Source organism: Malaclemys terrapin, chromosome 16 (genome assembly GCF_027887155.1).
Source record: "Malaclemys terrapin pileata isolate rMalTer1 chromosome 16, rMalTer1.hap1, whole genome shotgun sequence".
NCBI lineage: Eukaryota > Metazoa > Chordata > Testudines > Emydidae > Malaclemys > Malaclemys terrapin.
In genome coordinates, this window is record NC_071520.1 from 5,184,853 (window position 1) to 5,473,210 (window position 288,358).

A 288,358-nucleotide genomic window follows, 5' to 3' on the forward strand; every position below is an offset into this window, starting at 1 on the left:
CCGGCGCTGTGACTGCTCCCCCTACACCTCAGCCAAACAGTTAGATTAGCAAGGATTAGAAACAGCCCCATGCAGCCGCGGAGGGTGCAAAATCAGACCTTCTCTAATAGAGCGGCAGGCTGGTCTGGTGGTTGGGGCGTTCGCTTAGTCCGTGGGCAGCTTGGCTTCAAGTCCCTGCTCTGCTACAACTTCCCTGTGTGAGAGTGGGCATGTCTCAGTGCCTCCATTCCCCTGGGTGTCATGGGGATAACAGCACGGGGGGGGGGGGGATGGTAGATCCATTAGAGATGGTGAGGTTCTCAGATACTGTGTTAATGGGGCCCTCTATTTACCTAAGGTAGATACATTTCCTGTCATGGGGCTGTTGGAGAGGATGGTGCAGCCAATCTGACTGCTAGGTAGGGTGGGGAATAACGGGCTGGGTTATGGGGGATCTGGGAGTTATAGCGGATCACAAATTGAATATGCGCCAACAATGGGATGCAGCTGTGTAAAATGTCCCTATCACTCCAGGGTGTATGAACAGGAGAGTCAGATATAAAACACAGGAGGTTGGTGTCCTGCTCCACTCGGCACTGGTGAGGCCCACAGCTGGAGTGTGGTGTCCAGTTTTTGGCACCACACTTTAAAAAAGATGTGGAGAAGCTGAAGAAGAGGAGCAACAAAAATGATAAAACAACCCACCTTTAGCCAGCGGGCGTCAGCTCCCCCTTCCCATGCTCCTCGCCCAACTGGGCATGTTTAGTCTTGAGAAAAGAAGACTGAGGTGGGACCTGATAACAGTCTTCCAAAATATTAAGGGCTGTTATAGAGAGGAGGGTGATGGATTGTTCTCCATGTCCACTGAAGGAAGGACAAGAAGCAATGGGCTAAAGCAAAGGAGATTTAGGTTAGATATTAGGGAAAACTTTCTGACCATAAGGATAGTCAAGCTCTGGAAAAGGCTTCAAAGGGAGGTTGTGCAAACGCCGTCATTGGAGACTTTAAGAACAGGGATGGTCTAGGATGACTTGGTCTGGCCTCAGCGCAGGGGACTGGACTAGACGACCTCTCAAGGTCCCTTCCAGGCCTGCATTTCTATGATTTTATGATAAAGCAGCCACTTTGCTGTGCTGCACATCACCCGCAGTGCTGCAGTGTGTGTGTGTGGGGGGGCGATTCTGCTCAAGACATGGGGAAAATTCCTGTTAAGCATTATCAGAGATAGGGCGAAGAGGTGGGGGGGGTTAGTGGGTTTAAGAGCAGCAGACGGGGGCTTGGATGGAGGACTCAGCACCAGCAAAACTGCTCTGTGTCTCCAGGACCTACGTTTTCTATGCAAACTCCTAGCAGCCTGGGACAGTAGCAGGATCGTTGTGTCTGGCGCAGAGAGTGGGCATTGCAAAAATGGGGCGAGCTTCCAGGTTTCCTTATATTTCTTTTCCTAAAAAAAGAAGAGGGAGTTCTCCTACAAAAACTGTGGTTAACTAATATCACCTTGATCCAGAAAACAAGGCGAGTACGTTAGAATTAACCCCCTATGGATTAAATGGAAATGGCCAGTCAAGGTAGTTAACAGAAGGATTCATTACCCCCAACAGGTCAGACATCCAGTTAATGAAAAAGCTGACGTGTGAAAATCTGACTAACCAAAGCCAGGAGCCCTGGTGACTTGGAAACATACATGTATCTACCAACACTTCAGCACCCACAACCTCATCTCCATATGTCTTGTCAGTGTCACCATGGTGGCTTTGCTGTATCTCACTCTGGGGCCAACCAATGAGTAGGAGCCTGGGGGGGCGAGGGGAATCTGGCAGCCTGGAAGGAAAGACAGAAGAACCTGAAGAGGGAGAGAGTTACCATCTCTGGCGCCATTCCTTAGCTCAGATCCGATTCTTCCTGACTGCCCTAGTCACAGCCCTCAATGGACACTCCAGCCTCCTGTTCTCTGACAGCCCCACGGTCACTGGTAGGACCCCAGGATTCCTACGCCCCAGGCTCAGGGAACTGCTGCCTGCAACCAAAACTTCACATTTGGAAATTTGACATCATTCTGCTCCCTTATTGCAAGGAGCCTGTCCCAGGAGCGGGGCGCTGTCTGAAGGCTACTGCAGAAAAACTCAGTCACCACAGCTCCACTTTGGACTTGTTTATCAAACTCTTTATTAATTACCAGTAATCCTATGTGTGTTATTGTTCAGCTAGAAGTGGCCTCTGTACCCTCTCAAGCACAGAAACATTTTATTACAGATCCCAGTTCCGACTTCCTTCTCAGAACCTGCTGGGTCCTATGTCCTCCCAACATGGGCTCAATGCCACTTTCCCGGTAACCTGGACCCATCCAGTCCCCAAAGGACCTGCCTCTGGTGCCTCGACAGCACACTCCTGGCTCCTATAGCCAGGTTCTGAAACAAGCCACCTCCAACCAGCTGGCGTCCGCTCTCCTTCCCCATGGTCTTCACCCAACTGCTGATGTTGGAACTAGCATTGCATGCTGGCCCCTAGCAACCAAATGGGCCTTTACAGAGTCCACAGATGTTACCTCACTCTCTCCTGTCCGCCCAGTGCAAGCAGGCCTTAAAATCTGGCTTTGGGCTCACCAGACCCTGGTGTCTACTTCCAGACACAGAATCTTGGCCAGTCCTGCTTTGTCAAGACAGCCATCCCTGCCCTTCCTTCTGGGGTGCAACTCTGCTTTTCCCAGTGGGAACCCCCACAGCTTCACTGCTGGGAGCATCCCTCGCTCCCCCGGCCCTCGCCCTGTACTGCTGGGTCCGGCTCTCCCGCCTTGGAGATGTCGCAGATCAGCTCCTCCACTCATCCCCTGCACTTAGCCCTGGATCTTCTGTCTCAGAGCCAGCAAGCAACTCCCGCTGCTCCTTCTCCTGCCTTCAGCCTGCTAGCCTGGGGACACCGACAGATAGCCAGCAAAGCCATCTTGCTGATTTCCTGCCTTCAGCCTCCCCCACAGGAGCCCCCTTCTCTCTCTGGCAGCTGTCCTCTCCTGCCCTTCTTCTGGCTGACTCCTGACTGACCTTTATTGCCTCCCTGGTTCTGTCCCACCCTCTTAATTGCCCCTGCACTGGAACAGGAGAGCAGAGCCCAGTTCCATTTAATGGGCCAGCTACCCTGCTCCCTGGCCCCATTTCTCTCCCTCTGTCACTTCTAACAGGTGGACAGACAAGGCGCGGGAGGGAATCTCTTCCATTGGACCAACTTCTGCTAGTGGCAGAGACAAGCTTCCGAGCTTACACAGAGCTCTTCTTACGCTGCAGACAACTAACACCAGGCAGATACGTCACCGTGAAAGCCCCCTGAGCAGCCCATTGCCTGTTCCTCTCTCAGCGATTCATTTGCTCTTTGCAGTTCTCTCATCTCCAGCAATGCAAATCAATGCAGTCAGCTTCATTCCTATTGAGAGCCAAGGGCTCTTTCGGGCCCCTGTTGGGGATCCACGGAGAGCAGCAGAAGATCCGTTTCTCTATAAGCGTTGCCTTTCGCTGGGATTTTAACAGAACTGTGCGACCATTTCTACATCGACATCTCAAGCTACATGGCAGCGGACAGGGTCCCTGTGCCTGCCCTCCAGAGAGAACAGAGAATGAGGTGACACCAATCGAATGACACCACAACACATTGCTTGGAAAGGGGGGACGGACCAAAGGAGAAACCCAAACGCCTGGCCGCTGTCTGTAATTTTTAGACGGTGCTCAGCTGTCTCAGCGAAGGAAAGGAGGGAAGGAGATGGAGAGAGAGAGAGGCCTTTGGGCTGAAGTGGGACTTCTTGGTCCCTCGGCTTGATGGGACTTTAAAGATAATGATGAATTTCCCCCTTTGCTGAGGTCTGGGCACTGAGTGGTTGAGTCCTTCCAGCCAGTACTCCCATGTAGAAACGGGGCCCCCGGAGGTGGCAGTGAATTCACTCTCCACCATCATTTGGGCTTGATGGGACAAATGCCGATGGAGGCTGAGCTCCTCTGCTGTACCAAGGGACAGCCCTGCTGTAGGGCCACAAACGCCTTCCAACAGGGCTAGCGTGGGGCAAGGCTCTGCCATTGGCTGACTACGCGGGGGTGAATTTCACCCAGGTAGTGGAAATGTACACCGGGGTGTGGTCCTGGCCAAATACCAGGACAAAGAGTCATGGCAAATCCCTCTGCGTCACTCAGCACCCCAATGTGCGAGGCTGTGGCCAGCTCCTCCCCTTTGGTCCATTGCACCCACAAGGGAAGTCAGCACCAGGTATCGAACCAGGGCCCTTTTGGATCTAAACACATGAGCTCCTGCTGTAGCAGGTCTGTCTGTGGCCCAGCCACCTCTAGATGGGGACAGAGCACCATACTGAACGTGTGGGGGCTGCACCTGCCCTCTTGTGCCTTGCACTCACTAGTGCACGTACGTTTGAGCGCTTCCTGATGGAAGAAACCGCCCTTCTCCGGCTGACGCTGCTGCCCTCTTGACGAGCCAGCCAGAGGGGTGCATTGCACGGATGGACAGGCCCTCTGCGTGCAGGCTGCAGCTTCCCGCAATTGCTGGAATCACTGAAGTGTCCCCGAATGCTGAGCCGCAGCCTCTAAACGTGGCTAACAACAGCCAGCGTGAAGAAACATCAAAGGAGGCCTTTCCAGCTGCACTTTCGAAAACACAGCACTAAGCAGCCGCAGATGGGAGCAGGGGCGATTAAATATGCATAACCCAGCAGATCACAAGGTAGCGCTTAGCTGTCCTCTAATTAAAAGGGAGCTGGTTCCTAATACAGTGAGGAAAGCTGCCAATGGAAGCTGTGTGCAGCCAGATTTTCCCCAATTGAGACTGAACTGTCTACAAGGGACCCTCCAACCATTCCTGCCTGGCTCAAAGGTGCTAGGGGGCTTTGGCAGGTCGCACAGCGTTGTGGAGAATCCCAGCTGATCGCTGCATAGCGTAGTCAGACAAAGTGCGCCTGGCTAGAGCGTGGCAGAACCAAGGCCCCACGGCTCAAGGTCATAGCACTGATGGGATGGGAACTTTGAGCTGTGCCCTGGCTGTGTAAAAACCATCCCTGCAATGAGGGGGGAGATCCTGACACCCACCCAATCCATCTCCCGGAGCCGGGATGAATTGAGGAACTAGGGGAATCTTGTGCAAAAAAGGACAGGGTGGGGTGTGACTGCGAACGCTCGTTTGGTTTGTGGGAGCGATTGTTAGTGCAGGAACCAGAGCCCTGATAGTGCAGCATTTCCTCACCGGCCGGGGGACCAGAGCTTATACAGCCCCCGCCCCATGGCTCCCCTGCTCCACAGCACTCCTCCCTCCTACAGCCCCCTCCCCCACACAAAGAAGGGGGTGGAGCCTGAGGAAGAGGCGGAGAAGGGGGCAAGGCCTCCAGGGAAGAGGTGGAGAAGGGGCGGGGTCTTGGGGGTCCAGTTACTAAATGTTAGAAAGGTGGCAACCCTCCCACTCCCCCACAGATCTCCTCCCCATATAGCCCCCCCCTCCCTCCCATAGCCCTCCACACAGGTCCCCTAGCCCCCAGAATCCTCCTCTTCTCCTACACCATACAGGCCCCCTGCTGCCCACAGGCCTCTTTCCCCCCACAGCCCTCCCCTGCTCCATGGTTACCAGCCCTGACCCTTGGGCACATGTGGAAAGCTGCCGGTTAAGCTGCCTGTGTCAATCCCACCTCTCTGCACGTCTGCCCTGGGCTGATCAGTGGGCTGGATCCCAAGGCCTCCCACTGTAGCCCCTTCGGCTGCTGCACCCACGGGCTTGTATCCCGGTGGGGCTGGGGAGCATGGCTCAGGCACCCCCCACGGTAGCCACATTGCTTACGGCTCTGGACGAGCCTTCAGGCTGTTTTCAGCTGCTTGGCTTCTGGGGTGCCACGGCTCCAATGTGGCCAACCCCAGCGATCAAGGGGCTTTTCCTGAAACAAGGTGTTCCCGACCCTTGCAAGGCACTGGGGGAGCTTCCTGCTCCCCTCGCAGAACATTAGTGAATTCTGTGCTCCCGTTTCCACCCTCTCCCAGCCCAGCAATTCATTCCACCCCCACATCAGTTCTGTCCCGTCCCCCCGCCATCTCTCCCGGCTCCTCCTGCACATCCAGGGGCTCTTTACCCCCCTCTGCCCCGTCCCAGCTGGGGAGGAGGGCGGCAGAGCTGCCGTGAGCTACTGGGCTCATTCGGCTCTCTCCCCCTCCCTTCCCCATATTCCCCTCTGAGCTGCTGAGTGGAGGGGGAGGGCTCTGCCTGCTTCCTGCTGCAGCACTGATTGGCTGCTCTTCCCCAGGAGGTGGGGCCGTGGGGGAAGCAGACAATCAGAGGGGGAAATTCCCATGGGGGCAGAGCCTTTCCATGGGTCATGGCTGGGCAGGTGGCAGCCCTGGTCACCACTTGGCAGCGCTGCGTCTCAGAGAGAGCTGGTCAGGAAACAGATTTTCTGTCTGGGGGGAACGTTTTTGAGATTTTGGAAAAAAACATTCGTTCTGAACTGGGATGAAAATCCAACATTTTGTTTCATGTTTTTGCCCAAGTAAAATCTGAAACAGAATTTGTTTGGGGTCAAGCTAAATGTTTCATTTTGATGTTAACTCCTTTTTTAAAAAGATTTTTTCATTGAAAATAAAGTAAATGACAATAGTAATAATAATAATTAATTGAAACGTTTCATCCCGGGAATGACATTTTTTAAACAGTTTCCCCCCCAACACACGTTTTTTACTAAACAAAATGTTGTTGTAATCGGTATACTTTCCCCAAACAATTGAAAAGGCATTTTCTGACTGAAGAACATGGAAAATGTCTGTGTTATTGAACAGTATGTATGACACAGTTTCCTCACTCACATTTGTATTATTACCCATTGGATGTGCAGGGGTTAATTTCCTTCCTGGGACAGAAAATAACCAATGAAGAGGCTGGGGGTGAGAAACACGGCATGTAGGCAAAGATAGGGGTTTAACGCCATTAATTTGGGCTTGAATAGGGACTGAGAGTGGCTGGCTCATTACAAAAGCAACTTTCCCTCTCCTGGAATTGACACCTCCTCATCTATTATTGGGAGTGGACCACATCCCCTCTGACTGAATTGGACTTGTCAACACTGGTTCTCCACTTGTGAGGTATTCTCTTCTCTTCATGTGTCAGTATAATAATGGCTGCATCTGTAATTTTCACTCCATGCATCTGAAGAAGTGAGGTTTTTACCCACGAAAGTTTATGCCCAAATAAATCTGGACTCCTTGTTGTTTTTGTGGATACAGATTAACACGGCTACCCCTGATAATAGGCATGTAGGGCTGCTGTGAATGGTCTATCAAGAACTGTCACCTGGGTGAATAGAGCTACCTTGGAAATACAATGGAAGACCATGGACTGGCCCATTAACTTTTAAGGATGGCAGGCTGAGGAGTGCAGGATATGTGAAAACAGCCTGTTTGGAACTGAAGCTTGCCACAAAGAGCTGAGATGTGAGCAGACTGTAATGAGACTCCAGCTGCCCAGTGCAGGGGAGCTTCCCAGGACATCTGGAGAAGCAGAGAGGTGGTGCTGAGCGTGTAGGTTTTGCTTTACCATTCGAACCTAATTCCCCTAATCACTGTATTCCAGGTGACTAAGAAATGCCAGCTAGTTTTGAAAAGGCTGCCGTGGGTCACTGCAAACACCGGTTGGTTGCATCGTTCCCGGGAAAGGAAGTCTCTAACAGAGGTCCACGTGAAAAATGGGGGTGCTGAGCCAGGGAGCCAGTGTAGGAGTTGTGGGGCTCCCACCTGTAACAGGTAGAGGCCCCGGGCCCAGCACTAAGGAGAGGACACTCCCAGAGAGACTGTGTAAAGGTCAGAGGCAGAACCCAGCCTGTGGATCTGTGGCCACTGATTGAAAACACTTTAGATGATGATTTTCTGGCCATTTGTAGTCTGAGAACATAGCTTGACGGGAGGCGCTGACTGTGGCCAAGTTGTTTGGTAACAAGCTATTTCTGTAGACACTAGAGCAAACCTGAGCAGCTCTGCCTGCAGCCTCACTGCAACTGTCCAGGCCAGGAAACACCTAGGTCGGGAACATGCCACGGGGCCCTGATGTAAGGAGCAGACCACAGCCAATGTCAGAAATGCCACAAGGACCAGCGCTCCCCCAAAAGAGGGAGAGCCTGACAATCTGACCTGGGAATCAGGCATTTCAAACCGGGCTAGAAAAGAAAAGGGAACAATTAATCCATGTTGCCACCCCTCCCCGCCCCCCCGCCTTTCCCATCTCCAGCTTGTGTGATTCCTTTGGGGAAGGGGATGCACAGCAAGGGGAAGGTGTGAGGGCAGCATGTTGGGGTGAGTCTAATGCCTACCAAGCAGGGGAAGCGAGTAGCCCAGTGCTTCCCAACTTGTGGCTGGGGCAGGGGGTCGTGAAAGGATACGAGGGGGTCGTGAGACATTACAAATCTACGGAGGGGCAGACAGGCCAAATCTGCATGGTGCTCAAAGCTGTATACACATCACGCACCGTGGGTACAATTTTGTCAGCCGGGCTTATGGGGAAGCACCAGTACCCCCAGGGAGACTCGCGGGGTCACTTCTCCAGGTGGCACTGGTAAGATCCCCTGGCAGGAGGAGCCTGTCCCAGGCCCGTGCATCTGTGTAAGGCCCAAATACGTGGCTGCTGCACCACCACCACCACCACCAGGAGCAGAGGGCCAGGCTGAGAGCACCAGCAGCAGCTGGAGGAGAGCCACATGGTCCCCCTGTGCATTGCCCGCCAGGGGCTGCTGGTACCTGGATCTGTCCAAGCTGGATGGGCACCTTCAGCTACAGGATACACTGAGCAGCTGCCTGCCTACCTCCGCCCACCTCAGCACCACCTGCACCTGGTATTGGTGCCTCTCCCTGATACTGGACAGCTACTCCCCTTCCCCCCATCAGGCCTCCTCCATGCTCCATTCTCCACTCCCCCACATCACCAAGCAGCCCCCTTCATCCGCATGCCCTCTCCACCCACCCCAGTAAGTCCCTTTCCCCTTCTCCCAAACACGTCTAATGCCTCTTTCAGCCCAGCAAGCCAGCTGTTCAAGCATCTGACCCCAACCCACCTGGCCTTCCTCCCCCCGGGGATAGGACCTGCGCCTTCCTCCAGGGTACTGTGAGAGAAATTTCTCGGGTGTCCCTGGTGGGGTGGGCCTAGCCTGGGGGTTGCATTAACAGAGGTGAGCCCTACTGGGGTGAAGGCATGGAAGAGTTTGGGAGCCACTGTTCTAGCCCGATCTCTGTGCTGTGGAAATCAAGAGCCACAATGCAAAGTCCAGCGGCGGGTAGAGGAGGCTGCGCTCCCATTCTCCACAGACAGCGGGCACGAGGCTGTCGCAGCACGCGCTCAGCGCTTTGCGGGATCACATATAAATCTCTGGCTTCAGGCCCAGAGGAGGTTGGCTCAGTGTGTTAATCCAGTATTGGAAGGGTTAATTACCTCAGTGTCTGCGTGGGAGCTACTCTGGATAACCAAGCCAGCCCCTGTGTCTCCTGGCGGCTAGAGCTGCCTGGAATCAGCACGGCGCATTGTTGCAGCAAATGTTGTAGTCTGCACCTGCCTGACAGTCCCTCCAGAGGCCGGAAGGGCAGAGCTGGCCTTGGAACCCATGAAGCTGCAAAGCGCCTGGAGGAGTGTGCTGGCTTCTCAGCTGGTTAATCCTAATAATTATTTATTTATTTATTAATTATTAGTTATAAATAAATTATTTATTTATTAATAATTAATCAAGAGACCCTATGAGCCCCAGGCGTGGAGCAGGGCCCCACGGTGCTAGGCGTTGTACAAACACAGACCAAAACGCCAGGCTCTGCCTCGAGGAGCTCCCAAGCTAGACCAGAGACAACAGGTGGCTACAGACAGGCAGATAGGGAGCGCGAAGAAACAATGAGACGATACTGGTCAGCACGACGGGCAGCGGTCGCAGCATACCAGCCGCGTTGCTGTTATCGAGTTGTTAGTAGGCCTGACAGGTGGCGCTGGAACCAGGGGAGCCAGGGGGCCATGCTCCCCCCATGTGTTAACAAGAGAAACATAGGTGTTCTTTGCAGGATATGTAAGTAGTATTTTAATTCCTTTGCCACTTTGGCCTTGCCCCCCCCTCCCTTTTACAAACGGTGCCCTGGTCTCATGCAAAGGAGCGTTCTAAGCCCAGCCTGCTGTTTGGGTCTCACTTCTTGCTGTTATGTAGAGACCGAGTGGATTCCTCAGGCCGGAGCACTGGGGTGCCTCCAGAGAGCAGGGCTGGGCCTTTGTACTCAGCCAGGCTCAGCTCGCTTTGGGGGCTAATTAGAAACATGATGTGGAAGCCTGGCCCCGTTGAAATCCATGGGTGTTTTGCCATTGCCTCCAGTGGGGCCAGGATTCCACCACTGGCATCTCGCCACAGGGAGCAGGGGTGGAGAGGCCCCTGCAAGTCCCTTTAGGTGCCCCTGGCTTAGCTATGCTGGATGAGGTGCTGTCCCAAAGACCCCGCCCTGCCGCCAGCAGTCAGTGCCTGCAAAAGGGAGAGCGGGTCTGAGACACGGCGCAAAGGAGCTTCTCATGTGCAGCACGACCTGCCCGCCGCGGCACTGGTGGGATCAGAGACACTGACTCAGTCAGCAAGACACAGACTGCATGTTAAGTAGCTGCATGCAGCCCCCAAAGGAAGCTTCCTATTAACAGCAACCTTTGTTCCTCATTAGGGATGAGTCTGTAATTTATCCCCCAGCAGAACAACGAGGATGCTGAGGTGACGTTCAGCGGTGCTTCCCATCCCAGCCATAATGATGCGCAGTTTCCCACCTCCTGACTCTCCACCCACCTCTCAGCCCAGGGTTAGGCTGGAAAACCCAGAGCTGGGATGGTCGTCAGGGAGAGATGGGCTCCGGGTCGGATCTGGGCTCCCACCCCTGGAAAAGCACTTTAAAAAAATCCGATTTTGAAAAAAGAGAGCGAGAGGAATGAGAAGCAAAAATGTCAAAAATGAAAAATACCAAAAACATGTTGTTCAAATGTGAGAATATTTGTATAAAGAAAAACGTGGGTACCTTTCAAACCTTGGGGATGAAAAGAACTTTTTGCGATTTCAATATTTTTGGTGATTTTTTTCTTGCATTGCTGTTAATTTCAGGGGCAAAGAATGCCCAATGTTCATGTCCACCTTTGGGCTGCAAGCACATAGCTAGGGGCCAAGGGAAGCACTGGGACTGCACTCAGTTCAAAAAGGAAAGTATGTGCATAAGTCTGCGCAGATTCGGAGCCTAAGTGTATAAGCAGATCCCTGATGTGTGCACTGGATATTGTGTGATTGCGGCAGGGTGTACCAATCCCGCACGGGTGAGGCAAGGGTTAAGGAGCTGCTCTGGATGCAGAAAGCCACACCCCCTCGCCCCTGGTGAGCATACTCCCAGTGGACGGAGCATTCAAAAGGGTGCGGCTCAGCTCAGCCTGGGTGGATGGAGCAGGAGAGCAGTTGGGTGCAGCAGTCTCCTGCAGAGATGCTGCTGGAGCTCCAAGCAGCCGGGACTGGGCCTCACAGCCAAGCTACTGCAGTGCAAACTCTTCAACTGCGGGGACCAAGGGTGACACGTTGCTGCTGGCAGGGGAAGGTGCTCAGGAGACTGACCTGAGAGGATGCGAAGAGGGATCCGAAGGCAGACCCATGGCACGATGGAGGAATAGAACCTGGGGTAGGAAGTGACCCAGGAAACTAGAGTAAAGGTGCCAGTCCCTAAGACATGTGTATGGACTATTATTGTGAAGGGCCCTGGGTTGGAACCTCGTGGATCAAGGTGTGTCTGGGTTCCCCTACCCCACTCTGGACTGTAACCATCAGATAAGACAGCCCTTGACTCTTGCCAGTAGGGTACATAGTCCACAGTATCGCCACTGGATGCTACTTCTGGCCTCAGACACCCAAACACCCCACCACAGTAAAGCAGAAAAGTGCGTATGCAATTTTGCTTGATCCCTTCTGAAAAGTGGGCAGATATTTGACAGGCGTAAACGCCCCCAAAGGGAAGGGGCTAGTTAAGATGAAACAAGCTGCTGTGGTGAGGGGTCATGGGGTGAAGTTAAGAAACGGAAGATTTAGGCTGAAGAGCGGCACTGACTCCCTGGCAGAGAGATGTGTCAGAATGTGGAATCGTCTTCCAAGGTGAAGGGCTGAGACCCACATTGCCTGGGGTATTTAAATGCAGCTAAGACACAGCACATGGAGATGTAACAGCATCTCTGTAATACATTGCACGTCTGTAGCATCTCCTATCTAGTATTACAAAGCCCTTTCCAAAGGTGGGAGAGCGCTATTATCCTCATTTCACAGGTAGCATAACTGGGGCACAGGGTGGTTGAGTGATGCTCCAAATTTACTCAGCAAGAGTCCCTCTACACGGCAAAGGCCGCGGTGTGACCGCAGCTGGCCTGGGTCAGCTGACTTGGGCTTGTGGAGCTCGGGCTGCGGGCTATAAAATTGCAGTGTAGACAGGCTAGAGCCTCTGAAACCTCCCACTTCAGGCTCCAGCCAGGACCTGAATATCGACACTCCAGTTTTAAAGCCCCAGAGCCCGAACTCTGCAAGCACAAGTGAGCTGACATGGGCTCTGAGACATGGGGCCAGGAGGTTGTTGTTTTTTGCAGTGTAGACGTACCCCAGGACAACAGTAGAATCAGGATTAGAAACTAGATCTCCCAATTGCTATTCCCTGGTCTCCAGTGGGATCATCCAGTGCTGGGGGGAGGGACAGCACCTCCCCCAGCTGCAATGACTGTGATTTTATACTTGCAGAGTTGTTGTAGGCGGGTATCTCCCAGGATAGGAGAGAGGCAAGGTGGGTGAGGTAATTTCATTTATTGGACCAACTTGTGTTGGTGGAAGGGACAAGGAGAAAACTAGAGTGTCCAAGCTAAATACAAGGTGGGACAGATCGTTACATGTAAGGGGTTCATACATGTTGTAGGAGACCACGTAAAATGAAGGGGGCAATTAACACCTCTGTAGTCACAGGTCAATGGAGAGTTAGTAGGCAGCAGACTGTTACAAATTGTTGTAATGGGCCACAAAAAACAGTGTCTCTGTTAAGTCCATGGTTTTTAGTGTCCATCACAGTTATGAATTTAAGTTCCCAGGCTTGTCTTTTGAAGGTGTTTTGCAGGTTTCCTTGAGGAAGAGGACTGAGAGGTCAGCTATAGAGTGATTGCTTTGTGAAAAGTGTTCGCCCACTGGTAACAGGGAATTTTTGTCTTTGATTATTTTCAACTACCACCGGTCCATGAAACTTTCTCTGGAATACTCCCACACTAGCATCAACTTCCTGGACACCACAATCAGCTTGGAAAAGAGACAACTAAGGGGGGATATGCTAGAGGTCTATAAAATCATGACTGGTGTGGAGAAAGTAAATAAGGAAGTGTTATTTACTCCTTCCCATAACATAAGGACTAGGGGTCACCAAATAAAATTAATAGCAGGTTTAAAACAAACAAAAGGAAGTATTTTTTCACACAATGCACAGTCAACCTGTGGAACTCCTTGCCAGCGGATGTTGTGAAGGCGAAGATTATAAAAGGGTTCAAAAAAGAACTGGATAGGTCCATCATTGGCTATTAGCCAGCATGGGCAGTGATGGTGTCCCTAGCCTCTGTTTGCCAGAAGGTGGGAATGAGCAACAGGGGATGGATCACTTGATGATTACCTATTCTATTCATTCCTTCTGGTGCTCCTGGCATTGGCCACTGTCGGAAGACAAGATACTGGGCTAGATAGACCTTTGGTCTGTCCCAGTTATGGACATTATTATGTTCTTAACAATGGGACCTTACAGACAACTATATATGAGAAACTACAGATCACCACACTTACCCTTCATCGATCCAGTAACCACCTCAGACACACCAAGAAACCCATTACCTACAGCCAGGCACTCAGATACCACAAAATGACTGAAGAGACAGTCCAAGCTACACACCTTAGTGCACTTAAAACTGCCTTCACCAAACAAGGACACTCCAACAGAGAAGTAGATGGCATCGTGGAACGGGGCACCTGAATACCCTGAGAGAACTTGCTTCAATACAGAAAAAGACCCCGCACTGACTGACACCCCTAGCTGTCACATACCGCCCTACACTAAAACCCATAAGGGGCATCACCAAACAATTACAACTTATCCTTGATGGGGACCACGTCCTGAACATCTTTGCCAACCCCCCTCCTCTGCTTTCAAACAACCATCCAATCCCGCCAAGCCCATCCTCGGAAGCTCCCCACAGACCAGGACACACCCGCTCAGACCAGCACCAGACCCTGCCAGAACAACAGTTGCAAGATCTGCAGACATCTCTCCACTGCTTCGATGATCAATACTCCCCCCAACACACCTTTCAAGATCCATGGGTCCTATACACGCCTATCACAACATGTGGTGTACTTCATCCAGTGCACTAAATGCCCCAGCAACAACTATGTGGGTGAAACAACTACATTTCTCACAGGCACTAGCCACTTTCTCCACATAACCGTGGTCTGCTATGCTTGTGGTGGCTCTCAGATATCGGCCTCCATCAGGCTTTCCTTACCCTCCCTATTAAATGAGATTTCAGTCACTCACTGCTCTCCCAGTGGTAATACAGGATGCATCACATTTACCTTGACCAGCCTGTGCCAGGAGGCGGGAAGAAAGCCATAAAATTTATGAGTCACCTTTTTGTTTTTTCTCCTGCGAAATGTTTTCAACATTTAGAAATCATTTGAATATTATGCAAATGGCAGTGACTTGGCTCCTAAATATAATGAAAAATGCCCACTCCAGCAGTCTGTGCCATATGGAAATTACCTCTGCTGAGTTGTTGCAAAATAAATCACTATTAAGGGAAGGATGGATTGGCTGAAAGCAAACAGCTGATTTGCAAGAAAGAAAAGACTCTGGGTTAATCCTTTCAGTTTTCTTCTTCTCTCTGTTTACCACCATTAAGAAAATGCTTCCCACACCATAGTTCTAACGTGGGTACTCTGGAGAAGGACAAGAACTGTCACATGCAGCAGCATGGCGTCCCTCCTTTAGCCAGCAGGCATTTAGTGCGTCTAGGTAGCTCAGTGCTAGCAGGATGTCTCACAGCAAAGCTACCAGGGGAGGTCCCTGGATTACTTCCATTTTAGCAAACTGCAGGCAACATGTGACTTCTACAAATGCTGCTTGTGAAATGCTTAGGAACCTGTTAGGATTCCTAAACAAGCTGATGCCTCTGAGGAGCTGTTGGGAACCAATTCAATCTCCTTTTGAAACAAAGAGTAACGACTTCAGTATAAAGTTACGAGTGTAGATGATTATTATTGGCCATAAACCATACAGTCATCCCGGTCTTTGCAATATTCAGTGAGACGTTCCCTGCCCAAGAGAGTCTGAGACAAGACAAATGAAACGCAGAACGGTTCAGGCGAGGGAGGGTGTGGGGAGATTATTGGGAAGTAGCACAAGGCAGGAAGAATCCCTGGAAGGGGAAATGGAGGGATGGGTTTGAGATGGTGAGAGAGAGGCTGCTTGGCATAGAAGAAGAGAGAGAGCTCTCCATGCCAAGGCAGGGAGCCAGGAGTGGGTGAGGGAGGCAGGATTTGGAGTGAGGGGTATGAGAGGAAGAAGAGGAGGAGCGAAGAGCAGAGCTGTAGGTGGGGCCAAGATGACAGGGCTTTGAGGAGAGCAGAAGGAGATTTGAGTGTGAACCAGGGAGCCGGGGAAGGGACTGAAGGCTGGTAGGGGGTGGGGGATTGATGGAACTGGAGCAGCAGTGGAAGAAATGGATTAGGCAGCAGCATTTTGGGTAAAATGGAGAAAGGATTCGGCTGGTGAGGAAAAGGTGAGATGAGAGGTGACCAAGGGTTTGAGCAGTGGGGAGAGAAAGGAAAGAAGAAATTCTTGGGGAATTAAAGAGCAAGATGATGAGGTATCCAGATCCATAGACAGAGAGATAATGAGGGAACCACCTCCTGTCAGCACTGGCCATTTCATTTCCCACTTCTGGTCAGCTCATGTCAGGATGTCTAGGAGATTCCCCCTCCAGCCCTGTAGGAGATCGCTCTCCAGCTCAGGTATGCAGTCAGTGAGACATGCTTTTGGTCTCTGGAGTATGAAAGTGTAGGCCTAAATTACTAAGAATTCGGCCTGTTTGCAGAAACAGCAGCCATTTTGTGCTCAGCACTGCTACAGCCACTCATGAAGGGGGGACATACACTGCGCTCTCTCTCGCTCTCTCTCTGTCATAAACATGTTACTTGTTCTTTCTTCTTTTTCCATCTTTTAAAATTAAAGACCTTTTACACAAGGACTTTTTGTGTTTTATGCTTTTTGTGTTTAGAAAAATAACATAAACTATCAAACACAGCAGGTGACTGTATAATTTATTGGCCTATCCCAGCACTTCTCCACCTTGGGGCTGTTGTCTGGCGGAGCTAACACTTTCTAAGGTTTCATTTAAAAGAAAAAATATATCTTTAGCTCTGCTACATTGGAAGAAAACATTCCAGATGTAAATACTGGAGGGGCGATAGTTAGCTTTATTGACTACACCACAATGGGGCATGTGTAAGTCAGGAGATTTTCCATATGCGTGTATAAATTAGACGTTGAATATGTTTTTAAATGTGAAATTATCTAATTTATATACATGGGATGGAGTCACTGGCTTTTCCTACAGATGGGAAAACAAACTGTAAACACAATGACAAATGGTTAGGGATCAATCACAGCAAATCACAGTCTGTATGTGCTTTGGCTTTGCTGAAACAGCACAAAGGATTCTGGGACATGGGATCATAAGAGAAAAGGGTGATTTGGGAGTCATGAGAGAAAAGAATGGGTGATTTGTGGGAGGAGGATGGACAGAGCTCTGGGGTCTAAGCTTCTTTAGTCCAATGGGCTCTTTGCTTATCCAGTGTTTCGGCTTGCATTGCAGTGGGACATTGGATCCATAGAAGGAAAGGAGGGAGGATAAAAGGGAGGTGAAATGTGGATTTATGCAGGGGGAGAGGAGGAGGCAGCAGGGGGAAAAGGCAGATGAGTTGGCAAGAAGAGAAAGGGAAAGAGAGCGAAAAGACATGTGTGGGGGAAGCACAGAGTGAGGAAGAGGGTGAAGGCCAGAAGACAAACTTGGATGTGCGCGGAGGAAAGGGAGCAGGGGAGCAAACAGGTCACTCGCCGGGCTCCGTGAGGTGGCCTTGCTGGCTGGGAGAGAGACAGAAGGACTCCTGAGAGGCAGGTGGCAGAGATGGCTCCAGGCCATAGGGTGCGGTGCACCTTGGAGCCCTTGGGGTTCTCCTGGGAGGGAATGCCCTTAGACTGTGAGGGGACACAGCTCCCCTAAACAAGCTAGGCAGGCCAGGGGCTCCCCCTGCTGTTGGGGCTGTCCCTAGTCTGAGAGGAGACTCTGCTGGCAGCTTGGGGAGCAGCTTATCAAGCTGGAGCCATTCGAGAGCTCCTTGCTGCCAGACGTATTTCACCAGCGATGGGGTTAATCACAGACAGGACAGTTCTCCAAGCCTGGCCCCAGCCAAGATTGAACGAATGAACAAGGGCATCTAAGTGCTCCAGGCCACAGGTCAAGGGGGTGGGGGGGAAGCGGGCTGGCAGACCAGACAAGAGCCCTGGTGAGGGATCTTCTGGGTGACACCTGCAGCCAGGGACAGAAGGACGCATTGAACTGTAGAGAGAACCCCTTCCTGGCTCACAGGGCTGAGGGCAATGGCGAACTGGGATTCGTAACTGATTGCTAATCTTGGAGCAGGAATTTAAGGGAAATCCTGGAGCAAGGGCCATGAGCTCAGTGAATGTAAGATGGCAGCCAGGTGTCAGGGGCACCAGCTCTCAAAATGCCCAGTTTGGGAAATGAAGGGACCTCATGTTAAGGGACTCCTGGGTTGAGGTCTGATGAAGGTACAGCCCAGAAGCTTTAAGCCAGCACCACCTAGCCTGCATCCATAGCCTACTATGCTGTGATCAAGATAAGCAAGACCAGACTAAGCCAATAGTGGGAGGAGAGACCTCCAAGGAAAGTCCACGAGCAGCAGAAAGTGCCAGTGGGGAAGTCAATAGAAGGTGCTTTTCCCATTGAGTCAATACTGAACGGACATCCCTGTATGATACTAGGGGGTGATGTGCTGCTGGAGGGGCAGTCATTTGGGTGAGATGTAACCTGAGCAGCTGATCACTTGCGATCTTTCAAGCTACCATGACCCTTTAGACAAGATCTGGCATGTTAACCCTAGTGTCCTGGCCATATTTCAGTTTGAGTGACAATCTGCTTGACTTCAATCCCCCTGCACTGGGATTCCGGATTCTTCTCCCCTTCCTGCCATAAACTGGTGTGGAGCAGCTGAACTTTTAGAAACGTGGGTGCACTGCATGCTTCAGGGTAAAGGAATTCCTTTATGTAGCCTGTACAGTGTACTGGTGTCCATTTCTAATGGTCTCTAGAGGGAGAGGGCTTGTATAAATATAAGATAATAATAATGATGATGAAGAGTTAATGAAAGACCTGCAGTATTGTAAGTGAGGAGAAGTAAAGTAAGAAGAAAACAGACAGCAGTAAGAAAAACATGGAGGAATACTAGATAATACTTTTATTGGCACCCAGAGTAAAAAGAAACCACAAAAATACATCCAGGGACAGAGGAAAACTCAGCGCAGAATAAGGATTGGCCACGTTTTAAAAAGGATATAGAAAAATTGGACTGGGTGCAGAAAAGAGTCACATCAATTATTAGAGAACTGGAGAAAATGCCTTAGAGTGAGAGACTTAAAGAGCTCAATCTTTTTAGCTTATCAAAAAGAAGATTGAGAGGTGACTTGATTGTGCTGTCTAAGGACCTTCACAGGGAGAAAATACCAGGTACTAACAAGCTCTTTACCCTAGCGGAGACAGTTAGAACAAGAACCAGTGACTGGAAGTTGAAGCCAGACAGATTCCAGTTAGAAATGCAACACACATTTTTAACAGGGAAGGTGATTACTCACTGAAACAAACTACCAAGGGAAACAGTGGATTCTCATGAAGTCTTCAGACCAAGACTGGCTGCCTCTTTGGAAGAGATGTTTTAGTCAAACACAAGCTGTAGGCTCAATACAGGAGTAACTGGCTGAAATTCTCTGGTCTGTGTTATATAAGAGGTCGGACTACTGGATGATCTAATGGTCCCCAATGGCCTTAAACTCTATGAATCTAAGACAACTGATAAATAAAGGATGAACTCAAATGACAGAAAATAATGTGATGGCTAAATTCACCCTACTGTACAACTTCTTCTCAGAAGGTAGAAAGAAAAGAACGGGGCCATGTCTACACTATGGCACCGTAGCTATGCCTCTGTAACTCCATGGTGTGGATGCAGACTACAGTCACACAATCGATTTTTCAATCACAGTAGGAACTTCACTTCCCTGAGCAATAGTAGCTAGGTTGTCAAGTATCAGGGGGTAGCCGTGTTAGTCTGTATCCACAAACAGTTGTTTTTTTAGTAGCTAGGTTGATGGCAGCATTCTTCCATTGACTTAGCCGTGTCTACACCAGGCTTAGGTTGGCATAGCTACAGCGCTCAGGAGTGTGGATTTTTCGTACCCCGAGTACCATCATTATGTTGAATTAAGTTTTAAGTGCAGACCAGGCCTAAATGGGGGGGGGGGGGGGGATTTTGGCACTTGAATAGAGAGGTTTGAGGTAGCTGAGGCCATGTCTACACTATCAACTTTGGTTGACGCGAGTTATGTTGAACTCTGGGGGAAGAGAATAAAAATCCTTGTCAAGAAGAAATTGTTATCCCTATGCTGCTTGGGCTTCTGGGAGAGGGCCAGATTTCTGAGCATAAGCAAGAGATCCCCAGCAGTTTTGTCTGGGTTAGTGCTAAAGGACATAGAGTTTGCGTAATATAGCAGCTTCTGTTGTCTTTGAAACCTGAGACTGTGATTGATTTGTGGGTGTACGTTTACCTGATGTAACCTTGTAAATAACTCTTATTTTCTTTTCTTAGTTAATAAATCTTTAGTTAGTTTATTATGGGATTGGCTACAAGCATTGTCTTTGGTGTGGAATCTGAGGTACAATTGACCTGGGGTAAGTGACTGGTCCTATGGTACTGGGAGTAACCTGAATGTTCTTGTGATTTTTTGGTGTAAGGGACCATCTATCACAGAGGCAAGTTTGCCTGGGTGGCAAGATAGACCGGAGTGTCCAAGGGGACTGTCTGTGACTCCATGCTGAGGCTGTTACCATGCTTGAGAAACTCACATTTGATACGTGGTTGGCAAAATCTAAGTATAGAACTCACAGCTAGTTTTGGGTTTGTGCCCTGGTTTGTAACAGTCTGCTCTGAGGTTGGCACGCATGTTCATGAGCCACTCTGGCCAGCTTGACAATCACATTGTAATACAGGTTTCCCCTGATGAGCAGGGGCTGCAGAACTTGCAGATGCAAAAGGCCACATTCCTGGATCTGTGCGCTGAGCTCGCCCTAGTCCTCCAGGGACACCAGCATGAGAGCTGCAATGACAGTGGAGAAGTGAGTGATGATCACGCTCTGGAAGCTTGTAATGACAGATTGGTACCAGTTAGTGCAAAATCATTTTGAAGTTGGAAAATCCACTGAGGGGGCGATTGTCATGCAAGTGCGTAGGGCCATTAATGGTCTTCTGCTGTAGAGGACTGTGACTCTTGGCAATGTGAAGGACATAGTGGATGGAGTTGCATCTTTGGTGTTCCTGAACTGTGGCAGGGCAATATCCCTATTTTGGCACCAGCCCACCTTCTCACAAAGCACATCAACAGAAAGGGCTCCTTTTCTATGGTTACATAAGCATTGGTGGATCACCAGGCTTGCTTCACTAATATCAATGTGGGCTGGTCAGAGAAGGTGCTTGACACAGGCATCTTTAAGAACACAGAACTGTTCAGAAAGCTGAAAGCAGGATCATTTTTTCTTGACCGGTCAATTACCACTGGCAATATTGAAATTCCAGGAGCGATCCTTGGGAGACAGCCTACCCCTCCCTCCCCCAGTTCATTTAGCCATACACTGGCCACCTCGACAGTACCAAGGAAAGATTCAACTCCTGGCTCTGCAAGCACAGAATGACCATTGAATGTGCTTTTGGTAGATTAAAGGGACGCTGGCGGTGTTTATTCTCTAGATTGGATCTCCATGAGAAAAGTATCCCAGTAGTTATACCTGTCTGTTGTGTCCTGCACGATAGCTATGAAGCAAAGGGGGGAAGGCTGCTGCCAGGGTGGAGGGCAGAGGTGGAGCAGCTTTTTGCTGACTCTGGACAGCCAGAGAGAGGAGCTATTACAAGATCCCCATGTGGAACTATGCGGGTTGAGGGAAGTTTTCGAAGAGCACCTTGGTCAGCCACAGTCGTGTTCTGTTCTGGGCTGTTCTCTGGTCCTGGAGCTTTGGGTGCTGTTAGGAATTGTGTAGTGCTTGTTGTGCATTTATAAATATGGCTGGGTGTTTATCAGGAGCTCTGGATTATGTGATGCTTGCTGTACATTTACAAGGACTGGGTGCTTCGAGAACTGCTATGCATTCTGCAATGTGTGTTGTGAACCAATAAAGGTAGCTTTATTCTCCAAAAATAGAAATGTGCTGAGTGGCAGAAACAGTGCAGAAAAACAACATGCAAAAAACAAGAGGCAGTGCAATACAAACTTTTAACATAAATTAATGGAGTGGAGCTTTAAAATTGGAAAGGCAGCAAACATGTCAGTGCACAAATGTAGTAAGTTGTGGCTACAAATACCCCACCCGTGGTTCTCAGAGGTCAGTATATGTGAAGCTGCAGTTTCCTAGCTGTCCCTCGGGGGGAGTGAAGGGGGTATGAATTTAGCCCGTGATGCCCTGTGGTATACTGGGGGGCATAGAGAGCTGCGACCATGGTATTCTCCAAGGATGACAAAGGAAGGGTGAGGAATCTAAGATTGTTGGACTTGTAGATCAACCAGGGTCTGCAGCACTTGGGTTTGATGCCTGAAAAGCCCCATTATGTCCTGGTGCAGATCCCGCTCCTTTTCCTGCTGGGACTCTTGGACCTTTCTCTTGTCCACTCTTTGCTTCTCCAGACTGTCTGCCATGTTGGCCCTCCAGGCCCTGTGTGAGGGTGGCATGTGCAAAACAGCATCACTGCCACAGAGAATTTGTCCCACAGAAGCAGACACTATAAACCAGGGGAAAGCCTGTGGGAGGATTCTACCTCTGCCAGGCCCCGCTGAGCTGTGCTGCAAGGGGCCAGGGAGACTTCTTACCCTGCTGACACAGTGTAGATCTTCCATAACGAACCACACTCTCCCCTTCTGAGCCCTGGGTCTCTATGTGACAGCTGCCACCTTGGCCAACATTATGGATTGAACCAGTGACCTCCACAGTTGAAAGCCTGAATTGCTGCCAGATTGAGCTTAAAGCACCAGGCTTTGTAGATAACAGCTGTAAGAGATTAACAACCACGTGACACACTCACCAGTGGATGCCACACACTGGAGATGGGAGCGGGACACTCCATAGCCTGTGGGGCTGTGGAGATTCAGGGCTGCTGCAGAGTGCCCCCCAGCCCACTGGTGTACTCTGAGCACCCGGGGACTGTGCTGAATTGTGACAGGGGCCGTTTTAGCCCCCGGAACAGCCCATAATCCCAAGACCACAAGGATGGTTTAAAGTCACCTTTGCCCCCACCCCCTGGACTGCACCTCCTAAGGAAGCACCAGGAACGGGGGCTGGAGGAAGGTCCATGGCAGGGCGGTGCCTAATGGAGTTCTGGGACACTACTGGTGCTGGAGGAAGCATGGGGCTTGGGGAGGATGTCCAGGATAGGGAAAGAGGAGTAAATCCATCCCTTGTCACCCTATAGTGTGTCCTTGTCAGGATCCCATACTGTAAGCAGGGAGCTCACCCAGTAGGTGCTGATCAGCTGGCCATGCTGCTGAGACATCTCTGTAGCAAATAGCGAGTCCCGGGCAGAGTGAATTGGGGGGTTTGCTAGGTCTGCTCCCACGGAATTAAAGGGGCAGACTCCCCAGCCCTGTCAGGGAGACATCAGGTCTTTAGGCCTTAAATATTCCCGAGCTGTGGAGTCTAACGGTCTCCTGTTGGGATGGGTTGGGATTGGGATGGGTTTTGTTGCCTTCTGATTGTGGGGTCGGTCCCCTGTTTTTGCTAAGTCCTCCTGTGAGGCTGGTGTGAGGAACATGAAGTGCTCAAGATAAATTGGGATGTTTTAGACTCAAATGGCTGAATATCAATCAATGCTTCACAACATGATGTCAGCAACAGAGGTTGACATCACAAGTACCAAGGGGCAATTTAAGGCAAGAAACTCAGGAACTAGTCCCTGCCTCTGAAGTGACTCAGCAGGGCAGCGATCCCATGAGTAGCCAAGGGCTGGTGGGAGGAGAGGATCTAGGAGTTCGTTGGAGCAGAAGCAGAACAGGTGGCAGAGGAGAGAATAATAGAAATGTCGACTGAGAGGGACCTCAATAAGTTGTTAAGTCCAGTCTCCTGCACAGAGGCAAGACTAAGATGAAGGACTCCAGGAGGTGTAGATTCACAGATTGCAAGGCCAGAAGGGACCATTGTAATCATCTAGTCTGATAGCACAGGCCAGAGACCTGCCCCAGAATATTCTCTGTTTGGACTAGTGCAGATATTTCAGAAAAACATCCAGTCTTGATTTAAAAATTGCCTGCAATGGAGGCTCTACCACGACCCTTAGTAAATTGATCCAGTAGTTAATTGCCCTCACTGTTAAATATTTATGCCTTAATGTCAGTCTGAATTTGTCTAGCTTCAACTTACATGCTAGCCTTTTGTCTGCTAGACTGTTGCGCCAGTTATCAATTTTTTTCTTTCCAGTGCAGGTACTTAGAAACTGTGAACAAATCGCTGCTTAAACTTCTTTATTAAGTTAAATAGATTGAGCTCCTTGAATTTATCACTATTTCCAGTCTATTGATCATTCTCATGGCTCTTCTTTGAACCCTCTCCAATTTTATCAACATCCTTCTTGAATGGTGGGCACCAGAACTGGACACAGTATTCCAGTGGTGGTCACACTAGTGCCAAATACAGAGGTAGCAGAACCTCCTTACTCCTACTTGAGATGTTCTTGTTTATACATACAAGGATCACATTAGCCCCTTTGGCCACAGTGTCCCACTGGGAGCTCATGTTCAGCTGATTATCCACCATGACTCTCAAGTCTTGTTCAGAGTCACTGCTTCCCAGGATAGAGCCCTCCATCCTGTAAGCATGGCCCACATTCTTTGTTCCTAAATGTGAACATTTGCCATATTAAAATGCATATTATTTTCTTGTACCCTGCTTACCAAGTGATCCAGATTGCCCTGTATTAGTGATCTCTTCATTATTTACCATTCCCTCAGTCTTTGTGTCATCTGAAAACCTTAGCAGGGATAATTTTATGTTTTCCTCCAGGTCTCTGATAAAAATGTTTAATAGTGTAGGGCCAAGGGCCAAGACCCAGACCCTGCGGGACCCCACTAGAAACACACTGGCTTGATGATTGTTGCCCATTTACAATTCCATTTTGAGACCTGTGTGTAAGCCAGTTTTACTCCATTTAATGTGTGCTGTTTGATTTTGTATCACTCTAGATTCTTAATCAGAATGTCGTGCAGTTCCAAGTCCAACACCTAACAGAAGTCTAAGTGTATTACATCAAGACTATTACCTTTATCAACCAAATGTGTAATCTCATTTAAAAAAAGGAAGTTAATTTGACAGGATCTATTTTCCATGAACCCATGATGATTGCCATTAATTACAGTACCCTCCTTTCATTCTTCATTAATCGAGCCCTGTATCAGCCGCTCCATTATTTTTCCTAGGATCGATGTCTGGCTGACAGGCCTCTAATTACCTGTATCATCTTGGGTCCCCTTTTTAAATATTGGCACAACATAAGTTTTCGTCCAGTCCTCTGGAACTTCCCCAGTGCCCCAAGGCATATTGCAAATCGACATGAACAGTCCAGCAAGTGCCTTAGGATGGGGGTGCAGATGATGCTTCTTGTGGGAGCTCTGAGATTTGGTGGACCCAGGACCCCACCCCCGCTGACGAGAGCAGGAAGAGCTCAGAAACCTGCACCCAGCACCTACGTGACAGAGAACCAGGTTTGCAGACAGTTGGCGCTAAAATGTGATGCTGTATAGGAAGCTGCTGCCTGTATTCCCTGGGCACATGGCAAGATAGAGGTAGCATGGGCTAGAGGAAGGAGTCGTGAGCTCTGCTTGCTGCACGACTGTGGGGGACCCCTGTGCCTGTAACCTCTCTGTGCCCAGTACCTGTGAAATGGAGGCAATGCTAGGTGCTCTCTGCCGTACTGAGGTAGCATGCAGCTTCAATGGCTCCTGACTGTAGCGTACTTTGAAGTCATAGAATCATGTAATCTCAGGGTTGGAAGGGACCTCAGGAGGTATCTAGTCCAACCCCCTGCTCAAAGGAAGACCAATCCCCAGACAGATTTTTGCCCCAGATCCCTAAGTAGCCCTCTCAAGGATTGAACTCACAATCCTGGGTTTAGCAGGCTAATGCTCAAACCACTGAGCTATCCCCCCCAATAAAGTGCTAACTCTTGTCAGGCAGGCATTTTGTGTGTTCATTTTGTAATGGAAGCTTCGCGTTTCCTGTGTCACTGGAAGCCCCTTGGAATCAGAGGGACAACACTTTTTCTTGGCTTCATTAAGCCCTATTAGAAACTTCCCATTGCTTTGTGTAGTAGCTGAGCTGGGCTGAAATTCACTCTGCCCGGCTCACGAGTTGGACTGAACTCCCTCCCTCCCAAGTCGCGTGCTGTGGTTTGCTGCAGTACCTTTTTACCAGGAAAGGCAAGGCACAGGCCTCCCAGGGGAGCGGCCCCAGCCAGATGCTTTTTGTCTCTAACAAGCAGCAGGATGCTAAGTTGACTGCAGGCAGTGAGTCAGAAATTGTAATTCTGTTTCTCTTCGTCCCGTGGGGAATTCTCTTCCTGCCTGCTGAATGATGGGCGAAAAACAGCCCTCCCCGGCACCATCAGAGCCCAACAAGCAAAGCAAAGCAAAGGGCTTGAGAGACACAGATAGGATGCCAGCTCTGGAATCTGTTTTCTGCCTCCCCTCCACTCCCCCCATCTCCTCTAGCAGGCATTACCGCCTTATATGGCATGACACAGAGTTCCTGGCATGCTGTGAAGCAGAGAGGTTTATTTTGAGGTTTCCGGCCGAGGTGTGAAACTCTAATTATATTCATTAATGATGCCTACGCTCACCAAGACCTGAATGGATTTTGTAGGCGAGGTTTCCTCCCTCCCTCGTGCCCTGTTGATCCGGTGCCATGTGGACCAGCGTGCAGCTGCAGTGCGGGGGGGCACCCACACTTTTGTTCTGACCCTGTGAGCTCAGGTCCAGGTGCTGGGGGGCCAATTGTCTATGGATACTGTGGATTGTGAATTGTCTATTGTCTGTGGATACTCAACTCCGCCTCCCACCCAACAGCTTTCCCCTCCCCACACCATACAAAACACAGCTCCCTCCCCAGCCCCCCTGAGCATGTCAGTCTCTTCACGGCCTCTGTGTTTGACAAGCTCCTTGACCCAACCTTTAAGGCTCTTTCCCTCTTTGCCCCTGCTTATTGTGTGTGCTTGTCTCTGCTGCCATTTGCTTCTCTGCCCATGAGTCCAACCAGCCTCAACCAGACATTTGGCCTGGTTTCCCACATCAATCTTTGCACATGATTCCATACTGCCCTTTGCACATGGATGGAGCGCCCGTCTTGAACTGATCCTCAAGGCCACGACAGGTTAGAAAAACACCTGTCAAGAATGGACTAGCTATTACTTAGTCCTGGCTTGCGTGAAGGGGACTGGATGAGATGACCTATTGATGTCCCTTCCAGTTCTACAGTTCTGTGAGTCTACTCTCAACTCCTTGGGATCCCCTTTGCTGTGGCATCTGGCAGAAATCGAGCAACTAACAGCAGCTTGGTCTGAAGCCACCGTCAAAACAGACAAGCCAACCAACCCCACATCCTGGCCAGTAACTGAAGAAGCCATGAACACGAGTGATCTTTGCAACCATGAAGTCTTAGCACTGCTGCCCTCGGTCTCCATCTCCAGCCAACTGCTGGTGACACTCACTTGTCAAGTCATGTGTGAAATTGTGATCTCCAGACTAAGACTGTGTCTTTTTATGTTTGTACCATGCCTAGCACAATGGGGTCCTGGTCCACGTTGGGGCAAAACAAACTGGGGCCTATTGCAACACAAATATTAATTATTAACAATAATGCAACTAGAAGGGAAATAGATGTAACTGGAAGTTTATTTCTAGAGCTGGTCAGGATATGGGCTTTTTGTCTCATCCAAATTTTGATTTTTTCATAAAAACCCCCCAAAGTTTTGGGTTTTCTCTGAAAAGTTTGCAAAGAAACCTTACAATTTCTGCAGAAATAGACACTTTGCAAAACATTTCATTTACTCAAAAACCCAATTTTTCATTGAAAAAAGTTTTAATGGAAAATTTTCAGCTGCCCCTCATAATAATGCAACCACAAGAGTCATAGCAGTAAGAGGAAGATTATTTCGAGAGTTGTTTGGAAAATCCATATTTTGTATGGAAAAATAGACACAAATGAAGAAAGGTTTGTTTTTGCTGACATTTTCTGCAGAACATTTTGACGTTTCATCAAAAACCCTGAAATGGTTAGCCTACCAGTTTTGTTGAAAACTTGAATTTTTCCACAGGAAGAAGACACTTTTTGTGAACATTTTTGCTTAGCCAAAACCCCAATTTTCCATCAGAATCCAGTTGAGATGGGTTAATTTCATCCAGCCCTATTTATTTAAAATGACTTCTCCATCTTCTACTTTAATGCATCACAAAAATTGCAGTTCAATTTGCCTTTGAAATATTTGCTTTCTCCAGAGTACATCAAGTAGCCTCAGTCTGTATCCCATTACTAGCCTTCTGTTTTCTCTCTTGGTTTTTCGAAGTGAATGATGAAAGTCTTATATGGTTGAATTGTACCTAGGCAGGTGGTTTGGCAGCCCTTCCATATTCAAAGTATTAGTTACTGGAATAAGTATGTATTAGCTGAGCCGGCATGGGAGAGATGTTTCTTCTGTAACTCTGTGGCTGTGAATGACACTGTTCTGTGTAGAGACTACCTAATGGTGGGCTATAAATGTTTGATTGCTGCGACTTTGTGATGGGCACAATATGCATGCATGAGCTATTGAGGTCATCCTGGGGCAATGCCTACAAAGCCTCCATCCCACTCCACACTGGCCTGTTTTCTGTGAATACCATGGGAAATGTTGTAGAGTGTTTCAGACTGTCATTGGTACCAGTGGGGGCAAAAGCAGGGCCAGTGTAACCTATTAGGCGACCTAGGCGGTTGCCTAGGGCGCTAGCATTTGGGGGGCGGCATTTTCTTCGGCGGCGATGGCGGCGGCCGGATCTTCGGCTGCCCCGGTCGTTGTCGGCATTTAGGCGGAGGGAGCTGGGGCAGGGGGGCGCGGGGAGGGCTGCCTGCAGCAAGTGGGGGGGGGGGCGGCACGCAGGGGAACTCCCCGCCCCAGCTCACCTCTGCTCCGCCTCCCCCCTGAGCACGCCGCCCCGCTCTGCTTCTCTCCCTCCCAGGTTTGCGGCGCCAAACAGCTGATTGGCGCCGCAAGCCTGGGAGGCGGGAGAAGTGGAGCAGTGACAGCGTGCTCGGGGAGGGGGCGGAGCAGAGGTGAGCTGGGGTGGGGAGCTGCCGCACGGCTCCCCAGTCTGGGGGGGGTGGGGAGCCGCTGCGGGGGGGGGGCGCCTCAGGACGGGGGGGTGGGGAGCTGCCACAGGGCTCGGGGACGGGGGAGGGCACAAGGTGGAAGTTTCACCTAGGGCGCGAAACATCCTTGCACTGACCCTTGGCAAAAGAGATATCTGGCTTCAAGACTAAGCTTGATAAGTTTATGGAGGGGATGGTATGATGGGTTAGCCTAATTTTGGCAATTAATTGATCTTTGACTATTAGCGGTAAATATGCCCAATGGCCTGTGATGGGATATTAGATGAGGTTGGATCTGAGTTATTACAGAGAATTCTTTCCTGGGTGCTGGCTGGTGAGTCTTGCCCACATGCTCAGGGTTTAGCTGATCGCTGTATTTGGGGTTGGGAAGGAATTTTCCTCCAGGCAGATTGGGAGAGGCCCTGGGGGGTTTTCGCCTTCCTCTGCAGCGTGGGTCACGGGTCACTTGCTGGAGGATTCTCTGCACCTTGAAGTCTTTAAACCGTGATTTGAGGACTTCAATAACTCAGGCATAGGTTAGAGGTTTGTTACAGGAGTGGGTGGGTGAGATCCTGTGGCCTGCGTTGTGCAGGAGTCAGACTAGATGATCATAATGGTCCCTTCTGACCTTAAAGTCTATGACTCTATGACTCTACCAGAGGCTGTCCATATTCCTAGGACTCTAAGGGGGAGGAAACCTATAACAAACCCATTTAGAAACACTGACCCCTCACCCATATGGTTTTTCTATACATCACATTGGAGGCTTCCTTTAAATCAACGGGATTGTTTGCTCACTCCTTAATTTGGTATTTTCTGATAGCAAAACTGTCCTCGTCTCCACTCAGCCATGAAAATGGGGGGTGCGGGGGGACTGGCTGGAGGAAATGCTGAGAGTTTCATGCTGTGCTTATGGTTTTGCAGTGAGGCTGGGTCTAAGGAAAAATAATGTTCATTTGGGAGCAACCCAGACCTGTGCTATGTACCAAGTGCTAGCAGGACAATGTAACTTTATGCTGGGAGAAGGAAGCGCTGGCACGCCGGAAGAGCAAGTGGTAAATGTGCATATTGCTACGATTTCTTAAAAGCATTGGTGAGGTGGATTGATATGGAAAGCGATGAGGCCCCACATGTTTGTTACAAAGCTAAGCAGCCAAGCTGCCGTCCCCAGGGAGTGCTCCTGCATCAGCTATGGCTGCTGGCTGGACAATGTGCAGGGTTTACTAACGAGATACCGCACCTGGCAGGTACGTTCTGGGTATTCACCAGGAGTCCTGGTCAGCAGAGGTGCAGTTTGCAGTGAGCATCAGTGTCCCCAGCACTGTATACCGTATAATTGTATCACCATAGCCCCTAGGAGCCCCAGTCGAAATACACTGCAGAGAGCACCCTGGAAAAGGAGCAAAAATGTTCACCCAAAGCTTCCATGAGCACCTTGCAACTGCAAACAAGGTTGGAAGGAAGCCCAGCTCTTCTCCTGCACAGTCCTGCCAACGTCCTTCCTGTGACTAGCAACTGCATCCAGCTGGAACCCAGGAGCGCAGAGGGTTCTGCAAAAATAAAAAAGGATGGGGGGGAAGGTGGGTTTCCGCTCGCAAAAGAAACGTTTATTTCCCGTTTGGTGATGGCATACCTGGGTGGGTTGGTAGCTTTGATTGGATACTATCCCCTCCTTAGATAGGCAATCCAGTCTGAGAGAGGCCACAGCACATCAGACTTAACTCCTGCTCACTCTTATGCTTCTAAAGTGCTCCCAAATTCCAAGGGCACGGTCCTTCTCAAGTGGGACCCAGATGACTCGTAAAAGCATCTCTCCTCAATCCCAGACTGGAATCCTTCTCCAGTGTCTGCAAGCTCCCTGTGCCCCAAGGCAGTTGTCTGAGCCATGAGGCCATGTCACACTGGTGCACAGCAGATGAAGTTTGTAGCCATTAATAAAGCGTATTAGGGGAGTTTTCTATATTTATGAGAGCTAAAGAGAAAAACCCATCTGGGCTGCTTTGCATGGAGAGAATTCCTGCCTGCTCTGCTGAAAGTGACCCCCCAGCCCTGTGCTCTCGAGAACCTGGGCAATCAAGAGCGGTGGAACAGGAAGCAATCGAAGCGTTAGCAGGATGAAAAGGTTCAGGCCGGCAGGCTGGGATCGGATGGATTGTCACTGCCCAGGCTTTTCATTAATGTTTAATAAGGAAAAATGATTATAGAGATTGAAACTAGAAGGAACAAGCCTGGCTATTAAAACCCCAGGCCTAGTCCTTCAATCTTCCCCCTCTCCTAGCAATGTGCCGTGCGGGGGTGGGGGAGGGGGGGGGCTGCAGCAGCAGATTTCCCAGCATGCTCTCTAAGGCTATGTCTACCCGCACAGCAGTGTGTAGAGTACATACACTGCATGCCCCCCTCCCAGCACAGGTAGAAATAGCAGCATAGATGGGAAGGCACTGCTTAGGCGAACAAGGTAAAGATGGGCCTAAACCTTCCCTACGCAGCCCTCCACCTGCCCACGCAGTGCCTCCTGTGTCTACACTGCTAATTTTAGCAATGTCGTGTCCGGCAGCTGGACCCTTTCCCCGCTGTTCCCCCCACTGTAGTGAAAGGCTCCTGCAGCAGGACGCTACTGGATAGGCAGCCCCCTCGTCGGCTATTAAACCAGACAGTTCTGCTTTTCTAAGGCTCGTTCCCTGTCCGGTACTCAGACAAAACCAGATGTGGCTTTGCCCGATATTGGGCGGGGGACACCATTTTGAAAAACGCCCCCACCGGTGAGACCTCGCATGCAAGGTCACGCTGGCAGGGCGGAGCAGCGCGCTCTTCGAAATAGCGCCCCCATGTGGCATGACCTCGCACGCACCGTGGGTCCAACGTCATGCTGGCAGATGTGGGGGTCACGCTGGCAGGGACAGGCCCATGCCGTTCCCAGAAGCACTGGAATGTCCCACATGGTGGGAATGTGTCAGTGGCTGTGCTATTGCCAGAGCTTTTTCCTTCTGCCTTCTGCCTGCCAGAGCCTTTCACTGCCCCATGTAGCTGCACACCAGTGTCATGTATCTACCCCTATATACAGAGGTGAAAGTAAGCCGGGACGGGCTGGGACGGTGTACCGGCAAGAGCTGATAAGCAGTGCCGGATTGGACTACTTCCCCAGGCTGACTTCCCTGCAGCAGCCACAGCCCCTGGCCCTTTAAATCAGCCCTGAGCCCCGGGGCTCCCAGCCACCTCTGCAGCTGGTAGCTCCAGGAGTGATTTAAAGGCCCCGGGGCTCCCAGCCACAGCCAGAGCCCCGGGGCCTTTAAATCTTGATTTAAAGGCCCCGCCTCTTCTGGCTGAGGCCACGCCTCTGCCCAGGACTCCGGCGTACCGGTAAATCCTTTAACTTACTCTCATCCCTGCCTATGTACATGCTGCTGCCAGCGTAGACCAGGCCTGACCGTGTTCAGTGTGGCCAGGGGCTTGCTGGAATAACAGGGTATGTAACTGAAGACCGTATGGTAAGTGTGCGCACAAAGGGCAGAGTAAATGTCATACCAGTCTGGAGATCAGGGAGTCCAAATCTCACCACAGCAGCTACCTGCTGATGAAGTCCAGGTTCACGATTGCAGGGGACGGGCCAGGGTGGTGTCCGTGGAATTCACCATCTGATTGGGCCTATGGTCCTGTCTACGTGGGCCTGGTATCACCACATCTAGGCGGTCACTTTGGTGCAAGGCCCTAATGTGGACGTACTGCCCCCGTGCAAAGCAGGGCTTACCCAGAGCTTGTTGCAGTGTGTTACCAGATCCTGCTGCCCAGGAGCAGTGCCTGTGTATTAAGGATTTGCAGGGTACAAATGTCCTTAATGCAGACAAGGCTGGAATGCAAGACTCCCTTCAGAGAGTCCTCTCCTTGAGAACTGAGCTGTGTAATGGCTCCAGCCGCAGGCTGTAGGGAATACACTAGCTACAGATGGCTCCTCTTAAGTCAGAGCTTTTGTCTCTGGGAAGGAGACGTTTGCGCCTCTTTTTTGAAGCAGTTGAGTGAACCTCTATATCTGTGGAGTGGTGCCCAGGACACAGAAACTCTGCTAGTCATTTTCCCCTGGTTTACACATGCTCAGAGCAGGAAGGTCTCATGCCTGGTCTCATCCCAGAGGTGAATTTCCGTTGAAGTTGGAGATAAATCTGTTCTGTCATTGGAGTTGCTGGAAAGGGGAAAAAACATCAAGAATCTTTTTTTTTTTTTTCATTTTTAAGATGTTTGTTTTGGGGGGCTGAGACCTGTCCTGCAAGTTCATAGCATGTGTAGGGGATGATTTTCTGATTCAGAAAGTTGAGGCAACAACAAAGGGGTCATCCATTTTGGATCTGGTGTTGACCAATAGGAATGAATTAGTTGCAAATGTGAAGTGGGTGGGAACTTGGGAGGAAGTGATCGTGATCTGATAGAATTCAAGATTCTAGGAAAGGAGGACATGAGAACAGAAAAACAAGGACACTGGACTTCAGCGACAGCAACAGACTTCAAAAAGACACTGGAGTTAAAAAAGGCAGATTTCAACCAACTCAGAGAAATAGTCGGCAAGATCCCATAGAAAGGCCAATTAGAAAGAAAAGGAGTCGAACGGGGCTGGCAGTTCCAACAAGATGTAATACTAGAGGCTCAACATCAAGCTATTCCGATGCAGAAGAAAGATAAGAAGAACCACAGGAGGCCAATATGGCTGCACAAGGAGCTTTTTAGCTATCTCAAAACCAAAAGGGATGCATACAGGAAATGGAAGGAGGGGCATGTCACCAAGGAAGTATACCTGGAAATAGCATGAGTGTGCAGGGACAAAATCAGGAAATCCAAGGCAAAAAATGAATTACAACTGGCAAGGAATGTTAGAGACGACAAGTCAGACAGATAGGTCAGACAAAAAAGAAAGATCTGGGATGGTGTGGGTCTGCTGCCCAATGGAAAAGGCGAGCTTTTAACAGAGGACGATAGGAAGGCAGAATTGCTCAATGCCTACTTTGCTTCAGTCTTCACACAAAAAATAACATGAGACCAGATGACTACCGAAGTTATCATAGATAATAAAGAGGAAGGGATGCAGATCAGAATAAGTAAAGAACACGTCAGAGATCTTTTGACTGATCTGAATGAATTCAAGTCAGCGGAGCCGGATGCGATTCACCCCAGGGTACTGAAGGAATTAGCTGAAGAAATCTCAGCGCCACTGGCAATAATATTTTCAAAGTCATGGATGACAGGAGAGGTCCTGGAAGACTAAAGAAGGGCTAATGCTGTGCCCATCTTTAAAAAGGGAAAAAAGGAGGCGCTGGGGAACTATAGACCAGTCAGCCTGACCTCGATACCTGGGAAGCTACTAGAACAATGGATAAAACATTCAATTTGTGAATACCGGGAGGATGAAGGGGGTGATCACTAGCAGCCACCATGGATTTACCAAGCACAAAGCATGTCAAACCAGCTTGATTTCCTTCTTTGACAGGGTAACTGATTGGGTGGATAGGGAGAATGCAGTGGACATAATATACCTGGACTTTAACAAGGCTTTTGACACAGTCCCACATGACATTCTGCTAAGTAGACTGGAGAAATGTGGGCTTAGTGGAACTACCATTAAGTGGATACATAATTGGTTAAACAAAGAGTAACTATTAATGGAATGATGTCAGATTGGAGGGAGGTCTCAAGTGGGGTTCCACAGGGATCTATTCTGGTTCCATTGTTGTTTAATATCTTTATTAATGACCTGGATGTAGGACTAGAGAGCATACAGATCAGATTTGCAGATGACACAAAGCTAGGGGGAGTTGCCAACACTTTGGAGGATAGAGCTTAAATTTAGAGGGATCTTGATAAATTGGAGAACTGAGCTATAGACAACAAAATGAAATTCAACAAAGACAAATGTCATGTGCTACACTTTGGGAAGAAAAACCAAGTGCCCAGATACAGAATGGGGGATAACTGGCTTGGTAGCAGCAGTGCTGAGAAGGATCTGGGAGTTGTGGTGGATCACAGCCTCGACATGAGTCAGCAATATGATGCTGTTGCGAAAAAAGCAAACGCAATTTTAGGTTGCATCAACAGAGGACTAGCAGGCAAGTCACAGGAGGTGATAATACCACTCTACTCAGTGCTGGTTGGGCCTCAGCTGGAGTATTGTGTCTAATTTTGGTCACCATGTCTAGAAAGGATGTAGGGAAACTGGAAAGAATCCAGAGGTGAGTGACAAAGATGATCAAAGGGATGGAATGCAAGCTGTATGAACAAAGGCTGAAGGAACTGGGTACATTTAGTTTTGAAAAGAGAAGATTAAGGGGGGAATATGACAGCGACCTACAAATCCTTGAAAGGCTGCCATAAAAAAAGATGGAGAAAAGTTTTTCTCTCTTGCCACGGAGGGCAGGACCAGAAGCAGGGGGTTCAAACTACAGCACAGCAGATTTAGATTAAATATTAGGAAAAAATCCCTACTTGTAAGAACAGCAGGGCAATGGAACAGACTGCTAGGGAAGTCATGGAGGTTTTAAAAAGGGTGTTGGAAGCCATCTTTCTTGGATGGTTTAGAGCAGGTGTAGTCAATTGGTGTTTTGACTTTTTCAAAATGAAAAATTCCAGTTTCTCAGTTTGAAATGACTTTTTGTTTAGAAATTTAAGCTAATTAGATTTTTTAAAAATGAAAACATTGAAAATGGTCAAAATCAAAATGAAACATTTCAAAATTATCAAAATGAAATGTCCTGAACACAAAGACACATAGACAAAAAATCTGGATTTTAGGTTCATGAAGAATTAAAGATTTTGACTTTTTGTTCTGATTCAGGACAAGAACATTTTTGAAATAAAAAATTTCACAAGATGGAGAAATCATTTCCCAGCCAGCGCTCTTTAACACAAGCGGCTCTCTTCCTTTAATTATATGTTTCTTGCTTAGTAAATATTTAGCCAGGATATTCGAAGTAATCTGCAATTTCCCTTTAATTAAACTAATCCTTCTTAAACAACTACTAAGGCAGGCTGCTTAAGGCAGAGAGAGTATAAGATGCCGTAGTCGAAAGTGCTAAGTAAAGTTGCTCATTTGTGCTTGTCTGCTTAGCACTGTTAAAAGCCCTTGTCACAACCTGGCAAACATTACAATATTTAATATTTTATCAGACTCCCAGTGAAGCATTGCGTGTTGTTTGTGCATTTCTTTCTCCCTTTTTGCTGAGTCACCGAGATGTTGGTGCCTCCTCCCTGATCATCTTTCTGCTCCCATTGGCCCAGTTCCCTGTCATCATCACTTCACTGTGATGTCACAGGCACTTGAGTGTGATGTTACTGCAGGTTTCAGAGTAGCAGCCGTGTTAGTCTGTATCCGCAAAAAGAAGAACAGGAGTACTTGTGGCACCTTAGAGACTAACAAATTTATTAGAGCATAAGCTTTCGTGGACTACAGCCCACTTCTTCGGATGCATATAGAATGGAACATATATTGAGGAGGTATATATACACACATACAGAGAGCATAAACAGGTGGGAGTTGTCTTACCAACTCTGAGAGGCCAATTAATTAAGAGAAAAAAAACTTTTGAAGTGATAATCAAGCTCCTGTTACTGCAGGAGCGCTAGCTCTGAGATCTGCGGGGATGGATAGAGGCCACAGTGGAAACTAGGACAAGACAGATAAAGACACTTGAAAAAGGAACCCAAACTTTTTCAGAGCGCTGGAGACACAGACTGAAGTGGCATGGGCTGTCAGTCACACATGTTTGTGTCCTGGAACCAGCATTACCTTGCTAGTCGGTGTAACATACACATTGAGAGTTTGCCTAGGGTTTGCATACATTCTGTCACAGTTCAGGGCAGCTGCATCTGTATATCTCCTCTCAGCAAACCCCCAGTGTGTACATTACACCCACTTAAACTCCCTGGTGCATCAGCAGAGCAGATATAGTAGGTCTGAGTCTAAGGAGGGTCAACTTACACCACCATATACATCACCTCTGAATCTGACCACCTCCCTACTCACAACTTACTGATATAGCTATTCTGCTTGGGAAGGCTGGGGATGTCAGTTTGGGGTGAGATTCTCTGACCCAAGGAGAAGGAACCCCACCCGGACCATCTTCAAAGCACAATGCAAGCCACGTATCTTCACATAAACATTCCCTGAAGGAACAGCCCTCCTGGGCAGATGATGATGAAAGAAGGGAGGAGGAAGTGTGTGAAAGTCGGTGAAGACTCTGGGTCTGTCTACACGGCAATGTAAGCCCAGAGTTAGTGGGACTCAAGTCAGCTGACCCATGCCAGAGAACGCGGGGCTGGAGTGTTTACACTGATTCTTAACTCTACATGAAGCATTTTGTAACCTGAGGCTCAGTCATCTACACTGCTGCACAATGAACCAAGTCACATCAACCATATCCCAGACTCCCTAGTGCTCTCCCAAACTGTGGTTACTCTAGCCCTCTGACTGTGGTGCATCATGGGAAAACTTTACTGCCCACCTTGCACATTACAGGAAGTTTGAGCAGCCGCCAACACAGCCTGTCAAGCAACAAGGAGGGATAGCTCAGTGGTTTGAGCATTGGCCTGCTAAACTCAGGGTTGTGAGCTGAGTCTTTGAGAGGGCCATTTAGGGATCTGGGGCAAAAAGCTGTAGGGGGTTGGACTAGATGACCTCCTGAGATCCCTTCCAACCCTGATAGTCTATGATTCTATATTAAAAAAAAAAACATTTGTGAGATGTTTCCTTGCTCATGCTTTCATTCCTGGGTCAGGAAGCAGGCAGAGCTTCAGTGGGATGCTGGTGGACATCTTGGTGCCATTTTCTGATCCACCAAAGGCACCTGACAGAGCGTAGGATCATGGTGGAGGAGGAGTGCCTAGGCATGGCAAACTCCCACTGGCTTTTGCTGCTCAGTACCGCTCTGCAGAGTCACTGAAGCCCCCTGCATTGAGCGGCACTGCTGGCGCACCCCACAAGCACAAACTGGTGGGACCTCATTGTCATGCAGACCTGGGACGACCAGCATTAGGTCCAGAACATTTGCATGAAAAAAGCTACGTTCCTGGAGCTTTGTGAGCAGCTTGCCCCCACCCTCCAGCGTAAAGACACAGCCATGAGGCCTCCCTTGCCAGTCCAGAAGCGGGTTGCTATATCCGTCTGGCAGCTGGCTACCCCGGACTGCGATAGGTTCGTTGCCAACCTGTTTGGGGTTGGAAAGTAGACGGTGGGTAAAGTGGTGGTGGAGGTTTCTGAGGCAATCAGACGTGGTTTGCCCCAAGGTGGTGGACATTAAAGAGATTCCTAATGTAATTGCTGGTTTTGAGAGAATGGGGTTTCCTAACTGCGCCAGGGCCATCGATGGGACTCATGTGCCCACCGTTTATCCTCCCCTCAAGGAGCACATGAGTACATAAACCTCAAAGGTACTACTCCATTGGTACGCAGGCCTTCATAGACCACAGAGGTAGATTTATGAACGTCAACGTGGGATGCATTGGGAAAGTTCATGATGCCAAGGTTTTTTGCCACTCAGGAGTCTACATTCATGAACAAGCTGGGACACTATTCCCACCAAATAGCATTGTTATAAATGGAGTTACTGTCCCCACCATTATTCTGGGGGACACCATATGCCCCCCTTTGCCTTGACTTATGAAACCATACCTGGATTTCAGAGGCCCGAGAAAAAGAAGGTTAAATTACACTCTCAGCGGGTGTAGAACGGTAGTTGTATATCCTTTTGGGAGATTGAAATCCTGCTGGTGATGTCTACAGACCCGTTTGGATGCCAGTGTCATCAGTGCTGTCTGCATCTCTGTGGCTTGCTGTGCTCCTCACAATCTGTGTGAAGCCAGAGGTGAGCCATTTCCCCCTGAATGGACCTATGAAAGTGAGGGGCTGCTGAATCGGTACGCTCAGCCTGAAAGGACACCTACCACGCCTGGAGCTGGCTCCGCCCAGGCATCAGACGTCAGGGATGTTTTGTGCTCCCTCATTCTGGACTTGCATGAGGGAGTACAGTACCACCCACTGCCAAGCAGGCCAGCTGCCATTACAACATCCAAACACCAGTTACAACAGAACCATTCCAAAACAAACAAACGAAAATGCATCAAGTCCAAACAAGACAGAAACCCTCTGCACTTCCCCAGACCCCCCATCCTCCTTCCCCTTTCCCAGTTTTCCATGCGCTTGGCACCTGGGGAGGGCAGTGGGGCATCCACAGGAGAGGGCGTCAAGACGGAGGATTGCATGGGGCTAAGTTGCCCTGCCCAGACGTCCATGGGGCCCGATTGCATGGGCCAATCAGCCATGGAGTTTGCCAAGCGGTTTCTGGGCTGAAGGTATGTCACAGGGGAATCGGGGCATGGTGTGGGAGAGGCAGCAGGAGCCGGTACTCTTGCAGCCATGACTGAGATGAGACGCTCAAACAGTTCTCTCTGCTGAGCTTTGTCCTCCTCCCTTAGCTGCATTCCTGTTCCAGGAACTGTGTAGCAAGTGCCTGCTCCCTCGCTGAAACCCTGTCATATGTTTCTGGTGCTGGACCTGCTTGTTGGCCCTCTCCTCAGCCATCAGCTCATCACAGAAATGCCTCCTCTTGGAACAGCCCATGAAGATCCATTGGGCCAAACTTGTACTGCACTAGGGTCGAGCTGTGGAGGTCCAGCAGCCGGTAGAGGTTGGGAGGCCGGCAATAGGGCAAGATGCAGAAGGTTATTGTCTCAAATAGCTCAGAAATAATTCATGTGGAATTTCAAGGACATAGAATCATAGAATCATAGGACTGGAAGGGACCTCGAGAGGTCATCTAGTCCAGTCCCCTGCACTCAATGCAGGACTAAGTATTATCTAAACCATTCTTGACAGGTGTTTTTCTAACCTGCTCTTAAAAATCTCCAATGATGGAGATTCCACAATCTCCCTAGGCAATTTATTCCAGTGCTTAACAAACTCAGACAGTTAGGAAGTTTACCCTAATGTCCAACTTAAACCTCCCTTGCTGCAATTTAAACCCATTGCTTTTTGTCCTAGCCTCAGAGGTTAAGAAGAAGAATTTTTCTCCCTCCTCCTTGTAACAACCTTTTATGTACTTTGAAAATGTTACATTTCAAAACTGAATTGCAATATATTGTGAGTGGGCAGCGTTGGTCAACGGAATCTCCCTGGACACAGCCTGAATAATTGCAGTTACAGAAGCGCAGAAACAATGGCGAGTTAAAATTTTGAAGCTGCTTTTGGTTTACAGAAATTGCATAACTACTCGGGTTGGGGAAGGGAGGGAGCGGGCAGTGTCCTTGCTACAAAAGGCTTTTTCTATCCTTTCAGGCCTCTTGCATTTTAGAGGCTATAACTGTTCTTGCGGTGCCCAGTTGGCAAAGAGATGTAATTCCAAGATGCTGGTGGGAAACCAGCTACGTATGCAACCAAAGTCTTCGAACCTCTAGAGACTGAACAGCACATCTATGAATGGAGTGGGCTGATTGGTTACTGAGGTGGCTCTGGAAAATATGCCCTTCCCTGCAATGTGACTGATTACCTCTCTGAAGTTCGTGCTTCAGCAGAAGTTTGCACCTATCAGCACCCAGGATTGGGTCAAAATTCATGAGGGAGTCAACAGGATGCTGCGTTAGCTTCCACATGGCTTACCCTGTCACACTGCATGCAAAGATGCAGAGCTCCCCAGCCTTCCTCCTCCCCACCCCGGCACATTTCTGGACAAAAATTCAAACCCCAATCATACTTGGGCCAGGTGATTTCATCACTTGTGGACTCCATGGACTACCTCAAACTGAAATGGGCTAGATTTGGATATGGATCACATTTTTCCAAGCACACAAACAAAGTCCACTGGTTCCAGGTGGCTCCATAGACCTGTGAGTGGTTACAGAGCAGAAAACTTAAATGCATGGCATTGCAAGGTTTTAAGAAACTTTTAAGAAACAGGAATGGTCCTATCAAAAATCTGTGCCTTTCCACTGAAAATATATTTGTTTGTATGTTTAGTTGATTGCTGTAATTTAGGGGCATTAATCTGGGGAAGAAAGAGGCAGCACCATGCGTGGAGCTGGCCTCTAATCAAGTTATACTGCCCAAAGGTCTCTAAGAAACCATAAACATATAATGATCATCAGCTCCAGACTCAGCCCTGATTAGATCGCCCATGCAATAAGCCTAACTGGGAACTGCCCGATAAAGAACGGAACGGTCTAAAGCTATGCCTTCATACGGCTTGTGTCTGATACTCGGGGCTTGATTGACTTCCTAAAAACTGTAGCACCAAGCAGCCAGGTTTGCATTTGTTTTTTTCCTTGCTAACCTCTGCAGCAAAGCACATGCTTCTCTGAATCTTCAGACCATGAAAGCTCCCCGAATTGCAGTCACATCCCTCCTTCAATGGAGGGTAAGGAGTGCATACTTTACCTGCAACGATTGGATGTTTTCTTTCAGATCATTAATAATTATAGTGAATAGCATTGTGCCAAAAACAGATCCCTGCGGAACCCCACTACAGACACCCCATTGGATGAGGTTTTCCCATTTACAATTACTTTTTCAGATCTATCAGTTAGCCAGTTTAAAATCATTTACTATGGGACACATTGCATCTGTATAGTGCTCATTTTTTAATTATAATGTTGTGTGGGACTAAAATTGGTAAGTAAATCTGCAAATAATATCACCACTAAACAGATGCTAAGTGATTCATCCAAAGTCAGACAATAGGAAAGTGGCAGTCAGGATTAGAACCTGTCTTTAAAACTCCTCTTCTAACCTTTAGACCGGTGGTTCTCAAACTGGGGTCGCCGCTTGTTCAGGGAAAGCCCCTGGCGGGCCGGGCTGATTTGTTTACCTGCTGCATCCGCAGGTTTGGCTGATCGCGGCTCCCACTGGCTGTGGCTCGCTGCTCCAGGGCAATGGGGGTGGTGGGAAGCAGCGCGGGCCGAGGGATGTGCTGGCTGTGGCTTCCCGCCGCCCCCATTGGCCTGGAGCAGCGAACCGCAGCCAGTGGGAGCCGTGATCGGCCAAACCTGCGGATGCAGCAGGTAAACGAACCAGTCCGGCCCGTCAGGGGCTTTCCCTGAACAAGCGGTGGACCGACTTTGAGAACCACTGTTTTAGACCATGCCATCTCCCTGACTGGCTTGGTCCTTTGTAACATTTCATACACAAAGCACACATGGTGGCGGAGCATTTGATGTGCCAGCTCCTGCTTGGATCACTTTGTTTGAATTTTTCATTTAAGAAAGGACATTGCCACAGCCAGCTTCTCAGTATATGTCAGGCGCTCTGGGGGAAACACGAGTGAGCTGAGGAGTAACTGTGGATGGGATTCCAGAGAGTAACTGTGCTGCTAAGGGTGCGTCTACACTGTAATTAAACACCTGGCTGGCCCATGTCAGCTGACTCAGGCTAAGGGGCTCGGGATAAGGGGGTGTTTCATGGTAGTGTCGACGCTCGGGCTGGAGTCTGGGCTCTGAGAAGAGGAGGGTCCTAGAGGCCAGGCTCCAGCCTGAGCTTGAATGTCTACACCTCAGTTACACAGCCCCATAACCCAAGCCTGCAAGCCCAACTCAGCTGACATGGGTGAGCCACAGGTCTTTAATTGCAGTGTAGACAAACCCTAACTCTCCCGGTTGCTCATTTCTGGATGGCATATCTAATCAATACAAAGCATTGCATGCTGGGGTCTCCATGGGCTATACTTCTCTATTACAAATGTATAGCTCCGTAAGTTGTCAGGCCAGGAGGAACCATTATGATCCTCTAATCTGATGTTCTGTTTAATGCCGGCCAGTGAACTCCACCTAGTGACTCCAGCACCCAGCCCATCACTCCTCTATGAACAAGAGCAGCTGCCTTAATGACTGCAAGTGGTAGAGAATCCACCATGAATGAGGTCAGCTGTGGGCCACCTGGCTGAACTCTATATTGGAGCTTAGCTTGTGGACTGGGCCACTCTTGTGGTAGTGGAACAGCAAGGGTCTTAGCATATGGACGAAAAGAGCGTTAGCACCAACCACACACCCAGCAGGTACAGAAGAGAGTTCGGTTTACAGAGTCCTGTTGAAGTCCACTTTCCTCCTTTCTCCTCCCATCTGGAGGGGCAAAGTGCTCAGCTGAACATGAGGAAGGACCTGTCTCTCCAGTGCTTCCCCTCCTGGCAGTAATGTCCATGTTTCCTAGGAGACTGGATGTGATGTCTCATGGACCATCTCATCCCAAGTGACTCTTCTAGTCACTTCTCTTTTGGTTGATCTTCCTCCTATTGGTCAGGATTCAGACTCTCCAGCACATCGTATGTCTCATTGCACAGCATGTCTATCATATCCTTGTGGCAGGCTAGTCAACGAGATACTTTTGCACAATTCCCTGAAGCCATCTGAGCATAACCAGGAGCCCTGGTGTTATTTGAACATGAGGAATTCATGATGCTCCAATAGATCCATTATGATTCTGGAGCTGCATTTGTATCTCCGGAGCTGATTTGGATTCCCTCACCTTCAGAGATCAATCCGTTTTTTCTTTAAAAAGATTTTTTTGCAGTGTAAACCACAGAATACCCCACCACCTTGCCATCCAGACACAAATAATCTGAGCCTCACAAGCGCGTCTAATTCACATGAATAATTTATGCAAAGTAATAAGTTCTTGATACCAATAAACAGAATAAATACAACTCCCAGAGACCACATTACCAACTAGAATTCATTTCTATGTTGCAAGGAAATTGTTATGATCAAGTAAGGAGAGAAATAATCTCCATCAATAACACTTCCTTATTATCTCATTGTTTTATTCGTGCCGTGATACATGTCTGCATAGTGTACAATTCATCCAGCCGTCCCGGGGTTGGCTAGGAAGTTATTTCATCAGGTCTTATACTCATCATTTCTCATCACCAGACAGACACTATTGGAAGCTTTTCTTGTTTCGCGTGAAACATTAGATCACTTTTAGCAACAAGCCGAGTAGACCCTAAACATATTTTCTGCGGCCAATGCTGAGACACCATCTCTCTCATTTGTAAAATACATATTTTCCTTAATTCCTTCTCAGTATTCACTGCATGAGACATAAAATACCATTATATGAGACCAATAGCACATCACATTTCAGCAGTAACAGAGCTGAGGAGTTATTTTGTATCCCTAGCTGCTCTTTATTTCCGTTTTTACGTATACTTTCTGCAATTCCGGTCCAGAGCACCTTTTCCCATTACTTTCCAACTTCTGCCATTTTGGCATTCTCTAATGAACTCAAAAGCTTCATATAGTCATTTGAATATGTGCTGCGTGTGTTACCCAGTCTGCTTAGTACTGTTACCTCTAATGTCATTTTTGGAAGTTTATCCTAATAACTGTAAAATTGCTTCACAAAAATATCCTTTACCTGGAAATGACCGAAGAAAACCATCTGGGGTAATGTGTGATGCTAGCTGGAATTGTTTACGTAATTTCATCAGACCATTAGTATATCTGGAGAGTATATATTATGCCACAATCCCTGATTCCCTAATTTCATGCACTTCCCTTTCTGATGAGGACTCGGGATGTCAGCAAATAGGGAGAAATGATGAATATTTAATTCTTTGTGCTAGTTTTTTAGTGCCTTACCACACATTTATCTAGCAAGATTTACAACAGGGACAACGTTTGCCTGCATTTACTTAGCAGCCCAGAGTAGCTCCCTCAGCAAGAATCACCCTTTCTTTCTCTCTCTTTCGTTCAGCATGGAGAAGATCAGCTCCCTTTGGCAGGGAAACTCCCCGCTCCCCTCTACAGACATTAATTGCAAAAGCCAGGGAAGGGGGTGTCAGTTTGCAAATGCTTGCTGGCTAAACTGAAAGTGTGATGCTAAAGAGGGTCCAAACCTAGGGTTACCATATTTGAACGTTCAAAAAAGAGGACACTCCGGGGGGGGGGTAGCCCCGCCCCCTAGCCACTCTCTCCCACTTCCCCCCCCCGACTGCCCTCCACAGAACCTCCAACCCATCCAACCCCCCCTGCTCCTTGTCCCCTGATTGCCCCCTCCCGGGATCCCTGCCCCTAACCACTCCCAGGGACCCCACCCTATCTAAGCCTCTCTTGTCCTTGTCCCCAACTGCCCCCTCCTGAGACCCCCCTACCCTAACTGCCCCCCTAGGACCCTACTCCCTACCTGTCCCCTGACTGTTCTGACTCCTAGCCACACCCCCGCCAGATCCCCAGGACTCCCACGCCTATCCAACTGCTGCCTGTCCCCTGACTGCCCCCCCGAACCTCCAACCCATCTAACCCTTCCTGTCCCGTGACTGCCCCAATCCCTCTGCCCCCTGACAGCCCCTGCACAGAACCCCCGACCCATCCAACCCCCCTGCTCCCTGTCCCCTGACTGCTCCAATCCCTCTCCACACCCTCGCCCCCTGACAGCCCCCCCCATAACTCCCGACTCATCGAAACCTCTCCCTGCTCCCTGACTGCCCTCAGGACTCCCCTTACCACCATGCCGCTCGAGCCACGTGGAGCAGGCTGCCACACTGCCGAGTGAACAGCCCCTCCCCCACAGAGTGCTGAGGCAGGGGGAGGGGGGAGCAGGGGAGGGGCTCTGGCTGCTGGAGGCCAATGGGAGCGACTCAATCAGGCCCAGCCACCCTATCAGCTGCGCTGCACTCTGCATGAGGGGGGGGGGAATCCCGGACCTTCCTATCTCATTACCATTTCCTCCCGGACGGCTGTTTAAAGACGAAAAAGCCGGACATGTACGGGGAAATACGGACGGATGGTAACCCTACCCAAACCCAGGGAGAGCACTGATATTAGTTCAGCACAGTACCTGGGTGCTTTTTCAGCAAGCTGCAGCTCAGGCCTGGAGCAGCACTCTAAAGCAGCAGGCTGCAGACTGTGGGGTGGCTCTGTGCAAACATGAGTCCCCCAGCAGGGCACTTACTGCTCCTTGCACTGTTTGTTTTTGTATCACATTCCATTTCCTCTGCTCTTCAGGTTTCAATATTTGGCAGGTTTTTGTATTAAGCATGCAGAACAGAGTCACAGCTTGTCGGGAGATGCTGGAATGTTTGCCAATGGTGTAGATGGTAAAGGGGACTTATAGCTCCCGAGAGATGTGGGAGATGGTTTGAGATCATGGCATAAAGAAATTAGCTGCATGTGCCTGCTAAACTGATCATCAGTGAAAAAAATAAACAAGTTGACATTTACATTGTCATCCTTAAGTTTCAGGGTTAACGGCTCCATGAGATGCATGAGGCAGGTCTTTTGGAGTGGTTATTTCAGACTGTCTGCAGACTCAAGCAAACATCATGGCAGTGGTTACACTCATTTCATCATTCCAAGTTTGTTTTCACAACTATTGGAGAGAGAGATTTTTCAGATGAAAATTCTGGAACATGATTTGCAGTTAAGAAGTGGTTTCTTGGCTGCATAATCACAGCATATATGGCACCCTGCTATAGTGGATAGATGTTTAAAGTAATTTCTGCAGAGCCTCTTGGGTGCATCTCCATTAAGCTCCACCTAGATCTTCCATAATGAGTAAGAAAAACACCCTTTTGAAATTATCCTGTTGGGAAATTTCAGTTTTCCCAGGCAAAATTTTGAAAGTGTCCCCCCCGCACACACACTTTCCTACATTTTCTTACATTTCCCAACTTTTTCCAGTTGGAAAACATGGGAAAATGGAGGTGGGGAAAACCCCCTTTTCACTCTTAAAAGTAACCCTTTCACTTTTCAGTGTTAATGCCATCAGAGAGAAAGGAACATGTTCAACACGTTCTGACTCTTTTCTGACTGGCAGAAGTTGGGAAACAAGCACCAAGCGTGGACAAGTGGGTTCTCCCCCCCACCCCCTCTTTCCCATATTGTGGAAGAATCAGAAAGTGGGGGAAATCCCATCATTTCAATATGAAAAAAATCAATATTGCTGAATTATCTTCCCCAAACTTTGCATTTTTTTTTCCAGAAAATTAAAAATGAATTGCTGAGAATGAAATTCTTCCTCCCCAAAAATTCATTTTCAGTGAAATCCTATTTTCTAAGGCAGTGGTTCTCAACCAGCAGCCCACAGCCCGCATGTGGCCCAATTAACATAGAGCTGCAGACCGGCTGTGTGCTAAAGGCTGCTGGGCCACATGGCGGGGTCGGGTCTGGGGTCAGGACTGCCAGCCAGCCCCATGAGGTGGGGATCAGGGCTGCTGGGGTCGGGGCTGCTGGCTGCAGGGGTCCAGGGCCGGGGCCGGGACTAGTGGCTGGCCGGCCCCACGGCATCGGCCGTGGGGCTGCCAACCTGCCACTTGGCCCTAGGCAGCTGAGTCCAGGATTGGGGCTGCCACCTGGCCCCCCACCCAGGGCTCGGCTCCTGGCCCCACTCTGTGAAGGGGTCCCTGCGCGGGAGGCACTGGGCATAGGGGTATGTGAGGGAGGTAGTTGGGTTCGCTTTGTGGTTCTCAACCTGCGGCCCATATGCAGCCCACAACGATAAGTAGGTTGAGAACCACTGTTCTAAGGGAAAATAATTTCTTCTATATAGTTTCAACCATGTCTAGCTTACACCGGATTGACAAACCCTTGTGCAATTAACGATCCTCTTCCCATATTTCTCTCACCACTTCCCTATAGCTCAGGCTACATGATTTTTCCTGTGCTGTAACGGACCCGACTTTCAAGTACCTAACACTATGTTTTACACATCCCAGTAGTCCTTCTCCGAGTCTGAGCATATTCCTGTCCCCTTTCAGCATGGAGGATTTCTTTCTCTTTAGACACAAACCAGAACATTTTCTGAATTCCCTTCTTTGACCCAGCCCTGCTAGAATGACTCTCAGTACCTGAGCTTAATTCCTCATGGCCTTTCTTTGTATCCTCAGTGCAGGCTCCTCAGACCCCGCTGAGGCAGTGTGAGACTCACACGCACGTTCCAGGTCTCCCTTACGGAGACCCAGGTAGAACGTCATGGCTGGAAGACTCCTGCTTTTGTCATTCAGGCTCTGCTCTGTGAGTCTGGGTTCAACCTCTGGCTCTGCCACAGACTTGCAATGTGATCTTGATCAAGTCACTTAATTTCTCATCTCCGAAGTAGGAAAAACAACACTTCCTTTCTCCCACCCTTGGTCTGTCTTATCCACTGAGGCAAGGCCTGTCTCTTACTCTATGCAGGTACCACGTACATGTCTCTTACTGTCTCTGTGCAGATACCAGGCCAAGCCCAATCTTAGCAGGGGTTCCACTTGCTCCTATAGTACAATAATCATAGAATCCCTGAAGAGTTCAGCTCTCTTGATATTCAATGGCTTGGATGCTACCAAAATTCAGCTCAACTTGCCTCACTCAAGAAATCATGATCGGAGCCTCCCTCCCTCCCTGACCAACTGACTCTACAATATCCCTTCATCGACAAGAAAAAAAGAGATTTGTCTCTGGCCTTTCTCCTAATAAATCACCATATCCCAGGAAACCATCTGGAGCTGCTCCCTTATCCCTGATCAGCTTCTGTGTTGCTGAGAAGTTTCTTCTTTCCTCCTTCACCTTTTGAAAAATTCCCGTTATTGCCGGCATTTGAGATGTTTGCCTCTGTTTCTCTCTCTCCTGATCTCTGGAGCTGTTAACATTTCATCACAGTCTGTAGCACTATCGTTCGTTTTCTGCAGATCATTGGAAATAGATTCCTCACTCCTCTCCTTTTGCGAGGGCAGCCCAGCACCGATCATCCGGGTAAACGCTTTGCCAGCTTGTTCCCCTTCCATTGTAAACGCTCACATGGGTTTTGTTCATTCCTGGCTCTGCCGCCCACGGACCCAGCAGAGTTGGATTGTTTCACTAAGCAAATCTCCATCTGGGAATTTCCAGTCTAGGCACATCACCCTTACAGTCTGGGCACATCACCTGGGTTCTTTCTCTCAGGTAGCCTGACATGAATCAGCCGTTCCAGGATTGATTATCATTCCCTGTTTATATTATAGTAATCCCCACCGGCCCTATCAGGGTCAGGGCTGCACTGAGCCGTGTGCTGTACAAATACTCACGAAACAGCAGGCTTTGCTTCCAAGAGCTCATGGTCTTGTTCATGGAATGACATTGCCCTGAAGAGAGGTTACTTCAGATTCTCCCTTCACACAACACAGACAGCGGCCACTAAGCTGGAGGAATGGCTATTGGCCAGAACCAGCTGGAAAAGAGAAACAAAGTTCTGTGGTGTCCCCGCCCCTCCATTTTTCATGGTTTGATCATTTCTTCTGCAAGCCCCTCCTTCAGCCCTCCCCAACCCCCGACTTCAGCACAGCTGTTCCCTTTTACACCAGCTAAGGATCTAGGCCCTACAGTTTGGTTGCCATAGAGTGAAATAGTCTCCTTATAAGATTTCATACGACCGACATCTGCTACAGCAAATGGAGATGTTCTATTATTCAGCTGGAGATGGGGCCATGCCGGGCTTTTGGCAAAGAGTGGCCAGAGTTCTACCCTACTTTGTGACCCTGACGCCCTGAATATCCAGGATGTGTGGAATAGGGATAGGCTATAGCTTATAAGCAACTTGACAACACTTAACCTCCTATCCAGGGACCCTACCCCATCCCCCAGCAAAGGCAGGTACAAACTCTTCTGAGCTCAGTGCTTTATTGGCACGATAGCCAACATCTGCCCAGATAAAAGCAATGAGTGTCGTGCGATGAAAGCAAGAGAAAAGAGACCAAACCAAAAAAGGTTGCATGAAAGGCTCCTGTACAGCCCCTCGGCAGAGTAAGTCACTGAATGACATGATGAGCCAACACCAAAGTACCAGTACCCAATGGCTTTGCTGTCGTCATCCCTCATTTGAAGTAAAGCAATTAGAGGACTGGGCCAAAAGAAATCTGATGAGGTTCAACAAGGACAAGTGCAGAGTCCTGCACTTAGGATGGAAGAATCCCATGCACTGTTACAGACTAGGGACCGAATGGCTAGGCAGCAGTTCTGCAGAAAAGCATCTGGGGATTACAATGGACGAGAAGCTGGATATGCGTCAGCAGTGTGCCCTCGTTGCCAAGAAGGCCAATGGCATATTGGGCTGCATTAGTAGGAGCATTGCCAGCAGATAGAGGGAAGTGATTATTCCCCTCTATTCGGCACTGGTGAGGCCACAACTGGAGTATTGCATCCAGTTTTGGGCCCCCCACTACAGAAGGGATGTGGAAAAATTGCAAAGAGTCCAGTGGAGGGCAACGAAAATGATTAGGGAGCTGGAGCACATGACTTATGAGGAGTGGCTGAGGGAGCTGAGGTTATTTAGTCTGCAGAAGAGAAGAGTGAGGGGGGATTTGATAGCACCCTTCAACTACCTGAAGGGGAGTTCCAAAGAGGATGGAGCTCGGCTGTTCTCAGTGGTGGCAGATGACAGAACAAGGAGCAATGGTCTCAAGTTGCAGTGGGGGAGGTCTAGGTTGGATATTAGGAAACACTATTTCACTAGGGAGGGTGGTGAAGCACTGGAATGGGTTACCTAGGGAGGTGGTGGAATCTCCTTCCTTAGAGGTTTTTAAGGTCAGGCTTGACAAAGCCCTGGCTGGGATGATTTAGTTGGGAATTTGTCCTGCTTTGAGCAGGGGGGTGGACTAGATGACCCCTTGAGGTCCCTTCCAACCCTGATATTCTATGATTCTATGATTTAGTTGGGGTTGTTCCTGCTTTGAGCAGGGGATTGGACTAGATACATCCTGAGGTCTCTTCCAACCCTAATATTCTGTGATTCTAATTGATTCCCCTTTAGAAAGCTGCACTCCAGTGTTCCCCCATTGTCTCTCCTGGGGCTGAACAAAATTTCACCATTTTCTTCCCAGGAAATCCAAGCTGCACTCACGGGATGGGAAAACATCGTCTTTTCCCCAATCTTGATCCAAACTGCCCCTGCAGGGTCACTCCCTTGCAGGACAGGGATCTCCATAAGGCAAACAACGTAGGACTGATTTCATTTACACTGGTGCCGTTGAACCCCATTCTGGCAGTGGTGGAGTGGGAGCGGAGGCCTTACAGGGGGAGCGAATCACATCTACACTCACTATACTGCCCCTGGAGCAGTGTAAAAAGCTCAGTGCAAATGACACCGCAGGCTGTTGGGGTGGCAACCGCTGGTTTCATCCCTGGGGGGTCCCATGCCCCACAGAAGGGGAAGCTCTCTAGCTTTTTGCTGGGGTTGGTAACACACTTTGTTTAATCCACTCTCTGTTCCAACCTCCGGGACTCTCCTTTGCAGCAAGCAGCAGCAGAGCTCAGGCCCTTACAGGGCAATTCCCCTGTGGAAGAGACATCAGTGACATGGAATCTCGGTATTTTCTTAGTGCCCTTGGTTTATGTACAGTGTCCAGAGCAGTCCTTGAACAGAGGCGGTCAAACAGCACCCAAGCAACCCTCTGGTTCAGGAATCTCAGCTCCAATACCAATGTCCCATTGCCAGGAAGCAGCTTTGCCCCAAGACCTGGCTCTAGATATAGGAAAGAGCAAATGCCCCTGCCCTTTAGCACAGCTCCTCTGTGAGAACCCACAGCACAAAAGTAAGCCCAGTCCAGCCCCTCTTCCAAGCCTCTGCCGTGCTGGCAGACCAAGAACAAGCATTTGTAAGTCTATGGGTAACTGCGCCATCTAGTGGCTCCTCCCAGAGCGGTCCTGTCTGGACAAATGTGGGCTACCAGGACAATGAGGAAGGGTCAGGGGTCCTGCTTCTCCTGTTCCTGGCTCCTTCGGGGAGCACGCTCCTGCAGTGCCCCTAGCTGCCACTTTCCCCACACCCACCCTCGGGGGCAATGGATCTTATCCGGGGCACCCCTGCCCTGTCACGGAGTGGGGAAGGGCATCGTGGAGGCGGGTTGCTCTTCACCCTGCCCTTGTGCAGCCTACTCCTCACACCCCACCCGTCCTTCCTGTGCTGCCGCCTAGACCTGCTGTGCTGGCCCCTCTCCCCTCACAGATGCCGTTTCAATTCCCCTTTCCGTGGCTTTCACACATGGGCTCAGCTGGGCCAAGCTCTAATTAATCCCCCCTCCTGTTTGTTGACTGTTTAAAGGCACAAACATTGAGCTGTGCGGGGTCTTGGCAACAGTCCAGGCGCAGTGTGATGTGCTGGGATACGATGGGCGCCTTCAATGGGGAGCTTTATAGTACTACGCCGAGCTTCAAACAAACCTCTAATTAATTCCTTTACAAAGTTCTGCCGTCCTTGTGGCCTCCAGCGCTTTCGGGAGGCTAATTAACCCGAGCCTCCATCTCCTCCTCCTCTCTTGCTTCTCAAGATTGTCAGGTTTTCTTTGTTGAATATTAATTCCTTTCATCATTTGTAACAATATCCTCTTGTTCACGAGCATCCTCCAACTGTCAGCCCCACCATGCTGGCGCCGGTTCTTTCTGCCTCTGGGAGCTTGATGTAGAGATGCCTGAAAATCGCCAAGGGTTTTTTCCCTGGAAATGTTGAAAATTTGTCTTTCCCCCTCTCTCTCTCTCTCTCTCACACACACACACACACCCCTCCGTTTCCTGTGAACCATGTTGGTTTCTATAACAATTTTCAGTTTTCAAAACTGATTTTTTAAATAAAAACGGAGGCACCAGGCACCTATCTGTGTCTTTGGTGCCTTAACACCTCTGAAAATCTGACCCTGTCATTTTGAAAATAGGACTTAAGCTCCTAAATCACTGAGGTGCTTTTGAAAATGTTACCCCTAGTGTCTCTGTATCGGAACAGGGAGGCCTAGGGGGGCCATGGCCCCGTGACTTCTTAGTGGCCGTAAGGGCGAGCAACAGGGGGGAGGGGGCAGAGAGGAGCGAACGGGGGGGAGGGTCTTGGGGGGAAGAAGCAGTGTGGGAGTGGGGCCTCGGGGGAAGGGGCAGCACGGGGGCCGGGGCCTCAGGGGAAGAGACAGTGTGGGGGCGGGGCCCCAGGGAAAGAGGCAGTGCGGGGCAGGGCCTCAAGGGAACGGGGGGCCAGGGCCACAGTTTGGGTGCCAGTGGCCCCCACACATTCAGAGAGCTTCTGCCGCTCCTGCTCTGTATGATTCAGTTCCCCATCTGTAATATGGGCACAACAGCACTGCCCTACTGCACAGGCTTGGTGTGAGGATAAACGCATTAAAGATTATGAGGCGCTAAGTTACTGCCATAAGTGGGGGCCATATCAGTACCTAAGATGGAGATATTTTGATAGGCATTCTTATTTATTGCTTGTATTTTCATAGCACCTAGGAGCCCTATCACAGATCAGGACCCCATTGTGCCAGGTGCTGTACAAACACAAAGAGATGACTATCTGAGTGGAAGTTAGAGCAGTTATGAGAGGGGCTGAACTGTCCACGGGGGGTGAGTAGGTGATGAGCAGCACAGGTGGGGCTTTGCTGTCAGGACCAACTCCAGGGTTAAGCTGGGTACAGAAAAGAAGTGAGAAGAAGGACGGGTAACAGAAGGGGCACCAGGGTCAGAAGCGAAGGCACCCGAAGAGCGGAATATACCCAGGTTTCTGTTCCAAGGGGCTGAGACTCGCTGCTGAGATGAGAAGAGAAATTCCCAAATGATTGTGACCCATTCAGATACTCTAGTGACGCGCACGGGGGCAAAGGAAATGAAGAATCGCATATTCAGAGCAGGGTTTGAATGATGTGCAGGAAATGAGGGAGGGGCCATACAGCACGTAGTGACTCTAAAAAGAAATACAGAACAGCCGTCTCCTCCTTGAGCACCCCTCCCTCCTGCATAGTGAATAAGGCAGGGGTCCCAGGGGGGAAATAGTGTGATGTGTAATTAGAAGCTGTATAATAATGGATGCACACAAGGGGCCTGAAGGAAGATTCTGACTACCATAAATCTGACATTGCTTGACTTTGCAAACTTAGTAACATTCTTTTAATATAACTTTGGTTGTGTATGGAATTTTCTGAGTCAGTGTAAAGCCCCAACTGTTTGGAGCGGACGATGCTTGCAGTGTGGGAAACCTAAACCTGACGATTGTTTTGCTACTGCACGAGAATCCACAAGGACCTTCACTATAAACAGCAAGTGACCCAGACCATCTAATTTCACTTTCCAAGCTGAGGGAGACGCAACAAAAGAAACAGCATCAATGATGAAAAGCACATTTAATTGTCACTTTTTTTTCCAGGTTTAGTGACCTGAGACATTATTAGTTATCCAAGTGACAAGTCGGGTTATGGGTCTGTAGCCTAGCAGGTAGGTAGGATTCAGGTCTAGTCTCAGCTTTGTCCCTAGCCTGCAGGGTGAGCTGGGACCAGTCCCTTCCCCTCTGTGTGCCTGGCGATTGATAAAGTGCTGACTTCGAGGGAAGACATTTACTACAGAAGAGCAAGGTATAATGTTACATCTACATACACTCTGTGACAGGGCTGTTAGTAGCACCCTGGGCACTGGGTTTGCTGCAGCTGGGAAGAGTCCAGGCTTAATTGATGCCAATTATACTGTTTCCATTGAGTGATTATGAGCACTGGGCTAACGAGGTAATGGGGAGGATATAAGTGGAAGGAACAGGAAGCAAGGGGGTGCTCAGAGGGTGAGCCTGGGCTGAGGAGTGATGGCTGTGGGAAGCCTCCTTTTGCTATGATCCTGCGTTACGCCGCGTTACTTTGCAAGGAACAAATCACAACACACCTTGGTGACCGCTAACAACCTGGGGTGTGTTTGTGACTGTGAGGCCACACAAACTGGCCAGGCAGCTGAGTACATTGGAGGCACCAGTGACAACCCCTTTTCTCTTGACACTGTGCACTAGATTCTGATCTCACTTGCACCAGAGTACCTGCATTGGCTAGACTTGGTGAGTTCACCGTATCCCATCTAGACATGAAAAAGCACCAGTTAGCTCAGAATGTAACAGCCCATCTGCACAGCAACGCCGGCCCCATGTTACTAGCGCGCCAGTGCTCTGCTCTGTGGAAAGCCCTACTAGGACTGGCCCATGGTACCAAGGAAGCACCTCCGTTTGTACAGCTCTGCTCAGCTCAAGCGAGCTACGTTCCACGCCAGCCAAGAAGTTGGACCGTGCCCAGGTGAGGCTGGTGAGCGTAGGGGGCACAGTGTTCTTGGCAGCTCGCCCTCGGCTTGCAGGCAAGAATGAGCCCAACTCGATGTCTTCCTGGGTGTGGCTTGCCCACAATCTAACACAAAGCCTGGGATCGTCTTTGGGAGAGACTTCTTAGCCGATTGTTTAAAAGCCACAATTGTTTTGAAATGTGGGAGTTGCTCCCATGCTATGGTGACGAGCATAGGCGCTGACTTTTCTGTTTCCCGGTGGGTGCTCCATCCCTGCTCCACCCTGTGGCCCTGCCCCCACTTCACCCCTTCCCCGAGGCCCCCTGCTTCAATTCCCCCTCTCCCAAGCACCGTCCACCAGCCGCCAAACAGCTGATTGGCGGCCCATCTGAACAGCGGTGGCTAGTGGGTGCTGAGCCCCGGAGCACCCATGGAGTCAGTGCCTATGGTGACGAGTACGGCATAGAAACCTAGACAGCCAGAAAATTCAGGGGCGGACTCCAGGCCGACGCTGGCGCAATGCAGCCCGGGCCCTGTACAAAGGCCCCATGGGGTGGAGAGGGACAGTCCTTATCCCATCACAGTCTATTAGTGCCCTCTGCTTTATTACCCTCCTCTTGCTAACGCCATTACAATGTTGCCTCTACATAGCTTCTCGGGATGATTTACTAATTGAGTTAATTGGGCTGCAGCGGTTCTGCTGCTGAAGGATGTGGGTTTTGCTCAGGTAAGACCATTGCCTCTTGCCAAATGAAAAACACATTAAGAGGTTTTTCTAGGTCAAACTCGACTGTTCCAAGCAGCTCTTTCCCAAGTCATGTGGCACCTGGAGCCGGTTCCCCCCCAGCCCAGGCCAGTCAGTCCTGACCGCATAGCGAATAGAGTTCTATGCTCCACCATCCCTGGGGACAGGGCGGGCGGGAGAAATGGCCCCAAACTGGACTGCGTCTCGGCCCTCTGACCAAAGTGTCACTGCCGCAAGCTTTTCTCTGGGTTGCCCCAAGAGTCCAGGCTGGGTTCTGCGGAGATCGGGAAGGATGGGACCTGTAGGAGCAGATTCTCAGGGCAGTCTGGAGAGGGCAAGGAGAAACACACTCAGCGTCTGGGTATTGGCTCAAACAGCAGCGGATAAAATGCAGCTTTATGGCGAGCTGTCCCCTAGCCTGCGCTGCAGGCTCTGACCAGCCGAACGGCTTGCTCGGGAGATCAGTGCACAGCCGGAATTCTCTGACCCCTCTCCTCGGGGCCACGGGAACCGTCTGCACACACTCCCTGCTGCAAAGCAAGACTGGCTTTTGGGGGCAAAGGCAACTGGCCCCTTTCCCTGCCTGTGGGTCCTGAGTCTCCTCTGGGTCATCAAGGGCAATCAGAATAATTCTGTGTCTTCCTGAGACACTTGCTTCCATGAGCAGTGAGCTCCTGGGGGGAAACGCCTCCCCAGGTCACTGTCAGGAGTGAGGGCTGGCAGCTGGGCCTGGGGCCAGCTAGCAACCAGCTCAATCCCCTAAACTGCCAGATGGCCTGATTGGCTGAGCAGCATTGCTAGGACTGCTCTTAAGCCCTGCAGTCATACTCAGCCAGGGGCTCCTCAGTGCGTAGGCCTGCGTCTGAGATCCCTCCTGTGCCGGCCTTGTTCCTGGCTCAAGTCCTGTCCTTGCTGTGCTCCATGGCTCTGACTACTGGAGCCTGACTCTGGCTCTGACCAGTAGGCCAAACTGCCCACCCTACAGTGCATGGCAACCGCACTCAGGCCACACCGTGCCATGAACCAGGAACAGACAGGATGAGGTGGGGGAGGGTTGTTAATGCTATAGGCCAGGTGAGCTCCCAACCATCCATGCAGCATCCAGCATCCCGTTTCTCCTCCTGGTAGCTCTCTGGGCCTGGGCAGCACTGATGGCAAGGAGGTGAGCTGCCTTCATGGACATAGTTCTGGGAACAGCAGTAACCATCAATGCTGAGAGTGCTAGTAGTCCATGAAGAGTGTAGGATGACTCAGAACACATTGTGGGGCCAGACAGTGTAAAGAAGCTATCCGGGCTCCAGGCTGAGTCAGCAATGCAGCAGGGCACACGCAGGGAGCATTGAACTGCCCAGGAATGGGACAGGACAGAGTGACATGGCCGTTGGCTAATCATAGAATCATAGAACTGGAAGGGACTTTGAGAGGTCATCTAATCCAGTCCCCTGCACTCATGGCAGGACTAAGTATTATCTAGACCATCTGTAATAGTCCGGTGCGGGGGCCGTCGGGAGCCAGGCCGCCTCACTACACGTCCAAATCGTGTCTTGGATCCTGAAGGTCTCGGGCTCTGCCCCTCAGGCAGGGGCTAAACAAAAGGCACACGGCCTCTGCAAGGGGCTACTGCCCTCAGTCAGGGCTGGGCAGCAACCCTGGTCCGGGCTCCGGTTTTCACAGCCGGAACTGGGGAATTACCAAGTCAAATACGCCCAAACGCTAGCTCAGGGCGGGCAACACACAAGAGTCCAGGGGGGCTCAGAACCTTCCTGCAGGCTGAGCCCTAACAAAGTCAGTGGCTAAGGCCCGGCCCTCAATCAGGGCGGGGCAGCAAACAATAGTCCAGGGGGCTCAGAACCTCCTGGAGTTGAAGCACATACTGCAGGAGACCTTGGGCCGGGGAGGGAGCCTGTTCCCAGGTTTCCCTCATGAGATCCAGCAGGCCCCGGGGTCGCCGCCCATACAATAATTCAAAGGGGGAGAACTTCGTCGATGCCTGGGGAACTTCTCGTATGGCTAGGAGCAGGGGGGGAAGGAGCTGGTCCCTCCGGCGAAGGTCCTCCGGGGGAAACCGACGCAACATCCCTTTCAGCGTCCGGTTGAATCTCTCCACTAATCCATCGGTCTGGGGGTGATAGATGGAGGTGCACAGTTGCTTGACGCCTAGGATTCCGCAGACTTGCTTGAGCAGCCGGGACGTAAAATTGGTCCCTTGATCCGTGAGGAGCTCCCAGGGCAGGCCGACGCGGGCGAAGACCTTCACCAGCTCCATGGCAATGGTGCGGGCTGAGATATTCCGAAGAGGAATGGCTTCAGGGAACTGGGTGGCATAGTCCATCATGACTAAGATATATTGGAACCCTGCGTTGCTCTTCGGGAGGGGCCCCACCAGGTCCACGGCCACGTGTTCAAAGGGGGTTTCCATTAGAGGCATCGGCACCAAGGGTGCTTTAGGGGTCCGGGCAGGGGCGGCCAACTGGCACTCTGGACACGAATTGCAGTAGTCTTTTACTTCTTGGTACACTCCGGGCCAGAAGAAACGTCCCAGGATCCGGGCCAGCATTTTGTCGTGTCCGAGGTGCCCTGCCGCCTGGACATCGTGGGCCAGTTTCATGACCGCCCAGCGGTGACACCGCGGTACGAGAAGCTGTGTCCGGATGTCCCCGGTACGGGGGTCCTTCTCCACGCGATACAGGCGTTCCTGTCGTAGCTCAAAATGTGGCCACTGCGCCGCACGGTGGGGGTCGAGAATAGTCCCGTCCACGGAGGCTAGCTGCTCGTAGGTCCGTCTAAGTGTGGGGTCGGCCCGTTGGTCCCGGCAAAAATCTGTGGGCGTCGCGGTATCCCCTCCTCTCCCCCCCCCCGAGGAGGGTCTTCACGCCCCCCGGAGGGATTGGCGGGGACGGGGATATCCACCTCGTCCTCCTCAGTCCCTGGGGACTCGCCTCCCAATGCTGGCGTGGCCTGCGGGCTACCCTCGAGATGGCGGCGTAAGACGGTGGTAAAGTTGGGCCAGTCCCGCCCCAGGATCACCGGGTAGGCCAGCCGGGGCGCCAGCACCACCATCATCTGCTGGGTGACCCCATCAATAGTCAGTTGGGTCCGGGTGCTGGGGTAGAGTTGCACATCTCCGTGTATGCACTGCAGGGGAATCTTCGCCAGGTGGCCATCCGCCGGCGGGCCTAAGGCCTGGCAGACCAGCGTTTGGCCACAGCCTGAGTCGAGGAGGGCCACCGCCTGGCGTCCCTCAATGGCCACGAGCACGGTGATCTTGGCCCCTTGTGGACGTCGGGCACGGCCTTCCCCTGAGTAGACCTGGCCAAATGCACACCCCCGTTCCGGGCAATCCCGCTACAAATGGCCATACTTTCCGCAGGAGAAACATGGTCCCAATGCGGCTCGCTGCGGCCGGGCCCCGGGGTCACCCCCGGGGGGGGTCCGACGGTATCCCCGGCGGTGCCTGCCGGGGTCCGTGTGAGCCTCCCGGAGGGCGCGGCCACCCAAGCCTGGCCCTCTATGCTGCGGGAGGGAACACTCGGGGCTGCCCGGGAGGGCGGCCCCCTCTTCTCTGGGTTGGGGTGCTCCGTCCGGACTGGGACTGTCCGGCCAGCGGCCCCCGACGGGACCTCAGCCGCGAGGAAGTCCTCCATTAATGTGACGGCCGCGGACACCGTCGTCGGCCGGTGGCGGAGGACCCAGGATCGTCCCCTCGGCGGGAGTACATGGGTAAATTGCTCCAATATCACCTGCTCCATCAACTCCTCTGCTGTCCGGCGCTCGGGCTGTAGCCACTTTCTGCAGGTCTCCCGCAGTTCCTGAGCCACCATCCGCGGCCGGGCCCCTGGGGGATAGGCCAGGCCCCGGAACCGTTGTCGGTAGGTCTCGGGACTCACATCCAGGGCGTCCAGAATAGCGGCCTTCACTAGGTTGTAGTCCTTGGCCGCTTCCACCGACAGGCCTCGGTAGACCGTCTGGGCAGTTCCCGTTAAGTACGGGGCCAGGATGGTGGCCCACTGATCCGGTACCCAGCCGGCAACGATAGCCACCCTCTCAAAGGTTAGGAGGAAAGCCTCGGGGTCATCCTCGGGTCCCATCTTCGTCAACCGGACTGGGGGGTTGGGTCGCGGGGCCCCTGGGACGACCCCGGGTAGGGGCTCCCCCGGTCTGGCTAGGGCCGCTGCCAGCTGCTGGATACATTTCTGCTGGAAGTCCTGCTGTTGGGAAATCAAGTCCGCGATCAGCTGCCGTTGTTGGGCCCCCAGCTGCTCTATGAGCTGCTGCTGCTGCTGCAGGTGGGCGGCCTGGTGTTCCTGTTGGTATCGCACCTGAGCCGCCTGTTGTTGCTCCTGACTCTCGGTCATGCGGGTCAGGAGCTGGGATAGGTCCCCCTCTCTGGCGGGAGGTCTCTCTCCCATTGCCCCCTTCTCACCGGCGTCTAGGGCTCGTGCCCACATGCTGGGCAAGAAGCCCCACATTGGGCGCCACGTGTCATAGTCCGGTGCGGGGGCCATCGGGAGCCAGGCCGCCTCACTACACGTCCAAATCGTGTCTTGGATCCTGAAGGTCTCGGGGTCTGCCCCTCAGGCAGGGGCTAAACCAAAGGCACACGGCCTCTGCAAGGGGCTACCGCCCTCAGTCAGGGCTGGGCAGCAACCCTGGTCCGGGCTCCGGTTCTCACAGCCGGAGCTGGGGAATTACCAAGTCAAATACGCCCAAACGCTAGCTCAGGGCGGGCAACACACAAGGGTCCAGGGGGGCACAGAACCTTCCTGCAGGCTGAGCCCGAACAAAGTCAGTGGCTAAGGCCTGGCCCTCAATCAGGGCGGGGCAGCAAACAATAGTCCAGGGGGCTCAGAACCTTCCTGCAGGCTGAGCACGAACAAAGTCAGTGGCTAAGGCCTGGCCCTCAATCAGCGGGGCAGCAAACAATAGTCCAGGGGGCTCAGAACCTTCCTGCAGGCTGAGCACGAACAAAGTCAGTAGCTAAGGCCCGGCCCTCAATCTGAGCCCCCAAACAATAGTCCAGGGGGCTCAGATCCGTGCAGCAGGAGCTGAGCACCAACAAACTCAGGAAGCCCAGGCCCTTAGGCAGGGCGGGGCAACAAACAATAGTTCAGGGGGCTCAGGTCCGTGTAGCAGGAGCTGAGCACTAACAAACTCAGGTATGATGCCGGAGCGCTGGCTGGAGAGGGACGCTGCCACCCGTAAGTGGGGTGGCAGGGGGGACACAGGCCCACCCACTCCACTGTGTCCCAGCCCGGGGCCCTAGGAGCGGCAGTTAGTCTGCTGCTGCGTCGGTGGGGTCCTGACCGCAACACACAGACATTGGCTCTTCTTCTGCGGTAGCCAGACTGGGGTCGGCTACCCCCGGGCTACTTTCCATTTCCCCCTCCATGGGTACCTGCTCCTCGCTGGGCTCGGCAGCGGGGTCCCACACCATGGGTTCCTCAGCTTGCTGAGGGCCGTCTAGGTCAGGCCGCTCCTCCGGTCTCGGGTCCGGGGGACACTCGGACCCCTCCTCGGGGTACCGTGCTCGGGGCAGGCTCGGCCAATCCACTTCGGGGTACCTGGCTCTGGGGAGGCTCGGTCCGTCGGCATCCGGGTACCTGGCTCTGGGAAGGCTCGGTCCGTCGGCGTCCGGGTACCTGGCTCTGGGAAGGCTCGGTCCGTCGGTGTCCGGATACCTGGCTCTGGGGAGGCTCGGTCTAGCAGGAGCTCGAGCAGGAGCGCCTGTCCTCTCCGGCCGCTCCGCTCCAACTGAGTGCTGGGGCCTGGCTTTTATACTTCCTGTCCCGCCCCTTGACTTCCGGGGGGTGGGAACAGGTGGCAGTGGCTCCGCCCACTTGGGCGCCTGTTCTGGCTCCTCTCTCTCAGGGGCCGTCGGGAGCCAGGCCGCATCACTACACCATCTCTGACAGGTGTTTGTCTTAAAAATCTCCAATGATGGAGATTCCACAACCTCCCTCGGCAATTTATTCCAGTGCTTAACCACCCTGACAGTTAGGAAGTTTTTCCTAATGTCCAACCTAAACCACCCTTGCTGCAAATTAAGCCCATTGCTTCTTGTCCTATCCTCAGAGGTTAAGAGGAACAATTCTTCTCCCTTCTCCTTGTAACAAACTTTTACATACTTGAAAACTGTTATGTCCCCTCTCAGTCTTCTCTTCTCCAGACTAAACAAACCCAATGTTTTCAATCTTCCCTTTTCTAGACCTTTAATCCTTTTTGTTGCTCTTCTCTGGACTTTCTCCAATTTGTCCACATCTTTCCTGAAATGTGGCCCCCAGAACTGGACATGATACTCCTGTTGAGGCCTAAACAGAGCTGAGCAGAGCGGAAGAATTACTTCTCATGTCTTGCTTACAACACTCCTGCTAATGCATCCCAGAATCATGTTTGCTTTTTTTTGAAACAGCTTTACACTGTTTACTCATATTTAGCTTGTGATCCACTTTGACTCCCAGATCCCTTTCCGCAGCACTCCTTCCTAGGCAGTCATTTCCCATTTTGTATGTGTGCAATTGTTTGTTCCTTCCTAAATGGAGCACTTTGCATTTGTCCTTAGTGAATTTCACCCTATTTACTTCAGACCATTTCTCCAGTTGGTCCAGATCATTTTGAATGTTAATCCTATCCTCCAAAGCACTTGCAACCCCTCCCAGCTTGGTATCATCTGCAAACTTTATAAGTGTTCTCTGTACACCATTATCTAAAAATCACTGATGAAGATATTGAACAGAACTGGACCCAGAACTGATCCCTGAGGGACCCCACTCGTTATGCCCTTCCAACTTGACTGTGAACCACCGATAACTACTCTCTGGGAATGGTTTTCCAACCAGTTTTGCACCCACCTTATAGTAGCTCCAGCTAGGTTGCATTTCCCTAGTTTGTTTATGAGAAGGTCATGCAAGACAGTCTCAAAAGCTTTACTAAAGTCAAGGTATACCACATCTACTGCTTCCCCTATCCACAAGGCTTGTTACCCTGTCAAAGAAAGCTATCAATCCCAAGGGGGTCTCTGTGACCAAACCCGTCACAACAGGTTAATTCCGGGTCTCCCAGTAGACTCTCTCTGAGTTGGTTCCCCATTAGATCCCCATCATTTAGCCTCCTCCCCCCCACACCAAAAAAAATTGCAAGATTGGATCTTCAGCCTTAGATCAATCACAAGCTCTTTTATGGTCTCACCTGCTTTTGTACCCTCTGTTTAAAAGCATCTCTATCCTCTGTCTCATTTTTCCGTGGAGTGCAGAGCTCCTCGCATCCCTGTGCCTGTGTTAACTGAAAATGATTAAACTCATCAAGTGCTTCAGAACCAGCTATTGTCAGGGATAAAGCAACCTTGTGACCGTCTTCCTGTCTGCTGGCCTCCAGTGCATGCAGATACAGAGTGGAGGGCTCTTTAAACCTTCTCCAGTTGTGTTCCATGTTTCCAGAGAGTTTCACCTTGGATGGGGCTTTTAACAGTTCCGCTCGTCCACTCAAGGTATCTTCTTAGGGCTGGTCCACACTGGAAAAAGAACACCTGAGCAACTCAGCTAGGCCAGCTTAACTCCAGTGTAGACAACACTAGACCAGCAGAAGAATTCTTCCATCAACCGAGCTAATGCCTCTTGGGGAAGTGGATTAACTACACATTGTAAGTGTAGACATAGCCTTACTTTCTCTTTACACAGTGCAGTGTTCAGTGATCAAGCCATTCAACTGTGCCTTTTAGGGCAGAGCATCCCAGACAGAAAGTGCTCTGAAGCGCTTTCAGTTGCTATGCACAGCCAGATGCATCTGAACACAGAAAAAAGCAGATCTCTTGCAAACACCTTCTGCACTAAGTGATCATGGAATGATACAGCCCGCTGAGCATTATTCTGTGTCCAGTTCCATCGGTCTGCATATCAGCAGGACCCACCCAGACTATCTGCCTGAAAGCTCAGCCTTTGAAGGCACAGACCCCAGTATTACAATGGCCAGGCCTACAGAACGATACCTGTGGTGGCTTCTACTTTTGCAGCCTCTGCCAGCCTGTCATTCTCAGCTCTTCCATCTGGTTAGATGGGGCTTTCCTAGCGACAGCCAACTCTAGAGACTGGTTCTCCGTATCAGCCCCCTGCATAAGCAGGTGCTTATTTGTATGGTGTCAGCGTCAGGTGTGAGATATTTATTCCACAGACGTCTGGCAGGTTGGAGGCTCGCTCGGATTTCCAGCTGTAATTGTCTCTCTGTGTGCATGCCGGTGAGTCATTAGGGCTTCCCAGGGAACACGCCAGCCGCAGCGCCTCCTGAAATGATGGCTTCCCTTCAGCAAAGGTTCGATACGGGAACACGCTCAATCCATTACCCAGCCATGTCAAGGATTTCAGTACCTGCTCGTCAGAGGTAGTAAACACACAGGCCTCCGGATGTTTCCTTTTCCGGGGGGATTATTGCATCAGCACAAACACTACCTCTTCTCCAGCAAAGCCTTTCACGCAGGCCCTGAAAGAGATTTGACACAGAGCAAGACCTAGCCATTGGCGGCAGGGGCAGCCCTGCTGACTGGCCAGTGGGGCCTTTCTGGTGATCTCACAGCTATGCACCCACTCCCACCGGGGCTCAGCTGGGACCTCAGCTCTGCAAAGCAGAGGAAATCCCGATCACCCCTAGAATACTAAATAAAGGCAAATGTGGGCCGGGACCACAGGGATTGTAACAAACTTTCAGCCTTTCCTTTGCTTTATTCCCCATTTTACACAATGAGTTAAATTCCCCGATGCAACCTGGAGTTATCCCAGAAGGAACTTGGCTTAACGAGTTTAAGGATTTTCCTCTCTTTAAATATGCCCCAAACTCCCGCTGAACCCTGCAGGCGCCTAAACTCACGATGTGCCCAGTGTTGGCAGTACAATTTCTTCCTGACTGTGTTTCTGCCTCTGGGCATGCACCCTGCTTCCTCCCTGTGGGCATCTAGGCCCCTGTCTCCCACCTAAGCCCCAGTGTGATTCACAAACCAGGGGAAGACAGGCATTCGGCCGCCTGAGGGACCCAATCTGGTAGCTGCTTTCTGAGCATGCCTGCCACATCATGTCCCTGGTGGCGACAGAGGCAGCATCTCCCTCAGAACGCCTCTCTTAGTCCTCTCCCAGTGGCTAGTTTAACAGCTCCCCACCCAGCCGGATAGCTTTTGGTGATAGCAATCTGAGGTGCTTAGCTCGCCTGGTCCATTATATAGGGCCTAACTCAGGCTTTGTGGGTTGCAGAGATTTTCCAGGGGCCTGAATGTTAGGTGTTGAGGCACTGAGCATCAGAAGGCCTAATTCCTTGTGCGCCCCCAGGCCGTAGTCTTTATGGGTCTCGGTTCCCCATCTGTAAACTGGGGATGATGGCGCTGCCCTGCTGCACAGGGGTACAGTGTGGAGAAATACATTAAGGACTGCCAAGCTCTCAGATGCTGTGGTGGTCAGGGTATCGAGGTCCCTTAGGTACCCAGGCAGTGTGAGGGAAGGGCCAGTTCAACCTGCCCACTTCCCCCTACATCTCAGCTGCCCTCCCAGGGCATTGTGGGTACATCTACACAGCAACTAGACACCCGCGGCTGGGCCACGCCAGCCGACTTGGGCTCGCGGGGATTGGGCTGTGGGGCTGTTTCATTGCTGTGTAGATTTCTGGGCTCGGGCAGCAGCCTGGGCTGTGCAGGGTGGGACTGAGCCCAGTTTTTCTTGGCTGTGTAGACACACCCTTTGTGGCCTTCTGGCCTCTTCCAATTACCATCGTATTCTAAAATCTGAACTGAGAGCCTGCATGACTTTTCCCTGGGCTTGGAAGGGGGAAGGAGCTCAACCATCCAATAAAACTTAAAACCAAATCAAACGTACATGCAAACCAAACTGGGAGGGATTGCAACTACTTTGGAGGACAGGGTCATAATTCAAAATGATCTGGACAAATTGGAGAAATGGTCTGAGTTAAACAGGATGAAGTTTAACAAAGGCAAATGCAAAGTGCTCCACTTAGGAAGGAAAAATCAATTTCACACATACAGAATGGGAAAAGACTGTCTAGGAAGGAGTACGGCAGAAAGGGATCTAGGGGTTATAGTGGACCACAAGCTAAATATGAGTCAACAGTGTGATGCTGTTGCAAAAAAAGCAAACATGATTCTGGGATGCATTAACAGGTGTGTTGTGAGCAAGACACGAGAAGTCATTCTTCCGCTCTACTCTGCTCTGGTTAGGCCTCAGCTGGAGTATTGTGTCCAGTTCTGGGTGCCGCATTTTAAAAAAGATGTGGAGAAATTGGAAAGGGTCCAAAGAAGAGCAACAAGAATGATTAAAGGTCTTGAGAACATGACCTATGAAGAAAGGCTGAAAGAACTGGGTTTGTTTAGTTTGGAGAAGAGAAGACTGAGAGGGGACATGATAGCAGTTTTCAGGTATCTAAAAGGGTGTCATGAGGAGGAGGGAGAGAACTTGTTCACCTTAGCCTCTAAGGATAGAACCAGAAACAATGGGTTTAAACTGCAGCAAGGGAGGTCTAGGTTGGACATTAGGAAAAAGTTCCTAACTGTCAGGGTGGTTAAACACTGGAACAAATTGCCTAGGGAGGTTGTGGAATCTCCGTCTCTGGAGATATTTAAGAGTAGGTTAGGACTATCCTACAGGCTGGTGGTCAAGGCATGCCCATTGGAGACTTCAAGTCCCTTCTCCAGAGCAGTGATTCAAACCTAGGTCTCCCACATCCCACGGTGATTCCTTAACCACTGGGCTATTGGAGAAAGAAGGTTATCGCTGAGAACCTCCCCTTGGGAACGTAGTCCTAAAAACCAGGGAGTTTGTTTGGATAATGGCGATTTGTTTTGACATTTCCAATTTTTTTCTTTTTTGGTTTTGACTGAACCAATTTGCTGATTCACCATGAACTAGTGAAATGTTTTGTTTGACCCAAGCTTGCATTTTTCAGAGACAGATGTCCAATGGGTTATATTTTATCCATTGCCTTTGGTGACGTTGGCTGGTCCTTCGCTGAAAAGAAATAGGAGGATGGAAAGCTTGAGTAAATCCATTCCCCCACATTTCCAGACCACGAAGTGCTCTACCTCTAGCAGGACGCGGATCCATGGCACGTTAGACAGCTGAGCTCCAGCCCTTAGAGCAGCAAGGAAAGCTTCAGGCCCAAAGATTTTCTTTGCATTCTGTCAATCGTTTTTCTCCGTACAGTTTCCCCTACAGGTCTGTGGTGAGAGGTTGTCTGCAGAAGCAAAGAGTGAGGGGGGATTTGATAGCAGTCTTCAACTACCTGAAGGGGGGTTCCAAAAAGGATGGAGCTCGGCTGTTCTCAGTGGGGGCAGATGACAGAACAAGGAGCAATGGTCTCAAGTTGCAGTGGGGGAGGTCTAGGTTGGATATTAGGAAAAACTATTTCACCAGGAGGGTGGTGAAGCACTGGAATGGGTTACCTAGGGAGGTGGTGGAATCTCCATCCTTAAAGGTTTTTAAGGCCTAGCTTGACAAAGCCCTGACTGGGATGATTTAGTTGGGATTGGTCCTGCTTTGAGCAAAGGGTTGGACTAGATGACCTCCTGAGGTCTCTTCCAACCCTAATCTTCTATGATTCTGTGAAAAGAGGTGGTACCGAAGCCCCCAGACCCTCCAAAACGGAACATGACTATAAGTTGTAAGGGGTGACCAAGGGCATGCACTGCAAGTATATTTGGACCTGCTAAGAAAAAGGAGGTGGAACAGGGACAAAAGGAAAAGGGCTCTATCAGTGTGCAAAGCTATGGATATGCTTGCTTGATTAACCCCAATAAGCATTGCATTGCCTGCACTTTGGACTTCTGGTCTTCTGCTTTCTGTCTGCTGAAGGGAAAGCCCCTAACAGTGGGGGTGCAGTCTTATTGCTTCATTCAGTCACCTAGCTCTAGAAATATCCAATTCACTCATATTTGTGACACCTCTCCCCCCCCAGACTGGCTTGAGAATACCTGAGCCCCTCCGCTCTGGGCGAAGTTGGAGTCTACCTTTGATGGGGAGATGGTCTCAGGAGTTAAAATCCAGCTAGCACGACAGACGTTTTTATTGTAACAAACCCTCTTGGGGCCCTTTTCAAAATTTAAACTTTTACTGCCCAAAGCAATGCAGAACATTTAGTCCCAGAATCTTGAAGTCAACTTGAAACTCATGTAAATGTCTGAGATAATAGAGTGGTGAGCGTGTTTATGATCCTATACTGCTGCATCTCGTTTTGTGTTCAGAAACAGCCTGTAATTGTTATGCATAAAGGGACTGTGCCTTACAGGTATTCCAGCCTTAACTCTGCGCTGTGGAAGAGAGGAGGATGAACACAGTTAATGAACTAGTAAAAGTGATCGATTCCTGTCGGGGTGTCAGGCTGCCGATTGGCTGTTTATCAAGAAACAACAAAATGTCAGCAGGATTTGTAAGCAATTGTAACCATTATATACAGCACTTTGACTAAAAATCACAGAAGATAACTTTCCGAGCCTGCTGCTCCGAGTGTGTGTTAATATAACCACTGGCTCTTCTTGACATTTCTGCAAACAGCTTATAAATTTTCCATGGGACCGTCCGCTTCTGCTGCTGCTGTTGTTGGCGTGTGAATGGAAATACCAGGGGGCAAAAGAAGAGGAGCGCGGTCCTTATTTAACAAGTGGCAGCCAAATAGGAGTCATCAGTCAGGCTATTCTGGGGGCTTTGTTCCAATGAAAGCAATGAACGCCCCACATCCTAGACCTGGCCTAGCAATGGAGGCACCTCAAAGCATTTGGAGAGCAGTGCAGAGAATGACATTAGCTTCCTTTTACAAATGAGAGAACTGAGACGGGGTCAAGTGACATGTCCAAAGTCACACATTCTGGAAGTGCCAGACCTGGGATGGGAATTCAGGAATGCCTGATTGTCTGGCCTGTGTTGCAGCCACTAGACCTTGTTGCCCCTTCCTTATAAGGACCCAAATGTTCAGGCAATAAACCAAAGTTTATCCATCCTCTGCAAGCCAAGGGATAAAATTGTGTTTTTATGGCTAAGGCACTCACTTGACACCCAGGAGATCTGCATTAAGTTCTTGGCTCTGCCATACATTTCTTCTATCACCTTGAACAGGTCATCCCAGGCCAGATTTTCACACTCTCACAGGGGCGCCCACAACCAGATTGTCAACCCGGCTCAGCACCCAGTGTGCTGTCTTCAAAGGCTGGCCCTGATTGTGGGTGTTAAGCCCTCCTCAACATTCTACCCTCAGTCGCTTTCCCACAGGTCCCCTATTCAAGGGGGAGATGATACTGTCATATCCACCAAGGGCTGTTGGGAGGCGTTCACCCACGCTTGGGAACTGCTAGAGTGATGGGCCAGAGAAATAGATAGGTGGGATAGCCTGAGTCTGCAAGATAGCTTCAACATTGTTCTACCCTGGCCAGACAGCCTGGCTAGCTCAGTTGGTAGAACATGAGACTCTTACTCTCAGGGTCATGGTTTCAAGCCCCATCTTAGGTGCTTGAGTTTAATTTTCTTTAAGGTGGGAGGGATAGCTCAGTGGTTTGAGCACTGGCCTGCTAAACTCAGGGTTGTGAGTTCAATCCTTGAGGGGGCTGTTTAGGGTTTTGGGAGTTTAGTTGGGGGTTGGCCCTCTTTAAGCAGGGGGTTGGACTAGATGACCTCCTGAGGTCCCTTCCAACCCTGATATTCTATGATTCTACCCGCAAGCATCCTGGGACTGCTGAAGCACTTTGCCATGACAACTGAATGATCTAGTTCAGGGGTGCCCAATACATGGCCCACCACAGCATTTCATAAGGCCCGCAACCCACTTCAACACAATATGCTAATGGCTGATTCATTAGTGTTTTGTCATCACGTTTACATCATTTTAGTTTACACAATTGTGTAAATGGACCATAGTGGACATAGAAACAACCTCTCGAAACATACACAAAAGAAGTGGAACTTTAACCATAAATCAGTACAGGTGACTGTCACTCGTATTAACATATGCAGACGCTGTATGGCCCACACAAGGCTGTGCTTAGGCTTACGTGGCCATCCTGTGCCATAAGATTGGGCACCACTGAGCTAGTTGAAAGGGGGAGGATAATGTTATGACCAAGAAAATAATACCAGGAGCTCTCCATGCTAGGACTAGGCTAATCCGCTCTCTTGGTCCTGAGCAGAAGCTGATCGCTAAAGTGGTCAGGATAGACAATCTCCCCCAGGCTCAGCAAGGCAGTTGGCCAGGTGCATTCTGGGCTGGGGAAAGTGCTGTCCTTGGACGCATCCAGGTTGGGGCAGATCCAGCGGTAGGACACCAGGCCTGGCGGAGCTGTGGTCCAGTCCAGGATGGCTGCCCCACTGCTTCCAGCACGACAGAGGCAAACATAGCTTTAACACATACTCCTGCAAAGGTTGTGAAATCTTCATAAAGCTCCAGTGTTTGGGTCACTTTCGGGGCTGGCAAAGGTTCGGGTTGGCTCTGATCAGGAATAGGCTCCCGGTGTTCCCAGAGGCACCCGTGACAGCTACTCCAGCTAGTGACAATCCCTGAGTAAACATTCCCCCCCAAAACTCCTGTAGTGCTGCATTGCCTGCAAAACTGCTCCACCCCCAGCCCTCCTCCAGCATGGTTCCCCCCTCAGCTCCTCGTGGAGCCGCTCAGCAGGTGATGCTCCCTGTAGCAGACCAAGGCAATGAGCGGATTGTCCTGTGGCCTCTAGCTGTACAGCAACTGCTTGGATGTGATGCCCCCCCCCCCCCCCCGCCTGTGGTGCACTGGGTGCTCCATGGGTCCCTGGGGCTAGGTGCAGGATGGGTCCCTGGGGCTCTTCACTGGGAGGTGTAGAGGGTGAGTGACACACACTAAGAGACTGAGCTTTGTTTCCTGCCCACAGTGACAGGAATGGGGTCAGGCTCCAAAGGGCTAGTGCCCCGTCCTACAGCAGGGCCGGCACCACCCACTCCAGGGGCTGTGGTGACAATGCTCATGAATTCCTCACCAGTCCTGTGATTTCTGCAGGGCCTGGAGCCACCTGGCCACGAGCCCGAAAACCTTCAGCCCGCTCACAGCTTTCAGCTCTGCCCCGGGGAAATCCCACTCAAATTGGCTTCCTTCCCCACTCCTGGAGAAGAGCAGCCAACCAGACTTTCTGCAAGAAGCAGGCAGAACTCTGCTCCGGAGCCAACACTGTTCTCACAGGATGGGTGTGGGGATAGAGGAGCACAATGAACCCAGCGGCACCCTCTCACCTCCCCACCTTGTAAGGGACAGGGCTTCTGCCTCCCCGCCCACTGTCCCCGCTGTTTCTCCTCACTCCCACCCCTTCCCTGGTCCAACTATGACAATGAATAATTCCTGGGCAGGGAAAGTATGTGGGAATAACCCTACAGCCCTGTGGGCCGGGCACTCCCCTCAGTGCTGGGAGAGCCAAGTTCAAGTCCCTGCTCCGAAGACTAGCAGATTATTTATACAAAGGGGAACAGCTTCAAGAGGAGAGATTGCGAGAGAGCCCCACCCTCAGAATAGCCCGTAGCCCTGTACATCAGGCATTTTCCGACTCAGCTTCAACTCTCTCCAAGGGGTGGGGGCACTGTGCCTGGTGTCTCCCCTCCCTGGAGAGTACCCTGACCACAGGACAGTGCTGTGGGCGTTCCTCGCCCCCGCGTTTTGGGAAGCTAGTCCTTTGTTTTGCTGAAAGCGCCTGAATCGAAAAGAAAATGTCGAGCTGGGGCGAATCAAAACGTTTCATTTCGCCCCAACTTGATATTTTGTCAACTTATTTGGTTCGACCCAAGACAATTTTTTGTGTGTTTTGGAATTGGCAGCACCCTGAAAAGGCCATTGTTCAGCCAGAACTACTCACCGTATTTTGGGGCCTGACTTGGAGCACTTGGGCTTGGCCAAGCTACTGAGGTGCGGGGGTCTGACAGGGCTGTGGGGGTCACCTGGCTCTGGGGAGGGGCCGGGGAAGAGAGCTGGCCGTACTGGCCTTTCCCATTCGGCGCTGGGGCTGTACAGGCTGAGAGAGGAGGTTGCAGCAGCTACAGGATTCCCACTCAGTGCAACAAAACAGCTGGGCTCTGCCTCCTTCCCAACCTCTCACAAGCAACGGGAGCTGCCTCCCCCTGGGCCTTCAGCTGAGTTCCCCTTGGAGCAGCAAAGGCAGGAGCATGCGGATGCAGCAGCAGCCTGAGTGAGCAGTGGCGCCAGCTTTGTCCCAGCCCAGCGATTGGACTTTAAAGCAGGCCTCTGGCACCAGCGTCTTCAAGGTGAGTAAGTCCTGCACACCCCAGCAGTGTGCTGGGGATGGTGGCCAGAGCCGGCTCTAACTTTTTTGCTGCCCCAAGCAGCAAAAAAAAGCGCCGCCCCCCCGCCGAGCGCCGCGCTGCACCCCACCCCAGAGCCACGCCCCGCGCCACCCCCCCACCGAGCGCCGCGCCGCCGAAGCCCACCCCCCCGCCGAGCGCCGCCGGAACATACCCCCCCCCCGAGCGCCACGCCCCGTGCCGCCCCCCCACCGAGCGCCGCGCCGCTGAAGCCCGCCCCCTGAGCGCCGCTGGAACCCCGCCCCCCGAGCGCCGCCGGAACACCCCCCCCAGCGCCACGCCCCGAGCCCTGCGCTGCCCCCCCGCCGAGCGCCGCGCCACCCCCCCGCCGAGCGCCGCGCCGCCCTCCTGCCGAGCGCCGCGCCGCCGGAGCGCCCCTCCCTCCCCGCGGAATGCCGCGCCGCGCTCCCCCCGCCGCCCCTTACCAGGTGCCGCCTCAAGCATGTGCTTGGTTGCCTGGTGCCTGGCGCTGGCCCTGATGGTGGCCCTGCTCAGGGAGGGCCGTCTTTGGCTTGCACCCCACAGGTAGCATGTGGGTTTCCATAAGACGTCCGTGTGTTTTGGGGGGCAACCTAATGGCCTGTCCCCTTCAGCTCAGCACACGGAGGGCAGGGGGGTTATCAATTTGGAGCCGTTCACATTTTCAAGGTGAGGAAAAGAGCTAAACATAGTCTGGCAGTCTCCTCCCTCAGGCCCCAGGCCGGCTCTATTAACAGGGGACTCCCTGACAACCCCCAGCTCATCTGGGCCTCTGACATTAGCCAAACCAGATTGCCCGTCCATACAATAAGGGGCGCCTGTGGATGAAATCCTGCTAGCCAAGAGGATGGGCATGTGTGCTGGAATTCAAGGAGGAAGGTGGGTCCATGAACGGGATCAAGAAAGAAAGGAAGAACTAGGTCCTCTCGGGATGCGGTGCAGCCAGAGCGCGGGTGCAGGGGGACCGGCTGGCAGGGGAGGGGGATGGAGCGGGCGGGAGAGAGAGAGAAGGGGGCGGCCAGGGCTACAATGGGGCGCTGCCACGCGGCCCCTCCCGCTGCGCCGCCTCCTGCTGCCTGCCGCGAGGGCTCCGCTCCAGTCGGCGGGGAGGGAAGGAAGAGAACTGCCCTGCAGGGCGCTCTGCTTCTCCGCGCCGCCACCCCCTACAGGGCAGCCGGAGTGGAACAAGAACAACAACAACAACAACAAAAGCGGCCGTGCCGCCCTAGGATTGGGCAGAATGCCGCCTCCAACAATCTGCCGCCCCAAGCACCAGCCGGCCCTGGCTCCAATGACCCTTTCATTATTCAGCCACAATGGGTCAGCTTCATCTGGAGAGACTGGGGGGGCCCACAAGCATACCCCAGAGCCTGGGTGTTAGAGCCCTCATCTGAGAGGTGGCAGAGCCCTTCTCAAATTCCTCTCCTCTTAAGGCAGAGTGGGGACGTGAAGCAGGGAGGGGTCTCCCATATGGCAGGTGAGTGCCCTAACCACTAGGCTAAAAGTTATACGGGAGAGAGCTCCTCTTCCACCCCTCCCGCCCCGGCGGATGAACCTGTGTTTGCGGGTCGCTCTGGGGTTTAGGCAGGAAATAAGCATCCCGGGAAGCAGCAGCGTGCAGGTCCAGAGGCAGAAACACAGGTACCAAGGGGACTTGTACTGCAAAACCTGGGCATCGAGCTACTTTAGGTGTTCAGAGGAGCTCAGCAGAGCCTAAACCCGGGACTTAGGCACCTAAACCAGGGGACAGCGAGGCTCAAGACACTAAAGACTATGACAGGTTCAGACTCAGCAGTGATGGGAACAGATGTATCCCTGGGACAGACAGACCCTTCCCCGGGCGCCCTGGTGCCCCTCATGTGGTGGATGGGAGGATCCACCATTAAACTAGCCCAGGAGTTACCCGATCTCTGGGGCTTTGCAATGTCTGAGCACGCCTTGGTGTGACTTGCCCCTAAGTTTGGCTCTACTTAGTGAACGGGCTTCTTGTGGGTGATGTTCAGCCCCCACCCGTGAGGCGGCACCGGGCAGCAGCGGGCATGGATGGAGCGTGAAGCATGCCAGTGCAGCGGGAGTGGTAATTAAACCCAGTGGAGGATTTGGCTGCTGCTGGAGATCTGCTCCTTGACTGCCCCTTTACTAGCAGGCATGAATCTCAATGGATGGCGCATTAAACTGCCACTTGGCGGAAAAGACCATTGGACCCAGGAGAAGCCCAGGGAGACCATGCACTGAATTCCATAGTCCTGCCTCTGAACAGGGCTGGAAGCTGAGCCCCACCTGCCCCGTAGCTCCCGGCCGCGTCCCCAGCCCTCCATGGGTCCCCTGGACAATATCACTGCCTCTGTGCAGATCTGAGCACACAGGCACAGCGGGTATGAACGCGGCGCCTGAGCAAACATGGAAATGCAGCATTTGGAGAGAGCACAGCTTGCTCCCGCGCTCCTTGCTCTGGGAATTTATTAGCACTGGAGCCTGGCCGGTCTCTCCGCCCCTTTGAAGGCTCGGCTGAGATCTGCCTCCTGGCTTCCCCCACTGCAGCCCGCCAGCTTTGTTTGCTTTATTTCACTCTTGTTACCATTCTGAGATGCTGTCAGGAGAGAGGCCAAACCAGCCAATCTCATGCTGTACGGGGAGCAAGGGAGACGGGAAACAATCTCAGGCCCTGAGCCCCCGTTGCCTGGCCCTGACGACTGGGTGTCATTTAAACTGAGCAATGTGGGCATGAGTCAGCTCCATCCTGATCTGATAGCGTTTTACCAACACTGGGGCAAATGACAACAGTGCCAGGCAATGGGGAAGGGGCCAGCTGATTGTCAGCGGGGGGTGGGGATTGCAGCTCCCAGACATGAGGCCCAGCTCCACCTCCCGGCTCAGCTCTTCTCTTGCCCTCCTTCCACCTCCCCCTGACAAGCATTTCCATCTCAACCCTCCGTCCAGCCCCCTGGGACCAGGGCCGGTGCAACCACTAGGCAAACTAGGCGGCTGCCTAGGGAGCCAAGTGGTTGGGGGCGGACAAAAGCGGGCTCTGGGGCGGTGGTGGAGTGGAGGTGAGCTGGGGCAGGGGGGCGCGGGGAGGGCTGCCTGCAGCAAGTAAGGGGGGAGCAGCACACAGGGGAACCGCTCCCCGCCCCAGCTCACCTCTGCTGCTCCTCCCTCCCCTGAGCTCGTTGCCCCGCTCTGCTTCTCTCCCTCCCAGGCTTGCGGTGCCAAACAGCTGATTGGTGCCGCAAGCCTGGGAGGCGGGAGAAGTGGAGCAGCGACAGCGTGCTTGGGAGGGGGGTGGAGCAGAGATGAGCTGGGGTGAGGAGCTGCCGCATGGCTCCCTGGGCCTGGGGAAGTGGGGAGCTGTCCCGGGGGGAGGGGGGGACACCTCAGGGCGGGGGGTGGGGGGAGCTGCCGCAGGGCTTGGGGAGGGGGCAGAACAGAGAGGTGAGCTGGGGTGGGGAGCTGCTGCACGGCTCCCCGGGCCAGGTGGCGGGGAGCTGCCACGGGGGGGTGCCTTAGGGTGGAGGGGGGTGGAGAGCTGCCGCATAGCTCCCTGGGCCTGGGGGGGTGGGGAGCTGCCGGAGCGGGGGGGGGGGGGGCGTCTCAGGGCGGAGGGGGGTGGGAAGCTGCCACAGGGCTCGGGGCGGGGGGAGGGCGCAAGGTGGAATTTCGCCTAGGGCGGGAAACATCCTTGCACCAGCCCTGCCTGGGACATCCCCCATCCCTGGCGCCTTTCAGACAGCAAAACCTGCCCTCCGGACTTGGAACTGGAGCGCTAGGGGCTGCTCATGCTTTGCTTTGGCCATGTGATGCGAAACAGCCAATGGGCATGCTACAGACTAAAGCTGATCCGAGCTGGGGACGTCCCCGGGGCTTGTCTACACAGGGAAGCTGCACTGGCTTAACATCATTTGTATTTTACCCCAATTCAGTCCAAGCACTGCAAAACCTAGATTCGGTTTAAGAGTGGGTTTAATTTGGGGTTCTTAAAAGCGTTCCTAATCAAGTTTGGATTTCCTGAAGTAAGCATAATTTAAAGGAAAGGAGAGCATGGACGGCGGGTATAACAGGCCCGGGGAGGCTAAGTCTCCCCTGGTGCAGCTGTTGCTGACTTGCCGCAGGACGCCCAGGCCATGGTGACGCTCAGGGGCGGCTCCAGGCACCAGCACCGCAAGCGCGTGACTGGGGCAGCAAGCCGCAGGGGGCGGCCTGTCGGTCACTGTGAGGGCGGCAGGTAGGCAGCTTTCAGCGGCTCACCTGCGGGAGGTCTGCCGGTCCCGCGGGCTTCGGCAGCAATTCAGTGGCGGGGACGCCGATGGTGCAGCACTGGTGGACCTCCCGCAGGCGTGCCGCCGAATCCGTGTGACCAGTGGACCACACGCACGCGCACCGCTGAAAGCCGCCTGACTGCCATGCTTGGGGAGGCAAAAAACATAGAGCCGCCCCTGATGACACTGCCTGTGCTCTCCCTCTTCGCCTCCACGCTCCGCCCCTTCTCCAAGGCCCCTATCTGGTGAGTCCCTCCTCTCCTCCACTCCACCCTGCGTCTGTACGTCCCCGTTGCCCACCGCCTCCTCCCCTCTGCCCCTGTCCCCTGCAAGGCCACCCGTCGTGTCCCTCCTCACCCACCTCTCCTCGGAAGCCGCCGGGGGCTCAGCTCCGGTCAGTGGCCTGGAGCTTGGGGCTCGGGCTGGCCGGTGGCCCAGGATGGCTCAGGGCACTTGGGCAGGTGCTCAGGCTGGACAGTGGCCCAGACTGGAGGTCGGGGTGGTGCTCGGGCCATCCCGGACCGGGGGTCAGGGTGGGGCAGTTCTGCCAGGGCTCCTCCGGTCACGGTGAGGATAGAGGGGTTGGTGTTCCAGCAGGCAAGGGGGGATGGAGGGGGCAGGGTAAGGGCGCGGCCTTGAGTGGAAGGGGCGGGGCTGGTGGTTTAGCCTACCAAAAAGGGAGTTTCACCCGCCGCCCATGAATGAGAGTGTCCACAAGGTTACTAAAACTGGTTTAAATTTGCCCCTCTGGTGACCCACCTCAGCTCCCGCAGTCCCACCCCGGAGCCCGCACCCCCTAAGCCCCTTCCCCAGCCCAGTGAATGTGAGTGAGGGTGGGGGAGAGCGAGCCACGCAGGGAGGGGTAATGTAGTGAGCAGGGGGCGGGGCCTCGGGGAAGGGGCGGGCCTAGGGAGTTCAATTTTGTGCAACTAGAAAGTTGGCAACCCTAGGAGTCCAGCGTCAGCAAACTCACACGTCACTGCTCTGGGGACAGGCCATACCCAACGTTACGCGCTCTTCTGGCCCGTGGTTTATTCCAAGCGTTGTGCTGCGCTCCTTGTCCTAGCTTTCAGGTCCCTAATGCCGCTGGGCCTCTCTGATTGAAGGGCCTGATCCTGTGATGCACTGAGCACCCGGTGTCCTCACCGGGTGCTCAGGGCACGCCACACCCTACAGGCTCAGGACCTGAAAGGCTGGCTCTAGAAACCGTGTGTCCAAACCAGTAGCACACGTGGCTGCCGGGGGTCACTGTGGGAGCCTATGTGCTGCATATTGTGAGCTCTGCCCCCTTCTCCCCGCTGGCCGGCCCCATGCGACGCTAGTGCCCCGTGAGCCACTGGATCAGTCCAGTGCTGGCATTTCTCCAACAGCAGGCAGCCGAAGCAGGACTCCCCGCTGCCACCCCCCACACTCACACCCTGTTTGGAACGTCCCAGCATTGGGCTAATTCCATGATCTCCTTGCAGGCCATAAATTCATGAGCTACACAGCCCCACAACTGCACTCACAACCTCCATGCTGCCGCTCCAAGCCAGGGGAGGGCTATGGTGTTGGAGCCATGGGGGCCCTGTGCCATGGGGGGCCTATGGCCCCCGATTGAGGACAGATGCTGTGCTGGCTGGGAATGCCGCATGCAGGATCCCAGCCCCTCCTAGGAGGCGTCTAGGGGCTCAAGGGGAGGCTGGTTATACTTTGGTATTTAAATACACTGTTGTGTCACCCTGCCACCCTTCCCAAGTCTGCCACAAGAACCCAACTGCGGGGCACCCCCAGCCCAGGCCAGGAGCCCCTGACAACAGTGGCTGTGGGGTGAGGAAGTGAGGGGGGCTTAGCACAAAGCAGGGTGCTGGTCCTGACTCTGCCACTGATTCCCCATGTGAACTTGAGCAACTCACCTAGCCTCTGTGATGCTGTAAACTGGGGTTAGTCTTTGTGGAGGGCTTTGAGATCCTCGGATGAGAGGCATTAAGGACGGGCCAGCTGTTGTTATACATCAGCATCACCAATACACAGCTAAAGCACCTCCTGCCCCTTCTCCTCCCCTGTCCTCAGCCACCCCGGGCCTTCCTGGTTAGCTCTCCCACACCCCTGCTCTAGTCCCATCCCTGTCCCACTTGTCGCATCCCAACCCCACCATCTGCCCCTTGGCCCTCCCAGGCGAGGTGAGACCCAGATGCAGAAAGGAGACTACTGCAAGGAGTGACAAAAACTGAGCACAGTCACTCCAAGCCCCAGCAAGCAAAGCAGGGCCCTGAACCCAAACCCGTGAGCTGGGGTGGGAGGGTTATAGCAGCATTTGGTGTCTACGCATTGGATAATGGGGTCATGATCCTTAACTTCAACTTGCTTACCCAGAATTGAAACCATTTTGGAACAGGTATCTGGGTGCCTCTCCCCCACCACCACCTTTTCAGCATTCTCACACTATAGATCGTTCTCCCAAAGCTTCTCTGAGCCCGTTCCACTGCAGGCCATAGCCAGAGCTTAAATTCTCTCCAAATACTTCCTGGAGCCCCAGGGCTTGGGGCTTCAGCCCCACAGGAGGTGCCAGGCTTGGGGCTTCTGCCTCGTGGGGTGTGCCAGGGCTCGGGGCTGGATTGGAGTGACCTCGACGTTCAGGGGAGTTCAGACGCGGGATTCAGGTTTGGCCCAGGTCAGAGACACAAGACACTCATGAGGCTTGGGTCTGGATCTGGGAGCGGCCTTCACAGATTGGAGTGTGTTTTGAGCTTGGATGTTGTTGGTGCACCAGTGCAGACATTTTTGCTCTACTATGGCAAATATTTGGCTGTGAAACCCCCTGCTCAGTGCCTAACAATGGAATCATAGATTTTAAGGGCAGAAGGGACCACCATGTCATCAAGCCTGATCTCCTGCACCATTCAATCTATAATTTTCTGTCCTATCCGTTTCCATTTCATCCTCCTCCATAGCTCTTCATCTGTGAATTTTTTCTGGCCCTCTGATGTTGAAGATTTGTCTAAGGGAGCTGCTTTTAAAAACTTGAAGTTTAGTTAGTAAGAATGTAATAAGTCTCCAAGTTTCAGAGCCATATGGTAAGACAGATTTTACAGTGGTGTTAAATATTCCAAGTTTACTTCAGAGGGCAAGGTTTCTGTTACTCCGGCACAGCTTTAGGGTTGCAAAGGCTTTCGCTAGTCTGCCTTTCATGTCTTTGTCTGTTCCACCTGCTTTGTTTACGGTGCTGCCAAGATATGTCAAGTGTCAGACCTCTTCTCTGTCAATCCCAGAAAAATGTTACTGGTCGTTCTCGTGTGTTGATTCTTTTGCTTTTAATTTTTTCAGCTGGCATTGGCCTGTAATCCCCAGGGCAAGAGGCAATGGGGCAGACCAAAGACGATGGAAAACATGTAACAGAAGCAGAACTGACAACTATCAAAATGACGTGGGAAGAAGCTAAGACTGCAGCAAGACACTGCCAAAAATGGAAGGCAGGGGTGAAGGACCTATGACCCGCATGGAATAAAGAGGCAAAGGTCAAGTGATTACGTGTCACCTGCCTGTTACAAATCAGGCTTAGGGGCACTGATACCAATGACTTCACACTCTCCCTGAGGAAGTTACAGATCACAGAGGAAACCTAGCCACTTTATAGGGAAAAGCAATCCATTTTCTAATGATGCCCCCCACAGCTCTGGAATAACCTGGGATACAAAGAGACAGGTCTGGTTTTAATACAAAAGAAACCATAGAATCATAGAATATCAGGGTTGGAAGGGATCTCAGGAGGTATCTAGTCCAACGCCCTGCTCAAAGCAGGACGAATCCCCAACTAAATCATCCCAGCCAGGGCTTTGTCAAGCTGGGCCTTAAAAACCTCCAAGGAAGGAGATTCCACCACCTCCCTAGGTGCTTCACCACCAGTGCTTCACCACCCTCCTAGTGAAATAGTGTTTCCTAATATCCAACCTAGACCTCCCCCACTGTAACTTGAGACCATTACTCCTTGTTCTGTCATCTGCCCCCACTGAGAACAGCCGAGCTCCATCCTCTTTGGAACCCCCCTTCAGGTAGTTGAAAGCAGCTATCAAATCCCCCCTCCTTCTTCTCTTCTGGAGACTAAACAATCCCAGTTCCCTCAGCCTCTCCTCATAAGTCATGTGCTCCAGACCCCTAATCATTTTTGTTGCTCTCCACTGGACTCTTTCCAATTTTTCCACATCCTTCTTGTAGTGTGGGGCCCAAAACTGGACACACTACTCCAGATGAGGCCTCACCAATGTCGAATAAAGGGGAACGATCACGTTCCTCGATCTGCTGGCAATGCCCCTACTTATACCATTAGCCTTCTTGGCAACAAGAGCACACTGTTGACGGATTTCTATCCAAGGTACTTTATGAGCCCATCACCATGGTATCCGAGCACCTCACTGACAACAATGTATTTATCTTCATAACACGAGGGTGCATTATCCCCATTATACAGATGGGAAAGCGAGCTGCAGGGCTAATGAAGTGAATTCCACCAGACCCCCGGGGCAGGCCACCCAGATCTCCTTGATACCCAGCCATTGCTTGACCACAAGGCCATGTTTATTGTCTAGCAGCAGCCTGTCTGGGGCTATGGTTCCTGGTTGAGAAGCCCAAATGTGAACACAGCATTGCTCTGGAAACACTTGCTGACTATTAGCAGTCAGATTCAGTAATTTGTACAGGCCTAAAGAAAAATGCCCCATATGACTCCTGTGAGCGCTCAGGATTGCTTAGTCACCAGTCCTACACCAAAGAGTTTGGGACATTTGGCTTGGAGGGGGCTGGGTTAATATTTCCAGCTATTCTGAGCATCTTGAAATATGCATGAGATGTTGGGGGAAGCTGTGGGACAGGTGGGAAGAGAAGCTGAAGCATTAGCACAGTATGTTTCATGCAAGGAAATCCTTTGTTGGTGCCAATTAAAGATTGCATAATGGTGCAATGCACGTCTCATTTATTGCCTTCACATTAAATATTGGACCCTACCGCCGAGGCCTGAAGTTAAATGAGAAGATCTGACCCCCTTTTTATTTTCCAAGCTTTTCAGTTAACCAGCATGCTTCACCTCTTGCGGATGACGACAGCTTAGGAAAAAGAAATCTTTATTTTATATTTTTTTGTATACTTGTACACAAGTAAAATAAAATGCATATCTATATATACTGCAATCTTGTGAAGGAAAAGACAGCATTCTTTAACAAATGCTGCCCATAAACATGGCATGACGGAAATGAACACGGTAAAACTGCAATATTCATAAACATAGGAGTAAAGTAGCATCAAATGCATCACCTCCGCAAATGGGAACTTGCAACGCCGTTCAGTATGAGTTCAAGTTACAAACAAATTTTAAACATTCTTTCAGGAGCATTTTCTTACATACTCTTTTGGTGTGTGTGTGTGTGTGTGTGTGTGTGTGTATAAATTCTATTTCTTTACCATCTGCTGTAGCAACAGCTGCTATGTGAGTAAGTGCAGTTCCAAAGACCAAAGGTATAACTCACAGGTTTCAGGACAAATAAATTATGTACATCTTGGTTTTGTCTTTTTTTTTTTTTATAAAGGCATCCAGTTAACTTTTGTGTAACAAAGCTTTCTTGGGGTGTATAGCAGTTTGCTTCACTCTTGCAACATTTATGGAGGTCAGCAAAATTCTGGTGTTAACGTGTCATTGGCCAAGGGAAAGAGTTGCTTTTAGCAGAACAACAGTAAGCTCCACACCAAGAGGGGAAGCAAAAGATTTAGGCTTGGCTGTAATGTGGAGCTGTTTCCTTGTTGGGTGAGGCGGCACTGGGCCTTCGACTTGTTTTTTTTCGAGCACCCCTGCCTCTTTTTGGTTGGGACTGTGGAGGGTTGAATGGGAGCTAGGAATTCTGGTTTCAACTTGGTCAATGGAGGGTCTACAACGCTGGGGAAGGTCCCAAAAGGGGAGTCGTTTATCTGCTTGTTGCTCCCGTTTTTGGAAGGGTCCGTTTCGATGTACTTGGTCTTGGACATGTTCTCCTTGTCTTTGAAAGGGTTGTTGGGGGACGGACGGCTGCTGTGTGAAGATGGACTTGCCTTGCCCTTGGCTTCATAAATAAAGGATTTATCCGTTTCCGGTTGGCAGCACTTCTGGGTGCCGTCCCGGGAATTTAGAGGGGAGTCGGTGGTTGGCAGTTTGCCAGATCTGGTCTTAGTACTAAAAACACTTGTTCTTATCTGATTGAAAGAGTCGATACATCCTTCCAAGTCACTGCTCTGCAGTCTTTTGAGGTCTCTCCCTGCCAAGTTAGTGGGCAGATGGCACTCCAGCTCCGATGAAGATCCTTTAAACTGTTTAAACCAATTCCAGAGGGACTGAGCCTGACAATCACAGATCCACTGGTTGCTATTTAAACGAAGGTATTGGAGGGACACCAAGGGAGCCATCGTTTCTCCAGTGAGCACCGTCAAGTTGTTATTGAACAGATACAAGGTCATCACTTTCCCCAGGTCATGAAAAGACCTGCGGTGAACCAGGCTGATTCTGTTCTGGTGCAACAGGAGCCGATCCAGGTTGATCAGCCCACGAAAGACATTCTCTGACAAGCTCTTAATTTTATTACCATGCAAAAACAGGTAGGTGAGATTTGCAAGATCTAGGAAAGTGTCATCAAGCAGGTTCTGCAGGTTATTATCCTGAAGGTAGAGATGCTGCAAGGAGAACAACCCTCGGAAAAGCCCTGTGGAGAGCTCCAGGAGCCCACAGCGATCCAGGTGTAAGGCGTGAAGGTGAATGAGACCCCGGAAAGTGGTGGGATTGATGGACTTCAAGTTCACATTGTCACTGAGGTCTAACTCCTCCAGTTTGTCAAGCCCATAAAATGCCCCGGACTCGATGAGGCTGATGTTGTTGGAATGGATCCAAAGGATCGTCATGTTGCGGCAGGAACTGAAGCTGGTGGACCTCACCAGGGTTATCTTGTTATTGTGCAGGAAGATGCGCTGGGTCTGTATGGGGATCTCAGTGGGGATTACTGTCAGTCCCTGCTGCTGACAGCTTATTGTGATCTTGGGTTCACTGTAGCATACACACGCCCCGGGGCAAGATTCCACTTCCGACTGGATGTTCAAGCAAAGCACCAAAATCAGCAGTTTGCTTCCTAAAGGACAACAAAAATAGAAAGTCAATTAGAGTCAGTTACAGGAGAGCATTTTTCTCTGCAACTCATGTATTAGGCTGAAATTCACCTTTGCAAGTGCATTGCATTAACCACGCGGTATCCACAAACAGCATGGGCCAGGGGAGCCAAACAATTACAATAAAGAATGAAAACTCTTCTGCCACTCAACACAATAGTTAAAATCAATGTACGCTTGGAGAGAGTCTGAATGCTGCATCGGTCTGTCACACCTGGGAGGCCTCAGAACTAGACCACAAGTGGAAATTAGTATCCTTATCATTTATGTGTAGTGGGTATTGCATTGTGTGTTGTGACGATCAGGAAGTGGAGGGAGGCTCTGGATAAATGTCCTAACACAGAGACAGTCCCTACCCCAAAATAGTAAATAGCCTTACTCCCTAGAGGCATTTCTTTCCATCGCAGAATCACCGCACCGTTTAGCACTATTCAACACTAGGACCAGGTCTACGCTACAGCCCTATATCGGTATAAATACGTCGCTCAAGGGGGTGACAAATCCACACCCCTGAGTGACATAGTTATGCTAACCTAACTCCCGGGAAGATAGTGCTATATTGGTGGGACAGCGCTATGTTGGCTGCACCGCTGTACATGAAGACAAGCCCTCTGCTCAGGAATCAGGGGGTTGCCGTGTTAGTCTGTATCCACAAAAACAACAAGGAGTCTGGTGGCACCTTAAAGACTAACAGATTTATTTGGGCATAAGCTTTCGTGGGTAAAAAACCCCACTTCTTCAGATGCATGGAGTGAAAGTTACAGATGCAGGCACTATATAATGATACATGAAGAGAAGGGAGTTACCTCACAAGTGGAGAACCAGTATTGACAGGGCCAATTCGATCAGGGTGGATGCGGTCCACTCCCAATAATTGATGAGGAGGTGTCAATTCCAGGAGAGGCAAAGCTGCTTCTGTAATGAGCCAGCCACTCCCAGTCCCTAGTCAAGCCCAAATTATGTCTCATGATATAATGCCTGTATCTGTAACTTTCACTCCATGCATCTGAAGAAGTGGGTTTTTTACCCATGAAAGCTTATGCCCAAATAAATCTGTTCCTTTGCTCAGGAGTGGCCCAGGGTGGGGATGGCAGAGGGTGCACTGGCCAGGCATGGGTTGCATTGTGCCAGGTGGTGCTGGTGCTACCCTTTTAGTTCCTCTTAGTCTGGCACACCACAACCCAGGCTGCGTCCTCTGCCATCACAGCCACCCACAAGCAGGTATGTGAATGTACAGAAATGTGAACTAGCATCTCTTCTTGTGCCTTTCCATCAGCTCTCTCTGCACTAACCCCTTTGTCCGGCAGGAAATGATTGCATCCGACTCTCAGAAGAACTGACAAGCCAAGCATGTTTATAGAGAGGCACTAGGGCATTGGGCTTCATTTCTGCCTCTTCTAATGCTGATCATTTTGCCAGCCAAGTGGTATGTGATCTCATACCTTGGCCTTCCCTTTTCTCCTGAGAAATCCATGCAGTCCCTCCGAAAGAGCAGCTGGGCATGGCTTATGCTTGCCAGAGGGTGACGCTATGCTGGACGCAGGTTGTGCCCAGCCGGATTCAAGGACCCCGGAGAGTTTGCATCACAGGAGAATCTTTCAGTTGTGCTTTGTGTGCGCAATGAGTGTGAAATGGCAACACATTTGCATGCTGAATCTCAGCCCCACTCCTTCCCAGAGCCCAGCCCCACACGACAAGGTGCTGAGGCCCAGACCCTCCAATGGGAGTTCATGCCTAAATACCTTTGAGGAGCTGGGCTTGTGTGCTTTCAACTCCCAATGAAGCTGGTGAGAGCTGAGAGCAGTCGGCCCTCACAGGGCCCGGGCCCAGCCCCAAATACGCATTAGCAAAAACCTCACAATGCAAGGTAGGTGACTTTTGAGGTGCATGCATGGCCAGATTAATCTTTTGTGGGCCTTCTTGGCACTCAGACTGTGCCCCCGCCCCTGCCCCCCCCCAAGGCCCGTCCCCTGCTTGGCCTCTCCTCCCTCCCCTGCCCCCGGTCGAGACCCTGCCCTGCCACTTGCAGAGAGGGAGGGAAGGAGTGGAGAGGAGTGAGCAGGTGGTGGGCAGGGCTTCAGAGGTAAGGGGCCGAGTGGGGGCAGAGCCTCAGGGCAGAGTGCAGGTGGAGTGGGGGGGGGGGCAGTGCCACGGTCTGGGCGCCAGGGCCACTTCTGAGTGTGGGGCTGGCACCACAGCGCCATTGGTGCCGTCGTAAACCTGGTACTGGGTACATGCCTGGTTGTGAAATGAGACACGCTACAGGCGACAGGTCCGGTGTGTTCTCCTCTCTCCGGAACCCAGAAACCCACAGGGAGACAGCAAGAGATGCATCTTACCCTGGGCCCATCGCCCCAGCGAGAACTACAGGCTGAGATTAGCCTGGGGAACCTGGGAAGGCTTTTTTAACAGGGTTCTGCTAGCAATTAGCAGCCATGTAATTAGCTTGTTCCCTCTAACTAATCTGCTGAACCACGATCTGAAAGCAGCAGTGACAGCACATGCCCGTTTGTGAAATGCCCCATGCCATTTGGAACACATGATCGTCAAACACATGTGTCTCCATGCCAGCTCATCACAGCATCTGGCACGAAGGAGACACGCTCCTATCATGAGCCGGGAAAGTCCTCGCCAAGGGACAAAGAGCACCTTTCTGTATTTGTTTCTATGGCAGGTTTGGGCTTTGTTAAGAAACTGGAAATGTTGGTCTTGCATTTTAATGCCTCTTTACACCTACATTAAAAGTAGCAGCTTGAGAGTTGAGATCAGAGAGTCAGGCTAGGGTGACCAGACAGCAAATGTGAAAAAATCAGGACAGGGGGTGGGGGGTAATAGGAGCCAATCTAAGAAAAAAGACCCCAAAATCGGGACTGTCCCTATAAAATCAGGGCATCTGGTCACCCTAAGTCAGGCAGACCAAGACACTGACACGGAACCAGACAAATGATCGGGACACAGAGAAAGTCCTGTCAGTTCCAGCCAACGTAGGTGCAATGGAATCAAAACACCGCTCTCGAATGGCTGACTGCATTTCACAGGCAAGCCTGAAAGCCAATACTGTATCTAATGCAATCTCCTCATCTCTGAGTCTAAGTAGCAACTTCAAACTCAGATGATAAGAGCATAAATCATATGGAAATTCTACCAAACTGTTTACTGAAGCAACGACAAAGGTATCAAAGCGGCTGAGGGGGAAGAGGCTCTTTCACGTGATAAAAGGCTGGAAACCTAGATGCGGGCTTCACTCCTGTCATAAAAATTCACTCGGCAGAGCTAATAAATCGGTTGCTGATCCAATAGTCCCAGATAGACATGAGATTCCTGTACATCATATTTCACTTGGGAGAAGAAACCTCCCCAGCACGTTGGGATAATTCTAGCCTGATATTATTATGTGCTGTGCCTCCCTGGAAGGCGGCGTGTTGGGCTCAGAATTATGACACATTCTGGCTGGCTTGTCATGTTTTGACACATCACAACCCGTTGTATGGAGTAAAGTAACACAAGGCAACTGAAGTCTCCTGCTGGGGAGGTGTCACTCCGGGAGGAGCCTCTTGGGAAATTAAAACAATCCCGGCATCTCGCTGGCCAGCACGATTCCTCTCCCGCTAAGACAGAAAACCGGCAGGAAAGGAAATATGTCTTTCTGGAGGTTTCTTCAGCAGCGTGATTCATAGCACCAGGGGGTCAGGGATGGTGCTAGAGGGGTGGAATTCAGTCTGCACCACAGCAGCATCCGCTCCATTGTAACACAGCATCCAGGCTACACGTCTTGCCTGGCAAATCAGGGCTGCTTCCAGCGCTTCCTCCCCTGCATTTACAAGAGTGCAGGGCCTAAAACCGACCTGGGAGCAAATCGAACTCGGCCCTGGATGCACCACACGTGCCCTGCCAATACGTGAGGGGGCACAACAGAACCAATGCAGAAGACAGAAATCGGTGTGACGGCACATCCATCTCCAGCCCCAGACAGGGGCCGGCAACACTTGTGTCTATACCGCTCCTCCCACGCACAAGGGACTGGGATCGCATGTCACTATACCCCCCATCCTCCCCCTCAGAGCTATATCGCCTGCTTTCAGTCCTGTCCATTCGGGTGTTTTGTACCATTGTGCAGAGTGAGGGCCCTGCAGGTCCCTGGTGGTGGCCACAGCTGCTGGCTGTAGGCCCAGGCCTAGGCCCAGTCTCTTGGCCTACAGAGCCAGAGGTGTGGCAGTGTTTCTTCCCAGCCCACAGCAGCAGAAGGAAGGTGACAGGCCTTGCTCCTGCTGCTGGGAGCCCGGCAGTGGCTTTGATTCCTGCTGCTAGAGAAGCAGCGGAGGGGATGTATTTCTAGGCACCACAAGCCTCTCTGCCGCTCTGGCTTTTAGTTAGTGAGCTCGGTGCTAGCGAGTGGCTCCTTTCGCCCCAGACAGCTCCTGTCAATGGTCTCCCCAGCCTTTTCTCGCTTCCAGTTTGTTTCCCTTTGTTGGGCTGGGCCCTGCGCTCACAGGGCTCGCAGCGCCGGTCACCAGGAGCCTGGCCAACTTCCCCAGCCATCACAGCGGGACCCAGGATAGGCTGCCGGGGCCCACGCCAGCGCCGCAGCCCCCAGCAATGGAAGAGTTCGGCGTAGGGCTGCCAAGTTTGGTTGGCCGTATTACTGGAGGCTTCGTCCCATGACATCATCTTTAATTAAAGATTCAGCTTTAATTCCTGGAGACTCCAGGACAGTCCTGGAGTGTTGGCAACCCTACTTCAATGAGGCAGGGGCACTCGCTCTCCTCCCAGCCCCCCCGCCCCCCCTCTGAGGGCACAGCAGCTATTTCACTGCACTTGCCATGGCAGCAGGGGGGGGGGGCATGCAGCGACAAGGGCGCATCTTAGGGGAGCTCCTGGTCTGGCTGGGGCGGATCGTCCCTGGGACCTGGGCTAGGGGGGGCATTTCCTCTGGACAAAACAGCCCCGTCCCAGTGTCCCAGCGTTTGGATGGGGCTTTGACTGGGAGCTGGAACATGGAGCTGGGTTCTATTTATTTGTCAGTGTGCATGTGTGTGTAGTAGGTGGGGGTGTGTGTTGGATAGTGTGTGGGCAAGTTTGCTATGTTTATTAGTAGTATTTGTACTGAGGGAGCCAGTACAAATTTTAAGCTGCCATGGGATAAAAGGGAAGGTCCTTTCATGGATTGAGAACTGGTTAAAGGACCGGGAACAAAGGGTAAGAATTAATGGTAAATTCTCAGAATGGAGAGGGTTAACTAGTGGTGTTGCACAAGGGTCAGTCCTCGGACCAATCCTATTCAACTTATTCATAAGTGATCTGGAGAAAGGGGTAAAAAGTGAGGTGGCAAAGTTTCCAGATGATACTATACTGCTCAAGATAGTTAAGACCAAAGCAGACTGTGAAGAACTTCAAAAAGATCTCACAAAACTAAGTGATTGGGCAACAAAATGCCAATGAAATTTAATGTGGATAAATGTAAAGTAATGTGCATTGGAAAAAATAACCCCAACTATACATACAATATGATGGGGGCTAATTTAGCTACAACAAGTCAGGAAAAAGATCTTGGAGTCATCCCTTCCAACCCTAATCTTCTATGATTCTATGATTTGGGGGTATTTTAAGAGCTGTTTCAGACAGAGTGTGTGTGTGAATGTGTGTTTGGCCATGTGCCTGCTTGCCTGTTTCTGTTTGTATATATGTATGGGCCTCCTCCATCTCTCTTTCCTCTTCAATTCCCTGTCCCTCCCTCCATCTTCCTCTGCTCCTTCTTTTTCTCTCATCCTCCCCCTTCCTCCCCCATGTGCTTTCTAGTTTCCCTACCTTGGGAGCGGACAGTTAACAGGGACCCAGCCTGTGGGAACAACAGCCTTGTCTTTGTGGCCTGGGCAGCTCTTTGTGTTTTGTCCATCACCATTCACACCCTGCTGCCTCTGATTACCCGGAGCACAGAGCAGAGAAGAAAGCATTGGCACCGCAGATACAACAGAGATGTCGCACAAACCAGCCAGGACAGCGGCCTGCAACCTCTCAACCCTGTGAACAGGGTTAACTGAGTCTGAATAAAGGGGCCCAATCCTGGGAGGGGCTGAGCATCTGCAACTGTTGGGGGCCCCAACGGGAGTGGCTGGTGCTCAGGATCCCTTCGGATCGAGCCCCTGGGGCGATGTCAGTTGCCGAGGGAACCAGTGCTGGGGGGATTTGACTTCTGCGAGTTAAAAGAGGCCTGGTGTCATCTCCTGCCGTAGGGCTGCCAACTTGGTAATATTTAAAAACCGGACACTCCAGCAGGAGTGCCAGAACCTCCCCCGAAGCCCCACCCCTTCCCCGAAGCCCCACCTCTTCTCCTAAGGACCCGCCCCTGCCCTGCCTCTTCACGAGGCCACACCCCCATTTGCTCTTCTTCTCCCCTCCCCCCATTGGGTCACTGCTTTCCTTCCCCCCCTCCCCCCCCCCTGCTCCTGACACAGGTAGAAGGCAGCTCCAGCTGAGCAGGGGCTGGCACAGGTGACGACTCAGCGCCTCCCCATCTCCCGCACCCATGGTCACTGGACTTTGGGTGTCCGGTCAGTAGCTCTGACTGGATACTGTCAGGTCCCCTTTTCGACCGGACTCTCCGGTTGAAAACCAGACACCTGCCCATGCCCCAGACCAGAGCAAGGCCCTGGCTGTGTGTCTGTTACCCAGCCCATTCCCTTCCCTGTATGCAGAGAGCCTGCAACCCTGCAGGGCACTGCAGCTACGCCACTATGGGACTCGGAGTCCACAGGGTGGACTCTGCCAGCACCCAGCCGAGAGGTCACTGGTGGGGCAGGGCCCCTGATGTTGCCACCTGAACAAGAGAAGGCAGGTAACCAAAGGGATGGGCCTGGGGAGGGAGAGCAGGGGCCCAGCTACACCAGTGCCCGACTGGTACATTTCCAATACAGTTGCTTGTTTTCCCCGAGTTCTGCATTGCAAGCCCAGCTGTGGGTTCCAGTTCACTGCAGAGCCCCATATCCGCCCAGTCTAATGGCCCTGAATTATGTCCCACAGATTGGGAGAAAGGAGACAGCAGACTCCTCCACCCACCCAGCATGCTCCCACAGGATCAACCACTGCACTTCAGCACAGAGCCCCAGACCAGGCCCACCACCTCTAGCGCTGTTTCAATCCCCACCCATCCCTGTGGAGGTAAAGACCCTCAGGGGGAGATTGATTCCAAATGCCCATGAGGGACCATTCCCTTCTCCCTTCCAGATCATGATTAAAACTTTACTGGTTTAAAACACAGTTCCGGTCAAAAGCAAAAGATAAAAAGAAAACTCAGCACCTGGCACCTTCCGTCCTTCCAAGAGCTTGGCTTGGAGTTTTGCATTTGTCCCTCCTGAGCTTTCTTTAAAGCCAGAAACCTCCTCCAGTCAAACAGCAGCACTTCCCCTTTGCCATACAAGTGTTATGACTCATGGAACTGGGAAGCAATTAAAGTGGGTCCATTAGCTGCCTTTCTGCTAGTCCCACGTGCGATCGCATTGTCAAACACAGCAATTAGAAAGAAAAGGCTCCTGGGGCCTCTAATAGACGCTTTGCAAACTTTCTAAGAGGCCAAAGCAAAATGCAATTTTCTGCAGTTTGCAGAGCCAGAACCTTTCCCTCCCGCTTTCCTCTTGTCTCTATTGATTTGGAGATATTATAATGCAGCTTTACTACAGTGGAGGGTCAATAATCATTTGAATTCACTCCGGGTTGGACATAAAGGGGCTACTTTACAATATAAAACCTTTTGCTGATGCAAACAGCACTTTACTTTTGTTTATAGCATATGGCGTGAGGAGAGCGGCTTAATTCCCAGCTGTAAATTGCTATTGTTTGAAATTCACCCTATGGCTTTTAAGCCCATTTTGCAAAGTAACTTCAGTTTCTCCTCTATTTTTGACTGAGGCGGAAGGATTTTGGGGGGAGCAGGGGTTATGTGTTTTAGGTTGAATGTGTGCTGGTAGGTTAATGGGGTACAAGTTTGGGGGGGGCTAGTCTCATGCCAGTAATTACATCCACATGGAGTGGGGAAGAGTACCCCATAACCTGGATAGCAGCATTCAGGGGGAATCAACCTTATTACCACGCCCCCATGGGGGAGAAGCACCCTCCATGACTGCTAATGGGAACCATGCACCCCCAGCTGGTGAGAGAACAATCCAATTTGGGTCCAGGGTACCTATAACCCCATATTAACTACACCCTTCAGTGCTACATGCTGAGCCAATCCTTTGAGCTCCGTCTCCATCAACCTTCAGGGCTGCATGTGTGTAGAGAGCCAGTACGATTTAGCTTAACAAAGAGAAGGTAAAGGGGGTGACCGGATTGCAGCCTATAAGTATCTACATGGGGAACAAATATTTAATAATGAGCTCTAACACAATCCAGTGGCTGGAAGCTGAAGTTAGAGAAAGTCAGACTGAAAATAAGATGTACATTTTTAACGGAGAGAGTAATTAACCACTGGAACAATTTAATTTGCCAAGGGGCGTGGTGGATTCCCCATCACTGACAATTTTTAAATCAAGATGGGATGTGTTTCTAAAAGCTCTGCTCTAGGAATTATTCTGGGGCAAGTCTCTGGTCTGTGTGATACAGGAGGTCAGACTAGATGACCACAGTGGTCCCCGCTGACCTTAGAATCTATGAATGGGACCTTGGTGGTACAGTAATATACATTAATAAAGATGACATACTTGAGAACTATGTTAAAAGAAAGTTATTTGGTTTGCAAAGTCAAGCACTCAAACGTTAGGAAATACCGGTCATCAGCGCAACCTTAATTCTGTGTCCTTGTCCATCTACCCTGCGCACTGAATGAGGTGTTGTCCTGTGGAAAAAATAATCCGTGAGCATGTCATTAAAGATTGCGCTGCAATGTATATGCACAAGATGAATAGGCAACTGTAAAGCTGGCATTCCCTCCCTTTTGAGTGCTCAACTTTGCAACCTCAATAACATTCTTTTAAGTTTTTTATTTGGTATGTAATATCTTAGGGGGTTATTTTTAAGGAAAAAAGGTAAACACAAGTTCTATGGTGTGCAACCAGGGTGGATAAAAATCAATGATTTTAAAACAATTAAATTCAAAATCTGATTTTTTATTTAAATTAGATGGTTTAAAATGTAAATTAAATACATTTTTTTCTTTTAAAATAAACCTATTTAATTTACATTAAAATTGACAACATACCTGAGGACTTAAACTTACCATAAACTGTTAGAATAATTTAAATAAAGAATAATAATATTCAAGCGGCACGTTTGCTGCCAAAGTTTTAAGGAAAGTCAAAGGACTGAACTGGTGGAAATTGCTGGCTAAGGCTAGGTCTACACTACTTGGGGGAGGGTCGACCTAAGATACACAACTTCAGCTACGTGAATAGTGTAGCTGAAGTTGCGTATTTTAGGTCTACTTACCTAGCTGTGAGGACGGCGGCGAGTCGGCCGCTGCCGCTCCCCCATCGACTCCGCTTCCGCCTCTCGCTGCGGTGGATTTCCGGAGTTGACGGCAGAGCCATCGGGGATCGATTTTATCACGTCTACACTAGACGCGATAAATCGATCCCCAATAGATAGATCACTACCCGCCGATCTGGCGGGTAGTAAAGGCATGCCCTAAGAGTATGTTGAAGGGCTAAACTAGCATTCAACAGCAGTAGCTTCTTCTGCAGATATAGAGGGAATATTTTCTCCATTTCAGTTTATTCAATTAGTTCAGTTCAATGACTAGTTCATTCAAAGTTAAGAAACTGATTGAGAGTTGAAAAAGCAGGAAAGCTTGTTTGCCTCTTCCAGTCTATAAATAAAATCTAAGTGTGACAGCATGAGATTCACTAGTTCTAAAATTTCAACGGACATGGTGACCAGAAACAACCAGTTCTATTCACTAGCTACAGATCATATTTCCTGTGGTTCAAAAATCAGTTAGGTTTAAATGCAAAACATGTTTTGATAAACTTTCTTTTTTTAATGTATCCAGCACATGTAAGGTAGATTTATTTAACTAATAAAAACAATTTTAAAATGCTGTGTTTGTGCATTTTTAATTGAATTCCAAATTCCATCCAACTGCAGCTGGATACAAATCAAAAGTAAAGCATTAATCATCACCTTGTAAATAAGAAATGCAACATTCCGCACTTTCTAACAAAATAAAAATGTAAAAATGAAGAATCTGAATAAATGCATGTTAAGCAATGTAATTGCTTAAATAAACGGGTACAGATATAGTACTTCCTCCTGGTTAGCAAAAAGAAGTATCAAATTATACCAGCAATACGAATCAACCTTTCCTTAAGATAATTAAATGTAAAAATACAAAATGAGGTTTAAATTGATTCTTTAAAGCAAAATTTCTTACTTCCCCCCCATCATGAAACATTAGCAGGGTTTGAACCCCAAACCTTCAACACAGAACACTACAATTTGAGCTAAGCAATTAGCTAATAGTAGTAAACAGCTGCTATCTCAGAGGGGAATCGCAGCTTGCTGGGGCCATGTGTTAGTTCTGCTAGGAGTTATCCAGGCTGGCTCTATTTCCCCCTAACCACTCCAGCGACCCTCAGGTGTTCCTAGTACTTTGGCAGTAGCGTTAGCCCAGACTTGGAATGCTTGTGTTTAGTTATTACGTGGGCAGGCTGTAAACATTTCCCCAAGGAAATGGCGATTTTTTAACAGTTGATATTTCAGTAAATCTGAAAGGAATTCCATGGGGAACAAAAAAGGCACTTCTCTAGCCTGAGGGCTTTTCCCCTGACAAATTTCAAAAGCCTTCTGCAAACCATAGAAATGTGAAATCTTCTCTAAGAAAAGGTTGCAGGAATCTTTCTATTATGAAAAGTGTCAGCCAACGTAATAAGAACAGGAGTACTTGTGGCACCTTAGAGACTAACAAATTTATTAGAGCATAAGCTTTCGTGGACTACAGCCCACTTCTTCGGATGCATATAGAATGGAACATATATTGAGGAGATATATACACACACATACAGAGAGCATATGCATCCGAAGAAGTGGGCTGTAGTCCACGAAAGCTTATGCTCTAATAAATTTGTTAGTCTCTAAGGTGCCACAAGTACTCCTGTTCTTTTTGCGGATACAGACTAACACGGCTGCTACTCTGAAACCAGCCAACGTAATGTCACTAGAGCTCAGCTCCCCCCTATGATGATAGCAATAACAACAACACCAATTCAGCTAATATTTCCCTATTGTGGGTAGGGAATGAGAAAGCCACATTCTGTGGCTATGGAGTTTGTTGTAGAACCCACCTCTTCTTCCCAAAGAATCATGCTCCAGAATCAAAGCTTTCCTTCAAACAAAAATGTTCCCAGATCTCAGCTGCACAGAAAACCTTAACATGTGATCAATGCAGTAACGTCTTCCTGAGTCTGGAGACAGCCTGAAACGATAGCTCTCAGTGGCATGAGACACCCTATTTAGCTTTAAGAGTTAAAGGGTTGTTACAAAACTGGGCCTCCCGCATGGTTGTGCAATTGGGAGAAAAGGGAGCCAGGAGCCTCTCTCCTTTTTTACATCCCCTTCACAGGGCTCAGTACGTCCTTGTGCTTAGCAAAAGCAAGTAGGTAACATAGTACTGCAGTAGCACAATACCTCCAGGAGCTCATGCTGTATCATTCTGCCTGGAATGTCCTAAGGTCCCCATTCAGATCTTCAATGTGAGGTTACTACTACCAGAAATTTCAGTGTGTCAGTGTCCTGCACAGAAACAAACTGTTAAGCTCCTGAATGACCAGTATCTAAGGTAGTGCAGGGAGTGGGAGAAACTCCAGGGGAATGGGCTCCTTTCCCACTACCCTAGAGAAGAACTGTGTTTGCCCTGTGCCAAGAAAGTGACTGTTAACAATAATCATCTCCTCTAAAACACTCTCATACAAAGTGCTCTACAGCCTGACTCCACAATTCTAGAATCCCTAGGGATACAGATCCAAAATCAGCCACTTCTGGAACCCAGCAGCGATCCCACACCAACAGCATGGCACAGCAAGGAGTTTCTCATGAAGATCAATGTTGCCATGATACTGCAGGTGGAGCGTAGGAAGATGGAATGGAATCACTGAGCTGGGATCTGGCCCAGATATCAGAGTTAACACTTCCTTTGCTCTTGCATAGAACACAGTGGATTATCCTGGATTATCACAAGAAGCTAGGATCTTGGTTTTATATCTCATCCCAAAGATGGCACTTCCAGCAGCACAGTCCCACAATGCCCCAGGCCGTTCACTGGCTCAGCACTGCCCCAGAGTGAGGAGTCCCACCAGATGAATTGCCACGGGCAGCCCCTGAAGCACAAGTGCCACCTAGAACCACTCTGGGGTGACTGATTCTGAACACAGGGATGTTTTCAATTGTCAGTGCCATTTCTTGAAGAAGCACCTCCTGCTGTATTACTAGGCTTGGCTGAATTCCATTTTTTAATTTTGTATAATTTTGACAGATAATATCAATGTTTATTTTTAGGCATTTTTCCATTTCTGTAAACTGAAATTTTCACAGTTGAGCAAAATTATGAGTTTTAAGCATTTTCTTTTATTTTTATCTATTTAGATTTTCACACTCGTGGGAAATGATGGGGGAGGGGTCAGACAGTAATTATTTAATGACCGTGGACGTTGAGAGTCACAAAGTTAAGGCTTTATAACCATTAAAACACAAATTGTCAACATCACTTGATAAAATATACACAGTAAATATCCCTTAAATCAAACTCTGACTTCTCAAGCAGCATTTTTCTTACTCTGCCTATCTGTGAATTTCGACTGTTAACAATGGAAATATATGTGGTGGTTTGTGTGTGTACTCTCGAGTTGTTTCTAAAATTAGTAGACCTGGGTTCTACTTCCCCCATGGACTTCCTGTCTGACCTCCGGCTGGTACCTTACCTTAGGGACAGAGTTTCAAAGGTTTTTAGGCACCCACCCAAAGATGCATCTAGGCATCTAGTGGGGTTTACAAAGCACCTGACCTTCTAGGCACTCCTGAAAATCCCACTAGGTGCCTACATACTTTTGAAAATCTGGCCTTTAGTCTGTGTGTGCCTCAGTGCCCCTCATGTACAATGGGGATAACAGCACTGCTCTTCCTCAGTGGGTCTGTGAGGAGAAATTGGTTAGACATTGTGAGGTGCTCAGATACTAGGGTGAAGAGGCCACATAAGTACTACCGGTAGAGTGGGAACTTCTCTATACCACTGCTAGCCCTTCCCCTGGTTTTGTCTCCTTCTTTTCACCTACCCCCCTCCCATGGGCAGCAGGTGGAGAGGCTAGCCCCCGGCTCTGTCCCTTCCGCCTGCGTCCTCCCCCACGGCCGGAGCCCGAGGGCCCCCCCCCCAGCCAGAGCCACAAGCCCTCCCCGCTTGGAGAAGCCTGGAGTTTCCTCTCCCCTCAGCTGCAGGAGCCTCAGGCTGGCCAAAGCCCCAACCCGCCACCCATCCACCTGCCCGGAGGAGCCCCGGGCTAACCACAGCCCGGAACGACCCCCAACCTGCAGCCCGGAGTGCCTACATGTGCCTCCTCAACCGCCCCAGAACCTGCATGGGGCATCATAAAGCAAAAAAACGTCGCCACCAAACCTCACAACTGGAGGTTCAGCAGCTGTGGCATCTCCCTCTTCTCCGAGCGTAACCTTGGCTCAGAGTCTCCCTGTCCACACAGAGTGATTCCTGTTTTACAGGCTCATCTAAGGACTTCCAGATCCTTAGTTTAATTACCAGCCCTTTCTGATCTGAATCACCCTGCCTCTGTTTACCAGCAAAATGCTGACTCCCTGCCCAGGGCACAAGCTGGGACCAGCACCTCTCCTCTGATGAACTCACATTCCACTCCTCAGGCTACAGGGCAGTTCAGAGCTCTGCCATGCCGCTGACCTGTGCCTGAGCAGAGCTCCTGTATGAAACTCGGGGAGAGAAGGGGGCAGGAGTCCCCCTCTCGCCCCCACTAAATGGCGCCCCTGGGAAGGGAGCCACAAATATTTCTGACCTCAGCACCATGGTGGAATCAGAGGTTTGTAAAAGTGTCTCTAAAGCTGGACAGGCTGCAGCATCAACCACAGGGACTGGAGGCCTAGTAACCCAGGGCAGCAAGGGCAAGCACATGGAGGGCAGGAGGGGAAAGAGCTGCTCACCCTAGGCACAGGTGGCAAAGCCCAGAGTAACTGTGCCAAGCTCCTGGGAGATGGTGGAGCCGTGGCACGAGCAGTGTGGCCAACCCTGGCGGTTCCATCGCGACTCTCATGATTTCGGGGTGGCATTTTCCTGCCTCATGAAAACATGATGGAAGGCGCCAAGTCACAAATTGTCCCTTACAAAATGGCTGCCAGCTCTTCACAGCAGATGGTGGCCATTTCCCTACAATCTATCTGCACGAGGAAGGGAGGCTGCCCTTAATAAAGTTGGCTGATGCCCCCACTGTTTTCAGTGAGACTGAAGCCAGGGCCACAGGCAACATGGCTGCCAGTTTATGGGTCAGGGGCTGGGCAGGACACAGGGACTGTGAGAGGCAGCAGAGACGTTGCAGCTGGGATTGGAGAATTGGGGGAGTAGGGCACTGGGGGGGCAAAAGGAGGCAGATTTCGGGGTCTCAGGAGAGTAGGGGGCGGGGGAAGGAGGGGGTTTGGAGTGGGGGAAGTAGGAGAGGAGTGGGGAAGCAAGTGGAGGGAGGCCAGGAGGCATGACGGGGAGGGGGAGTGGAGGGAGGCCCAGAGCAGGGTGAGGCAGCGGACAGTGGGGTGGAGGCGTGCTGCTCACTCTGAGACAAAGAACGGGGTGGGGAGTCAAGGAAGTGTTGTTTAAAAGGCTAAACCAGCCCATATGTTTTTTATGGTGCTATCGCTTATCTGAATGGCTGATACAAGTTTAAATGGCCATGGCAACGCCCCCCCTCCCCCCCCCCCCCGTAACAGGAATAGACGTTCTGTGTGTGAGTGCGACTCACGATGCCTTAATTAGGTCAGCAGCAAAGAGTCCTGTGGCACCTTATAGACTAACAGACGTCTAGGAGCAGGAGCTTTCGTGGGTGAATACCACTTCTTCAGATGCATGTAGTGGAAGTTCACCCACGAAAGCTCCTGCTCCAATATGTCTGTTAGTCTATAAGGTGCCACAGGACTCTTTGCTGCTTGTACAGATCCAGACTAACATGGCTGCCCCTCTGATTCTTAATTAGGTCAGTGATTCTCAAACTACCATCCAGCCCTTCTTTTGTCGTGGGAAATAAACGAGGGGGGGAGAGAATCTAGAATCGGTACAGAGTGAGGAAATGGAGAGCGTCTGCCCTTCCTCGGGGTGCGCAGGGGGCTAAATGGAGTCTCCATCCGAGCAGCCAGGGAGAGGCCGTGTGCATTCAAGGTCGACTTGTCAACCTGATGCCCTCGCACATGCACTGGCAGAGGAGAGAGGGGCGTTAACAAGTCATAAGACCGACTACTACAGGATTTTTTGGTAATCTCATGATTGGGGGGAAAGGTTTGACTCATGATTTTTGATTTCTTGACATTGGCAAACACTGAATGAGAGGCAGGTTCTCTACCAGATGAGGGGAGCCGGCCTTGGAGCAAACCAGCTAAGGGAAGGGGAAGTCACAGAATCTCTCTGAAAGCGCTCCTGGTTTCACCATACACCAGAGAATCCAGCCTCATCCACCAGAGAGAATCCCAAGGAGAAGGAAATCAGCCCAGCGTCTTCCTTCCCCAGTAAACCTGTGTCTTCCCCATCATCGTTTTCCCCACAATCCCCTGCCATCACAACCTGGGCCCTCATCGCTGTTCATTCCCCAGCTCCCCAGTACACACTCCATGGTGCGCACGGTATGTTCTCTGATTCCCAGCTAAAAACCAGGACTGAGAGCTAATACGCATGTAAATCTGAATGCTGCTGCCCCTTATCAGATGTCAGCATTGTCTCCTATGCAGTTTCAGCATTCGACACACTTGGCTGCGCTATGTAGCTCTCTCATCCTCTCTCGCCAGATGTGAAACGAGACAGCCACAACTCTATAAATGCATTTCCCTAAGATGTGCAGACTCTGTGAAGCCAAACTAAACATGAATACAATGGGATGCTAATAATACACCTTCCTGCTTGCATGGAAACCAGCAAGATAGCACTGGGGGAAAGCTTCCAATCCCCTGCCTGCACACGGCTCTAGACTGATGAAGCCCCGCAGAATACACTGTATGGAAGGAACAATTAACTGAGTCCTACATTTTAAGGCCCGAAGAGACCATTATAATCATCTAGTTTGATCTGTATAACATAGGGCAAAGAATATCACCCAGTGATTCATGCACCAAATCCGTAATTTCTGCTTGAGCTGTAGCATATCTCTTGGAAATATACCCAGTCTTGATTAAAAGACTCGCTCCAGTTGATGGAATGCTTACCACAGCCCTTGAGAATTTGTTCCACCGGTTACTTACCCTCATTGTTACAAATTTGCACCGTATTTCCTGTTTGAATAAGTCTAGATTCAACTTCCAGTATTTGGATTTTGTTAGGACTTTGTCTACTAGATTAGAGCCTTCTTGCTCTTTAATCAGATTAAAATCACCTCCCTCCTCATACCTTAGATTCCCCTGTTTACACATCCAAGGATCATATTCATCCTTTTTGCCACAGCTTGGCACTGAGAGCTCATGTTCATTTGGTTATTCACTATGGCCCCTAAGTCCTTTTCAAAGTCACTCTTTTCCACAATACAATTCCCCAGCTTCCAAGCATGGCCTATAGTCTTTGTTCCAAGGTGGATGACCTGGCATTTAGCTGTATTAAAATGCATGTTTGATTCTCACCAGTTTACCAGATTGTTCTGTATTGGTGACCCGCCTCCATTATTTATCAACAATCTCTGTGTCATCTGCAAACATTACCAGCAATGGGTTTATATTGACTTCCAGACTGTTCATAGAATATGGACTAATGGGCTGAGAACTGATCCTGTGGGACCTTACTAGAAACCCCTGACTCGGTGACGATTCCTCATTAACAATTAGGTTTTGAGATCTATCAGTTAGCCACTTTTTAATTCATTTAGCTACATTGATTTTGTATAGTGCTAATTTTTAATCAAGTGTCACGCTGCACTAAGTGAAACGCCTTACAGAAATCTAAATATATTACGAATACACAAATATATCAGGGACCATCATTTTGTTCTGTGTTTGAAGAACACATAGTGCTAGAGGCACCAGAACAGAGGGACCAGGGGGCCATGGCCCCATCACTTTTTACCAGCCATAAGGTCGAGCAATGGGGGAGGGGATGGAGAGGAGCGAATGGGGGGGCGGGGTTTAGGGGGAAGAGGCGGTGAAGGGGGGGATCCTCAGGGTGAATAGGCGGCGCAAGGGCCGGGGTTCGGGGAAATGGGGCTGCATAGGGGAAGGGACTCAGGGGAAGGGACAGCATGAGGGCAGGGGCTTGTGGAGAAGGGGCGGTGTGAGGGCAGGTCCTCAGGGGAAGGGGCATCATGGGGAGGGGAGAGGGCAGGGCCATGGTTTGGGTTCTGGTAGCTCCACCCTCTCTTTTAGGGAGCTTCCGTCACTCCTGCAATAGAGTCCTGGACTCGTAGGGGCAATCTCAATAGAAAATAACAAATAAAGTATCTTTAACCTCACCAAAGAAAAATCTCAGGTTTGTTTGAGATCTATTTTCCATGAAACTATGCTGCCTGGTATTTGTTATATTTCCATCCTTTAGTTCTTTATTGGTGAAGCCCTATAACAGCCTTTCAGTGTTTTTGTTTTGCTCAGGATTGATGTCAGGCTAACTAGCAGATAATTACCTGGGTCAGCCCACTTGCTATTTTTAAATGGTGGCATGACCTTGGCTTTCACCTAGTCCTCTGGAATAGCTCCAGTTTTCTAGGATTTATGAACAATTAGAATCAACATTTGGAGAGCTCCTTGGCCAGGTTTTTAAACCATCTTGCACTGACCCCCTGGGAGAAGGAGCAGATGAGACAGAGCCATGGCGGGACTCATGGCATTATCTATAAACCATTCAGGATTGATGGCGTCTAGTGGCAGCCTGGGACATCCCCAGAGACCGCTATCCATATTGTCCTTTGGCAGCTTGCTCTAGTGCTCTGGCCGGTTTCACAGAGGAGTAAAAATTTTCTGAGCCTTGACTCTCCCAGAGGTTCCTTGTGCTTTCTCTAGGAGCCGGTTCCTGACCCACGGAGGCTCTCATCTCTCTTTGAAAACAACAGCCATTAGTTACTGATCCAAACATCATCCGAGTCTCAGTGCACATTGTTGCCATGCTGCTGTCTTTTCATGCTGGCTGAAGGCATCGCTTGTGGGTGGCACCAATTTGCCGGGAATTCACCCCCTGTTGGATCTGATTATTTAATGAAAAGAACCAAACCATTGAGAGCTGTTTGCTGAAAACAAAATTCACTTCCCGGTCCTGAGCTGGCAGCAACCCATTAAGCTGTGTGCCCCATGGCAGCTTTGCCAGTCCTCACACGGCATTTCCAGTGCAGCAAAAACCCCCTCATGCTATTAAGGGAAACTTTCATGTTGCTCTTGCCTTTTGGAAAATGCCCAGGGAAGTCACACTGTTTAATTGTTCCCTGTTGCTGGGGTTTTAGGAGACAAGACTAGCCCTTGCAGGGAGAGTAAGTGCCACTTGCCATTTTAGTGCTAGTAAAAATCAAGTCATTGAAAGAGTCAAACAAAGTAACATTTCTCAGATTACAAAAAGGACATTTTATTACCAAACACCTAATTAACCTGTGGAACTCACTGCCCCACGGCATCACTGAGCACAGCAGGATTCAGAATAGGATTAGCAGGAGCTCAATCAGAGCTAGCATGGGTATGTCTCCTCAGACTGGGAATTACTCCTCCAGCGTGAAGGGCAGACACACGCTCAGTGTCAACAGATTCTCACCCACGTCCATACGACCTCCTTTTAGGCATGTATATACTGCAATGCCCTCCAAGAAATGGCCTTTTCTCCTCCCGCTGCTCCAGCCCATTCTCAGGATGCCCTCTCTTGCTTCGGTCAGTTGTTGTGGACTCTCTCCAGAATTTGCACATCTCTGGGGAGGTTTGGTGCTCACGCCTGGAGCAATCTTCTCTGTAAGGCAGTGCGAATGAGTGCTCTTGCTGGGGGGCGCTTCATGGCCTGTGCAATGGGAAAACACCTGCTTTTGTTCCTAGAACGCTTTTGATGCAGACAAAGAATCCTGATGGCCTCCACTGCTGAGGCAGCACAATGCACCCCTGCTCCCATCCTCAGGATACTGCTCTCAGAAATGCCTTTCAATATCAGAACCCGCCGGCTCTGCTACCCAGCAGCCTAGAGGTCACCTTAGGAGATCTCAGCTCCCAAATGCATCGCTCGACATTAGCTCATGCTAAAATCCAACTGCTATTGCTTTCTCCTCTCTCCTAATGGCTTTAAATCCTGCTGAAGGTGACGCCTGTCACTGAGCCTTTGTGATGCTAGCTGGTCCCCAGAGCCGATCATCCAGGGGCTGGCTAATCCTGGATGTGGAAGGTCCCTGCGGGGAGATTCGCTGTGGATAGACAATAGGGGTGTCTGGCTACTGGTCCGGTTCAAGACCACTATGTGCAGCAAAGCCCAACTGGCCCCACTTCCTCCTATAAACACCTCCTCCCTTGGCAGCTGCAAGGGCAGGTGGTAGGTAGCTAGCAGCAGGCCAGGGAGCCTGGAGTTCCCTACCTGCCCACTATGGGCTTGGGTAGGGCACTGCCAGTGATCCCAGGGGCTCTGTACTGGGGGCGAGCAGTTGGGGGTTAGGGGCATGCTCTCTAGAGAAGGAAGAGGAGTGTGGGTCATTTCCAGGCAAGGGGACCCGTCCTCGGTGCCCTACAGAGTGTAATAAGAATGAGCCCCAAGGGGTTCTGTAGGACAACTCTGAAATCCTGCAGACGTAAGGAGCATTTCTAGAGCAGGCTAGCGCCCACTAGAACCTCTCACAAGGGCAGTTCCAGGGTTGTCTCTCCGAAGGCCCCACCCTGCACTTGGGCAGTCACACAACACAGCTGCGCTTGGAGTGTTCCCAGCGTTTACCGAGTTAATGGCGAGTCACAGAAGCCGGAGAAGGACATTAACAGGCCAGAGGCAAAGGAGAAAAGGGAGGTTTTACAAGGAGGTGTGAGCAAGGATGCATTATATCCTTATCTATCACCTCCTACCTCGGGGTCTCACCTCAGGAAAATAACATTATTTCCATTATACACATGGGGAAACTGAGGCACAGAGCATTTTGAAGAGACTCGCCTGAGGTCACACACAGGAAATCTGTGGCAAACCTAAGAATTACACCCATTCTCCTGCTGTTCGGTCCTCTGCTCTAATCACAAACTCAGGAAAGCCAATGACCAAAATAAATCTGAGGAGAAGAAATCTGAGGTGGCATGGACTACCAGGGCGATAGCTTTCATGCCCACATTGGACAGAAAGTGGGGAAGGGGCCAGTGCCAGGTGAGAGAAGGAGGCAGCAGAGAGACAAATGCAAGGAGGAAAAGAAAAGTAGTGCATAGAGGGGGTTAAAAGTAAGGTAAATTTGGGAATGGATTCTTAAACAAATAGGGGAATGGGTGAATTGTTTGAGGGCGAGGCGACTGGCTGGATTTATACTGCTTCTAAAGAACAAGTGATACTAGACAAACGGTCCCCAGAGAACCACTCCAAATCCTCAAACACACAAAAACCCTTTGCCTCACGTCCAGTCCCTGATCCTCACAAGGAAAAAGAGAAAAATCCTGCCTTTCAGACTTGCTACACAAATCCATTTCTACTCAGACACATCAGCAATGGCTGTGTTAAAAGATAGATAGATAAGATTTTATTAAAACATTTGATCCAGTGTCTCCTGAAATTGTACTTGATGCATGAATTCAGACTAGGTTGGCTAGAACCGCTGTCATGTGGACAGAAATATGGCTGGATAATCTGAACTAAAGCATAATGCTAACGGTGATGCAGTAAGTGGAGGGGGGCTGTGTGGTCAGGAGCTGCTGGGATGAATGTGAGAGCCAGACTTATTAGACATCTTCATCAACGATCAGGAGAGAAGAAAAGCAGGTTAATTAAATTAGCCCCCCCTGAGTCTGGAGGAGCTGTCAGTTTCAATGGGGACAGAGGAATAATGTCAAAGGGGCCTTAAAGGAGGAAAAGGCAAGTTGATTTTGCTTGGAAAAATGCAGCTACTTCTTGTGGAAGATATTAACTCCCCCAGCTATTCTGTGTGAGAGGAAAACCTGGGAGGCCTTGATGCTCTTATAACTTCTTCTGCCCTGCAGATCTGTGTGTCCTTGTCCCATTGGCCCTGTGCCCTGCAAATATTCCAGCACCACTTTGGAATCTCTATCATTCTTTTTGCTTACAGAGGAAATATTTTCAGGGAGAACTGAGGTTTTATATTGACTCTCCTGATGCTAGCATTACCAAGAAAGCAAGTGAGAAGATAACTCTGAAATGCTTTTAAACTAGACAAAGCTGGAACCAGGAAGTCAAAACATCACCCGCATTCGCCTTGACAGAATATGACCTGTGCAGTGATTTCCCGGAGTGAGATTACAGAACTGTCGCTCACCACCACTGCAGAACATTGGAATTAGTGGATCAGTCCAGTGACGAATGTGTTGCCTTAACTTTCAATGTGGGCCACTCGGATCACCTCTCTTTTTTCACGGGTTTAGCTCATGACAGGCAATGCGTCTCTGACAAGGCAGGGTAGGCTTCCGAGGCCTGGCTCTGTATCAGTGTTGCCAACTCTCATGATTTCATTGCAAGTCTCACAATATTTGGTGCTCTTCTTAAAGCCCCAGCTGCTGGAGTGATTTATTTAACTCAGCTTTCATTGTTTTTAAAGTCAGTCTCTAGCGCTCTGGGTTGCAATGAAAAGCTTGAAACTATGAGCCAAGTGCCTCCTAAAGGCTCAGAAAGCAGAAAACAAACAACAAAGAATCCAGGATTTTTTTTTTTTTTTAATCTTTTTAAACCAATCTCACAATTCTGGTTGGCAATGCAGGTTTACTAGGAATGAGATTTGGATAAAATGAACCCCCAGGTCACAAAGCTCCCGCCAAATAGGGGGACAAACCTCTCCTGATTCACATTTTCCAGGATTATTTCCCCATTTCTCCCGGCCTTTGCGCTGCCTGGCTTCCAGAACTGGAAGCACCTCAACAAGAAAGGCCTCTCCTACAGCATCTCCATGCCAGCAGAAGCTGGAAGTACTGGGAATCTCACAAAAAAACCCTGTGACGGGTTGGATCACAGAAACCCCCCTGGGAGCTGCCAACTGATGTGCCGAGACTACCTCTGCTCCTGTTTTCCCTGCCAGCTCAGGACTCCAGCACCCTGTCTTGCTGAGCCAGACACTCCCGTCTGCTCCAACACAGACCCAGGGTCTGACCACGTGCCCCAAAGCTGCAGGTTTACCTGAAAGCAGCTCACAGAAGTGTGCTTGTCTTTAACACTCAGATGCCCAACTCCCAATGGGGTCTAAACCCAAATAAATCCATTTGACCCTGTATAAAGCTTATACCAGGTAAACTCATAAATTGTTCGCCCTCTATAACACTGATAGAGAGATATGCATGGTTGTTTGCTCCTCCAGGTATTAATACATACTCTGGGTCAATTAATAAGTAAAAAGTGATTTTATTAAATACAGAAAGTAGAATTTAAGTGGTTCCAAGTAGTAACAGACATAACAAAGTAAGTCACCAAGCAAAATAAAATAAAATGCACAAATCTATGTCTAATCAAACTGAATACAGATAAGATCCTCACCAGTTCCAGAATACTCCCTTTTACAGACTAATCTCCTTTTAGCCTGGGTCCAGCAATCACTCACACCCCCTGTAGTTACTGTCCTTTGTTCCAGTTTCCTTGAAGTATCCTGGGGGGTAGGAAGGCTCCTTCTTTAGCCAGCTGAAGACAAAATGGAGGGGTCTCCCAGGGGTTTAAATAGAGTTTCTCTTGTGGGTGGAGACCCCCTCCTCACCCTGTGTAGAATCCAGTCACAAAATGGAGATTCGGAATCACCTGGGCAAGTCACATGCCCATGCATTACTCAGGACTTGCAGGTAGCAGCCATTACCCACATGCTACCTTGAACATCCTCAGGTAGACTTCTTATGTGGATTGGAGTCTTCCAAGCTCTTTTGTCTGTTAAGTGCTTCCTGACTGAGCACTTAACTTGCACATTCCTTTCCCAAGAAGTCACCAAATGTTCTAACTAAGGCTATTTAGAAATCAAGCAATTATACAGCCAATGTTCATAACTTTGAACACACAAATGATGCCTGCATACAACTAGGATGAACATAACCAGTAGATCATAACCTTTACATAGATATGTTACATGGCATATGTAGCAAAACCCTATTCCAGTTATATCATACATACATTTATGAGCACCCCCCATACAGCCTTATGAGGTACACTGTCACAAACCCAATCTTCAGTCCCAAGTCTGGCTCAGACAAGTCTGAAACAAGGCTCCAACAGGTATAAAAACTCTGGGGGAGGAGGGTTATTCTAACTTTCCTTAGCACCATGGACAGGTAGCACAGACTATTAGACCATCCACAGCCGGTGAAGGATGGGTCTTTACATGGCATTGTCCACGATGTCAGTAGAACAGTCTCGCGGTCTAATGCAACTCACTGTCGGGAAGGGTCCTTTCATTTTATTCTACTGTCCCTGGATTCCACCAGGTCCCATGACTTCTTGTTTTACCCCCTTGTGCCATTCATAGCATCTAGCTTAACCCCAAGTAATTCTTATCGCTCCCTGGTGTTTATCCCCGTCAGCTCCATGTAGATAGCACATTCCCCTTGGTCACTGAGGGTTTGCTCATCTATCATCTTAATAGGTTTGATCGTCCCTAGTTTAGAGACCAGCACATGGACTCAGCAGCCAGGAATGGCCAGGCTGCATATCTACCTAGTCCCAGTGGAAGGCAGCAAAGATTTTGTTTTCAGTTAAATTCTGAGTTATTTCTAATTTGCGAGGACAAGGGAATACCTCTCTCTGCCAAAAAGAGAAACCAAACATTCTGAGTTCCCAAGTTCCCATGGCTTCATACTCCGCTCCTCGTTGCTCCCCTCTGAATGGATCATTTGGACAAACCCACAGGGAGAGTTCTGAAAACCAGGGCCTGGCATTGTCACAGACGTTTGCTAAGGATCTTTCTGCCCTCCCTGGAGCTCGCTGTAGTGATCTGGAACACCTTGAGCTGGAGCTAGCCTGGGAACCCCCTGCTCCTCTAGGCGAATGAATGGGAGGCTGGTTATGAAGCTCATTGCAAAGGCTGAAAGAGATGGTAAACCTCCATGAAGGGAGAACCTATCTCCTGGAGACGGACGGCACAGTCCCCACACCCCAACACCTTTCATGGGTACATCTGCACTGCAGCTGGCTTGGGTAGACATACCTGCACTGGCTCTGACTGAGCCACACAGCAGTGCGGCTGTGGCAATGGGATGGGCTAGCCACCAAGTATATACCCCCTCCCTCCCTCCCTCCCTCCCATACTGCCTGGTGTTGGAGAACCTAGGGTCGCACGGGATCGTACTCAGCAGCTACCCTCAGTTGCCACCCACGCCGCTGCAGCTACCCTGGTGTTTCTAGCGCATTAGCTCCATCAGAGCTAGTGCGCGTCCATCCCCCCGTGCTGGGAATGACCCCTCCAGCTGTAGCGCAGACCTGCCCTCAGTCAGCGGGCACCCCACCTTGTGCTCAGTGGGCAGCACCAGCTCCAGGCACTAGACTGAAAATGCCCATTTGTCAAACTTGATGTGGGAAAGGGTTGGTTTCAATGAAACTTTTCTGGGCAAGTGTCTCAGGTCCAGGATGGAATTTCTGGTCAGAACAAGAGGGAGCCAGATACCCCCTTCTGCCCCCAAATAGCCTGGTGGTTGGAGCACCCCCCGGAGATACAAGAGACCCAAGTCCAAGGCCCCGCTCCAGCACACCAGCCTATGCTGTCAGTCTCTCAATGAATATTCACTAGTTAGACAAAGTGGAACAGCTCGGTGGGGGACTGAGAGCGACACCCGTGCCAGAATGACCAGGTGACCAGGGCAGTGGCCTGGCAGAGGAGACATCTGGGTTCCAGGCCTGGGGCTGAGTAAGGATTCAGTTCTGGGTCTCCCATATCCCAGGGGAGGGCCATAGCTGCTGGGCTGTGGCTCCCACGCTCACCTTTCCATGGCCAATGCTGGAAGATCCTGGTTTCAGAAGTGCAAATGGGGGCTCGGCTCCGTCACAGAGCTGCCTCCTAAGGCGGAACGACTGAAAACAAGTCCGCCAACATCCTGCTAGGGACCGAGAGGATGCCAGCATGTCAGGAAACGTGCCCAGCCTCCAGCTCGTGGCTGTCTCAGCTCCCACCAGGGAGCTCCCCTTTAGGGTTTGGGGGGCCCTGAATCTCAGTCTCCTGCCCAATGGGAATGTGGACCCCAGACTCCAGGTGACCGTTCAGAGCAGCAGAGCCCCCTTTCAAGGGGAGGTGAGAGGCTGGTGCTGGAATGTCCTGGGGAGGAGAAATGGGGAGCCTGGAGGAAGGGGTGATCGAGACACGGTGGCCAGAGGCTCTAAGCCACCTCTAGTGGGGTCCCTCCCCACTCAGCGTGAATTGCGGTAGCCTGTCGTCTCTCCCTCCTGCAAAGGCCTTGCTTCAAAGCTTGTGGAGGCCCTGCATTTAGCAGGGCTGGCCCCACCAGCGAGCACCTGGTCTGATCACACGCCCGTTACGCTGATGCCCCGCAGTCTCTGCAGATTTCTGCTGCGCTGCGCGTTCTCTCCGAAGCGAAGGCAGGAAGTCAAGGCTGCGTAATCTGCGTGGGCAGGTCCCCAGTGGCTTCCCCCATCCCTGCTCACCATGCAGCACCTCCGCTTCCTGCCGGGTACGTGATGGAGACGCCTGTGCCCTCCTGGCCTGCTGCTGTTCCTCATCGTCACTCGGCTGCCACGTCACACCGATCCCCCTGCAAACCCAACTGCAAACACCATAGCTCCCAGCCCAGCTCCTTCCCTCCAACAGGAACAGCTAGCAGGGAAAAAACAGCCAGCACAACCCCCCCAGATTAACACACGCACGTCCCCTCTCCTCCTCGGCTGGGCTAGCGTCTCTGGCAGCACCAGCCGGGGAAGAGGAGATTTCAGCTGCCTGTGTTTTCCTCTAGAGCAGCCCTGCCTGGCCGAAGGGCGCAGCCCTGGACTCAGACCTTTGCAGGGGTGTGTGAACAAGCCCAGGTTTCTACACATCTGTTTAGCTGAAGTCGTTTGGCAAAGCACATCCCAGTGCCTGCGGCTTGTCCATAGCCCGTGTCAGCAACACATTGCACACATGGGACTATGCACACGCACCCAGGCCGCCGATTCCAGTGGCGACCTTAGAAGTGAGGACCGATCGTTCAACGGTCAGAGCACTAGGCTGGCACTCAGGAGAGCTGGGGTCAGGTCCCTGCTCTTCCAGCGGCTCCTGGTTCCAGTGCCCAACTTTGCAATGGGGGAGTAGGCCTGTTCTGCACACAGGGGAGCTGGTCAGGTGCTCAGGTTCATGGTGAGCAGAGCTCTGGAAGAGATAGAAGGGGGGCAGGGAGGGAGCCTGCCTCTGACTGCAAGAGAACAGCACAAAACTTCACTCTTTAGTGCCCAAATCCTCTCCAGCCAAGCCATGGTTATCTGAGTAACAGCACTGCCTGTGTCACTCACACGGCCTTCATCGGACGACTCGACGCGTGCTAACTGCCGCCTTCTTTTCCAATTTCCTTTTATCCAGAAAAGACCCGCCTCTCTCGATTCGACCCAGCTCTGCTCACGACCCAGCACCTGCAGTTCCTAACCGTTCCTCCCAGCCACACCCCGGCTACCCCAGCATTTGTGAGCTGCGAAGGATAAAGCGGCACAAACAGGCTGACGGCAACCCAGGTTTCGGATTCAATGAGCTGACCGCGAGCGGGTTATGCGACCCCCCACTTCTCAGCAGCCTCCGGGGTGGATACTCTGGAATATAACAAGCCGCCCGCCCACTGGGGAGCCTTTCAGTTCTGCTTCTGGTTTGTCCCTTCCCCTTCACAAGAGAAAACGCCGTGAACGGCAGCAATTCCCCAGTTCGTTGCAGGGAGGAACTAATTACAGCACTTGTGATTCTGGGCACAGCCGAAGCCGTGAGGCTGAAGAACAGCTTCTGCACTTCAGGAACCTTCTCCTACACTGTCCCCGCCAGCACGCTCCAGTCTAAACCACTCGAATCAGCAGTTCCCTGACTCCACGTCTATCAGAAGGAAACTGCCTTTTCTTGCCACTACGGAAACAATGACATTATAAAAAGGCCGAATTTAATTACAGGAGGGATAAGGCGAGAAGGGGGCGTGGGCTGAACCAGCTGCAATCCAGGGCTTTGCAGGGAACGCGAGGCCAGGAATACTGGTCTTCCCACTATCAGATGAGCCACCAAATCTCATCCAGGTGGGGGGCAAAGAAATAGTCACTGACATTGGGTCATCCAAAGGCCTCTCCACCCATAGGCCTTGAGGGATGGAGATAGCATGTCATTGACAAGACACTTCCATTCTATTCCATTTGGCGAATTCAGTCGCTGACTGTGTCAGTTCCCAGAATGTCTGTTCTTGGGGCAGGGACCAGCATTTTGTTCTGGGTTTGTACAGCGCCTGACACAGTGGGGTCTTGGTCCAGGACTGGGGCTCCTGGGTGCTAAATACATGCATTAATAAATCATCTGTAGTGGGTTCAGTGAACTTGCTGTCTTTACCGTTCTGGCAAGTGGTGAGACACAGACAGTTTGGATGAGTATCCCATGTAGGAACCAGCCAGATCGTTCAGCAAAAAGGCAAAAGGAAACGTCTAATGGCAGGGACTGTCTCAGAGTTATTTTTGTTACAAGAATGTACAGCCTCCCTGAAAACATTATGACATGTGTCACCATACGCTTCAATCTGGAGGGCCGGGAGGGAGGGGGGAACGAAAAGAAAAGAAAAACCAAAACAAAACAGAGTTTCTGCTTCTCTGCTCTTCTCTTTCTGTGTCTCTACCAGTTCTGCTCTCCGTTCCCCCGTATAAATCAAGGGTCACTCCAATGAAGTCAGAGATGTGACTCTGGGTTTGCACCAGTCCCTGTTTCTGTCGCTCTCAGATTCATTGTTTCCAGCTCAGAAATCTTTGCCGCCGACTCTTCTCGAGCCGAGGACCGGAAAGCTGTCGGATTGGGAGGCCCGGTTTCCATAGCAAACCCAGCGTTTTCAGGTGGAGGACTCAGGCATGGCATTCACTAGTGCTGAAAAGAAAAGGCTTTATTTCTCCATAGGCATGAAGGGCGGACAGAAGCCTAATGCCCTGCACAGTTTATATTTCCTGAGCTTCTTCAAAGCAGGACTAGGCTGCCAGGGAGAGCCTGCCAGCTGCCTTTCACTCCCTCCCTCAATAAATGAGCTGGAGTTGTTGCAGGCCAGAGCTGATTCGGTCACTATTTATCAGCTGGTAGGTTTCAGGTGTGAGTCAAGGGGCTGGTGAAGTGTGATGCTGTTAAGGGAGGGAGGATGGGCTGGTCTCTGTCCACCTGTGCTATGGGGCAGCTGGACTGTTGTCAGGCTTAGCATACTCAGACAATCAGGGCTGGGCTGTGGTGGATTCAGAAGGTGCTGCCGGTAATTAGCAAGCCCTGAGCTCCAGCAGGCAGAGATGTGCTTGACGGGACAGCACTTCTAGCTATGGCCAAGAGTACTGCCACCAACCGTGCAGGGACAGATATCATACGGCCCAGGGGACAGCATAGGTGCTGGAATTAGGGGTTCTGGGGATGCTGCCACACCCCCTGGCTTGAAGTGGTTTCCATCATATGCAGGGTTTACAGTTTGGTTCAATGGCTCTCTCCCCTCCCCCCCCCCCCACTATACAAATTGTTCCAGCACCACCGGGGGACAGTGCTCTGACAGATGCATTGTGGATGTTGTCAGGGGGAAATATGTCGGTTTTGGCAGCCAGTGGAGGGGGCCGTTGGGCTTCTGACACATGGAGAGGCATGGGAGGCAGTTTGGGATTGTGGGACAAGCACAATAGCTGGGTGTTTCTGCTAAACCAATCAGCAGCGAAACAGTTAACACAGATCGCTTGCAGTCATTAGGTTTCAGAGTTAACGTCAGTTTTAAAGAATGGGGCCGTTTCCACACTACAGCTATTGTTTCAGGCTGTCTGTGAACTCTAAAGCCATCACTACATCAGCTACCCTGGGCTCAGACATATAAGGACCAGGAACATAATGTTTTAATGAAAGCTCAGATTCTGGAGCACGGAGCAGCAGCTGGAGCTGCACCCACTGCCTTGTATATGGCGCATCCGTCAGAGTCGGGGCCAGTTACCCAGTGTAAAGCTGGAGTACGTGAGAGGAGAATTCGACGCTTGGAAGGAGATTTAGTCCTCGGTTGTGAAGTGGACGGGTCTCGGCCATCAGTGAAAGTGCAGACTTACAGCATAAAGAAGAGACCCAGGATCATCGGTGCCCGGGGAGCTAAAGGAGAACTATTGGCTACCAGCAGGATTCAGGCTCAATGCACAAGATACAACAATTTGTCAGCAGAGCTACGTATGAGCCATTCTGACCTCTTCTGTCCCGCAGAGGGCAGTGCTGGATACATGCAGACCAGCCCCTGCTTGGAGCTCTCCCTGCACCTCTCTGCCAGCTGGGCATCCCCCGGCTCTCTCCATGCAGCAGGACAGCGGGTGCCACAGCTGGCTACCAGTGTCTGAGGCTCTGCAGCTGCACAGCACGGATGGCATTGCTGGAAGCTACAAGAAGCCCAGACATGCACATAGGGGAGGAGAACTCCCACTTCCAGCTCCGACAACACAGGCCGCTGTAGTATTGCCAACCCCCAGGGGCCAGCAGTCAGGCCCCCAAAATCATGAGCTCCCCTTTCAAATCATGAGATTTTTTTAAAAAGATCTTTTTTCCCCCCTGACTTTTGGTGTGTGAATCTTTGGGGCCAATTATCCCAGCTCTCCCCACAACCACGAGGGCTAAAACCTGACTTAAATCCCATGACTCCTGGAGCTGGGGCTTTAACAAAATGACCAAATATCAGGTGACTCCCAATAAAATCCGGAGGGCTGGCAACACTGAGTCCCTGAGCTATAGAGGTGGGACCAGCGCAGGAGTGAGGGGTGGATCCAGTGAGTGGAGCTCATTGGGGAACGCAGAGACAGAATGCCTGTCACCAGGCCAATGAAATCAGAGCCGCAGAACGACCAAGCTGCGCTCTGGGGCTGCATTCTGCTCTTGTTGGCCCCAGCGTTAACCAGAGTGACTCACCTCCATTGATATATGGCAGTGTCAAGCTGGATTGGGCCCCTTCCCTCCAGGAGTTCCCAGTTTCCCATAAATATCAGAGGCCACTATCCTGCTGCTATTCCCCTGCCTTTCCATTCCAGTCCATGGCAGTAGCTGTAACATGCAGCTACACGGAAAAGAGGAAGCCCCACTTCCCACCCCCAGCCCTGCGCCAGGCGGCCCTTTGGCCTGAGAAGCGGGTTTGCTGTGTCGAAAGAAGCCCGAGAAGCCTCTGGCATTGCAACGGCATCCACGGCTGCCTGTGAAAGGCAGGGCAGGTTTGCAAACTCCAGCCCAGAGCTAGGAGGCTCAGGGATTGCAGCAAAGCGCAGCTGGCTTCCTTGGCGAAACGCAGCAGCGGGTGGGCGGGCGAGCCTGGCACTCAACATCTTCATCAAGGAGCCATCAAAGGCCTGGGCACCCCCGGGGAAGCGTGAAATAACCAATAGCTTGGGCTGAGGAGGGACGAGCATGCGGGAGCAGAATCCAACCTGCTTGCTGGGCAGGTCCTCGTGCCGTGAGTGGGGAGCCAGGGACCCCAGCCGAGTGCAATTGGTACAAGCTGTCTGGGGGTGTTATTTGATGGGCAGCTAGACCGATCTCAGTGACGCCTGGCTCCCTGCCATGTCCTGCCAGCTCCTGATTGCCTCTCAAAACTGGTTTGAGTGAAGGACCTGGACTGAGGGCCTCAGAGACTTTGACTACCACAGAGGAGATGCCGCATCAGCAGATACAGGGCAAACTTCCCCACCCAGCTCCTTCTGCCCGCTCTGACCTAGGAAACCCATTCCAGGGGGAAGGAGACAGCTTGGGCTCCAGGGCTCACTCACTCTTCGGCTTCTCCGCCCAGATGGACACCTGTGTCCTGACCTGAGATCCACAACTCACTTCACACAGCCCTCTAGACAGCCGTCAGGTGGGGCTAAGCTTCAGCTGCTGCCAACATCAGGGGCCGCCGGCCAGCATGCTGAGAAGGGAGGGAACTCCAAGGCTAGAGGGGGACATTTACCCCGTGCAGAGGGTCAGCACAAGGCCGATGGTTTGAGTGGGATTTGAGTGACACTTTGGCACTCTGCAGGAGTGGTTTCCACCCTGGTCTATATGAGAAACTCATACCAGTAAAGCTGTGTCAGTTCAGAGCGTGAACAATTCACACACACCCCTCTGTGACCGACATAGCTGTGCCGGCAAAAGCCCTAGTGTAGACGCAGTTCGGTTTTGCCAGGGTAACTTACTCCATCTGGGGAACGTGTTTAAATTACACAGGCAAGAGAACTCTTGCCAGTATAAGCCCCAGCTCCACGAGGGAGTCTGCCAGGATATTTCTTCTAGTACTAGGATATCTCTACTCGTACTAGAGTGTGGACGTGCCCTGAGACACAGTGATCAGCTTGTGCAGGGAATCGGATCCTCTGCGGACAACATCTGGACTGGCAGCCAAGTCCCTGCAGTTTGGGGCTGGATCGGAAATAACAGGAGCAATGTGAGGCAGAGACGCAGAGGCAGCGTCTCCCACTGCAAACGGGAAGAACGGAGGCCATGTCTGAGGGCAGCAGCTCTGATGAGAACCATCTTGTTTAACCACCACAGGTCACTCTCCTCAAAACGCCTTTCTTGGGCTCTAACCAGCTCCTGGCTTTGTGTGGTCACCTCGCCGCACCGGCAGCACAAGCCCAGCCTTGAATGGAGCTGCTGGATTATTTGGACGTTGACCAGCAAGGGCACCGCACTCTTTGGTTGCCACATTCACACCCAGTGATGGTCAGACACCTTTGCCCTCCAACGCAGCAGCACTGCTAACGGGGCTAGCGAACGTTGCGGAGCAGTTCTCTTCTGTGCAGGCAGCATAGCACAGCGGGTCATCCCCAGAACTAGCCACTAGCCACCTGCGTCCTGCTCCTGACTGAACCCCTCACCTGCCCGGTGACCTCGGTCAAGTCGCTTCCCTGTGCCTCAATCCCCATCTGTGACGTGATGGGGATGATGCCCTGGCCTGCTCCTCTAGACATCCAGGGATGGTGACGCCGGATGGAAGTGCCAAGCGCGAGTATTACTTATGGCAGCTCAGCAGAACGAACTCCACAGAAGTAGGATGAGGGTATTTTCCCAAGGGGCGGCCACTCCAGCCTCCATTGTGCTGGCAACGGAGGCCTCAGCACAGTGGACCTTTGCTAGCAATGGAGAGGTTTGGTTCACCCTAATCAGAAGAACTTGGGACACAGACCACTCTGCCTCGTGGGGGATCATGCGTCCAAGGCGCTTACCTCCGTCTCAGCTTACCCCCATCACTGTAGTCACAGTGGGGACAAATCCCTTTGCTATTTAGGACAAACCCTGTGCCTCAGCACCAAGCCTATGTCCCTTGGTCTAACCTCAGAGTGGATGCTCTGGGAGGTTAGAAGTCAGTCTGCTCAGACCTTAGGAAAAAAATCAAGGGAGCCCTTTGGGAAATGAACCTGTGTGGGCTCGCCTCTCCCGCAGCACACAGGCAAGTGTAACTCGACGTGAATGCTGTTCTGGGTGGGAATGGAGCTCAGCTCTTCCTATATCTATCAAATTTCTTCTTGAATCTACAAAAGCCTTGTGCATCTTTTGGCAACCCCATCATCTAACACCCTTCCTGTCCAACTTCCATTGCTGTTCCCAGCTAGGTGTGAATGTACTCCGCACAACTCGCCGGAAACAGATTTCACAGCTCGAGGAGAGCGCAGTCATTCCTGGTTCTGTGGAAACATGGTATTTCACGGCTCCGTGAGAATGTCCCGTTTCACAGCTCTGAGAATACCCCTGAAACACAGCTGCATGAGATCCCCCATTTCAGAACTCTGAGAACCCCCCATTTCACGGCTCTGATCAGGTCCCATTGCATGGTTCTGTGAACAACCCATTACACAATTCTGAGAATGCCCCATTTCACGGCTCTTAGAAACCCCTGATTCACAGCCATGTGAGAACACCCCATTTCACCGCTGCGTGCTCTCCATTTCACAGCTCTGAGAAAGCCCCATTTCATGGCTCTGAGAACACCCCATCTGATGGCTGTGTTTAAAATGTCCCTTTTCACTCCATTTCATGGCCGGTGAATACACTTTCCCTCTAGGTCTGCGTACACATTACAATTATTGGAGAAAGACAGCGAAGAGGGGAAGTTGCTTCTTGTATTAATTACATTCCACCTCATTTGCTCAAGAACTGCACTGGGAACACATGAAGAATTACAACATTAATTAGGGAGTAAACGACCCCAGCTCATAACAATAGTCTCCTGGCTTTGGCAGCCATTTGCTAATAATGAAATGCACCAGATTTCCTTGCAAAACGTAACAATGGGAAGCAACACGTCCTGGGTTTAATATTTCTCTTCCAGCGCAAAACATCCTTCCTTCCTGCTCTCTTTGTGGCCTTGATCTCCCATCTGAGCCCCTACCACTGATGTCACCAAGACTTCAGGGCCTGACCAGACTGGCTGCATTCGGGGACCCGGGTCCTTTCGCTCCAGCTGAAATGGCTGAAGTGCTGCTCCGGGTGGCGCCTGTCGATGTCACACATCAGAGCAATGGCCAGAGGCTACTTGCTCTTCTTCTGGGGCTCTCCCCAAACCAGGGACCCAACAGGCCTGTGCATCCTTAATTGACAGAATTAGCAAGCTTATTTGAAGAATACTTCATTCCTCAGAGTCTAATTTCCTGCTGTATAAATAATACATCAGCAGCAGCAGGCTCTTCAAAAACCGATGAACATTCGCACTGCCATCCTATTGTGAAACGCCTTCGCAGAGGGGTTTTCACAATAGCCAGCCCCCAACAGCACTGCACCGCCTCTCACACCCGCTGAGTCAACTAACAGGGATGTGAGATGGGAACCACACGAGTGGGTTTCACGCCCCCGCTGTGAGATCGCACCTTCTGATGAGCGTGGCGTTCGCGCCTCTGGGTGTGAGCGCAGGGCTCACAGGAATAAACAGTGCCTCCTTTCGAAACAAAACACAGCGGCCAGTTAGGTTGCAAAGCCCAGCCTTTGTTAGCAAGCACCAGAACCACAGGGCCTGTGCAGCCTTAAATCTGTCCCCCTGTGCGTGTACACTACAATACAGTCTTCACCAACAGAGAATCATAGGACTGGAAGGGACCTCGAGAGGTCATCTAGTCCAGTCCCCTGCACTGAGGCAGGACTAAGTATTATCTAGAATCATAGAATCATAGAAGATTAGGGGTGGAGGAGACCTCAAGAGGTCATCTAGTCCAACCCCCTGCTCAGAACAGGACCAACCCCAACTAAAGCATCCCAGCCAGGGCTCAGCCCAGACCCCCCTCCTACACTCCGAACCCCTCAGCCCCACCCCAGCCCAGAGCCTGCACCCCCTCCTGCACCCCAACCCCCTGCCCCAGCCCGGTGAAATTGAGTGAGGGTGGAGGACAGTGAGAGACAGAGGGAAGGGGATGGAGTGAGTGGGGATGGGACCTCAGAGAAGGGGTGGGGCAGGGGCAAGGCCTCAGGGAAAGGACAGCGGTGTGGCCTCGGGGCACGGGTGGGGCAGGGGTGGGGCAGGGGCAAGGCCTCAGGGAAAGGACAGCGGTGTGGCCTCGGGGCACGGGTGGGGCAGGGGTGGGGCAACGGTGTTTGGGTTTGTGCGATTAGACAGTTGGCACCCTAGTGGCAACTGCAACTTGTTTTTAACTGTTGCATGTAATTCCCTATTTTCGTTTAAAGCAGATATCCCATCATGTGACACCACATGGACCCCCTCCCCAGCTATCAGCAGGATCTACCTCCGGGGCCTTTCTAGTCACAGAGAAGGCTTCTACCATGGGAACTAAAGGAGCCCCAGCACGAAGCTGTTATCCTGTGTGTGGATCAGCCACCGGCGTGAGTGGAAGCATGTGTGCCTGCAACACACACTTTGTCAGTGGCCTCCATGACTATTTGTCAATGGAAGGAGAACCTGGGAATCAGGAATCCCGGGCTTTCTTCACGGCTCTGGAGGGAAGCTAACCCCCGAGACTGGGCACAGGCAAATCTAGGCACTTTTAAAAAGTTACTGCAACATGCCGGACTGAAAGGGGTCGAGGATGTTCTCCAGTTCAGGGCAATAACGGCACCATGTCCCACCCGACGCCGTCACCCACACTCCTTGGGGTCACGTCCAACAGATGTGCAGTGAGTCATTGCTTAGCTAACCCCTACATACTGGGCCAGATCCCTAGCTGGCGTAAAGCAGCGACGTCCATTCACACCAGCTGGGGATCTGGCCCATTGTCCTTTTATTCCTTTTCTCTTCAATCCGTCCTTGCAACCCTTTGGGCTTTGCAGACAAGTATCAGGAACCAGCTGGATCTGCCTGTAGTCACTAAACCCATCCAGTGTAGCATGAAATCCTGGAGCCTGCCTGGGCTCTCGTACCGCAGCCCTGCCTCCGAAGAGTCAAATCATTAGCTGCCTCGGGATTATGCAAGTGCCGGCGATGTTCTGAATTTGCGGGGGTTTTAAAAGGCTTGCAAAGGAGAAATGAAAAGTGTTACTTTCCCTGCCTGTCAGAGAGGGGCTGGCTGTGGGGCTGGGCTGGGAAGGCAAACAAACACGCTTTGGAAAATAGAAAATGAATTTTAAAAAGGGAACCTGCAAGAGCCAATCTGAAGGGCATTTGCAGTACAAATGTTTGTATTTCTCTCAGGTGGGATTTTATCAACAGATACTGTGCAACCGCAAGGGATGCGATACCTGAGAAATATCTATTATCTAGCCCCAAACACACCCCTCTGTTCATCTATCTATCCATCCCCGTCCACATCCCTCTATCAGCTATTCACCCCATACACACACTTCTATCCATCTACCCATCATGCACACCCATCTATCTAATCTATCTACCCACCCCATCCACACCCTCTGTTTATCTACCCAGCCCCATCCACATCCATCTATCTACCCATCTATCTATCCACCCCTATACACACCCCTCCATCTATCTATCCACCCCATACACACCCTCTGTTTATCTACCCAGCCCCATCCACATCCATCTATCTACCCATCTATCTACCCACCCCATACACACCCCTCCATCTATCTATCCACCCCATACACACCCCTCCATCTATCTACCCACCCCATACACACCCCTCCATCTATCTATCCACCCCATACACACCCCTCCATCTATCTACCCACCCCATACACACCCCTCCATCTATCTATGCATCCCCATACACACCCCTCTGTTTATCTACCCAGCCCCATCCACATCCATCTATCTACCCATCTATCTATCCACCCCATACACACCCCTCCATCTATCTATCCACCCCTATACACACCCCTCCATCTATCTACCCACCCCATACACACCCCTCCATCTATCTATCCACCCCATACACACCCCTCCATCTATCTACCCACCCCATACACACCCCTCCATCTATCTACCCACCCCATACACACCCCTCCATCTATCTATCCACCCCATACACACCCCTCCATCTATCTACCCACCCCATACACACCCCTCCATCTATCTATCCATCCCTATACACACCCTCTGTTTATCTACCCAGCCCCATCCACATCCATCTATCTACCCATCTATCTATCCACCCCATACACACCCCTCCATCTATCCATCCCCATACACACCCCTCTATCTATCATCTATTCACCCCTATATAAACCCCTCTATCTATGTACCCATCTATCTATTCATCCATATACACACACCTCTATCCATCTACCCATCATGCACACCCATCTATATAATCTATCTACCCACCCCATACACATCCTCCATCTATCTATTCATCCTCATGCACACCGCTCTATCTATTATCCATCCATCCCCATACACACCGAGCTATCTATATACCCATCTGTCTATCCACCCCCATAAACACCCCGCTATCTATCCATCCATCCCCATCTATCTATCCATCCATCCATCCCCATCTATCTGTCTATCTGCCTACCCACCCTATGCCCATCGTTGTTATCTATGTCCCATGGGTAGGAACCATGCTGGTTTTGATGTGAGCTCTTCCCAGGACCAAGGAGCATCTGATGCGAGAGGAACCCGAATTGTCCCCTGCCCGGCACACTGCCCCTAGGTGGAGCTCAGTTCATGCCCAGGGCGCTGCTCCTGCAGCTGGGCCCAGGGTTCTCCTGTGTGGAGTTTGAGCCCTGCCCTGTCACAACAGGCAAGGGAGAGGAGTGCTTGGGGCTGTCTCTTTTGGCCGGGGGCAGGGAGCGAGGCAGAGCTCACGGTGAGCAGATTGTGCCAGCTGCTGAGTGTGTGCAGGGGGTCCTTTCCCCTTGGCACCCCCTCAGAGTAGACAGTCCCTGTGCCCTGAACCACAGAGCTCCTGGAGACACAAGCTACCCCCCAGGGCCAGGAGAAGAACAGAGTTTAATCTCCCCCCTGCATGGCCCAGCAGCGCTGCCTGGACACAGAAGAGGGTGCAGCCACACTCACTACATGCTGGCAGATCAGGAAATGCCCATCCTGGGGCACTCCCTGGGCAGTGCAGCTCTGTGCTGCCCACGTGGCTGATCCCGTGAACTGTGGGGCATGGAGCAGGGCTCCGCAGGGACACTAATCCGCATGGCATCAAGGGGAAGTACCCCAGCCCTACGGGAGTCCAGCCACATCCCGGCGCAGTCACCACCCCAGCCCGTGAGCCCAGGAAGGGCCGTGGCCAGTAACTGCAGTGCCCCTTGTCGCTTGGACAGGGCTCTAAACATCCTTACTTGAGTGGGGGGCAAATGGATGTGTCCAAGCAGCCGTGTGCTGCTGGGCATAGGCTATTCTCTGAAACCCAAGATACGAGCAAGTCCTCTGGAAGAGACCGGGAGAAGCTGCCAGTTGCAGAACCCCAGACTGAGTCCCTGCTGAGGTCACATCCTGGCCTGGTTTGCCACACCTGGTCAGACCCTCTGTCCACCTTGACTGCACCCCGCCACCTTCAGTGGGCAATGCCAGAGACCAGAGACACACCTGCAGCAGACACCTGCAGGCAGGAGACGGCCCAGCTACAAATGGGAGCACGAAGTTACCAATCCTCCTGTGGCAGGGAGTTCCACAGGTATATGTGCTGCTTTTGGCCTGTTCTCACTGCACAGCCTGGCCGTTTCAAGCAGCAGCCCCTTAGCTCTTACCTGATGGAACAGAGTGAAAGGAGGGTCTGTAGAAAACAGAGCCATTCCCTGTCGCCTCCTAAGGCATGCCGTTTGTGCAAGGCAAATGGAAATCCAGCCCAAACACAACAGACCCAGGGCCAGTTTGGAATGGTGCTGCTGATAAATTATTCATGGGCAAGAAACAGCGTGTCCCAGGGGAGCTGGTGCGGGGAGCTGCGAATGTGGATGAGTTTGCAGCGCTTTAATTATGTAAATTGACAAATGTCTCTTCGCTGAGGAATTTTGCTAGCCCTGCAAAAGAGCAAACCCGACAAAATGGTGAGGCTGCTCCTGGAGCTGCCTGTCGGCCTGACGGGCGCACACCTAACAGGGGCCTCCCAGCTGCCCCTCCATGGAGCTAAAGGGCAGCTGTCAGAATCATAGGGCTGGAAGGGACCTCAGGAGGTCATCTAGTCCAACCCCTGCTCAAAGCAGGACCAATCCCCAGACAGATTTTTTGCCCCAGATCCCTCAATGGCCCCCTCACGGATTGAGCTCACAACCCTGTGTTTAGTAGGCCAATGCTCAAACCACTGAGCTATCCCACTGGCAAAGGTCTTCATGCAGCTGAGGAAGCCAGTCTCCTGCAGCCCGGGGAAGCCAAAAGCACTGTGAGCATCACAGCAGCGAAGCGAAGACTGGTGGGGAGCAGAAAGGGGCCAAATCCACATCTCTGACTCCTTCAGCCGTGAGAGACTGAGGAGGAAAAGTAGCCACGTGTCTGTCTGTCCATTTCTGCCACACCCAGCAGCAGGGTGTGAAGGGTCAGGAGCACGTCCTCCTGCAGGTCCTGAGCATCGGCAGAGACCCCAGTCCTGCATCCCGCCCAGCTAGTGGACAGTCCCAATGGAAAGACACCAAGGGATGGGGCCCATCCCAATCCATGGCTGAAAGCGGCTCGTGGGGGACACGTCCCTCGTGACCGGTGGCTCTGACGGGCTGGAGTGTTTCAGCCCATCACAATGAGGCCCTTGTGTGTCGCTGTCCATGCAGAATTGACTGTGCTCCCTGCTCTGTGGGGTCTCCAGGGTTTCTGCATGGAGACGAGGGCAATGCTGCCTTGGCCCCGGGGAAGGGGACATGTCCCCTTCCTGTGACACACCCAGCTATCCCTACTGGTCACTATGGCCGTTCCACACCATGCACTCAATGGAGCATTTCCCGCTGCGGGGCCAGTGCGGCCATGGGCAGCGTCAAGTCCTGGTGTTCCATGGGAGGGCGCTGTGAGATGTCCCGGGGCGAGAGCAAAGCAAGGTAGGCTCCAGGGGCAAGGGCTCAAAGAGCGAGTGTATGTGCGAGGAGGTGCTCTGGCCACTAGTCAGCCACAGTGCGCCCCCTACAGCCAATTAACGTGAAATCCCCAGGGCTACTGCTGAATCCTGGGACAGTGCTGGCCTGCAGCTGGGAGGCTGGTGAGATGCTCAAGTCCTGGGAGTTGGGTGGGGCCCCGTAAAAGAAATGCTGAAATGCACCGATACACTTTGCCCTGGTGGCTGCCCCCCTGCATGTTGATTATGATCGTTAATGATTATTATAATGACAGTAATGTCTAAAGTCCAACCTGGATCAGGGCCCTGTTGTGCCAGGCGCTGCACAGACCCTGACTGACATCATTTCACACGCTCATAGGGTGAGACGGATCCTGCCCCTAAAGGCTCCCATCTAGAGAAGAGACAGATGCAGGTGATGGGGCCGAACTCCCGGGCTGAAGGTAGCAAACAGCAAGATAGTGCCGTGATTTGAACCCCACCTTCCTCCCCTTGTCACTCCTGCCCAGTGCCTTTGGGGGAGCAGTCCCCATCGGAGGGAGGTGGATTATGGGACGCAGTGAAGGGAAGGGCTCCCTCCTTCCTGGCGGGGCTCTGGCAGACGAAGGGATGCTCTCTTGGCCTGTCCGCAGGGGCAGCCGAGGGCCCTGGGCAGGAGTCCCGGGGAAGAGGTGTTAAGCTGCGTGCTGCTCCGAGGGTGGCGTCACAAGCAGCAGCTGGCACCCCGCAAGGCGCCCACGGAGAGCAGATCCATCCCCGAGCGCTGGGAATGCCCGTCATTTCCTCTGGGTTTCCATCCCGGTACCATGTTTGTCACCAGGCCCAGGAGCGGGGTAGTGCCCGGGGCATGCAGAGATTCTCCTCAGTGAGCGGGAGTGGCCTAGCAGCCCGTCCTCGCTCTCCAGTCATGGTGGGAGGAGCAGCAGTGACCCAAGGCCACAGAACTTAGCCCGGCGCTCCACGGCCCCGGCTGTGTGCCCCACAGCTTTGGGGCTGCAGGGAGCTGGTGATTCCCAGTCTTAGCTGCACTCACAGCTAGCCAGGCCCTCTGCCGAGGTGAGCAACGGAGCACTTCCCATCAGCAGAGCTCAGGGCATGTTACACGCATCACCCGCAGGTCTTCTGTACGGCCCCTCCCAGCAGGACCCCCCCACCAACACGTTAACCCCTTTGTGTCATCTGAGACAAGAACAGGAAGGGGAGTCCCAGTGTCCTGTCTGAATCCCAGCTCAGGTGCAGGGAAACGCCGGTGCCTCACCCTCAGGGTATGTCTACACTGGAATGTAACTCTCCTTGCGTCTACACAGCAATTGCACTAACCCAGGGCTCGGACCCAGGGTCCCAGGACCCTGTCGGGCTGGAGCATCTCTGCTCGAGTCGAGCTGGGACCCAGACTCTGAGCCCTATTACTCTGCAGTGTGGACGCAGCCCTGCTTGACTTGGGTCTCAGGAGTTCTGACTCTAGGTAGATTGTTCTGTCAAGACTACAGAACCACCTGAAGAGATCAATCCTAGCTCAGCCAGGCGTGCAGAGCTGGATGTACGAATCCTTGCGTCGGGTCTCCGGCCAGTGCTATGCAGGTCAGACTGGACTTCCTGGTCTTAAAATCCATGCATCGACCACTGCCTGGCCGCAGCTGGTGCATCATGTTGCTGTGCAGCTGCTGAGTTCCACCCCAGAGCTAGCAGCATTCCAGGCGAGTCCTGTATACGTCAGGCCAGACACTCACCCGCGCGTTGCCCTAGAAGTCAATGAGAAGTGCAAGTGCATCGCTCCTGAAGGATTTGGCCCACGGCCCTGATCCTGTGTGGTGCGCAGGGAGCTTGGAGCGCTGAGCCCCTTGCAAGACAGGCAGGGCCGGTGCAAGGAAGTTTCGTGCCCTAGGTGAAACTTTCACCTTGCACACCCCCCCCGCCCTGAAGCGCCCCCCCCCAGGAGCCATGCAGCAGCTCCCCCCCCAGCTCACCTCTGCTCCGCCTCCTCCCCGAGCACGCCGCCCCCACTCTAATTCTCCTCACTTCCCAGGCTTGTGGCGCCAAACAGCTGATTGGCATTGCAAACCTGGGAGGCGGGAGAAGTGGAGCGGTGACCGCGCATTCGGGGAGGGGGCGTAGGAACGCTGTAAAAAAAAATTGGGGGCACCGCTTTTTGGAGCCCCCAAACATTGGCGCCCTAAGCAACTGCCTAGTTTGCCTAAATGGTAGCACCGGCCCTGAGGACAGGGCCTTCTTCAGGGATTGGTCCTTCTTTGAGCAGGGGGTTGGACTAGATACCTCCTGAGGTCCCTTCCAACCCTGAGATTCTATGATTCTATCCAGGACACACCACAGGATCCATTGTCTACAGCCAAGCTCTAAGATATAACCGCATTTGCTCCAATCCCTCAGATAGAGACAAGCATCTACAAGATCTCTATCAAGCATTCTTAAAACTACAATACCCACCTGCTGAAGTGAAAAAACAGATTGACAGAGCCAGACGAGTACCTAGAAGTCACCTCCTACAAGACAGGCCCAACAAAGAAAATAACAGAACACCACTAGCTGTCACCTTCAGCCCCCAACTAAAACCTCTCCAGCGCATCATCAGAGATCTACAACCTATCCTGAAAGATGATCCTTTACTCTCACAGATCTTGGGAGACAGACCTGTCCTCGCTTACAGACAACCCCCCAACCTAAAGCAAATACTCACCAGCAACCACACATCGCTGAACAAAACCACTGACCCAGGAACCTATCCTTGTAACAAAGCCCGATGCCAACTCTGTCCACATATCTATTCAAGTGACATCATCATAGGACCTAATCACATCAGCCATACCATCAGGGGCTCGTTCACCTGCACATCTACCAATGTGATATATGCCATCATGTGCCAGCAATGCCTCTCTGCCATGTACATTGGCCAAACCGGACAGTCTCTCCGCAAAAGAATTAATGGACACAAATCTGACATCAGGAATCATAATACTCAAAAACCAGTGGGAGAACACTTTAACCTGTCTGGTCATTCAGTGACAGACCTGCAGGTGGCTATTTTACAACAGAAAAACTTCAAAAACAGACTCCAACGAGAGACTGCTGAGCTGGAATTGATATGCAAACTAGATACAATCAACTCAGGATTGAATAAGGACTGGGAATGGCTGAGCCATTACAAACATTGACTCTATCTCCCCTTGTAAGTACTCTCACACTTCTTATCAACCTGTCTGTACTGTGCTTGATTATCACTTCAAAAGTTTTTTTCTCTTACTTAATTGGCCTCTCAGAGTTGGTAAGACAACTCCCACCTGTTTATGCTCTCTGTATGTGTGTATATATATCTCCTCAATATATGTTTCACTCTATATGCATCCGAAGAAGTGGGCTGTAGCCCATGAAAGCTTATGCTCTAATAAATTTGTTAGTCTCTAAGGTGCCACAAGTACTCCTGTTCTTTTCATGATTCTATGATTCTTCGCAAAGTGCACTTTTGTCCTGGCGAGTCACATTCTTTTGGCTCCAGCAGTGGTTCTAGGAGCCTAATGCTGTGTCCCTTGCTCTCTGGTGCTCATCAGCTCCGGGGTTAACATTGCTCTGTGAGGACATCTCATCCCGGTAACATCTCAGCGAGGAGAGCAAGCTGTGACTGCGACCTTGAGCAGAGATCAGAGGTCACTGCCAGCTCTCCCCATTCTGCCCGGCCCAAATAAGTGAAGGCTCCATTATTCTCTGTCTCAGCACTGGAGACAGAAAGCAGCAGGCCTTTAAAAAAGACTTTCCTCATCAATCATTTACTGGATTTATGCAGCTTCACTTAGGAGCCTGATTTCTGTTTCCTCTCAATTTACTGCATTTGAATTGTTTGCAAATAGGCACGTGAATCACCGACTGGAGCAGACACAAGTTATTTTCAAGCAGGCCGAAGCAGTCATTTTGAGATGCAAAGGCTGTTTTTGCTACATTGCTTTTAGATCATATCTTCCTTCTCCTGGGCTACACATTTTAGAGGTGCCAGAGTCACTTCCAGGATTCAGAGGCAGATACGGGGGGCTCAGCTCTGCACTGAGTTACACTGCAGACCACAATTTGACGCCTTTTGGGGGGGATGGGGAGAGATACATTCCCAAATCCAGCCCAGCTCCTGGGCTGGAATCCAGATCCCAGAACACACGGGACCATCTTTCTCTCACTTTAGGTCTGATTTGCCATTCTGACCCATTCCAGGTCCTGAATCTTTAAGCAACATCCAAATGTCACGCTGCTGTAAAATCACCGTTGAATCTACTGCAGGCAAACCATGAAACTCTGCTATTTCATATGTGAAATCTTTCCTTGCGGGGCCACCGTGTTTCAGCAGCATGGGTGGGTGGCTGGTTTAAACTTGGGATGATATTTTATTTAAACACAAAAGCCCGAGATTCCAGCTCATTTCATAGAAATCCTCTGGTGGGGAAATATGCACATATTTTCAACACAAATCTGTGCCCGAGTCCATTAATTCTCTGCTGAAACGCTTTACCTGTTGGAGCAGACGCTAATTCGGCAAGGTAAATACAGCCTTTTAATTTCATTTTGGGATCATGGACGGAAACAAACTTCTTAACAAAAGGAAAGTAAACAGTGCTGCTGCCGTCCCTTATTAGTATGAATACGCCCCCATCATCTTATGTTGTTTTCCCAGGAACCTGCATCTGTGCATGAAACCGGGCTGCTGGGAAGCCTCTGTTGTCGTAGGATGGCACTTGGTGCCAAGCGGGCAGCTTGTAGGGTGGGTATGTAGGATGCAGAATGCATTGTCCAGCATTCATTATGTAATGTGAGAGAGAAATGCCCTCTTCCCAGGGGGCAGGCTATTCCTCCGGCTAGGGATTGCTCACCCCCAAGCCCACTGGAATCCAGGGGAGTGGGGCAAGCCCCGTGCCCCACAGCATCCAGCCCTACAACTGCCAGAATGGAAAGAACCAGTTCTTCAGCCAAGCAGCCCTCAGTGCAAACCCCCGTGTGCACCTCTGGGGCAGGGCTCTCGGCTCTCACTTAGCTAAACGGGAGTCAATGGGAGCAAGGTCCAGGCCAGCCAGGGTGCTGATGCCTATGGCCCTCTTCCCCTTGGGGGAGTTGGCGGCATGCCCGTGGGCAGACACACACACACACGCACAGCCCGTGCCCACTCACACAGCCCCTCACATCCAGGCACACGCATAGTTAGTGTGTGAGAGTGAGCAGCAGACTGGCCCTCCCCGTGGGGCTCCCGCAGGGCCCCCATCCGCACAGAGCAATGCCCGCAAGCAGCTCTGAGTCACTCGGCCAGAGGGAGGCTCCTCACAGCTGCCCCTGGTGACTCTTGGACGGGGCCCTGCATGGAGGCTCTGCCCCCGTCCCTGGTAAACCCAACACTGCCTCTGATGCCCATTCCCAGGGGCTCCTCGCCTGTGCCCGGCGTGTGACGTGGGCATCCAGAGGAGGGGGGGTAGAGGCTGGACTCCGAAGCTGCACGCACACAGCAGGGACCATGGGTGCCCTGTTCCTGCCCTGCTCCAAGCGCCGGCCCAGAATGCTGATGAGCCCCCAGCCCAGCGCCTGGCTGTAAATCCTCCCTGCTGACCTTTCGCCAAGCGCAGCTCAGTGATTTGCTGCTTTCCCCGCTCCTGCCTCCACTGTCAAGCAGGGCCCCTCACCCACCCAAGCATCTAAATCTGCCACCCGGGCAGGCTCCAGGCTCTTCCGCGCAGGTCTCTGCAATGCCCTGGCATCTCTAGGCAATGGCACATACCGCTGCTTCCAGCGCTGGCCCCTCCCACCTGCTCACACACCCGCCAAGCTCGGCCTGTGCAGCCCCGGGGGGAAACCTCTGTCCGCCTCTGCCAAGGGACAAGTTTGGGCTTCTCCCAAGGGCTGTGGGCACTGGGCAGAGCCTGCTCTGAGCGAGCCGCATGTGCTCAGTACTTGGCTCCCTCAACTTGGAAATGGAGGGGAATTAGCTGAGCTGGGGGTTGCCCCAGCTTGGAACAGCAGGGGCAAGATTGAGGGGCTTTGAAGAGCTGTGAGGGGGGAGCTCAAGACTGGAAGAGCAGGGGGGGTTGGGGGTCAGGAGGGAGGGAGATCAGCAGAGCTCAGGGCTGGAAGAGCAGGGGGGGTTGAGGGTCAGGAGGGAGGGAGATCAGCAGAGCTCAGGGCTGGAAGAGCAGGAGGGGGCTGCGGGTCAGGTTTGAGGGGCACCGGCAGAGCTGTGGGGGGGAGCCCATGGCTGGAATAGTGGGGGACATGGGCTGCGTCAGGACTGAGGGAGACGGAGCGCATCCTGAGGGACCATCCCATCTGGTGACATGGGAAACCATGTCCTGGGACTGGCCTGGGTTTTTCACGGATTCCTAGATCCCAAGGCCAGCAGGGGGTCCACTGATAGGGATTAGTCCTGCTTTAAAAAAAAAAAGAAAAAAGAGGGAAAAAAGAGGGAAAAAGGGGGGGGGGGAGGGATAGCTCAGTGGCTTGAGCATTGGCCTGCTAAACCCAGGGTTGTGAGTTCAATCCTTGAGGGGGCCATTTAGGGAACTGGGATAAAAATCTGTCCTGAGATTGGTTCTGCTTTGAGCAGAGGGTTGGACTAGATGACCTCCTGAGGTCCTTTCCAACCCTGAGATTCTATGATGTCCAGCCCAAGGGGGTGTTCAGCCTCCCCTTGATCATCTTCCCTCTACAACCATTGCAAGGACCATCTGCCCAAGAGAACATACAGGTCTCTACCAGACGTTTCCATACCATGGAGATGAGGCTTTCTCAACTTGTCTTCAGCTGGAGCGAGGGGCACCAGGCCCCTCACAATCCCATTTCGTTTCCTGTCACAGCACGCCCAACCATCTGAGCATCTGCACACCTTCATGACCATGGTGCAGAGTGCACAGATTTCCTTTTCTGTGCCTAGCCACTTCTCTGTTCCATGTGTCAGGATGGAACCAATGATAAGTTTATACACTCTCCCTTTTAACTTGATTGGCGTCTTTTTTATCACAAAGAACTGGGGTCAGCTACTGCCATTTGCACCACGCAGCTTTGGTCTGATGCCAGGCATCAAACAGGAGGGCACCATGGTCAGCAACAGCTGACGCAGTGAAGGAATGACCAATACCTTAAGGCATGTCATAGAATCATAGAACTGGAAGGGACCTCGAGAGGTCATCTCCTGGCAGGACTAAGTATTATCTAGACCATCCCTGGCAGGTGTTTGACCTGCTCTTAAAAATCTCCAATGATGGAGATTCCACAACCTCCCTCGGGAATTTATTCCAGTGCTTAACCACCCTGACAGGAAGTTTTTCCTAATGTCCAACCTAAATCTCCCTTGCTGCAATTTAAGCCCATTGCTTCTTGTCCTATCTTCAGAGGTTAAGAACAACAATTCTTCCTCCTCCTCCTTGTAACAACTTTTTATGTACTTGAAAACTGTTATCATGTCCCCTCTCAGTCTTCTCTTTTCCAGACTAAACAAACCCAATTTTTTCAATCTTCCCTCATAGGTCATCCAAAAAACCCAACAACAATGAGGAGTCCTTGTGGCACCTTAGAGACTAACACATTTATTTGGACATAAGCTTTCGTGGGCTAGAACTCACTTCATCGGTCATGTTTTCTAGACCTTTAATAATTTTTGTTGCTCTTCTCTGTAGTTTCTCCAATTTGTCCACATCTTTCCTGAAATGTGGCACCCAGAACTGGACACAATACTCCAGTTGAGGCCTAATCAGCGCGGAGTAGAGCAGAAGCATTACTTCTCGTGTCTTGCTGACAACACTTCTGCTAATACATTCCAGAAGGACGTTCGCTTTTTTTGCAACAGAGTTACACTGTTCACTCATATTTAGCTTGTGGTCCATTATGACCCTCAGATTCCTTTCTGCAGTACTCCTTCCTAGGCAATCATTTCCCATTTTGTATGTGTGCAACTACTTGTTAATGCCTAAGTGGAATACTTTGCATTTGTCCTTTTTGAATTTCACCCTATTTACTTGAGACCATTTCTCCAGTTTGTCCAGATCATTTTGAATTTTAATCCTATCCTCCAAAGCACTTGCAACCCCTCTCAGCTTAGTATCATCTGCAAACTTTATAAGTGTGCTCTCTATGCCATTATCTAAATCATTGATGAAGATATTGAACAGAACCAGACCCAGAACCAATCCCTGTGGGACCCCATTCGTTATGCCCTTCCAGCTTGACTGTGAACCACTGATAACTACTCTCTGGTACCGGTTTTCCAACCAGTTTTTGCATCCACCTTATAGTAGCTCCATCTAGGTTGCATTTCCCTAGTTTGTTTATGAGAAGGTCACGCGAGACAGTAACAAAAGCTTTACTAAAGTCAAGATATACCACGTCTACTGCTTCTCTCCCTCCCCGCCTCCCAAATCCACAAGACTTGTTACCGTGTCAAAGAAAGCTATCAGGTTGGTTTGACATGATTTGTTCTTGACAAATCCATGCTGACTGTTACTTATCACCTTATTATCTTCTAGATGTTTGCAAGCTGATTGCTTAATTATTTGCTGCATTTTCTTTCCGGGTACAGAAGTTAAGCTGACTGATCTGTGATTCCCCGGGTTGTCCTTATTTCCCTTTTTAAAGATTGGCACTAGATTTGCCCTTTTCCCCAGATGTCCCCAGGTGACAGAATGGTGAACATCCTGCAGATGCTGGAGAGCTGTGAATATCCAATAAGCAGTCATGGATCCCGGCGGCATCTCCTATCAAGGCGTGGTGGCATGGCTGGTGCTGCTGCTACTTCCAAAAATGCCACATCGGCCCTAGGATGAGGACATGGAGTTGAATAAAGACCACCTTCAAATACGTTTTGTAGGTGGGGTTCAGTAGCCTCGGCGGGCAGCTGAGCTAGGAGAAGGGAAACTCCGGGTGTCAGGCTTGGACAGCCGACCTCTAAAGCTCGTCCAATAGATGAGCTCGTGTGAACTGATGTCAAGTTATATTGTCCAGTGACGTGAATTATAAATGCAGGGGCGGGGGCTGTTTTGCTTTTTTGAACGGTCACTCCTGTGATGTCATTTTGTAATTTGACAACACTGCAAAATTCCCCACATACGGCAAAGTAAGGCCTGGATTCTGCAGATCTTTAAGGCCCACATGAACAGCCACAGGGTTCAGCATCAGGGACTCCCATTGTATTTTGAGTCAACATTTTCTCTTGCGGTGGCATAAAATCTTTGTCACGTCAAACCAAAATCAATTCCGCGTTAACAATGAAAAGTGAACCAGGCTTTCAACACATTAGCAAAGTTGTTGTGAATTTCTCTAACACGCAACCCAAAGCTTTCAACAATTGCAGCCTAAAGCTAGGCTCATCCACCTAGATGTAGGCTCCTCAATTTGGGATTGTCAAAAAGCATCTAAATGACTTAGGGCAGGTCTTCACTACAGGGGGAGGTCGATTTAAGATACGCAAATTCAGCTACGCGAATAGCGTAGCTGAATTCGACGTATTGCAGCCGACTTACCCCGCTGTAGGGACAGCGGCAAAATGGACCTCTGCTGGTGGAGTAAGAGCGTCAATTCGGGGATCGATTGTCACGTTCCCGACGGGACGCAATAAATCGATCCCCGAGAGGTCGATTTCTACCCGCCGATTCAGGCGGGTAGTGTAGACCTAACCTTAGAAGCTGGGAGAGAGGTAGCTCCCTTTTATGGACACCCAGCCAGCCAGTTAGCTGTAAAGTCCCTCTTGGTGGCTGTTCTCTGCTTGCTTTACCTGTAAAGGGTTAAAAAGTCCCCCAGGTAAAGGAAAGGGAGTGGGCACCCTGACCAAAAGAGCCAATGGGAAGGCTAGAACTTTTTAAAATGGGGAAAAAAGACTTCCCCTTTGTCTCTGTTGTTGTTCTCCGGGAAAGAGGGGAACAGGGAGCAGTTATGCTGTGAGAAGCTTTAAGCCAGGTGTGATCATAGATCATCAGATCATACCTAGAACGACTTATTTGGAACCCCCAGATGTGTAAGTAGATCAGGAATGTTTAGAAAGATGCAATTTGGTTTATTTCTGTTTATTTCTTATAGCTAGTGGCCTCCTCTGTGCTAACCCCAGATGCTTTTGTTTACTTGTAACCTTTAAGCTGAACCCTCAAGAAAGCTATTTTTAGTGCTTAATTTTTGAAATTGCTCTTTTAAAATCTAGCAAAAGCCTAAGTTCCAGATGTATTTTTTTTCTTTGTGTTTTTAATAAAATTTACCTTTTTTAAGATCAGGATTGGATTTTTGGTGCCCTAAAAGGTTTGTGCACATGTTGTTTAATTAGCTGGTGGCAAAAGCTAATTTCCTTTGTTTTCTTTCTCAGCTCTTCCCCGGAGGGGCAGTGAAAGGGTCTGAGGGTACCCCACAAGGAGGAATTCCAAAGTGCACCTTCCTGAGTCCCAAGGGGTTTTTTGACTTGGGTGGTCACAGCATCTACCCTGCCAAGGTCAGAGAGAAGCTGTAGCCTTGGGAGTTTAATACCAGCCTGGAGTGGTCAGTATTAATGTTTAAAATCCTTGCGGGCCCCCACCTTCTGCACTCGAAGTGCCAGAGTGGGGAATTAGCCTTGACAGAGGCACAAGTCCCAGTGACTTCACACTACAAATTCTGATGGAGGAGCACACTCTGGTCAAAGCATTTCCGCTTCTGTGATGCGAGCGAGGCAGTTCGATATCTCAGAGGGTGGGGTTGGTTGCAAAGATAGTTCTTTGCTTATCAATTTTGTGTCTGAGTTTGTGCTGTTCTCACAGTCGGGATGTTAACGAGGTCTTTTTCAGCACAGATGAGCATTTGAAGTATGGAATGCCTTAGAAAAAGCTCTCTGTAAAATCTGATGTTCTACTAACAGTTAGGAACCAATTAAAAAACAAAGTACAAAACATCCACTTTAGCAATTGAAGACTGTGAAACAGGAAGGAAGTAAAGGACTGGCAATGTGGAAATGAAAAATCTGATTTAAATTTAAAAAAATCAATTTAAATACAAAGGTCGTGATTTAAATAAATGACTATTTTGTAGACTACGATTAGTGCCCACTCTGATTTTTACGCACGTCACAGCCTTTATTACTGACCGAGGCTTCATAACCCAACCTGGGAAGGCAACCAACTAGCAGCCTTCACTACGTCACAAAGAAGTTAAAGGGGAGTTTATAGGAGGTCACAGCAGCCAGCAATGGGACTAAAGCTCCTCTCTCCAATACAGCAGTGCTACACACAAATGCCTTTCAGACTGAATGTGCCAAGTATATGTGCTTTGGTTAGTCCCTCTTTAACCGCTACACCATATTTCCCTTCTAGAGCCAGGGATCGAGCCCAGGATTTCTGCTCACCAACAGGACAGTGCTGTCTAGCAACTAGTTATGTAACCCACTGTCCAACTCCGTGCTAAGCCCTCCTCCAATGGCTGCATCACACAAAGCAGAGCACGTGCCCCAGTAAATGAACTAGCAGAGGTCTGTGCCGGGGATCTGCAAGACCTGGGTTCTAGCCCGGCTGTGCACTTATGGGTGGAGGTGTTTATGGCTATGAGGGCAGAGCTCGTTCTGGTTTTGAGAAACAAGTTTACTTCATCCCCCCCAAGGAGAAAACGCCCTGTGGCACAGGCTTTAGAGCGAGACGTACCGATTCCCTGTGCGTCGCAGCATGGCATGCAGCGCAAGGCAGGGGTTCCGTTTCGGATGGCCATGGAACGGCATCATGGCTAAAAATGACAGCGGGTGCCTGGCATGGGGAGGAGATGGCAGGAAGTGATGGAGTCTGGTTAAGGGGACGAGGGAGTGGGGCAAAGCGGGCAGGGATTCTGCTTTGTCCAATTCATAGATTCCAAGGCCAGAAGAGGGCTTTGGGTGCTTGTCTGCAAGAGCCAACTTTCTCTCCAAACACGGACTCGGCCAGCACACACGCAAGCTGCATTGCTGCCAGCAGGGACCTATGGCCCAGCACGGCGCGCACGGGCGTGTGTGTGTGTGTGTAGCACCCAGCACAACTGGAATACAAACACTATAATAGTAAAACTCCCCCAGTGCATTGTGGGTGGGTCTCAAGTGCTTGCCAGCCCTCCCCACAAATGAATGCCAATGCCTATAAATGTTGCAGTTTTGGTGGGGGGTTATAATAACCCATAGGAAACATTTGTGTAATGAACCATGGCCCTGAGACATGGGGCCGGAGCAGTTACCTCCAGCACAAACTCGGCCACTTCAGCTCCAGAAAAATCGCACTAGCCTTGGGCAAGTAGCAGCCTCCTATCCTTGCCATGGGCAGGGACTAGAGGAGCACGGCCATGTGCTCTAAGCCAGCATGGTACATTTGCCATGGGCAGGCACTAGAGGGATATGCCCACCCGCTCGAAGCCAGCGTGGTACATTGTGCTGCAGTGTTACCAGGATTCAGTGGTTTTCACTCTGAGGCCTGATGTGAGGAAAGAACATAACCCCTGCGGAGCTGGGTGACCCCTGTAACAAGCAGGGCCGGCTCTGGCTTTTTGGCTGCCCCAAGCAAAAAAACCCTGCGGCGCGGCCGGAGCGTGGGTGCAGGGGGACCGGCTGGGAGGGAGAGAGAGGGAGCGGGTGGGAGCGGGCAGGAGAGAGAGAGAAGGGGGGGGCCAGGGCTACAACGGGGCGCTGCCACGCGGCCCCTCCTGCTGCGCCGCCTCCTGCTGCCTGCCGCGAGGGCTCCGCTCCGTTCGGCGGGGAGGGAAGGAAGAGGACTGCCCTGCAGGGTGCTCTGGTTCTCCACACCACCGCCCCCTACAGGGTGGCCGGAGCGGAACAAAACAAACAAAAAAAGCGGCTGTGCTGCCCTAGGATTGGGCAGAACGCCGCCTCCAACAATCTGCCGCCCCAAGCACCAGCTTGCTCAGCTGGTGCCTGGAGCCGGCCCTGGTAACAAGCCCAAGCCCTGGCCTCCTGGCCTTGCACTTCTTCCTGTCCCTTGTGCAATGGCTGGGCCCTGTGCCGATGGAAACACGGCTGCTCCCAGCTCTCTGCCGCAGTCAGGAGCTCGGTTTGTACGGCGAGGTCTCACTCAGCGCCCGGGCTCTCCCACGGAGAACACGCTGGGCGAGGCCAGCCCAGCAGCCACAGGCACTTTACGGCCGGCCTCATGCTCAGAAACTGCCGCCGAACGGGAAAGGTCAAGCGCTAAAAGCCCTGGCGCGGCTCCTTCCAGAAACACTCGAGAACCAGAGAAGCACTCGTGCTTCTATTTAAAGAGGGGCCTTTCCCACTGGGAGAACCGTGGCTGAGGAGAACTGTTGGGCCAGCGACGGCCAGGGAACACTCTGCTATTAGCCAGCCCCACCCCACCTCTGAGGAAACACTGGGGAGGGAGGGGGGAGGGAGCGCCACATGGAAAAAGCATTAAAACAATACGCCAAGGGAGGCAGGATGCTCATCGGTTTGTGCCAGCCCGTGTCCCAGGTTCTGTTCCTTGCTCTGACACAGGCTCCCTGCATGACCCTGGGCAAGTCACTTCTGGAATGTCTACACAGCACACGAAGCAAGAGCTCCCTCTGCGCCCCCGCCCCTGCCCTGCAGCGCTGCAGCCTGGCCCCTGCAGGGCTCTGCGAGGAGCTCCCTCCTGTCCCCACGGGCACGTTGCGGGGTGGGGGGTGGTTGGGTCCAGGGGATTAAAGCCAGGACCAGGGAGTGCTGCCTGGCTCCTCGGCCACAGAACCACCCGCTGGCTGCAGTTTGATTCTCCTCCCAGCAGGGGGAGCACCTGGGAAGTTTGCCCTGCATGGCCGGCACCCAGGGGCTGGAGCTGAAGCTGCCTGGTGCCCTGGTAAACCCGCAGCACTTCCAACAAGACACCCCACCTCCCTCTGCCAGCCTCTGAGTCCCCCAGACCCTTGCACACACCAGAGCCCCCCGTTCTTTCACACACACACACACACAACAGAACCCCCCGTTCTTTCACACACACCTCTGAACCCCCCATTCTTTCACACACTCACACCCCAGAGCCCCCACCTTCACACACACCCCAGAGCCCCCCGGCCTCTTACACACACCCCTGAACCCACCGTTCTTTCACACTCACACCCCAGAGCCAGGATCGCCACCAGCTTTTCCACCACCCTAGGCGGCGGAAGGTCCCGCCCCAAAATGCCGCCCCCACACAGAGGCGGCGGAAGGTCCCGCCGCGGAAATACCACCGCAGTTGCCGCCCCCCAAATCGCAGCGCCCTAGTGGGTTGTGCTGGCCCTGCCCAGAGCCCCCACTTTCACACACACTCCAGAGCCCCCCGGCCTCTTATGCAAACCCCTGAACCCCCGTTCTTTCACACTCACACCCAGAGCCCCCGTCCTATTACACTCACCCTCAGAGCCCCCTGTCCTTACACACACACACAGCCCCCCTGTCCTTTTACCCTTTCACACACACACACACACACACAGCCCATGGACAGCACTCGCTTTTGTTGTCTCAGAGAGCCACTCAACAAGTTTGGTATTGGCTTGATTTACGTGACATACAAGGGCAGCAGAGCGGGCTTCGGCTCGTGTTCACCAACCGTCTAGATGCAAATTAGCAGGAACGTCAAACGTACATTAGACACTTTAGACAGTCAAGCCACTGGCTGCCAATCAGCTGCACTCACCAAAACCCATCACGCCATTTATGACATCTTCGATTGCTTCCCGTCGGCTGAGTGACATGAAAGACAAATCAGCGTAATGGCAGCTTCGTTGTGCGCCTTTTTGATGCACTGTCCAAACCCCTGCACTGTTTGTAAAGGATGCTGGACTCCAACATTTTAGGCCTCCTTGGACACACATTTCACTGCAGAGCCTGGAAATACTTAAGTTAATCCTACTAAAGCCCAAAATTAAATGTGCACAAAGAGAAGAGATTTGCATGTGGTACGTCAAACATCCATTGTTCATTCAACGTGAACCAATACAGTTTGGAAACTGCTACCTTAGACCACACACTTCTGCTGTGCCTGCCTCTATAGGGGCTGCCTCTACTCCATACACCTTTATAGTGTACAGCTCTGTTCCATACTCGTCTGTAGGGTTTGCCTCTATGCTGTGCCCTTCTCTTCCATACCTCTGTATCCCACTGGCCTGCTGCCCCTGGGGAGCGTTTTCCATTAGCACTGCATGCCAACTGTCCACTGGGACCCTCTGTCCTGAAGTAAATCTGCATTGACCCCACTGTCACCAAGATCAGACTGGCCCATGCAAACCTCCCACAGCGTGGCCCACTCCCAGAGTCTTCCAGGCCTCACGAGGTTCTGACGAAGCTCCAGCCCCGGCTATCTGGGCCCCTTAAAAGCCACCAGTGCTGCCAATGGCCAGTGAGACCAAGAAGAGTCAGACCAAGAAAGCACCAGAAGCATCCGGGAGCCTCAGGGGAGCTGACGTCTCCTGGATGCGCTGCCACAGGGTAAGCACGCGCTGTGCTGTGCTCCGGGGTGGTGAGCGAGCGGACGTTCCCAACGCGTGGTGGCTGGGTGAGTGCCACCAGCCCTCTGTAATTCACCTGCATCTGGCCAGAGAGCAAGCCTCCTTCGCCTCCTGGAGGGGTCGCTGCACTCGGGGCATGGGAGCCTACATTTTCAGGGCCAGATTGTCAGCTCTGTTATAGCTGCTTTGTGCTGCTGGGATGTTGCCATCAACCCTAGGCAGGTTCTCTGGCCCCAGAGGAGTTTTGCTGCATAACGGAAACCCCAGAGTTTGCAGCTGGTACCATAGCTCCGTATCCTCCCCGACTCACACCTATCTTGTGGTATTGGGGGGCCAGGAGGGCAAGGAGCAGAGCAGCTGGAACAGTCCCTCAAGGGCCATGGGCATCCACCTCAACCTAGAGCAGCCCCGAGGCTGCTCTAAATGGTGCCCAAGGAGCTGTAATGCTGGATGTTCCACCCCCTGAGGTGCATTGAGGATGTGGCCCCTGGGGTCTGTGCCGGGGCCCTGTCTGCTCTCCATTGAGCCCGTCAGTCCTGCACTATTCACCAAAATCAAGCCCCCTTGGCACACCAGCCAGCACAAGGCCCTGCCTTCTCCCAGGACTGCCCAGAGAGCAGCAGGGAGGGCAAGTAGCTCGGCTTCTGGTCAGAGTCCCTGTGGCTGGGCCTCCCCTCCTGGGTAATGGGGAGATCGCGAGTCGGTGCTATCCTGGCGCCTGGCAACACCCCCCAGAACATCTCTTTCCCTTTGCGGGGGGTGGGGGTGGGGTGGGCTTTCCCATCATTCACATTCCCTATGTTCTATTGTTCAATAGGAACCAGCAGCACCCCCAGCCCTGCTCCCCCCAAATGCACCAGGCCCCTCCCAGCACTGCCCCCTTCGCGGGGCTTGGCTAATGGCAGTTCCCTTTCTCCCATCTCTGCCGAGACCCCTCGCAGAGGAAACAATCCCCAAGGAACAACACTGGAGTCCCTGGAAGCTGCTTGGCCACGTGTCGGCCCTGCTCAGTGACGGCTGCAGGGTCATGGGGCGAGACCAGCAGCACAGCCTCCCCCTGCTCCCTATCCGGCCACTGGAAAGTTGATCCATTCTGTGGGCACCTGGAGCGGGGCAGATGGCAGCACAGGGGGTGGATAGTGGGGGGTGAGGCTGAGATGCCAGGACATGGCACTTTGGTGCATTAAGCTCTCCTCCCATAAGCCTGGAAAATGGGGCCCCTGATGCCTCCAGATCAGACGCATGTCATGGACACGGCGTCCCCCGATGCCCACAGGGTACCTGCCCAGCAGCCAGGTCCGGAGCTGTCCCTGCCCAGCAACGTGCACCGCTGCAGAAAAACCAGCACCGACCAAAAGTGAACTCACCCGTGAGTCTATCCCCCACCCTGCCGTCCAGTGGTGCCAACTGGGCAGCCAGGGTATGGAACCCAGGCATAGACACTGGGCAGCCAGTCAGGAAAATGGGCACATGGGAAAGATCACTGAAGATGGTGCCAGGTGCAGACCTGCATGGTGCCCAGCGCCTGGATCTGACGGATTTCAGCCCGTGTCCCCCTGCCCCAACATGGGCACATTAGCCCCAGTGGTTCTGGGAACAAGCCATTTCTCCAGCGTCACTCCCATTCCCACACCAGATCTGCTGAGAGGGGTCTACTCAGATCCCCCTGCCTCCCTCCTCCTTCTGCAGATGCTGGCATGATGTCAAGGGGCTCACACGGGCAGTGCCCGGCGTCTCTGTCCAGCTGCAGGGCTCAGGGAATGCTCCTGGTTTGGCACGCATGGATCCCAGCTCCCATTAAGTGCCTTCTCTTCGCACGCCCCGGATCAGGTTGAAATGTCGGGCGGTTCTGACACGCCAGATCCAGCCCTTGGGCCCTGCAGCGGGGGCTGCCGTCCAAAGGGTGATCCTAGATGGCTGCTCAAACTGCCCCCGTTCCATTTCGTCACCTCGCCCCCAAGTGCATATGCACGCGCTGGCCCCGGGGCGTCCAACAGGCCATCTCAGACGTGAAGGTGGGGTCATTCTCGCTCTCCGGCACCCAGCCCTAGCCCTGCCCGTGCCAGGCCACACCTCTCTGCTAGGGATACATCCCCCTCTCTCGGTGCCCCTGCAGCCCCAGCTCTGGGTAGGCCAGAGGGCACTGCCACCCCTCCCTGCTGCCATGAGGTGGCACAACAGGAAACACCAGGTATGGGGAGGAGGGGCCCCAGGCCAATCCTGCAGTCCTTTCCCCAGGTGGAGGAGAGAGATGGGGGGCTGGATCCCAGAGGGCAATGGGTGGGCAGCAGGCCGTGAAGTGGATCTGATGAAGAGCGGAGAGTGAGGGAAAGCAGAGGAGCAGGGCCGGAGGCTGCAGGAGAACGAGCCAGAGAGCAGGGGAATAAAGCGAGGAGAGAGGTGGGGGGAAGCACACCCACTGCTGCTGGGGGTAGTGCCTGGGGCTGTGTTCCTTGTTCCCCTCAGCACACCTCTCTGGGGTGCCGGGAGGAGACGGCTGGCTCTCTGAGTCTGTATGCTACACGGGTACAATGCCCCGCTCCAGAATGGGGCTGCTGGGAGACTGGGGGATGTTACCTCAACTCACAGCTCTGCATGGCCAGCCCCCAGCCTCCTGCAGCCCTGACCTGTCCCTAGGGCCACTGCCTCACTGCTCACCACACCGGGAATCCTGCATGGGTCCCTGCCTTCCCGACCTGTCCTGCCCACCTTTTCTCCACACCCCCGGGACAGACTGAGTGCAGCAATGACCAACGTTTTCCATTCCTTTGCCGGGGCCTCCACCGTACCCTGGAGCCAGAATAGCTGGCTCTGGTGCCTGCATCTGGATCTGGGTTGCAAGCACTGTCCTGCGCCCAAGAGTCTGTCAATGGCCTTTCTCTGCCCACATTGCTACGGGGTCGTGGTGCCTCGCCATCTCCAGGGCGTTTGGGCATTTCTTCAAGGAACAAGCAAATCAGTGGCCAAGATTCACATTCACATGGTCTGTTCCCAGATTGGAGGGATTGTGCAACTAACGGACGCAGCAGAAGCAGGCTATGCGACTGGATTCGCTGTTAGCCAGGATCCCATATCCCCTTCTCATTCGTACTCGTCCGCAAACTTCCATGCTCTGCCAATACCCCAGGAGAACGTCCACGCCTCGCTCGGCCTCGCACGTGGGCTGAGACCGCAGCCTTCCCGGCTCCCTCAGTTCACACTCTTGTGTGGCTATTACTTATTAACAACACACACACACTCACACGCACTGCCCACAGACTCCCTGCCTGTGTTGTAACACTAACATTCATGCCTCAGTGTTGCCACCATCCTCCCTCCAGAAAGGTGTGGGCAGCATCAGCGCCGGCCAGGCCGTCAGAACCTTTTCCGTAGCAACGTCAGGGCCTCCTGCTTCCCCACCCAGGCTCAGCCTCCCCGTCCCAGCCACCTGCTAACTGCAGAGCCAGCCGCCCGCTGCGCCGGATCCTGCTCCACATCTGAAAGCCGGACATCAGCCAAAGCAGCCCAGCAAGCCGGCCTGCCTTCCCCAGGAGCCCGGCCCCCGCACGACGAGCGGCGTGGAGAGCTGCTGACCTCTGGTAGAAAGGCTCCTGGTCCGTTCCCAGTTCTCCACCCGAGCGCTGTGAAAATGCTGAGTTTTCACTCTGCCATCATTTTTGCAGCGAAATGGAGAATTTCTGCGAAACCGGCAGAACGCAGCGGACACCGGGAACAAAGGGTGCGACGGTCAGCGGAACCAGGGCCCGGTCTGCAGCGCTGAGAGCGAGCCGCACGCGTGCCTGTTCCACACGCACACGCTGCATGCACACACCCTGCACACGCCGTGTGCACACAGAGGACACAGAGACATGTATTTTACCTGTTTGCCGTGGGGCTCCCATTTGCAGGCAGGTACCTCAGGGCTATGGACACCACTCAAATCACTCGGCCCTCCTGCACGGCTTCCTGAGCCACCAGTGCAGCCCCTCTCCCGACCCAGACCCCTAGCACTCCATGCTCCCCCTGTTTGGGGTAGGCGGGGCTCCCATTGCTGCCAGGCCCACCCCGTGGGGGCTCCATAGCTTCCGATGCTGTGAGCTGCCTCTCCCCAGCTGTCCTTGCCAGCGGCGGGACCTGGCTGTGCCCTCGCAGGGTCCCTGGGCACAGTCGTCCTCTCGGGGCTGTTGCCGGGTGACAATCAGAGCAGCACCCGACTGAACAGATTCCTGTGTGGTGCTGTGGCAGAGCCGGGCCCACATGAGCCATTACGCACGTCCTCCAGCGCACTGTAGCAGACGGGCAGCGTGAGCAGGGTTAAGGGGGGAGGGATGGATTCTGCTGGCGAAACACCGAGATTCTGTCCCTTTTCTATAGCCAGGGAACCCCTCCCACCCCCAATCCAATAACTCCCACAGCCTGACAGTGCCCAGCACACGGTCACCACACCCCCACACCCCACGCTGCTCCCAGGGGGCCCAGCCATGTGGCCCGACTACCACTGCAGAGCCAGTGTCACACTGAGTGTGTGACCAAGCGAGTCACACTGACACGTCCACCCCGGTACCCTCCCACCGAACCAGCCATAAATCCCAGAATCTCAGGGTTGGAAGGGATCTAGTCCAACCCCCTGCTCAAAGCAGGACCAATCCCCAACTAAATCATCCCAGCCAGGGCTTTGTCAAGCCTGACCTTAAAAACCTCTAAGGAAGGAGATTCCACCACCTCCCTAGGGAACCCATTCCAGTGCTTCACCACCCTCCTGGTGAAATAGTGTTTCCTAATATCCAACCTAAACCTCCCCCACTGCAACTTGAGACCATTGCTCCTTGTTCTGTCATCTCCCACCATTGAGAACAGTCTAGATCCATACTCTTTGGAACCCCCCCTTTCAGGTAGTTGAAAGCAGCTATCAAATCCCCCTTCATTCTTCTCTTCTGCAGAATAAATAATCCCATTTCCCTCAGCCTCTCCTCGTAAGTCATGTGCTCCAGCCCCCTAATCATTTTTGTTGCCCTCCACTGGACTCTCTCCATTTTTTCCACATCCTTCTTGTAGTGTGGGGCCCAAAACTGGACACAGTACTCCAGATGAGGCCTCACCAATGTCGAATAGAGGGCAATGATCACGTCCCTCGATCTGCTGGCAATGCCCCTACTTATACAGCCCAAAATGCCGTTAGCCTTCTTGGCAACAAGGGCACACTGTTGACTCATATCCATCTTCTCATCCACTGTCACCACCTAGGTACTTTTCTGCAGAACTGCTACCTAGCCATTCGGTCCCTAGTCTGTAGAAGTCCCCACCCTCACTACCATGCCACCGAGTCAGTCACCCTGACACTTCCACCCCTGCTACTATCCCACCGAGCCAGTCACACTCTCTCCCATCCTCATATCATCTGACAGAGCCAGTCACATTGACACTCTCCCCCGTCTTGGTACCACCTGACAGGCCCAGTCAGATTGACATTCTTCCCACCTCTGTAGCTGCCCCATGGAGCCAGCTGCACTGAGACCCCACCCCCACCCCCAGTACCATCAACAGCCACTCCACTGATGCTATTTAGGGTTACTTCTTGCTCTCTAATTCTCAATGACATCTGCCCTGCCTTGGCCAGGGACAGATCACGTGACTAAGTAGGTCTCTTCCATTGCTTATTTCTAGGAAGCTGATTTCCAAGGAACCAGGCTTTTATCTAGGCCATGATAAGGCGGTGAGAAGCAGGGATGGTCTAGATAATACTTAGTCCTACCATGAGTGCAGCGGACTGAACTAGAAGACCTCTCGAGGTCCCTTCCAGTCCTATGATTCTATCTCTGTGCTGTACTGAAAACACATTTAAAATTGTAGGCTGTCACTTTAAATTTTAGGGATTCTTCCCTGTCTTTTCTACAGGCTGGGGGGCTCTGTAAGGAAGTGTGTGATCTGGACCTGACAGGCCAGCAGCAGGCAGACGGCCTAGAGTAAGGAGGGGTGGCCTGGGCCTCTCTGTTTGAGGGAGCAGCCTGCTCTGTCTCTCTCTGGTTTGCCGTTCCTGTGTGTCATCTTACTGGACTGTAAGAAACAAAGGAGGGTTAGGTCACAACCTTCCAGCAAGAGCATGTTGTATTTTTATCTAACTCTCTGCATGCACCCTGTGAACATAACAACGTCTAGCAGCACAGCTCCTCCCACATCATGCTGGGGTGCTGCTCAGCCTGAGAGACCAATGCCAACCCCTGTCAGCCCCACCGCTTCCTCCTGCCAAGCCGGCTTTTCCTGCCAGGCCTCCAGGCCAAATATTGACCCACAGCCCAAGATCACAGGCCAGGGAGCTGATTTGTCAAACGACGTAGTGGTCTAGAATCCATGGCAGCCATCAGGCCAAACCAGGGTCACCGTGTGTCCATGAATCCACCCAGGACTCCATGATCCCACCAGTGTCTTTTCTACGGCTGGCTGGAAGAGCAGGAGTTGGTGTTCTGCACATTTGGGAGGAGCACTAGGTTCTGATGTGCTCCGTGCTGACCAGCAGCGATCACTCCGTGTGTGCCATCGGTCAGCAGGCCCCAGGAAGGGCTGGAGACAGCACAAGATGTGCATGCCAAGAAATGGGATGCGAATGGGACATTTCTGACAAGGTTCCCTTCCCTGATGGCGGGTGTTTGCGCTGCAATACACAAACCCAGCATGACACCAGGGCCGAAAGTCACTGCAATAGTAAAACACATCCCTTCTTTCCCCCAAAGGAAACCTCCACCGGCTTCTCCCTCAGCCACCCAAGAACAGGCCCGACCCACTTGCAGTTGTGTATAGGGCTGAGTTTGGGGTCTGTGTATCTCTAGGGGGCTGGCCGACAGGACTCACTCGTGGGAGGAGAAGGGGTTGTAGTCCTGCCTTTGCCACTGGTGCACTCTAAGGTCTTGGGCAAGTCACACATCTCTCTGTCCCTCAGCTGCAAATCAGTGCTGGTTTGTGAAGTGGCGGCTGGTGGAGCTGCGCTAAGTGCCATCATCCTCATCAAGTATCAATTCACCAAGGGCCCTGGGTGGCTGACGGGGGCAGTCACAGTGGCTGGAAATCTGCAGAGCTGTGGGCTGCCAGCCTCGCAGGGAGAGAGGCAAGGAACAAAGCCCTCCCCACCCCAATTCCGTTTTGTGCTGCATTCCCGACTCCATAAACCCGGCTCCCCGCCCCAACTCATCTCTCAGCAAAGCCATTCTCTGCACTGAACAGCTGATAAAGGAAAGAGAGCGAGTCACATCTCACAGCCGCCGTGTGCTTGGTTGGAGAGGCGGCTGCTCGGCTGGCACTGGGCCAGGCAGCTTCAGATGAAAAGAAATCCATTTTCCATTTCACAAGACAGCGACTCCCATCTCTCCCTGGGTCCCAGCCCCATAGTTCTGCCAGGGCAGGGCTTCAACCAGTAATTGCTTATTATAAAATGCAATGGCCAGAAAGCATCACAGCTGAAGTCCCCCTGGCCTGGCTGAGGGACAGCAATACGCTAGTTAGCAAGGAACCGCTGCTGCCCTCATGCCCACCCTGCCATGCCTGATTCCAGGAAGGCATCTGCTGCCACTGCCCAGGATTTGCACATTACTGCACCTCGGGGAATCATTTGAGCCAATCCACGCTCAGTGCTAAGATTCAGTGGCCCAGGTACAAAGGGGTTCTCGTTTGCAGTGGAGAAGGGGCTGAGAAGAGGCAGAAACTGATCGGAGAGCTGGAAAAAAGGAGAGCCACTTGGAGACTTTGACTGTTACATACACGCCAGCCATCGCTGGGGCGAGCTGCAAGTATTTTCCTCTTGTTTTTCAGTTTCTTTTGGCTACCAGCGTGCCCAGAAATAACGGCAAGATTCCAAGTGCGGTCACCCCAAAGCCACGCGGACACAGCCTGCCCTTCCCAAATGCTGTTGGCCTTTGCAGTTTCCACACCGTACCACCAGCTCAGCGCTACTCTGCTGTTGTACAGTCTCACTGAGGTCCTTCCATCGTTACTCCTATTCAGGGCCGGCCCTGTCCTTGAATGTCTGTTTTGTATCAGTTGCTTGTAAGCGGACTCTCGCTCCATTGTGTTGTGCATGAATTTCTAGGCTCTCCTAGTCATTTTGCATTATTTCTCCACTTTCCCTGTTGTTTGCAACACCTCCCAGTTTAGCACCATCTGTGAATTTCATTACCATGTTGTTTATTCCTTTCTCCAGCTCACTAATGAAGCTGTTAAATAAGAAATACCAGCCACTCGTGTGCCCCCCACACCCTATCCCCAGACACAGCACACCTCATTTCCAGGCACTGCCAGTGACCTACCCTCTGCTACAGGTCCTTCAGAGCATCCTCGCTCTCCAGGACCAGGCCTCACCCCAGGCAATCAGAAGTAGTTTGGCGACACAGATTTCCTGGGACTCTGGAACCGATCTCCCACAGTGCCGGCAGTCTGTCATTCGAGGCATAAACGTAGAGCTCGTCTGGGATGGAACCGTTTGCCACTGGAAAACGCAGCTCTGTGGAAACCAAATTGGTTCACGAGAACGTGTCAATTTTGACACCATTTTTGATGGGGAGATTTGAGAGCAATTTGTTTTAACTCCTCACTTCCATAATGTCCGGATGGCTCGTTTCAGCGTGTCCGGTTTGTTTTGGCCTGTATTGTATTAAACTTACTATGTTAGACATATGTCTACTGTATTGGATATTGCCTAGATGATACTCCCACGCTCCCTGCCCAGCGCCCTCATGTACCTCTCAAGGGGCAGGATGGGAGGAGCATCTTTGAACCCTCCCCACCATACTAAAGTGTGGGGGGGAAATCAGGCACGAGTGGATCTCCCTTCTTGCAGCATGGGGTCAGCCCCCTCCATGACAGTCTCCTGAACCGTGCACGGCCTCTCCACTGGCCCGAGGAGCAGCAAGTGAGGAGGAGCCAGGCAAAGGGCTGGGCTGGCTGGGCAGGACCAGGGAGGGACGTGCAGCAGCCTCACACAGTTTCACAGAGTTGAATGGCTGGAAGGGGCCATTAGATCATCCAGTCTGGTCATTGCGTTTCACCCAGATCCCCCTACACTGAGCCCGAGAACTTGGGTTAACCAGTCCCCGGGAGACTAAACTGTGATGTGAACGGGAGAGACCAAGGTGCCACCGGACGGCAGGGAACTGTCTAGGTGAGACATGCCCAGATGGTCCCCACAGGCGATCCATGCCCCACGCTGCAGAGGAAGGTGAAACACTCCCAAGGTCCCTGCCAATCTGACCTGGGGGAAGAGTCCTTCCTCACCCCATAGCTGGCAATCAGTATGATCCTTAGCAGGCGAGCAAGACCCACCAGCCAGGCATCTAAAAAGGGGAGTCTCTGTATCACCTCCTGGCAGCTGTCCACCCCACCCGATGACCTGTCCCCAATGCCTTATGTTTCTGGGGAAGGCAAAACAAAATACAGATCGCATGTGGCCAATTATGCTTCAGGAGAAAAATCCTTCCTGACCCCTGCAATGGACTGGTTGGCGACCTGAAGCATGAGATTTGAACTGATTATAGCCCTTGTCTTAATGCAGAGCTGCAAGTATTATGGGCATGTTGAGGGTAATGCAGAGCTTCCCATGCTCTTCATGGCCCAGGAAGGGCCAGCAGGAAACTCGACCAGCCAGCCTGAGCCCACCCACAGGCCACAGAATTACCCTCTGAAACTGGATGAAAGCAATCTCTTAGAAAGATATTGAATCTCATTTTAAAGCCTCCAAGCGATGGAGTCCATCACCTCCCCAGTGAGCTGTTCCAGTGTTTAACCACCCTCACTGCTAGGAAATTGTGTCTTATTTCAAGCCTGAATTTGTTTAACTTTAACTCTCAGCTATTGGAACGTTTTGTGCCTTTGGCAGTGAGGCTGCAAGCCTCTCCCCCCGCCCCGTATCAGTTCTCTTCTCCATCCATCAGTACCTAGACAAACGATAGTGTCACCTCTTCTTTCCCCCCGCCTCAGCACGAGCCCAGCAGAGTTGACAATGCAGAGGGATAACATGGCCTGAGGCTACAGAGATAGTCCTGGTCTTGCCCTGATCCTGGGGGTCCTCTGGGTGTGGGGCTGGATCTCATGGCCTTTTCCATGGCAGGGCAAACCCGTGCCCCTTGATGCTACAAATAGGGAGGAAGCCATGAAAGGATCCTCACAGAATTTGCAGATGACACAAAAACGGAGGGGGGGGGGAGCGGTATATCGTGAAGAGGGCAGGTCGCTGTTACAGAGTGAGATGGATTACTTGGGAAACTGGATGCAAGCCAATGATCTGAGTTCTAATACGGCTAAATGTAAATGCATATACTGTAGCTAGGACCAAAGAGCGTAGGCCACTCTGACCAGCTGGGGGAGTCTACCCTGGGAAACGCTGACTCTCAGAAAGATTTGGGGGTGGATAATCAGCTGAACGTGAGCAGGCCAATGCGGGGGCTGAAAGAGTTGATATGATCCTGGGATGCATAAACAGGAGAATCTCAAGTCAGAATAGAGAGGTTATTTTACCTCTGTGTTTGACACTGGTGAGACCGCTGCTGGAATAACAAACAACTCCTCGTTGTTTTTGCTGCTGATACAGACTAACATGGCTATCACTCTGAAACCTGCTGGAATACTGCCTCCAGTCAGGGCTGGCTCCAGGCACCAGCGGAGGAAGCACGTGCCTGGGGCGGCACATGCTAAGGGGCGGCATTGCGTCCGTTCTTGGGGCGGCACCGTCCGGGCGGCTTTTTTTATTTTTTTTGCTTGGTGTGGCAAAAATGGTAGAGCCGGCCCTGCCTCCAGTTCTGATGCCCACAATCCAAGAAGCATGTTGATAAATTGGAGAGGGTTCAGAGAAGAGCCACGAGAATGATTAAAGGATTAGAAAACCTGCCTTCTAGTGACAGTCACAAGGAGCTCAATCTACTTAGCTTAACAAAGAGAAGATAAGGGGTGACTTGATCACAGTCTGTAAATACCTACACGGGGAACAAATATTTAATAATGGGCTCTTCGCTCTAGCAGAGCAAGGTTGAACATGATCCAATGGCTGGCAGTTGAAACTAGACAAATTCAGATGGGAAATAAGGAGGAAATTAACAACAGTGAGGGTAATTAACCACTGGAACAATTTACCCAGGATCATGGTGGATTCTCCATCACGGTTAATTTTTAAATCAAGATTGGATGTTCTTCTAAACGATCTGCTCTAGGAATTATTTTGGGGCAGTTCTCTGGTTTGTGCTGTACCGGAGGTCAGGGTAGATGATGACAATGGTCCCTGTTGATCTCTGAGATCTCCTTCCCAGGGTGACCTGGGCCAGGAGTGCTGCCTTCCTGATCCCATCCGGCAAGCTGCCGTAACATATCAGGAACAACCCTCTGTCTGGAGACGAAGGTGAATTCCTGCACCCTCCCTTCTCTCAAATTCATGGCTCCACACAGCACCCAGCCGGCTGCTGCATCTGATCTGCTAGTCAAAATAAAATACGGCCGCTTAATTATTAATCACTTCATATGCAAAATAGGGATCATAGCAAGGCAGGGGGAGAGGGGCTCGCATTGTTCCTCAAAAATAAATATTTAACATGATACAGAACAACATGAATTTTTAAAGACATTTTTTTGTAACTGCTCAAGCAATCGAAGGGCGAAAGAAGCAGAATATCTCCCAGCCATGGTGCCAGCTCCTCAGTGAGCTCTAGCAGATCCCTGGTGGGGACAAGGATGGGACCTTCAAAATCACAGCAGTCCGATTACCATCATCCCTTCTTCTCCCAGTGCAGTCTGGCCCGATTCTACTGGCTGGGATAGCTGGCCCCAAGGCAGTCCCCAGCTGAGAGTTTGCAGAAAGCATTGAGCCCGGACTCTATTCAGGAAAACATTGGCTGCAAGAGACATGTTGGAACAAAAGGCTTGTCTTCATTACCGCACGCCATCGATGGGCAAGTGCTCTCCTGTCGACGGAGGGAGAGCGTCTCCCGCCCACACAGCGCAGGGCAGACAGGGCTGGACGGCGACGTAACTTGTGTCACTCAGGGGGTTGGTTTTTTCACCCCCCAAGCGACGTAAGTTACGTTGACTTAAGAGGTAGTGTAGACAAGCCCCGAAAAGAGGAGAGGGGTCTGCTCCTCTTGTGGCCACAAGCCAACGCCACAGGCCTCTCCTCTCTCACCAGACGTGCAGAGCTCCAGCCTGCACTGCCTCATGTCTGCGGGGGGCATCAGGGAGCAGCCCAGAGTCGGCACCCGCCTGGGCACAGGTCCAGCGCTTCCATTTAGGCGACCTAGGCGATTGCCTAGGATGCCAGGATTGGGGGGGGTGGCATTTTGCCACCCTCGGCGGCAATTCAGCAGCGGGGGGTCCTTCTGCGCTCCGGGTCTTCTGCGGCGGGTCCTTCACTCGCTCTGGGACCCGCCGCCAAAGTGCCCTGAAGACCGGGAGCGCGGAAGGACCCCCCCGCCGCAGAATTGCCACCAACGACCAGAACCGCAGAAGGACCCCCACCTACAGTGCCAAAAACCCTGGCGCCACTCCTGCCTGGGCACAGCACCAATCAGCATCCATTGACGCTGGAGCAGGGGGTGTAATGGCAGCCAAGGGGACGTACCCACGCTGGCCCAGACCGCACCATGGTGCTCAATGTCGCTGTGTGGCAACGGCAGCACCAGCAGCGGGAGGGGCTGGCCGGCATGTCTATAATCCCATTCGAGAGCCTAGGTACGTGCTTGGCGGCTAGCTCTTCCTGCCGCTCACGCGGCTGCGGCTACACGGCTCTCCATGGTGCCCTGGTGCCTGGCTCTCTCTGTGGTGCAGCACCCTCAGTGCCCGGCTCTCTCTGCGGCACGATGTCCTCAGTGCCTGGCTCCTTCTGCGGCACAATGTCCTCGGCGCCCGGCTCGCTCTGCAGCACAGCACCCTCAGTGCCCGGCTCTCTCTGCGGCACGATGCCCTCGGCGCCCGGCTCTTTCTGTGGCACGATGCCCTCGGCGCCCGGCTCTCTGCAGCTCAGCACCCTCAGTGCCCGGCTCGCTCTGCAGCGCAGCACCCTCAGTGCCCGGCTCGCTCTGCAGCGCAGCACCCTCAGTGCCCAGCTTGCTCCCAGAGTGTCTCCTTCGCCATCTTTGCTTTATTGGCCCCTGACTGCTGGCTCCAGGAATCTCAATCGGCGCTGTTCTACCTATCAGGCTGCAGGGCACATGAGCTGCTCCAAACGTGAGCAACCCCCCCAGAGATCACCAGGGCAGAAGGGACCATTGGACTATCCTGACTGACCTCCCTGTATCCCACAGGGCAGAGCAGGCCCCCAATAATTCCCTTTCAGCCAGAGCAAATTTTAAAAAATCCACCCTGGATTTTAAAACAGCCAGTGCTGGAGACTCCCCCTAACCCACTACCATCAGCACCACAGAACGGAGTCAGAGGCACAGAGAGGGGAACAGAACCCTCTGCCCCCTGGCCCATCACTCTGCCCCATGCCAACTTGATGGGCATAGAGTGGGTTCAATCCCAGGCTGTCCCTGGCACCTCTGCCAGTGGGGGTTGCTGTGACTGGGCACTGGATTCAGAACATCCCCTGATCCCAGATAGGCCACCTTGGAGCCATCAGATGGGAATGACAGGCGAGCCCCAGCCAGACACAGCTGGCGTATCTGCCATGAAACAGCAGGGGTTGCTGAGCAGCTCCCAGACAGCCAGGGGATACCCCATTCAGCAGCATTTCCAGGGAGTGGCCCTCCCTTTGCGTCAGGCAGAAGATGGAGTTGATAGAATTATCAATGGTGTAGAAAAGGCAGAGGTGTTCAATACAATATTTCTATTCCATATTTCAGAAAAAGACAGATCATATGTAGTCCTGCCACCCAATGATGATGACACTCTTTCTGTTCCACCAGTATCTCAGGAGGATGTCAAACAGCTGCTACGAAAGTTGGACTTTTAAAATCAGCAGGTCCGGATAACTTGCATCCAAGAGTTTTAAAAGAGCTGGCTGAGAAGATTGCTGGGCCATTAATGCAGATTCGCAATAAGTCTTGGAGAACTGGGGAAGTTCCAGAGACTGGAAGAAAACTAATCGTGTGCCAGTTTTTAAAAGGGTAAACAGGATGACCTGGGTAATTATCTACTGTCAGTCTGACATTGTTCCTGAGCAAGATAATGGAGTGCCCAATATGGGACTTGATTAATAATGAACTAAAGGAGAGTAATGTAATTAATGCCAATCAATATCGGTTTATGGAAAAATTCATCCTGCCAAACTAACCTGATATCTTTTGTCAAGTTTTGTTGATAAAGGTAATAGTATTGATGTAATATACTTAGACTCTGTTAGTTATTCGACTTGGTCCCACAGAACACTTTGATCAAAACCCGAGAATGATATCAAATGAACATGGCACAGATTAAATGGATTAAAAGCTGGCTAACTGATCGGTCTCAAAATGTAACTGTAAACAGGGAATCGGTGCATTTCTAGTAGGGTCCGACCCTTCACCATTTACCATTTTATCAATGACCTGGAAGGAAATGAAAATCATCACTGATCAGAAAACTTGAGGCCATGGTAAATGATGAAGGGCACTGACACAGAGCGATCTAGATTGCTTAGTAAACTGGATGCAAGCAAGTAATATATGTTTTAATACGGCTAAATGTAAACGTGTACATCTGGGAACAAAGAATGTAGGCCACACTCACAGGATAGACTCATAGACTTTAAGGTCAGAAGGGACCATTATGATCATCTAGTCTGACTCCTGCACAATGCAGGCCACAGAATCTCACCCACCCACTCCTGTAACAAACCCTTGACCTATGTCTGAGCCACTGAAGTCCTCAAATCGTGGTTTAAAGATCTCAAGGTTCAGAGAATCCTCCAGCAAGTGACCCGTGCCCCACGCTGCAGAGGAAGGCGAAAAACCTCCAGGGCCTCTGCCAATCTGCCCTGGAGGAAAATTCCTCCCCGAGCCCAGATATGATGATCAGCTAAACCCTGAGCATGTGGGCAAGACTCACCAGCCAGCACCCAGGAAAGAATTCTCTGTAGTAACTCAGATCCCACCCCATCTAACATCCCATCACAGGCCATTGGGCATATTTACCTGTTAATAATCAAAGATCAATTAATTGCCAAAATTAGGCTATCCCATCATACCATCCCCTCCATAAACTTATCAAGCTTAGTCTTGAAGCCAGATGTCATTTGACCCCACTACTCCCCTTGGAAGGCTGTTCCAGAACTTCACTCCTCTGATGGTTAGAAACCTTCGTCTAATTTCAAGTCTAAACTTCCTAGTGTCCAGTTTATATCCATTTGTTCTTGTGTCCACATTGGTACTGAGCTTAAATTATTCCTCTCCCTCCCTGATATTTATCCCTCTGATATATTTATAGAGAGCAATCATATCTCCCCTCAGCCTTCTTTTGGTTAGACTAAACAAGCCAAGCTCTTTGAGTCTCCTTTCATAAGACAGGTTTTCCATTCCTCGGATCATCCTAGTAGCCCTTCTCTGTACCTGTTCCAGTTTGAATTCATCCTTCTTAAACATGGGAGGCCAGAACTGCACACAATATTCCAGATGAGGTCTCACCAGTGCCTTGTATAACGGTACTAACACCTCCTTATCTCTACTGGAAATACCTCGCCTGATGCATCCCAAGACCGCATTAGCTTTTTTCACAGCCATATGACATTGGCAGCTCATAGTCATCCTATGACTAGGAAGCACAGAGCTGGAAGCTCAAAGGCCAGTTCCCCCAGCCTGCTCCCCCTGGGGTCGGGAGAGATCAGGCCAGCCAGGCCTATGTAGAGCTGGGGAGAGGCTCTGTGAATCTGCCTCCATTTCTCTGATTTGTTTCAACAAAAACCCTAGAAACAAACAAACGGAAATATCCAACCAATCAAAATGTCTCCAGTCCACATTTCCCAGCTCTAGCCTCTCCCCTTCCCAACGCTGAACACCTCGGCACTTCCCAGCGTCCGTGAATGTTATTTCTAAACCATTCAAACCGCCTGCAATCCAAAGGGAAGGGTTCATTGCGGGGCCAATTCAAAGCAATTCTTGGTCATTTTGCAGAGTTGCCAGTGGCCCTACAAATCCATGATGGGCCCAGCTCTGATCCCAAGGCTCGGCCTGGCCAGAGCTCCCAGGGGCCGAGAACAGCAGCAGCAACACAACCCACTGTGCTGACCGCACCCAAAGGGGCAGCAGATGCTTTGCAGCACAGCTAGGGTGACCCACAGCTGCTCGGACTGGGACTGGAAGGTCCCCAGGATGGAAGCCCAGGGAGCCTCTTCTCCTGAGGTTTTGGGGAGCTGAGGGGGTTTGGAGAGCTTGGGGCAGCTTGGAAGAACCCACCAGTGTTTTGTTCCTGGCCTAGACACTGAGGTCCTGTCTACACTAGAACCGCTGCCGCGGCACAGCTGTGCCATGTACCACTTCCGCGTAGACACTACATACGTGGTCTCCCATCAGCGTGATTAATCCACCTCTCTGAGAGGTGGTAGCTTGGTCAACAGAAGACTTCTTCTGCCAGCCTAGCACGGCCTCCACCGGGGGTTCGTCTGGCTTCCCGCTGTCACGCAGGGGCGTGGATTTCTCACACCCCTGAGCTCTGTAGCTGGGGTCGACTTGCAGACCAGGCGTGAGGCTGTGGAGACCCATCCCCCTGCCGCGCAGTGTGTGGAGTGAGCGCTTGTCCCTGCATCCCGTCCCTCCGCCACAGCCCCAGCCTAGCCCTGCACGGCTGCTTTGGAAGCTAGAGCGTTAAGGAGGCTCTGTCCCAGAAAGGATCCTGCGGCCGTGTCTGCGCCAACCCGCTCCCAGGCTGTGAGGGGGGTTACACCAAAGCTATTAGTCTCCCTCTTGATCCACGGCTCCCATAAATCTGGGGACTATAAATGAGGGTAACTGTCTGCTTTACGGGCTGCACGAGTTCAGCCAAAGACAGCCCAAAGTCAGGCCAAGTTGGGAGCAGACAGATCTGCAGCTGCAATGCAAGCGCTCCGCCTTCAGGCCCCTCCAGCAGCTGGCAGGCAATGAGAGGGGCTGGGCGTGATGTGCCATCGCCCGGGGGGGCAGAGAGCGGAACTGGCCACAGCCACTGGGAATGCAGGTGGCTTCTGGGGATGTCAGAGCAGCAGCCGCCTGGGGGCGGTCCTGGGGGGGCAGAAATGTGACGCCCATCAGCCTGAGCAGGGACAACATGCTTTGGGGAGAGAGACTTGGCATGGGGTGGAGGCAGGTGGTGAGGCACGTGACACTGGGGTTGGGGAAGGGAATGGAGGGGCGCTCCTCTTTTACAGCTCATGGCGGGGCAGCCCCGCCTCTTCCCAGCCCCCGTTCGTCTCCTCCCGCAGTGGTGAGCTCACTCGGCCTGGGCTCCTGGCTGTGCCTAACCCCCAGTGCAGCTGGTCAGTGCACTCACCCCAAGCTCTGCAACGCAGGACCAGCGGGCTCCCAGCTGGCCACCTTACGGGCACGTTCCTGTCTCACAATGCAGGGAGCTGCCTGGGTCTGCAACCCACAGGCCGCTGGACAAACTGGGCATCTAGGGTGCTGCTTATCCTGCAGCTCCAGGCTCTGGTGCACATGCCCATCCGTTCCTCCGTTTCCCCCGGCTGCCCAGACCCGGGATTTTCCCAGCCCTTCTCCTCCAAGCAGCCACACTCCTTCCCTGGCCTCGGCTCCTCTTTGGTAGGGATGATTGACTGCCCAGTGGACCAACGACAAAGTGACATTTCCCTCTGCAGTGGCGCCGGTCTCTCGCACCGCAGCGCACGGGATCCTCTCCATCAGCCTCGGAAAGTTCAAAGGAGAAATAAAGCGGGTCGTAAAGAAGATGCATTGCTTCCCTGCACTTCCTTGGCAGCATTTCCCCTTCGGAGGGTGCGCGCTGGAGCGGACGAAGAGCACAGCCGAGACAGCAGCAGACTGAGTCCTGAGCCTTTCCATGGAGACGTGCCGCGGATGGAACGGAGCCACTCCAGATCTACCCCAGGGTGACTCAGATCAGAATTTGGGCCTCTAGTTACACACTGACCCTTACATGCAAGACAAGTAGGGTCACCAAGTGACCCCTCCCTCCACGCATAATTGCACAGGTGCATTGTGGGGCATCTGCTAGCCCTGGATGGAGGCGGGGTCCCCAGCCAGATGGCCCCTAGCGATTCCTACAGCGGGAGGTGGCAGAAATCAAAGCAAAGGCCAAGCCCTGCCCTCTGTGTAAATCTGGGGGAGCTCCACCGAGATCCCTGAGCTCCTCCAGGTTTGCACTGTGGCTTTGGCCCAGTGGGGCTGATTCTGAGCTGATGCTGATGTAAATCAGGAGTAACCCCAGTGCAATCAATGGGGAAGATCAGAATCAGGCCCGATGTTGGCACCTCACCCTCAAAGGCCCCTAGGAGTCCCACCGGTGACAGCGCAGTCCAGCTCGGGCTTCGTGCAGCCTCTCTCCTCCCTCCTCTACACTGCTCCCTGGGGACCCTCTGAGGTGTGCCGCTCTGCCAAGCCTCCCTCCTCCCCTCTCCCGCCCCCCGAGCCACACAGACCATGCCACCGCCTCACCCAGCCAGGCGCTCACAGCACGCCGGGAAAGTCTCCCCTTTCCAGGCACAAGACAACCACCCGTGTCCCTAGGTGTGAGCAAGGACTTCCAGAGCCCTGGTGGCCAACGTGCAGAGCCCCCCACCCTGCCAGCCACATCCCAAAGCACCAGTCAGACATAGAGCCCATGGGGGCACCAGCACGGTCCCTACATCAGTCCAGTGGTGAGGAGCTCAAAGTCTCTCCGGGGAGTACGTGCTTGCACGGTGCATGGCTGGAGCAGGAGTTAGGGGATGAGGGCCAGCAGTGTGAGGGCCCAGCCATGGGCTGCGCGGCCGGACTGGGATCCTGAGGGTTTAACCCAGAAAGCCAGTGCTGTTTGAGCAGATCCCCTGGCACCTGAGGCATGACAGGTGCTGACATGCCCATGCGTGTTAAAGAATGGGGCTCTTTAGGGTCACGTGATCAGGTGCAGAGCGCCGTGGAGAACAATGGGCCAGACTCCACCGGAGTCAGGGCCACACCACCAGGGCCTGGACCTACCTGCCTCCACCCCACATGAGGGCTCAAGTCGAGCCCCTCCCCTGAGGCAATGGTTATTCCAGGGCCCCCATGGAGAGACTGAACCTCGGACCGGTCTCCTCGCCCATTCACAGCCAGTTAGTACCCGGGCAGCTGAGGTTCTAGGGCCAGAACTGGGGCGAGACCAGTGGGGCTGGCACCGCTGACCCCAGGTCTGGCGCTGCCCCCTAGTGCCCATCATGGCAATAACCCAGACAGAGCAGAGAGGCAGCACAAAGGCCCAGCCAGGTGCAAGCGGGATGCAAACCAACTGGACAAATGTCCCAACCAGAACACCCACCGGGACACGACCCACTTGTCTGTTTCTGCATGAGAAATCTAATCAAGTCACTGAGGTGAGCTCGGGCTGGGGACCATCCCTCTCCCCCAGTTGGGGCTGTCAGCCTCTTGTAAAACATGACATACGACTGACAATTCATCCTGGGTAGCAGAGAGAATTTATTCTGCTGTAAAACAGAAATGTGCTGCAAGAGGCAACGAACAGCGGTCCAGGGACCTGTGCACCACTGAAAACACACACACATCTCGGCAAACAATTGATTTTATTCCCCACCACCGCCATCCGTCTCTGCTCCATTCCGCTGTCATTTCTGGCTGGCAGGGAGAATATGAGTTTTAAAGGTCACCACTTAATGATGTTAAGGAGTCATCTTCTTTTTCAGACAAAGCACTGATCAATTTATAATATTTCTGACCGTTCCCCATTATCGGCGCTCGCTGTGGAGATTCAAGAGGATTTTTTAAATGTTTCAAATATACTTAAAGCATTTTTTGAACTCAAGTTGATAACTCATGTCCGGGACCGAAGCTGGGTGAAACTGACACATCATGCGGCCAATTTGCAGGCAGGAAGCCAGAAGAATGAGAAAGAAAGTGCAGTTTGGATTGTTCTACAGCATCAAGTGCTATTATAGCCTTACATAACCTAATGCACGGCCGATCCAATAAAACCACCTTTCCTCTCCAGTGCCAGTGGCACAGCAGGCTCCAGTCAGAGCCGGCTCAGGCTTGTCTTTCGTTCTCCAGGGCTCCCTGAATGGTTTGCGCTAGCACGTTAAAAGCCGGTGGTGCGGCAGCTCTGCAGGCAAACGGGGCCGCTGCTGCACACTTGGCAATTGCTCAAGAGGGTGAAATTCACCACAGTGCCAAGGGCCAACACCAGGCCCATATACTCCCTGCACTACCTCCCCGCACACACTCCCTGAGCTGGCCCCTGTACTAAACCCACATGCCCCCTGCATTGGCCACTGCACTTGCCCCCACGCGCCTCCTGCACTGGGCTGTGTACTGGCCCCACACTGGCCTCTGCACTGCTCCATGCTTCCGCTGCACTGGCCCCACTTACGGTTGCCATGTGCCCGACCAGAAAGTCCAGTCGACCAGAAAGTCCAGTCGAAAAGGGGACCTGACAGTGTCCAGTCAGATGTACTAACCGGACACCAAAAGTCCAGTTACCGTGGGCAGGTGTAGGGAGGTGACAAGTCATCAACCTGCGCCAACCTCTGCTCAGCTGGGTCCACCTCCTACCTGGATCTCAAGGGCAGGCAGCCATGCCATGCCATGCCATGCCATGCCATGCCAGCTCCGGAGCAGATCCAGCGGGGCATGGGGGGGTGGTGAAGAGGATCCGCTACAAGGAAGGATGAGGGAGAAGAGCAGCAAGTGACGGGGGGAGGGGGAGATGACCGAGTGGGGCCTGGAGGAAGAGGCAGGGCAGGGCTTGGTGGGAAAAGTCAGAGCAGGGGTGGGGCCTGGGTGGGGAGAGGTGGGGCAGGGGGGTCTGGTTGTCAGCAATTAGAAAGTTGGTTACCCTACCCGCGCTTCCCCTGCGCTGGCCCCACACCCAGGGAGCATTCTGCCCAAACAGCTCACGCCACAAGCACCCGTTTTAGGGGAGAGGAAGGGGATGGAGCGCTGCAGGGCTCAGGGGTCAGGCACTTGGCTGAGAAGTGCACAGACACCAGGATGACCCTTCAGTTTGGGATCCCAACGGGAGGAGAGGGGGGCTGGAACAATTTGTACAGGGGGAGGGAGGTGCTCACATCCATTGAACCAAGCTGTAAACGCTGGATATGATGGAAATCACTTCAAGCCAGGGGGTGCGGCAGCCCCCCACAGCACCCTTAGTTCCAGCACTCATGGAGCCTAGTTTCTAGCTGAGTCATCCCCAGCCACGGGCCCTCAGTCTGCAGAACGGCTCCGACTGTGGGTCTGATGGGGGTGTGTGGAGTCAGTGAGGGGGTTTCCCGTTGTGGATCAGGCCACACTGCCCTGCAGGCCCAGAACCGGGAGCACCCATGACCACCAGCACACTTGCGGCTGACATCCTGCCTCTACCGAAGTCGATGGCAAAATGACCACTGTCTTCAGTGGGGCCTGGATTTCACTCCTGGGCCGAAATACTCAGTCCCCCCTCTCCGTGATGGGCAGCTTATGAACACTGGATCAGCCTGAGTAAAGTATCCCTAAGTGGATATTCGTGTTCTCCACGCCACGCGGAAAGGAGGACGCCTCGGGAGCTCCCCTCCAGAGCCTGTTACCAAGCAGTGATGGCCTTAGGGTGGAGCAGACGTCATCTCCTGGGCATGCAGCAGCCAGAGCACAACGCAGGCACAACCCAACACAAGTCCCGGGAGATCAATGCAAAGGGCTGAGGCGCTCCGGTCTCTTTCTCGGCTTTCCCCTTTCAACCCACCCCAAGTCAAAACTTTTAACCAAAGCGTTTTCCCCTCTCAGTAGCTTAACAGAAAAGATAAATAATTTGAATCCATAATCTTCAGAATGAACCCACTAGCTCCATTTGAAATTACACCAAAGAGTATTTAATTTGCTTTTTGATCTGCTGCCTGGAACGGGAGCCCTACCAGAGGAAGTGCGTTTATAATTTATTCAGCAGCCAGCGCATTCCGGAGTCTTTTAGAAGTCCTCACAAAGAATGCCAGGGCTGGGTTGTTGGGTTGTTTTTTTTTTTTTAAACAAAGTGATCAGGGTTAACTCAGAATTTCTAAAACATCTCAGAAGTGTTCAGACTTTCCAACCTCTCCAGAGAGTGCTTTCAAAATCTTTTCAATTCTTGCTCATTTTGTTCTGAAAAGTAGATCCCTCCAACACATCTCACAAACAAAAAATGCACCCACAAAAACCAGCAACCCCACCTGCAGTGCTCGCGTTAGGTATCCGACTCTGGAATTGTTTGATTCTTTCAAGAACGGCAAAGAGTAAATGACCCTACCAATACCCCAGCCCTTTATTTGTTTCTGAACAATTCAAAGTGAAAATAATCTCTCTTTTCACTAATCAAGGATGGGAGCTTAAATCAGTCAAATAGCTTGCATTGTTCACACAAGGAAACCAAAACAGGTCAATATTTGTTTCTATTTCCCCTCTAGCTGGATTTTAAATGAGCTCCCAGAGTCAGTTTTATGATAGTCTCAGCTGAGCCAAGGAGAAGAGGAGGTTTTGAAACATGTGAGGGAGCCGAAAGAAGTATGGGAGGGGATCAGGATGCACCTGCCCTGTCTCCTGGAACCTGCCACTCACTAATCACTGGAGGGTAACCAGATCTCCCCCCACGGAGCTCCCTGCAGTAGGATGCCTATGCCATATCCTCTGAGCTGGGCTCAGGGAAGAGACGGAGCCTTGTGGGAATCCTGTATCTCAGAACTACATCTGCAGTGTCTGCTCCAGTAATGTGTGATCACATGATCCTATTACCACTTTTAGGACCTGAGCAGTTTGCAAAACATTTTGGGAACTGTGGGTTATTGTCTTTTGAAGGGGAAACTGACGATGGAGTCAGGTATTTGGTGCAATCCTGTTTGTTCACAAGGAATATACAAAGTCCTGTTTCCCTGAACACAGCAGGAGTCAGACAAGACAGCATCTTTGCTCGCAGTTCCAAGCCACTTTCCAGTCAGCACTCAGCCCAAAAGCGCTCTTCCTAGCCTTTTCTCAGGACATTTCTACACAGGACTTGTTCTGACTGTGTCTGCTGCTTCCTTGCTGCCTTCTCTTTCCACATGTCTGGTTTGCCTGCTTCTCTTTCACAGCCACACAAACCTTCACAAAACAATAGCCAGCAAAACCCCGCCACCCACACGTGCCTGGCTTGTGTCTTTGTCTTGAGGGGTGACACGTCCCTGTGACAGGGATGGAGGCGACTATTGTTTGGGCAGCAGGGTTCCATAACAGAGCTTAACTGTTTCTTACAACGATCTTAAATGAAGGGCAAGAGCTATGCCCAACCCATAACAATGTACAGTGGGGTAATAAAGACACCATAAAGGGTTAACTTCAATAGCTATTCCTAGTTGGTGTCTCCAGCCTGGGCTCCTAGGAGAAACAGCCTCATCCCTGATTCCTGACCCCGGACATTAACCACCCACCCTCGGCCCCTGTTACCCGGGATCTAAACATGCCGATGGCTGACATCAGAGTCCTCCCAAATCTGGGAATGGAGGCCCAGGCAAAGAAGCCGGATTCTCTGCAGCAGAAGGCCGTTCGCGCTGCAGCTCTGGCTTAGGGAGCGCTGACATACAGGAATGTCGTGCTCTGGAAGAGATGAGCTGGAGTCTCTTCCAACCCCCTGGGCCGAGTGCAGCGAGCAGCCGGCCTCTTGCTGCAGTCCATCTGGCCAGAAAGAACTGGAGCAAGAGACAAGGGCAGCAATGAGAGAAGCGTGTAAGGACACAAAGGGGGCTGCATGGATTGGCTCGTGCTGTGAGCAGGCCAGTGCCTGAGTGCTGGCCGCTGGGAGCTCGTTAGGGACAGGCTGGAGGAAAGGAGACGAGGGAGAAGGCTGGCTCGGTCCAGCAGGACTCTGCAATGGGATCCCAGCTGGGAGCTCGTTGGCAGGCAGGGGAATCTTCACAGCAAAGAGGAAGCAGCAGGCCAGACTCGGGCTCAGGATCTGCACCCACCAGCAGCGAGGGGAAGCTGGCAGCATGGCCTGTGACACACAGGTGACAGTGGAGCACAGAGGAGGGCTGGGGAGAGAGAGCCAAGTGCACAGAGCCAAACTGGGCTGCACTACCCCAGGGCAGAGCACTAGGGAGTGGGCTGAGGGTGCATGTGTGGCCGGGACGGCAAGGCAGGATGGGATCCAATATGCCTTTGCCATCTTGGCTTTGACGACGCATGTCCACTCCTCCCCTCCACACCCAGGACCCGACCCCACCCCACATGCTACTCCCCAGGCAGTACCACCACCTTGCTGCACCTTCCTGCCCCCGGGAGGCCAGTAACGAGGCAGAAACCACCTGCGGCTCTCTGGCCTGAGCAGACACCCCAGCCGTTCTGAGCTCTGCAAAACTCCCACGCAGGCTGCAGCCCCAGACACCTGCCAGAGTCAAGTTCAAGAATGAATTAGAAGTAAGAGGGAGAAGTTAGGAGGTGCAGGCCAAGGGAGAAGGGCGCTGAGATGTGACTCACCCCCATCTTTCAATGAGGGAGAGAAAAACGCAGGATCCGCCAGAGCTCAGGGGCTGCAGAGGAGAAGGCTCTCACACGGCAGCGGGCGGGATGGGAGCGGGACTCGGGGGAGAGCAGGTTTGTATAACGGAGCTCTGGCTGGGAGCTTCGCGTGGCAGAGAAATCGTGCATTTACCAGCCAATTGCCTGCGTCTGCAGCAGTGCTGATAGAAGAGGAAATTCAGGAAAGGAACATGACAGATTAATGGGCCAGAGCTGAAATACGAGATTAGATTTTTCAGAATATGCCTGAGTATTCCAGGTGCTCTTTAAATTTGTACAGTCTAGTTACTCTATTATGTAAAATTTAATTGCCTACAAAATCCACATAGCCTGCCTCGTGAATCCACTCTCAGCAACCAGAGAGGGACTTTGATTTGCAATCTTTATTCAGGCTGGTGCGACAGCGAAATATAAACTCTCCTTCGTGATGGAAGTTTGCTACATAAATTCCCACGGACTGTGGTCTGGATCCCATCCCCGCGGGACAGCCGGGTGTGCAGCAGGGCCCCGAGCCCAACACGCGGGGAAGGAGCTGCGATCCAAACAGAGCATGCTGCCTGCTTGGCTGGTCTGCCTCCCAGCCCTGCCCCCATTGGCATTAAGCTCACCAGTGGAGAGGAGGCCAGCCAGAGCCAACCCCCGTGTCCCCAGGGAACGCCTTGCTGCTCGCAGTGCACCGGGTGCGTTACTGACAAAGGCTGGGAAGGAAAGAGAGACCTCAAAGGTCCCCACCCTCCCATATGGGCGAGAACAGCAGTCATTCAGATAGTGCCCCAGCCGTGGAGGAAGCTGTGCCCTGACCCAGAGCCCCTGGGGCCTGCCAACTGATCAGGGAGCCGGGCCCCGTGATCTCCCAGGCCCAGCGCTTTGTGACATTCCATGGAGACGACACCACGGAAGGTGTCGAGCCTGAGTGCAGGAGCCAGCGAGCCTGTTAACGCCAGTCAGCAGAGCAGCGCGGCACCACTGCAGAGGTGTGGACATGGCAGCAGTGCTCAGAGGCCTCGCCCCACAGCCTGCACAGGGCGGGGGAGAGCGGCAAGCTGCACCCGGAGTGATCGGGGGTGAGGAGCACGCGGGGCCGGGGCACATGGCCTGCTAGCCCCATTGACTCCATTTTCATAGAATCATAGAATATCAGGGTTGGAAGGGACCTCAGGAGGTATCTAAGTCCAACCCCCTGCTCAAAGCAGGACCAATTCCCAACTAAATCATCCCAGCCAGGGCTTTGTCAAGCCGGGCCCTAAAAACCTCTAAGGATGGAGATTCCACCACCTCCCTAGGTACCCCATTCCAGTGCTTCACCACCCGCCTGGTGAAAAAGTTTTTCCTAATATCCAACCTAAACCTCCCCCACTGCAACTTGAGACCATTGCTCCTTGTTCTGTCATCTGCCACCACTGAGAACCGCCGAGCTCCATCCTCTTTGGAATCCCCCATCAGGTAGTTGAAGGCTAGGGTGACCAGACAGCAAATGTGAAAAATTGGGATGGGGATGGGGGGTAATAGAAGCCTAGATAAGAAAAAGACCCAAAAATAGGGACCATCCCTATAAAATCGGGACATCTGATCACTCTATTGAAGGCTGCTATCAAATCCCCCCTCACTCTTCTCTTCCGCAGACTAAACAAGCCCAGTTCCTTCAGCTTCTCCTCGTAAGTCATGTACCCCAGCCCCCTAATCATTTTCGTTGCCCTCTGCTGACTCTCCAATTTGTCGACATCCCTTCTGTAGTGGGGGTGGGGGAGGCAAAACTGGATGCAATACTCCAGATGTGGCCTCACCAGTGTCGAATAGAGAGGAATAATCACATCCCTCGATCTGCTGGCAATGCTCCTACTAATGCAGCCCAATATGTCGTTAGCCTTCTTGGCAACAAGGCCACACTGTCGACTCATATCCAGCTTCTCATCCACTGTAATCCCCAGGTCCTTTTCTGCAGAACTGCTGCTTAACCAGTCGGTCCTCAGCCTGTAGCAGTGCATGGGATTCTTCCGTCCTAAGTGCAGGACTCTGCACTTGTCCTTGTTGAACCTCATCAGATTTCTTTTTGCCCAATCCTCTAATTTGTCTAGGTCACTCTGGACCCTATCCCTACCCTCCAGCCTATCTACCTCTCCCGCCAGCTTAGTGTCATCTGCGGACTTGCTGAGGATGCAATCCACATCACATCCTTTCTTATTGGTGGTGCCATCATGGCAGGATGGGCAGAGGGAATAGAAGTAAGGGCTGGGGGTGGCATACAGTCCCAGGTGCTAGGGTGAGCAGATGTCCCAATTTTATAGGGACAGTCCCGATTTTTGGGTCTTTTTCTTATATAGGCTCCTATTACTCCCCACCCCCTGTCCCTTTTTTCACATTTGCTGTCTGGTCACCCTACTAGGCGCTAAGGCCAGAGGGTTGCTATGACCATCCAGTCTGACCTTCAGCATAGAACAGGCCAAAGACCTGAGCCAGCCATTCCCACCATGCACCCACAGCTGCCGTTTGAGCCAGGGGACTAGGATCAGGCCCAGGCCATGTGGCTATTACCCAGCATTCCAGGTTGGCCTCAGCAAATGGCTCAGACAGACACGGGAACAGTGGTCTGGGGCACAGGATACGGAGCTTAGAGTCGGCACAACATTGGCTCCCGCCCCGCCCAGGATCGGGGGTGGGGGGTTCAGAATCACATACCGAGTCCTGTCTCAAATTCAGGCTGACCTGATCCAGAAACTGCGGTGCATCACAGGGTCTCAGCCGCGTGGCACAAACCGTGCCTCTGGCTCTGGAGCCCAGAAGAAGTCAGGGATCAAACAGAGCAAAGAGACCAAGGCGCCTCTCCCCAGGAGCCATGGGGCAGGGCTGTCCTGGCCTGCGGGCGAGCCGGCAGCTTGGGGAAACAGTGAGAAATTCAGTGTGCGCTGCTCCCACCCCATGAGAGACAGGGCAGGGGGCTACTCCAGGTACAGCCACGCAGCTAGGTACCCCAATGGCTCATGAGCGAACCAGCCAATGGGGAGCCAGCACAGAAAACAACATAAGGATCTTCTGCATCGTGGCCCACATCTTGACCCAAGCCAGGCTGTGATTGGGTCAAGTCCCTTCCTTGATTTCCCTCCTCACTAGCAGCCCCCTGCCTTGGCCCAGGGTCTCAGTACCGCCAGCAGCTTCGCAGCCCGTCCTGGGCGCCAGAGCCCTGCATTCTGGAGCCTACGCCTGGGGCAGCCTGACATGCACGAGCCTGGGACTGCGAGCTGGGAAAGGTCCAGGAAGCAGCCGGAAGGGAGATGCAGGAGCATCCGGCCACCTGGGGCTTGATCCGAGTGATGCCGCAGAGTCCAGGCCCTGCCATCCCCCAAGCAGGGCTGTTTGAGAGCTGCCGTGCCCCGTTCACGCTCATTGCGTGCCGCTCGCCCAGCACAGGGGGATAATCAGCCCTGTGCTTCCCCTCCCTCGGAACTGCTCACCACCACCTCCAAGCTAGCAGGCAGCCAGGCGCTTGCAGGGAAGTGATAGCAGTGACTAATCCCCGACCAGCCGTGCAGCTTCCAGAAGCAAAGCCGCCGACAAAGGGACATTTAAGGTTGCTACTGAGCACTTAATATAGTTTATATTTACAGCTTAATGGCTTTTCAGCATCACTAACTTCCATTCCAACACAGAGACCTCTCCTGTATGGCCCTCAGCTGAAGTGCTAACTACATTTTCATGTTAATAAATATTTAAAAACAGTGGAACTTTAAACTCCCCTGGCAGGAAGCTGGCTGCATCTCAGCTGGAGTTTTCATTGGCGCTGGAGAGAAACTGTACTGAAAAGCTTTCCTTGGGTGCCACATGGAAAGGACTGGGGGAGGTCAAGGGCTGCCCCAGAGTTGGGGAGCAGCCCTGGCCCCATGCAGCGGTCAGGGGATCTTTCTTTGAAAGGCAACGTCGGGCATTTATCCCTGCCGGAGCCAGGGCCTGCCGCTGTCCCCTGTACTCAGTGGGTTACACTTGCCCACACAAAGGGGCAGGTGCTCCCAGGGTTTGACCCCTAGGGCCCATGGGAAGGACCCAGCTCTGCGAGGTGCAGCGGGAGCTGCTGAGCTCCCTTGATTTCCAGCGCAGCCAGTGGGAGAGAAGGGCATTCGGGAGCTCATAAGTGGGGCCCGGGTCCAAGGCCTCAGCTCTGCCTTCTCCACCTGGCCCCTCAGGGGAGCTTGGGCACTGCATCACGCACAGCTGGACAGGCCCAGGCAGGGCACAGCGGCAAGGCCGAGCCCAGAGAAACAGGCAGTGCCGGATGTGCCAACACACGCAGTGGGCACAAGCATGGCCCTCAGGGGCTGCTCTCACCCCGTGCAGCCAGAGCTGCCGTGAAGTCGAACGGCCTGACCCTGTGGCCCTCTCCGAGTTCATCGCCCACCCGACCCAGGCCAGGGAGGTTCTGCCTGTGCCAGGCCTGCAGGAAGTTGGTAGGGATGCCAGGCAGAGCAAGGAAAAAGCGGGCTCTGGGGAGAACAGAGCCAGGATGAGCCCCATGGAGAACATGCTGCAGACACGCTGAACACCCCAGAGACTCTCCGTGAGGGCTCTGGGCCCAGCCAGTCCTGCCAACCCCCGACCCACAGAGCTCGGGGACAGAGATGGCTCCCCCCTCCTTCCCCATTCAATGGTGCCTCAGCTGGGCAGGGCCACGACTCAGGGGTTTGCTGTGGCACTCCCAAGGAGCCCAAGGATCCCCACAGCCCTGCCTGGCTCACCGGGCGCCCCGGGCAAGGGGCTGCTGTGCCCTTCATTAGACTCCAGGGAAAGGCCAAGACCAGGGGCTGGAGCTGTCCCTGGTGCTGAAGCTGCCTGGACGCCATCAGCAGGGAGGTGCTGGATTCCCAGGGGCACACTGTGGTGACAGGTCCTGGCACCTGTACCCAGTGTCCCATCACTGATCAGTGCACAGGCCCAACAAGTCTGAGAGACTGGCACAGCCTCCAAGGCACGCTGCTCCCGGGACCCGGCAGTACCCTCATGCCCCTCCCAGCGCCTGCCGGATACCAGCAGGCCCTGGCCAGCTGGGCTTTGGCTTCACCTCCCAGCATCCTGTCCCCAGGCTGCAATAGCCTCTAGCTGGTGAGGGGGAAGAGGGGATGCCCCAAACAGCAGGTGCGTCATGCCTGATGGCTGAGGCAGGTACAGGGCAGGGGTCAAGCGTGTGTGGCGGTGGGTAGCCAAGAAGTCAGTCGCTGTCAGATGCAGCCCAGAACAATGATCAGAGTTCAAACAGGGGTCAGACGCCGACAGTCCCAATCCAAGGGGTCAGGTCGGTGGGTCAGAGAGGTGAGAGCAGACGGGCACCGAGGTCAGCGAGGCAAGTCCAAGTGACACAGGGTCAGGCGACGCAGCAGGGGGGCAAGGTAAGGTTTATGCCAGGGTGGCTAGGCAAGGTGGGCTAGGCAGCAACCAGCAGGAAATGGCCTGTTTCTCAGAGAGCTTCCTCTTCCTGTCAGGGTCTTTATATAGTCCACGTGTCCCATGCGAATTCTGTCTGTCCAGACAGTCAGGGCCTGGGCCGTGAGCACGGAGGCTGATGGTCAGGGTGCTGGTTCAGCATATGGCGTGGTGCGGAGACTAGGGACGCCATCCAGGGACCCAGCAGACCAGCACTCAATACCATCGTCCTGACCTCGAGGTTGCTGGCAGGCCGGGGGAAGATGGAAGGAGGGCATCATGAATACACAGGGATGGAGAAGTTCAGGGATGGAAGCAGAGGAATGTGGTGAGGGGAACCGGTATTGGGGAAAGGAGAGCTGGATGGGGGTCTAAACATCCTACTTCCCCTAGTGCCCAGTACACAGGCAGGACAGCGCTGTGTCTCCTCCCACTCCTTACTGATGTCCCCCCCTTGCAATGGGACAGCCTGGCCTCCTCTGATCCACCCCCTTGTGCCACCAGGCAACCACCCAGCCTCTTTTGCCAGTGCCCAGAGCAATGTAACAGCAGCCCAGCCTCAGTCAGATGTAAAGTTTGCACTGCAAACAAAAGCTTTGGCATCACATGGTGGTGGGGGATCCTTGCCGACAACGAAGATAGCAGGTCAAATGGACAAGGATACTGCCTTTGCGTGTGGGGGGTAGGACAGGGGGTTGTGTTTCCTCTGAGGAATTTTATTGCACAAAAGAGCCACACACACACACACACACACACACACACACACACACACACACACACACACACACACACACACACACTGCTCTCTAAATCCAACAAGCAAAGTCATGCCTGCAAGCAGCAGCCACACACCATGCAGGGACTCTGCTTGGCATTGTCTGGATGGTTTGCTAAGAGGGAGAAAGCACTCTACTCTCAGAAGGATTCAGCTCCGTAAACTGCATTGTGGCTTGGCTTGTATAGGAAATGTAAGAAAGTTCAGCTGAAGGAAAACCTTGACTTGTACAGTGCGAGATAAAAATCCTTCGCGTTGACAAATGAATCTACTCATCTGCCAGGCACTGTATTATCTTGCAAAACGGGGGGAAAAAGTGAATTGAACTTTGGGTGATTTTCATTTCCCTACAATGTGCAGCAAACTGTGATTCCTATTCATTATGAGACAAGACTGACATTCATTAGAGTGTGCATTAACTCCCTCATTCTTCCGTTGCCTGCAAAATTAGTCCACCGAGGGTAGGAACTAGTCGTTTCTATATTGAATTCCTAGTAACTACACTGGGGGTTTTCTCCAGACAAGCAAGGCAATTATGAGAAGGCCCGTTCTGTCCTCAAATTGTAATATTTGAAATCTCACGCGGTCGCTTTGCTGTGCACCGGCAATGGGAAATACTAGCTCAGGTGTTAGGCACCACCGCACAGCATGGGGGAAGCTCTTCTGGAAGGAATGCCTCCTCGTAGGAGGAAGGGAAATTCTGTTTCAGTTCTACCCATCCTTGGAATTCCCTCCAGCCCTGGGTCTGTATGCATCCTGATCAAATACGGGGAACACGTGTTAGTCCTGCCTGAGTGGTAGAAGAGGCCAGAGGGTTCATGTATTCACTTTTATACCCAAATTGCATTGCGATCGTGCTACAAGCCAGTAAATACTGGGAAATCCGCACAGGAGGAAGCGAGGAATGCTGCAGTCTCCTGGTCCAGAGACGGCGAAGGGGCCTTTTGACTTGGCTGCTTGGTGCTTTGCTTGTGCATCATCTCACAAAGGCTGCTGGTACCAGGACCGCCCGGAGGGGGGTGGAGGGGGGCAAGTGGGGCAATTTGCCCCAGGCCCCGGGACCCACAGGGGCCCCCACGAGAATATAGTATTCTACAGTATTGCAACTTTTTTTTTATGGAAGGGGCCCCCAAAATTGCTTTGCCCCAGGTCCCCTGAATCCCCTGGCCGGGTACTAAAACGACCTTGGAATTTCTAAACATTACAGATGGCAATTTCTTAACTAAAAAGTGTTGCAGCCAACCCTGTGGAATTCTGTATTAGACCTTGTCCTAACAGGTAAAAAGGAACTGATCAGAGAATAAAAAGTGAAAGTGATCATGACTTAGAATGTGCAGCAGAATAATGTCCAGACCAATAATATATATTCTTGGGGCCAATTTCACAAAGCTGAAAAAAAAAAAGGATGAACCAACTCAGCTGGGAGGAAAAATATAATCAGAAAAATGCTAACTGGGAATTATTTAAGAACACCTTACTAGATGTGCAAAAAGCCACAATCCCACAACTGAGAAAGACGGCAATGCTAGGTTGTTGTTGTTTTTTTAAAAACTGCTTTAGAGGGGAAGTGAAGGCAGCTGTAAAAAGCTAAAAGCAAACAATATATAACAAATGGAAGAAAAGGGAAGTTGATAGTAATGAATATAAATCATAATTTAGGAATTATAGAAAACTGCCAAGGAACACAAGGAGAAATCTCTGGCTAGCAGAGTTACAGACAATACGAAGAATTGTTTTAAATATATTGGGAACAAAAAGAATCCTGATGATGGTACTGGTCCATTACTAGATGGAACTAGTAGAGTTATGGATAATAATGCAGAAAAGGCAGAGGTGTTCAATCAATATTTCTGTTCTGTATTTGGGGAAAAACAGATGATATAGTCTCATAATAAGGGGACAATAACACTCTTTCCATTCCATTAGTATCTCTGGAGGATATTAAAAGAAGCTACTAAAGACAGACCATTTTAAAATGAACAGGTTCAGATAACTTGCATCCAAGAGTTTTAAAAGAGGGGGGTGAGGAACTCGCTGGATCATTAATGTTGATTTTCAATATGACTCGGAGCACTGGGGACGTTCGAGAAGACCGGATGAAAACTAAGGTGCCAATTTTTAAAAAGAGTAAATGAGATGACCTGGGTAATTATGGGTCTGTCAGCCTGGCATTGATCCAGGGCAAGATAACGGAGCAGATGATACAAGATTCGATAAATAATGAACTATAGGAGGGTAATGTAATTAATGAAAATCAATGTGGGTTTATGGAAAATAGATCCTGTCAAACTAATGATGTCTTATTTTGATGATATTACAAATTCAGTTGATAAAGGTAATAGTATTAACATAACATACTTGGACTTCTGTAACGTATTTGACTTGGTACTGAATGACATTTTGATTAAAAAACTAGAATGATATAAAATTAAAATGGCACAAATAAATGAATTAAAAACTGGCTAACAGGTCCCAAAATGGAACTGTAAACAGGGAATCACCATTGAGTGGGTCTGTTCCCACTGGAGTCCTGCAGGGATCGGCTCTTGGCCCTATGCTATTTAACATATTTATCAACGACCTGGAAGAAAGCAAAAAAATCATCCCTAATAAAATTTGCAGATGACACAAAAATTGGGGCAGTGGTAAACAGCGAAGAGGACAGGTCACTGGTACAGAGCAATCTAGATAGTGTAATACACTGGGTGCAAGCAAACAATATGTGTTTTAATCTGGATAAAGGTATACATCCAGGGGCAAAGAATGTAGGCTGTAGTTACAGGATGGGGGACTCAATCCTGGGAAGTGTGGACTCTGAAAATGATCTGGGGCCATTGTAGATAGTCAGCTGAACACAAGCTTTCCATGTAACTCTGACCAAAAGAGCTAATGTGATCCTGAGATGCATAAACAGGGAAATCTTGAGTCAGAGTAAAGAGGTTATTTTACCTCTGTGTTTACACTGGTGAGACCACTGCTTGAATACAGTTCCAGCGCCCACTATTCAAGAAGGATGTTGATATATCGGAGAGGGTTCAGAGAAGAGCCGGGAGAATGATTAAAGGACTAGAAAACCTGCCTTATTGTGATAGACACAAGGAGCTCAGTCTATTTAGCTTAACAAAGAGAAGGCTCAGGGGTGACTTGATCAGAGTCTGTAAGTACCTTCCTGGGGAACAAATATTTAATAATAGCGTCTTCAGTCTAGCTGAGAAAGGTCTAACATGATCCAATGGCTGGAAGTTGAAGCTAGACAAAATCAAACTGGAAATAAGACATACATTTTTAACTATGAGAATAATTAACCATTGGAACAATTTACCAAGGGTCATGGTGGTTTCTCTATCACTGACAATTTCTAAATCAAGTTGGCTGTTTTTCTAAAAGCTCTGTGGTAGGAATTATTGTGAGGTTGTTCTCTGGCCTGGGTTATACAGGAGGTCAGATTAGATGATCACAATGGTCCCTTCTAGCCTCAGAATCTATGCATCTCGGAGGGTTGGTGGTGGAGGAGTTTCTCCTTCTTAACAATTCTCTCTGTGATTCTTGCTGTCCTGACTGGTGTGGCAGGTCCAGCTGCAGCATAAGTTGCTCTTGTTCCTAAGCTGACCCAGTCCCAAGGATGTGGGGTGTGGGGAGAAACTGACATCCACACTCAGACCCAACAGCAGCATCTACACAAACAGCTTCAACCACTCATCTGCATGAGAGTTTTCCCGGGTCTCCTTACTGGATCTGACTGTCATATGGGCCTGAGGTCAGCTAGGAGCCACTCAGTTGGCAAATTCAGATCCCATGCACAGACTAGCCTGCCCTCCAGAGACACCGGGAGAAGGCAGGGGAGACTCAACCAAGTGTAATCAGTAAGTAACCACGATCGGTAGTGGAATTAGAAGAAGAACATAAGAACGGCCATACTGGGTCAGACCAATGGTCCATCTAGCGCAGTATCCTGTCTTTCAACAGGGGCTGAAGCCAGATACTTCAGAGGGAATGAAAAGAACAGGGCAATTATCAAATGACCCATCCCTGTCATCCAGTCTCAGCTTCTGGCAATCAGAGGTTTAGGGGCACCCAGACCATGGGGTTGCATCATTGACCATCTTGGCTAATAGCCATTGATGGATCTATCCGCCATGAACTTATCTAGTTCTTTTTTTAACCCAGTTATACTTTTGGCCTTCACAACAACCCCTGGCAATGAGTTCCACAGGTTGACTGTGCAGAGTGTGGAGAAATACTGCCTTATGTTTGTTTTAAAGCTGCTGCCTGTTAATTTCCTTGGGTGACCCCTGGTTCTTGTGTTATGTGAAGGGGTAAATAATATTTCCTTATTGACTTTCTCCGTACCACTCAGGATTTTATAGACCTAGATCATATCCCCCACCGTAGTCAGTCATCTCTCTTCTAAGATGAATAGTCCCAGTCTTTTTAATCTCTCCTTGGACGGAAGCTGTTCCAGATCCCTAATCATTTTTGTTGCCCTTCTCTGTATCTTTTCCAGTTCGAATATATCTTTTTGGAGATGGGGTGACCAGAACTGCACACAGTATTCAAGGTGTGGGTGTACCACGGATTTATGTAGTGGCATTTTCAGTCTTATTCTCTCTCCCTTTCTTAATGGTTCCTAACATTCCGTCGGCTTTTTCGACTGCCACTGCACACCGAGCAGATATTTTCAGAGAACTATCCACAATGACCCTTTCTTAAGCGGTAACAGCTAGTTTAGACCTCATTGTTCTGTATGTACAGTTGGGATGATGTGCTCCACGGTGCATTACTTTGCAGTTATCAACGTTGAATTTCATCTGCCATTTTGTTGCCCAGTCCGCCACGTTTGTGAGATCCCTTTGTAACTCTTCCCAGTCAGCTTTCATAGAGAACACTGGTGCTACTCAGAAAGCAGCCCCATCTCTTTCGGGATAGCACTGGGGCCTGCAAACTTTAAACAGGACCAATCCCTCATCATGCAAACACTTAAAAGCTAGGCCGTTCGCAGAGCCAAACGATGCAGCCTCATGAAGAGATGGGCGGGTGGGAAGAAGACAGACCTCAACAGCTTCCAAAACCGGACATGCTTTTGTAAAATAAAAACAAACAAAAAAACCCAAGGCTTGTGGGTTTGCAACTAGGCAGAGATTGGTGGAGACACTGTCCTGGGGGCGTGGGCCCGGGGCTGAAGGTATTAACCCATTCCTGGCCATGCTCAGGGGAGCCCGTTGCTTGTCTGCAGCCGGGACAGGCCCAGGTGCGTGAGGGCTGAGGCATTGTGTCTCATGGGCGGGCTGGCGTACACTGCGATTCTGAGCAAATCTTCCGGCCTTGCATAGACCCAGCTCCTCCCCCACACAGAGGAGAGCCCCAATCGCCTTTCAGTGAGTGAGCAGGTTTCCCTCCTGCACTGAGGAGCTGCTGGGCAAGGGCTAACAGCTTGGGTGGGGCCAGTGTCACTCTGCCAGCCCTGGGTGGGCATGGTGCCCTCTGGCAGGATGGGGCGCCGCAGGGGCGCCGCAGGCGCCTGCTTGTTTCAAGTCCTTTGCGTGGAATGCCTTGGGGATACATCCTCCTTCTCGGGATCATGCCAGGGTGCGTCCTTCTGCAGGGTAGCCTGGAGGGCCCATCCCCTGCCCGGCCCGTTCTGGGGGAGCCAGGGGAGGGCAAGGCTTGTAGGGGCTCTGTGCTTTTGCCTCTGGCACCACCTCTGTCCCAGCTATCGGACAGCACCGCTCCGCTGCAGCCATGCTGCCAGGGCTCCGTGCTACTGGGTTTCCAGCTCCCATGGCCCCACTCCTGGCTTTACCCAGCTGGGTGATAGGTCTGTTAATGCATCACTAACACAGGGCCAGCACCCTGGGATGCTGCAAATAGGGGCAGGCTGCAGCCAGTGGCACCCTGTCCCTGAGCCCTGAGAGCCCCTTGCACATCAATCAACCTCTGCTCCAAACCGCCGCGGAGTGGCACAGTCAGGAAGGCAATTCTGTTCCTGCCTTGCGCCACACCCGGGTCCCCAGCCCGTCCCCACCGGCCTGTTGCTTTCCGTGCAGACATGGGGGGGGGGCAGAGCATCCCTCAGGTGAGAGGAGAGTGCAGTCCCCAGCAGCACATGCACTGGGAGCTGAGGGCTGCCAATGCTGAAGAGGTGCGGGGATAGAAAATAAGCTCTCACGGCCTCCATGCCCTCAGTCAGCTGCTATGGGAACAAACACCACCCAGCAGGGGAGTGAGACACACGAGACTGGAGAAGCCTGGCTAAGTCAGAGCAAGTCCTGGCAGGAACTCCCAGCACCGGGTCTGCAAAGGGCAGGGATGCGATGCGCAGGGGACCCCCACAGCTGTGGCAGGGCAGCCTGTTGGGGAGATGTTCCGTTTCTTGGGGAGCAGAGAGAACGTTTTCACCGCTGGCGATCGCCATCCACAGGAGGCCAGCAGTCCCAAGGGAGAGTAGAGGGAACCCCGGCCCTCTTCACCCTGCGCACACACCTGGGCCAGAGAAAGCTGATCGCTGTGGTTTCCTTCCCTGGCAGTTTGCAGGCAGATCGCCCCCGGCCCCTGGAATCACCCTCTGATCCGGGTGCACGGTTACGGAGCAAGAGCTGCGGAAGTGCCAGCCTGCTCTGCGGGGGCGGGGGGACTGCCATAGGACAGGAGGGGGTGTGCTGTGCTCAGAGCACCTGGACAGGAGATCCTGGGAGACGCGCGTGCGGTGCATCCCGGCCCGGGGAGACGCGCGTGCGGTGCATCCCGGCCCGGGGAGACGCGCGTGCGGTGCATCCTGGCCCTCTGAGTAGGGGGCCATGTCCTGCCAACTCCACTTCTCGCTGCCTGCCCTGCCAGGTGCTAATGGAGAACTTCACAGGGAATTCAAACTGTAACTGGGCCTTGGCTGTGCCGAGCAGCCATCCAGGTGTGCAGCAAGGGACGCAGCGTGCATGACAAGGAGCGAAGGCCCCAGGAGAGGCGCTGCGAGGAAGCAATCAGGCGAGAGGTAACTAACTGTGAGACAAGCCCCGTCATCAGCTAAACAAGAGGAAATCACAGACGACAGCACCAGGGCCATTGGGCTGAGCCTCAGTCCCAGATCTCGGCTTCAGGCTACACTGCACTGCCTCACGGCTTGGGTAAGAGAGGCGTGCATGGCAGGGGGGCGGGAGCCTTCTAAGGAGCTTCTGGGGCCTCTGAATCTATGGGCCCAATGTTAGAGGACTCCTGCTAGGGTGGGGATGCTCCCAATTACCACATGGCACAGTCGCCTTAGCGAGGGTTCGGAGCAGGGGGCCGCACTATCTAAATAAACAGGCTTAACAATCCAAACCCTGCCAGCGGCTGTGAGGCAGAACAGCCCATGCCCGTCCCAAAACAGACTGCGCTGGTGTCTCTCTTGTCTCCTCCCTGGAGGGTGCAACTGGAAACCAGCCAGCCCCTCCCAAAACGTCCCATCCATTTCATCTTGTGTTTCGGTTTAGAAAGAATCAGGCGGCAGCGCGCCCAGAACAGCTGGGGCCAGGACTCCTAGCGCTGCCACTGATTCTCTCTGAGACCTTGTGCAGGTCGCGTGGGCTGACATTTTCAATTCCGTCCTAAATCTGGGGGACTCCAGTCTTAGGAACCCAGCTAGTGACCCCTCGGGCATCCAGAAATGGAGGCACCGGAAAGCGAGGCCCAAGTGGAAAATGTTGGCCTTCGGCAAACTGCACAACTATCTCTCTGCGGAATGATCTACTTTACTGGGGGCGGGTGCTGTCAGCTCATTCGTGATTTTAAATCACATGGTTGGCTCTCCTTCCAACCATCTGAGCTAGGCTCAGCCGGGGAGCCGGGGGGAGAGGGTCCCTGGGCACATCAGAGGGCTCTGGCATCGACACTGGCCATTTATACCACGCTGCGCGAGCAGCTGCTTCCCCAAGCCGACGTTCCCTTTAAGGTGGTGCCGCCCCTGTGGTGAGCCTGGGCCCAGCAGGGAGCAGAGCCGCCCTGCCCAGTTGCTTCAGCATCTCAGTGCCCAGCCGTGTCACGTTCCCCTTGGCTGCTCACGCTCTTGTAGATTTCAGTGTCTCCTGCTTATTAATTAAGGGGATTTTAATGCACCTTGTGATGGATTTGTAATGGCTCTTATCTGCATTTACAGGGAGTTGCAGGGGACAGAGCGGGGATTGAACAGTCTCTTAATTAGCAGCCAAGCAAATACAGCACGGTGAGATCTTCTCCAGAGATCGTCAGGGCCGGGTGCTGCCCTCCGCAGCCCCGCTGGAGACGGGGGTGGAATCGAAAATGGCTGGAAAAGGCACCTCCAGAGTAGTTGTTATCGCCTGAAAAAACCACTGTTTACTCTCTGCTGTTTCCAGTGCTCCCGGAGGAGCTGGGAAATGAACCTATTTTCCTACTAAAGCGCATCACATGGGCATCCAGGTGTGCTATTTTTAGGGAGGCTTGTAAAGGCAAGCTGCACTCTGGCTTGTTATGGGAGGGTCTGTCATTAGCACTGTCCTGAACATGCTGGTTTGTTATGGGACGGGCTCTCTTGAGCATTGAGTGGCCGGCTACTCTCTGGCCTGGCTAGCAAGGGGATCAGTCAAGAGGGTCATGCTGGTCCCTTTGGGCCTTAATACCTATGAATCTACTATTGCTGTTAACTCTTTCCAGGCCCGAAGCCCATTCAAGCCAGCGGAAAGACTCCCACTGTCTCCAGCTGGTGGTGGGTCAAGCCCTGGAAGAAAGCCCTGTTGTAAAGGGAAAGGAAGAGGCTTCTTGCATCAAGTCCAGGCACTGTGAGCTGCTTTCGCTGCTGTGAAATGTGCCACTACTGACCATGGCTCCTCTCCCCCCAGTTATCACTCCAGAGCCAGCCCCAGTCAGAGAAACATACTCCACACATCACCTCGCGTCGGTGACCGGCCTCTGCTGCCAGCGAGCCAAGGCTGCGCAGGGGCTGGGCCAGAAGGGGCCAGGCCGGGCAGCGCCCATGTGCCAGGGACCGTGCCGCCCCACACTGCATGGAGGCACCACGGATTGACCCCACCACCTGGCACCACTGGGGTGCACGCTAGGCTGATGCCCCCTCCAAAGCCACTGTGCACACTGGCTAACGGCCTCCAGTGCCCACCCTCTCCCCAGCACAGGCCAGCCCCACCCGGACACGTTGAGTCTCGTTTCCCGCAAACAAAGCCGCTAACGAATCCCAAAGCTAAACGTGCACGTTTCCGTGCGGCGTCCTGGCACTCGAGAGAGCGGCACCGCGTGCAGCACACGCTGTCCAGCAGCGCCCGTCGGACTCTCCACGGCGCCCCCTAGGTTGGAGGGGAATAAAATATTGCCCCCGAGGTAGCGAAGGTTACTGAGCACACAGGGCAAATGCTAACCACTCATCCTCCCAGCGTCCCTGCCTGCCAGAGACCAGACCAGACTGGGAACCCTTCTAGTCCCACAGTGGCCAGGGCTGGATGCATGTGGGGAAGGGGCAAGAAACACCCTAAGGCAATGAGTTCCATAAGCTAGCTATGTGTCGCCTAAAGTCATCCCTTTTTATCAGCTTTACATGTGTTGCCTTTCGATTTCACTGAATGCCCCCGTGCTGTCTGGGGCAAGGGGCCGATCTACCCTCTCTGTGCCATTCACTATTGCGTCCTCCACTCTCCTGCCTCCTCTGGTTCGTCTGGACTGCAGCAAATAGTCCCAGGGTTTCTGACGTCTCTCCACAGTGAACTTGCTTCCTCTCTCGGATAATTTTAGCACAAAGATGGGCGACGGTGTCTATTTTGAGATCAGGTGACCAGAAGTACACAAAATACCCCCAAAGGACAGCGTACCATTAACGAACAAGAAGGCATTCTGGTTCCTTGGGATTCTTTTCTGGATACACGAACATCTTGCCTGATGACATCTGAGCAGAGGTTTCTTTGGCGGGCACAGGTGTTACAGTTCATCTAAACCCAGCAATATGAATGAGGAGATGGAAATAATCCATCCAGCGCGCGCTGCTTTGCATCGATCAGCTCGGAAATTCCTCGGCCATTCTGTCGCCCATTCACCAACCTTGGTTAGTTCCCTCCGACAGGCCTCAAAGTCTCCGCTCTTCTCGATTAACCTAAAGGCTTGTGTCAGCTGTGTCCCAGGGTTTTGCCCCCTTGGAATTCACACCCCTTTCTAGATCAGCCATCAATCCATGATCAACACCAATCCCAGGACAGATCCTTGAGGCCCCCCGATGTTAACTTTCAGCCATGTTGAATACAGAATTTTGTATTCCTACTTTCTGTTTCTTGGAGGGAGAGGTAACATTTTGTCATGGATCAGAAATGACGATCACTTAGTTTCCTTAACAGCCTATCTTGTCCATCTTCCGATTTAATGTGCATCAGGCCTCACCAGAGAGCGTGCTGGGGGCTGCTTACCTCTCTGGTGAGGCCTGATGCACGTTAAATTGGAAGATGGACAAGTGAGTAACATGATCTCATTGACAGATGGAGGGCAGGGAAACAGAGGTTGCAGGCCTGGCTTTTCAGGGACGCTCAGCACTCACCACTCTGTGGTAGCTGCAGGCTCTCAGAACCTCTGCCTGTCAGTGACAGAGCTGGGCCTGGAACCCAGGCCATCCAGCCCCTGTGCTCTACCCACTAGACCACACTATCTGCTAGTGTCGAAACAGCAGCATGTGCCTCAAAACTCCTTTTCTCACCTGCAGGCATGGAGTGGAGGCCAGTGCATGGCCCCCTGGCCCTCGGGGCTGCTTGCCACAGCCCTCGCTGGAGCCTGGGAACCACAGAGCTGCCGGTGGCCCATGTGCTCCCAGGTCTCTTCCGCGGAGAGGAAGAGGATCTGAATGCAGCATGCAGAGGGGCTGTAACAACTCCGCCCAGACCAGTAGCAACAGGAAGTTACTATGCCCAAGCGGCTGGATACCTGTGCCACAGGCGGGTGGCGCTCTCCCTGGATTCTGGGCGGGACAAAGGACACTGCCTGAGCTGCCATTCGCTGGGCCCTTGCTGAAAGTTGCCAAAGAGAAGCCAATGGAGCCTGAACTCCCCCCCCACACACACACCAGCCCTAAATGTGCTCCCTCGTGCTCGGGGGGAGGCGCACTGGGGATGCATTGTGGGGAACCTTGCACAGCTCCAGCCCGGCTGCTCCCAGAGATTTCTGCATCTGTGGCCTCAAGGCAGCACCTGTGACCAGCCCCGAGATCCAAATTCATCAGAATAACAAACAACGCTCCCCACAGAGATGCCCAGTGGCAAGCGACGAGAATGCAGCGGTGGAGCTGCCCAGACACCATCCCGGGGCATTTACATCTGAAACACGCCATCTGCCAAGGACATGGCATTGGCCTAGGAGAGGAGAGAGCCACACACTCATGCAATGAGAACCGAGCCAATCTGCGCGCACACAGCACGACACCTAGCTGGTCCTTATCCCAGCATTTGCTCCTGAATCGCTACAGAGCCTGCGCTCCTGCAAGAGCTGGCAGGCCCCGTCTCCGAAGAGAGAGCAAACTCCCCATCTTCGTGGTGTGTGTGGTGCAAAGAGCTCTCTCCTCCTCCCGCTCACGAAGCGGACACAGACATCTCTTTCCACCAGCGGGGGCACTGCCTCTCTCCAGGCACACGTGGGTTACATACGCCCAGACGATTATGGCAAACAAATCCAAGATCATCTCGCAAATCTATGGGCCACGACCTAGCAAACACTCTGGGAGATGGCTGTCTCCCAGCAGCATGGCAGGAGCTCCCAGCGGACGGGCTCGAATCCCCGGATTAACTGTAAGACTAGCCAAGCACTAGGAAAGCCAAAAATAAATCCTAGGTGAAGAAAAGCATTTCACCCTGGAAAGACCTGTCCAAGCAAAGCCAGTCGCTCCTGGGCGGCTGCCAAGGGGCAGAGTTGGCTTCATTTATTCAGCAGCTAGTGCAGATCTCTCTCTCCGGCCATGCTGATCCCTGGGTGCCTCCTTCCAATCCGAAAGGCAGAGGCCAGCATTCAGAGACAACCCCACTCCTCCACCAGGGACACCAGGGCCCAGACGGGCACATTCCCACCACGCACAGGCAGTCAGCTGTGACCCACCCAGAGCCCATGTGGCCAGGTTTTGGGGAGCGGCTCCACTCCACACAGGACAGGAGCTGTGTCAGTTGCCAGCATCCCCTGGAGGATGGGGACCAAACTGGGGCTGGGGGCACAGCTCAGATCATTTTTGCCTAATTTCCAGGCCTTGCGTTTCAGTCACTCAAGAACATGGCAGCAGCACCAAGCCCAATGCATCAAAAATCATGAGTCAGGTCCGCAAAAATGGTGAGATTTTTTTAAACACCTCTACACAGACACGACAATATTGTTTATTTGCCTTCTGGGTTTTGAGCCCTCAGGAGCCACATTTTCCAGCTCTTCTCCACAGCTGGAAGGGCATAAATATACTTTGCATTTTGAAATGCAAGTGAAGATCCTCCCAGAACCTCAGGACTCCAGGAGCTGGGGCTTTAGGAACAACACCACCCAATGCCAGAATTGGCCCCAGTGCCACTGGATTTGCTGCCAGGGCCAGATGGGACGAGGGGCCCGGCAGAGCTGGGGAGGCAGGGGGACGGGAGGGGTCGGTACAGAGGCGAGTCCGGGCTGTTCCCGGATCACCTGTCGTGACAGGGTTTAGTGTAGATCGTGTTTGAGATGTGAAATCAGGGAGCGACGAATTATCAACCTGCAGCAAATGGCTCCCTCCACAGGGCTTCTAATTCACAGCCCCCACCACAGGGGCGGGAGAGGGAGGGGAAGCCAGGGCCCTGCAGCTGGGCGGAGCATGGGGAAGGAAGCTAGGGCAATACCCAGGGCCTGGGCCCCTGCAGGAGGGTCGCTGAATGATCAAGGCAATGCCTGGGCAGAGCCCACGCTGGGAAGGGAGAGGGCAGCGCCAGTCACTGCTGGGAGACAGCCAAGCCCCTGCAGAACACACAGCCTGGTAGTTCACAGCATGGATGGGTACCACTCCACTCCCCTTCCTTGCCCAACGCGCCCTTCTCCTGCTTTCTCCCCTGGCAGGCTACCGGGGACGCCCGCCGGCCGAAGGGGTTTTCCAAGGAGGAGGTGCTGTGTTCCCCGAAGCGCCCGCCCACAGTGATGGATGGAGAGGGGCCGCTAATAGGCCATCTCCGCATCAGCTTCCTCGTGCCGGAGCGGTTCCTGCGAGCGGTTTCCCACAATCCATCATTGCTTGTGTGGTTAGCGTGAGCACGCCGCATCGCGAGGGGCTGCAATTACCGTTATTAATTCCACCCTCCCATCAGGGGATGTTAGCTGCAAATTGAGAGAGGGGGAGGGGGAGAAGTTATCGCTCGCGCTAAGTCAGGCTCTGACAAGGAATCGACACGTGCCAGAAGCGGCCGGAGCCACGTGCTGCTGGGCTACACACCTGGGCAGGGGGAAGGGTGCACCGTCCAAGGAGGGCCCACCAAGAACGCGTCCGCATTTCCTGGGCCAGCGGCAGGGAACCTGCCCTCTCCCAGACAGTGACAATCGGTGAATAGATTGCGGAAACGCCTCTGGGACTTCAGAAAGCCGACCGTTACTCTCCTCATTCGGGTTTGTGGCCCTCTGCAGCCTAGCGACTTTAAACCTGGTCTAGAGTCTAGGAGAAATTCTTTGGTTCTTTTATGGCAACACATACCCTGGAAGGCCTGGACGTGCCCAGGGATTTCAGACGCTAGTGCTCCAAGGTATCTAAAGCCCCACACATCCCAGTCAGAGGCACCTTGGGCCAGGAGCACATTCGAAGCCGCATGGTGCTGACTCATAGCCACCGAGGCCCATTTTCCTGCCCATCCCTCCCTGCAGAGCACAGCAGTGAGGAAAGTCGCTGTGGGCTGTGGCCACATCTTTGTACTGGCTGTGCAGGTCAAAGCTGCTTTCTCATTTATGTAGGTCCTACATGTTCATTGCTTCCTCGCTCAGCATAGGGGATCTAGTGCCGTGCAATGCTCTGCAGAGGGGGACCCCCCTGACTGGACTCAGAGAGCGATACCCAGCCAGGTTGGCTGCTGTGTCCCTGTGGTGACCTGGACGCAGGCTTCACCCCTGCAGACTGGTTCAGCGTGTGCCTCCTTGCAGAGCTGAGGGCACATGCCCCAGACGAGCCAGTCACTTGGTCACTATTTGGGATTTGTCAAAGGCATTTTGCAAAGGAATTCCAGCCTGGGGCTGGGCGGGCAGAGCTGAGGTGCCAGCGGTAGAGGGGGCGGGCTGGGGACTCTGTCCCTGGGAATGCTCCGTCTGTAGTAGTGCTACGTGTGACAGACAAGAGACATGATGAGTATAAATCACACACACGCTGTAGCGCAAAGGTGGGCAAACTACGGCCTGCAGGACCGGGGGGTTGGATAAGGGGCGGGAGGTCCTGGGGGGGCAGTGGGAGCGGTTGGATGGGGTGGAGGTTTTCTGGGGGCAGTCAGGGGATGGGGGACGGGGGTGGGGGGGTGTTGGATAAGCGTGGGAGTCCCGGGGAGCCTGTCAGGGGGCAGGGGTGTGGATCGGGGTCAGAGGACAGGGAACGGGGTGGGGTGGATAGGTGTGGGGTCCGGGGGGCTGTCAAGGGGCAGGGGTGTGGATCGGGGTCAGAGGACAGGGAACGGGAGGGGGTTGGATAGGTGTGGGGTCCGGGGGGCTGTCAAGGTGCAGAGGTGTGAATCGGGGTCAGAGGACAGGGAACGGGGCAGGGTGGATAGGTGTGGGGTCCCGGGCGGCCTGTCAAGGGGCAGGGGTGTGGATAGGAGTCAGAGCAGTCAGGGGACTGGGAGCAGGGGGGTTGGATGGGGATGGGATCCCAGGGGTGGTTAGGGGCGGGGGATCCCAGGAGGGGGAAGTCAGGGGTCAAGGAGCAGGGATAGTTGGATGGGTCAGGGGTTCTGAGGGGGGCAGTCAGGGGGCGGGAAGTGGGAGGGGTCAGATAGGGGGCAGGGGCCAGGCTCTTTGGGGAGGCACAACCTTCCCTACCCGGCCCTCCATACAGTTTTGCAACCCCAATGTGGCCCTCAGGCCAAAAAAATTGCCCAGCCCTGCGCTAGCGTGTGTCCTTCTGCTCCAAAGCCACCAGCCTCTGCCATGCAAGCTACAGGAGAACTCCCTTAGCATGCAGCAATAGCAGGCTTCTTATCTTCTCTGGGGCCCCATCACTCTCTTATTCAAACAAAGGCCCCCATCCCCAGCAAGGGCCATTCCTCCTGCACTGGTGCCCCCAGTCTCAGCAGTAAGGCCCTGTGCTTGCTAAGGGCCCAAGCCTGCACACGACACTACCGCCCACCCTGATTTTTGATAGGCCTGTTCTCCCTGCAGGGAGCGGCTCCTCTCCGTTACCTGCAGCTGCCTTCTCGCCCTGCTCTCAATGGCTGGGTGCCCAGGGCTCTGGAAGGCTCTGCCCAGTGGCAAAGCACAGGCCCCTCCACCTTCCGGGGCTCTGATCCCCCCTCCACAGCGGGGTAGGGGGCATGCAGCGCAGCGACAGGCAAGCAGCAGCCCCGCTCCCCAGTTCCCAAGATTGGCACCAAGTGTACAAGAGAGGGAAGCCAAACTGACCCAGAGGACCCCTGGCTCCTCTGAATGGCGTGCAGGCTGCGGCCGCCCCTCCTCAGTGGGTCAGGAGAGAATGGGATCCAATGGACAGAAATGAAGGTCTCCCCAGGGTTGAATACAAACAGCTCCAACGTGAGGAGCGGCACCAGAGCGCAGCTGTTTGTGTGCAGCACAAATAGACTCCAGGAGTGGTAAATAAAAGCTTTCCAAGCATTTCCCACCTGACCAAACGGCTGCTATTGAATTGTTTGGCGACTGCAGACATACCCATCCGGAGCGCACAGGCTAACGCGGTCCCTCCGAAGGGAAAGGGACAGACAGCCCTCTAGTGTAAAGCCAAAGCTAGCAGCATGCGTATTGGCATGGAAAACGCTAGTCACCAAACGGCGCTTGCAGGGAGAAGGAGACGCTTCCAGAGAGACACAACTTGTGCTCCACAGCCAAACTACAACTTCCTAGACCCCTACGCAGCCTCGCAGCTGGGGGGTGCCCAGGGAAACATCCCAGGCAGAAAGTTCCCCACAGCTTTTCAATGACCACTAACATGTGCAGAGAGAGAGACTGTTAATCTCAACATTTCCTATTACAGTCTCCAGTGCTGCCTTTTGTCTGCAGAGGCACATAAACTGGGCTGCTGAATTCACACCTTGCTCTGCAGCCCGGCCGTGGCCCCTAGATGCACAGAAGGGTGAGGAGCTGAATTTAGGGTCTCCAGAGATTCCCACCCCCCTTGAAATCAGGCTGAGCTCACACCTGATCCACACAAGCACTGCTGAATTATGCACGGGATGTGTTGTATTCAGGTCTCATCATCACTCCCAGCCCTGAGAAAGACACACAATTAAAATCAATATTTAAAATAATCAAATAAGCACACACCACCGGGAACAGCCACACAATTCACTCCGACAATAACACACGGGCTGCGGAGTCCAGGGCCGTGCGGCAGCGCCGAGAGCCCAAATCTGCCCACAGTCTTCAACATTTAATGAAAACACACCAGTTTTAAACACTTTCCCAAACCCAGCTCGCAAAATCTGTCACTTTGATGTGAACGCTTCCAGTCTCAGACTAATCAGTCACTTTTACTTTCTCTTTAGTAGCTAAAGACGCAAATGAACTCCCAGCAAACTGCACAGCTTCGGGAGAAGAATTCAGCAGCCAGATGGTTCTCAAAAAAACCTTTGTTCTTACCAAAAAAGGAGTTAACCAATTTCCCCCACAGAGCAGAATACAGGAGACAATTCCACGAGCCAGGAAAGTGATTTTCAAGTGCAAATTTAAAGGGCTGATTTCTTTCTGTAAGAACACTACACACACCTAGGGCACAATATAAGTAATAAATAGCAATAATAACTGATCAGTTACTACAAGGCCACATTCTTGCTGCGTTCTCAATCCAATTTCCCCACACACGCAGCGAAGCAAGGGAAACAGGAGGTTTAAATATTAAGCATAAACATTCATTTGCTTCCCGTTCAAGGAGCAGCATGTGAGTAAAAGGGAAAGTGTGATTGAAGTTAAAACATCCATCTAGGCTAGTCCCAGGAAAGGTAAAACTATTGAGCTTTCATCTAGGTGGCGGGGGAGTGGGGGGGGGGAGAACAGATGGAGGAACGGCGGGGGGTGAAAATTCCAGGAAATGTTGTGAACTTGCACTGAAATATGTGAATTAAAGCAAACGGAGCAGAGTTTTGCGAGTGTATGCGATCAGCTGGAATGTTAGCAAAGTTTGTGGCATTTCTCAGGTTTTTCCACTCTGGGCTGTTTGCCAAGCAATTCTGCTTCAATTAACAGTGAAATGGAGGAACATGCTGGCTGGGACAGTGACCGGCCTGGGAGAAAACATGCCTCACATGCAGCCGGACCACAAGAGATCCATAACTCCCAAGGACCAGTGGGGCCCATAGCAGGCCTCACCCAGGTACCTCCACTGTGACCCCCCAACCAGACACCCACCAGGTCCTCCTTGGGGCCTGAGACAGAGCTCGCTGAAGCTGACGGAAAGACCCCCTTTGGCTCCAGTGGGCTTTGGCTCAGGCACCCACCCCACCCAAATCCCATTTAACTTCCCTGCCACAAGGGCAGCACTGGTTTCTGTTTCGCCAACCCCACACTGTCAAAACTCAGGAGCCAGGCCCCCAAAACGCCATGAGACAGGCATAAAAATCAGAAATGTGGGGGCTATTTGTCTTCTGGTTCTTGAGCCTCTCGCTCACACTCGGGTCACGTTTCCCACTTTTCTCAGCAAACACAAGGGCTAGAAACTGATTTTTTGTTTTCCTAATGGAATCTGAGATTCCCACCTAAATCCCCTGACTCTAGGAGCTCAGGCTTTAAGAAATCCATCCCATATCACAAGAGCTGGTAACACTTTTGCTTAGCCCAAGAGCTGAAATGTAAGGCCCTGGGACTCTGAGGAGGACAGACCGTAGGCAACAGAACACAGCTGATTCTGAAACAGAACCAATCCTGGGACTAGAATGTCACTGCCATAGAAGGGACCCTCACACATGCCCCGGCACAGCCACGCCTGCTTCTCCTTTGGAATAGCCAATACCAAGATATGAACAAGTAGTAGAGGCTACTTTGTCATCTCCACCCCCTTCGCCCCGTGACCTCCAAGCCCATCACAAAGCCTTTGGGGAGACAGGTCAGCACCATTATCCCCAATTTACAGACAGAGAAACTAAGGCACAGACGGGTGAAAGACACAGTCACGACGAGTCAATGGCAGAGCTAAGAATAGGATGTCGGAGGCCCAGCTCTCGGTGCCCTTCTAACAATGGAGCAGATATGAACAGTCTGAGCATGTGCAGAATGCCCGTGTACGCCGTGTCTGGCTAAGGTAGACGTAGAGTGCCCATCATCACAGCAGACTGCACACACAACATGGCCGTTGTACACACTGGATTCCATTCACCCAGCGCTACTCCAGCTTTAGGCCAGGGTCAATGCACTGAAATCCATGGCCTTCCACTGGCCAGCACAGACCTGGAGATGAGCAGCAGTCAGCCAGGGGTTCGAGGTATAGAATTTGTGCAGGGGACACAGGCAAACATAACAAGACCCAACTGCAGACATAGCTGGGGGGGCGAGGGAGCCTGTATTAAGTCTTGACTTCTTTACACACACGTTCTGAGACTCGCCATTTCCTGCTTGACGCTGTTTATTTGTTCACGGCTCTCCTTGGCCGCTGGCCCCTCCCGAAGCTGGAACAGTGAATATGGGAGGCGGGAGGCTGGGCTTTGCAGAGTGCAGGCCTCTTTGCCCCACACTCACTGGTATCTGTTCTGGAGAAGTCCCAGAACCCCATACCCTCAAACCCCACCACCCAGCGGCGGCCCCAGAATGTAGCTCCAAACACCCACCCTCAAAGCCTTCCATGTAGACAGGCAGCAGGCTCTCAGGCCTGGTCTATACTAAAAAGTTACACTGCTCACAGGTGTGAAAAATCCACCCCCGAGTGAACCCCTGGTGCAGGCAGCACTAGGTGGATGGAACGAGAATTCTTCTGTCCACATAGCTACTGCCTCTCAGGGAGGTGGAGACCAAAGACATCGGTGCAGATTGTGTCTACACTAAATGCTCCAACGCCGCTGCAGCGTCTCAAGTGCATTCAAGCCCTTAGTGCATTCACAGACCCCTGTATGGTCGCGTGGCTTCGTATAGCGCCGCCTCGGAGAGGCACGGGATATTCCTGCTGCGGGGTGCGCCTCCCGGATAAATCAACTCCTCTAGAAACATCAAAGGAGGAGTTTGGCTCGTGGCTCTCAGAGCTATGTCTTAATGAAGGCGACGGCAGCAGAAAGCATTTCAAATCCAGGGGGAAGCAAGTACACACCTAATTAAACCGACTCCTTCCCCCCCCTTTGGTCTGCTGTGCAGTGTGGATAGCGCTGTACTCACAGCCTCTTGAAAAGGAGCCGCCGCACAGCACAATGAGGAGCTGGCACAGGAGCCAGGCACATTGTGTTCACGCTGGCTCAGAGTGGAGCTTGTAGTACAAGCTCTAGTCTCTTCATTAGGGATGCCGGCTCCATCCACCCTCCCAAGCCTCCTCCAGTCCAGCCGGCAACAGCCCACACCTCCACCTAGGCTCCAAGCACCGGGCTTCCGTCTCAGCACTTTCCGCAAGCGAGAAGCGGCTCTCCGGGAGCAGCCCAGCACAGAACATCCAGCACCGAGGCAGACGGCAGGAGTGTGCCCGGGCTCCCTCGGGAGCACAGGTACATGCGGCAAGGGGCAACTGACAGGGGGATTGCCTGGGCTTTGCCACTCACAACTGGCACTGCCACCACCTACGCCAGTACAGCAAAGAGCAGCAGCAACATGGCATGGGAATGCACACCCGACCAGAGCGTCCCATGGGCCCACGCACCCCAGAGCTCTAACTTCACACTCCGCAGCTCCGGCCTAAGGCTTTTGGGGGCTTCAGAGTAACTAGATGCTGCTGGAGGGGCAGTTTTTGCCTAGACGCCAAAGTCATCCCTGCTGTAAATCCCTGAAGTCAGTGCAGTTACCCCAGGATTGCCCAGGAACTCGGCCCTTATTTCAACTGGAGGAACACGTGCGGAGGATGAATGCCAGACAGCCGTTGTCCTGCGGATCCTGGCTGGTCCTGCCGAGCAGGGCGGGCGTCATGTTCTAAAAGGGGACGGGATCTCGGTTCCATTGCAAGCTGCCCTGTCCCTCCGTCCCAGCCCCACACACTTGGGCCTACAAGCTTCTCCTGCGTAGGCTCCCGCAAGGCTCCGAGTCAAGGCCGGCTCAGAGTAGCAGGGAGCGGCGGGGAGGTAATTAATGGAGGACGTGGCTAGTTTGAAGACGGGGCTGGCGTGTCGCAGCTTATTGGTAAGCAGCCCTGGAACACGCCGCTCACAAGCTAGAGAGCTCGCGAGGGTCACAGCGGCTCTTTGTCTCACCAGATCTAATTAAATTGTTTTCTAGCACAGCCTTTTCCAGCACTCCCAGTGAGGAAAACATCACCGAACCAAGCGGGGGCACATCACCCTCTGTGCTGATACAATCCAGCATGGCAGAGAGCAGCACCACAGCACTGGGGCTCACACAACCCTAAGATCACAACTTCTGTATGTCTCGGTATCCCATCCCGGTATGGCCCAAAGAATACAGGTTCCAGGAGGAAGCGAGGCTTGTGAAATGCCCCCCCCCCCCCAATAAATTATGTAACAAAAACTGTCCTGATCAGAGCAATAAAGGGTCAAAAAAAGAGCTGATGAATGTTACCTCCTGGTCAGAGCAATCAAATGCTGCTCATCTCCTCCTCCAATCAATACTTATTCACCAGGCTTAGCTTCTTGGGGGAATAAAGGTTTTAAAACAGCTGTTTCCCATTGAGGAATCCCGGAGAAGAATGGGGATTTCATAGGCTGTAAATGGAACGGGGGTTCATAAAGGCTTGATGTGAGCTAAGGCTTTGCTGCCCCAGCTGTGTCTTTCCAGCTTACTAGCAGCGAGCTCTGGGAAAGTGGGGGCAGGTAGGAAGGGAGAGGCAGCCAGAGCCCCACAGATCACTCACTCCGGGCCTGATCCTGGGGAGCACGTCCTCCAAGGTACACCTGGCATATCACAGTCTTCTTCCCCACTCACATTTAGGGCCAGCAGTGGAGGGATTCAGCACCCCCCGGGAGCAGGCCAGGGCTGTCCTTTAAAGGCCCCTGTGCACCTGCCATGCTCTATGAACAGAGGTCCTGTAGCAGCTTTCCTGTATTTAATGTCCTGGCTTTTCACGCAATGCCGATGACTGTCAGGCGCTCGTGGGGGGCCACTGTGCAGAAAGCACGCCCTACGCAGCCCTGCGTACTGCCCCCAGAGAGAAAACGTTCTGCTGCTGCCCCCACCTCTGTGTATCTGGGGCGCAGCACACCCTGGGCATGGCCAGTTCCCCGCAATAGAATGGCAGGCAGAAAACCTACAGGTTACTACCAGATCGGTGCCAGGAGTCTGCGCACAGCCAAATCCGCGGGGTGCTCAGAATACAGGCGCCCATTCAGATCTAAGGACATTTGTGCACAAGGCCGTAATACATCATGGAATAGGTGACTCCTGAAACACCAATGCCCTGGCCCGGAGGGGCCTCGGCAACCTGCTCCCAAGCACGCACACAAAACTAGATGCCGTTCAAACTCTCCGAAGATGCTGCTTGCCGTTTGGATTGGAGCTGGGATATCTCACTAGAGCATTGCAAATAAACCAGCCACCGTGTGCCCTCCAAGAAACAACGCTAGGTGATGCTGGGGTCACTCCCAGAAAGGAGGACTGTGGAGACTGCACACACGGACGGGTTATTAGAGAGAGCTGTGTCACACAGATCCCTTTGACTGGCAGCCTGGACAATGCTCGCTTGCTAACATGCGTTGATGTCTTTTGATTTAAAAATTGCAACCTGTGGGTTGTTTTCAGCCATGCCCCGGAGCCGGTGGGCGTCTCTGCACCCTGCAGGATGGGAGCACGCTTTCCCAAATGTAGGTCCTTCAAGTTTTACCCCAAGGTGAACAAGCTGGCTACACTTAACGGCATGAGCCACTACCCAAGCACTGCCTGCTCCTGGCAGCCATCTCCCTGTTCAGCCATGCAAGGTGCCAGGTAGCCCACAATATCTGAGCAAACCAAACAGAGCTATTCTCTGTGGAAGGAGAAGCTTTTATTCCTTTGGATGGCAACAGCCCACGGGGTTTTTCTGAAAGGCCAGCGGCACTGAATGCTTATTACACACACAGATCTTCCCCACAATGAGACCAATTCAATTCCTAACCTACACACCACGGTTTGTTCTCAGACATTTCCCCCTTCATCTAGTTTACTGCCGTTGACGAATGGACATTGCAATGAGACAAAGTAGGCCAGAGGAACAATTAGTTAACGATGGATTTGTTACCCACTCCCTAACCCTCAATCATCTCGGGCTTTCTCCCAGCCTCGCACATTCACTGCAGGCTCCCTGCATCTCTAGCACGGCCAGGGAACCGCTTCCTCTCCTTCTGACCCTCTGCCCCAGCCCTGATCCGGCTTCCAGTGGCCTGTCACTCTCCCGAGCCCCTTAAGGGGGAATTCGCAAACTTTGCCAAGTCAGGAGAACTTGCCTTGTAGATTTCCCTTTGTCCCCCTCCTCGCCTCCCATTCGCGGTCCTCCCCGGGACGCAGAGCCAGGGATGCTGGTGACTGGCCCTTCCCTGCCCTCCCTCTGCTGCACACCTTCGGCACCCGCCGCCCTTCCTTCCCCCCGGTGTTTTCATGTAACCCTCCTTTCTGGAGCGCTTGTTCCCAGCCCAAAGCGCCGAGGTTTGGGGGCGGTCAGAGAACCTGCTGCCTCTCTTCCAGCCCCAGCGCTCGGGAGCGGGCAGTGCTGACCCCGGCTGAACACGGAGCTCTCCGCCGGCACTGGGGGGTCTCGGGGGCTCGCTCCCCGGTTTTCCTACCAGCCAGGTCTTGGCTTCTCGTCCCACCTGCCCACCGCCTCGGTGCGGTCTGAGCGCAGAGCAGATGTCCCGGATCCCCCTGGGAGGCAAAGGAGGCTGCTTCCCCCAGCAGCCTCCTTCCCACTCCCGCTGCCCCAGCTCGGCCGGGAAGCCCCGCAGCCCCCGCTGGAGGCAGCTCGGGAGGGGTGCGGGGTGCAGCCTCCAGACGGAGAGCCCAGGTGGTGCTGGGCACAACAGCCAGCCCGGTGCCCTTCTGGTCCCTGACCTAGCGGGGGGGGGGGGGGGGGGCGGGAGGGGAGCGGTGGATTCCGGATCCCGGCTGTTCACACCAGCGCTCGGACTCCGCAATGGCACAGAAGCGCTGAGCCAGGTGCCGGGGGAGGGGGCAGAGCCGGGAGCCCTCCCCCCCATTCCCCGTTTCTCCCTCCTTGGGGAATACAGTGTCCGCTCCTTAGCTCCAGCCTGCCCCCAACACCTCAGCGCACCGACTCCTGCTCCCGATTCCCCCCACCCCCAGGAACTTGGGTCGCAAGCCCGGCTCAGACTGCCGCGGCGGGGAGCCCCGATCGCCTCCCAGCGCGTCCCCCAGCTCAGTCCCATATCCCGGCAGTGGAGGCAGGTGGGTCCTGGCCGCTCCGCGCTCTCCACGGGACTAAAGTTGCCGGCTGGGAAGTTGCTGGAGCCCTGCCCCCAACCCCCCATGGCGCTCCGGCCGAGGGTCCCCGCGGTGGGGACGCACCTACCTTCAGCGATCGCCCTCTTCATCTTAGGGGTCGGGGCAGGCTCGGCTCGGCAGGCAAACGGGCGCCGGGGTACAGTCCTCGCCAGCCAGCGCGGGCAGGTCCGCGTGCGAACTTCAGCCCGAGCGCAGGGCGGGGGCTCGCCCGCTGCCGGAGCCCGCGCGCAGCGGGGGAACAAGCCGCCCCGGGGCCGGAGTCAGCATCCAGACGCCGGCTCCCCGCCCCAAGGCGCACGGCTGGGGCGCAGCGGCCGCCGCGGCGCGCACGGGTCCTGGCGGGGAGAGGCGGCTGCGGCGCGGGGTCCCTGGGAGCCGAGCGGGGCGCGGGAGGGGAACGCGGGCTGCCGGGCGGGCTGCAGCGCGCTGAATGTTTTATGGGATCATGTGGTTTGACGTGGAGGAATCAGCCGAGCTCGGATTTCCTGGCTGGAGAGGGGGCTGGGGGACAGGGCGGGGCGGCTCCGGGAGCGGGGCGCAGCGCGGAGCGGAGGGGGCGCACGGGGCTGGCGGGGGGCGCCGCCCGCCGGTGGGGACCGGGATCCCGGGGCTGTTGCCTGCCCGCGGGACGGGGAGGGGGCAGAGGGGAGCGAAGCGGGGTCGTGCGAGGACCCCGGACCGCGCCCTTGGGGAGGGGGGATAACGGGACACAGCGGCCGGCCCGGCCCGCCTGGAGGGCGGGTTTGCTGGGCAGGTGTCCGACCAGGGCGCCGGTCGCTGCCGGGCTCCATGGGACAGGGGTCTGAGAAGAGCGCCCGGGGTATGGGGGACGGGCGGCGGGGTCGGGGGCGGCCGGGCTGCTCTCCCCATCCCGCACTGCCCTAGCCGGGCCGGGATGCCACCGAGGGGCCCCGGAGCAGCGGCTTGCCGGCGATGGGGCCGTGCCATTGACGACGCTGAGAGGAAGCCCGCTCCTTGCCCCGCCGGCAGGGGGCTCCTCCCCCCAGGCCTTGCGCTGGCCCCCGGAGGGCGATCGCCAGCCTCCCCATGACGGGTGGTTTGAGGGGAACCAGCGCCTGGCAGTGCAAAGGCAGGTGCGTCCATTCATTGGTCCCGGAGCCCCCTGCTGACACCGGATCAGACCCGGGGCCCTCCAGCCCAGGCTCTGGGCTCTGCCAGAGGCCAGCCCCGCAGGAAGGTGCAGGTGGCCCTGCAGTGGCAGGCATGAGACACCTGGATCTCAGAGCATGCTTCTGCCTAGCCCCCTAAGTTAGAGGTCCTGCAGGATATATATCCTAGCCCACGCCCTCTGCTGTGTCCCCCTTCTGCCAACGGGCCCACCAGGACCAGCCGGCCTGTAGTGTTTCTAGAGGGCCTGTTCTACAACAAAAGAATTGCTGGCTCCAGTCTCCACACTGCCTGGTTCTGGGACATTACAAGGTAACCTCCTTGGTCACTCTAGCAGGTGGTCCCCGCCCCTGCAGCACTCAGAGACCTTTGGGAACATGGAACCACAATGCTTTCACCTGGGGTGGGGAGGGGAACACAGGCAAAAGAAACAAGGAACCCCCCTATATATATTTTCCTATAAGAAATGGAGCAACACTAACAGATACACCAGGGATTGGGTCAGTGTCCTCCTTCCAGGTAACAAATGGCCAGCGGATGGAGTTCCAGGCTCCCCCAAAACCCCTCCAGCGAGTCTAACCCGGTCTACACTTAAAAGTTAAGTCAACATAGGCACAACAGCAGGGGTGTGAAGAAACCACAGCCCTGAGCAGCGTAGCTCTGCTGACCAGCCCTCCAGTGGAGACACACCAGAAGAGTGCTTCCATCCACACAATGACCCTCGTTTGGGGAGGCGATATTCCCACACGGACGGAAAAACCCCTTCGGTTACATGGTTATGCCGGCATAGCTACAGCGATGTAGCTACACTGGTGTCGTCTCGGTCATTTCAGTTTTCGTCTGTGTCTACACTTAAACTGCTCATTGGTGCCGCTGCAGCCAGTATAGGACTTCACTGTAACCCTTGTGTGAGAGGAGGGGTTCTCCCGTTGCTGTAGGTAGGCCAACAGAAGAATTCTTCTGCCAACCTTATGGGTTAGTCGGTGTTGTCAGACGTTGGTTGCATGTATGTTCTCTCCACGAGCTGTCCCAGCTCTGCACAGTTAGCCGGTTGACCTCGAGCGAACCACCCAATAAGACCACAAATCTGTTTCAGTAGCAAAGGCACCCGGCTAGGTTTATAGTCGACGAAGCGCAGTATTAGCACCTGATACGTGCTACCACTACTGCCCATGACAATAGATTCAGCTCAGTGAATGGTGGGACTTTTCATTCCCCCCTTGGCTGGCCAAGCACACTCCCTCTGAGACCCCTCTTTATACACCCATACAAATGGAGTCAGGTACCACCCTTTACCTTGTACCTGTTGGTGTGATTAAAGCATCTCTATTCATCACACTGTCCTCCTGGCCTTATCTTTAAGAGAGGTCCTGTTATCTTTGGGGAGTGTGTTTGTACCATACGTGGAATGTGCTGACATGAGTGTCCTGTGCCTAGCACGTCTCAGGAATGTGGGTGTTTTTTGCAATACCAGCCCTGGTCTTGCTGGGTTCTGTGATCAGGACTTCTGCTCACAGCCTGACTTTTGCTAACTTTGCGTGATATTAGCAGAGCTTGACCACTACTTTAGTTCAGGCCTCATACCGGGCCTCTTGTACCAGGCCTCATGTCCCAGGCTCTCTCTTTCTACTATATTTAGCTTAACTCCTTCACTTGGGGGGTGGATTTTCCACACCCCTGAATGAGGTAGTTGGGTGAACCTAGCTTTTTAGCATCAACCTGGCCTTAGTGGTAGCCCAGGGGCAGCTCTCCTTCAGTCCAAAGAGTCAGGTCAATGATCTCAGCTCTGCTTCCCCGCCCTGGCCCTCCCAGGGTGCTTTGGAGTCAGCTCTGCCCTGCTGCTTTGGCTGGGCCAGTTACACCTCAGTGTGGATTCAGTTCTGCTTCTGCTGGCCCAGGCCCCCAGTGTTTCCAGGTGGGGAAGCCAGAGCAGAACAGAGCGTGAGTCTCTTTTGGAGCCTGACCCCCCTGATACCCTCCTGTGCTGGGGCACACGTAGCTCCTTCTAGGTAGCCATGAGCTGGGCTGGGCTGTCCTCACAGAGCCTCATGACCTCAGTTACGCCTCTCCTTACCTAACCCTAAATCTGCCACACACTCTGTGCTGACACCAGAAATGGAAATCCACCCAACGGAATGGCAGGAACAGGGGCTTCTGGGCTGATCCCCCCCAACCTGCAGAGCACTGGTGGGGCAGTGCTTGTGCCATCCAGCCCATGACTTCTAAAGAGTTTTGCTGATATCTGGCTCGAGTAAGGAGGGACATGAATTTGCCCTTCTTCTAATGCCACTAGCCACATTTATCATCTGCTACCCACCACATGGCTCAATGGAGAACCCCACATTGGAGATAGTAAAAACCTACAGCCCGCAGCCATTCCCCCCTGCCCCTGGCAAAGGCAGGACTGTTCCCACACTCTACTCCCCAGTGCTTCGTCCAGTCTTCTCCAGTCTTTGCCCCCCATGCCGGTACGCCTAGACTATTCCACAGGCGAATACGTCTCACTGCTAGGAGCTGACAGTCGCCCCCTGAGGGAGGCGACTGGAGCTTGACTGAAGGGCGTTGTTACCGGTCAGAGTGGGGTGGGGGGCAGAGCTGACACAGGAAGTGATGCTGCCACCCACTGATGAAGAGGACGGCTGGAGTAGGAGGGGATGCTGCGGATGAGGTGCATTGGCAGACCAATGGTGCAGGCATGCCCCGGAGAAGGACTGAGGACTGGCAGAACTGGAATGGCAGGGGGACTGCGGGTCAAGATCGAGGGGCCTTGGCAGAGGCACTGCGGGGAGCCGAAGGCTGGAGTAGCAGAGAGGTGTATTGCCGCATGTTGGCAGAGGGAAGCTAGTTCATCCCACACGGCCTCGTTTTAGCCCCTGTGCTCTCTCTTTCGTTGTCGTCAGCGTGACCATTTACCAAGCCTCTAACTACAGGAGTGTTGCATGCGGTGAAACACCGATTGTCTTACTTCCCAGAATTGGGCTGAAGAATTCAAACCAGGGCCTGTCCCAGCCTCGGCGGGGATCCAGGACGTCGCAGTAGGCTGGCCGGGTTACGCTCAGCAGCAGAGGTTTGAAAAGGACACCGAGGGTTCAGTGCCTGAGCTGAGCGTGGTGTACTGACGGTTATGCCACCTTTCTGACCCAGGCAATCCTGAGCCTGGCTGGGGCCGCTTTGGCCAGCAGGCACCGTTCCCTGCTAGCCAGACCATTGGCCCAGGCTCATGTCTGCTCTAGCCCCACCCCCTCCTACCCTGATGTGCTCCCTCACAACCCAGTAGGCCAGCTACTGTGGCTTTCTGCCAGCCCAGGATTCCCTCACACTGGCCATCTCCCAGTAGCCGGCCATGCCACTGGAGTAGTGCACTGGATGACATGCTTGCTGCCCTGCCTAGCAATTAATTCTGCCCCCATCCCCTATCAGTCCAGCCCCCCGCCTCCCCTCTGCTCCTCCTGAGACTCTTCACCCCCCCCCACCCAGGTGAGCAGCTACAGCGGGGTCCCCCCTCCTGCCCCTTCCCAGGCAGGTGCTGCGTGGGAGAGGGGGAAAGGAACCATCCTGTCCCTATTGCTCATGGTGTCAAGTTGCTGCAGAGAGGGGCGGGGGAGAGAGCTCCGCCTGCAGCAGCTCTGATTGGCTGTTCTGCCCCAAGAGGCAGGCAAATGGGTCAGCAGCCAATCCGAGGTCTCAGATTTACTAGATGCAGCAGCACCAGCACCCCGGGGCAGATCTCTTCAGCACACAGGAGGCTGCCCTGGGCACTGCCCTCCCACACCAGCTAGGGCTGTGGGTGCTGGGGGTTAAGCAACAAAGCCAATGAATATGCATGACCTCATTTGCATACCTCCCACTTGCAAGCCCTTGCAACGCCTCCCAGTCAAATCAATTTCCCCTCTTAAACCCACCTTCCCCCCAATCAGGCTCCCCTAGCCCCCCTCCCTCCCTCCATCTGATTCCCTCACCCAACCTTCCCCCAGCTCTCTGGTCTGGCCTTGTCCCGACAGCCCCCAACGCTGGCTCCCCACATCCCCCCTCCCTTTTGAGCTCCTCCTGTCCACCCCCCCCCCACACACACACATACATACATAGACCCTGCCTCCCACCCACCCCTTCCAAGTCGTTTGTGCAACGGAGGATGCAGGGCGAGCTCCTTAGCCCCGCCTCCTGCCTTGCACACCTGTGCACACTCCAGCCTTAGTGAATACCCCATTCCCATTCCTTCCTATCTTTTGCCAGCCTTGCACACCTGGATGCAGCCTGCCCCCTTCTTGCCTCACCCCAACTTGCACACCCGTGCACATTCCAGCCCCTACTCATGCCACCTGTGTTGCACACCTGGGCACGCTGCAGGGACGCCCCGTCCCACCCCTGCCTTGCACACCTATGAACAGACGGGCCCTTTCTGGAGAGTTATGTCCTTGCGGGAGCCAGACTGGCCTCTGCTGTTGAGAGACTGGCCCACACCACACAGCTGTGACTGACTCTGACCCTTCCATCGTCATGGGGTTTAGCTCAGCCTGTTGTGGGGTCAGGCCGGATGTGAAGCTGGGCTGGCTCCGGCCTATCTCTAGAATGTAGGCAGAGTAGTTGTGGCTCTGTTGGTGCCAGGATATCAGAGAGACAAGGTGCGGGAGGTAGAGGTAATCTTTTAGTAGATCAAGTTCTGTCAGTCGGAGACACAAGCTTTCCAGCCACACAGAGCTCTTCTACAGGTCTGGGAAAGATACTCTCGGTGTCACAGGTGGAACAGATTGTTTAGCATAAGTAGTTAGCACATTTTGTAAGGGATCCTTCATGGTGGAGTGACCTGTTAACGCCTCTGCAGTCATAGGGCAAAAAGGGGGGTTAGTGAGTTACATCTGCTGTGATAAATCAATGTCGAGAATGGTTATCGATCCACAAGGGTAGATCTTGGGAGGCAGCCCGGTGAACGGGCTACTGAAAACTGGGTCACATCCCTTGCTGGCCTTGTGGAGTGTTCAGAATGTTCTCTAAAACAGCTGGGAGACAGACAGCTCCTGGGTCTCTAATTCAAACGTGTTGGGAAATGAAAGCCAGCAGCTCAGGGGCATGATGAAAATATATTCAAACGATGGGAAATGTTGGGCATACACTGCAGGAAATCAAAGGAAGAGCTGGGTTTGAAAAGGGGACCAGGTGAGGAGCATGGAAGGGCTGCTTGTTCCTTTCAGTTCATCTAATTGGTTCAATAAACCTTTCACCTCATGCCATGGGGGCTGGAGAACGGGCCACTGCCCACCTGTGCCCCGGGTCCACCCTGCAGGACAAAGCACAAAGCTGGCCCCTCGCCTTGCATTTCTCCTGCACCTTGGTGTAGGTTCTGTGGCGATTCAGGTATTGGGGCCCTGGTAATGATGTGGGGGGGGGGGAATATTACTGGTGGAGAAAGGTGCTGGATTGGGCTTTGACTGGTCCACAGCACAAGGCCAGCATGGGCAGAGACAAGGAGCGTTTGCCCACCCTCAGCGGGCAGCATGCCTCACCTCGGACTTGGGAGATCTCCTCTGGGGATGGAAGGAAAGATCAGCCCACTGATGGCTCACTCAGCCCTTGTTCTCTTTGCAAGAACAGCCCGATCAGTGTCAACTGGGGGGTGGGTGGTTGGGGTTGTGCCATTTTTTAAGAAACCCTCATGCAGCAGCAGTAGCTATGTTGGTGGGAGGCTCAGGTGGGTGTAACTTACATCACTCAGGGGGTGGCTTATTCACACCCCTGAGCGACACAAGCTTGCATGTCACTCCTGGAGACCTTACCTTCAGGAAAACGGAGGCAAGGCAGGTATAGGCTGGGGGAAGGGTGGGTTGAGGTTGATAAAGGTGATCAGCAAAGGAATTAACGCCAGGAGTGACAGTCGCAACATCTGACAAATGCAGGGTCTCTCCCTCAGCTGTGGGTGTTTGACTGTTAATTCGGAAAGGTAGATATGGAAATGGGGAGAGCGTGTCAGTAGTTGCAGGGGCAGAATCTCCAAGTTGATGCCTGCACCAGTAGGGGTGGGCTGAGACCCAACAGCTCACAGCACATAAGCCACCAAGTGGCCATCGGATGGTAACCGTTTTGGTGGCTGATGACCGGGCTGAATTTGAACTGGCAAGCTAGACAGGCCCTCACGCCTGTTCCCAAGCCCCCTGAGCTCGCTAGTGCTCCAGACCTGCTCGTTGCTAATTGCAGAGCTTCTCTTCTTCCCTCTGTGCTGCGGGCCGCTGGGAGGTGGCTGCCAGTTACCGTGTGACTAATCCCATGCAGCTCATCTGCCGTTGGGAATGAAGCCAACACTTTTGATCTCTGGTGACACCTTGCTTTGCCTGGATAGTTATATGGTCATCTCTTCCGAATTCTCCATCACCCTTAGATCCATTCTTTTCCTTTGGAACTTGGGCTTTAGTTGCAAGGTTTCCACTGTTTACTTCCTCTTTTGAACCCTTTGTAGAAGGGGAGAGGCTCTGATGCACATCAGGGAACAGTGGAGCTGGCAGCATTTCAGACACAGGCTTTCTGTCCTTAGCAGCATTCTGCCCCACCATGCTGCCTGGGGAACCGCGCCAGGAGAGGCGTCCTGGTGCGAACCATGGTTGCAATGCTGGGGATGAGGGGGGGCTGGTGCAGAGGGAGGGACACAGAGCTGGCCTCCCTCAGTCATGAGAACAGTGGACTATGTCTCCACTAGCTCGGTGGTGCCACTCTAGTCAGTGTCACACATGTTTGCTGCTGTGTCTTGGAGCCACACCAGATGCAAGAGACCAAATTTTTCCTCCAGGCTTCACCCTCAATATGATAGGAAGGGTGCCTGCCCTACCTCCCATGAGCTTTATCCTCTCTCTGCACCTACTAATGCTCTGTGCCAAGGCTGGCTTGCGACCCTGGGACTCAGAAATACTCTGACAAAGGTGATCGTTTTGGCCTTTGTACCCCATGGCATTCCACTGTGCATCCCCCAACTCCCCTCCTTCATTGTGTTCTCCGGGAGCACAGCGAACCGCGCCAGACACTTCTGCAAACACTCGGCCCCAAGCCTGTTTGACAAGTGCTGCTGCCTCCTTCTTTGGTTAGGTGGAGAATCTCTCTCTCTTATTGTTATTATCATATGGCGGTAGCCCCTAGGAGCCCGAGTCACGGACCAGGACTGCATTGTGCTAGGGGCTGCACAAACACAGAACAAAGAGATAATCCCTGCCCCAGAGCGCTGCCTGTGGATAGGAATAGAGCACAAGAGGCGGCAAGGGAACCCAGACAGAGAGCCAGGGAGGAGTGATTATTTAAATGGGAAAATAAATGACTATGATAATTATTATTCATGTGTATTACATGAGCCCCAGTCGTGAATCAGGACCCTATTATGGTAGGTGCTGTACAAACACAGAGCAAAAAGACGGTCCCTGCAGATGCCCCATCGTCCCTTCCCCTCCTGCCTGCAAGCACGTTATCCACTCAGACATGGCCGCAGGCTGAAGGAAGTGGCTCTGTGGCAGCCCCCTGCTGGAATCCTGGCAGCACATCAGTGGCTTGCAAGTGGGTTGCCAGCTCTGGTGTACAAAAAACAGGGAACATCTGCCCCCCATCCTGGGCACCATCTCCCATACCACCCCCAGGAGATGGCACCGGCCCCACAGGTTCCAGCTCCCAGGGTATCCCAGGCACCAACCTCATCAAGCAGGATGTAGCACCGGCCAGACCCATCCTGCTCATCTCCGGCGATCACCTCTGCAACCTGTACCTGTGTGGCAGTGACTAGGTGCTGCCAGTCCTGAGTGCCTTCGTCCCACTTGCTAATCTGTCCCTGTGCAGCCCCACAGCTCCCCAGACAAAAGCCACTTGGGCTGGGGGAGCCATTGGGCTGACTGACCAAAAAAACAGGACTTTTAACATCCCACAAAGACTTACAGATTTCAAAGGACAGCTACCTAAAAAAAGGAACCATCCTGGAAAAAACAGGAGAGGTGGAACTCCTACTTGCAGGTGTTTGGTCATGGGCAAACTTTACCCCAGTGTGTCCTACTTGTACTTTCTCTCTGCTTCTCCTACTGAGACAAGAAGCCAGAGCTCCTTCACATGGGGAGAGGCAGATCTGATCCCATGCCTTGAGGTGCAGCTGCCAGCATGGGAAATGCATTATGTTCTCCCTGCACAGACAGGTATCAGAGGGGTAGCCGTGTTAGTCTGAATCTGTAAAAAGCAACAGAGGGTCCTGTGGCACCTTTGAGACTAACAGAAGTACTGGGAGCATAATCTTTCGTGGGTAAGAACATCTGAAGAAGTGAGGTTCTTACCCACGAAAGCTTATGCTCCCAGTACTTCTGTTAGTCTCAAAGGTGCCACAGGACCCTCTGTTGCTTTCTGCACAGACAGCAGCCATTCACTATCGGTCACAATGGCACTAGTGAGCCCAAGGCTTCTGCACTTTCATTCAGCATTAACTTTAGAGTATGAGAATGACAGAGCAAGAAAGAACAAAAGTCAAGTGGCCATGCGAGAGCACAGCGTGTGCATCTCCTCTGAAAGACTGCACTGAACACAGAAGGGCTTTAGAGAGTAACAGGTGTTTTACACCTAAAACCAAGGCCTGACACTGGCACAGCTAAATACACTGCACCGTGCACCGAGATATCAGAAAAAGGAGAATAGACAGCATGCTTAAGGAAGGGAGCTTCCTTCATGCAAACCTCCTGGAGGCAGGGATGCAGGGATGCATGTGTCTCTGTTAAGTGTCCCCCTGGAGCGGGCGAGAGCCATGCATTCCTTTCCCTATACATCTTAAATTGGTGATCACGACATGGGCCATATCCAGCAGGATGAAAAACATTAGGGCTGTCGGTTAATTGTAGTTAACTCACGTGATTCACTCCAAAAATTAACTGTGATTAAAAAAATGAATTGCCATTAATCACCCTGTTCAACAATAGAATAGCAACTCATTTTCAAATATATCGATTTCTTTTACAACACAGAATACAAGGTGTACAGTGCTCACTTGATATTATCATTTTGGATTGCAAATATTTGCACAGTAAAAATAAACAAAATAAATAGTATTTTTCAATTCACCTCATTCTATTATTGTTTAACAGTGCAATTAATTGTGTGATTAATCACGATTAATTTTTTTAATCGTTTGACAGCCTTAAAATACATACATTTATATTTGGAACAAAACCAAACCTGTGCATGCGCATGTGTGTGAACTGCTGTAAGAGCAGCACACGGATACAGAGAGAGGACATTACCAATGCAGGACATTCACCCACATGCCCAGCACCTGGCGCTGGTAACCAGGCGCTGAGCAAATGGGGTAGGTGCAAGAAGAGGGAATGGACATTAACGTGTGGCTCACAATGCAGCAGAGGGGGTCGTCTTCTCCCCCAAGTGAGGATCCCAGCAGAGTTCCTACAGAAGAGCTGCACTGCTGGGCTCCTGGCTCTCGAGAGACCCATGGATGGTCTCTGTCTTGATGGATGTCCCAGCTGCCCACAAAGGGCAAGGGCAGTCGACAAGCTGCCGAGAGTGCGTGCAGTAAACCGTGAGAATGGTTTGCTGCTGCTGCTCTTGCTTACCAGCAGGAGGCGCCATGCTGGGGAACTGGCCATCTCTCCATTGTGTCACGTACCATGTGTGTACGCATGTGTGTGATGTTATCACACTGATTGCTCTCTGGCTGTGCTTGTTCCCTCTCCCAATCACGGAGGTCCCTGTGCAGTTCCCTGCCTATGCTGTTTGTTGCCCTCTGCCTTTTCTAGCATCATCACGTTGGTTTAGAAAAGAGCATCGGCTTCCTGGATCGTCGCTGTATGGCATTTTGTTCCCATTTCCATGACATGCCCAGCCAGGGCTTTGTTCTCCCCCAGCCTTATGTGTCTGAGCTGTCACTGGGCAAAGCTTGTACCACCATTCCTCTGACTCCGGTCCACAATTTGTACCGACCCCTCCCTCCAACTGTGTCTGCTCCATTTGGGGGATCACCCTCCACCTGTATCCATAGATTCAGAGTGGACGGCCAGAAGGGACCATTCGATCACCAAGTTTGGCAAGAGTGGGTCCAGGAGCAGCACATTTGAAGCAGCTACTGAAGACCAGTGACAGAAGCGAATTTCTAATGCATAAGTCAGAGCATCTGCACCAAAGCCTGACTCGGAGAGTCCTGTTCATCCAGTCTGGGGCAAGTCGGAGAGGAGAGGAGAGCACGGCCTGGCCAATCAGGACTGGCTTCCAAACCCTCTGCACTCCCAACAGTGTTAGCAAATGAACTAGAGGCCAGGAATTGGCTGCAAATAGTCCCCAAGAATGAATCAACGTGAGAAGGCTGCAATCTGCTCCCAGCCCATCTGTAAACAGGGGAGGCAAAATTCACCAAATAAATGATTCATTTCAGATGACTCACCCTGCTTGTGTCTTAACTGGGAATCCTTCAGTTCTTTCCCTTGTGCTCCTAGAGCGAGTCCCCAGGGGCGTCGAGTCTCTTGCTTGAACGGGGCAGGAGCCCAATGAGACAATGGCCTGCGCTCACCACTTCCACCTGCTCATCTGCGGACTACAGGCCTCTGCCCGGTCAGGCGCTCTGCATGGCTGGGCAACAGTGAGAGCGGTACCTGCAAGCCGGCTGTTCTAAGCCCGCTGTGCATGAGGCCTGTGCAGTATTGGCCACCCGAATGCTCAACCAGGACTCTATGGAGGGATATACGGGAAGGACCCCCCGAACTTCTGGACAGGCAGCACACACAACACTGCAAGAATCTAGGGCACAGGATTTTGCTCAACAAGCTGGAGTGGTTCCCACTGCTAGATGCTAAAAGAACCTGCAGCCCCCATCTCCCGCCCGCCTGCCCTTCCCTCCCCTGCTTTCACTCTCTCCCTCTCCTGCGGGACAGTGAAAATCAAATATCCCAAGAGGGGAGAAGAGTGATCCTAGCAATTACCAGCTGGAAAGGCAACCTCCTCAGCTTGGGAGAGGAACTACCTCTCTGAGCCCCTCGAGAGGAATGCGGGGTCTCCAGTGGGGAGCAGCCTGAGGGTTCCAGAGACTGACTCCATCGCTGTATGGTAGAAGGACAGAGTGGATGGGTGGAACTCAGTGTGGATTCCAGGGAAGCGCTGGATTCAGTGTCTCACAATCTCATTTGCAAAGCTAGTTCCAGTTGGCTTGGATATGAGGCCCGTCATGCGGAAGAGAAACTGGCTGAGGAGCATAAACTGCTGAGTAATGCTAAACAGCGACGCATGGAGCTGCCAGGGGGCGAGGAGCGGGGTGCTCTAGGGTTCCGTGTGATGACCGGCTGTATTTAACCTAGATCATTCATGGAGCAGGGGGGTCTGCACATGAATGTTCTCCCCAGAGGAGGTTAAACTGGGAGACATTGGGAATGTAGGGAGGATGGGAAACTAGCAGAGACCTAGAGAGCCCGGGCCAAAAAATAGCAAAATGGGAGCAATATATAAGCCGAATCCCAGCTCTCCAGGGGCAGCGACAGCAGCAGTGCCCTGGCCTGAGAACCCAGCAATTCAGACAGGAATTGGCAAGGACAACACCACAACCCAGGAGGCCATTGCAGCTTGGGGCTGCAGGATGCACAGGTGTCATGTCACGGGAGAGAGCCCCCGTCTGTGCAGCGCTGGAGTGACTGGCCCTGGAAAGGGACATTTAGTGCAGGGCCTCTGTCATAACTATAAAGGGAAGGGTAACAGCTGTCCTGTGTACAGTACTATAAAATCCCTCCTGGCCAGAGACTCCAAAATCCTTTTCCCTGTAAAGGGTTAAGAAGCTCAGGTAACCTGGCTGGCATCTGACCCAAAGGACCAATAAGGGGACAAGATACTTTCAAATCTTGGGGAGGGGGGAGGCTTTTGTTTGTGCTCTTTGTTTGGGAGTCGTTCGCTCTTGGGACTGAGAGGGACCAGACATCAATCCAGGTTCTCCCCATCTTTCTAAACAAGTCTCTCCTATTTCAAACTTGTAAGTAAATAGCCAGGCAAGGCGTGTTAGTTTTCCTTTGTTTTCTCAACTTGTAAATGTACCTTTTACTAGAGTGTTTACCTCTGTTTGCTATACAATGAACCTGAGACTAGAGGGGGGGTTCCTCTGAGCTCTTTAAGTTTGATTACCCTGTAAAGTTATTTTCCATACTGATTTTACAGAGATGATTTTTAACTTTTTCTTTAATTAAAAGCCTTCTTTTTAAGAACCTGATTGATTTTTCCTTGTTTTTAGACCCAAGGGGGTTGGATCTTGATCCACCAGGAGTTGGTGGGAGAGAGGAGGGGGGATGGTTAATTTCTCCTTGTTTTAAGATCCCAGGGGGGTTGGAACTGTATTCACCAGGAGTTGGTGGGAGAAGGAGGGGGAATGGTTCATTTCTCCCTACTTTAAGATCCAAGGGGTTTGGATCTGTATTCACCAGGGAATTGGTTAAGAGTTTCTCAAGGCTTCCCAGGGAAGGGAATCCATTTTGGAATGGTGGCAGCGGACCAGATCTAAGTTGGTAGTTAAGCTTAGAAGTCTTCATGCAGGCCCCCACATTTGTACCCTAAAGTTCAGAGTGGGGAAGCAGCCTTGACATCCTCTCATTACCAGAGTGCCCCTCCGGCATGGAGGCAGAGCAGGACAAATGCCCAGGGGCTGAAGGGCCCCAGTTATGAGGAAAGATTAAAAGAACGAAAGAGTTGAGTAGGAAACACCTCGTAGTAGTGAGTCCTGCCACATGATCATCCAGAGAAGTAAGGCCATGCAGTGGGCTCATGCGAATGCACCTTGAGCCACCCTTAAGGAACGAGGGGCACAGAACATCCTCCCCGCTTTGACCTGCCATCGGTTCCTCCCAACCTCCAGGAAAATCTGTTAGACGTTTAGAAATGGATCCCACTGCAGGGACCAGACAGCCGGGACTCCCCCCACCCCAGGGAGGGTGAGGGAATAGGGCTGAGGAGTGACTGATTGCAGCACCTCTGAATCCCGCTATTGTTGAGCAGGATTCAGCACCGAAGGGACAATGCTTCGTAGACATGGGGACAGAAGTCCAGGTGCAGTGTTACGCATCCCAGCTAGACGGCCTTGATGAGGACAATAGAGCTGGTTGGGAATTTTCCATCAATGTATTTTTTCAATGGAAAAGGCAGTTTCTGCACAATTTAAATTTTCCTTGGGAAAATCCAAATGAAATACTCCGGTTCCCTTGGACTAGTTGAACAGCAATCTACATCCCCCTGAACTACTGCAGTGCCTCATGGGAATTGTAGTTTGGGTGCCTTACACCCTGTTCTCCTCTAGGGGTCAGGCTCCCTGGTTGGACTACATGGAAAGTCCAGTTTCGAAGCAGCTGTAGATATACCCTGACATAGGATGAGCTTGGTTGGAGTCCTAGCGTGGAGCCTTCAGCCAGGTCATAACAGGTCTCAGTTCTCTGATCTGTTCTGACAGTCATTGAGCCAAACTAACCTGGCTTCCCCAAAAGCCACCAAGAGCCTTGTAGATTTGCTGACTGGCTCAGTTCAATCAACGCAATAACAAATCACGCCTTTTACATCAAACAAGGCAACCCCGCTCCAGCTGCGATCATAGATCACCAGGCTTCCAAAATATCACTGGCAAATACATTGATTTGGTCAGATGAAACAATCTGGGCTTGAGTCAGCTTCTGTGTCATTTACACCGGTGCAAAGCGAGTGCACAAATGCGTGTGAAATACTTTCAGGTCAGAACTGGAGTGTGTCGCACCCACTTTGCATTGGCCTGCACGACACACAAAATCCTTGGTTCTTAATGAGAAACTGGGAAAGGAGGATTTGCAGCTTGTCGCTAGAGGTGAGCAAAGAACTGATTTTTTTGGTTCTGGAGCGGAACTGAAAAAAGAAAAATACTTGGTTCCACCTGATCTGGAGCAAATTTTGTTCTGTTTTTTCCCCCTTGTCGGGTGTTTTTCACCATTTTTTAAAGTTAGCTAACTTTTTAAATGAAACACCATTGCCAAACAAAAAGTCAAAACGTTTCATTGTGTATTGGCTGAAACAAACCATGTCAACTTGTTCAGATTTCCCCCCCCCTTTTTTTCAGCCAAAACTATTTGCCAAATTCAGCACAAATTAGTTTTTGATGCCCTGAAAATTACATTTTGTAGCAAATTTATGATTCATCCCCCCCCCCCCCCGTCCTCCCCAGCTCTACATTTTGCTCCTCTAGCCTTTGTTATACTCACTAGGAAAGCCACCTTCAGCACCACAAATGAAGACAACTGGCACCAAAGACTGATAAGGAACCTCCATTCGTTTAATGAGAAGCAGTTTTAACTCCTACAGAGCTAGTTGGCTGGTGGGTAAAAATTCATGAGATCCTTAAGGCCCATTCTGGTAAGGGATGGGAAAGCCTGACTGAAATAGCTGCCAGAAATGCTTTAGGCACAGACAAAGCTAAGATCAAATTCACCAGGAACAAAGAGAAACTAAAGTAATGGTGCACTGCAGTAGTTCAGGGGGATGTAAATTGCTGTTCAACTAATCCAAGGGAACCGGAGTATTTCATTTGGATTTTCCCAAGGAAAATTTAAATTGTGCAGAAACTGCCTTTTCCATTGAAAATATACATTGATGAAAAATTCCCAACCAGCTCTATTGTCCTCATCAAGGCCGTCTAGCTGGGATGCGTAACACTGCACCTGGACTTCTGTCCCCATGTCTATGAAGCATTGCATCTGAAGAAGTGAGGTTCTTACCCACTAAAGCTTATGCTCCCAATACTTCTGTTAGTCTTAAAGGTGCCACAGGACCCTCTGTTGCTTTTTACAGATTCAGACTAACATGGCTACCCCTCTGATACTAAAGTAATGGGGACAGGAAAAGAGCAGATTATTCATTAACACTGACTTGGAAAGGATTCCATTTAAAGCCATAAAACTCCTTAGCAGAAATTCCCAATCCTCGAAGAGCGCTGGTAAGATGTGCTGGAAAAACAAGAAACCAAGCCATCCAGTGAAACAATTTTAGGTCAGGATCTCATCCCGTGTAACCCTTCTGCCAGGTGTTGTCAGCAGCAAAACGAGCCAGGTTCAATTTTCTAAGTGTTCCTTCTACATCCCTAACTTGAATCCCCACCCAGAAATGGGTGGCCTTGATAGGCAATTCTTCCCTCCTTGCAGAGATATGTTTGTAGGAGATTATAATTTAGAGACATTCCCTCATAAGGGAGAGTATTATGAACATAGGAATTTGGAGATGTGCCCTGAAGGCTGGGTGGGAACACCGCATGGCTGTGTTCACCAGAGACACTCCCCAGTTTGTTTTCTTAACATTTTATTCCTTTATCATTCAGTGGTTTGTTATTTAATGAACCCCAACATTGTTACACCCCCCTTGCAAGCACTGAGTCCTGGGGCTTAACACAAAGAGAACTTTATTAGAGGAGGGAGGGAAAAGGGGGGACCCACAGAATGACCATGGGAAAGCCAGCAGTTAATAAGCTCCTATGAGGCAAGGTTCACACGCCCGCGGTGTCTTAGTTATAGTCCCTACCTTAGTCCTCCTGGCAGCTGTGAGTGGCTGATGTGTTCTAGCCAAATCCCCTTCCCCAGCTCCTCTATGCAGGTTAGCTGCCTTGGGTTGGTGGAATCCAAGGATTCTGGCAGGTCAATGTTGCCTGGGTTGCTCTGGGGACTCTAACGGCTACATAGGGTGGCCTTCCCCAGAATCCCATAGGTAGGCTGCTACTCTTCCTGTGGCTTCAGGCAAAACCACAGCTGCTCCAACGCCATCTGCTGCCTCGAAGCTGCTGAGTGCTTCAGAGAGGGATCCGTAGCATCTAAGGCTCAGGACAAAGTCCTCTAGAGAAACAGTCTCAGCAGAAAACAGGGACTTTCCCGCTTCTCCTTCTCTCGTTCCTGGGTCCCTTTCCTAGTTGTGCCGGGCTGCGGTCTCAGTCAGGGTGACCCCAGCACATCTGGTGTCTAGCCCTTGTCCCTTCATCTTCCAACATGGTTAGTCACATTTTATTGCCCCCAAACTCAAAACTTAACCAAAATACCCCAACTGCCACATACCTCACCTGAAAATGAGACCCATTCAGTCAATGCGCGGCTCACCCACAGGCGCTGGCAGAGAGCTCCCCTTCTAACTGAGCCCCTGCCCACCTGGAGTTCATGAGCCAATCTGGGTTTCTCTCTATTCACCAACAGGTGTCAGTAGTGAACTCCCATCGCCTCAGGCTTCAGCTCACAGGGCTTAAATTGGATTGTAAACGCCTTGGGGCAGGGAGTGTCTTTCTGTTGTGTTTTGGTATGATGCCTGGCGCACTGAGTCCCTGGTTTGTGAGCAGGCCCCCAGCACTGTCCTGTACAAACAGTAAATGATAATAATTACACCCCACCCTGCCTTCCTGCTGGGAGAGGAGAGCCAGAACCAAGGGAAGACAAAATGGCTGCCTGCTGGTGAGGCCTCACCTCAGTAGGACTCTTCCAGAAAGGTGGCTGGGCAAACCCAGGGATCCAGCCATTGACCCCATGGCCTCCAATATCCCCTTTCCAGTTAAAAGGATTGAATTCTTCCAACAGCAGATTAATTCCCTTCCCCTGAAAGTCCAGAACTCCTTAGCTAGGGGGTGGGCTGAGGCTGTGGGGAGTTTAACCCCAGTGAGGGACCCAGCCGCCATGTCCAAAAGGTTCACATGTAGGGCTTGGTCAAAAGTTTTCCAAGAAAATATTGGCATGTTGTTTAAATAATTTTGTGTGTGTGCATGCCTGTGTGTGTGTGTGAAGTGTCAGCTTTCCAAGGAAAATTATGATTTTTCATCCTAAAACTGAATGCCAGAAAACTGAAATATTTAGATGTGGAAGTGCTGCTGTGGTGCCTCATGGGAATTGCAGATTGAGTGCCTTCTGTTCCCATTCTCGTTTGTTGGCTGAGCTTCCTGGTTGAACTACATCTCCCATGATGCATCGAGGCAAGGAATGCCCATGATGCATTGCTACCCCTTGCAAAGAAGGTGCATCATGGGAGATGTAGTCTGTTGAGCAAGCGCGGCATACAGAGGAGAACAGAAGCATGAGGAACCCAAACTGCAGTCCCCAGGAGGCACAGTGGCAACATTTCGAAACCAAAGTATTTCAGATTTTGGTCAATATTTTTCAGTTTTGGGTGAAATTTCAGGGTTTGAATTTTCTCTGAAAAATCAAAATTTTCCATGGAAAAAAGTACATTTTTGATGAGCTGTCATCACCATGAATATCTCATACTCCCTGCCTTTTTTGGCAGCAGAGAGGAAGCAGATCTTTATCCTTGGGGATGTACCCCAGCCAGGAAGTCATCTTCCCCTCCAAGTGAATAATTGTTGTAAGCCATTGTGGCCTGAGAATTGGCCACTGAGGTTAAGCTGTGGAGGAATAAGCCATTGGCCCATATGGCCCCATTCCTTAGGCTTCTCAAGGACACCAAGAAAATGCCATTCCTGAACAGTGGGACTCTGAGGCCATAGACACCTCTGCATGGTCAGGGTAGGATGTAAAGGTAACTCTTCAAACCCCTCCCTGAACATGGAAACAGAGGCCAGAGGGATCCGTAGCTCCTAGGCAAGCATTAAAGGCTGGGGCTATACTGCAGTCTTGGGCCTCTGACCAGATTGCCAGTCCTGGGAGGAAGATCAAGGAAGCTTGTGCACAGAGGGCAGATCTTGTGGTCTCCTTTGCCTATTTAAATTAATGGAGATATCCTGGAAGGGACCTTGAAAGGTCATTAAGTTGAGTTGAGCCCCCTGCCTTCACTAGCAGGACCAAGTACTGATTTTTGCCCCAGATTCTTAAGTGGCCCCCTCAAGGATTGAACTCACATCACTGGGTTTAGCAGGCCAATGCTCAAACCACTGAGCTATCCCTCCCCTGCTGGGGGGAGGGATTGCCTATCAGTGTTTATCTGGCAAATGTCCCCTCCCCATGCTGCTACGACCCCCCCAAACTCCCTGTCACCCTTCTGCCCCAGCATCTTGTAAAAGCAAAACTAACGATCCTGTTACTTTGCACTTCCATAGGCTCTTTCCTCCAGCGATCTCGTAGCATGTTAAGACATCCCCACAGCACCTGAGCTCCAGACGGGCCCATGGAAGCTCAGGGAGCCAGGCTACCCTTGCTAATGCCAGGCCTTGGTTTGTGTTGGTGACTGCCTCCCTGCTGCTCAAATCAAAGCCCTTCCCTGCTGCTCTCCTCTCCAGCGATTAGGGAGCTCTCTCTGGGCTGCGAATGACTAAGCTCCTGCTACTGCCCCAGTAAATGAGGCGCCCCATCAAATAAATGGCTATTTAACCAAAGGGAATAAAATTGGAGTGGAGGGTTTTGTTCAGCTGTCTGGACCAAGACGTGTGGGACTGTGCAGAGACGGGGCTGTCCATTCTTTTGGAGAAAGAGCATATTTTGTATGACGACTGTTTGCAATTAGCCTCATGCAGCAGATGAATAATCGCTTCCTGTTTATTCGACAGAGAAATTGTTCTGCCCCTCGTTTGGATGGGGGACAAATAGCCGGGTGGAGTCTGCAGGGTAAACAAGCGCTCTCAGGCATTAGGAGCGATAAACATACATAGAAATATCCCCCAGGGACAACGCCCCAGACATTTAGCACGTGTAGCATCAAGCAAGTAATTCCATGAAATGAACTTCAATTGCCCGAGATGCAAAGTGATCTCCATTCAGAAGCACCAGCTGGGAGACCCCCTGGATCCCAGCTATACCATGAGGCTTGAACTGAATTCTGAAGTTGAGGGGGCTGGGAAACTGAGCCAGAAGCAGGGGCTGCTCCACTCCGAGGTGTGACACCACAGCCCCCGCAGAAGAGAAGCTTTCTCGCAGTCAGAAAATAAAAGCCAGCTTCAGAAGATGAACAGATTTTGGTGGGGAGGTGAGGGAAATGAGGGCCAAGAATAGAAGGGAACAGTGGGCGGAATTCTGACTCCCTGCTGCATTCAAAGCAAAGTACAGGACAACTTTCAGGAAAGCAATGGGCCAGACCTGTGGGGAGATAGAACAGAAAACCCAGCGCGGCAGGGCTGTTCGTGGCATGGCCGTTCTGCCCCAGAAGAGGAAAGGCGCATCAACAAAGAGAAAAGAGAGACATTGTTTGCCCAGCACAAAAGAAAGAGATATCGTTAGATTTATCCCAGGCAGACTACAGAGGCACAGAATGATGGATCCTTTATCAGGGACTTTAATGGAGAGACATGAAAGCAATGGACACGATACTGAGCTGGGGTCTGACATGGGCATTAAACACAATGAAACGTAGGGGAAATTAATTTGAAACGTGGACAGATGATCCCGATCAAACCATAACGCTTTCCTTACGTATGCTGGATGTATAGACACACACACACACTTCTATACGCACATGCATATCCCAGTGCATGTAGAAATCATTAGCGCCATCTATTCAGTGAAAATGGGAACCGCAGTGGATCCGCAGTGTAGCAGAGGTGACTAGGATGGGGAGGTAACTGTTCTGCTATTTGTCAAGGTGCAGTATTTGTAATCACTTGATTTCATGGTGCCGGGTGCCAGGTTTCAGAGGCACCCACTCACTTTTATATTGGTCACTAGGACACACTTGGCAGCATTTAAATCCAGGAGGTGAGGGGACCTTGGCATGGGCACAGTGAAGGAAAAGTGAGGGCATGCTGCTTTGGGGATTTTCCAGCAGTATGGATTGGGTTGTTTGCAGTTGCCGGAATCTGTATTTTAGCTCTCTGAGCATCCATGCTGCATATACTCGGCATTTGGCGTGGGCACAAACTGGGCCAAAGGCGGGCAGGGCTGGTGCCATATATGCAGAAAAAGCAAAGGGGATTGCAGGCCACATTAGGAATGTGTCCACTGTACTGGGCATTTGGGGAAACAGACTCTCGGCGAGAGGACAGGCCCAGCTGGCCCAGAGGGGGCTGTGGTGGCATTGACATTTTTCACAGAAATGCTGTAGTTTTCTATTCAACTATTTGGGTTTTTGTCGAAAAACCGAAAGCTGGTTTCAAGGTTTCAGTTTTTCTATGAAAACCTGAAAATGTGCATGGAGAAAAGCACAAATCCTTCTCTGAGTCGCTCCGAGAAGAGCATTGGTGAAGTGTGAAGACCACGTGAGAGGAAGGTTTAAACACAACAAATCCTGCATCTTGGCCAAGGGTTAGATTAGATGACCTTTGAGGTCCCTTCTAATACTATGGTTCTATGACTGACAGGCCAGGAGACCAAACCCTTCACACAATGGGTGCCCAGGGGCAGTAGCTTCCCCCGGGTTGCCTCCGGCCACTGCATCTCAGCCCTATCCTGCAATGCCGTCTCTAGGGGGCAGAGAGGAACGGTCGCCATGGGATATTCAGTCTTCGGCCCTTCTGCTCAGACCGTGCTGCGGGGACCATTGCTGCCCACAGCCCAGCTGGTATTTGTGACCTGCTCAGTTACCCAGTCGGGGCTGGCCTGTCACTCACCCCTCAGGGCATCTCTGGCACTGAACAGCCCTCGGGGGTGATGATGTAGTGTGAGTCCTTCTGTAATTCCCTTCCCCACCCTCATCTCAGAGCCTCCATGCACCCTCCATTACAGCGAGAGCGCCGGGGAACTGTAGTGCTGAGTGTCGGCAGGTGAATGCGGGCCTGGGATTCAGCCAGGGGCATCATGGGAGTCTCACTACCAGCTGCTCCTATGGGGATGCCTGGAGTCAGCCTCTCCATCCCCCCCTGCCATGCCTTCTTTGCGGGGTGGAGGGGGCTGCTGCTCCTGGAGGAGCCCAGCAACAGAAGAGGCTGCGTGGCCCTTTTGCACCTCTCCACAAAGAACTTTCCACCTCTGGGGAATTCTGCCAGGGTCTACGCCAGCAGACTCTGCGTTAGGCCAAGGTTTGGATGTAGACCTGAGTATTAATTGCAAAGCCCAGAGATAGATGGGGCTTCTGGTTAATCACCCTTACCCTTAACAAAGGAACTAGGTCCTTCAATGGAATTGACAGGCAGCACATCGAAAACTGACCAAACAAAATACTTTGGTACATAGGGTTCCATTCACCTGTGGAACTCCTCGCCTGAAGGTCTCCCTGAGGCCAAATGCTTAGCAGGATGAGAATACCTGCATGGATATTAGTGAATATGACACAGAAGGTCTGGAGAGGATATAAATTGTGTGCTCAAGCCATGAGCCAGTCAGTGACTGAGGGGAGTTAGGAAGAAGCTACTCTTCCTCTGGCCTCTCTTGTCTCCTCCTCTTGCTCCTTCTCCATAAGCATCCAGTTCAGGATACTCTCAAAGACAGGCCACAGGGCTCATTGGCCCAGTCTGACCCGTGCTCTTCCTTGCCAGTTCCGTTGGGATAAGAACTCAGATGTGCCAAGTTTTCCTAGATCCTCAGTCGAGCTACCTGGATCTTTGGGGCTGCCCAGCTGGTTGGACAATCTAATGTGAAGAGGATTCTTCTGGATTCCCACTGTTGTACTTCCACTGGTCCGGGAATTATTACTATTGCTAATCCTGTACCTAGCGCTGTAAATGGACATTATACATTGCCTGTTTGTGGTCAAACGGTCCCTTCCAGCCCTTCTGCTGCTGCTCCCAGCAGAACCTGGAAGTGCAGAGGTATTTGTGGCATTGGTAGCTCCTTTACCAGTTCAAGACCTTGCTTGATCCTCAGTCAATAACGAGTCAGGCCTCAGCTACCAACCCTGACCCACCAAGTCTGTCATGCTGCCCTGGTACTGTGCAGCTCACCAACCTGGGGCAGAGTTCCTCATAATTGGAGTCAGTGTCCTCAATCAAGGGCATTTGGCAGTGGAACAAGGTTGCAGAATAATCAGATGCCCTGTCTTTTAATCAGAAGCCAGAGATAGCTCAGTGGTTTGAGCATTGGCCTGCTAAACCCAGGGTTGTGAGTTCAATCCTTGAGGGGGCCACTTAGGGATCTGGGGCAAAAATCGGTACTTGTCCCCTGCCTTCACTAGCAGGACCTGGACTCAATGACCTATTAGGGTCCCTTCCAGCTCTATGAGAGAGGTGTATGTCTTTAAAACAGAGACCGCTCCACTGGTCTGTTCAGCAGCCGAGTCTCTTGCGGTGAGACGACAGAGTGAAAAAGATTGCCAAAAAGAGTAGCTTATAGGATGGACCAGAGAGAACTGTGGAACTTCCAAAAAGCAGAGCAAAAAAGGGGTAACTCATGGGAGGGCACAGAGAGAATTGTGGGAATTTGACCCCAAACACCCCAATTCCCTGAACAGAGAATGTGCCACAAATGTTTTCCACAAGGCTGTGCACCAGACTGTGATGTGGGGAGATTCCCACCTCACAGCTTCACCCATCTTTGGCCAATACAACCAGATGCTGTGAGGACACGTTGCACCAGACAAATGGGAATGCAGCCTGCCGAAATAGCTCTGTTGGGAGTGGTCTGTCAGCAGAATTTTTGCTGGTAAAACTTTCTAGTGTAAACAACCCTCAAATAGCTAGCTAGAAAGATAGATATAGGAATGGATGGGTGGATCGATAGGTAGAGGAATATTTATGGGGATGGATGGACTGGTGGATGGATAGATACAGGGTGAAATGGCTTGACAGAGGTATATTTAGGGGGATAGATGGCTGGATATTTATGGAGATGGATGGATGGAGGATAGATGGATATATGACAATTTAAGACATGAGAAGGAAAGATCCCTTAGTCCTTGTCCACATGGGGGACTCCAGCCCCCAGGGCACTGTGAAATTGTCCAGGAACTGATTCTCTCATGCCCTGGTTTCTCCCTTTACTCCTATACAAGGCAAATAGCAGATGCTCCCAGAGCAGGGTGGTTGTTTCACCCCACATTGATCTCCCTGCGTTGGTGGAAGGGAATACCCAGGATTGGGCAGGGGAGAATCTGGTCTCTGATGCAGATGGGGTAAACCGCAATAAGCAGTAATTTGCAACTTGGAACTCCCCCATGGGAGGCTGGGCAAGGGGGTACAGGAGCTGGGTGAGGGGGAATGGGCAGAGAGGCAGGGCCGGGCAAGGGGGAATGGAAAGGGAGGCAGGGCCAGGCATGGGGGAACTGGAGGGGAGGCGGGGCCGGGCGAGGGGGAATGAGATGGAGGCGGGGCCGGGCAAGGGGGAACTGGAGGGGAGGGAGGGCCGGGCGAGGGGGAATGAGACAGAGGCAGGGCCGGGCGAGGGGGAATGAGATGGAGGTGGGGCTGGGCAAGGGGGAACTGGAGGGGAGATGGGGCTAAGAGAAGGGGAGATATCCCAACTCCCTCCTGCCTTCCCTGGTACCTGACATCTCTGCCCCTTTGCCTCAGCCTTTGGCACAGGATGGTCTGGCAACACCCATTTTTCATGTTCTCTGTGTCTCTCTCTTCCTACTTCTCTTCCTACTGTATTTTCCACTGCATGCATCTGATGAAGTGGGTTTTAGCCCACAAAAGCTTATGCCCAAACACATTTGTTAGTCTCTAAGGTGCCACAAGGATTCCTTGTTCTTTTTGCTGATACAGACTAACACGGCTGCCACTCTGAAACCCTTCACTAAAGTCTTCCCCTCCCCATGTCACCACGGCCATCCCACTTCTCCTCACTGACCTCTGCTCACTGCACTCTCTGTCCATCCCTAGACAGAGGCAGGAGATGCTCTCTGCAGTGTGCAAGGCTAGTTCCTAGCTCTTTGCTGGCACTCTCACACCCGTTGGATGCCAGCTGGCCCATAATACTCAAGCGCTGCTGGCTCTCGGTGCTGACCTCTGCCTGGAAAATGAAAGCACCATGAGCCAGTTCTTGAGCTCTGGGTGAGGGGAGGGATTGGTCAGCTGTGAGCGTGGCCCGGAGCGAATTGCTGGAGCTGGGGTGCAGGGCGGTGTCAGGGACATTCAGCCCTAGCAGACGGTGCAGCAGAGTTGGAGTCTCCGGCATCACTGATCAGAGGGAGACAGAGCCAAACCCATCCGCAACCAGATCCTCCCCCTCAAGCCACACTGGGAGAAGGGTTCTTCACTGAGGTTCAGAGAGTCTAGGCTTTGCCCTGCTCCCAGCCCCTGGAACAACTGCCCCACTGATGGACTCCTGGGAAGACAGGATAAGCCACAGAAGCCCAAGGTTTGCACTGGTGCAGCTTTTTCTAAATCCATGGGGTGGGGTGGGGGGGGGGGAGAGAATCAAACTGCCATGCCCACTTAGGGAGGCCAGGAGATGGTTCAGCTGAGTAAGGCCAGCAGGAATCTGCACTGTGCACACACGGGTCTCATCTCTCTCCAGCAGGCCAGCCTGGGCCCTGCAGAGAGCGTCATGGTCGGCCGACGGGCTCAGGCAACAGTTGGCTCCTGCAAACATGGGCGGTGACATTTCAGATTTGAGGGGAAACACTGAATGTGAGTGATCTGCAGCCAAGTGCACCCTGCCGGGGTCTGGGCTTGAGCACAAGTTAAGGACCCAGGGAGCAGAGACCTGGCCCCTTACAGGAGGGACCCCCCACAACACACACACACCCCGTTCACCATGTGTGCTTCACCGGGGGGGGGAGGGTGTCACCTCTTCACTTCTGCCACCTCTCCCATTCCCCCTCCCCCAGCTTCTCCTCCCCTCCCGTTAGCCCTGGCCTGGCCCTTCCTCCCCTCCTGGAGCCAGAGGAAGGCAGGTGGTGGTCCTGGCTGGCCAAAGGAACTGCAGCACCATGGACAGCTCAGTGGTGGCAGGCACTGGAGGAGCAAGGAAGAGCTCCTGGCTGGCTGCTAAGCCTGAACACAGAAAAGCCCTGAGGTAAGGGGGGAGCATTGCTGAAGGCTGGGGCTGGGGGGAAGTGACCCAGGGAACTGAAAGCAGTTTATTTAAATGGACATGGTGGCATGTGGCTGCTATTCTTAGGGTCCCTGGGCTGGGACTCAGGGTAATGTGTGGACCTGGGTCCTCCCTCCTCCCAGGCCACTGGGGAAGTGGTCTACAACTGGACAGCAATAACCCCCCAGAAGGGGATCTGAACTACTTAGTAGCCCTGCTGGAGATCTGCGGCTGGGTGAAACCATTGCCTCCCAGGAGGAAGGCCTGGGGGTATGGATTGATACCAGGGCTGGGACTGTGTAATGACTCTGACACGGCTTAAAGACGGAGAGGCCTTGCGATGGTCTCTGTAGGACTGTCTACCCCAGAAGGGTCTGTTTGAGTTGTGTTCTGTACAGACTGTGCGACTCGGCTAGAAGGCTGAGTCACTAGAAACCAGCAGAGAAACTGCCAGAAGGGGTCCCTGTAACCTGAGAGAAGTGCAGACACACCCAACCAGCAGGGGGTGCTTGTGAGAGGTGGGCGCCACGCCGTTACACCCTTTCAGAGCAAATCTCCTAGCCCAGTGCTGAGGGCAATGGCCAGACAGAGACCTGTCTACACTAGAGCTCCTGGCAATGCTGACAGCAGCCCCGGGGGCAGGGAGGGAGGCAGTATTAGCAGCAGGGAGAATTTACTGTACAATCTCCCTAACTCGGACAAGGCCTCTCCGACCAGGTGACCGCGTGTCCACACACAGGCCCAGCAGTGTCTGCCTGTTCTGTGAAAGATGCAGGAGACCAAAACTGTTCAGCCAGTTATTGAGAATGAAGAGAAAGGGGAAAATACGCTGAAAAACCACCAGAAATCAGTCTCCAGGAACAACTGATGCCTCCCCTGGCATCGTAGGAGCATGTGCTTCTATCGCTTCTCTCAGGCTAAACTGTTAGGACCTTTCTGTGCCCCCTGCTACAGATTAGCCACACATCTACCTGTGCTTCCCTACGTTATACTGACAGCCCTGCTTTTCCATAGCAGGTTTCAAAGCAAGATTCATAGATTCCAAGGTGAGAAGGGATCATTGTGGTCTTCTAGTCTGACCTGTTTCAGAGTAACAGCCGTGTTAGTCTGTATCCGCAAAAAGAAGAACAGGAGTACTTGTGGCACCTTAGAGACTAACAAATTTATTAGAGCATAAGCTTTCGTGGACTACAGCCCACTTCTTCGGATGCATATAGAATGGAACATATAATGAGGAGATATATATACACACATACAGAGAGCATAAACAGGTGGGAGTTGTCTTACTAACTCTGAGAGGCCAATTAATTAAGAGAAAAAAAAAAAAAAAAAAAAACTTTTGAAGTGATAATCAAGCTAGCCGAGTACAGACAGTGTGATAAGAAGTGTGAGAGTACTTACAAGGGGAGATAGTCAACGTTTGTAATGGCTCAGCCATTCCCAGTCCTTATTCAAACCGGAGTTGATTGTGTCTAGTTTGCATATCAATTCTAGCTCTGCAGTCTCTCTTTGGAGTCTGTTTTTGAAGTTTTTCTGTTGTAATATAGCCACCCGCAGGTCTGTCACTGAATGACCAGACAGGTTAAAGTTAACAAAACCACTAACCCAGGAACCTATCCTTGTAACAAACCCCGATGCCAACTCTGTCCACATATCTATTCAAGTGACATCATCATAGGACCTAATCACATCAGCCATACCATCAGGGGCTCGTTCACCTGCACATCTACCAATGTGATCTATGCCATCATGTGCCAGCAATGCCCCTCTGCCATGTACATTGGCCAAACCGGACAGTCTCTACGCAAAAGAATTAATGGACACAAATCTGACATCAGGAATCAAAATACTCAAAAACCAGTGGGAGAACACTTTAACCTGTCTGGTCATTCAGTGACAGACCTGCGGGTGGCTATATTACAACAGAAAAACTTCAAAAACAGACTCCAAAGAGAGACTGCAGAGCTAGAATTGATATGCAAACTAGACACAATCAACTCCGGTTTGAATAAGGACTGGGAATGGCTGAGCCATTACAAACGTTGACTATCTCCCCTTGTAAGTACTCTCACACTTCTTATCACACTGTCTGTACTCGGCTAGCTTGATTATCACTTCAAAAGTTTTTTTTTTTTTTTTTTTTTCTCTTAATTAATTGGCCTCTCAGAGTTAGTAAGACAACTCCCACCTGTTTATGCTCTCTGTATGTGTGTATATATATCTCCTCATTATATGTTCCATTCTATATGCATCCGAAGAAGTGGGCTGTAGTCCACGAAAGCTTATGCTCTAATAAATTTGTTAGTCTCTAAGGTGCCACAAGTACTCCTGTTCTTCTTTTAGTCTGACCTGGCCAGAGAACTTCCCCGAAGTAATTCCTAGAGCAGAGCTTTTAGAAAAAACATCGGATTTTGATTTTAAAACCCTCCGTGACAGAGAATCCACCATGACTCTTGGTAAGTAGCTCCAGTGGTTAATTAGGGGGAGGGATAGCTCAGTGGTTTGAGCATTAGCCTACTAAACCCAAGGTTATGAGCTCAATTCTTGAGGGGGCCGTTTAGGGATCGGGGGCAAAATCAGTACTTGGTCCTGCTAGTGAAGGCAGGGGGCTGGACTCAATGACCTTTCAAGGTCCCTTCCACTTCTAGGAGATAGGATATCTCCATTAAATAATTACCCTCACTGCTAAAAATGTATGCCTTATTTTTCAGTCTGAATTTGTCTAGCTTCAAATTCCAACCATTGGATCATGTTAGAGTGAAGAGCCCATTATTAAATATTTGTTCTCCATGTAGGTACTTACAGACTGTGATCAAATCACCCGTTAACCTTCTCCTTGTTAAGCGAAATAGATTGAGCCCTTCTAGTCTGTCACTTTAAGGCAAGTTTTCTAATCCTTTAATCATTTTCCGGGCTCTTCTCTGAACCCTCTCCAACATAGCAACATCCTTCTTGAATTGTGGGCACCAGAACTGGACACCGGATTCCAGCAGCAGTCACTGTAGGGCCAAATACAGAGGTAAAATAACCTCTCTACTCCTGCTTGAGATTTTCCCTGTTTGTGCATCCCAGGATCGCATTAGCTCTTTTGGCCACAGCATCACACGGGGAGCTCAGGTTCAGTTGTTTATCCATCATGATCCCCAAGATCTTTCTCAGAGTCACCGCTTCCTAGAACAGAGTCGTCCATCATTCAATGTTCCTAAACATATCCATTTACATTGAGCTGTATTAAAATGCATATTGTTTGCTTGCACCCAGTTTGCTAAGCAATCTAGATCGCTCTGTGTCAGTGACCTGTCCTCTTCACTATCTTCCCCACCCCGTTTTTGTCTCATCTGCAAACATCGTCAGTGATGATTTTATGTTTTCTTCCATGTCATTGATAAAAATGTTAAATAGCGTAGGGCCAAGGACTGATCTTTGCAGGACCCCATTGGAAACGTACAAAGTTGACAGCTTCTGTTGCTGCCCTAAAGAGAGACCATCTGCGCCTGGAACTGTTGGGCACAGAGAGCAGCTACTCAAAGCCTGATTGGCTATGTGGATATTTGGGCTCTTGTTTTGCTGAGGAGGTTTGGGTATGTTTGGAGAAGACTGAGAGGCTGCCCTTCTCCTCAGGCGCTGGAGAATCCAGGTCACGCACCGACATTTTGAGGTTGCACTAAAGAGACTGAGAAATCTGTAAGGGGAAATGTGTCTGTGTGTGTGCACCAAAGTAGAAAAGGGTATGTGCTTGGCTGAAACCTTGCTCTGAAATATATGTAACAGCAACACAGGGAGCAAATCTGTATACAGAACACTTAAGCTTATGCTCTAATAAATGTGTTAGTCTCTAAGGTGCCACAAGGACTCCTGTTCTTTTTGCGGATACAGACTAACACGGCTGCTACTCTGAAACCATACAGAACACCGTTACATTTACTGTCTGATGGATTTACTTCAGAAGTTGTACGTTGATTGTTTGTTCACTAAGACAATTGCCTGGTACGCTGTGTCTGAGCCTGACTGACAGCTGTCATTAACGCCTCCATTCAGGGGTGTTATGGCTCTGAGCCATCAGAGAATGATGGAGCCAGCCTTCCAGCTCTCAGGTAGGGGCTCAGACACGGAGATTCAAGGGACGCCATCCATTTAAACACCACACTTCTGTCTAGTGCTCTTTTCGGTTTTGCTGCCATTTAGATCTCTGTGCATCCCAGGTTGTTTGGCAGGGATGTCTGTAGAGTCACTGTCCCCTGTGATTTAGGTGGGTCTTTTGCCTAGCAGCTGGGAAGGAGACGAACAGGTTTTAAAGCAAAGATTCCAAGGCCAGAAGGGACATTTTGATCACAATGGTTGTGAGAGCAGAATGGGGTTGTGACCTCATACACCCCAGCAGGGGCAGCACTGGAAACTGCTTGTAACTGCTTGTGAATGCTTCCTAGATTTCAGGAACTCAGCGTCGTTCAAGGGAATTCACCTGGCAGGACAGGAAGGATTTTCAGACTGTAAATCAAAGGGGCCAAGTGTTTATCTGGGCACCTCGACAGTGCCGAGGTATCTTTGGCGCCAGTCTGCCAGCCCCATGCTAGAACGGCACAGCCGACGAGAAGCAGAATCTGGCTCCGGGCTCCCCTAGCGCTCAACGCATTCCGCTCCCTGCACGCTTTTTATAACAATGAGCCGAAAAGAACCGATGAAAATGGATTATTTCCACCTTTTTCAGGGAAGCTGGCAGAAAGTCAAACCGCTCTGACCCCGCTCTCTGTGTGAAGTGCATCCCCTCAGCTCTTCCGTAAGCGCCTTTGCCAGGCCTGGAGCTTTCGCAGCTCTTATTTTCAGCATCAGAACTGGGAGAACGAACGTACAGGACGAGAACGCTTGGCTATCAGTCACCGGGAGATGCTAATCGCTCCTCCAAAGGTGTTTGCTGGAGGTGGGTGTGAGAAAAAGGAGTTCGGGACCGCCATTAGAATTGCAGATAGCAGCACTTGTTAGCAAACAGCCTAGCTCCTGCTTTATAATTTGCTAATAATAAAGCGCTAGTTCCCAGGGGAAAAAAACCTGCCAGATTTATGTCTTATTCACAGGGGGCTCCAATAGATATATTGATACTTTGTGAATCGCAGCGGCGAGAGATATTGAAAAGTGGCTGTTTACTTGGCTCGGTCAAGATCCTCTATTGATGTCTGGGAGGCATTTATTTCACTATGGATAAACCGCTTAGAATTGCTAACACTTTGTTGCCAATATGTCCCGTATTTAGGGTTATTACATCACCATCAAATAGCTTTATGGAGCAAGGAATATAGGCAGACATCAGTATCAACAGCTGCAGCCAATGCCTTTTCATACACTTGACAGGGTCCAGAGAGCCCTGGCAGCCTCCCATCCCTTCGGCGCCACGGGAGACCGGCAGAGGTTGGGCTGGCCAGAGTTGAAATATACGCGAGAGGAAATCTTTGCATCCCTTATACAGCAGGATATGCAAAGCCACTGGAAAGCCACCATAGCCAGCTCATTAAGGATTCCCCTAGTGTAAGGGAAACCCTCAGGTGGGGGGCTCCCCGGCACTGGTGACTAACGTTCCCGGCACCTCAGCTCAGCACCTCAAAACCGAGCCATCAGCTGTCCAAGTACTGATGCTTTGGTGGGTCTTCCATGTACTGATGGCTCAGTCCAGGCTCCCTCTGCCCCAGTGCCCCACCACAATCCTGAGCTTCCCACCCCAGATCTTCTCCCACATCCCCACTTACCCCTGCTCCTGGAGGGTGGGCAGGTTAGCAGGCCCTGGGGTGAGGGAGTCTGGACCCTCTGCACTGAGCTATCTGCATGTGGTGACCACCTCTGTGCGGGGGCGGAGGGAGCCCAGGGCAGCTGCTGCCAGGGGTTGCAGCCCCAGAGTGAACTGTGCTGCCCTGGGGAAGTGAGGAGACCCTGGACAGCCATTGTCCCAAGGTGAGCTCACAATGAGGGGCATCTGGAGAGGAGGTGGGACCAACCACACCCAGGGGCTGATTCAGAGCAGGATCCCCCAAAGCGGTGTTCATGGGGTGTCCATTGGGGCTGGCCTTGTCTCGGGGCTCCCCAGCCTGCCGATGCTGTTCAGGCGGAGATGGCTAGGCGTCCCCCAGCAGCTGTTCTCAGGTCTGTGTACATTCCTCAGACATTTCCCTTCTGGGCCAGGCTTTCCCGGCTCCAGTGTGGTTTGTAACCTCCTGAACTCCCCCTTGGCCTCTTGGGAGTCTTTCGAGCCCAAAGGGGCGCTGCCCAAGGAGACGCTGTATTTTTTTGTGGGCTCGGCTGATGGCTTGTTTGTAAGATGCCAGGACTTGGACCCCTGTGAGGACAAGGGCCCTCGGCCTCCTGGGAGAAAGGTGGCGTGGATCTAATGAGGCTGTAAGCATTTACATGTGGCTTTTCCTCTGTGGGCGGAATATCAATGTCACAAAAGGCAGGTAAGCACCGAGTTCCCATTGGAAGTCAGTGGCTGTCTCAGGCCCATTGGAACCGTTGACAATCTGCCCCAAGCTCTCCAACAACAGACTAGGGGTTTACAAGCCAGTGGGAATGGTCCTGTTATTTTAATGGGAGTTAGTACAGCACAAAAGGTGCTGCAAAAATGGGGCCATATCCTGCTCTGATTTATAGCTGTGTAAATCCAGAGTAACTCCATTGTCTCCAGGACAGCAACCCTGCATTGACACCAGCGTAACAGCGTGCAGAATTGGCCCCAGTGTGTGTCCTTCCTGTGAGGCTGCAACAGACACTGCAGCTTGTGTTCTGTATCGTATTATCTGCCAAATAATACGCAGTGTATAAAGAGAAACCTCAGTTAGAGACCTCACTGGAGCTTTCCGCTTCACCTCTACATCGCTTGGCTTTTGAGTGCTTCATTTCTCAGCCTTGACATTGCATTGGTATGAGATTTTTGTGTGCGGAATTTCCTTTTTAAAAAGAAAAGAAAGAAGGAAAAGAAAAGAAAATATTCAGCTGTGGGACTCGATCTGCTGCTGTTAAATCTCGGCTCCCCCATCTCACACGCACACCCACTGGGGACGCTGGTTCCAATAAACTCAAGAACCAAATTGGCGTGGAACCCAAAACCTGGGTGGACCAGGGAAGTTTGAAAAGGTTCCATTAACATACGTCTTATGAACGTGCTCGCCTGTCACAGAACTCTGCTATGATGTCATAGCCACACAGCCCTCTAAGGGCATCATCTATCTATCTATCTATCTATCTATCTATCTATCTATCTAATCTACTTATTGGCAGGCTCATCAGGCCCTGAGACTGGCCTTCCACTTTACAAGCTGGCAGAGTGATTTTCACTCTGACTGTTAAATAAATAAGTATGGATTCATTTACCCAGGAACTCCGATGCCCAGACTGTATTGATCTGACAAGGATGATGCAGGGGAAGGATGGAGCCGCTTTCATTGAAGTTTTGGCCAGGAAAACAATGGGGCCTCTTTACTGAAGAGCTATTAAAAGATACATTTCCTGTTCATCAAACCGCAAAACAAGCAAATCCTCGTGGAAAGGGGAGGAGAGACCCAGGAAAGGAGATGGCTGTACAGGCCGCCTCGATCCACACGCCAGCCTGCCCCAAATCCTGCAGGTGAGGGTCCTGTGGGCAGTGCCCTACAATGCTCTGGATGGCGCTCAGTGGCAGTGGCGGTGCTCAGCTACTGCTGTTCCCGTCACTCCTTGGCCCTTGTGTCTGCTGGGAAATACCAAGTGTCGAGGTCTCCCATTCACCGAGCTGTAACGACAGGCATCAGCCCCTGCCTTGTGCTGTGGTACCTGTGACCCAGTGACCCATTGGTACCAGCCGGCAAAGGGTCGTGGGTCAGCAGCTCCATCAGGCCTGACAAACTAACGGTGCCCAGCATCCTGCTTAGGGTTGCCAGGTGTCTGTTTTTCGACTGCAATGCCCGTAAAAAGTCCGGTCGGCGGCACAGCGGGGCTAAGGCAGGCTCCCTGCCTGCCGTGGCTCCGTGTGGCTCCTGGAAGCAGCAGCATGTCCCCGCTCCAGCTCCTATGCATAGGGGCAACCAGGGGGCTCTGCACATTGCTCCTGCCCCAAGCACCGGTTCTGCAGCTCCCATTGGCCAGGGTTCCTAGCCAATGGGAGCTGCGGAGGGGGCAGCATACAGAGTTGCCTGGCCGCGCCTCTGCATAGGAGCTGGAGGGGGGACATGCCGCTGCTTCCGGGCACTGCCTGAGGTAAGCGCCGCCCAGAGCCTGCACCCCTCACCCCCACCCATGCCCCAACCCCGTGCCCCAGCCCTCATCCCACTCCCACTCTCCGAACCCCTCAGCCCCAGTCCGGAGCACCCTCCTGCACCCCAAACTCCTCATCCCCAGCCCCATCCCAGAGGCCACACACCCAGCCAGAGCCCTCGACCCTGATTGAAAAGCAGCATCTAATCCCAAGGTCCTTAGTCTCTGTATCGTTTTCCATTTGTATTTTTCAAAGCAGCCATTTATGAACTAATGGAGCATCATCAGCAAATCCCAGAAAACTCAGCCAGATTGTCAGTCACCAAAGACAGAGCTGAGAGAGGCGTCTCAGACGACCCAGCCAAGCAGCTCGGGAGCTGGGAGCGACAGCACCTACCACAGGACGCTGTCTGTCAATTCACCTCTGGGTTATGGACCCAATATGCACCCAGCTCATCACTCTGCAGTGAAGTACAGCGCTAACCATCCAGGCTGCAAGGGATGAGACTGCTGTGATAGACGTGCCGCACGGCTGGGCCAATGGACAGAGCAGCTAGGCAGTGGAGATACAGACAATGTCACGGGGATAGGACACAGCAGGAGAGAAGATAACCAGCTTTGGAAAACCACTTGACTTTCCATATTTTGTCTCTCCTGGGCGGGGGTGCGGAACATATGGAAAAAAATGTGTCTTTAAAAATAACCTTCATCGAATCTAGAACCACAAGCCCTAAAGGCGTTAACCGTAACTGCATGAGATACAGTGAGAGGCTGGGTACGGGGGGTGAGATGTAATCCGTGCTCTGTGAGCCAGTGGTACGCTGTCTAGTTATGTGATACACTGAGATGTGGCATCGACACTCTGCGTCATCGATTTTACAGCAAAGGTCTAACTGATATGTCTATTGCGGTAGCACTTCGAGACCCCAGCTGCCCCAGGCTCGGTGCTGTACAAACAGTGGGTAAGAAGCAGTCCCTGGGGAAGCGCTTACACGCTGCATTGTTCCTAGACACAGGGCGGGAGGGGAAACAGACTCCGCAAGAGAGGGAGGGCCTGGCCGAGGGCCACCCAGCGGGAGGGTGGAAAAGCCGGGAGTCAGGGATGGGGAACCAGGCCCCAGGAGTCGCAGTGCAGCACCGCGGGCCTTGGAGCGTATTGCCATGGAAGCTGTTCCAGGAAAGGCGACTGTGGTTTGTGGTGATGGATGAGTTGTGCTATTTGTAGGGCCCTACCAAATTCACAGCCATGCAAAACGCATCACGGACCATGAAATCTGGTCTCACTCGGGAAATCTGGTCTTCGCAGGGCCGGCACTTCCATTTAAGCAACCTAGGCGGTCGCCTAGGGCACCAGGATTTGGGGGGGCGGCAATTCGGCGGTGGGGGGTCCTTCTGCGCTCTGGGTCTTCGGTGGCAATTCTTCGGCGGGTCCTTCACTCGCTCTGGGACCCGCCGCCAAAGTGCCCTGAAGACCGGGAGCACGGAAGGACCCCCCGCGCTGCAGAATTGCCGCCGACGACCGGGAGCACGGAAGGACCCCTGCCTAGGGCGCCAAAAACCCTGGCGCCGCTCCTGGGTCGTTGGTGTACTTTTACCCTACACTATACAGATTTCACCAGAGTTTCCCAAACTGGGGGGCCTGACCCAAAAGGGGACCACTGGAAAGTCGCGGTATTGCCACCCTTACTTCTGCACTGCCTTCAGAGCAGGTGGCTGGAGAGCAGTGACTGCTGGCCAGATGCCCAGCCCTGAAGGCAGTGCCCTGCCAGCAGCAGCGCAGAAATAAGGGTGGCAATACCATACCTTGACATCTTTCCTTCTGTGCTGCTGCTGGTGGCGGCTCTGCCTTCAGAGCTGGGCTCCTGGCCAGCAGCGCCCGCTCTCTGCCCGCCCAGCTAAGAAGGCAGTGTTGCCACCAGTTGCAGTGCAAAAGTAAAGATGGCAATACCATGACCCTGTACCCCAATAACCTTGCAACCCCCTTTTGGGCCTGGACCCCTACAGTTACAACACTGTGAAATTTCAGATTTAAATATCTGAAATCATGATATTTATTATTTTTTAAACCCTATGACCATGACATTGACCAAAACGGACCATGAATTTGGTAGCGCTCTAGTTATTTGTTTTGACGGGAGGAGGGGGTGGGGGGGCGCAATGGTGGGGGAAGAGAGCCCAGCGCCAATGGGAAAGATCCAGAAATGATAAATATCCCTGCAGGCCCACCACACCTGGCCACAGCGATGAGGAAAGCTGTGAAAGGCTCATTGACAAAGGCTCATAGGAGAGAGCGTTTCGGAGGAGGCTGGGCCAGGCGGAATCCGGTCAAATGGCCCGGCCAGCCCTGCCCCCGTCCACCTTCATGGCTTCTCCCAGAAACGGTGCCACTCCTCTGACACTAAGAGGTCCAGGTTCAGCGATGGCCCCTTCAAAGCCAACCAGGGCTTGTATTTGGCTGTGCAGTCTGGTGCCGAGGCCCAGATATCCCTGTCTAAGCCATTGTCACTTCTCCCTGGGATGTTCCTCTCCCCCCAAGGCCGGGGCACCTTTTTCCTACCAGTCCCCCAGCACTGCAGGACAGCCCGTGGCCACTGGTAACACTGGGGTAGCCCCTCAGCTCCCAGAATGTCTCTGTTAACCCTGCGATGGCCACGGGGACTCGGAAGATGGCAGCTCTCGTCTGGCCAGCCAGGGCTCTCAGTTTCCAGCATGGCCCAGGCCCGTCGGTTACGAGAACCTTAGCAAGACAACAGAGTCATCTCCGCTTCCAGCTACCCCAGCCTGGCACCAGCCATCTGCTCCCCGGCGCTGGCTAAGCATCCCTGCAGCTGTCGCCTGTCTAGCTATTTCTGCACAGGCAGCCTTGGGGATGGTCCTGGACTCGGGAACAGAGGCAGGGGGTGGCCTGCGAGGAGCGGGGTCACCAGGAGCTGGTGGACCGAGACAGCTGGGCGGGTGTCCGCACTGGACAGAGCACATCCCTCGTGTAGCCAGTTGGACGCAGGCCTGGTGGGGGTGACCCGAGCGAGGACACCGCAGATCAGCAGCCCGTGCAGTTGGGCAGCCTCGCTCTGAGCTTGTCTAAGCGGAGCAGCTCATAAATATTCCCCAACCCTGCTCTCCACATTCCCCTCCCATACTCTCCCCTTCCCATCACCTGCATCTCCCCTGCCCCCCATGCTCTTCGCCCCACACCGTCCACTCAGAACCCCTTCGTCCCATGCCCATCTGCAACCTGCTTTCCTAGCTGGTGTCCTCCACCCTTCTCCCAACCCCCGCCCCACCTCCAAATGGGGCAAGAGTTCCCCTTGAGCGCCAAAGGCAATTTCCACCCAGGGCCGGCGCAATCCATTAGGCGACCTAGGCAGTCGCCTAGGGCGCTAACATTTGGGGGGCGGCGACCGCGGTGGCCAGATCTTCGGCCGCCCCGGTCGTCGTCGGTATTTCAGTGGTGGGACCTTCTGCCGCCTCTGTCGGGGGCGGTATTTTGGGGGCGGGACCTTCCGCCTCCTCTGTCGGGGTTGGCATTTCGGGGCAGGACCTTCCGCCGCTTCTGTTGGGGGCGGCATTTCGGGGGCGGGACCTTCCGCCGCCTCTGTCGGGGTCGGCATTTCAGGGGCAGGACCTTCTGCCGCCTCTGTCGGGGTCGGCATTTCGGGGCAGGACCTTCCGCCGCTTCTGTTGGGGGCGGTATTTTGGGGGCAGGACCTTCCGCCGCCTCTGTCGGGGTCGGCATTTCGGGGGCAGGACCTTCCGCCGCCTCTGTCGGGGTCGGCATTTCGGGGCGAGACCTTCCGCCGCCTCTGTCGGGGTCGGCATTTCTGGGCGAGACCTTCTGCCGCCTCTGTCGGGGTCGGCATTTCGGGGGCAGGACCTTCCGCCGCCTCTGTCAGGGTCGGCATTTCAAGGGCGGGATTTCCGCCGCCTCTGTCAGGGACGGCATTTCAGGGGCAGGACCTTCCGCCACCTCTGTCGGGGTCGACATTTCAGGGGCAGGACCTTCCGCCACCTAGGGCGGCAAAAGAGCTGGCGGCGCTCCTGTTTCCACCTGTAGCACACAGAGCAGGCAGTGCCTGGCTGCTTAGCACGCAGCAGGTATATATCTGGACATGGCAGCCTCCCGCCGCCAGCAGAGCAGGGAGGTGGGTCCAACACAAGGCAATGCTGCATGTAGCATTAAGGATGTGCCATTTATCCTGCCGAGTTCCACAACGCCTATGCGCCCCGTCCACGCTCGCGGCATCACTCCCTGGGTGAGGAGCTGGGAGCACCGGGCTATTTACCACAGATGTTTACAAAATGCCATTTTGATATTAAGACCGGAGCCACTGAAGGGATCGATGGAGCTAATTCCATACAACAGCCGTTCAGCATTCCCTGGGAGGACAGTAAATCCAGCACACAGGGCTTGGCGATCCAGAGCAAAAGCAGAGCTGTTGCCCACGCTGCTCTGCAGCGACACGTGTCCAGGAGAGGCAGGGGCACTGGGCTCAGAGGAGGTGACGCTGAGAACAGCAGACGGGGACGCACCCAGGGCAGCAGCTGCAAACGAGGCAGAGGGGGCTCGCTGCAGCTGACAGCCAGGAAGTTTGTGCCTTTCTCTGTGCATCTGTGGTTCTCAGCACAGCCCGGTGACTGGGGTGGGTAGACGGAGGCCACTGGGCCCTTCTCACTCCATCTTCAGCATGTGTCAAGGCTCCTTCCCCACTCTGAACTTTAGGGTACAAATGTGGGGGCCTGCATGAAAACTTCTAAGCTTAACTACCAGCTTAGATCTGGTCCGCTGCCACCACTCCCAATGTGCTAATTCCCTTCCCTGGGTAGCCTTGAGAGACTCTTCACCAATTCCCTGGTGACTACAGATCCAAACCCCTTGGATCTTAAAACAAGGAGAAATTAACCATTCCCCTCCTTCCTCCCACCAATTCCTGGTGGATCAAGATCCAACCCCCTTGGATCTAAAAACAAGGAAAAATCAATCAGGTTCTTAAAAAGAAGGCTTTTAATTAAAGAAAAAGGTAAAAATCATCTCTGTAAAATCAGGATGGAAAATAACTTTACAGGGTAATCAAACTTAAAGAGCCCAGAGGACCCCCCTCTAGCCTTGGGTTCAAAGATACAGCAAGCAGAGGTAAACACCCTAGTAAAAGGTACATTTACAAGTTGAGAAAACAAAGATAAAACTAACACACCTTGCCTGGCTGTTTACTTACAATATGAGAGACTTGTTCAGAAAGATTTGGAGAGCCTGGATTGATGTCTGGTCCCTCTCAGTCCCTAGAGTGAACTCTCCCCAAAAACAAAGAGCACAAACAAAAGCCTTCCCCCCACCAGGATTTGAAAGTATCTTGGGTCAGGTGTCAGCCAGGTTACCTGAGCTTCTTAACGCTTTACAGGTAAAAGGATTTTGGGGTCTCTGGCCAGGAGGGGTTTTATAGTATTGTACACAGGAGGGCTGTTACCCTTCCCTTTATAGTTATGACAGCATGTCTGCCACCTGTGCCCTGGAACGTGTGTTCTGAACCTGCTCCCACCTGGGGCTTCTCTCCCCCCACAGAGTCAGTCACCTGCCCTCTCCCAGGCCCAGTGCCCTCTTCAATGGCAGTGCCTGGGACCCCTTGCTTTGGGGCCGTACATCTTGCTGCATCACCCCCTCTCCAGCTCACCGAGGCAGTGTGGGTGAGGTTAACATTTGAGGTGGAAAAGTCCCAGCTGTCCCCAACCCAGCTACCAAAATCTCCCACTTCCCACTGCTGCAGCATGTTCATGCATTGCAAATCTGAGCGGCTGCAGCAGACTGAACATGGCAAAGAGTGAGCTGAATTTCAGAACAGATAACACACACTTGTGTCCTTCATTTGCATGCTGAGTTCACTAAACACCTCTGCATCAGGATCTACTCAAAACCAACCCGGAGTGCAGGCAGCAGAAACTCAGCCTCGCCCGCTCTTGTGATTTGATCATGAGTCTCACCATATTTGTGTTTTTCGTAAAGCCCCAGCTCCTGGAGGCATGTGATTCCATGAGAATGTCAGCTTCCATTTTAAAATGGAAGTGTCTAGTCCTCCGGGGGGAGGGGACAAAGTCTTGAAAATGTGACCCCTGCATGCTCCAACACCAGGAGGCAAAACATAAGAAACAATATTTGGTCGTTTTAAAATTCTCATGAGTTTGGGACATTAACGCGTGATTTTTGAACACTTGGGCTCGATGATGTTGCTTAGTGCAGAGTTTCAGTCCAGCTGGCAGCAGAGGGATAGAAGGCAGACAACTCTGAGAAAACCTCCACATCAGCTCCCTCACCAGAGACACCACCAGAGGGCCCCAATGTCATGTAACACCTCCTGCTCTTGTGGAGTTAATGACTCTGCTCTGCTTGTATAGTTCATCCAGCAGGGCTGCTGGTCTCTGCTGCTGGTAGCATGTCCTAGCATGCCAGCAATCCGCCTGCAGTGACCTCCATGTGCACGCTGCAGGCCCCAGCGCTTTTCTACACTAGCTCTGCTAATCTGTGGGTATCTTTGATGGTGGCAGGTGCCATCTGCCTGCTGCCACCTGAATCCTGAGCAGGTACCTCAGCTTGGCACAGCACTGCCAGGAGGAACCACAACATGCCATTTGTACTTGTTACAACTGTGCCTATGAGGGATGTTTTCCTGCATATTGCCAGGGAAAGGAGTAATGAATATATTGCCCCCGATACAATTTTTACTTCTAGTCGTTAACAGAGTCTGGAGTGAATTACGCCAGTGAAAATATCCTTGAACAGTCGTATAATTGCAGGAAATAACCTTTTTGTTTGAGGCTAATTGAAATAATAATAATTGAAATGAATTATCCCATGCAGGTATCTGCTTCTGCACTTAGGGGTCTTCCTTGATACAAGAGAAAACAGTTATTTAGTGCAGTGGCCTAGGCTAGAAGTGGAATCATGTAGCTAATAGGAGAGCAGCACCCAGAAAGGAAGCTTTCACTTACTTTCCAGCCTGATGACCCCAGCTGGCTCAGAACTGTTGAGTCCCGCTGCTTTGGAATTTGTTGGGAAACGCTGATTTGCTGAACCTGAAATCATAGAATCTCAGAAGATCATCTAGTCCAACCCCCTGCTCAAAGCAGGACCAATCCCCAACTAAATCCCCAAATGGCCCCCTCAAGGATTGAGCTCACCACCCTGGGTTTAAGCAGGCCAATACTCCAGCCACTGAACTATCCCTCCCCATCTGTGTGAAAACACATAGAGGTCAACAAACTTCGGACAGACCACAAGCAGGTTTCCATCTGACAGTTGGGCTGCTGCTACACAGCAGATGGGCAGCCATGAAACTGACAAGAATCATGTTGATTTCATCCAGCAGAGGCTTTGGGCTCAGGGTGGAACTTCATTATGGAAACAGGATTTAACCTTGTTTCCAAAAACAAAACAAATTACCCAGTGTTTTTGCTGTTGTTTCTTTAGCTCATGATTTTAAGCCAATGGCGTGATTTTTAGAGGGCAGATTCATGCTTTATGAATTCTTGGGACTGGTGATGGTAGGTTAGCTGCTCCCAGAGGAGCAGAAAGACACACAATGCTCCTGGCTAAGGAGTAGAGAGAAAGAGGCATTAACCAGTAAGGCTGGATATTCCCCTCAAATCTATGTGTTCTGCAGCCTTTGCACCATTACCTGCAGCTAATATGCATAACCCGTGTGCTTATTAAGCCAGATAAACCAACTAGGCCCTAGAGAACTGGGCCAAAGAACGTCAAAGGGATAGCGCATGTCACTTGGAGACTAGAAAAAAACATTCTCTAGAGGATCAGTCCCACTTCCCTGAGACAATGAAATTGCCATCCAATAAGCCGGGGCTTGTGAGCGAAGGGTACAGAATCTTCACAGGAGCTGGGCCAAGACTGTGGAACTCACTGCCACAAGAATTAACCATGATCTCAGAACCAAGTTCAGAACCATAAGCAAACTCATCTGTTTAACTTAGCTTTCCCCCAACACATGCTTCACGCACACATATACACACAAAATACATATAATAATCTAATCAACCCATTTCTCCTATAGACTGGTAAGGAGGAGAAAGAGAGAAAGTGTTATTGTTTTTAAATGTAAACACTTGGAAGGTACTATGATACTACATGGATGGAGATTAGACAGATTGATTGATATATACCTCTACCTCGATATAATGCTGTCCTCGGGAGCCAAAAAATCTTACCGCGTTATAGGTGAAACTGCGTTATATCGAATTTGCTTTGATCTACCGGAGTGCGCAGCCCCGCCCCCCTGGAGCACGGCTTTACCACGTTATATCCAAATTTGTGTTATATCGGGTCACGTTATATCGAGGTAGAGGTGTATTTGGTATTAAATGCTCTGTAGTTCTACTACCTTGGTCTTTATCATGTGAGATATTAGAATAAAAGAGATTTTTTTTTCAAAAGTTTCATCATCTCTTGTGGTCATCCTCCCTGGGTTACTCTCTCTTTGTGACATCACAGATGTTTGCCATAGAAAAGAATGAATGTTTCAGACACCGGGCAACTAAAAAGAAGCAGGAGCAAGTGAGCTTGGAGACAAAGATCCTGACCTCAAGAAAACAACTTCAGTACAAAGAAGTGACTGAAAGTCTCAGAACTACACAGAAATGGTTCCGATTTCATTCTTTATATTTTAAATGTCATTGTATTCTTTTCTAATTTTCCATGGGCATCAGCTGATCCTTTTCACCAGTGGTTCACAAATGAATTTGTTCCTCTTTCATCTTCTCTGGTTATTATATATTTCCCTACCTTCAGCTCCCCTGGTGATTTCTAGCTGACTCACCTTTCGTGCAGCCAGTTCTGTTTCTCTGCTTCTTTCCTCCTTTTCTATTTTTATTTTTCAATTCCTCTCTTTCCATCTTTCTCTCCCCTCAGCTCTTCCTTCCCCAAGCTTGTTGCACTCCTCTGAGCTTGCCAGTTTCTTGCTCTCTTTTTGAAAGGGTGACACCCTGAAAAGACAGCTTTCCATAAGCCCCAGCTGTGCTAGAGCAGAATCAGTGCTAGAGACTCCAATCTGGGACTTGGGAGACCTGGGTTCTATTCCCTCCTCCACTGTAGGCTCCCTGTGAGATCTTGGGCAAGTTGATTAATGTTTCGGTGCTTCTGCTCCCACCTGTTCAATGGGGATAATAGCCTTGCCCTGCTGTACAGGAGGGCTGTGAAGCTAAATCCATTAACGATTGTGAGACTCTCACTTACTATAAGGTGGATAGAAAGCTGGCTAGATCGTCAGGCTCAACCAGTAGTGATCAGCAGCTCAATGTCTAGTTGGCAGCCGGTATCAAGCGGAGTGTCCCAAGGGTCGCTCCTGGGGCCGGTTTTGTTCAACATCTTTATTAATGATCTGGATGATGGGATGAATTGTACCCTCAGCAAGTTCGCAGATGACACTAAGCTGGGGGGAGAGGTAGATACGCTGGAGGGTAGGGATAGGGTCCAGAGTGACCTAGAAAAATTGGAGGATTGGACTGAGAGAAATCTGATGAGGTTCAACAAGGACAAGTGCAGAGTCCTGCACTTAGGAAGGAAGAATCCCATGCGCCACTACAGGCTGGGGACCGACTGGCTAAGCAGCAGTTCTGCAGAAAAGGACCTGGGGATTACAGTGGATGAGAAGCTGGATATGAGTCAGCAGTGTGCCCTTGTTGCCAAGAAGGCCAATGGCATGTTGGGCTGTATTAGTAGGAGCATTGCCAGCAGATCGAGGGAAGTGATTATTCCCCTCTATTCGACACTGGTGAGGCCACACCTGGAGTATTGCATCTAGTTTTGGTCCCCCCACTACAGAAGGGATGTGGACAAATTGGAGAGAGTCCAGCGGAGGGCAACAAAAATGATTACGGGGCTGGGGCACATGTCTTACGAGGAGAGGCTGAGGGAACTGGGGTTATTTAATCTGCAGAAGAGAAGAGTGAGGGGGGATTTGATAGCATCCTTCAACTACCTGAAGGGGGGTTCCAAAGAGGATGGAGCTCGGCTGTTCTCAGTGGTGGCAGATGACAGAACAAGGAGTAAAGGTCTCAAGTTGCAGTGTGGGAGGTCTAGGTTGGATATTAGGAAACACTATTTCACTAAGAGGGGGGGTGAAGCACTGGAATGGGTTACTAGGAAGGTGGTGGAATTTCCATCCTTAGAGGTTTTTAAGGTCAGGCTTGACAAAGCCCTGGCTGGGATGATTTACTTGGGAATTGGTCCTGCTTTGAGCAGGGGGTTGGACTAGATACCTCCTGAGGTCCCTTCCAACCCTGAGATTCTGTGATTCTATGAAGTAATGGGGGGCAGCTAATTACTTGAGATAGAAAAGAATGAACTCTGCTCTCTACTGCTGGGTGAAGTCAGAGTAGCCATCAATGGCTACAGCAGGAGTGGTACTCTCAGTGGCACATGGGAAATATATTCATGTTTCCAGTGTTCTCTGAAGCCTGGATATGAAATCTGTCCTCGGAGTAGGCAACCTGGAATTCTAACCCAGCAGTATAAAAACCTGGAATGAAAGGGAGAACCTCTGCTTTCATATATTTGTGCGTTTGTGGATGAGATCAGAGAACTGTATCTGCGCCAGTGAAAGAAAAGAATAACCCTGCAGTTCTCATTGAATTGCCCCAAAAGCTGGATTCACCCAGTGCTAAAGAAAAACCTCCTCAGTGAGCTGAGTGGACGAAGGTGACGTCTTTTTGGGGAAGCATCGCACCTTAGTTACAATAATAACCCTTTTGGTTAGCATTCAGGTTAGCTTTGGTGTATGTAGTGTGACACAGGCATTGAATGCACTTTCATAGACTGGCTCAGAGCCTGCATGAATGAATGAATGTTGTTGTCATTTTATTCTTGAGAAGTATTTAGATACTGTGAAGCTAGCGGCTGGAAAAATGAGATAGATAGATAGATAGATAGATAGATAGATAGATAGATAGATAGATAGATAGATAGATAGATAGATAGATAGGGTGGATGGGGGTAGATAGATAGAAGCAAATAACATATGGATCCACAAAAAAGAAAAAAAGAGGATAGATGTTGACTTAAAGCTCTCTCCTTCGTTATTATTTGAGGATAACTTGAAATTTTACTAAATTCTGCCTATTTCAATAAAGCAAATGAGGGAAACGCCTGTTGAACTATGGATGCTAATACATTGGACAGAGCCAAAAGAAATACTTGTAATACATGGGAACAAACACAAGAGGATGCAGAGAAAAGAGCCAGGGAGGGCAGATGGCAATTCGCAGGACTGTGGAGCTGTTCCGTTGTGTGAATTTGCTTGACTAAAGATTCCAGTTGGATAGCCCACAATGCTCCCACTGGCAAAAATGCAGCACTTTCCGTGAGCACCTTTGGAGCTGCTTAGGGTGAGCACGCAGTGGAGAGTGATTTTACAGGATGAGTTGGAGGAAGAGTATAGGCCAGGGGTAGGCAACCTATGGCACGTGTGCCGAAGGCGGCACGCAAGCCGATTTTCAGAGGCACCCACACTGCCCGGGTCCTGGCCACCAGTCTAGGGGGCTCTGCATTTTAATTTAATTTTAAATGAAGCTGCTTAAACAATTTAAAAACTTTATTTACTTTACAGACAACAATAGTTTAGTTATATATTATAGGCTTATAGAAAGAAACCTTTACTGGCACGTGAAACCTTAAATTAGAGTGAATGAATGAAGACTCGGCACACCCCTTCTGAAAGGTTGCCAACCCCTGGGATAGGCTAAGCATGCAAAAGGAGGATATTCCAGGTGAGCCCCCGACTGGGAGCAGCCTGGAGTGAGCACTCCTTGGCGAGCAGTTTAAGTGAGTTCTTGAGGAGTGGTTTAGGGTGAGCACAGACGAGGGAATAGTTTTCAGTGAGCACTCAGGGGAATGGCTTAAGGGCTCAGCGGGGAGCAGTTCTGGTGGGCACTTAGTGGGGGAAAGGAGGAGGGATCAAAAGACAGTGGTTTAGGGGGCAGCATGCCGTGGGAAGTGGTTTATGGTGAATGTTCATTGTGGAGTGAATCTCTCTGAGCATATGGGAGCGGTCTTTAAAGTCAGAGTTCAGAAGCGAATAGTTTAGCGTGATCGTTCCAGGAGAATGTTAGCATGAGCACCCTTGGGGAAGTTGAGGGTGAGGATTTAAGGGAGTAGCAGCACACAATGAGCAGTATTCGATGGGGCACTTGGGGTGCAGTGATATTCGATGGCCCTGTAGAGGGACCACATTCGAGGTGCACTCTGGGAGGAGCAGTATTTCATGGGTACAGCTGGGGAGAGCGGTTCGATGGGCAATCGGGGGGGATCGGGTATTTGATGGGCACACTGGGTGACATGGTGTTCAGTGGTACCCTAGGGGGCTGGTGAGAGTGGCGTTCATGATGCACTCAAAGAAAGCGGCTTTAAAGGCACAGTCTGGGGGAAATGTGTTGCAAAGGGCACTCGGGGGCAGCGGTATTTGAGGTGCGCAGTGGTGGAGAAGGCTGTCTGAGGCATACTCTGGAGGGGAGCAGAATTCTAAAACAACTTGGAGGGAAGCGGTATTTGACCAGCACTCTGGGAGCATGGTGTTTGATGGGCATATGGGGGGAGCAGTATTAGAGGCCCATTCTGGGGGAAAGCGAGGAGGGGTATTCGAGGAGCACACTGCGGGGGAGGCAATATTCAAGATGCATGCTGCAGGGAGCCGCATTCAAGGCACACACTGGCGAGGGCGGTTTTTGAGGCACACTCTGGGGGAAATGATTTTCAAGGTGAATTCTGGGGGCGGGGAGTGATTTTTGAGCACATGCCGCAGGGAGTGGTATTCGAGGTGCACAGTAGTGGGGAAGGGTATTCAAGTCGCACACAGGGGGCGGTTTTCAAGGTGGACACTGGGGAGAATGGTTTTCGATGGTCACCCGAAGTGAAGTGGAGTTGAAACACAATGAGGGCAGTGCTATTCGACAGGCAGGTGAGAGCGGTATTCGAGGCACACTCAAGGGGAAGTGGTTATCGGGCACATTCTGGGGTAAGTGGTCTTTGGAACACTCTCAGAGATGCAGTCCTACAGGGGAGCGGTATTCCTGGGCATACTGGGGGGAAGAGTTATTGACACATAATGAGGGTTGGAAAGGATATTAGGAACACACTTGGTGGTGGTATATAATGCGTGTTCTAGGGGCGAATTGGGTTCAACAGGCACAAAGGGGGACGGTGGTATATGAAGGGCATGCTGGCAGGTGGCATATCTGCTGGACACACTGGGAGAGGGCGGATTTTTCAGGTGCACACTAGGAGGAATGGTTTTTGAGGTACACTGTGGGTAGAAGAGATTGTGTAATGTCCTGGAGACCTTCCAGCATTTCATAAATGACATCTTTAGGGTTATGCTGGACCAATTTATTGTCATTTACCTGGACAATGTCTTCATTTTCTCTGAAAGTCAGTCAGGCCCTCCACAATCATCTTATGTGCACGGCTTTGGAGAGACTCTCCCAGAACCACTTGTATGTGAAGCTCGAGACGTGAGAGATCTGTAAAGACACATTGGAGTTCTTGGGATCTATCATCTCATCCCAGGGATTTATCATGGACCCTCACAATGTCCAACTGAGCCATACCCAAGTAAGTGAGCAGGGTGCAGTGATTCCTGGGATTCACCAATTTCTACAGGCAATTTATTAAAGGATCATCTAGCTTGGCTGCACCCACAATGGTGCTCCTGCAAAGGGGGGCCTGGTTTGCCTGGTCCACAGAGGCTCAGTCAGCCTTTGATTGACTGAAGAGGACATTCACCGCAGGACCCACCCTGATTCACCCAGATCCCACGAAACCATTTATGATCAAGGCTGACACCTCAAATTTTGCCATCGGTGCAGTATTGTCTCAACATATAGGTCCCCATAACTAAGACCACCCCTGTGCCTTTTATTCTCAGAAGCTAACCCTGGCAGAAAGAAATTATTATATTTGGGACAAAGAGCTACTGGCGATCAAGGCAACTTTCAAAGAGTGGTACCAGTTCCTAGAAGAGGACCAATTCCTTGTCTAAGTCCTGACAGACCACAAGAACCTGGAATACCTATGGACTACTAGATACCTTAACCAAGGCCAGATCCTCTGGTCCATCTTCTTCGCTCTCTTTGATTTTGTGGTAACCTATCACCCAGGGACAAGAAATGGGAAAGTGAATGCCCTAACCCTCAAAGATGAATATCTCAAACCTGATGAAGAGCCCCCTGCTACCATGCTCAAGGGTGTCTAACATTGTCAAGGGAAATATCAACAGTTGTCTGATGTCCTCAATCCACTCCCTGCTCCCCAACAATCAGTTCACAACCCAGATTTGCCAGATCCTGTATGATTCAGGTACTCAACCTGACTCTGAGTTCCAATTTCAGAATGGCCTCCTCTATTGCAAGGGTTGTATTTATGTTCTGGTGGGACAATTTAGGCTTCAGGTATTGAAACTATAACACGATTCACCACTTGAGGGCCACCTTACCCCTATGCCACCAAGACTTACTCATAAACTCCCCAGTGCTGGCCACTGTGTATTTAGCCTCCTACCTACACCCGGTGCACCAGAAGCTCACAGAACACTTGCAGTCCACCAAAGAAACCTTTAAACACCATGCAGACCAAGACCCCTGGGCTGCCCCCAGTCTGGCCACAGGGGACAACGTGTGGCTCTCTGTCCAGAACCTTCAATCAAGCACCAATCTGCAAAACTAGTCTGCCAATTCCTGGGTTCCTTCAAGATTATAGAATTGGAAAACCCAATGGCCTTCAAGGTACAGCTGCCTGAATCCTTGAAGATCCACCTCTTCTTTCTTGTCTCACTTTTAAATCCCACCACTGAAAACTCAGACCCAAACTGCTCCAATCTACCATGACCACCCATAACGATAGAGGAAGGCTCTAGTACTGGGGAGGAGGGAAATCTTCTTGTTTTCTATTGGACACTTGCCAACAGCTCGCAGATATTCTCATTTTCTTTTATTTTTATTGTATTGATTTATTGCTATCCAATAGGTAGTCTTGGTGTATAACAAATTCCTTTGATTATTTTTTTTATAGGAGGCTTTTTCTGTTTTATTCATTTCAAGGATTGTATTTCTGTATTAAGCCAGACTGTTACTTGGAGTCTTTCCCTTTTAAGCAATTTATTTTAGTACTTGAGAGCTAGGCACATGCTAGGAGCTGATATCTTTCAATATAATTTTTCCTCCATGAGCTACACCATCTATATCACTTCTAGAGTGCAGCAAACATTTAGAAAGAAAAACAAACAAAATCCTTTCTCGTTCCTCTACATTTAGTGGATGATCTGTACATTCTTTGATTGTCTCTAATAGATTTTGTTTCACGTTCCTCAGGACTTTCAAAAGAACAAGAGACATCCTGTTGAAAAAACAAGATGCATTATTCATGTATAAAGAGATGTGTTTCTGATAAATACATTTCTAATTTGGACAGAAAGATAATTGGTCTTCTTCGGGATTGGGAAATTCTGACCCATATAGCCTTCATCTTTCCATAGGTCACTCTGCCAGCTGTTCTTAACCAGTTAATGTAGTGGTCTACACTACAGAGTTAGGTCAACGTAAGGCAGCTACATCGACCTGACTCTCTAAGGCCTGGTCTACACTGGAGGACGGGGGGGTCGTCGATCTAAGTTACGCAACTTCAGCTATGTGAATAACGTAGCTGAAGTCGACGTACTTAGATCTACCTTCCACGGTGTCTTCCCTGTGGTAGGTCGACTGCTGACACTCCCCCATCGACTCCGCCTATGTTTCTTGCTCCAGTGGTGTACTGGAGTCAACGGGAGAGCGCTCGGCAGTCGATTTATTGCATCTTCACTAGATATGATAAATCGACCCCTCTTGGATCGGTCGCTCCGGAGGTAAGTGTAGACATGCTCCAAGTGTCTACACTACAACTTTGCTCCCTCCAATGTAAGACCCCCACTGCACTGACCTAACGACTAAGTCCCCCACTACACTGACCTAATGACTCTACCTCCCCGATATAGGCTTAGGTCAATATAGTTAGGACGACGCAGTGTCCATGTAGACACTGCGTTACTTACATCTCCTGCCAGCCCACGTGTGCCCGAGCCCGACCTGTCAGCTCTGAGGTCTGCATGGAATCAGCAGCGTGGGCTGTGAGCGCTGAGCAGCGGGGTCCCAGCACAGAGTCCTGCACAGGGCTGTCAACCCCTCACACTGCCCCACTCAAGTCAGTGCAAGTGCCCCTGGAGAGGACAGGCACCACTGCAGAAGAAGGGTGGTGTGACCATGAAAAACGTCAATCTAACATAGGTCGACTTAATTGTGTCATGTAGACAAGGCCTTATGGTTTCCACACCTGTCTCTGGAAATTGATTAACCCCCCAGGACACAATGGGGCACTCGCCATAGGAAAACAACGTGTTTCATTCCTTTGTCACTTTTTAAGGGGTGTTGGTGAGGGTGTTTCTTTCTAGCGAGATACAAGGAGAGAGGAAAGATCCAGACATTTGTAAATTATGAGAGTCTTGACTAACAATAGCCTGAAGATTTCATTTAGACATCTCAGTTTCCATTCCTGGCAAAATAGAAGTGCCAGCATTGGGATTCCTTTGACAAGATGTCTCATACAATGGGAATTGTTTTCCTATTGTACTTAGTTTCCAGGTAAAGTTCAGAACCAGGCAAGCCCTATTCTGGTGTAAACAGAGGTGCAAAGTTGGCTGTCATTGACGGAGGCTTTTTTGTATTTTAGGAGCCAGAAGAAATTAAGAGCTGTTAAGAATATATGCAAGACATATTAGACAGCTCCCAGTGAGGGCTCTTCAGGGAGCAGGTTCTGAAGACCACTCAGGCGGTGGTTTTCATCGAGCACTCAAGGGAGGAGCAGTTTAAGGTTAGGACGTAAAGGGAACAGCTTTGGCGGGGACAGCTTAGTGTTAGCACTAAGGGGCTGTTGAGGGGAGTCGATTGGGATGAAACCCACTGTGCAGTGTATAGTCAGCACTCAGGGAGGAGCAATGAATGGGGGACATTTGGGAGAGTGTTGTAGGGTGAGCACTGAATTGGGTGTAGTTTGGGATGAACACAATGGGGAGCAGGTTAGGATGCGCACTCAGAGAAGTGTTTAACATGGGACTCTGCGAGGTTTACTGTCCTCAGGGAGGGGAGAGCAGCTGGTTAGTGGGGAGCAGTTTCACATGAGAACCAGTTCAGGTGTGTTTTAGATTGAGCTCTTGGTGGGGGGTTAGTGGTTTTTGCGGAGCCTGGGGGTGGGTGGGGGGATTTTCAGGGAGCACTCCAGGGGAATGGGAGTCGTTTCAGGGAGAACTGAGCAGGACATGGTTTAGGATGGGCACTCGAGTGAGTGAGCCCTAGGGGGAGACGTTTAGGGGGAGCACGTGGGGTGAGTGGTTGGAAAGGAGCACATGGGGGAAGTGTTTGGTGGCGCTCTAGCAGGGCGAGATTTAGGGAGAGCACTTTCTTGGGAGTGGCTTATGGTGAGCAAAGGGAAGATGTTTAATACCACTCGGGGGCACCAACTTTTCACTTTCCCCAGGGGTGCTCGACTACCGCTCCACCCCAGGCCCTGTCGCAACCCCACCCCTGCCCCCAAAGCCCCACCCCTGCCCCACATCTTCCTGTGCTGTTTTGCCCCCTCCCCCAAGCGTGCCCCACCCTTGCTCCGCCCACTCCCCCCAGCACCTCCAGCATGCCGCTGAATAGCTGATTGTGGTGGGCGGGAGGTGCTGGGAGGGAGGGGGAAGCGCTGATCGGGGGCGGGGAGCTGGTGGGCGGGAGGTGCTCAGGGGGAGGGGAAGGAACTGATGGGGGGCTGCCACTATTTTTTCCCGTCGGTGCTCCAGCCCCGGGGCACCCACGGAGTCAGCACCTATGATACCAATATCTAGGGGAAACGGTTCATTGTTAGACTCAGACTGGAAAGATTCACTTGCTCATTAGTTTTGATCGTTTCTTTCTCAAAGAACTTTTCAGTAGCTACCGAGTGATAATACTGCGAGCGGCGTCAGCGTCCGTTCTCTTTTCCTTCATTCACAACAGCCAGCGGCGTTTGCCTGTTACTGACTTCGTGTAATGAAGGGCATGTAATAGTGACCTCTTACCGCACAAATGAGCCCCATTTAGCATTCTTACAGCTCCCTGGGTATTCATTACAAAACTGACTGACCCTGACACAAACTCATTCATTCCGTTACTGCCTGGCTTCTTGTTCGGGGATCGCTTGAGCAAGTTAACAGCTTTGGTCTTTCAGGGAATAAGTTTACACTTGAAGCATTGTGCGTTTATTAGAAGCGCTGTCCTTTGCAAGAGGGTTGTGACTTCCATCAGCGTGATGGAGCCGGACTTGTAAAACGAAAGAGAATCTTCCAAAACAAATCAACCCTCACTTCTGCCTGGAGATGGGGTATTTTGAAGGACGGGCTGTGTGAGAAATCTGTTCTGAGTATGTATTAGAGTAACTATGTCTCCACTAGCACTTTTGTCCGTAAAACTTTCATCGGGCAGGGGTGTGAAAAAAACACGTCTTGCATATGTCAAGGTTGCTGTCTTCGCCCGTCATTAACGATAGTGAACTCTGCCCTCTGCTGGGGGATGTGGGTCGAGCACACAGAAGCAGTGAGTATCAGGGGGTAGCCGTGTTAGTCTGTATCTACAAAACCAACAAGGAGTCTGGTGGCACCTTAAAGACTAACAGATTTATTTCGGCATAAGCTTTCGTGGGTAAAAACCTCACTTCTTCAGATGCACAGAAGCAGCAGCTTCTGAAGTCTAAGGCCAGGATGGTGTTTCTCTGGGTACCATATGGTGGCATAGGCCATTGTTTGCAGAGTCCCCTGTGCAATCCGGCTGTGGGACTGAATTCTCTGCTGCTCTCTGTGGGGTGGGGGTGAGAGGGTGGGGAACCCTAACCTAACACTAAGAACCACCACCTAATGAAGATCCTTTGCTTTAATATGGTTTTATCTCTGCATGAGATCAGAGAAAACCAGCTGGGCCAGTGAGAAACCAGAGCCCAAACCTCCCTGCTCACATACACATGCTCTCATAGGCCCACCCGTGCCCCTGCAGCCCCCACTCTTTGTCCTCATAATTTGGGTGTTATTTCAGCCCGTTTCTCTCCTTTGTTAGGCTCCTACTGTGTATAATAACAGTCTCCTGCAAAGTACCTGCCAGTCCCTCAGCTTATTATCATCCGAGCATTTGATTCGCACACGCTCGACTCCATCCACTGAACTGCTAATGGAAATATTGACTGATATCGGACCCAGAACAGACCCTGGCAGGAACAGTCATTTCCACTCACCACTGAACAGCTGATGGAGGGGAGGGGAGAGGAGAAGTGTCTCTGAGTCCTGGCTAGGATGGCAGAGGCTGATATCCACATGGTGCCACTCGGTCTTGACATGGGGGAATCAAGGAGGTGAAGCAAGGGGAAGGGCTGGTGGGGAGGGAGATGGGGACCCAGTTGGAGGCTGCACAGAGGTAACAAGGGCAGGCTGGAAAGAGAAGGTGGTTGAGGGGTCAGAAGGGAGGTTTCTTCCCTCACCTTTACTTTCTCGTTTATTTATTTAATTAATTGAAAAAGCCCCCAGATAATTCAATGCAAAAGGACCATCCCTATGGGTGGCTGGTTTCTTGCCCCTTCCTCTGAACCACCTGGCACTGGCCGGTATCAGAAGCTAGCGGGGCTGTGGGTCTGATCCAGTCTGGCAGCACCTGGGTTTCGATGAAACTTTTGAGGGCAAAGTTCCGAGCATAGAAAGCACCTGCTGTTGCTGACGTCGTGCAGTTTTCCTCCGCCCATCGCTCAGCGCACGTTGGAGGCGACAGCCTAGTGATGCTTTACTTCACTGCACAGGCCCAAAGACCCCATGCCCCGGAAACGGGGGATGCACTGGCCTTGTGGGCTTGAACCAATGTGGGGTTTAACCCCATCACTGGTGTGATTCTGACCCTGCAGTCGAAGGGCATCTGACGAGCCCCCTCTGGTGCTCACCTGTGCCTGCACTCACCTGGCACAAACAGCTGCTCACCTGTTGTCAGCATTCCAATCCCGATACGTGCGCTGTCAGCAGCCCAACACCGGCGTGAGCTGGTGGAAATCTAGCCCTTGCATGGGCAGAGGTGTTGGGCTAGTGCAGTGGTTCCCAAACTTTAACAACCTGTGAACCCCTTTCACTAAAATGTCAAGTCTCGCGAACCCCCTCCTAAAAATGAATATTTCCAGGGATTTTCTCCTTTACCTGAATATAAATTATAAAAGCAGTGATCTTGGAAATATAAAATTTGTTTTTATGACATGTTCATTACACACTATTAATTATTATTTATCATTACAGTATTTTTATTACATTATGAAAATGGCAACTCTCTTCCAAGATCTCACTTTTGTAGCTTGTATCACTTTGAATAAGTCTGTTATAAGACAAGGCTCCTATGTTTCATCAAGGAGTATCAGATGGGAAACAGCAGGAAGGTATTTAAGAAGCCAACTCAAAGAGTTCCTCCTACACAAGCATTCAGGTCTTGAGCAGTTCAGACAAACAACGCACGTTACAACAAAGCTTAAACTTGTTCTTCATAATAATTTTAAAAACAATACTAGCTGCCTATTTCATTTTCAAAACAGCAACAACAAAAAATATCCACCTCCCTTTCCATTTCTTATAAGGAGTCTTGAAGTTTAAATCTCCTCAGTGTGATAGATAGGCTTGCTTTGATCTGCTTAGCTCTTGGAAGTCCAGGGGCTCCGGGCTGCTGGCCCCAGGCTGCCTGGGGTCCCTAGGGACAGCTCTGTCCGCCATTAGGGAATTTTTTCCCGAGAACCCCCGGTAACATTTTTCACAACCCCCAGTTTGGGAACCACTGGGCTAGTGGGAGTGTGCACAGAGGCATTAGACACAGACTAGTGTTTGCACCTGCCATGGAGAAGAGCAGGTGTGGATATGCCCACACAGATCTGGCCATGCTAAGTGGAGGCTGCCACTTGAAAATCCCCCCGCTGTGTCGTCTCCTTGCCATGAGCCATTGTCCCTGTTCCAGCACAGTGGGAAGTGCTCTCCCGAGATGGGCAGTGTTACTTCCGAGCCGAAAGCAACAGCAGAAGGACGTGAAAATAAAATGAAGTGGAAGTGTGAGAATGTAAACAGGCTGAAAGCGAGGAAATACCGGAGGGGATGGTTCCTGCAGTGTCAATCCCCCCACACATGCACCACTGTTTTTAATGGATATACAATGGATTGTGTATGATGCCACACAGTGTGGGATGGGCTAGGGAGACTTAGCTCTGCCCCGGAGACCTTACAGTTGCATTCCTGACTTTGTGTGTGTCAAATCTCTCCACCACCAAGCTGTATCAGCCCGGGGCGGGGTGCGAGTGTGGTTTCGAGCTCCTGCACGCTCCCGGCAATGCCTGGCACAGATGGGCCCTGGGAGAGTGCCAGGCTTAAGCACAAGCTGGACATGCCAAAGTTGATGTTGATTGGCAGGGGAAAGCAATGAGGAACCATCCACGTCCCTGATTGCTACATCCGTTGAGGTCAGACGTGTGCTCTGTATCAAAGTGTTCCACAATCCCCAGAGCCATCTCTGCTCCTAGATTCCCCAATGACAAAAATGGCCAGAGACTTTTTTTATTTTCCATTTTCATCTGGTCAAAAGGAAGAGCTCCTGGCTGGCTGCTGGGCCTGAACACAGAATAGCCTGAGGTGAGAGTGAAGGATTGGTGAAGGCTGGGGCTATCGGGCAGTGGCCCAGGGAATGGAAAGCCGTTTAGTTAAAGGGACATGGCTGCTTTCTTAAGGTCCCTGGGCTGGGACCTGGAGTAGTGGGTGGGCCTGGGTTCCCTCCTAAGCTACTGGGGAAGTGGCCTACAATTGGACAGTGATAACCCCCCAGAAGGGGATTTGAACTGTTAAGAGGCTTAGCTGGGGCCAGAACAGCCAGAGTGAGTGAAGAGTCTCCAAGAAGGAAGCTCTGGGGACATGGCCCCCTTACAGGGCCAGGAGCGTTTAAAGACTTTGTCGGGTTAACGCCCTGGAAGGGTCTGTTTGCGTTGGGTTCCGCACAGACTGTGTGTGACTTGGCTGGAGCGCTGAGTCACTAGACACTGCCAGAAGGGGTCACCACAGACTGAGAGAGGAGCAGACACAGGCCCGAACACGGAGGCGCTCGTGAGAGGTAATCCTTAGTTACCCTTCGCCTCTGTGCCTCTCTTTGTGTAGCTTGTCCACATAGAGCGGGACAGGGATTGTCTCTAAAGTGGGTTTGTACAGCACCTAACACAGCGGGGCCCCGGTGACACTACTGGAATGGATATAAAACACGAGTCCAGGGCACATTCCCAAAGCACAAGTTCATCCAGGCATCTCAAAAGCTGCCAGCTGCATTTCCCCTGCTGTCTAGTCTATTGGCTGGGCCCTGCCCTACAAAGCCATCACCCCCACCCCCAGGTATTAGCTCTCAGGAAATGGAGACGGGGTTAACCCAAGGCACATGTGGAGTACCTAGGCACTCTGATGAGCACAAACCCAGTGGCCACTGTGACGTTATCGTTCACAAGTGTCGTGAATAAAAATTCTCACAATCTGGTCCCAACGACGCCCTGTCCCAGCACCTTAGGGAACAAACCCCGGGTGTTTGCTTTGCAGGCGACAAGGGGCGGCTCCCGGACGCGAGAAGTGGTGGCAGGCCAGCGCCTCCATTTGGGCAGGCTGCGGCTCCCAGCTGCATTTCCAGCTGTCCCGCTGTATGGAGGACTTGGATTTGGCTTTTCTCGGGTATCTGCAACTGGGAATCCCAGTCCTAGATGTTGCTTAAAGAGCCTGCAGGGCTGCAGGATGGGTCTCTGGGAGCAGAGGAGCTGCTGGCAGCCTTGGGGGAATGGAGATGTTACTTATGGAGCTGCAAACACCTTTAGAAACCCCCTGTTGCCTCAGCTTCATAGCCTGGCTTTCAGACAATGGCAGTTTGTTTTAGTCCTCCCTTTGACAATGCTCTGTGACCTCTGCCTGAGTCTTGGCCTCATGTTAATGAGTCCACACTGGGCGAAGGAGGGAATCCTTCGCTGCCTCTTCTAAACAAACGCGTGCTGTCCTGCCGTTCTCTGCTCAGCTCAGCGGCTGCAGCTGGAATGGACTGAAGCTGTGAAGCGGCACAGAAATAATCAGGTCTCTTCTATTCTCGGCAGGGTCTTGTCCTGTGCTCGTCACAGGAGTGTTTGAGGGCCTCCCAGGAGTGCGTTAGACACTAGCTGGCCTGTGTTTCTCTGCTCAGGGGAGAAGCAGGTGCTGGAATTCTTGTCATACTAGCCACACACATGTTGCTCTGTTTGTTAGAGAGGAGAGGCCCGAGAAACATGCCGGGCACTTCAAGTGGGGAGGTTTGCGATGGCCTTCTAGGGGAGCCCATTCCCCTGTGCAAGTCGCGTCTCCTGTCAAACTCTCCCTGCCAGGACCAGGGGGAAGGGAAGCGCCGGGCTCAGACAGCAGGAGGGCAGGGTGAGGATGCTACAGGCTGTCAAAGCTGATTCCCCACTCAGGCACTTTGAGTGCAGAAGGTGGGGGCCATTTAGTGGCCTCCCCTGTGAAATGACCCTGCTGACAGGTGCCAGCGCACTGGGAGGACTAACTAGCAAAGGCCAGAGCGGTGGGGCTGGCCCTCCGTTCCCCTAGCCCTGGGCTGCCTCACCCTGACTCCGGGGGAAGCTGCTACACACAGTTGTGCGTGTTATCAAATTCCCGGCTATTCTGGTCCCTTTTTTGGCAGTCAAAGCACAGATGGGGGAGCCCCACCCCTAGAGGGGCCCTGCTGGCCAGAGACGAGGCCCGTTAGCAAGGGGCAGTGGATGTGGCGAACTTGTCCAGCATTCCAGCCCCTAGCAGGGCTGCCACATCAGAAATAAATCCTGCTCCTGGCTTTGCCCAGAGTTAACGGCGTCCCATTAAAACTCCCTCTCTGGACAAACATTCCCTCTCCAAGCGCCCTGAATCTCCTCCTGTGGCTGGTTCGGACGTGCCTCAGTGCCTGCCAAGGCAGATCGCCTCCCCCGGGGTCCCTCACAGTAACGCTCTGTCTGACCAAGCAGCTCTCTGGGAAATGCAGGCTGAGATGTGAGTGGGGTGGGGGAACAACCCCTACAAACCCCTATGCCACTGGTATTTCCGAACGGTCATGGCTGAAATCACTGGGAGACCCGTGCCAGGCCGGCGCGTTCCTGATGCCGCTAGACTTCCATGTAAATGTAACATTTGCATGAATGGCCCTTTAATGACGCTTTAGCTGCCTTGCTCTCTTGCTTCCCGCTGCAGAAAGCCAAGTGAATGTTAATGGGCTGCTCTCAGCCGCACACCTGCTTTCTTTCATGCTGCTGAATGCCAGTGCAGACCGAGGAGGTGTCCATTAGAGTTTAGCCCTAGTTAAACGCTCCCATCAAGGTCACTGGGCTCTGACTGCACCTGTCATTAAAGGCAGCCCATTGTGACTCCTGATGGGGCACAAAGGGAGTGCATTTGGGACCATGTCTTAGTCAGGCAAATACAGCATCGGAATCAAACAATGCAACCTGTCTCTTTCAGGGATTCCACTCGCACAGAGATTTGGCCTGACCTTTTCTTTTTTGGGCGATTTCTCTGTGCTGAGAGAAGTGCCGTTTGAGCAGAATACAAAAGCTTTAGAGAAACTATATCCGCTAAACCTTCCTAGGACGCTTTTGTAATCTGCGGTTCAGAAGCAAAAGCCCTTGGACTCTGGCGCAGCTTAGATGTCTATCAAAGCCTGGGCGATGGAGCCAGCTGCATTTTCATTGGTGCCGAGGCCAGAGCTCATCTCAGAGTTGAGGGCTTTTGTGTCTTTCTGCTGCTAACACAGAAATATGGTGGATGCAGTGAAAATCTATTATTTATCTGGATACCAATAAACAGAGAGAGAAAGAGAGAGCGGATAATTACCTTCCACAATAGTTTGAATTTAGAGCTTGGAGAAGTCAGCCAACATAAAATTCCACCAAAAGAGACTTTTCTGTGACTTGTTTTTTAAACAATGTATGATTTAATAATTACCCTGTGGTAGTTTGTCTCTGGATGGTAGTGAGACAAATTGATTAGTAGGATTCTAAAAGGAGAATGATTTTTCCCATCAGTCATGTTAAACAATATTAGTATTACGGTAGGAGTAATGGTCTCAAGTTGCAGTGGGGGAGGTTTAGGTTGGATATTAGGAAAAAATTTCACTAGGAGGGTGGTGAAGCACTGGAATGGGTTACCTACGGAGGTGGTGGAATCTCCTTCCTTAGAGGAAAAGGTCAGGCTAATTGAGTACTCAGCATTGAGTACATTAGCTTTTTTTTTTTTTTTTTAAGGTCAGGCTTGATAAAGCCCTGGCTGGGATGATTTAGTTGGGGATTGGTCATGCTTTGAGCAGGGGGTGGGAGTAGATGAGCTCCTGAGATCCCTTCCAACCCTGAGATTCTATGATTCTACTAGTCAATATTTTCATTCCTGACTTGGATAATGGAGTAGGGAGTATGCTTATAAAAGCTGCAGGTGACACTAAGCTGGGAGGGGTTGCAAGCACTTTAGGGGTCAGAAATTCAAAATGACCTTGACAAATTGGGGAATTGGTCAGAAATCAACAAGATGAAAGTCAATAAAGACAAGTGCAAAGTAGGAAGGAAAAAATCAAAGGCACAACTACAAAATGGGGAATGACTGGTGGCTAGGTGGTAGTACTGCTGAAAAGGATCTGGGCTTGTAGTAGACCACAAACTGAATGAATCAATGTGACGCAACTGCAAAAAAGACTAATATGATTCTGGGGTGAGTTAACAGGAGTGTTGAATTTAAGACACAGAAGGTCACTGTCCTGCTCTACTAGGCATTGGTAGGGATTTAATGGGAGTACTGTCCCCTCTTCTAGGCACCACACTTTAGGAAGGATGTGGACAAACTGGAGAGAGTCCAGAGGAGAACAACAAACATGATAAAAGATTTAGAAAACCTGCCCTGTGAGGAAAGGGTGACAAAACTGGGCATGTTTACTTTTGAGAAAAGACTGAGAGGGGATCTGATAAGTCTTCCGTTATGTTCAGGGCTGTTAAAGAGGACAGGGATCAGTTGTTCACCATGTCCGCTGAAGGTAGGACAAGAAATAATGGGCTTAATCTGCAGCAAGGGAGATGTAGGTTAGATATTAGGGAAACCTTTCCAACTCTAGGGGTAGCTAAGCTCTGAAATAGGCTTCCAAGGGAAATTGTGGTGTTCTCCATCATTGGAAGGTTTTAAAAACAAGTTGCACAAACACTGTTGGGGATGGTTTAGGTGCACTTGGTCCTGCCATTGCACAGGGGGGCTGGACTAGATGACTTCTCAAGGTCCTTTCCAGCCCGACATTTCTAAAATTCTGTGATTCTAGATCTGCAGAATTCCTCTCACACATGGCCTTAGGGTATGAGGTTGTCTTGTAATACCCAAGGTCCTGGGTTTGAAGCCCTACAGGCAAATGTGAAAGCTCTGCTAGCTTCAGATTTGTGGTCAGCATGATTCCTTCTGGCCCTGGGAGCGGTGGGAATGGCTGTGTGATGGAGGTCCAGGTGTTGAAAGCCTATCTTAGCTTGCACGAGCAAGCATCCTGAATGAGGTTACTTGTGGGAGGAAGGATTGCAGGACTGGTCCTTTTCACAGCTCTGTGAATTCGCTAGGAGAGAAATAAGAGGTTATCAAACCTCGTGGTCCCCAGCTGGGGACAGGAAGAGAGTCCACAAGGAACAGTGTTACTGCTGTAGGTGTGTTTTGGGGGTATAACTTCTAGGGGTTAGGGTTAGGGGTATAGCCTCAGCACGGGCTCCAGCAGACACTAGACTACAGTCCCTGGTCCGCTGTGTGGGTGAAGCGTCCCAGTGGTGAAGGGGCTGCTTGTCCACTAAGGAGGCAGTTGTTAAGAAAGCGGCTAAGAGAGGGTCATTGTGCTGTGCCCAGGGAGAGTTGCCAGCAGATTCAGACATGCTCCCTGTTTCTTTGCAGCTCTCAGAGTTTAAATCCTTTGAATCCTCTGGCGGCTTTGAGCTTCCTGAGCCAGGGCCTTGCGACGGGAGAAGCCGCTGCTGGAAGGAATGGGATAGTGGCTGTCAGGGAACAGGAATGCTTCAGGGGGTTGCATGAGTTGTTTCCATGCTGATCCTGGGGAAGGGGGTCATTTGGAGGTTGCCCCTTCCCAGGGCCACCATCCACCCTCTAGGGGGAAGGGACAGGGCAGATGTGCAGGTATGTTGGGGAGTTAGCAGCACCCAGGGCTGAAGGCAGCAGCGGAGGTCCCCACAGTGTGGGGTTGGGTGCATGGTGAATTGCCTGGCTGGGGCAGCAGGGGAGGGAAGGTTCTGGGCTGGTGTACTGCTCTGGGATCCTGGCCACTGGACTAGCCCGTGAGGGGGCTGCTACCTACCAGTGTCTGTTAGAGCAGACTGCACTCAGATTGTCCTGGGAGCTGATTTCCATGGGGAGGAAGGGTGAGGTAAGGTCACCTATGCCGACCCTGTGGTGCAATGGGCCCCTCTGCCCCACGAGCCCAGGAACTCCTCTAGTGGGTTGGAGAGAGAAGACACATGATTGTTGCCTCCCTCTGGTAGTCAGAGGTCTAGGGTCGCCCTGAGCATGGGGTTGTGTCCCTGTCCATCTTGGCTAACAGCCATTGATGGACCCGTCCTCCATGATTTATCCAGTTCTTTTTGAACCCACTTATTCATTTGGCCTTCACAACATCCCCCGACAATGAGTTCCACAGGTTAGTTGTGTGGAAAAAGTACTTCCCCTTGTTTGCTGCCTATGAATGTGATCGGGTGACTCCTGGTTCTTATATGGTGTGAAGGGGTAAATAGCACTTCTCCGTTCCCTTTCTCTGCACCATGCGTGATTTTTAGACCTCAGTCAGATCCCCCCTGCACACACACACTTATACACACACACTTAGAGTTGTCTTGTGTCCCAGCTGAACAGCCCTAATCTGTGCAATCTCTCCCCCTATGGAAGCCGTTCCCTACCACACCTCAGTGGCCTGGCTCTGCATCATCAGACAGGCCCTGAGCAGTGGAGCTGCTCACCAGCTGGGAGGGGGAAGAGGAGCAGCCACCCCAACTAACCCATCCTTTTCCCAGTGTCCAAACCAGCCCTAAGCCCTCCCCAGGAGGCCTCTCTTCTCGCTCGCCTTGTGGGTGGGAGTGGGGGCTGCTCCATGCGGAGTGTCTCTGCCTGGGGCAAAGCACCAGGGCCAGCCAGCCAGAGCGCAGGGCACCCACACAGCACGGGGGCCCAAGGGTGCTGCTAGGAGGGGTGTCGCACAAAGACCTCCCACCAGTACCAGGTCTTTCAGGACTATCCCGCTTTGACCCCCCTTCCCCCGCAACCTGTGTCCTGGTTGTAGCAGAACATTTCCTGCATTCGGGGCTGCCCGGGTGGGGAGGGGGTGCACCAGGGCAGTTTGCCCAGGGCTCTTCCTTTGAGAGGCCCCCAAACCAACTGGCTGAAATTAGTCTTGTTCACGTGTGTGCCGCACAACCCTCCTCCACAAGCGGGAGCAGTTTAGCAGGACAGCCAGGGCTGCCGGTCAGCAGCAAGGGCCCTGGTGCAGCTGTGATGAGGGCTGGGGGCTCTGGTAGCTGTGAGGGCTGGAGGCAGGGCGGAGGGTGCTGCCCTGTCATGGTGGGGGCCTGCCATGAGCCTTTCCCATCGATGGCTCAAGCCACTGCTGGGGTGGGGCACAGTAACCCTGCACAGCAGGTTAGGACAGGAAGTGAAAACTGGCCTGGATTCTGGGGTTCCCTGCTGCCTCTCTATGCTGTGAAGCTGCTGGTCTCCTCACTGGGGAATGCCAGGGCCTATCCACTCTGACCTCCTGTAGGTCAGAATCCCTCCCCAGGGATTCTTGAATCACTCCCCGTCACAGATCCTCAGCCCTGCCTCCAGCCCCCACGGCTACCAGAGCCCCCAGCCCTCACACACTTCTGATGTAAAGATATCCAGCAGTAAAGGGGTGATTCCTCCGTGGCAGCGGGCAAGCAGAACGTCCTACACTAGCACTGCCCAGCTCTCAGGCCCGGGCACAGGGACTACCTGGGGCAGGGAGCGGGGTGGTAGGAATACATTGTGCTCCACCTATTCGGGTTTGCTGGGGTCCTTTCATTGCAATGTAGGTTAGAGGTTCTGTAAAGTGACCACTCAGTGTAACCAAAACTCTTTCTTCCCCGGACTGCAGGCTGGGAACCTTTATTCAACTGCATAACGGGGGTGAAGGAAAGCAGGAAGGGAGGAGTGGAACATGGCTCCATCCCATAATACTCTGGATAACCCACTTATAGTCAACTGGCCCTAAGGAGGTTAAGAGCAGCCCTGGGACTGCTCTAACTTACACATGGACCATTCCAGTCCTTGGGTGGCCCCAGACTCTGGAGCAAGAATGGTGTGCATGGTCTTTGTGCTCCTCCTGCCCTGAGCTCAGCGTGGCTGGCATGGAAATTGGGTGCCAGTGGATCCAGCTGCAATTCCACAGGAAGCACAATGTAATGGCCTGAGTGGGGCTCTTCCCAGGACACCAGGGCTGGCTCCCATCTCTTGCAAAAGGAGCCCCTGGATCTGCTGTGAACATGCAGTGTTGCAATCACACTGCAGTAGCATGGTCCCACCTAGCACCAGGCTGGAGCATGGTCCCACTGCAGACGCAGGCAGCAGTACTGCCGGCTGAACTGCCAGCACCAAGGACAGGAAGTGTCTCCCTCATTCCCCCTCAACCCAAACCGACCACATGAGCTCAAGGCCACCAGATGCCCTGTGCTCAGGTGTAGAGTCAGCCATGGGCGAAGAGCCAGGCACAGAGTGGGGAGGGATAGCTCAGTGGTTTGAGCATTGGCCTTCTAAACCCAGGGTTGTGAATTCAATCCTTGAGGGGGCTATTTAGGGATCTGAGGCAAAAATCTGTCTGGGGATTGGTCCTGCTTTGAGCAGGGGGTTGGACTAGATACCTCCTGAGGTCCCTTCCAACCCTGTTCTATGATCTTGGGTATTTCTGCTCTGACAATGGTGTGATGTCAGTGTCTTCTCTGCACCTCCAGTCCCTCTGCGATCCTTGTGCAGGGGCCCCAGGGCAGGTGAATGGAGCTGGTGTCAGTGGGAATCACTCAGGGGGCAGAGAGACACCAGTGTCAGGGCAGCACAGAAATGACAAAGCCTGGAAGGAGCAGGGCTGCCCCTTTGAAAAGGGGCCTGAAGGGGAAGAGGTGGCTTAGTGCAGCGCTCCGGGATGGAGCTTGACATGGCCAGGTGGGCTGGATCCCTTCACGCTACAGCTCCTGCCTTCCTAGCCTTGGGGGTTCTCTTTAAAAGATGTTGAGTTTTCGCAAAGGCTGCGAGATGGGGTGTTGGCTGAGCACCGCTCAAACCCCTCCCAGCCTGTGCACTCCCTTTGGGCTGGGGTCGGGGCATTTCCCTGCATTATTAGCGAGTCCCAAGCGTAGAGATCAGCTGGCGAGTTGAACTTCAAGCATTTTACACTTTTAACGGGAATTGAAATCTTTCCCCATCGTGTTCTGCCTCACTCCGGGGCATGGACCAGAGGGGACTACATCTCTGATCTCTGCGCTGCTGGGCTGCGTGCTCTCCCTAGGCCCTGGGAAATATCCGGCTAGTGGGTGCATTGAACGCAGTGCTGGAGTGCAGGGAATCTGGTCAGAGCTTCGCCAGGCCCCTTCCTGGTGCTGTGACAGGCAGGGAAACCACTGGGCAGTGTGCCACCCCGGTCCTGCTGCCTGAACAGAACAGCCGTGTGCTGAGTGCTCTCCACTACCTACCTCGCGTGCGGTCAGTGAAACAGACGTGTGCTCTGGCCAGCAGCTGTTCCATCCATTCCACACCCTAACTGGACAGCCCTGTAAATCAACGGTTCCTGGGGGGTCTCATGGGACCCAAGGGGTGAAGGGCAGGTGTGTGTGTGTCATCAGTGAATAGGTCAGGTGTGTTGAGCAGATCCTGGGCCGCACAGAGGGGCTTTCCATGGCTGTTCACTATGGCCTGTCCTCCTCCTGACCCCCACTCCCAGGTCTCGGTGCCCGTGACTTTCAGGCCTTCCTGGCACCTGTGGCTGCCTGCAGGACATGGGCGCTGCCTGCTTGACTTGGAATGAGGCAGCCCCTTATTTCTGTATGTGCACAATAATGTCCCAAGGGTAATTCACAGCCACCAAGCAGCATCCTGTAGGCTATTGACTAAGACAACATTGCAGAAGTGCCAGGGATGTGCCCATCTCTGCTCCTGTTTAGCCAGGGGCTTTGATTGCCACCTGGCACTGAGAGCCCATCAGATCATCGGCTGGCTTTGTGGAGTCCTTGGGAGGTCCCCATTCCCTCTCGAGTTTCAGTTCCTTGGGCGGGCCGGTCACCTCCCAAACTGTAAGTGACAACTACAGGCCCAGAGTGGACTGGAGTGTTCACAGTGAACTGTGAATCCCTTGGTGTCGAATTGATTGTCCAAAAACACTAGCCTGGAGTAGATTTGGATGCTGGGCTGTTGGATGAAACAGGCTGGACTCTTGCTAAGTACGTGACCTGTGTCCAGGGCACTAGCCTAGCCAAGAAAAGTCCAGACTGCTGAGTCTGGAGATCCCAACAGGGTACTCTGGTTACAATCTGTCTGCAAAGCAGCCAGGAGCCGAATTTCCTGCCAAGTACTGTCAGTGCAATATGCTAATGAGCTGGGGATGGGGGTCCGTACCGTGATTGGCCGCTCACCCGCCCCTTCCGCACAAGCTGGTGAAGCAGGAAGCAGGGGACACTTGGACCATCCATTTTTCCAATGAGCATCTCGCTGTTTTCCACCCTCCAGCCAAGTTCCTGCCTGTCTCTTTCTGCCATTCTGAGAAGTGACTTGGCTCTGTGTGGCTGAGCTGGGTCCTGTGCCCAGGGCTGGCAGCGGAACCCGTGCTGCAGCTGGCGGAGGGGAAGGAAACATTGGCTCAAGCCATCAAGGTCGTGAATAATCTCTCTGTTTTCCTGCCGAGGCTGCTGCTCTGAGATGGGGCTGCCTTGTGGCGTGTGAAACCCCAGAGCTCACAGGGTTGGCCAGGAGTATTTGCATTAATCACTGGGAGGGGGCATCATCCCACTGCAGGAGATCAAGAACCCCACTGACTTCAATGGGACCCACTTCCATCCTGCAGCAGGGGCTAGGCCCCCAGGAATTCCTGCATTGTCCCTATGCTCGGCAGCAACGGGGCCAGGAGTCATAGGCATGTACCAGTCATAGGCATGGTCCCTTAGGAAATCGCATCCAGGGATGCAGAAGGTGCCAGTCTGATAGCAGGGACCTGGGGGACTGATGGTTGAAGCCACAGTTCACGGAACAAGTGTCTCCTAAACAAAGAGGGTGAGTTTGCTATAAAGCCAGAGGAGACCAGCAGGAGTGGAGGGGAGCAGGGGTTAAATCAGAGATGGCACGTCGTCCAACCTAGCTAGGAAAAAAAGCCTGAGCTGGCAGTGGCAGCTGCTGGCCAAGCTATGTGCTGGGGCTGGGTTTACATACCAGGGGGATACAATACACAGGTAAAAAGCAGGGACACTCACCCATCTTCAGTGATCCAGTCAATGCTGACTCCTCCTGCCCCAAATCAGTCCATCAATGCTGGGCTGTCCTCCCCACCAAGCTCTGCAGTAGCTCCCTCCACTTCTCCCTGCTCCACCTGGGGCAGACTCAGCTGCTCTGCTCCCTGCCCCGCCCCTTGCCCCCACTTCCCTCCAGGCAAGGGGCCAACAGCTCTCTCCCCGCTCAACCCACTCAATTGCTTTTTATTTCTAACTGCTGCCTTCACTTCGCCAGTGAACCAGGACGGGCCTTTAGCCAAAGTTGCCTTAAGTGTGGAATCGTTTCCCCTCTGAAAGAACTGCCATTGTTCCATCACATCTTTCTGTATAAATTCCCCCCGCCCCCCGACAAGGAATTTTGCTCATAATTTTCTTCATCGTTGGCAAACTGGCCCTTTTGAAGCACCACTACGGAGCCCTGGTGGGACGGTCCCCTGTTTGCCTGTAGTGAGCGTCACGAGGCCCTGATCACTGCTACCTAGGCACCAGCCAACTTCCAGTCCTGGGAGCTGTTCATATCTAGCCACCAGCTGAGGACCAGGGAGTGAGACGCCTGCTGCGAGGGCGGAGTTGCAGCCTGTGTCTGGACTTTAACCTGGAGCTGGTCCTGCCTTTCACAGGGAACCGAAGCGCTGATCTCAGCTGGGAAGCAGGGCTAGAAGAAAAGCATCTGGCTTAGCAGCAGGGAGACAGTAACAGGGTTTGTAGCTTCCCATGACTGTGCCAAAGCTTCAGCTACACCGCAGTCATCCAGGACAGCGCTGCTCCCATCTGATGGCCCTTTGCCATTCAGCCCCACCCCTAGTGGATGAGTGTCATCTTGGCAGTGTGTTTTGGAAGCAGCCTTGCAAACCCTGAGCAGAAAACTGCCCCGGGCTAGTGCATGTGAAGGGGGCTGCAGGCCAGAAAGCTGGGCCGTTTCTGGTTTTGCCAATGTAGACAGGGCCAAGCCATGTGAACTGACATCCCTGCAGCAGCCAGGCACCAGTAGGAATTTGCTCCATTGCAGGACGGCACCTCGCCCGTGTGGTAGCCATTTGGGAGCATTATCCTGGAGAACAAGGCCCAGCCCTTCTGCCACCCTGTACCTGGGAGAGTCCTGCAGCATTGCCTAACGTGGCCAGATCAGGGCTCACCTGATCACAGCCCCAGCCCTAAAGACGGAGCTGTCCCATTCTCCAGAGTGGCCATGCTGCAGACCGCCAACCCCAGTCCTGATCAAATGCAAGACAGATTTTGTGAGAGCTCCGTACCCAGCAGCTCCCATTGCTCTCCGCATGTGTGGGGCAGAGGGGGAATCACCATTGTTCTCCATGGGTGTGGTTGTGGGGGGGTTAGGATAGTCTATTGCGCTTGGGGGAGGGGATTCTCCAGTGCACTCAGTGGGGTGCTGTAATGATTGGAGTCTAGAAGGCCTGCCGCGTGTTGCAAAGTGGGTGAAAGTTGTAACTTTTTATGAATCACCTGCAATGCTGCCTGCTGATAGGAGAGGTACCAAAGGGAGAGGGGAAGACTGGAGTGAGCCAAACAAAGGAGTCTGCCGATATCACCCAAGGACTGAGTTAAGATCAAGACCGATAAACAAAATTAGAATGAAATTGGAAATGAATGGAACAAAATGGGTGTATTGGAAATGAGGGCTAATTGGTGGATAAAATAACGAGGGGGTGGGCTATTCCCTCATCAGCCCCTGCTAGGGTCTCTAAAATAGAGACTGGGGGGGGGGTCCAACATGGTGGAGGCTGGGTGAGTTAGAAGAATGAGTTTTACCATTATGGCTGCCACTCCCACCATCTCTGGGGACCCGGGACCCAACATCACACCACTGGGCCTTCATCTTCCTAATCCTGAAAGGCATCTGCACCAGCTAGGGCCAGCGCGAGGGAACTAGTGACATCACCCGTCCACCGGCTTTTACTGAATCCTGAACAATGCCTGGCTGTGAGCCATGGGTCCCTGCTCGCACCCTCTCTCAGCAGCTGCAGTGCCGGTTCTCTAGCTGGCGGCTAGTCCCCAGTGTAGCTTGGGCAGGCCAGTCCCGCTGCAATCCCAAGGAGAAGCACATAGCCAAGGGATTCATGTGCAGTGTGTAATGCCCTGTGGCGGGGCATCAGCTACACCATAGAGCGGTGCCTGGGCATCTCGGTCTCTGGTCCCTCCGACACAGGTCCCTCCTTCGGGGGCGAGCAGGGACGTTCTGCCAGCCATTGTCTGGAGACCCCTTTCTATGTCCAGATAATGGACAGGAGCCTGGAGTGTGGGATCAGCACTCCAGCAGGAGGCCATGGTGTGTGGAGATGTGTGTGTATATGACTGTGTCTGTAAGAGCAGTGCTTGGCTTTTCCCCGTGAACAGCCATTCAGATTTCCTGAACTATAACCTGTTACAGCTCCCCATTCCCCTTGCTCGCTGGCGTCCCCAGGAGAATGGTGGCCGCCAGACAAAATCACGCTTGGACAGGAACAGTCTAGGGCCTGGCTGATGTTGCTGCCAAAGCAGCAGCAAATGCAGACACTGCCAGAGAAGGTGTGTGGGGGGAGGGCTCCGTCCCTTAGACCCAGCACCTGGCCCCTGTGGCCCATGCCCCCTTCTGGGGTCACCACATGGACCAGAATACCCCCAACTCTCCACAGCCAACCTCAAACCCAGAATATGGCCCCATCCCCCTGGGGCACAAGCTACCCCAGCTTCCAGGGGAGAGAGAAAATGCGGGGCTGGGCTCCCCCTACTGACAATCACGCTCTGGACCCAGTGGCCTATTCTCACTCTGGGATAACAACTTTCTCCTCTTGCTGGCTCATGTCCCGTAGCCCAGGTAGCGCCAGCCTATACTCTGGGGTGGAAGCTACACAGTTCCAAGCTTGGCGGGGGGTTGTTACAATTGTACTTTGTAGAATTTATTTTTACCTGTTTCCTTTAAAAAAACAACAGCCCTAGGGAATGACATACACCCAAACAGACTGTAATTAGGGTTGCAAAGTCAAGCCGTCAAAAGCATGGGACTAAAAGAACTGGGCTTGCCTAGCCTAGCAAAAGGCAGGCTGAGAGGGGATCTGATGCTCTATAAATACATCATGGGAGGGAGAAGAGCTATTGAAGCTAAAGGACAATTTTGGCGCAGGAATGAATGGGGAGAAACTGGCTATGAATAAATGTAGGCTGGAAATTGGAAGGTTTCTATCCATCATCGGAGTGAAGTTCTGGATCAGCCTCCCAGTAGGAGTGGTGCGGGCAAACAGTAGAATTAGATTTAAGAGAGCTCTGAGTGGGATTCTATAGCAGGGCTGTCTGTAACGGCAGGTGGCAGCAGTCTATGTCTGTAAGGACCTGGGAACTGGAACCCAGGTCTACAGAGCCTAGGGTGGCGGAGAGTCCCACAGTGCCCCCAGGAGGCCATGCAGAGGTGTGACCAGGGAGCACTGTGCAGAGTAGGTGCCACAAGAAGCGCTGCCCAAGACTTACGTGATCACAACCTAGTTTTCTACAGGACCTTGTGCACAGGATGGACGTGCAAGGAGGTGTACAATCCAGGTTGTGCAGGTGAGTGTAGATGTGGTGGATCTGCTCAGCAGTTGACTACACGTCCTATCGGCTCCTTTCGCTTAGTCAGGTAGGGGAGAGCTCCTGGCCCAGGCAGTGATGGGCTGTGTTTGGAAAACAGTGTTTACATGGTGAGCTAGGAGCTGCAGGGGAGCTGGAGGCAGAAAGATTTCCCCAGGAGCCATCTGCAGACATGTGTGTGGAACAGGCTGTGTCTGCTGGATATTGGTGCAGGTGCATGGGGGGGAGCAGGAGGGAACCTGTAAAGAAGGGGTCCAAGTAGAGACACTAACCAAGCCCGGGCTGAAAACCTGCAAGCTCCTGTTTGTTGGAATAGAGACTGGGCTGGAGAGGGCAGCCCAGCCCAGGCACTGGCCCTGCCAAGCCCTGACTCCTTATGGCCCAAACAGGAACCGCTACTGCTCACTTTGAACTGGAACTGCACCTAGGGGATCTGCAACCTTCCCTGCCTTTCCCTGAACTGCCTGTCTGAGCGGTTACTGGGACCCACGTGGACTGGCGCCTACATGGCATAGCTGCTGAAGCACCTGCAGTGCTGGCCTCTGAGACGTGGTACTCCTGGCATTGTGCTGGCACCCTAGGGTGCACTCCAGTACTGTGGAGCCTCAGTATTTACTCACATTCCCTAACTTCTGAATACTTGACTTTGCAACCTAACAAGCCACCTTTTCAAGTTGTTGTTTTGTATGTGATATGCACGTGCGTGTACACACGCAAATGCACACACCACGGCGGGCACTGTGGGCACCCTAGCTAGCCCCACAGATCCTATCCAGGGCAGAAGTGCGCATGCATACTAGCCAGTCCCTTGCAAAACTGACTCACTTCTTGTTCTTCACTAGGACAGCAGCCCAGACAATCTGCTGAGGTTGGATGCAATGTCTCTGTGGCACTGTTAAGTTCTAAGGTTGCCAGTTTGGGTTGGCGGTATTCCTGGAGGTTTTGTCTCATGACATAATCTTTAATTAAAGATTCATTTTTAATTCCTGGAGACTCCAGGACAATCCTGGAGGGTTGGCAACTCTACTGTTAACCCACCTGTCATGACTGGCCAAAGGGGAGATGTACGGTCCCAGCCACACTCGAGGTACATTCTGCCAATGCACACAGTATATACACCCCAGATACTCATTGTACAGCGGGTGAGGCACCTGTTGCTCCAAGCTGTGCTTCCTTGCCCAGAACTGCTGCTAGGGGCCCTGGGAATGAGGTGCCCCCGGTTGCCAGCCTTGTGCTGGCTTCTGTCTGCTTTGGTGAACAGCTGGCTATGTGCAAAATAGGGGGCCCTGCAGCGGGGAGGGAGAGGAGTGAATGGTCTGCCTTCTGTGGGGGGGAGGAATAAAGCTGGATGGCGTGGGGGAGGGGCAGGGAAGGGAAGGAATTGATTGACTCGAACCCCATATTCACCAGAGATGCCAATGGGAGCAGGGGCAGGTCCATAATGGGGAGGGAGACAGGCAAAAAGCTTACACCATGTTAAGAACCATTAGGAAAGGGATAGAGAATAAGACCGAAAATATCATAATGCTGCTGTATAAATCCATGCTACGCCCACACCCTGAATGGTACCTGCAGCTCCAGTCGCCCCATCTCAAAAAAGAGATGTTAGAATTGGAAACGGTACAGAGAAGGGCAACAACAATGGCTAGGGGTACGGAACAGCTTCCATCTGAGGAGAGATTTAAAAGACTGGGACAGTTCAGCTTGGAAAAGAGACAACTAAGGGGAAATATGATTGAAGGCTATAAAATCATGACTGGTGTGGAGAAAGTGACTAGGAATGTTATTTACCCCGTCACATAACACAAGAACCAGGGATCACCCCAAGGACTTCAACAGGCAGCAGGTTTAAAACAAGCATGAGGAAGTATTTCTTCACACCACGCACAGTCAACCTGTGGAACTCATTGCCAGGGGATGTTGTGGAGATCATAACGGGGTTCAAAAATAAATAGAGAAGTTCCTGGAGGGTAGGTCCATCAATGGCGAATAGCCAAGATGGTCAGCGAAGCAACCCCATGCTGTGGGTGTCCCTGAACCTCTGACTGGGACTGGACAACAGGGGAGGGATCGCTGGATAATTGCTCTGTTCTGTTCATTCCCTCTGAGGCATCTGGCACAGGCCACCGTCAGAAGACAGGACACTGGGCTGGATGGACCATTGGTCTGACCCAATATAGCTGTTATGATGTTAGAGAGCGCAATCTAGGGCAAGAAACTGGAGAAAGAGGGAGACAGGGTGCAGAACGACACACCCTGACAGTGAAGGGGAAGAGAGAACAGGACTGGGCTGAGGCGAGATGACAGGAAAGGGGAGAGGGGACAGCCACAGAGACACCACAGAGGTGGGGAAAAATGGCCGAGTGCTGGAATGGCACCATCACCCCAGCAGGGAACAGACTGCAGCTTGCACAGCCCCGGCATATCCTCGCACACGCACCTCACCCCTCAAACTCTCCCCACCTTGCACCCCCCCATGCCTTACACAATCTTCACAACCACACACGCCCCTCGCACCTCTTCCACAAACACTACCAACTTTCACACACCCCACAAACACACCCCTCTCTGTCTTGAGTTTGTGGTTACTGCCGTCCTTTAGTTCTGGGCAGTCTTCTAGCCTGGAGTCAAGCGAGAGGTTCCTCAGCAAGAACATGTCCCATCCCGGGCTGCTGTTTCTAAATCACCTGTTCACACTCCCTTTCTTGCTCACTTAACAATCCAGGGGGCTTGGCTTCTCATTCCATGTGTCTAGCTGCATGCTGGGCCTCTCACTGATGTAACCCAGGTCCCCTTCATTAATGTTTAATGGACCACATGCCCGACTTCTGTCATCTTTCTAATTCCTTCACTGTGATGGTTCCCTCTCGAGTGCCTCCTCCCACATCCCCGTGTCTGCCATGAGTCCAGGCCCCGCAGCATTGCATTGTGAGCTACTCCCAAGTCTCACCCTCATCTTCAATAGTTACCTGAAAGCACCTACAGATGTTGAGCCAGGCAAAGGGACTGGGGCAGGCCAAACTTCCCTGAGTCCTTTGAAAAGGGACAAAAGACCCGGGATGTTCCGTACAGGGAACTACACCACGAGAGCATTATTAACATTGCAAAGTCAAGCTCTCAGAAGTCAGGAAATGTGAGAACTAAGTTTGCCCTGCAACCTTAAGTCTGTCCTTTGTGCGTATGCATTCGGGTACAGCCCCAGTCTGGGGACTGCTGGGGTAGAGGACACCCACAACTTGTACAATAGTGGCTAATGGTGTGTACATGCCAGGGCTTTAGATTGCTGGGCATTTCCAAACCTGCCCACCTCTCTCTCCAGAGCATGGTCTCGGGTGACACATAGGAAAGGGTTTCCTTGCTTTATTGCCAGGGTTAATTGCTGAAGAATGAGACAAGCAGCAACGTCCAGGGTAGAGCAATTGTGGGGTGCAGTGGTACCAGGGCCGGCTCCAGGGTTTTTGCCGCCCCAAGCAGAAAAAAAAAAAAAAAGCTACGATCGCGATCAGCTCTACCACTGCTGCTTCAGTCTTCAGAGGCAATTCAGCGGCTAGTCCTTCGCTCGTAGAGGGAGTGAGGGGCCCGCCGCTGACCCGGACGTGCCGCCCCTCTCCGTTGGCCACCCCAAGCACCTGCTTCCTGGGCTGGAGCCGGCCCTAGGTGGTACATTAGGGGTTGACTACCAAACCCTGTGGCTGCAGAACCACCAGAGGCCAGGGAGTATTCCTGAGTGGAAACCTCAAACCCTTCTCCATCCAGGGTCCTGATTCCTGGAAAGCATGGTCCCCACTGCAGTTCTTTGCCTCGTCCAACAACCTTGGGCTTAGGTTTCTACCTCCCCCCGGCTGGCCTCACCCTCTGATTGTGCAGGAAAGGAGGTTGATTCTTCCGGTGGAATGAAGCTGAGCTGTAAGTAGGATGAATTATGTTACTTCACATTGTTAGAGCCCCTCTAATCAAACTCTGCCCTTCCTTTTTGGAGGCAATCTCCTTTTGTTCAGACCTCTCCTCCCCTGATGAGAACACATTGTACTAATCAAGAAGCCAATCGGAGCCCAAGTGGCCATCACAGACCTTCTAATAACCAGAACCCTACACTCCGGCCTGCTAATTCCTCAGTGACTGATCATGGGCAATTCCATCTCCATGCCTTTCACTTCCCATCGCACTCCCTATTCTGTCACCCTTCCAGTGACTGGTGAGCTTCCGAAAATGCTGGGCTGAACTGAACAGACCTATGTCACTAACAGAATCCAGCCAGAGTTTGGCATCCAAGTCAGCCCAATCTCTAATTGGACTTAAACACCCGTTCTTAGGTTCGGTGAAGCTCAGAAGATGAGCTCCCAAATTGTTCCGATGCTGTTCCAAATACATCCAGCCCATTGACGGCCTTCTGTCTCCTCCCCCATGTGTGACACCGATGCACCTGCTCCAGTGAAAACACATGGTGGGAATTTTGATGTTGCACTCCATATGTTTATGGAAGTATGCTTATGAGTGTGAATATAATGTAACTGGAATATGCTTTATGCAAAAGGTCTCTTGTAAGGTATCATTACAAAGCTTATAATCTACTGAGTGTGTTCATCCTGTTTGTATGTATGTATGTGGCGGGGTGAGTGCCCCACCCCCAGGCGAGTGGGGGTTAGAGTAGGCCAGAGCACCTGCGCAGACCAGCAGCCAATAAGAAAGGGGCTTACTGGAGGCCAATCAGAACCAAGATTGGAGACAGCCAATCTGGGCTCAGCTTGGCCCTATATAAAGGCTGCCCAGGAAGGGAGCAGACAGTCTGTCCCAGACCTTTGACAGGAGAAGGTCTGTCTTCAGAGCTGGGAGACTAGCACCGTGGACAGCACAGTGCTGGCCAGGCTTGGGGAGCAGAAGGGAGCTCTAGCCTGTAGCCTGCCAGGCTTCAGGCCCTGAAGGGAAGGACCTAGCGGGGCAAGGAGCTGTAAAGGAAGCAGCCCAGGGAAGTGGACCGATGAGGGGAGAGAAGGAGGCCAGCGAGGTTGCCACCAGACAGTCCCTGGGCCAGGACCCAGTGTAGAGGGTGGGCCTGGGTCCCACCCTTCCCCCCTTGCAGTACACATAGACTGTGGCAGATCCCTGACACGAGGGGTTAGACTGCGGGGGTGTGGAAAGACTGCTGATCACCCTCTCCCCCCCCAACCCGGAAGGGGGTATGGATGGACAAAGGGGCCCTGCCGGAGGGCAGTGGTCTGGAAGAGGATGCCGCAAGCTGGAGAGTGACGCGGGCTCAGACGCCAACCAAGGATGAGACAATGGGCGGGACACCACCAGAAGAGGGTGCTCCACTGGACTGAGCTAATTCCCGGAGGTAACCAGCAGGAGGCGCCACAGTGGTGAGTCCCAACACTGTCACAATATATCATTCTTGCATCTGAAACTAGGAATATGTAGCATAACTCTGAAGTCCTATTGTAATTATGCAAAGTGTGGGCCATTAATGGAGGTTTAGAATCTTGATGGCTCCCATTAACTAGGACAATCAGTTGTAAATGGCTCTGTTTACTTGTAAACCTTCCTGTATACCTGTGTGCCAGCAAGTGGGTAATGAGATCTTACAGTGACATGTGATCATGTAACCTGAACTGGAATCCATCTTAAAACTGGTGCTTTTCCATTTAGAAGGAGGGGTGGGAACCCAGAGAGAGACAAAGGATTCCTGCCTAGTGCCAAAGATATAAAAGGGGGTGGAACAGAACAAAAGGGGCTGCCGATCATGAGAAATCCCCTAGTTACCACCTGAGTTGTAACTAACAAGGATTGTACCAGGGGAAAGGATTGGGCCCAGATTAGGAAGACGTCTAGTCTGTGAAAGAAGCTTATTGAAACATCTCTGAGGGTGAGATTTACCTGTATTCAGTTTCTTAATGTGTTAGGCTTAGACTTGCGTGTTTTGTTTTATTTTGCTTGGTAACTTACTTTGTTCTGTCTGTTATTACTTGGAACCACTTTGCATACTTAATAAAATCACTTTTGTTTATTAATTGACCCAGAGTAAATGATTAATACTTGGGGGAGCAAACAGCTGTGCATATCTCTCTATCAGTGTTCTAGAGGGTGGACAATTTATGAGTTTACCCTGCATAAGCTTTATATAGAGAAAACGGATTTATTTGGGGTTTGGATCCTTTTGGGAGCTGGGTGTCTGGGTGCTGGAGACAGAAGTACTTGCTAAGTTGTTTTCAGTTAAGTCTGCAGCTTTGGAAGAGTGGTTCAGACCCTGGGTCTATGTTGCAGCCGGCTAGCATGTCTGGCTCAACAAGACAGGGTTCTGAAGTCCCAAACTGGCAGAGAAAACAGGCTCAGAGGTAATCTTAGCACATCAGGTGACAGTCCCAAGGGGGTCTCTCTGATCGAACCCGTCACAGGAATCTCTGGGTGAATTTAAAACCCTCCCTATGAATTAGTCTAATGTTCTTGTGGTGTCCGCTAGGGATGCGCGGTAGCCCGATTCATTGTACAAAGGGTGGGGGGAATCTTTCAATGGCAGGAACACATGGTGTGTATGCACAGCCTTGGCATAGAAAGGTGTCTCATCAGTGTGTCACAAACATAAAGCAGGTGGGATGATGGACATCATGCTTTTCTCCCAGCATGAAGTGCACATGACTGCCATCCTGCATGCATTCCACCTCTTGTATGCACTTATCATATCCTGGATACTTAAGAAGCAGCCGCTTGCAAGTCAGGTGCTTGAAAATGCAAGCTTAAAGATGAACTCCGACATTGAGATGTGGAAGCAAATACTGGAGTAATATATTTCCAAGATACTATAACTCTCAGATAATCCAGGCTCAAATTCTGAGGTCAAGGCAAGATGCAACTGTTAAGTAATCAGTTTGACCCGCTACTCTACTCAGCAAGATAAGGCAGCTTTCTAGAGCCGTGCTGGCCTACTGCAGAGTGCTGATTAGACACAGCTAGGAGATTAATTGCTGATTTCCAAAGGCCAGGGATCCCCGTGTGGCCAAGAAGCATCACTGGGCTGTGAATGGTTTCTGATGATGCGGTTCAGGTTTGCAGAGACAAATTATTAGGAAGTTTGCTTCAGCTTGTCGCTTGGACAGTTGCTGGTCACAAAAGTGTTATGAATCAGGCTGAAGCTTTCATCCAGTAACACTAAGTCCTTAGGTGTACTTACAGTGCTCTCTTCTCTCATCCGCCAATGGTGGTGTTTCTAGTGGGGTCACACAGGGATCAGCGCTGGGCCTAGCGCCATTCAATATCTGTGTCAATGATCTGGATGGAAATATAAAATCATTGCGGGTAACATTTGCAGATGACACTAAGATTAGTGGGGTGGTAAAAAGCAATGAAGACAGATCACCAACAGGGAGCCATCTGCATCTCTTGGTGAGCCAGGTGCAATCAGATAACTTGCTTTTTCATACAGCCAACTGCAAGCTCATACGTCTAGGAACCAAGAGTGTAGGTCACCCTGACAGGATGAGAGACTGTATACTGGAAAGCAGCGACTCTGAAAACGCATTTAGGGATCACGGTGGAAACCAGCCGAGCATGAGCTCCCAGTGCAATGCTGTGGCTAAAAGCCTTAACAAAGGAGGCAGCCATTTTAGATTTCTTTCCAACCAGCAGGGTGGAATTGGTTGTGAATCACAGAATCATAGAATATCAGGGTTGGAAAGGACCTCAGGAGGTATCTAGTCCAACCCCCTGCTCAAAGCAGGACCAATCCCCAACTAAATCATCCCAGCCAGGGCTTTGTCAAGCCGGGCCTCAAAAACCGCTAAGGAAGGCGATTCCACCACCTCCCTAAGTAATCCATTCTAGTGCTTCACCACCCTCCTAGTGAAAAAGTTTTTCCTAATATCCAACCTAAACCTCCCCCACTGCAACTTGAGACCGTTACTCCTTGTTCTGTCATCTGGTACCACTGAGAACAGTCTAGATCCATCCTCCTTGGAACTCCCTTTCAGGTAGTTAAAAGCAGCTATCAAATCCCCCCTCACTCTTCTCTTCTGCAGACTAAACAATCACAGTTCCCTCAGCCTCTCCTCATAAGTCATGTGTTCCCGCCCTCTAATCATTTTTGTTGCTCTCTGCTGGACTCTTTCCAACTTTTCCACATCCTTCTTATAGTGTGGGGCCCAAAACTGGACACAGTATTCCAGATGAGGTCTCACCAATGTCAAATAGAGGGGAATAATCATGTCCCTCGATCTGCTGGCAATGCCCCAAACTTATACAGCCCAAAATGCTATTAGCCTTCTTGGCAACAAGGGCACACTGTCGACTCATATCCAGCTTCTCGTCCACTGTAACCCCTAGGTCCTTTTTCTGCAGAACTGCTGCCTAGCCATTTGGTCCCTAGTCTGTAGCAGTGCATGGGATTCTTCCGTCCTAAGTGCAGGACTCTGCACTTGTCCTTGTTGAACCTCATCAGGTTTCTTTTGGCCCAATCCTCTAATTTGTCTAGTCCCTCTGTATCCTAACCCTACCCTTCAGCATATCTACCACTCCTCCCAGTTTAGTGTCATCTGCAAACTTGCTGAGGGTGCAATCCACACCATCCTCCAGATCATTAATGAAGATATTGAACAAAACCGGCCCCAGGACCACCCCTTGGGACACTCCGCTTGATACCGCCTGCCAACTAGACATGGAGCCATTGATCACTACCCGTTGAGCCCAACAATCTAGCCAGCTTTCTATCCACCTTATAGTCCATTCATCCAGCCCATACTACTTTAACTTGCCAGCAAGAATACTGTGGGAGACTGTATCAAAAGCTTTGCTAAAGTCAAGGAATAACACATCCACTGCTCTCCCCTCCTCCACAGACCCAATTATCTCATCATAGAAGGCAATTAGGTTAGTCAGGCATGACTTGCACTTGGTGAATCCATGCTGACTGTTCCTGATCACTTTCCTCTCCTCTAAGTGCTTCAGAATTGATTCCTTGAGGACCTGCTCCATGATTTTTCCAAGGACTGAGGTGAGACTGACTGGCCTGTAGTTCCCCGGATCCTCCTCCTTCCCTTTTTTAAAGATGGGCACTACATTAGCCTTTTCCCAGTCATCCGGGACCTCCCCTGATCACCATGAGTTTTCAAAGATAATGGCCAATGGCTCTGTAATCACATCCGCCAACTCCTTTAGCACCCTCGGATGCAGCGCATCCAGCCCCATGGACTTATGCTCGTCCAGCTTTTCTAAATAGTCCCGAACCACGGAGAGTGGAAGGCAACTTGGGTGAAAGTGATCATGAAATAAGTTTCATGATTCTGAGGAAAGGAAGGAGTGAGAGCAGCAGAATAAGGACAATGGATTTAAAAAAGCCGACTGGAATACGCTCAAATAATAATGGGTAGGTAGGGTGCCTGGGAAGAAAATCTAAGGGATAAAGGAATTCAGGAGAACTGGCAGTTTTTCAAGGAGACAGCAAACTGTCCTGACGCAGAGGAATAGGAAGAATAGTAAGAGGCCAATATGGCTGCATCAGGAGGTCTTTAATGACCTTCAAATCAAACAGGAAACCTACAAAGAGTGGATGGAAACATTAGTTTGATGGATCTGCCAGTTTCCTGCAGTATCTTAGTAGCTTTGGAGTCTGTTATCTAATCAATGCAAAATGTGTCTTCCTGTGCCATGGCCCATGGACCTCAAACCCAGGTCCACAGGAGCAGCCGCCTTGAACCCTCCACTTGGCAGCCTGCTGACAGCTGCTGACCCAGGAAGCCCAGCCCCAGGTTGAGGCTTCGCCCTGATGTCCTATCGGTGGAGTCCCAGAGCAGCTGACTGGCCCGCTGGCCCTACTTAAGCCGGCAACACAAAACAGGAAGCTCTCCTACTAACTGGGATCCACCCTGCTCTGGACTGTGTCCCTTGTGCTTCCCAATCCCACGTATTGACTTCCCAGTGTTCTGACGTGGCTCGGCTCCTGACCTCTGACTTGTGGTTCTGATCTCCAGCTTGTCTCCTGCTTCTGATCTGCTGGTATCCTGACCCAGCTGACTCTCAACTCCTGACTGTGGATTCTGGCTCTGACCACTAGGTCTGACTCCCCACAGCCTTTGGACCACGGTAACCGTATGGCCTGGCGTGAGAAGGCTGCACCCAGCTGCATCATCACCACCTCAACCGGAAGCATTTGCTTTTTCCGACTCAGGCCACCATCTCCAGGCAGATAAGCAAGGTCCGCAGGCCCAAGTCGTGCAGCTGATCAGGGAAAACCAGCAGCTGCAGGATGAAGTGAGGTGGCTCAGTGCTGAGAACACCGTGTTGCGAGCACCGCCTGCAGTTCCTTGCCCTGAACAGGGGCCTGTGATACCCTGGCCCAAAAGGTTTGATGGGGACAGTCGGTGGTTCCGGGGCTTCGTGAACCAATGCTGCCTTCTGTTCCCTATGTGCCCCAGAACCTATGCCTCTGACCGGTACAAGGTGGCCTTGGTAATCAGCTGGCTGACAGGAAATGCATTAGATGGCCTCTCTCCTGTTGGAAGGCCATGGCCTAGCGCTGTCAAACTGGGGTGCCTTTCTCCAGTCGATCTCAACCATATTTGATGACCCACACTGAGCTCCAATGGCTGAGGCCGCCCCGAGGAGGGGCCCCCTATGCGGTGCACTTCCGCCACCTCACAGCAAATACTCGGTGGAATGAAGCAGTACAGCTGCACCAGGTCCAGTGGGGCTTGCAGGAAGAGAATAAAGATGAACTGGCCCACACAGAGATGCCTACAGGCCTAGATAACTTTGTGAACCCTACTCTCCACATAGAAGCGTGGCTGTGAGAATGAAGAGAAGAGAAAAGAGGTTCCTTTCAGTCCGTACGGGGACCTCCCCTTCTGTATGCCCACCTAACCCATGCAAGCCAATCTGACTCGCGCCTGAAGAAAAAGAACAGCACCACCTGTGCTTCTACTGCGGTGAACTTGGTCATGCCATCTCGACCTGCCCAGTATGAATGCAGAGGAGCTTGAGGAAACAAGCTGGTTCAAACACAGTGTGGGGAATCGGCCTGCTCCTTGAGTGAAGAGAATTTCCCTGTATCCTAGTCTCCACTGAGACGCACCCTGAATCCCATCTGGGGACTTAGTTTTCAGGTGCCTATCCGCCTGTGCATCCTGGGAGACCCCCAGCAGATCCACCTCCAACAATCCCTCATTGATTTGGAAGCCGTGGACAATGTTATGGCTGCAGCTACAGCTCAGGCCCTACAGATTCCCCGGTGACACAAGGCCCCGCCGGACACGATTGAAACTATTAATGGCTTCCCGTTGTCTTCAAGCACTGGTCACTAAACTGGCTCTCCAGGGAGCTTACGGTCATGTTCGTTTTTGAGAGGGGGGACGAATGGAAGGCTGCCTTTCGAACCTGCTATGGCCACTATGAATATTTACTCATGCTCTTCAGATTGATTAATGCCTTAGCAACAGTCCATCACTTCATTAATGATGTGCTACGAGACCTACTAGCCCAGAATGTAGTGGTATACTTAAACAATATAGATGATCTGGACCAGGTCCACACAGTCCTGGAGAGACTACGACAACATGGTCTCTATGCTAAACTCAAAAAGTGCATATTTGATCAGACCTCAACTGAGTTCTTGGGTCTCCTCTTGTTCCCAGAAGGAACAAAAAATGGGACCCGTGCGAAGTCCAGGCTGTCTGTGACTGGGCAGTCCCCCACTATGTGTTCTACCTACAAATTTTTACCAGAGGTTCATCTCAAATTTTGCAAAACAAATTGAGCCACTCACTGCTCTACTCTGGAAGAATTCTCAATTCCACTGATCGCCTGAGGCCCATGCATTCTAACAGCTAAAGCTTGCATTTACCACTGCTCCAGTATTGGCCCATCCAGATATGATACAAGATTTCATTGTGTAGGCCGATGCCTCTAGCATGGTGATTTGGGGCAGTCCTCTCCCAAAGGCAGACCCAAGCAAGTGACGAAGCTCACCTCTGCTGAGTGAAACTATGAAATCTTGGACCAAAAGCTCTTGGCAGTCAAGACTGATTTTGAAGAATGATGATACTACTTGGAAGGGGCCCATCATCTGATCAAGCATTTGGAGATCACAAGAATCTGGAGTACCTGTATAGGGCCAAGGCCTTAAACCAAAGACCGCTCCGGTGGACCCTATTCATCTCCTGGTTCAGCTTTATCTTTACCTACTGCTCTGGACCTAGCAATAGCAAGGTGATGCCTTGTTCCGAAGGTATAGCTCTAACTCAAGAGGGCCCAGTCTGGAACCAGTCCTATAACTTCCTCAGTGCAACCCACCGCCAGCATCTGATCATGCACATCTACTCTGCCTGTCTCTGGAATTCAACCCAACGAGATGGCTATTATCAACCAAGAACAACAGGATACCTGGGAGAAGATCACATTTGAAAGGGACCATATCTGTGTTCTTCACAGACCTGCGAGTGTTCATTTAGGTGGTGGGCCATACCTAGATTATCTTTATTCTCCACTCCATCCTCTGTGCTTATTGGTCCCACTTCTTCTTTCCTTGTTTTCTTTTTATTTATATGGCTAAAGATCTTTTTTACTAACGTCTTAATTATCTTTGCAAGGTTCAACTCTGCTTGGCTTTTGGCAGTTGTCACTTTATCGCTACACTGTCTGACCTCCAAGAGGTCACTTTCCTTGCTGATCCATACCTTCTTTCATTCCTTGTAGGCTTTCTACTTTCTTTTAATAACCTGTTTGAGATGATTGTTCATCCAGTTTGGTCTGCAACTCTTCCCTATGTTTTCTCCCCCTTTGCTTGGGATGTAGGCTTCAGATAATTTCTGCATTAAAGTAATTCCAAGATTCCTCCACATTCATATCTTTAGTTCTTCAGTCAATTCTCTTACTCATTCCCCTTAACTTTTTTAAAGTTTGCCCTTTTGAAATCAAGGACCCTACTTGCTGACTTATTTTTGTTTATCCTTCCATTTAATTGAGACTGAATTTTAGCTCGTGGTTACTTGAATCAACGTTGTCCTCTACAACCAGTTCTTCTATGAGGTCCTCACTACTCAATACCAAATCTAAAATGGCATCACCTGTTACTTTGGTGCGATCAGCTCTATCAGGCGGCACTTAATATGAACACAGCACCTTTCAGATACCCACTCCAGAAAAATATACATCCTTCAACTTGCACATCCAGTCATCTTCTTTGTCTCTTGCATCCCTTGGGTCACTACCACAGCTGCCTCTGTAGCTGTCATAGCCTTCCCACCTAAGCTCCTGTCAAGAAGGAAAATACAAAAACACCACTGTGACACTGTGCCCCAAAGCAACACCCTGGCACCCCCATATTCACCACTGTCATATAATTAGAACATGTTTTGTACAAAGTCTGCCTTGTGAGGTATCATTCTAGAAGTCTTGATCTGTTGAACATTAATATCCTATTGGATTGTATGTACTGTCATTGTATGTGAAGTTATAAAGTTTTGTTAAGTGTGTGTTACTGAAATATGTTGTAAACACCCACAACTAGCCTTTCAGGTACAATAGTGAAGAAGCTAGACAGTGCTAATAGTCCATCAATGAAAACAATGGGCCATGGGAAGCTTATGTTCACCTGATGTACTGTCCTGGGGATGCTTCAGCCAGCCTATGGATAATGGCTGCCATGACTCATTGGAGCAGGCAAGGACTTGTGACTAGATCACATGATACTGAACTCCATTTTGGTACCTGTATTTTTCCACAAACTGGGCTGGGAACTTGGCTTGGAACAAAGGGGTTCCCGCCATATGGAAGAAGCTAGAAAAGGGGAACGTGACACCACCAATTGGCTTCACTCCCCACACAAGAGCACACCTGGAAACCCCTGAGGGACAAATACTGAACTGGGGGAAGTGCTGGTCCCAAGCAGGAAAGAAGGAAACCTGTCTGTGTGTGGAAGCTCGGTGGCCTGTTTTTACTATCTAACAAGGTGAGTCACTGCTTGATTCAAATCCTATCTAGTGTATAAATCTTAGATTGCATTTTTGTTTATTTGCTAGGTAATCTACTTTGATCTGTTTGCTATCACTTATAATCTATCTTTCTGGAGTTAATAAATCTGTTCTATATTTTACCTAAAACAGGATGGTTTGAGTGAAGTGCTTGTGGGGGAAATCTCAGCTCCTGAACAAGAGTTGGTGCTCATCCTTTGTAGAAGTGGTGGAGTGGGTCATAACTCATATACTGGTCAGGCTTTTGACGATGGCAGGGCGGTACAGCTCCGGGGTCCTAGGCTGGGGAGCTTGGAGTATTTTGGCTGGAACCTCACTATATTGTCAGTTCTTGAGCGGCTTAGGAGAAGCATTCATGTAACCACAGCCGGGTATGTCCATGCCTGTGTGAATGCTGGTGGGGGTGCAGGACCAGGAGCGATCTGCAGCTTCTCACAGCAGCACAGTGTGAGAGGGACCCCAGGCTGGTGAGACAGAGGGCTCGGCAGTACCCCAGTTCCAGGTTGCCCCCGGGGGGAACCCATCACAACCACACCTCCCCTTACAAATTTTCCTGTTTTCATCTTGGCATCGTTAAGATATAGATATTTAGGCCTGTCTGCAAAGGCCTATACTTTAAGAATGTAGGTGTATTTTTATTACTTAGCTAGTTATAGAGGTATAAAAGAGAGAATCAAAATCACTGTCTGCCGGTATAAGGGCCTTTTTTTACTGTGACAGTCTGAGGCCCTGTTCTTAAGCTAAGCCCTTTGGCTAAGTAGCAGAGGTAGCCATAATCTGGGAAGTGACTGGTCACATCCTCCCATTCCAAACCAGTCACATTGAACTAAGGCCATCGGGGGCTGTTAGAAAGGTGATCCGGTCTATCACCTCCAGAGAAAGGGAAGAGCCTAAAAGATTTAAAAAGAACTTAGTTTGATAGCATCCTGTCTGGCAAGAACTTACTTATTAATAGCTGGGGTGTACAATTCTTATTTTTGTATTGTTTTACTACTGTAGTCTTTACTTCCCTATTGTTTGTCTGTATAATCTCTGTCTGGTTTTGTAATTGTTTTTATCTGCTGGATAATTAATTTTGTTGGGTGTAAACCAATTAAGGTGGTGGGATATAATTGGTTAAATCATGTTACAATATGTTAGGATTGGTTAGTTACATTTCAGTTAAATGATTGGTTACGGTATAGTTAAGCAGAACTCAAGTTTTACTATATAGTCTGCAGTCAATCAGAAAGTAAAGGGGGGAATGGGAACAGGGAATGGGAACAGGGACCCAGGCAAGGCTCTGTGGTGTCAGAGCTGGGAAGGGGGACATTAAGGAAGAAAACTAAAATCATGCTTGCTGAAAGTTCACCCCAACAAACATCCAATTGTTGGCACCTTCGGACTTCAGGTCTTGTTGCTCTCTGTTCATGCGAGAAGGACCGGGAAGTAAGCGGGTGGAGGAATAAGCCCTCTACCAAGCATGCTGGCTCCTGTGTCACTGGCTGGCTACCTTTATAGGTCTGCTGATTAGGGAACTCTGCCCACAGTAGGTAGCACAAGAAGGAATGGGCCTAATCCGCAGCAAGGGTGATTTAGGTTAGATATGAAGAAAATCTTCTAACTATATGAATAGTTTAGCTCTGGAACAGGCTTTAAAGAGAGGATGTGGAATTCCATCATTGAAGGGATTGAAGAACAGGTTGGACAAACACTTGTCGGGGTGATCTGAGGTTTACTTGGTCCTGGCTGTCCCTCCCAGCCCTACATTTCTATGACATTTGCAGCAGGGGAAGTGAGTACCAAATTTTGGGGCCTGGATAATCTCCATCCAATAATATTTAAAGGAACTGGCATATGAAATTGCAAGTCCAATAGCAGGCAGGTGGTATGACCTCTGTATACAGCACTGGTGAGATTGTTGCTGGATACTTTGTGCAGTTCTTTTAAAAGGATTTTGGATTCAGAGATGAGCCAGAAGAATGAATTAAGTTCTGAAAAAAAAAGTCTTGTAATAAGACTCTTGAGAAACTCAACCATCTCTTAGATAAACTACATTGATTAACAGGTGACTTGATCGTGATCTATAAGAAACTAGCTGAGGAGAGATCTCTGATACTAGAGCTCCTTAATCTAGCAGACAAATGTAGAACAAGATCTGGAAGCTCAAGCTAGACAAAGTCAGACTGGAAATGAGGTACACAGTTTTACCCGTGAAGGTAATTAACCATGGGAACAGATCACCAAAGGATGTAGTGGAGTCTCAATCACGTTGAGTCTTTAAATCAAGACGGAATGTCTTTTTTTCTAAAAGATCTGGCTCATCAACATGCTGTGGGGCTAGAAGCAGAAATCACAGGGTGAAATTGTCTGTTCTGCAGGAGGACAGATTAGATAATTATAACAGTCCCTCGTGAATCTATGAATCCAGGATAATGAGAGACACAGACATTCCTTCAAATGAGAACGGTGGATAGTTTGTCTTTGAGCTGTATCCTGGAGCTCTGCAGCAGAATTTGTGTCTTTCTCAGGGATTTCAGGGCCTGTTTAGTATTTAAAACATTAATTACCGCTTCATTAAGATAGAGGCTTTTGGGTGTTCAAGGAAAAAGCCATCCTGAGTGACCCCCAAAAGGAGAGACGAGTCACTGTGAAGGGGAAGAACCTCTGCTGATGAGAGGAAGGCCTGCAGGTTTAAAAAAGACTTGTGCAAAAGGGTCTGAACACTTGTGCACAGCCCTGAGTTGAAAGGTGGGGCTGAACATGCAGTTGTGTGTCAGCACACTTTTTTGCATGGGCTCTGTGGGGAAAAAAACATGTCCAAGTTTTTAAAAACTATGGGGCAAACTCGGATTTGGTGTAGAGGAATGCATGGAGTAAGCCCCCACCCCAACCCCTGCAACCCTCCCCCTTAATCTAGGTCTGAATGTGGCCAGATCATTTTTCAGGTGTCTAAACTAAATGGAATGAGTCCCACAATGTGATGGGCTAATGTGTTGGGCATTGATTCTCTGGTAATTATCGAGGTATGAATGTGCTCCATGCTCCTGGCAGCATTGTGGCTATGACACATCATGTAAATATCAGAGCCTGTGGTGATGGGCACAGATTAAGACCCTCAACAGAACAGATTTATAAATAATATAGACTTGCTTAAGCTTGAGACGAACTTTTAATAAAGCAAAATCAATTAATAAATAAGCCCACGTGGGTCAGGTCATTCTTTCTCTCCGGTGAGGGGAGCAGCTTCTGTTCCATAGAGGGCAGGTGTATCCACGGCACGGACTTACTTTGTGTTGTTAGCTGTGCTGGCAGCCCGAAAATTATAGCAAGGTTGGAAACCAAACAGAAGACGATGGTTCATGCCCATCACATACTGGGTCATTGACCTGGAGTCAGACCGAACCTATGGACTTGTAAAGGCTTCCCTGAAGCCACCAGCATGTAGGTTAAAGAGTAAGGCCTGCCAGTGCGCCCTGAACTGGAGAAGAACAGCTTGGTAGCATAGGAAGATCACTAACTGATATGGAGGAAGGATGGCCTAGTGGTTAGGACGCTAGCTGGGCTATGAGAGACCGGGGTTCTATCCCTGGGTCCGGGCAGTGTGGCCTTGGCCAAGTCACTCAGTTCTCCTCTGCCCAATGGGGACAATAGCCTTGCATGGGGCTGTGTGAGGGCTAATGCATTAACAGCTGTGCAGTGCTTCCATAATGTGGTGATGGGGGTTATAAAAGAGCTTTCAATAGGTGCAGTCCCTTCCCAGCTCGAGGGCAGAGCATCTCCCGCCTGCTCAGCAGGTTCCACATCTTTGTAGATTACATCACGCTGCAGGCTCCAGCTGTGCCCTCAGCAGCTTTCCTGGCCATGATGGCTGCACATCAGTCATGCCTTCCCTGTGCTGCTCCAGCCCCCTTCCCAGGGTTGCGGGGGGCCTCTCGGAATACTGCCAGAGCAATGGAGCAGAACCAGGGAAAGGCATGTCTGGGAGCAGGCAAAGCCCCAGGCCAGCATCAGCATCTGCAATGGCAGGGCAAGAGATGTGTGGACAGAGCACCAGCGGGCTGAGAAATGCATTGTGCAAGGGCTGGCGTGTGCCTGCACCACTCCCATGTGCCAGTAGTGCCCTGAGCAGGGAAAGAGCCTCCAGGTTAGAACAAGCCGCCTCCTGCAGTAGCCCCACCCCAGAGCAGGAAGAGCAGGTTAATTACTCTGTGGCTCAGGGCATGTCCCCCACGGGACAGGAAGTCTCTCTTCTGTACAGGATCACAAGGCCATCAAGCTCTGCGGCAGCTTCCACAACAGACGCCAGCCGGGAGCTTGTGATTAAAGTCTGGACGTAACAATCTAATCACGCTGGAGTTTCTCCTGAGGGACCTTGGAAATGAGCTCTCAGAGTAAGAACTGGCCTGAAACTTCATCTCCAGCACAGGCGGATCCCAAATATCAGTGGAGATGAGGATATGGCCCAGCTGTCCGTTTCTCTTTCAAGTCAATATCATTCTGCGCTGCCTGCTTCCCCTGGGTGGGACCCTGCTGTGCCAAACCCTCATGGACGGGCAAAGGGCGGCCAGATCTCAGGAAAGGGGGTACCTGAACCCAGAGAGGTTCATGTCAGCTTGGCTCAGTTCTCACTGGACCCAAGTTGATCCAACATCTGATGGGACCACAGGGGAGGTTCATCTCCTCATGCCCTGACTGCCCTTCCCTTGCTCCTTGGCACCACTTACAGTGGTAGCATTTGACATCAACTTCAGCACCCACTTTGCACAGGTGCAAAATACCGCACAAGGTGCCACAGAGAGGAAAATTGGCACAGTCCCCTGCCCTGGTGCTGGGCTGCAAGGATCAGCCAGCGGCAATCCCAGAGCAGGATCTGGAGAGATCCTGAATGGATCGCCCTCATATTGGCACAGCCTAATGTGGACGTGCTGGTGATGTGAACAAGTCAAGCCTTCAAGGCTTTCTCTGCAAAGGTCTGGCTCTGGGATGCAGTTGCAAAGTCACTGCTGTGCAATGCAGGCCGATGCACCTCCCAGAGCAGAGCTGAATCCTACTTGCTGAAGAAGCTGAGGAACCCGAACAGGTCATAGTGTATGACTCGGTCATTCCGGGTGAAGAGCATCACAGAGTCCTCGCCCCACTCCATGGCTAACCCAGGAATGTCTGCGCCAAAGCCTCTGACACTTACGCTGAAGAAGTAATTCCGTTAGCTGGTAGAAGTAGTAGGCTCTTATTTCTTCAAGGTGCACCAGCTGCTGGACGGGGACATGACACAATTACCCAGCATGCTCCATGTACTCCCTGACCCCAACACTAAGGGCAGCTCATCCCCAACGGCCCTAGGACATCATGCCTCTGCACAGGCCACTGCTGTGTAATGGTCCCCCTTCCCCCCTCCCCACTATGGGTTGGGAACAGAAACATTTCTTGTGACACTAGTTTTCTGCTTTATACTACTATGCCCATGTTCTCTGAATGTTCTGAGCAGCTCAAAGGAATGTGTGCTAGACCCTCAGCCCTCTTCCTGCCCTGTGAAATGATGGGGCAGAATCAGCCAGCCCAACATGCCCATCTGGGCTCTGCCCTGCCCTGAGCAACTCTGTCAGATTCTGCCCCTGGGCCATGCTGGCATGGGGGCACTGGGAGCTGCTCTCTCCAACAGGGCAGCCAGGAGTTCTCCTGACTCTGGGGGCCTGTCATGGGGCTGATACACCTGTCACCCTGTAGGTGGTGAGGGTGGGGGGTGTTACGGCCCCGCAGATGCATCTGTAGGGCTGCCTCTGGTCTTGAGGCTGTATGGCCCTATGTCCTTAGTCCGATGATCCTTGTGATCTGGGCAGCACAGCCTGATGGCTAGAGTTAATAATACCATCCCTGTCTGCAGGGCAGTCTGGCCTAGTGGCCAAAGTCAGTAGCATGGCCCATGCTGTCAGGGCAGTGCAGTCTAGTGGCCAGAATCAGCTCTTGCTCTCAGGGCAGCGTGGCCCAAGGGCCAGAGTCAATCCTGCCACCCTGACCGTCAGGGCAGTGTGGCCTAATGGCCAGAGTCCATAATACAGCCGTTGCTCTCAGGGCAGTGTGGCCAAGCGGATAGAGTCCATAATACTGGTGAGCGGGACCACCGTCCCGGGGTGGGTGGTGGTCAGGATAGGGGGACCCGGGCCCGCCCTCTCCACCGGGTCCCAACCCAGGGCCCTGTCAGTGGCGGGGCTCCAACTGAAACACCCCAAGCCTTGCTCTGCTTCTGTGACCATTTCCCTGCAAAACCTCCCTGGGTTACTGCCTACCAGAGTCTCTGGGGTTGCCCGTCTCTGGGCTTCTCCAGTCTCGCCACTCTCCGTGACGGCCCGAGCCGGTGCGGTCCTCCCTCAGGAGCTAGCGACACACCTCCTTCCCCGTCGGCGGTCAGCCCAGACTGAGCTGCTCTGCTGGCTTTTATGGAGCATGCCCAGCAGAGCCGGGGTGGGGGGGTGGCCTCCTCGGCTAAGAGAGAAGGGTTAACCCCTGCCTTACCAGGGCGGGGCTGATACACCCCGTCACAGGGCCACAAAGCCAGTATTGCTTGGTCTATGCTATCTCCTTTGTGTAGGGGAGGCTGGAGCCACTGTGCTCTGGTGAGACCTGGCGGGCAAAGCAACCCCTAGGACAGAGGTTCTCAAAAAGGGCGGGAGGGGAGGGAAGGGAATGTATTCTGGGAGGGTGTGAGAAGCTTTAGGAAAAAAGAACTTACTGTGCACATTTTACCCACTGCAATCTGTTCTCCTTAGTGCGGCGCTGCCTTCCAAGTTGGATGGCTGGAGAGGCTGGCAACCCATCTCTGAAGGATGCGCCACCACCAGCAGCAGCAGAGAAGGAAGGGTGGCAATACTGTTTACATACAAAATCAAACAATGGTCTTGTCTTCAGGTCCAAGGGGATCTCCGGGTAGATATCTCAAGCATCCAGGCCAGGCTGGAATTGCTCGGCTTCAAAAAACAGGCTCACCCTTGTAACAATAGTGTGATGGCAGTAAATAGTATCTCATCTAAAATGGACATTCCTATATACTTAAGTGGCTCTGTTCAAATCAATGCCTTAGTGTTTTTAATATTTAGTGAGAGTTGCATGTTGATTTTAGAGGCCGGGGGGCATAAACACCTACAGACACAAGATGGGGTGGTGGTGATGAAATAAGTTTGAGAACCTCTGCCCTAGGAGACCACTCCAGCCATTGTAACTTAGAGCCCCCAGTAGGCTGCTATGAATTAAAGGGGGAGGGGCCCAGTCAGAGTGAGGATGAGTGGGGGAAGGAAGTGCCTTTGCCCATTCCACCCCAGCTCGCCACAGGCTGTCTGGCCCCAGGGATCTGGTGCCATATTTCAAATAGTGGCACCATGGCGGGCTAATTGCTGGTGTTTTAAAAGCAGCCATTTTGGAGTTACAAGAGCAAAACAAATGGTGAGAACATTCTTCCCAAGCTGTTGAATGTGCATTGCAGGAGCACACCATCCGTCCCAGGGAAGACAAGGAGCTTTTAAAACATGACCCAAGGCCCTGCTAGGGAAGTCCCCAGAAGTGAGCAACACCAAGTCCGGGTGGTGTAAAACTAACAGAGAATCGTTCCACTGGCATTTATTGTACAGAGTGTAAGTTAGCGACCCTGGCCACAATGGGAAATAAAACCTAGGACAATAGAAAAACCAAAGCCAGACAATCACAAGTGTTACCCTGAGAGTCAGCCAGCAAACAATGTCTCGGAAATCGCAGGTCCAGGTCTTTGCGTACAACAGAGAGGTTCTGCTTTTTGTTATTAAATTGATATAGTTAAAAGAAAGAAAAGACTTTGGGCAAAATTCTTCTCCCCATTTCGCCAGGGTAAATCCAGAGGGGCCTAGCTGCTTTCAGCTGGGGGAGGAGCAGAATCATCAGCTAACTGCCAGGGGGAGGCTGGGGGGGGAGGTGTAGACTCGAGCCTAGAAGGCCCAGGATCATGAGAGGGACAGACTGCAGTAGGCCAGGTGCTAGAGCACACGGGGAGAGGCCGTCCTGGTCCATGCCCATTGGACTCCTCCTGGCAGCTCAGTTGGAGTGAAGGTGACTGGGGATTCTGCCCAGTCAGGGAGGTGGATGGGGAGCTCAGTTAGGGCCTTTTGCTCGCGGACGACGGTGACTCTAGCAAAGCGGCTACACTGTTTTACCCGGGGCATAGGAGCCTTTTGTCTCTGGCAGCCTAAGAAAAGTCTCTTTCCTCAGTTACTGGGAACCCAGCAAGTGCTGGAGCCTACAGAGCCCAGTGTTTGCCCCAACCAGGTGTTCACCTGGCCATGCCAAGGCAGCCAAAGGCTTTGGTCACCCACAAAGCAACCTGGTCTGTGCTGGAGGTCAGGTGCAGGAGCAGTGACGCAGGACACACTCCGCTTTTCTGGCAGTGACACTCTGCGGCAGCACACGAACGTGCATCTCCTGTCTGGCTCTGCACCCCTCCCTGGCAGACAGGCCTCCCTGAACGGCGTGCAATCCACAGAGATATGGCAATCTGTCCCCACAAGGAACAACAAATGTTTGTTTGATGGAGCCAAGGACGAAGTGTCAACTTCTCCAGCCCTGTAGGAAGCTGTTAAGGGAAGCTTGTATTCCATTGGGTTTAATTTTGTGTCTGAACGAAACACTCCACACAACACAATGCTGCATAACTGAGTAAAATGCCAAGGTTTAAAGCTGTGGGCACGACACATTCCAGCCTTTCCGCTGCCCCACTGACTGACAGGCTGACATCACTGTGGAACTAATCCCATGGGGCGTGGCAGGCTGACATCGCTGAGGAACTAATCCCTTGGGGGCGTGGCAGGCTGACATCGCTGAGGCGCTAATCCCATGGGGCGTGGCAGGCTGACATCGCTGAGGAGATAATCCCTTGGGGGCGTGGCAGGCTGACATCACTGAGGCGCTAATCCCATGGGGTGTGGCAGGCTGACATCGCTGAGGAACTAATCCCTTGGGGGCGTGGCAGGCTGACATCGCTGAGGCGCTAATCCCATGGGGCGTGGCAGGCTGACATCGCTGAGGAGATAATCCCTTGGGGGCGTGGCAGGCTGACATCACTGAGGCGCTAATCCCATGGGGTGTGGCAGGCTGACATCGCTGAGGAGATAATCCCTTGGGGGCGTGGCAGGCTGACATCACTGAGGCGCTAATCCCATGGGGCGTGGCAGGCTGACATCGCTGAGGGGATAATCCCATGGGGTGTGGCAGGCTGACATCGCTGAGGAGATAATCCCTTGGGGGCGTGGCAGGCTGACATCACTGAGGTGCTAATCCCATGGGGCGTGGCAGGCTGACATCACTGAGGCGCTAATCCCATGGGGCGTGGCAGGCTGACATCACTGAGGCGCTAATCCCATGGGGTGTGGCAGGCTGACATCGCTGAGGGGATAATCCCATGGGGTGTGGCAGGCTGACATTGCTGAGGAGATAATCCCTTGGGGGCGTGGCAGGCTGACATCACTGAGGTGCTAATCCCATGGGGCGTGGCAGGCTGACATCACTGAGGCGCTAATCCCATGGGGTGTGGCAGGCTGACATCGCTGAGGAGATAATCCCTTGGGGGCGTGGCAGGCTGACATTGCTGAGGAGATAATCCCTTGGGGGCGTGGCAGGCTGACATCACTGTGGAGGTAATCCCCTGCAGGGCCGGCTCCAGGGTTTTGGCCACCCCAAGCAGCCAAACAAAAAAACAAAAATAAAAAAAAGGCCGCGATCACAATCACGATCTGTGGCAGCAATTTAGCGGGAGGTCCTTGGCTCTGAGCAGGAATGAGGGACCGTCCGCCGAATTGCCGCCGAACAGCTGGACGTGCTGCCCCTCTCCGGAGTGGCCGCCCCAAACACCTGCTTGGTAAACTGGTGCCTGGAGCCAGCCCTGATCCCTTGGGGGCATGGCAGGCTGACATCGCTGAGGAGCTAATCCCCTGGGGGCGTGGCAGGCTGACATCACTGAGGAGCTAATCCCCTGGGGGCGTGGCAGGCTGACATCACTGAGGCGCTAATCCCTTGGGGGCGTGGCAGGCTGACATCACTGAGGAGGGAATCCCCCAGGGGCGTGGCAGCATGACACCACTGAAGAGGTGAAGCGGACAATCACCCCTTTCCCCATGAGTTGTGTGAATTATTCACAGGGAATAATCCACTCAAGGGATTCCGGCCCTTTGTCTGTCTGTTTGTGATCCCTGAGCGGACCAGGACTCTGCATTGCTCGAGGTTATCTTGGGACATGAATGCACCTGCCCTCATCTCCACAGTCGCTGTTTCAAGGATGTCCCGGATTGATGACCGATGCAGGGCTGTCCACTGACCCAGGAACAGTACAGAAACAAGCCTCCTGTAGGCCTGGCTGGTGAACCAAGGTGCCTGATATACCAGCTCTGAATACGGCGGGGAAAGGTGCCCTCTCTAGGGTCACCAGCCATGCCCTCTAACAGTGTCATGCAGAGTGGCCCAGTGCACCCACCATGGCCTCTAATGGTGCCTCCTTCTGGTATGCCTGAGACCTCAGTTACATTGTGGGAAGGCATATTGTTCCCATGTAGGGATACACACAGCAGGGGACTGAGGGGCTGGGACAACCCTTTGGATATGGCTGTTTCTTCTCCAGCTCTGGCTTGAGGACCCTGCTAAGATGAACCTGCATGGATGTGACATCTCTCCTGGCCAGAGGGCAGGAGCTGAGTGACCTGGCAGCACGCTGCCCTCTGTGTCTGGGTGGACTGTCCCGTAGGGAGATGTGTGGACCAGAAGAGACAGGATATCCACCCCGGCATGCAGGCAGGTCTCATCCCCCAGTGCTGATGTTTACTGGATGCTGGTGTAGCCAGGTTAACAGGCCCCCAGGCTGCCCTGCAGCTGGGTCAGTGTCACTTCTTACCCAGTCATAGACGTGTCAGGGATCAGACACCTCGGCTGTTATTCGGGCTGTTTCCATGGGGCTGGAGACCCCCAGTGTGCTGAGACCCAGGATCCTGCCTTGAAGGAATCGGGGCCAGTTGGGTGAGTGTGTGATTCAAAAAGAGCAGCCGGCACGTTAGAAACCCATCCCCTGGGGCCTGAGGGCACAGCCTGCAAGGCTCCCGGAGTGGCCTAACTGGACCCCAGCTGATGGGAAATGGGCACATCCCATCACAACGTTCAGCAGGTGACACCTAGCCAGGCCATCAGCACCAACTGGACAAGCTCATTTGCCAGAAGCACCTGACACTGTTCAGCTTTGAAATGGGTCAACTCTTCCCTCAGTTGACCAAAGACATGGTTCTGGGGGAGAACAAAGGGAGGGGCTGCCCGTTCCCCAGTGCACTCTGGGAGTGAGTACAGGAGTTTCCCTGAGGCACCCTGTAGAACGGCCACTTCCCCTCCAGGGGCATCTGCGCTGC

At 52.0% G+C, this 288,358-nt stretch overlaps 1 protein-coding gene across 1 annotated transcript; it reads right to left on the minus strand.

Annotated features, from left to right (window-relative positions):
- Nucleotides 1-81,083: 81,083 nt before the first annotated feature.
- On the minus strand, nucleotides 81,084-193,139 carry RTN4R (reticulon 4 receptor). Its single transcript, XM_054006528.1, has 2 exons — nucleotides 192,818-193,139; nucleotides 81,084-83,122 (listed from the first exon to the last, which is right to left on the minus strand). The coding sequence occupies exons 1-2, from the start codon at nucleotides 192,837-192,839 to the stop codon at nucleotides 81,693-81,695; spliced, it is 1,452 nt and encodes a 483-aa protein (XP_053862503.1). The 5' UTR covers nucleotides 192,840-193,139; the 3' UTR covers nucleotides 81,084-81,692.
- Between the last annotated feature and the right edge of the window lie 95,219 nt (nucleotides 193,140-288,358).

Coding starts and splice junctions, on each gene's coding strand:
- RTN4R (XM_054006528.1), bottom strand. CDS start 192,839: ATGAAGAGGGCGATCGCTGAAG. Junction 83,123..192,817: donor GAAGAGGGCGATCGCTGAAG/GTAGGTGCGTCC, acceptor GTTGTCCTTTAG/GAAGCAAACTGCTGATTTTG.